The following is a 272,787-nucleotide window of genomic DNA, read 5'->3' on the forward strand; positions in this document are numbered from 1 at the left end:
ATGATAAAAATAGGCTTAAATGTACTCAAAACCTTCAATATTATTTCATAAGAATTAACGATTGTTTCTCCTACGTCTACACCAAATAAAATTAACTCTACGGAACCCGATTTGTTTATTCGGGCTCTAGATTTCCTTCACCCACACAGTAACACAGTTAGAACAATTCGTACACACAGCCTAATTTCAATGTGTGGGTGTCACCTCAATGGCCATACAGTTGCAACTATAAATCTTACATACAGTTGTGGCATAGGCAGTGTAAGAGATGGCATTGACTTTAATCTTCTTGCATTTATTAAGTCTTTAGTTTTTGTTCTTAATTAGTTAGGCTTAAGGTAATGCGTAGGTGTGTAAGGAAAAGTCGTGGTGGCCTAGTGGGCAAAGAACCAACCTCTCGAGTAAGAGGGCGCGGGTTCGATTCCAGGTCAGGCAAGTACCAATGCAACTTTTCTAAGTTTGTATGTACTTTCTAAGTATATCTTAGACACCAATGACTGTGTTTCGGATGGCACGTTAAACTGTAGGTCCCGGCTGTCATAGAACATCCTTGGCAGTCGTTACGGGTAGTCAGAAGCCAGTAAGTCTGACACCAGTCTAACCAAGGGGTATTGGGTTGCCCGGGTAACTGGGTTGAGGAGGTCAGGCACGGCAGTCGCTCCTTGTAAAGCACTAGTACTCAGCTACATCCGGTTAGACTGGAAGCCGACCCCAACATAGTTTGGGAAAAAGGCTCGGAGGATGATGAAGGTAATGCGTAGGTGTGAGATGTCCAAGGATTTTTGTGCCTTCTGTCCTTACACTCACTGCGTCGTAGATAATTTGGCGAGTCTGAAGAAAGCTTCAAACTCGTCATGTAGGCTTTTCGGCAGAACTGTACCAAATTCTATCCCTTAACTTATGCCTACTATCCATATAATATTCTTTAGTCCTTCAAAAATACGTATCCCAATCGATTCACATAAATAGTTTGGACACGGGTTTTCACTCATATGTCTAGAGGATTAGTTCCTTAAATTCCATACATTATTGTTACATTTAGTGGGTCAATTGAAGGTTTAATAAATAAGGCCTCGGGTTTACATAAATGTCTAGTGTCTTTAAAGTGTGGAAAATCGCTGGAAAAAGTTAGTGATATTGTAACTTTGCCATGCTTCTGTTATGAGTTTGTATATAATGGATAATCTTTGGAACTACGGAACCGTGTCTAAGAATGCGGTCGGTTTGTTCTTTCTTAAACAACTAGCTTTGACATAATAACTGTCATCGTGTACCTAGCTAAGCTAATCTTCTGCATTGCTAATAGCAAAGAAAGGTATGTATAGTATGTAACTAATCTGACTAATATAATAAGAGGAGTAATAATTTGGAACAAAGAGAGAAAAAGGAAAGACAACTTTTCATCGAGCGTGTTAAAAAAGTTTGAAATGATAAATCTATAATGTAAATGTTTGGTAAGTTTGTACACAAATAGTTTAAAGCCTGAAAAAGAATATAAACAGCCTACTATTTATCTGATGACGGTGATTCCCTTGGATCGCAGGGACCTATGAAAATTGTTGAAAGATAAAGACTGTGATACGAAGAAAGGTTTTAAGTAAGAAATAGGTACTTTGAATAAGTTAATATTTGAACCCGGAAAGCAAAGTAAACAGAAAAAACTGATTTCCACAAATGTATGTTAGTTAACACAATAATGTAACAAACAACATACGGATGAAAACGTTGGCAAGGTCAGTATTTATATGTTACGAATTGTAAACAGAATTATCGTACTTTGGTGCGAATACCTAACTGTAATCACTAGGGTTGGCAATGTGATATTTTCAAAAGGACTTGTCTTGCAATCATGGCAGAAATGTAACCAATTAACTATATAAGGAGAAATAATGACATAAACTAAACAGTCCAGTAGCGAAGAAGACGACACGCAACAGAATTGGGAAAATATATATTTTTGAGAAGGTCGGTCAAAAAGACTTTAAAATATAGTTAGACAGTTTCTCTTCTTTTGGGCCAAATGGGTATAGAAGGGAAGACCTCTTTAAAGATTTGTTTTAGGTATTTTTTAATAATGAGAGGGAGAAAGTATGTGGCAATTACTCAAGTGACTCCAAAGGCTAAAAAAGATAAATCGTATAAACAGAAGAAAATTGGCCGAACCACCTGATTTGTTACCGTATTCATTTATTTACTACTTTACTAGCTTTTGCCCGCAACTTCGTTCGCGTGGAGTAGTGACTACCAGCAGATTTTTGATTTGACCAGTAGATGGCGCTATATGTCCGGAATAATTTTATTTTATTTTTTTTTCTAATAAAAACTATCCTATGTCCTTTCTCAAGTTTCAAACTATGTCTGTACCAAATTTCACACAAATCGGTTCAGTAGTTTAGGCGTGACGAAAAGACAGACAGACAGACAGACAGACAGAGTTACTTTCGCATTTATAATATTAGTTTGGATAATCTATCAGACCAACAAAGCACATTTATAGAACACGAGATCATTCACAAATATAGCTGATAGTCATTAATTCACCTTCCTCATACGACGTCTTGTTGGTAAACATTGTAGAACCGGTCTCCGAAACTGTAGACTCAACAATTTACAACTAGTCTCCAATTTGAAATCAAAAGTTCACACTAATAGTAAAATTTGAAATGCATACAATTTCTTATGTTATACAATCATTTTGAGAGCAATAAATCAAATTATGTCACTCTTTAAAAAGTTACATTGAAACATTCATAAGATCCATTTTCTAAACCAGTCCGATTAACCACTGAGCCATCACGATTTATTCATAAAGAAACATGATAAGAAGAATTATTAAAAACTATCAAAAATAGAAGACTTAAAGCATGCAAATGTAAAAATTTGTCACAACAAAGCAGAACTATACACTGTGGCCCTGTGGTTCAACTTAGCCCAATCCTTAGACGGTTTTAAATGATCAAATACAGATTTGGAACTAATGAGACCAGTCCTTTAAAAGTTTTTTTTTGCCAAGCTAAAACAACTACTGAATAAATGATGAAAACCTCAGTAGGTAAGGTAACTCGACTCGCACCCTTATTATGCAAAGCACACCGTTCTAATTGCCATGACTCTCTCAAAGACTGCACCATCAATACTTTCATTTTCTCTTTTTTTAACAGTAAAGACGCTTCACAAAATCTTTTGCATCAAGACACTTTAATTTTGAGTCAACCCTACCACATACAATGGATGCGATTACATAAAAACTCTGAGCAAATTTTACGAGACATTACATAACGTTACAATGCATTTACATTAAAATCATTGTTAATATAGCTCATTGTAGTTCTTTAATGGACTATGTGGAGATCAAATTGACTTTGTTGTTTGGTACTTGGCCTGCTGTATGAAATTGCTTCACTTAATCGATGGTTTGGTGACGAAAATCTGTTACGTTGCCATAGCAACGGGCCATAGAAGTGTAATGAAAGTGCAGTTCTATAAAACGCTTTGTCTTGTACCAATTATGTCTTATTATGTAATTTAATTCGTTCTTTTTAAGGCCTATTTAGATATTATCATCATTAGAGCATTTTTGTCAAAGAGCTAGTTTCGTGTCTGGTTTAGGTATTCAAAGTTGGTCATTGTTTTGATTTCGACGTGTTAGTAATTTCAGACAATTTACTTTTGTACCTATGTAATAATTTTTTTTTGTATCTAAGTGCATGTCAGTTTCCAATCAAATCATTCTTATCTCATGATACTAACTGAATACTGTTCCCAGGGCGACATTTCAATAATGTCATGTTAAATAAATTCCGATCAATTCGTGGGAGACCGATACAGATTGCTTATTATGTAAATAAAATTAATTACCGCTACTATGTAACAAGATATTGTTACTGAATGCGCTAATTTTCATGTATTCAGGATAATTTGTGAGAACGTTGACTTTAATGAAACGATATTAGATGATCAATTAAATCGTTTTTAGAGAACAGTTGACGTACTATTGAAGTGATTAATAATTGTAGATGACAAAATGATCAACACTTCACACCCAGAGAAGTTAGAAGCATGGGATTTGTAGATTGGGATGAGTGAGCTTGTCCTACATTTCTTACTGTTGGTAAAAAGGATGACATGTTCTGAAGTAGAAAATCGATCAGGATTTCCAAACCAAAACAACAAAAAGCACTAAGCATTCGAAAAAGCACAGTCAATACCATAACCCCGATTAACGGTCACTTACAGCATGAATCGACAACAAAGCCATAGATTTGACACAACGATTACACGGCACATTTTGTACTGTAACGATTAAACTCTTTCACTAACCGATTTCCTCAGTTTTAACCTCGGCTTAACCCTGAACCATACACCTTGACCCCACATATTCTTACAGGCAGATTTTTATACATCTGTTAATACTGCTAATGAAGAATCCAAAATGGCTGACATTTTCTGTCAGTCAAATACTACAATAAAGTTTTTTTTTTGTCCTTTTTTTACCTCGAGGTTAGGATGTATGTAATTAAATGTGTTTTGATAATCTGGAAGTTTCCATTAATTAAACAGATGTTATGATTAAGGAGTTTTGTTATGTACTTAATTAATGTGTTTTATTCGTTGGAGGAAGTTGATCCGATATTTTAAGTAGCATTAATTGATTATGATGATGAATGATTAAATTGTGAGGTAATTAATTATGTAATAGATGTAGGGCTGGCCAAAACTCATCATCATCTGGTTAGTGTTTTCGTGGAGCGACTACCTATTTGACCCCCTCAACCGAGTTACCTGTATAACCCTATAACCTGTTTAGTTAACTGGTTGTCAAACTTTCTAGCTTCTGAGGTCTTCTGACTATGATAATCAAGATTCAGAAATTTAACTTACACGTGCCGTATCCACGGACCCATGGAGTTATTTACTCACGAGCTTTTCGAGGTCTGGCTTTCGACCCTTAAAAGCCACGAAGTCACGAAGAAATTGACAAATGAAGATAACAATGCCAGAATGCTGTAATGGTAGAACTTCAAGCAGTGTCCGGACTTAACAAGAGTGGCATATTCGCTGTGTGAGAAGAAACCTTTATAAACAATAGAAATGGCGTAACAGTGTCTGTAGGACTTCGCAGATCAATGACTCACAAGTAAATCCCCTTTGTTTTCAGCGGACAGTGTTGAAATGTCTGACTAAACCACAAAATGGTCACTGTCCCCAATTTCTAATGGAGGCTTGAATTACTTTAATAACTGCCAAAATATCTTATAGATGTTATAAGTCTGTTGGTAGTTTAATTCTAAGAGAAAGTGAATTCTTTTCATACATTACGAAACCTTTCATTTTTGTTTGTTTCAATTATATAAATTACGTCTGTGTATCAATACGATGAATATTGATTCGTAAATGAAGCTGAATTTTATTAAAATATCTTTGGAAAGGTGTCAATTGATTTGACAATTCTCAGAATTTTCGTCAGTTGGGACTTTTTTCGTAACATCCAATTGCTGCTTTGCTCGCTTTTTTTTGGATTGCCTTTATCCAAGCCCTTACCTCTTGCTTGTTCTTGGCAAGCTCGTTCCCTCCACAGACCAAAAAAGGTCCACAAGACATAAATGGTCATACAGATACCTACTTCCTCAACGTCAATATTGCCCATACTCATCACCAACACCTATGCACTCGATAAGAGGATAACATTGTATCACAAGCCTCTACGGAGCTCCAAGGTTAACACTATGTTGGCAATAGGAAAAGCCTGCGGAGGTCAGGCGCAGGATAACGGAAAGGAAGTGAAATTAGTATGACATGCGCGAGCGACGATGTGTATGGTTTTCATCATGTAGGGATGTTGTTTACGTTCTCATATCAAAACTAGGTATGCGTACGTGGTTGGTTACGTCAAAACTGACATTAGTATTGTGAACCTCACATTTAATGATGATTAAATTAGCAATATTCTGGCAAATAACCTTTCACATCTATGGTTGTGCGTCAAAGATCTATGTAATAAAACCTTGAATGAAACGATTAAAAGACATGCTGATAATAATCTACTTACCAAAGAAACTACAGCAAAGTTTAATAGATCGGAATGGTTTTAAGTTCAAATAAGTTTAAAGAAAACTGTCTATGTTGACTAACTTAACTGTCTAGTGTTTCTTTCACAAGAGAGTTTAGTGTCACTTAAAGCAATTTAAAAACATAGGCTTGCACTCGGAACTCAATTAGAGCTCGAGCAGTAATGGTTTTAAACAGAAAACTATCGATGTCGGTTTTCCCACGATTACCTACTACTGTTTGCTAATTTATTTAATCTTTTCATTAATTATCAAATCAATTATTCATCAATCACATTATTCTTCATCGATTTTTATGGTTGTCCCCTTTCTCTGTATTCATCCCAATCTTACGTTTTTTATTTCTTCTCCTAACCTATGATTAGAACTGCAAGCACTTTATTCTAAAACCTGGGTTTAACCCAGTGGGTATCTTGAAGAAAGTTAATAATTTTAAGGCCAGCCGTTAATTCAGTATTTTTTTAAACAATGGAAATAGACTTTTCTCTTAACAGATTGGCATACTCATTACACCTTTTTGTTTAACCAAAACATTAATTTGGTTTGTTATTCATTACGAATAAAGTAGCAGTTTGTTTTCTAGTGTTAATTACACGTTAATGTTACATCACAGTTCAATGCTCGGTTTAAGCGGAACCACTGACGTTGCGGAGTTTTTTCTGACTACGAATTCGGTCGCATTATTTATTTCGATCTTTTACTTGTTAAGGAGAAGTGTGAAAGTTTGTTTTTTAAATATTCAGTTTGTTACAGTCCCACTGTTGGGCACAGGCCTCCTCAAAAACGGAGAAGGATTGAGCGTTAAAATCACCACACTTGCTCAATGTGGTGAAGGAAAACATCTTGAGGATGCCTGGACCATAAAAGTCTGAATATTTCCAGTACTACATATGTTCTGAAAATCATTTAACTTTTATGTCAACTCTCTCTGAGAGCAAATTGGGTGATTAATCAAGATCAATACAGGTACAAATTATATGAGGCTTAATCTATCACATTCTATTTGCTTTCATTTATGAATTAACTATCACATATAATTATATGCATGTAATTTTAGTATTCGCACCAAACGATGCAAAATTACATGCAAAACTTCCAGTTGTGTTTAAATTCTTGATATTTTTACGCGTCCTTATTCATTTGATCTACTCTATTACAGAAATCTAAATATATATATTTAACCACAACTTTTAGAGATAGTAGCAAACGCACTATCATTACCATAATTTCAGAGCACATAAAACCTAAGTATCAATTACTTGTGCCTCTCTCCATTTGCATATAAATAAAAAAATAAGAGAACAACCATCTTGGCCTTAACGGATAACATGTAGTAACGATTGGAACCATTTTTACATAACTTGTACTTACTTTCACTCTGGTGGTGAACAAAGGGACTGATAGGAGATGATTGAACTGGATTGCAGTGAATTGGGTTATGTAGTTGGTAAATATCAGCATGTTTTCTTGGTTAATTTCATGACCTGAAAAATTACAAAAAAAATGATTAATTATTTTTACCCACTTCCCAAAAAGGAGGAGATCTCAAATCGGAAAAGTTATCGCCAACAACCACTCTATAGTAACCCAAAAATCTGCAGCTGAAAATAAAAGAATATTACAAGAATGGATGATAAAAATTTAGCAGTTAACTTTACCAACTGTTTTTTCTTGTGCAAATAAAATAAAAATTTCCTATAAGGAAAAGCTTCATTCCCAATCTTCAGTGCCTAATAGACTATGGTAACAACTAAACATAGATTTTCTCTAGAATAACATTTACGCAAACCAATAGAAATAAAACAAAGTAAAAGTATTGTAATACGGTTAGAGTACAGCTACACACTACAGACTAAACAGTCGGTTAAACAATTAAACTGGCAACAGTTAAACTGGCAATTTCTTTTTAAGTAAATCTTGATTCTAACCAAAAATTTCAGGCAGTCGTTACAGGTAGTCAGAAGCCAAAAAGTTTAACGCCAGTCTGACCAAGAGGTAAGGCTTGCCCGGGTAACTGGGTTGAGGAGGTCAGATAGGCAGTCGCTCCTTCTAAAGCACTGGTACTCAGCTGAATCCGGTTAGACTGGAAGCCGACCCCAACATAGTTGGGAAAAGGCTCGGAAGATGATGACTGACTAATGAGCAACAGCAAACTGTCGGCCGACTAAAAGTTTGTAGTGTGCAGGTACTCTAATTGAAGCTGGTTACTGTCGACCACAACAATGTTATTATATTAGAACAGTCAAATAATTTCTCGTTTCGTAGTGTAACCGGAAGACTGGCCTTTCTATGTAATATTTGCATAAACTGTGATTAGTGCATTTCTATACTATTATTATGTGCTAGGATTATTTGTTATACAAGAGTGCAAGTTATTGTTTAACAGTGTGCTTAGTATTGATGACCGAGAAAACGAAACGAGGATTCTAAATTAAATAACGAACGGAGTGAGACACTAGCTTATAGCTTGTCTCGATGAATGGACTATCTAACACCGATAGAATTTTTCAACACCGTTGCTGAAATTGTCGCTGGCTAAAGGAACAGGATTCGCGTACGAAGTCGCAGAAGCTAGTTATAATGTTAAGTATAGATAAACCAATAATCTATACTAATATTATAAAGAGGAAAACTTTGACAGGACAGGACCTATTAGTTAATGGCTAAGTTAGATGTCACTGGACCTGTGGATCCGTGATTTCATATCGAAACATCCATGCCACGAACTTTCCTCATTGCAAAAAATTGAGAAGATCCGTAAAACTCACTTCAAGATCCGTAAGATTTTCCGTATAACCCGCTTAAGTAATAAATAAATATGATTGCGTCCGGATTATGTAAATTGTAAAGTATTTTGCATGATAAGTTTGTATCGCGAAGTCTGACTACATTACGAAGAAAGTTTTGAGCTGTCCAGCGTCTTGTGCGGCGTGACTCATACAAACAACGGGCTGCATCTATTTACATGTTTACGAAATAGTTAGGTGTCATCAAACTCCACTTTTGCATTTTACGAAAATAATGAAGCTTTCAATAAAGGTAGTGAATTACTTACCTCTTTTATCCACATTTAGAACAGGCAACTGTTAGACATTCCCTATTACTACTGTTCTTTGGCTGCCTAATTTCCACGTATTAATATTTCTTCAAACCATTTCCATGTTTAAAGCTCAGATCAAAGAAATAGGGTTTAAAGATATTCTTCATTCATTCGAAGTAATTATTCCACAATTAATTTAATTAAACCAAAAACTAGGTAACTGTTGTATCTTACTTTCGCTATCACAAAAATAAAAACAGAGCGTAATAGAATTCCATTTGAATTTAGAATAAATTCGAACGAAATGCAGTTTTCAATTTAGCATTGCCATCTACCGGTGAGTAGCAAAACTAGAAATCGCCCTCTTGCGGTGAATACCATAAATTAACTGATTCATGTTACGGTTTTTCCAGTAGATGGATGTAGTAGTGACACACTTCATTTAATATTAGGTAATGTAAACCTTCTATGTACTCATTATAATGTTTATAAAAATTAGAGTAAAATATTTTTTATAATTACCATGAAATATCAAACAAAACTGAGAAAGTGAAATTAACTAGAGCGTAGACAATATTTTGATTTTGAGTTCACGCTTCGACATAGTGGTAACACCGACTTTAGTCTTTAGTTTATGGCAGATCGCCGCTTGTGACAGTTCGCGAGTGAAAAATTGAAAATTATGAAGTAAAATATTTTCTAAAATTATTGTGTTTAAATGACAGCAGGAAAAGAAACAATGGGGTAAGTGTTGTTCTATATATTTTAAAGCATTTATTTTAATACATTTGCGCTGCAACCATGTTCGTGAATTTGAGAAAATTCAGTTTCACGGACACCTTATTATTTTTAGGGAGGGGATGCATTTTGCCAATGCGAAGGGATATTTTAGGTTTTCCTTCGAAGGACCACCGCTAACCCTCGGATTCCATTTTTGGCGGTAAACAAATAAATAGCCGTTCTTAGATATTGGTGGGTGAGGAAAACGATTGCGAGTAAAATGAATTATCGCCTTGTCGTACTCCATTTACGCTATAACGGGCAATTGCACATCGATTGCATACGACAGAGTGCTTTTACCTCGACGTTAAGGTCGTGCGGTCTTAGCCTATTTATATATCGAACATATTTCATAGTTGAACGATCTCTTTAGGCTGCATGCTTGCCTGGTACTCACGCTCGTGATTCCATCGGCAAGATCGTAAAATTCTTGATTTACGTGCGAATAAATAAATAAATTAGTTTTGTTTTGGTAACCATGTAACTGGTGTGAAGAAAACAAAACAGTTAACATTTCTTATACAAAATCTTTTGTATTGGAAGATATTCCATTTACTTTTTTTAGCATAAAAAATAAGGCTCTCATATTTCCCATTGAGACACTTCTTATCTTCATCTTAAAAAAGATAACTCAAAGATATCTCTGATAACATCACATACTCCTTTGATAAAACCTTATCTACAAACAGAACAAGATGATTTGATAAAGATAATCAAACCATCTAAAGTTTATAAAAGAAAGAAACTACACTAAAATACAACCAATGTCTTTGAATACATTGTACTACATTCAGTAAACATGTGTACATACATTGATGTTGTAACCAATTTGTACACTCCAAAGTATTGTTCACGCCGTGTGAATTTCACACACATTACACAAAATGTCTTATTTTCACATTTACGATCGTACAAATGCTTGTCACTTATTTTGAAGTGGTTACAACATTTTTACGACATGCCTTGTAATAAATTATCAGATGATAAGATCACTTATCAATTGGGATGAACTGTTTTATTGCGAAACTGGTCTGTTGAAGGTTCATCTAACTTACAGACAGACATGTGTTGCTGGGGAGTTTATTGCACCACTTCTTCTTCCTAGAAAAAACACTTAGGAAGTGGTGATAGGTGGGTGTTTTGGTAGCTGTCTTTTGTAAATTTTGACGTTCTGTTTTGCCGCTAAGTTTGAATAAGATTTTGAGATTGAAAACACTGTTCAATCAATTATTTGGATCTTTAATTAAGGATTTTAATTGCAATGTTACAGAAGAATTGCCTAGTATTTATTTACAATTAAAAACAGATATATCTTACTACAGAAATATATACATACTAAAACGTAAAAGCCATTTTCCCACACAAATGCAATAAGCATAAAATTCTCCAGAGAATAAATAAAACTATTCACAACTTGCAATCAAGAGAGGTTTAATTTTGTACCGAGTGCAATAAAAAGCTTGTTAAATTAACGTTTACTGGACATGGATGTTAAGTAACCAGTTTCTCTAGGAGTACTTGTTAATACATAGTTTTGTAGATATTTTCATATGATTGCAAGTTTATTTTATAGGTACTGTTATTAAGTAGCAAGACTGGTATTGGTTTTGTTTTATGCTTATTTGGACAATTAAAATTATAGACTGCAGTAAATGTGTAAATTGATTGGTGATATAATTTAATATTCAAACATTAATTCATTCATTGTTCACTGAACCTAGTCTTTCATGATCAGCAATTGGCCTTTTCCCGCTGTTTTATTTGTGCCCCGTGGATACTACTTCTGGAATCTGGATAAAATATCACATAAATAGCCTGGGGATAATGTAGCTTTCTAGCATTTATAATTTTTTACGCTATTTCGGAGCTTTTAGGGTAAAAACAAAAAGGAAACATATCATGACTCAAATCTCCACCTCAAATCACAATGTGAATTAACTAACAAATAAACACAGCTACAAAGTTTTCACAAAACAATCTTAGCTGAGTTACAGACCTAAATGATAGTGTATAACTGTGTATATTCACGTATTCAGAGACAGATGGGGCGCCCTAATTTCAAGGGAAGCCAGCGGTTAGGCTTATACCAAGTCGGAGACACTGCGACGGCGTATATACATAGGTATACGTAGTACATATGTACTTAGTGTAGTTACGGTATGTATTTGCGATGTAAACAAACACTTTGTAATCAAACACTGTTATCTCATGTTTATTGGATTGACCTTTGTTACTCGAACGTATTGTAAAGTAATGGGTTCAGAAGGCTAACTTTATTTAACGTAGGTATGCCAGTAAGAATGTTTACGCGCTGACTGACTGAAAAATCTTTGAGGAAGGCCATAGGCTACTTTTTATTCGGGGGCGCTGAGTAGTTCCCACGGGATGCTGATGAAATCGCGGAAAACAAGCTCGTACATTATGATAATCAAATATATGCTACAGTAAGTTTAGATATTTTAAAGAACACGACTTGAAAGCCTGATGCATAATATTGAGGGCTAAAATCCCAAGGTTCAACGATGTCTGTCAAGTGAGACTTCTGATATTATTCTCTGTTATCGACACATAATCGGTTGTATGCAAACTATGTTAATTACCTGACTCCGTATACATACCTACATTCCCTATCTTTTAAATTGTTCTCTTATCTATGACTCATACATACTCTGTGGGAATCTGATCCACTTCTTTTATCGTTACAAAATGTTATGTGGTTAGGTTCATCCGGAGGTCCAAGGTTATCCGGTTTATTTACTAAACGTATTATAATTATACCGGAAGGTCATATAATATGATGAGATAGTTTTATTTTGTCTTCTATCACAATGAAATGGATTTCTTTTGTCTTATAGTGTCGCATATGAATGATTTAAAATAAAGTATCCCGCGGTTTCAGCATTTAGGCATGACACCGTAGTATACTGACAGACAGAATTAATTAGCTAGACTCGCAAAATAATTAATAAGCTTCCCGTGGAATCGTGTTTTGGGTAAAAAGCAGCGACCACCTATACGCATTATTCGTCTCAATCGATTCAACCATTTCACCGCGAAAACGTAACGTATACCTAAACTGTCTTTCGCATTCATAACAACGTTCGTCATTAAATAATAATTCTTGGGGTTTTCAGCTCTAATGACTGTGAAAATTGACCTTGCCATCATATAGTATAAAAGCCAGATATTCACTGCCACTATAAATTCTTAAGACTAGATTTCTACAAAAACCACACGGGCTTTAAACCAAGCCTAAACGCTTATAAAATATGACTGTTTTGCATTAAGACAAAACAGGTATTATATGTAGAAGAAAACACAGCAATGATGTGAAGAAGCAGTCCTATGATTCTGTGAAAATATCGAGAATATCAGTCATATCTGTATACAAATCGAGAATATCCTCCCAATTTCTGTCACCACAGGGCTATCTGTCATACTTTACCGCCAAATTTTCAACCGGCGCCATTGCAGTCTTCATCATCAGCAAGAACCTTATTATTGCTGTGTTTTCTTCACATATAATACCTGTTTTGTCTTAATGCAAAACAGTCATATTATATGTCTTCGAAAACACAGCAATGATGTGAAGACCTGTTTGATATCTGCTGGTGATCAGAAATTATAAAACACAAGAATGCAATGTGAGAGTAATATAATTTACTAGGTATTTCCTTATAACAAACCTTCTTATCACTCTCTTTGAACCATCTTTAACTTTCAATATTTGCTGGGAAAATGTTAAGAACAAAATCCAACCACACTATTAGTTTAAAATATTTATATTTTTCTTACCAAGAAACTCAAATTAAACAATTCAATATGAAAACAAAAAACATAACTTCCTTCTTAGGATTGATAAATAAAAATGCAGTTTAACTGCCACAAATTAACAAATAATTTTCAAACATAAACACTTTAGCTGTTCAGCCTTAATAATTGAGATCAAAATCACATTATCATAAATAATCAAATATAATCACTATTAATCACATTGTTTTAAAATTATTATAAAGTAGACCAGGGACATCCTCACTGACAGGCTTATTTATATTTCTACAATAATATTTAGAAAAGGTTTCCACACACTTCCAGTTTCCTCTTTCTAATATCTCCTGTATAGGTCTATTGTCTAGCCATCCCCTGGAGGCCACTGCTGACCTTATGCTGCCTGGAGAGTAGCCATCTATCTGTGCCAATTTGAAGGCTGACCTCACCCATCCTGAGATCATGGTCTTAGAGGCAGGCTTTGTATCACCGGTGATTGATATAAAAAGGGAATTAACATTTGTAGCTTGATTGCGTCTAGTCTCTGAAATCTTGACTAACTTCTTAACGTTAGTGACTGGGCAAAGCTTAGAATCTTGGTGCTTCATGAGAAGCCAGCCTGATTGTCTATGAGAACTTGTGTCTGTTTTTGAGCCAAATTTTGGCCAGAATGTAACTGTGTCCTCAGTTTCAGCATATCCTTGATCACCAAGCTCCAAAAGTGTAAGATCATGCAACCTTCGGCCAGATGCAAGTAAAAGAATCAATGCAGTGTGTCTGCTTTGATAAAAAAGAGTGTCTGGAAATTCTGAAGACTTTAACCACTCATACAATATTTTAACATCCCATACTGGTAGCTTTGCTGGGCGTGGTTTAGCTAGACTCACTGCCTTTAAAACCTGCTGAACGAAACAATTTTGGCCAAGTTCTCAACCCTAGGTGCACAGTAAGTTGAGACAGCAGACTTGTGCAACATTACCGTGCTGTATGCAAAACCTTTCTAAGTATAAATTAGCTAAAAATCTGGCTAGGTCCTTGCCCTCTGGGCACTTATTATCCACTCCATGGGATTCACACCAAAGTATCCATCTTTTTAAAGGTGCACTATATGTATTAATAGTGGAGGGGCGCCAGCTACTTCTCAACAATCTTTGTTCGTCTCTGCTCCAGTCCTTACTTGATCTCCCCACCCCAATTTTCCAAGCCTGAAGTACTAGCTTGTCCACTGACGGTGGAGGTAGTCCCGTCGTCCTGTCCAGCAGCACCTCCCTCAGGTTCTCTATGGGAAGTGGGGGTACTTGCGCGCGTGTCTTCAGGTCGGGAAACCAAAAGCACTGGGTCCACTGTGGCGCTATCACAATGTATGTCCCTCTGGCCTTGTTCAGATGTGCCAGAACCCTGGGCATCATGCTTGAGGTGGAAATACCCAAGCTGTCTGAAAGTCCCAAGTTTGGCTGAAGGCGTCGCAGAACTCTGCGGAGCCATCCCTTGAGTCTAGACTGACATACCTTGAAACTACTGCCGTGTCTCTTGTAGCGAAGAGATCTATTTCTGGAACCCCCCATTGTCTGAACACTGCCTCCGTGGCTGGTGGCAGCAGGTGCCACTCGGGTACTGACTTTCCCTTGACAGGCAATCTGCAATGCCGTTTAGGTTTCCTGGCAGGTGGTACGCTGTCAGCGTTATGTTCAGCCGACAAGTCAACTCTAACAACTGGGTTGTTAGGCCTAACAGCTTCAAGGACCGAGTCCCGCCCTGATTCCTTATGTACGCTACTAGAGTCCGATTGTCGGTCTGAACCAAAATGTGGGCATTCTGTAACAATGACCCCTGTGACCTTATTACCGCATAAACGGCATACATCTCTTTTAGGTTCGAGTGCCAGGCTTTTGGTTCGTGGCCCATTTGCCTGAGAGATACTTGCTGTTTAGACTTGCTCCCAGCCCGCATCCGCTGCGTCTGTGGTCAAGAAATGCGTTACCTCTTTCTTGAGTAACGGGTTTGGACAGCCCTCTACTGCTTCCAACCACCACCGGAAGTCCTCTCGCACTCCGGAACTCAAGTTTCTCTTCTGGTTTCTCCGGGAGAACTTTCTCAGGAAGAGTTGGGCCTTTCGACAGTGAAGACGGCCCTGGGGAATCGCATAGTTGGCGAAGTTTAGTTTTCCAACACGCTCTGCAACTCTCTTAACGAGCAGTTGTCCCGCTTTAATAGCTTTGTCAGGGAGGCTTTTATTCCTTCTACTTTTCTGATGGGCAAGGCGATTGTTAGGTACTGAGTATCCCAGACCAGGCCCAAGTATTCCAACCTGTGTGTTGGTTCCGTCACAGACTTCTGGTAATTCACGTGCCATCCCAAAGACTCCAAGACGGCCAACGTTTCCGCAACTTGTGCCATTAACTTGGATCTGTCCTGACAAGCTAGGAGGAAGTCGTCCAAATAGACCAAAAGACGAATGCCTCGATTCCTGAGGATCTCTGCTACCCAGTTTGAGACTGCCGCAAATACACGGGCGCCGATGATAGGCCAAATGGCAGAGCAGTTAACTGGAGAATTTCTCCATTGTAAACAACCCTCAAAAACCGTCTGTGAGTCTCCGCGACACACAAATGGAAATAGGCTTGATGAAGATCTATCTTCACTAGCCAGTCGTTTGCTTGAAGAAAGGTAACTATGTCTAATTGTGAAATTAGGTAAAAATGCTTTGTGGCTATGTACCTGTTCAAAGCCTTGAGGTCGAAGATGGGTCTCAATCCCCCATCCGCCTTCTTTATTAAAAACATTTTGGAGAAGAAACCGGGATCCACCACTGCTGGCTTCTCCAGGATGCCCTGCATCTTTAAATCCTGAATCACTCTTGTCATTTCCAGGGAAACTTTGGTGGCTATACACTTTAAAAAGTTCTGACCGGGGTATGTCAGGGGAGGTTTGCTTCTGAATGGCAAGCGGTAATTGGCTATAGTGTTTAAAATGAACTGGTTTGCTCCCAACTGAGCCCATCTCTCCGTGGAGAATTTTAGGCAACCTCCTCTGAACACCCGGTGAGAGTCATTCTTCTTTAGATCTGGTGGACTTATCGTTATTGGCTGTGTTAGTGGAACGTTGACGAAAGGGCCGGTTTTTATTAGAAGTATGCTTAAATTTCTTATCAAACTTTCTAGACTTATTTTTAAAATTATTTTTTCTATTTTGAAAGGGCTCACCCCGCTCTGTAACTTTCCTTTCCTTGAGGTAGGTTGGAGTATTCAGCCAGACCTGAGACCCTCCGAGGGACTGTATAATAGGCTGTAGTGCCTCTCTGCTAAATAAATGTTCAGCACTAGGTGGAACATTCCTCAATGTGTTCTTAAGGTTCGTATTTGAAATTTCTTTCAAAATCCTGTCCCGCCTAACCTCAATAGATTCAGATCGTTTTCCACAAATAATTTGCATTGTGGTCTCTGAATTTTTGTAACTTGAAGACCCAGGTCCAAAAATCTCTGACATTTTGTCCACCAATGACTTAGGGTTCAAATTAGTTGGATCAGCGCTAGCCCAATCTACAATATTCTGTAAACCCGATTTCAACAATTGTCTTTGCTCTAAGACTTTGTTAGATATACCAGCTAAAAACATTTCAGTAGCAGCTAAATAATCCTTATTCTTATTAAAGTGACACAACTTATCATTGACCATAAGGCCTGTAAATCCTGGGGTTGCAAGGCAACCTTGCAAAGCTTGCTTGTATCTAATGCCCTTCCAAGCCTGCGAGTCAAATTGTTGCAGCTTATTTAACTCATTAAACCTATCCTTATCACTAGGTGGAATATTTTTCTTACTGTCTATCTCGGTGCATAAGGCACCCAAATTTAGAGAGAGCGACTCGGGCTGAGCAGGCAAAGTAATAAATTGTTCCGCACAACTGTCCTTAGCAGCAGAAGGCTGCGAGCTCGTTATTGTACTATTTGGCGCTGCCCTACCATTATAGCAGTAACCTGACTGATATAAACTTAAGTAATTAGACAAATACGCCATTTGCGACATCAAAGTATCAACACGAGGATCGGTACGGACATGTTTAGACTTGTACTTACGGTTCCTCGCCGACGCACGAGAACGCTTATTAGGCAAGGGCGAAGCCGTGCCCTCCTCAAACTCCGAGGATGAGGAGGAACTACTTTCCAACGCCCTCGAGCTTGTCGACGACGATTGCCCTCCATCCGGAGCGGCCGCGTCTCGCTCGCGGTTCTCGCACGTATTACTCACCGAGTCCATTTTATTATATAAACTGCCGTGTTTTCTAAAGTAAAAGCACTGAAAAACTCACTTTTACACTCACTTTTTAAACTTTTTGCAGTTGACAAAAAATTTTTCATGCGTTTTGAACGAATCACAAGAATGCAATGGCGCCGGTTGAAAATTTGGCGGTAAAGTATGACAGATAGCCCTGTGGTGACAGAAATTGGGAGGATATTCTCGATTTGTATACAGATATGACTGATATTCTCGATATTTTCACAGAATCATAGGACTGCTTCTTCACATCATTGCTGTGTTTTCGAAGACATATAATATCAATATGCCTTATAAAAAACACATACGACAGTGAAAAATATCAAGACGCCTACATAAGAAAGCATAGCAACGTCATATATATATCATAACGTTGCTATTAAAACAAAGCAGGTTGGAACTGATTTCCAGCTCCAACGTATTGATTTTACTTTCAGGAATCTATAAAGCTTTGCAGGCACAGGCCACTGCGAATTGAATCAACGCTTTTCATAGAATTCTGTTACACTATAACTTTTGTTTGTTTCAAATTGATACGCGGAATTGATGCTGCAGAACCAATTAAATTATTGTTATGATTTCCCAGTGGTTTTCTGAAAATCTGGTAATCCGTTTTAACAAAGGTTTTCGAGCTACTCAGCTGATTGTGGAGGTCAGACAGGCACTCGATCCATGTAGCATATTGGTATTCAGTCTGCAATCGATTAGACTAGACGCCAGGACCGTAAAACTCCGCAAAAAGGTGTAATTAGATTGGAAGTACTTTCACTGTTTGTTAATTAAACTGCTTCCAATTGCTATTGATTTAGTTGTACGTAGCACCTGCATCTTTGCTTAAATAATATAATTCGAGTTTCATTTACGTCGTAATACGGTGGGTTCTACTTATTCTGTAGATAAAATCTTTATAATTCAACAAGCAATTAAAATTAATCTAATACAAAATGCCTTTTGTTAAAAATCTCAAGTCCTGCGCCCCCATTTCACCGGGATCGGATAAAAACTCGAAACTTGGCTCGCTGAAACATAAAAACGTTTCTCTTTCGTTTGAAATCCCTTCAAGAGCATGATAAACAGTGATCCGTACGACTGTGGAATAATATAACCAAGTAATCGAATCTTCCGAAAAAAAAACGCTTCGAAGAATAAATAACACGTATTGAAAAACTCTTGGTAACTTTGAATGGGACTTAAAAGAGCATTTTAAGGTATTTCGCGCGATATCTTAGCAATATAGACAAATGATTCTCTTCAAAAGTTCTAGACGTAGTCGTTTAAACAGAAAGTTTCTTAATACCTCTAGATTATATTCAGAATCGCAGTCTAGTGCAGATCGTATTCGAACGAACATTAAAGTGGAGGGTCATCATTCTCAGTTTAGTGGTCCCCTTGCGAACTCGGTTTCACAATTTGTCACATAGTCCCAGGAACAATCTGCAGACGAATGTTTTATGGATAACGCGACCTTTGGAAGGTATTAACGATGTTACAAAGGTTACAGGAGTTCAGAATTACATTTCTCAAAGTTTTGTTGCCTTTGAATTTCCGCGTTGTTTAAGTTTGCTGATATTTGCCATTTTGGGTTCTCAAAAGCTCGGGTATCTTCTGTTTTCACGGAATATTTGAACATAATGTAACTTTTTCGGTCGTCGCCGTTACGTATTTCAAAGTGGTAATCAATATAGTAGACACACCTTTTGGGACATAAAATAGCTTGATCCAGTATACAATTGTAATAAAAAGTGATCGTTAAACGTCAAAAGCATTGCTTCTGACACGATTTGAAATCTGTGTTCAATCCTACCTTGATTTCTGTCCAGTCTTCAGAAAGGATTCTCAAATAGCACTTACGGGACTCAATTGGAAGATATATGGCCATCTTTATAGGTTCCAACAAAAAATGTCCCTCGAAACTTTCGCGATTACCTCGAACTTATGTGATTAGGCACATAAAGACGTCAAACTGTCCCTAACCGAACACTCCTGCGGTCTATCTTATCAATCCGTCATTTGTGTCATATCTTTGTACGGATATCGATTTATCAATCCATACAATGCTACGGTATTATGGACCTTATGTACCAAAAGTTATAATTAAAAATTGTTTGCCTTTTCCCACTTTTGGAGTCGCTGTAGCATTCCTGAAGTGTTAGTACGATTTGTTAGTAGTGAAACTTTGTTGTTTGGTTGTAGTGATTACAATGGATTTTGATATAGAAATGTAAGTTTGGCCTTAATATTCTCTTTGTATGTCGTATCAGGAATATGATCGAGTTTTATTGCGACCTTTTTATTGTATGTTTTGTATTGTTAGGAATTATTAGTCCGCGTTAACGTGAAGTGAATTATGTTTTATGTCAACATTATTATCATTCATTCAAATCCAATTTCGGATCGTTATTTCCACCCGTTATATTTGAAACTTGTTAATACCATGATAGGATAGGCTAGATGTAAAAGTGCTAAACCGAATACACGTTTATCATCAATCTTAAAACAGTTAAAAAAATAACCTCAAAAACGACCAACACCGTCTCTCCTTAACAAGTAGCGATTTGTATGTCTGACAAGATTTCGTTCTCGTCGTCCGTTTATCCCAGACAGACGGTATTCATATGCAAAACACATTATCTGTAGAGCACTGACTCGCAAGAATTTTCGACCTCAACACCTGTACCAAAGTGATGTGACATTGACCCTAATTTGCACTCAACACGTTTGGCGACTACCAAAATTAACTTGGACTCTTGCTTCTTTTTGCATTGTTGCTCAAATTATTTCGATAGATCTTGACTTACTACTGATATTGCATAGTAAACCTTGAGATGGTTTCGTTAGTTCATCTGTCAATCTAGACTAGACGATGAACGACAATGGTTTTGGGAAGGAATTATTCTAAATGTCAAGATGATTCAAGACGGTTTTCATAAACATTTGCTGGAGCAAAAACTGCCTTATGTAAAAAGAACTTTGGTTCGATGTTTTTAATATAACACTGGCTTTCATCACTTGAAGTCACGGATGTTATATCTCCCAAAGTATTTTTAAGATACGCGGAAAGCAAATGGTTCGCCAAAACGATCCTGATTGTTGATATTGACTTCTCAAGTATTCTCACTGAGCCCGAGGGAACACGCAGCCGATGTTTATACTATAAATACACCAATATTTATTATATTCTCCACTGAAGTGGGCTATTTATAATTTTAAACAAACTGTGTGAAGAGAGATTGTTCATTTAGCAGAGGGCGGGGCGACCTAAAATAATATTATTTTTGCTAAAACTGAGCACAAGATAATTAGCGTTAGGAACAACACGCTTAGCAACTGAGCCGATTAGCAACAGTAAGATGTTATTTTTATTCAGGTGTCTAAGAAAAGCTTTTAAAAATTAATCTGTGAAGGACTTATTGGGAAGAACTGTCGGGAAGGGCTTAGTTTGGTCTTTTGTTTCTTTAGAAATTACTAAATTAGCTGAAAATACGTCCTCTCCAAATACGAGTTGGAAATGATGATATAATATCGTTTGTCCGGCTGGAAAATTGTAGCTTTGCCACTATTTATTTGATGGGTTACAGGAGCCTCCAACAAAATTTGAACGAGGTTGCCATTTCAAAATCACCCACGATTATGCTAATGCTTTCGGCCGTTCTAAACTCCTGTTTTTGTTCGCAGTGAACAGCCGATATTCACGTGCAAAGCCCACGTGTTCCACATAGACCCGAAGACCAAGAGGTCATGGATGTCAGCCAGTTCCGCTGCCGTCTCCGTCTCCTTCTTCTACGATTCATCCAGGAACCTCTACCGCATCATCAGCGTTGAGGGGACGAAGGTATGTGTCTTAGAAACTATCCAACAGTTTTGCCAAGACTATGAACTATGAAGTAGAAGACGAAAGACTATAAGCCAAGTCAAATTGTTATGCTCAAAATTATTAAATGCTCATATTTTTAATTAATGTTTCATACTCTAATATGCTGTAAATGGTAATGGCAAATTGTGTAAGGAATGCTAAGCCGAGATACTCGTTATTAAAGTGAATTAGCACGTGCGCGTGTTTTCCTTAGGAATATTTTCCATCTCTGCCTTATTGTCCTAACGTGACAGTTATGCGACAGTTACAGGAATATTTGCAAAGTAACTTGTATCAATCTGCCTAAAAGAAAGCCCTTTTCCCTCTTAGTTCTATTTAAAATCTCACCGAGCAATAATTTCCTGGGCGTTGGAACGTGACAAGTTTCGGTCCATTAAGTTTGCATAGTAATTGGCCCTCACTAGTCTGGGGTCTGGGACATGCCAAAGTAAATATTGCTCGGTTTAGGAGTACCCGCATTCTGAGAGAACTCATGTAACCATCGTGAACAACAGTTTACAACTACGCTTGCTGCTCCCTATCTCGTCCCTAAATGTAATTTCCGGAACAATCTCTGAATATGGATAAACATTTCAGTTGAAGGATTTGATTATACTTTCGCTATACAATTTTGTTTGTAACGTTGTCTGAAGGTTACGATTCAATCGATATTTTTGCTTCAAAAGGTGTCCCTAAAATATTCTATCCTCGTAAAATGGACAACGATTAAATTCGATTAGCTGACCCGTTTAACATGACACAAATCCCTAGCGCTTACAAATCATACAACTAGCTGCAAATGGTATTAAAATCTAACGTATCAGCGGTTTCAATATCGATTTTATATAAACGACCAATTAGTCCCGCTCTCGATTTCCGCGTGTGTTTACTAATTGCGAATCGTTGGCTGCGATTTGCGACATGACATATAGCCACTTTTATTGACCATACTGTCATGTAGGTCAGAGTGAGCTTTCCTATAATTACAGCCTTTTTAGCATCCCACTGCTGGGCACAGGCCTCCTCTCAATGCGGGTTGGTGATTTCAAACTTTATAGCTCAGGTTTCCTCAAGATGGTTTCCTTTACCTTTTTATCAGCCATTGGTGTCTAAGATATATTTAGAAAGTATATACAAGCTTAGAAAAGTTGCATTGGTACTTGCCTAAACTGGAATCGAGCCCACCATCCATGAGAGGTTGGTGCTCTACCCACTAGGCCACTTTTATTGGCCAGACTATCATGTTGGTCAAAGCAAGCTTTCGTATATGGACAGAAAATTAAATTGTTCTCTGCAACGTCGGCTTTATGCCAGTCTGAATCAACAAAGGCTTAATTGGACAGGTTTTGCTCCGGATACCTAGTGGTTTATTTGTCAAGTTGAATTGACAATGCAAGGGAACATGGTATGCCTTTGTCCCGTTTTTGCCCTTAGGTCATGTGGATAAGCAATTAGTTAACTGGAGAGCGGTAAGGGATTATGTCGAATGCATTAGCAATATAGCTTTAGGTTCGCATCGATTTGATGTCTCAAAACCGCCGTTGTTATAATGTGCGGGAAATTGCAGTTAAGCTGATAATGTAACGGATTTGATTTCTTTTGTGATTAAAACTGTTTTGTCTGCGAAGTCAGTTATATTAAGTTTACTCACTTAGGTTAAATTGTTCTTTGTTTATTAACCCATATGGATGTCACTTAACCGAATTAAAAATTATTTTATTTATTATAGCATTCTTTAATGCAAAACATAGATACGACTTAATATCTACAATACAAGCATTTTATGTTGTTTGTCGAATTTTAAGAAGTGATTAGCGCTGTTCCGTTTGGCGTAAACAAGTCCCTATTTTCGCTACTTTGCAATGAAACGATCTATCTATTAAGTTTCCATGAGATAGAAATTCATTATAAAATAAATTAGGTAATCGTTAAAGAGAGTGAAGCGTCTACCGAACACATTATCTTTAAACTGAACATATTACCAATTCAGGAGTTCGCGACAGTTAGTACTTACGAGTTTAAAACGCCCAAACGTACCAAGTTTTGTAATCGAAGTTCCTTAGATGAATAAATTCGAAGTTTCTGGAACACTAAACCTGAGAATATCTTTTCTGTTGCTATCAGAAATATCTCACGTGTGTGTGAAAGTAATAAATTCAATACTAGTTTGAATATGATTTTAAAGTGCTTTCTTCTGCTTTCGGGTGCAGTTTTCTATTTCGCTTTAAAACAGATGTAACTTGAATATTTCGGAAGAGAGTAAATGATTACTGTTGGGCATTGGCGCATTTCTTAGGTTTCAAGAACGTATTTCAGGATTGTCCTTTTGTAGAGGTAGTATGTCACAAGACACGCGTTGATTTTTAACAGCACCAAGTCGTTAAATTATATTAGGTACCATGTGCTAAGTAATTGCAGCTGAACTGTCCTTACTGGGCTTATGAAGTTGTTACCTTCTAAGTATCTATCGATTCAAGATTTTAGATTTTATAATATTTCACTCTGCACAATTCCGTTCACGTCATACTTTTGTTTACATCAACTCTTCACACTAGAGGTTTTGTTCCTCATGTATCTGTACTACTTACTATTATAAAACTGAAGTGTTTGTTTGTATATTTGTTTGACTTATTTGATACCGCTTGCGGAAACAAATCCCGGATAGAGAGGAGGATAGAAATAGGGATAAAAAAATACATACTTGCGTAGGACTATAATCATAAGTATAGGTTTCTCTAGTCAACAACCTATATCTATACTAATATTATAAAGCTGAAGAGTTTTTTTGTTTGTTTGAACGCGCTAATCTCAGGAACTACTAGTCCGATTTGAAAATTTCTTTCAGTGTTAGATAGCCCATTTATCGAGGAAGGCTATAGGCTATAGACTTTTTATCCCGGTACGGGAAGTAGTTCCCACGGGATACGGGTGAAACCGATGGCAGAAGCTAGTTGTTTATATGAGTCAAAGTTCTAAACATAATTGTTTTCCTAGGCGGTGATAAACAGCACGATAACAGCGAACATGACGTTCACTAAAACGTCGCAGAAGTTCGGCCAGTGGAGCGACGTGAGAGCCAACACCGTCTACGGTCTCGGGTTCGCTTCCGAGCCTGAGCTTGGCAAGGTATGTTCTACATGTAGCTTTAAATATTAACAAGCCTTTCATTTTCAATATTGTATAGTATATGATAAGTATGAATACAGAGAGAGGTAGACCGAAGAAGAGTTTGTGTTGATTGTGTTGAGCATGAGGTGGTTAAATAACTCCTATACTGACGATTATCATATTGAAGTGTTAGAACAATTGTAACAGCTCTGTTACATAACGTTATATCTATTATTCTGCTATTTACAATAATAGCTATTTTATCCTGTCATCTTATACAGAGAAAGAATAATGTCATTAATCATCACGCTTTCTTCGTGACCTTCTATGTCCAGGTTTTGTATGGCCTCATGATGTTTTCTTTCACCTGTCCTCAATCATTGGTGTCTAACATATACCCTAAACTGAAATCGAATACACACACCGTGCCTGAGAGGTACCAGCTTTTTCGACCGGGACCACCACGACTTACAAGCATGATTTAACACCCCCCAATCTCTTACAGTTCATAGAAAAATTCCAAGAAGTGAAAGAGGCGATCCAAGCGCAGCAATGCGGGGCTACTGGTGGCAAATCAGTGACGAATGGCAACAGTGGTGCTGCTACTCCAGTGGCCAGTGCTACTGCCAGTCCGCTGCTGGCTGGCAGGGCTACTGGGGCTGATGAACCGCCTCCGGCCGTGTCACCTGCGCAGGCTTTGGTAAGTTATAGTGTAACTGATTTCATGAGCTTTTTGTTCGATACCAAAAAATGTGGGGCGGTTTCACATGTATTATAAACAGATACCGTTTTTGTTTATTTATTTGTACTGTAAAGGCTCCCAAACTACTGGACTGTTTTGCGTTGATTTGAGTAACATACATAGGCTGTATTTTATCCGTGTACGGGAAAACTGCGAAACTGCGAAAAAACTGCTAGTACTTTTATACATTTCATCTGAATTGGTGTGATATGTGTAGTAATTATTCTTATGAAATCTTAATACGATGTATTTGTTGCAGCCTAAACCTGAGCCCGAAGATATGGCAGTACACCAGAGAGCGCATTCAGTGTCATCCACTCTTCAGGTAATGTATAATATATTTTACTGTATATTTCTCATACGTTTCTCAGACTTTGTCGGCTAGACCAGAAAACCTGAATCATTTTTTGACACCATCATGAATTACATTATATTACATAACCATTCGTTAATTTAAGTGTATATTTAGTGAAATAACAGATTTTTAATGACATACTAGCTTCAAATTAGGTGCCTACAAAATAAATACAATTTTATGTAGTCATCATCGTCATCATCATCATCAGCCTATCGCAGTCCACTGCTGGACATAGGCCTATCCAAGTGCACGCCACTGAGATCGTAAATCGATCGATTTTATGTAGTATTTCATATTAATTCACTATATACCAATATTTTTTGTAAATAATATGAATGCCGATATAATTTACTGTTGTACCATTTTAAGATACGGGAAGGGAAAAAACATCGATATCACAAGTTCCTATGTAATGCACATCACTATATTATGTAAACCGTCTACTGAGTCACGATGACATTAAGTAACTCAGGAAATTGCAATTGGTTTAAATTGACAATGTTATATCCTTTAGCATTGCAATGCTATGGAGGTAATACTAGACACCAGTGTTAGTCATTGATAGTCATTTACCTTTAATCAAGGTGTTTGATATGAATATTTACACAATTAGATTCGAAATATAAATTAGATTATGTGAAATGTCGATTACTTTTTTTAATTATAGAATCCTCTACTAAGCAATAAAGCAAGCGATATAACTAGTACTATCCATAATGTCAGTTTTTTCAGAAGGAAATTAAAATTGAAAATGTCGATTTACTGCGTTCTTCAAAATGACTTCCGATCTTAAGTTATCCATTTAAAACCTCGTGTATTTGCAGTAAATTATTAAATTGTATTGTTATTAAATCAGTACATTTGACTATCATGAAAAACATTGAGATATGGTTTTTCATGGTGAGTTTGTTCCACCACTTCTTCTTCCCAGCAAACACACATCGAAAGTTTTGAAGGGAGTGCGTTTTGGGAACTGTCTTTTGTAAATTTGACCTTTAAAAAGTGATGATTTTCAGCCTACTTTGAATAAATGACTTTATTTTACCTTTTTTTTCGTACACACAGGGTGGGTACGCCACAGTGGGTCGGGCGCCGCGCGGACCTCTCGCGTCGGCCGGCGCGCCCGCGGTCATCGACCCGCCGCCCGCCGACTCGGAGCAACAGTTGCGCTACGAGAACGATCGCCTCAAGCTCGCGCTCGCACAGAGGTCAGTGGCGAACGTTGCGCAACCATCGCGCGATGTTTGTGAATTTAAGTGTCTTTTTGTTGGGTGTTGGATTTATTAATATAGAAACTAAGACTGTGGCCGGCAATACACGGACCGCTTAAAGCTGTCGACTGCACAGTGAATTGCAGAGTTCTATGGATGCACATACACGAACCGCTCGAGTGTTGCAATTGATTCGGGCGACAGCTTGAAGCTGTTGCCCCTGACTGCCTCAAGCGGTCCGTGTATTACCGGTCTATGGGTTTTTGGCAAGAGTTAAGTTACAACGATGGCAATCCGGGGTAGTAAGTAACACAAGGAAGACAGCTAACTTAAGATACTCAGGTGTAAACTTCAAGTTCGTGACGCCCAGGTAGCTTTTCTTCTATTTACAAGCTCGGGATCTTTTTGACTATTTACTTGGTTCTTCGAAGGCAGTCAGTGATGATAGGCCCTGTTTAGAATGGAAAGTGGCTACGCGACAGTGGGGCGAGCGCCCCGCGGACCTCTGGCGTCATCAGGGGCGGCCATTGACCCGCCACCCCCCGAGTCCATCGAACAGCAGCTGCGCTATGAGAATGACAGGTTGAAGCTCGCTCTCGCACAAAGGTCAGTGGCGCAACTGTAGCGCGATAGTTGACCAACAGTTGCCCGACTTTTTTGTTTTTTAGCAGCGATTTTGCGTGGAATTCTGCATCGTAGAACGTAGCTCGCTTGGCTCACCTTGTTTTGAGGTAAGTTATTTTTTTTTGTTTTTCTAGCGCTTTTGGCCACAACTTTCCAGGCTTATAGGCAAACTATTTTTAACAGAGTTTTATTTATTTTTGGTTTTCTTTGATACGCGCTTTTTTGGCAGCGGGTAAACTGATCTGGTCTTTTTTTTGTTTTAATAGCTGGCATATAATTTTTTTATCCTGGTAAATTTTCATGGACTTATAGTAAGAACAGGATGATGTATATAGAATAGTTATGTATTTAACAAAAACTACGACATAACAATAAACAGTTTTATTCAATCGCAAGAGTTTTGTACAACACTTAAAACTACAAAACAGAACAATACAGTCAGGCCTTAACTAAAACGAAACGCAACTCCTTTTCGCGCCATTAATAAATAAAATAATACCATTCGTTTGCCACTCATTATTACACTCATCAATATTCATATTTCTTTTAATGAGTATGCGCACGAATATATCACACTTCATACTAGCCCGCTTTAATTGACATGTCCAAAAGAAATGTATTTTTTCTTCCATTCACAATCATTAAAAAAAGATTAAAAAAAAATACACGTCTATGACATAATCAAATGACAGCAGGCATATTTTAGCAATCTAATTATTAAAAAGAAAACTGTCATCCATTGCATTTCCCAACAAAACATACTGATATCATCCCTATACTAATTGAGCAATGTGTTACAAAATCCATTTTGTTGGTACATTTTAATTAATAATACTTATCGTATTCTAGGGCTATGTTAAAGCATTGTAAACCTTATGTTCGTTGACGCAAAGCTGTTTTTGTCACAATCGTCGTCCGTTCGTTGTTGCATTAGATCCGTAATTAGGGTGCTCAAGTTAACCATATTAGCTTTGAAAAGAAAAATGTAACATGTCCTAATTAGTTACAGGTAAATCTTTAATGTCGTACGAATGTATATTCTTTGAAGGATTAATAAAATTAATATCTTTTTGGTATGTTTCATGAAAGAGATGATAAATGATGTTTGCAAAATGAATCTTACAGCGATGTTTTATATGGTCCTTTCATTTATACAAGGCGAATGATTTTTACATTTGGGAGCCATCCTCAAAAAGCCCTTTAATCAATACTGTCTTTAGTTTAAAAAAACACATTCGTACTACACAATTTACCTGCTTAAACAAATACTTAATGTCCGAATCCAGCAATAGGTACAAATCCTTCGTCGAAGTGTCCGTAGTCGTGCTGATAATGCAGCGGCTGCAGCGCTGGTTTAGCCTCGTACTCAAGCGCTGGTTTCGCTTCATACTCCTCGTGGTGCTTGGGAGTACCGATCTTGTGGACTACGGCGTTGAAACCGTTCTTGTCGTCAGCTTCGTATTCTACTACGCGCTTTGTTCCGTCGGTTTCGACAAGCGTGTAGGTACCTGGGAATTTGACAAATTAGTTGATTTAATTTGAAGATACATATACATGTTCGCGCCACATAGCTTTGCAGTTCTGAAGTCAGCCATTTGTCGACTCACGTATGTGCCAACAGGACCGGGCAATATACAGCTAGTACCCATCTTTATACAAGCAAAGGTTCTCAATGGCTAACGTTATGTGACGCGAGAGTTCGCGTCATAAAGAATTGAATTCAAGTAAACTTAAATGATGATGATCACATTACATAGACGAGGATTTGGTGTCATAAATAGGAGAGCACAGGCTGCTTCTAATTCCTAACTCGCTTCAAACTTTTGTCAGCATAATTGACGGATCGGGGCCAATGTCTACTAGGGTTGCGAGATTATTAGAAAGAGCGACCACTAAGTATCTTAAAGCGAATCGGCCTTTTTTAGTAAGTTCTAAGTCGTGGATAATTAGGATACAAGAAAGTGTTGAAGTAATAGCAGCCTTTAGATTTATTCGTATAACATGTTTAGACAATGTAAATCTTCTGGCTTGGTACGTGAGCCATCGGTATCGGTCCCTTTAATAAAACAATGCTCAATTAGTGACATGAGCACGAATTTCCTGCCTCGAATATCAAGTTGTGATTCACTAAGCGATGTTAGTCAGAGCACCGTTAGGATTGTTTATTGTGCAATACATTGCATTTAAGAATCACCAATTTATTAAAGAACCTTGACTTTTCAAGTTTACAATCTTTAAAATCTATGCAGTCAAAATTAGGAGCTCAAAAGCCTACACGCTGGCTTGTCTCACACCGCATTTGCAGCAGGTTTTTTGTTTGCATGGACGCGCTAATCTTAAGAATTACGGGACCGCTTTGAAAACATATTTAAATGTTAGATAGTGCATTTAACCAAGCAGAGCCATAGGCTAGGCTTTTCATCCAGTTGAGCGAAATACCAACAAGGCGCGGGAGTAACGGCTCGTGGAAGGTACGAGAGTAAAAACTGCTGGCTTACCTTTAACCTTGTCGCCATCCCTGGTCTCCCAGTGCTCCTTGTTGTCGCCCGTATGGGGGTCCTTCACTGAATAGTCGAACGAGTATTTGGGGTGCGCCTGGAATCCATACATTCATATGTTTAACGGGGTAGTTAATTTGAACAGAATTGTCTTAATCTCTTTTTGAATATTCGCCTTTTCCCAAGTGTGTGTCCATATTTTGACCAACATTTTTAGAATGATGAAAGCTCTTAAACCTATTTTTTTGCAAAATTCTGAATGTCTGTCTCAGGAAATTACTTCAAACTTACATATAATGTAGTATGTATCATAATTGGATACCGCTGCAAGCTTAGGTGATTAGGTAAACACATTTAATTCCACCCATCAAAAGAGAAAAATAGATCGCGTTAAACTACCTCCAACCAAAATATGGGTAACATGGGTACATGGGTAAGACACCCATGAATAAAAGCCTATTGTTAAACTGGCTTCCAAATCCACTCACATGGTAATCCAACTCATACTCCTCTCCATGGTGATCATCCAAGTGTTGCTGATGATGGAGCTGCACTGGCGCCTTGTGGTAGCCGTCGAAACCTCCGTACTCTTCGCCATACTGTGCCACGGCTGATGCTGCCACCAGGAGAAGGGTTAGGGCACTCTGTAAAGAAATAGGACCTGGATGAGTTGTGATGAATTTATCGGACTACAGACAGTCTAGAGTAGGCTATATTCTGTCCGGGTACAGAAAGAAGTTCTCGAGGTAGAACAGCGGGGAAAAGCTCGTATTTACTGTGTTATTGCTTCACCAAGAGGGTTAAAGCAATATGGATGGCTATCTTATCTATCTATATGGCTATAGATTTTGTATCAGCTAGGTGTTTTTTTTAATTCGACAGACTTGTTAGCTCGCTTAAATCTTAAGTCTCCGTTTACAAAAAAACACGATAATCGTGAACGGGAACTTGGATTCTTCTAACATACATAAGTATCGAAGTTTTTTTAACCAAACGTATTTATAGTCAAAATGTATAGTTGCCATTTTAACGGTCTGTGTTTGCATCACGTTCACATACACCCCACAGGACCTAAACTATTTAGCTGACTGATGTTGTTAAACTAAAAATGGCTTCCGGGAAAAACTGGTTTATTTGATTTTTGCCCGTTCCCGAGCTTTTCGCCTGAAGCCTGTTTAGTTAGCATACATTTTCACTAGTTTTATATGTCCTATTTAAAATGTGACGGCAGTTTCGCTAGACAGATGAGACCTAGGCAAAATTAACTGTAATTTAAATACAAAAGACCTACATTTAATCATCTCGTAAGCACCGTTTCCAAGTGAAATCCAATTTGTTCACATCTACAAAGTATATCAGATATACAACTAGATATAAACAGTACATATGTACGAGGTGACACGAGAAAGTATAACGACGGAACAAATACATACATAGATGTGGGAATAAATTGGAAGCGCCGTGAAAATCTTCACAATACGAGAGGGTTTGCAGTTTACAGCCGTTATTTATATCACGTGTCTCTGGAAGCGTTTTATATGGGTTTCGTTGTTATAACATTTTGTACTGCTAGAATTCATGTGTAGTTTTTGGCTACGTAAAAGCGCTCTGGTCTTGTGGGCAATTTTGGTCCGTGTTAAGTTAGGTTTTGGGTGGTCAGCCTGTAGATAGGTAATCATTAGTGCCATTAATTTATACGTCCCTGAGAGAGTTCATTAAGATGTTGGTCTTGGTAATAATTTCTAGATATTTAAATGATGTCTGGCAGATAGAAAGTTTCACAACCAGTCGTACTAAGGGGCGTTATTTACACCTCTTTGCTTCATTATCTGAATAGTTCAAAATATACCAAAATCAATCGAAACCTCTCGTAACATGATCCCCAAAAATCTGTGACAACATCGTAAGCTAAAATAATAACTCAATAATCTTCAGGAACGTTGTCCCGAAGCGAAACGTATTACACTGATATCGCTTTACGATAATTAGGTAAACACGTTTCCTTACCAGTGCCTAATCATATTGAGTGTATCTTTGACACCCAGTTATTAACGGCAGAAGAAAATATGGGCTGGAAATTAGGACTAGATCTTGTCACAACTGTCTTGGAAAAACCTCATGCTTTTCTCTATTCGAGATGAGTTTTTTTTTCTCCTGTAAATTACATAGCAAAATAAGAAAATTATTGAAATTGATACACGAGATTGAAAAAAAATTACAATATCAGGGATCACTCTGCTCCGTGTGAGAGGAGGCCTGTGCCCAGCAGTGGGACGATAAAAAGGCTGTACCTAACTGTAACAGATCACTCTGAAATTCAGATCCCTGAACATGAATTAAATTTCAGAAAAGCTTTTACTTTAAAACACATTCAGCATTAAATCATTCAGAACCAGTCTTTGTTCTTACATTATCAGTTATGTAAGTATCGATCTAAGTTTTTAGAATTACGTGTGCCTGTCTGGGCAGAAACAAAGGTCAACTAGTCGAGCTTATCACTAGCCTGCCACTCCTTTCACTTGAATGATCCGCTAGGATTATGAAAGAACTAGCTTTTGGCCGCGGGTACACTCTTTATTCCCATAGAAAATTCTGCCTCTGCCACAAATCAAATCTTTGCACCAATTTTATCAAAATCTTTGCACCTACAACAGCTATTTCTCCACCACCCAAAGGTAGACTGGCAGAAAACTAAGTTAAGTTCGCCTTGTACGAAATGTGCAGAAGCATTAAATAAATAAATGAAATCTTACTTTAATTTCCGGCCCTAAATGTAATGTAAATGGCTCAAATAAATTAATTGTGCTAATAAATTCCTGTGTTTTCTTCACATAAGCAAGCACATATCAAAATTCGCAAAACAACAAACGTCGAAAGTTTCACATGTAATAAATTTTAAATCACTGTTAGAAAAGCAACTTCTGGCTTATTTCATACCTACACTTATCTGCCAAAATATGTATTAACTTCCTATGTGATGATTTGTACTGTTTATTTTATATAATGTAGTTCTCAGTATAATCAGTGTAAGTTAATCTACGTTAACTCGATGCATAAGCGAGGGAAATGTGTCAGCGCTTCAACAATAAACTTTGTAGTTTCATCCAATGCGCTGAGAAATAGGTTATTAGATTTCGCTAACCAATTTAGTGTACTCTAGAGATTCATATTAATTATCAGATATTTTTCCAACATTCCTAAACCTTTTGCATTTTTAGTGATGCGATATTCCTTTTAAGGTTCCTCAGGGAGCATCGAATCCGCGTTAGTCAAAGAAACCCTTGGCAAATACGAATATAATCAGAAACACAAAAATAATTCAAGTATGTCCTAAAATGTAATAGTTATAATAAATTGGAAGCCATATAATTCCTTAATTCGAATTCCACATTACTTTTCTCAACTGGGTCAAATTAATTGCTCCCTAGAGTGCAAGCAAACGTGTCAATGCGAAAAGTCCAACGATTCACGTAGGTATTGGTTAATCCATCACCCGCAAACGCTTCAACAGATTTTCATAATGAAAACAGGGCGTAGGTTTTGTGACTTTATCTCTGTCCATACAGTCCTGTCGGAATAAAATGTGGGTAGGTTTCCCGTCGCTTAATACAAAACCGACAAAGGGTAAGCCGAGCATAAATACAAACGAATATGTTTCAGTAACCTGATTTTGTAAGCACTGAATTCATTAAATCCGGACTAGAATTAAGTACCCTACTTATTCAGTAACAACAATTGTGGAAAAGTCAGTTTTTAGTAAAATTGCAGTTCGAATCCATAGCTTTTTATCTTGAGATTCATTACTATCCAGTTAGCCAGTAAACCGTCTTCAATATAGCATGAAAAAAGTCACTCAAGCCTTAAAAGTTAGGAATTTAAAATCAACTTATTGAGCTTCCTATAAAAGCTTACACAGCAATAATAATCTCCTCATTTTTCTCAAAGACCATTTTCCAATTGAAATACCATTTAACTTAATGCAATATTCTTTCATAGAATTATCTCGAAGAACATTTTAATCAATACCAACCTTACAGTGACGTTTTAAATGGCACTGGTGATATTAAAATGTCGGCCCATTTCCCTAGTATTACTAGTCTGAGTAAAACAGACGTTGTCTAACTTAGTTTACTTAGTTTAGTTTTATTAAGCGTTTATTAGCTGATGTAAGTTGGTAACGGGTTTGTAGCAGTTATCGGTGCTCTTGTTTTAAACGTTTAGTTGTTGCTTGTGTTTTGGTAGTGTTTACGTTTTGTGATTGCAGCGAATGAAGTTATTGTTTCTATAAAATCTAATTGATTAATTTAGAGGTAACCAAAATCAGCCTTGAAATTGCCGCCCGTTGGTCAAATCGGCGATTTGAAAACTGAAAATGGTTCGGTTATAGTTGAAACTCATCGTTACTATGTTATCTAGAATTCCAATGAAAGTCAATCAAAAATGTTGCCCAAAATATGCCTCTGTGAATCTAGTATAAAAACCAATACAGATAAAACGATCAATATTTCATAACCCAGAACTGTTAAACTCAATTTTAAAACCAATAAAACTCTTGTAACAGTATCTGATAATGCAATATATCGTCAATATCGAAGAGGCTGGATATGATAATATTGTTCCCGGAATACATTTCACGGGCTCCGTTTGGTATCGCGATACGAGCCAATAATCCTGTGAGGACATTGAGACCGGAGTGTTGAAGCAGATTATATGCGTACATACGAACGTTGTATAGCGAATGTATGCTTGAGGGACTGAGTTATTTTCATAGGAAATTGTGTGTATGAGATGGGTAGTTTTAGGCTCGGTTAGTGATAGTCAGTTAGTTATCTGATAGTTAATGCTATCTGTCATATCTGCTGATGGGGTCCAGAGACTTTTTCGGTAAAACTTTCCATTAAATTGTATTTAAATAAAGATTTTTAGGGATCCTTCAAATATTTTGTGATCGTGATAGCTTCGATCTGAAAGTCTCGAGTTTGAAGTATAACGTGATTTTGATTGAGTACATTAACCCTAAAGTACGTGGTTTAATTCTAAGTGAAGACATATCCCAGACTTAGCATAAATAAATTGCCTTGTCAAACCATTCAGCAGCTGCTGATTAAAATATTTAAAGCAATTTAAGTTAGGCTTATGTCGCGACGTGACTGGCTTAGCTTTAATATGATTTAATGGGCTTTAGAAAATAGCTATTTGTGGAATTGATTGTACACTCGGGAGCAAATGTAATAGCTTCAAGCCTAGAAAATACATAGGTTTTGAAAACTGGATTGGAATAGCTACAATGGCTGAAATATAGGTTTTGAAAACGGATTTCAATTCGTGAAATGTAGCAACGAAATAAAAATATTCCATGTGATTACTCGAGTGTTGTTATCTCATGAAAAGAATATTAAATATAAAATTGCAATTGACCCGATTTCAGTGCTCTTAATTGTATGAAGAGGTGTTCTAAATGCCACTATGTTACGACTCACAACCGCACACAATCCAATACAAACAAAAACCGACTTGCTGATTCATTGTGCACACACAACTTTGTTAAACTTTAAACCGTCCGAAATTACACATTTGCGTCCGAGAAAGCTTACGAACAAAGACGTAACGTAAATTAAATAACATGATCAAACACGACTTTGTTACACAATATGTCATTGAAAGTGTACGTTATGTTATTCGCCAGTCATCTCGAGTAATTATGCTTGGATATCGCACTTTCGCTTCGCTCGTGGCTATCACGGTCAGTTCACACGGGTGGCTGTGACTTCGTGGCTAAGAATAGTCTAACCCTTCCAATTGACGGTTAGGCTTACTCGTGTAACGAAGGGTTACGCTTGTAAGCTTTGCTGAGTTCACTAAATGCGTTAAGCTGAGGACCGGACGGGATGGCTCACGTTAGGAAAGGCCTATGTATCCTATGTGTGTATAATTTCTTGGTCATCCAACTTTCTCCCCTTAACGTGTTACCTAAGGAAATTGAGACATTACCAATAAAGGTGTGACCTTTAAATCTGTTAAAAATATCTCGCGTATTATTCCTAATGGGACTAAAGTCATCTTTCAATGTGATAGTCAGACCAAAATTAAACAGTGAGCTACAGGAATAATACGATCAGCAATACTCGTAAACCGTCCCACAAAAGATAGACGATAATGCTCTCCACAATTTCGGGAGTCCCAAGAGTGGTATGAAAAATTTTGCGTAAAAAATCTAAACGAGATTTAATTCTGCGTAGCATGATAAGTTGAACAAGAAGACGGATAATGTTATTTGTGTTAAAGATACGAATAACGAGGATTTATAAATTCAAAACTTCCAAGACTGAAACAAAAGTCAGCTTTTTACGACTTGTGTATCATCCGCATGATATAATATTTTCTCGTATAGACTGCAGCATTGATCTTCACCGGTAATGTCATATTGCGCCAGTATGAAGCTATGTAATGGACGCATCAGAGGTAATCCGGTCAACTCAGGTCGGCATGTAGGCCGCTACATCCACTGCCCTTTGCCAATGAGATTTATCAAGGCCTTGTTGATGGTAATAGCTTAGATAGGTTTCAACAAGCTTGGTGTTAAATTCAATCAGACATTTTTGATTTGATATAGAAATAAATCAATGTATTTCATAGCTTGCATTGATCGTCAAGGATTTGCAAACATTCGGTCTACTTTTTCAAAGTTGTCTTATGATACGATAAGATTCTCTTCAATCTTATGACAAATTATGTTTAAATTAGCAGTTAAAACGGAACGGAAACGACCCTGCTATCGCGGTAAACTTTTTTCTCTTCCCCATATCCGCAACGGTAATTCCCTAATACGGATATCCAATAAATTCGTTGGAAGTCGGTTGCTTGACACAGTAAACTGTTCCTTCTTTGCACATAACGCGGCCATGTTTTGTTTTTTGTGCTTCTGTCACAATTACCGAAGCCACGCTATTTGCGGATGGGCGGCTTCCTACCGGTAATGTGCTATATTGTAGCCCGTGCCATTGATAAATATTCGATATTGTATAACATAGCCTTACAAAGATTTACATGTCCAAATGATCAATGTGTTACTGCTAGGTACAGTTTTCTAAGAAAGATCAATTCTAGCACATTATTTAATTCTACAACATGGTGTGTTCTTAGGGAACTCCTGTTTGTTTGTTTCTCAGCCATATTTCCTTGAATCACTGAGATGACCCAATTTAGTATTACAAACCAATATCGAAACGGAATTGGGGAATGCTTGTGGAATTTGCATACAAATTAATTCTTTTGGTGACAGAGATGTTATGAAATAAACATGTTTATCATTACTTCTGTGGTCATAAAATATCAAATCCATTTCTAAACTTCAAAATAGTTCATTTCTGCACTTTCCTGTGTGGCATTTCCGAACGTTAATATTCACGTAAATTGGTGCACTTTCTTCCCTTGTAAGGAATGACATATTTACCTAGACTGTTGCAAATCCTTTGCTATCAATTTTGGAACAACCGTGTTAGAACGAATCTTCGGGTGTTATTTTGTCGTTTTACCAGTTTCCATTTGTCTCAGTAAAGCGGAATAACACTAATATAGCGGAGACTATGACGGCATACGCTCGCGTGCGTATCGTCAGCACACGCGATATTTTCTCTCACATTATGTGTCTCTGCATCCTTTTACTTTTTGTGCTGATCTCGATCTTGCCTAGTATTGTGAATGATGAGTTGATTTACGTCTGCATTTATTATCACCTTTTTCTTTTGGCTTTTTTTCTCATCATTAAGTATAACCAGTTGAAGTTTTATTTTGTACGTAGGATTTGCGTAAATTATTTGGAACGTTTTCAGGTTAAACTTGTGTTTCTATATGCTTTTTGTGGATGTTGTAGCAGTAGTTAGCTCAGCAAGCGAAAGTAGTTAGCTCTAAAGAGGAACCCAATGGAAGTTTTCATTTTGGCATTTGTCTAGCAAAACTTTTATATTAAGCTAACAAAATACAATTATGCCCAAGCTTTTTGTTGTAAAGACAAAAACGATTAGATCGACATTTACTGCCTAGGTGTATGAAATTTTACGCAAATTTCCGATGACTTAATTAATGCAAATATGACGGATAACGTTCAGGAAGAACGGGTGTTAGAAATTACGCGATTTCAGGTGACGGAACGTGTGTAATCGATGTAAGTGGAACACATGCATATTACTAGGGAAGTCTATATAATTTGAATACGGACTTATTGTACGTAGAAGACTGAGGAAGAAACTTACAAGAGTGGGCTATTGAAGAAGAAAAGTATCTGTCGTGATATAATGGACAATGACCCATGTATTTCTGAGCCCTTGTTTAGAGAACGCACAAGCACCGCAAAAACAAAGTTAGCCAAGCCAGGTTTTCCATTTATGTTAAATGGTATTATATTGGTGAACCGCAAACAAAATGTGGGATGGGTGAAGCTCGTAGAAACTAGTAGAATTACGTTTAACTCAAAAAGTATGTATGTACATAAGTTGTATCCTTACAACATTGACAGACGATATGTTTATAACCATATTCCCAGAAAGTTTGGTAGTTCCCCGAGTTGAGATGCAGAAAACGCGTCAAACTTTCAGTCACAATATATTACAAGCTGGTACGGATTAATTCCACAAATGTTTGTGATATGAACTGAGGATTCAAAGACGTAAATATCTGACAAGGATATAAAAGGAATTCTCATAGAAATAGGCAGTTAACCAAAGACAATTCTAATGACAATCTTGCAAATTATTTTCTTGATTTAATTTGTTGATGTCTTAATTCAGGTATTTTCGCTTATATCCTATTCACTTCAGCAGAATTGTTCACATCTGCTTAAAGTATTGCATTTATAATAGCAGTATAGGTTTGAGATTTTTCTCTGACGGCTTTAAAACATAAGCTGTTCAGTAGTAAGCTTTCGCTACTTCAAAATTTTAAGGTTTCACAAAGAGAGCATGCTGATTCTATTATTATAATTACTCTAGCTATCAGACGTGTTATTTTATACCAAATCTATCAAACGCCAATTATGTTCCTTGATGAAAATTAAACATCGGAAAAAACCAGAGCTAACATCAATTAAGACTTCGTTAATATGATTGAAAACTAGACCAAATAATTATATCAACAGCTGTGAGCGTGTGAAGTATGATTAGTTTTCGCGTGAAAACATATAATTTTCTCACGTAAGTAAATAGGCAAATCCTCAACTGGACCGTTACCGATAGTGCTGTAACCATCCGTTATTAGTTTGCAAGTAAATCACTTATAATTATTGTTTTTGCTTACGTCGCGGAAATGGGTGAAATTCTTGCGTCACGTCTCTTCAGAGTAGTAGTGTATCATTATAATAACAGAGTATGAAATGTTTAGCTTTGATACGGTTATTGTAAAGATACGCTATGAAATTGTTGCGGTAGTCACTCCGTTTGATGTTATGCATAATATTGTATTAGATATTATGATGAGCTATGTCTACTATGGATTAGAGTATTCGTACTTAAGGAGATTAAAATTGTAAACAATCTTTACTTGGAACTAATGTTTGAAGTAGATTTTCTAGTTGTACTTAGATGATTTTATGTTAATTACTAGTATATTAAGTTCTGGTTATAGGAAATTGAAAATGTGTAGCTTGTAGTAAAGGCGTGGTTTGTTCATAGACATAAAGTTAATAATTAAAAGAGGACGATTTAATTTACAAATTCTATGTAAGTGCCTAGGTACTTAATTTTATGATATTAACTTTCTACGACTTATATAAACTCCCACTTCTTCCGTAAAGGTCATCTTATACTTGTATCATAATCTTATTAAGGAACGCCAAGTAATTACTTTTATATGAATATTTCTATTTAAATTACACACTTCAAAAAACCAAACCGTCAAAATCCGCCATCTTGCAAAAAACAAAAACGCACCACAGAACACTTCAAAAATTCAAAATTGGAACACCACCACCAATTGGAACGTTACTCACAAGTTTGCAATCCATTTTACGTGATTTCGTGACTCGGTGTGTCGTATACTGTGCTCGGTCGGCTCTGGTCAGCAACTTATAGCTGGCGGTGATGACCATCCCCGAATGACGAGGATGGTAGGAGGGGACGGTTGGTCAGTGGGTAGGATGATTATGGATGATATAGGCTGTAGTTGTGTGTCCTAGTGGAGTGGTGGATCCTTTCGATGGTTCGGGATGGGTGTACAAAATTTTTGTGGCATGATGGACAGTTTTCAGAAGGGTTTTTTGGAACTTTATTCTTTTCTGGAGGGGACTTGTGGAGTTTAGCATTAACGGAGGGAATTGGTTAACGTCAAGCATGTGTTAAGATTGGACAAGATCACGAAAAAGGTATTGATTAGAAAAACTCAAATAGAGGATTCTAATGAAGTAAATTTTAAAGTTTCAATTAAAAAATACCTCCCGTTTGACTTTGTTCTAGTTCTCAAACAGAGCTGTAATTGGTTTTTCTAAAAAGTTCTAGATTAAAAGCTCTTGATTGGAATCGTGTGCGAAAAAGTATCAAGTTGAACTTTTATTCTAGGGGAGAGAATTGGGAACTCTCTTAATGTGTAATTATCAGGTTTGCGTCGAGTAGGCCGCGTTAATTGAATGATAATGTCATTAGCTAACTGTAGGCGAACTCACGGACGCTTAATGTTATTTCATTACTTAGAATAGGCTGTTGTTGTCCCAAAAAACTTGCTGTAGGGGCAATATTCAATCTTTAGTCACTGCCTCACTGGTTTATAGTGCCCCATTGCAGGGATTAATAATTTTTTCTTTGGTAGTTTTCATGAAGCAGAGGTTTTGGGAGAACTTTAGATGTGCCGATTATAAAATGTTTTATTAAAATTGCATTTATTCCGCTTAATTGCCTTTCAACTAAATAGCATAATTGAAATGCATTTCCTTCATAACTGGCTCAGTCCTAATATCCAGGCTTCTAAAGCTCTTGAGGTTTATTATAAATACGACTGGCTTTTGTCCCGCAATGTTCTGGTAATTCTCTGGCTTTCTGCTAAGCTGAATTAATTACCATTTCATAAATGCTGTTTATTTCTACGTTAAGTTTACCAGACTTTATGTGGATATGTGTTTTTGATGTCTGGTCCACCACATGAACTAGAATTATTATTATAAAAGCGTTTTATATTTTCGGCATTATGAGTACTTCTAATGAACTAATCGTTTTTCTCCGAAATTAAACCAGCTGAATTTAAAGTTTGCTTTCAGACCGTTCCGTTTCGATGTTTTCTTGTTAACTGTAGGACCTATACAGTTATCTCTGTACCTATTTTATTTACCTTAACTATGGTCCTAATTGAGGAAATGATAGTTTTTCAAATTCTTTATTTTACTAAATTCTAGTCCAATTTGTCATACAATGTTCCTTCAAGCACATTTTCGAATTTAGTTTCCCCTGTTAGCTTTGCCAAACCGAGCGTTCCTCGCAAAGTCCGGACATTTATACAAATGTATAATTTACATATTTATTTTAGAATTATCTCCGCCACTACTAAGTTATTATTATTTTAACATTTACATTCACAAATGTATGTTAATGTTTTTGAAATCTGCATGAGAATGAAATTAGTGTCTCGCGCTTTGTAGTATTATCAGTTTTAATTGGAGTAGCTATTTTATTTAGTAATTCGTCATAAATCTCATAAATATGGATATTTCTACGTATTGACTTTCTTTGACGTCACAATGGACTTGAATTATAATTTTAGTCATATCTTCGCTGGATTTGTTTACAATCATGCAAGTTTGCTTTACAATTGCATCACCGATATCATCAAACTTAACTTGTTTAAGCCTAAGTACGCTAGGGCATTATTGCAAATATCTAACGATTAAAAAAATGCTTCATTTCCGTACTCCTACAAAATCACAAAGCCTACGTACCACGGAAACAGATATTGCAGTATCAAACCCTCTTAACCCACATACTTTCGATTACGGTCTCATTACTCTCATATTATATTTTATACACGGTGTACAGCCTCCTATTTATGTAATAACAACGTGACTTGTTGTTCTTTCGGTACTGTCATTCAGGAGCGATTTGTTAGAAGAACACCTCTATCATGTTCCTCAGGTTACATAGGTGTAGGCTTTTAGTGATATTTGTTATGTAGTAAACAGATCTCCCCCACGCTTAGTTTTAATATATGTATTAGTTATAACTGCACATAGTCTAACAATCAGCTCAGGTTTTGTGGCATGTGTCATGAAAGTTGAATAAATGAAAATTATCATCTTAAAAATTATAGGTTTGGGTCTGACTTGAAATCTTTCCTAAAACATGCTTGATTGGATCAAATCTCGGCTAACGTCCTAAAACCTAGAAGTAGTTGGGATAGTCGGTTGTTCAAAATGCGACTACAGAACTAATTCTAATCTCAACTAACTTAACCGTGACATAATTTACTCTATCATGACTGAAGTAAGTTCCCAACTCAGCTACATGAAAAGACAATTCTTAAAGTACACATCTATCGATTAATCCATCGCGACTATTCTTAACGACGAGCTTCTTCAGTCAATACTAACTGATTGCGTTGGTATCGATCGCGTGTGTCACTGTATCTGTAATATCGTAATTATCGCGACTATCATTAGCAAGTGTGCAATTAGTACTGTTTGTTTAATTGCTTGATGAGTGCCGTATGTGTTGCTGTCTTGAACACGATACCTATGTAGAATTTCCTACTGAGTATGGGATTCCCATTTGTTCGGGCGGGAAGTCTTTTACAATTGAGGGTTTACTACCAATTCCTCTTTCTGCTTATTAACTTTAAGTATATCTTCAGTATATCTTAAGTATATCTTAGACACCAATGGCTGATAAAAAGGTGAAGGAAAACATCTTGAGGAAACCTGGACTATATAGTCTGAAATCACCAACCCGCATTGAGCAAGCGTGGTGATTAATGCTCAATCCTTCTCCGTGTGAGAGGAGGCCTGTGCCCAGCAGTGGGACGATAAATAGGCTGCAACTAACTTTTTTAAGCCAGTTTTCTCTCATCAATATTCACGTATCAACTCTTGCTAAGTCGTCGATGCCAATGGTTTTATCTCTTAATAAATGTCTTCTTCAATCGGCATAATTTTTGCGATGACATCAAAATTTATATTAAACTTATCAGCTTTCTAAAAATCTAGGGAATTATCCTCATGAATATTCTTTTCTTTTACGTCATCAAGCTTACATAATATACATATAATAATAATAGCTTTACTTGGCTGTATTTTCAAAAGATCACCCAGGTATTGACATTGGATGCCCGTCATGTCACAGCTCACAGCGTGAGTGCCAGTAATCAGGCTCGTGTTACACGCGTTGTTTATCCGTCAGAACACAATATGTGATAATGATGTATTGCTATACTTAGGTAACGGATACTTCAGGAAGAGGATCTTACTTGCCATGGGAAATAAGCAGACGGTCAAGTCGTAGGTCTGATTTTTGCAACACAAGGGATGTTAAAGATTCGTCGACATCGATTTTGAACACAACACTTCTATTAATGGGATTTATATTTTGTGTGATGTATTTTTCAAGAAATCCCCTTGATATTCTCTTGGACTTTTTTGTTCGATAGGGACAAAATTCGGGAGCAGTCGAATACGAGCGATTGTTTGAAATCCCCTAACATTCCAATACCGTCCGGTCTTGCTGCATCCACAACAGCGTTTTCGTCTATTTTCCCTGATACAAGCTTTTAAAAACCATTCTGTTCATACATATTTCATTCCCCATACATCGTTTCCGGATGTTTGTCGTCGTCGGCACATGCAAGCCATCCATTGATATTTTCTGGATCAATATCTGTGGCCTCACAAATATTTGTTTCAGTACGATTGAAGCCGGGAAGCATAACATGTATGTCGAGTTTGTCGTATGAGCCAATCAGATGACAGATAGCTGGCGTATGATTGAAAAATTCCAAATTGAAATGCAACTAGTTTCATGGGTTATTTACGGGTTGCTGAACTTTTATGTATTGTAGGATTCATTGCATTTTTTTCTGTGAAGACTTGCATTTTTATTGCATTGCTTTTATGGGAACGATTCATTGGGAAGCTGATCAATTTCAGTTTTTTCAACGCATCAAATCATTTCAACACTCGATTTTTATTCTGCTCCTGCATATCGTGTCATATTTCAGGTTTCTTCAATATTATGAATACAACAAAATTTGCCATAAGCACCTTTTAAGCTTGCCCCAATTCCATAACGTTATCATTATATTACATTGGAAAATTTATGGATGGTAAATTGAGCACGTCGTTAAAAGCGATATCAATATTTTTTTCATCGATTTGTTATCAAACCTCTTCATAATCTCATTTGAGCATCATTATGAGAATAACTCTATCAATCCTGAATATATCTTTTAAAGGTTATTTAGACCTGTTTCTAACATAAGTATAACATAGTTATTATTCAGTGGTATTTACGAAATCCGAGCGGTACCTCCCAGGCACATTAATGTGTCCACCCTTTGTACTCGCTGTCATAATGAAATATTTGTCTGCGTATGTGTGCGTGTGTGTGTTTGTGTAAATAATAGCTTGTTGTCCTTTTAGCGAATGTGATTATCTTAACTGTATTGTGTGGAGGGTTATTAAGTTTTCTGATAGTTTTGGTTTTGTTAATTAGTGTTTTAACTAAATGTAAAAGGATATTGCGTTGCTTTTGTCACTGTAATTTAGAGTATCGCTCGGGAAGAGCATACGGCATATACATTTGTTATTCATAATGGATTTCTTTTTGTCACAATATACTCACCATATAGAATAGCCTGCCATTGGTTCATAAAAGAGCCGCGGCCAGTGTCGGTCCTTTTACGCGACTTTTCTATGGCCAGCGGAAAGAAAAAAAGAAAACGTAACACGATACAGCAATTAGCATATTTGCAAAGAATTTATTTCATTATCCGCTAATTGTTTAATTCAGTTAATTCCCTCTTTACGTCGGAAGTGCAGAAGATCATATTTCATCCTCGGCTAATTCCGTAAAGAGGAACAAGATTGATGATAATAACTTCATTTTATTAGCGTGCCGGAAACGTTGACCGAGCGATTTCAGTGCGTCCACTATCGACCAACTTGTGGGGGAACATACGGTGCTAAAGTTTGTACGGTTTGTACAACTACGACATATGATATACATCTGTCAAGCTAGAATTCTCCCATGTTGTTTGAAAGATAAATAGAAAGATCACTTTATTAAACGTCGATTTACTTTGCCTTATTCGGCATTTACTACAGTCTGGCAATCTCAATCTTTTGTAGATATAATTTTTTGTTTCAAACTGACAGAAAACTAGACACAGTTGCCGAAATCCTATTAGAACCTAACACTTTCCAATTGAATTAGTACCCAAATAAAAAGTGCTTTGATTTGCAGTATAACGTTTTGCATTAGATACCTATGTATTTTACATGGTTTCAATGTAATAACGTAAGTGACCAGATCTGAAAATTATTAGGGGATACAATAATAAGCTTTGCGTGCGCGTTCCAACTCACGGTCCGTACATTTCAACCTCATTTCAAACACTTCCCTGTTTTATATTGCGTACATTATTACTCGGTGCGTTCTACACATTTTAGCTAATTACATCGCCTATCTATTCCTACACATCGGTCCGATTTGTTCTTTAAACATATTCCAACTGTATATAATTCACTGTCCGTCAATTGGACCGAAGAGGTTTCCTTTCGTTGTTCCGCTTTGTGATACGTTTTTATTTGAAGTAACGTACATAGACGATTGTATTGTTGATATCGAATTTTACTACACCCAGTAAATAGTTATTAGGCTTGTAAATTTTCCGAAGCCTGTATGTTATGTAATCTGATGCCATGTCAATATGATTTGACGATCTTGTTGTGACTTTGTCTTCTTGTTTATTTATTTTCTCTCGACCGAATAGTAAACAAGACCTGAGAATGTTTACAAGGATTGATGTACACAAAAGTATAAGGTGACCTGAACAGCCAGCTAGATGTATGATCGTTTTTTTCTAGATCTTTCTTGAAGAACACTAAAAACTTGTCTCTGATTTCAATCTGGTTTCATCTAGTTGATTACATTCCTTTGAGTCGGTTAAAGGGGTAAATTCGAGACAGTATCTTACTCTAACAAATGCGTACACAATCTTCGCTCGGCTAAACCACACGTTGTAAACCTTTCAGAGCACAGATCAAGTAGAACGAAATCTCGCCGAATAATTATGAAAACAAGATTGGGTTAAACGTTCTCTTCGGCTAATTACCGAGCACTAATTGAATATAAATCCGTTTGCCAACAGCCTCGGCTAGGTCGTTACTTCGTTTGGATATACCATCTTCAGTTGCTTGGTTTTAATTAGCATATTATAAGCACTCTACAAGGTTAAATCATATTTTTGTGTGAATTAGCTTTTGTTTTGGTGATCATGTGATCACGTTCTGAACAGCAACTTTGAGTCTTGTTCGGTCACTGGCAGTGGGTCCCCTAGGACTATACCTATATTTAAGTGGCTTCTTTTGACAATATATTTAAGTGGAAAGAGACGCTATGGTATTATAATATCTAGTCTTATGAGACCAAATATGCAATTATGAAACGCTTTGCAATATTCAAGCCTCGTTCTCATACAGAGTCTGGGCACAAGATACGCGTGTGTTCCTTCACACATTTGCAAAGAACAATAACGCGAAAACTTCTTGACTCACATTAATGGATTAAAAGAAAGCACCAACTGAAGTAAAAGCGAGTCCCATGTAGCTTCACCATTAAAACTTGGCGGCGTTCCAGTCCCAGGACAAATGATTAATTTAGCATCGCAACCAAGCCCCTTGTAATTAATCTGGCCAAGTTTGCACTACAAGCAGTTTTTTCTTCCCGGCAAAACTGCTGGCTTGACTACATACGTAGTGATTTTTACTAAGGTTTGAATTCTGGGTGATTAAAGCAGAATTTTCTGCTGCTGTTTAGATTTTAAAGATTTTGCTTAGATTTTTAGATGTTTTAAATATTGCAGGTGACCTATAGTAGTGTTATTTAATATCCTGTTTATAACAATGTGTACTGTTCTGTTGTGGTTGGTTGTCCCGATTTTAGCACGCTTATTTATTGAGAAAAACTGCATGCTACACTGCCACACAATCTAACTGAGGAATGGTTTCCCGCGTTTCAATTTATGAAATCCAATTATTGGTGCATTAAAGGAACGATTGTGACTGGACTTTCTGGAAAAACACACTGGTCACATTTTATCGACTTCGAAGCATTTGCACCATCTTTAACGTAGAAAGCATCCAAGACTTGTGTCATAGTAAATTAGCCACTTTCAGCGTGTAATTTCATACCATGTCCAAGCAACCCCACCATAATACCATATGTTTATCCACTGGCTACTCTCACTGGCCCACATAGTAATCGATCACAAGCGTTTTTACATAACACGCACGATTCTTACCGATTCGTACCGATGCAGTCCGATGCTTCGGAATCGTAAGATCTTCACGCTCGTTAAAACTATGAGTGGGAAATTTGTTCTAGCAGACTGGTCGTGTATGAGACAGGGAGACGGGAGAGTTTAAATATCGGGGGGATTTTCGCGTTTCAAAAGGAGACCTCTTTACTTGGCCCAAAGGTGCAAAGAGATGTAGGGTTAATTGATTCGTCTTGCTCGTATATCTGCAAACGGGTCTTTTAAAGATCTGTAGTAGGGTGCAATACCACCAGGATTTGTGATTTTTTCCGCTTGACTGATTAATTTTAGGGCCACTTTCCTATGACCACTTATTTCTGTCACACAAAATCTTATGCTCAAAAAAATCCGTGGGCAAATCAAAGTAAAACTTCTGTGGCTTCTCTCCCCACTGACAAATCTCCACGCTACGCTTGCACGTTAAGCAATAAATAAATAGGCTCAATTATATTATAATACAGTTATGTGCATCGAGTGCACACATGATGCAATGTTGCACGCCGCTGCAGGAACACCTATGGAATTTATTGTCTAATGCAACTATTGATTGTAATAGATTTGCTCTGAAAACGGCGGATTATTTTTATGTTAGTGCGTGCTCTATAAAGTTTTACAACTTTAGCTGTAATTAAAGATATGTAAAGTGATAGTAATTATCTCGGATCGGTTGACTCAGCTTAAAGAGGGGTTTGCTGTTTGACATATAGGTATAGGCCTTCTTTACGAATTGGCTTATGTTTAACTGATCACCAGATATAGTAACAAATAGCAGACAAAAATAGTAAATGATCACCAAAATGAAACTCGCATTTTAATGTAAAACTATAACCAAAGTTTTAACACTTTGCTATCCTATTTAAGTGAAATTACTCCAAAATAAATCATGCGTAAGCCAAAAATAGTAAATGATCACCAAAATTAAACCACCATTTTAATGAAAGATTATAACCAAAGTTTTTAAATTCTGTTATCCTATTTAAGCAAAATGAGTCCAAATAAATCATTGTTATCCCAAAAGTAGTAAATGATCATCAAAATTATACTAGCGTTTTAATATAAAATGATAATCAAAGTTTTTACATCTTGCTATCCTGTTTAAGTAAACTGACTCCAAAAAAATAAGTTCGGCCTGATACAATAAATGTAATAAGATTATGGGGACCCTTTTCCTGCACTAGGGTGGAAAATTGTCTATTGCATGCCTCTAACTAAACAGTGCGATAAGAGTGTGTTTTCGAGGGAGTGTATTGAGAAACACATTCTTCTTCTTTCTCCTGCCCTGTTCCCAATTTTACTTGGGGTCGGTGCAATATGTAATTTTCTTCCATTTTCCCCTGTCACTCGTCATACTGACACTCACGCATGCATTGCAAGCCGGACACATAACTTAATATTTCATCATAATACTTTATTTGGTAATAAGCCTACATTTTATGGCAATCACAGTGACTTATTTAAGCAAAAATAATACATTAATTTGGTCGTCAAGAGTTGGTGATCATTTACTAAAGGTGGTCGAATACAAATTAAAGTGAAGTCGTGACTAAAATAGCTGGTACTATTACATTTTTAGACTTTATTTTTCTGGTGTTCAGTAGATATTTCTGGTTACAAAACTAAGGGTATCAAAGCATTTTATGGTGGTCATTATATTTGTTCCTTACGAATTTCTGAAATGGTAGTTCCTGCCATTCCAATGTTATTTATTTCGCTTATCCTGATACTTCCTAAATAACACCCTTGGTACTTACTTTTATTTAATTAAGAGGATTGTCATGTGCGCTAATGTCAGCAATGTGCTCTTAAGCTTTGAGATAGGCTAAAGGGAAAGGGATACTTATGGCATATTATGTTATGTGGAAGACCTGTGTCCAACAATGGACTACTACAGGCTGATGATGCAGTGTCTTCAACGGTAATGAGAATTTATTGTGGCGTGCCACGTGTACCTAGTTTGCATAAGTTGTTACAAAACAAAAGTTCCGGTACAAAACGGTCATTGTTCAAAACCCACATTGAAATAAATGAACCAGTAAACATAATTCATCATATAACCACACATAATGTGCAAACTAATGAAATATAACGCGTTATGCATTTTTTACGGCGTAAACTAGTGATGTAACGACGCGAGACATTTAGTCGAGATGGACATGCATAATCGATACCGCGTCACCGCACTATTGCGCAACTAACTGTGGTTTATGATCGAAAGTGGTGCGAGATTGACGCCGCGTGCGAAAATATCGATACTAAGGCTACGTCACTATGGGATAATTTACTTATTTTTGTACAAATGCTAGTTTCCTCTTAGTCAGCTTTCTGATTTTCCTGATGATCGTATAATAAATAAGATTGATGAAAATGAGATGGTTTTATGTATGTATGCAAATTATATTTTAAGTCAATTTTTGTACGAAAAAAGCAACAATAGTTCTCTAGAATTGTACTGTTTATTTTAAGTTCTTCAGTTTATCTTCATAATGCACACCGACCCGGTCCGGTGCCGGAGTTTGTCAAGCAAATAAAGCTTTCAGAAACTTTATAATGTAAGTTTGGTTTTGTGCCAAAATACACTAGAAGGAAACTAAAAAATAACTCGATAGGAATAAGGAGGAAGCTGTTGTACACCTTTTTTTTCTTCCTTTTTTTGTAGCACTTGGCTGACTTAAATTGACCATTTAGCTAAATACACAATATAACAGAACTGAACTCGATAAGCAATTAATAGTTCGGATTATAATGAAATGAAAGGGTAAAAGTTAGTAACTCAAGTTATGTTCCTTCACCTTTACTCAATCATTGATGTCCAAGATAAACTCAGAAAGCACATACAACTTAGAAAAATTATATTGGTTCTTGCCTCACATGACATCAAACTCGCACACTCGTACTTGAGAAACTGGAGATTTAACCACGACTTCATTAAATACCCAATTCTGCTGTATCATATAACACTAAACAGATGATGGTATACACAGATGCTTTCCCTGGCCAATGAGGCAATGGCGTGCGATAATATGCTGAAAGTTACATGATACTGCGATTCTCAACTAACCTCCATATTTTATCTCCGTCCGAACGTTCTGCCCAAAAGGATCGCTAAATTAATTGCTTATCGATCAGGGTATTCTTATTATTGAAATTAAAGGTTCAAAAGCTTTTTAATTACGATGCAAGGAGTCTAACCTATCTTATTGTCAAGTCCACATGACTTCTGTGAGAAGATTTTGCAGAAGGACGTTCTGGTTGCTCCCTTTATGTTTGTATGCCATGTACTTGGGGCTGGAGCTATTGCCCAGATTAACATACGAACTTTTTTCTTCTTGGACATGACTATGATGACTAGCCTCCATAGCTTACCAGGCGACCCAGTCGTCTGCAGGGTAGTTCATACAGATATCCAGCTGCCATTGAGCAATAGAACGTGATAATAACGTACCAACCTATCCTATGTATAGTAAAGACGTTTGAGGACACAATTCAGCGAAAACCAATTTGTCTCCGTCCCGGAAACTGAAGCAACCTAGGTCAATATATCTGTCGGCGATAAGTCCGTCGCCAACCGGCCGTTTAGTGATAACTGACATCCGTTAGTAATGAATACAGCACATTACGGATGTCCGATATCCATTAATTAATCTTCCAACTGACAGCAATCAATTGACATCGTCAATATCTATTCATTTTTGAATAAGCATGATTGAATTTATTATTCATGCAAAATCTGTTTTGTTGATTGACTAATATAATAATTATTCCATTATTCTAAATCCGAGTGTGCGTGGGATATAAGCCAGATTTATTAAATTTAGGCACCTAAGCTATAAAAGGGATTTATTATTTGTTCCCAGGCTGGCTTTTTAGCCATACTCGCAATTAAAATAATAGCCTTAGCACTTCTCAAATTATCGAAAAAATTAATTTAATTCATATTTGTCATGAAGTTCTTATCAACTCTTCAAAAGGACTCTAGTCATCCCCTACTACAATCCATTTAAGAAATACGATAAGATCATGTTAAGATTTGGACCAACACGCGATATATCAGCAAGAATTCGGTGTACTAACGAGAAAAACATTTGAGCGTCTACAACTAAGATAAACGACCTATCTCACGGAAAGAATGGTTACTCGTATCTTTTTCGGATGTAACGCGAGTTTATTACTATTTACTACATTATTGAATTACAGATGATTCTCGCGATTCTTGTGCGAAATGTCCGACATTAATATCTGGATATGACGTCAGAGAAAATAGTGAGAACAAAGCTTTAGTTAGGTATATCTAGAAAGTGCCTTCGTAGTATTTTATGATCATAATTTTTGTGTGACACAGCATTATTCTTCAATGTAATCTAAGAAATCCACGAATATATCGCAAGATGAAGTCTATTTTCAATCGTATCCAAAGCTGCAATATGGATAGGATTCCGATTTTTTTACGTAGAAGGAGAGCCTTTTAAATTAATCCTGCAAAAATAAGTTTCACTTTCATCCTTGTATCGACGATTAAAATAATCCCCCTTTTTATCAATCCACGCATGACTCTACACAGTCATAATAACGTTTTAACAAAGAAATAACTAAACCCAATTTTTCCAACAGCTCAGCGAACGCTAAGAAATGGGAAGTGGAACTGGCCACCCTGAAGAGCAACAACCTCCGCCTAACCGCCGCCCTACAGGAGAGCACCGCTAACGTGGACGAGTGGAAGCGGCAGCTGCACCAGTACAGGGAGGAGGTGGCGCGCGCCAGACACTACGCTGGTAAAGGTAGGGGTAGATGTAAGACTGTACTAGGCACGTGGCAGATCTAGGAGTGTAGGTCTTTGGAGAGGATAGTGGTAGATATAAGACTTGTTGTGGAGACTTGAACAATCTGGAAAAACCTGTGATAAGCGATTGTAGCTGTAACTAGTACTAATCTATATTTATTGTGTAGTCGAGTTTGTCATGGTTTACTAGAAACGTAGGTAGAAGTTGGATGCGTTACCCAAACAGGTGATATAACTTACGATAGGGGAGGCTTTTGGCACTAGGCAAGTATTAAATGGGCTGATGATTCGAAGAAGTAGGATTTAGATATTATAATTAATGAAATGATATGTTGAGGTTCCTTAGCAAGCATACAAAGAATCATCTTAAAATATAAGAAAGACTAGGAAGACTAGTTTTATGAAAGCAGAAGATATGTCAAAAAGCAAGTTGTTCTTTTTTCATTGTACTCCACAACTTTGAATAATGATGGTATTACGATGCAAACATCTAAACATTCAAGACCAAATCACTCAATCCCCATTCTACCATTTCAGGCGCAGAAGCGAACGAAGTGGAGCAACTTCGGCAGCGCGTTGCGCAGCTCGAAGCAGAGTTAGCGCAGAAGAACGAAGAGTTGGCGCAGATCACCAAGTCCAAGAAGAGCGAGCAGGTGGGTGAAGCATACAGTTTGTATTATACGGGATCTGCTGTTTAGTTAGAAGAATGTAGGAGGTGGTGACGAATTTTGGGTGAAAGGGAAGGGAATAAAATGAAATATTTAACAACTGACGCAGTCGGTTAAAACGCCAAGTGCCAACGGCCGAGTGTTCAAAAAGACGAAGAAAGCACGTTTGTAGTTGAGTGGCCTAAAAAAATTGCAAAATTATGAGGCTTGAAAAGGTTAAATATGTTTTTTTTACAAAAAGCAACAACATTTTGAATGGCCCCCTTGTTTTACTCAAAATTCGTTATTATCTCTCCGGCTAGTATTAATTAATGTAACTGAAGCACAAAGTCTTTTCTGCATGCTAGTCTTCCGTAGTATGTCGCAATGATTTTTCAAAATAAAAATTGTACATAAATTATCAAGAAAACTGCGAAAAATATTTGTACAGCAATCATCTCGACATATATTTTGTTTTTTAATTATTTTAGGAATCATATTTTTAAGTTGCATGTTTGTAAATACTGTTTATGTTAAAGTTTAAGTGTTATATATTTTTCTACTAATTATGTCACCTACCTAATTTTATACTAACAAACGAATAAAATCTATTTACTTTTCTTACTCTTCTGTTTTCTTTCTTTTCCTTATTGCTATCTATAAAATATTTTTTTATTGCCATACGAACCTAATTTCTAACTTGTTTTAAAACTTAAAAAAAAAACTTTTGCTCTTCAATGGTGAACACACATCTATTATAGTCGAACGCACAGAACAAAACGAATTCTAGAAACCTTTACATGAGAGATCTAATATAATCTTGCACACTTACAATTGGTCAAAATGTCGACTCAGAAATGACAAGAAAAGAACTTCAAATGAAAAATGACAAATTAATTCAGATGACGTCATGATGTGCGTTCACCATAAATGTTGCATTGCATGTATTTATTTCAAAATGCACGTTTCTCTTTTAAAGCACTTCTCTGTAAATAAAAGTAAGCTAAAGCTTTTCAATATTTCATTGCTCGTGTGTTTCTTGTGTTTTAAAATGGCTCTACAGAACGAATAAGTATTTTCATTCATATTTACTCAATTTCCTGCCTTATATTTTTTCCATTTTCAATTTCCTAGCAACTTACCGTCGATACAATTTTGCCAATCGATATTGAATCTTATTTCTCAGGACGCAGAAGCGAAACTGGCACAAAGCCAGTTGGAGCTAGCTTTGGCCGCACAAGATGGACAGCGGCAAGTTATACAAGCATTGAACGATCAACTCGCGAGGCAGCTAGATGAGCTGGTATGTATTAACCATTTTTAATTATTATTTATATTATATTAGCTTCTCTTGTACTATGTTTGTAAGAAAATCTTGGAATCTTAATTTGACCCAGTTCCCGGTCGTCGATTAGGATGAAATTTTGCACACGCTCTGAGTTCCGATAACAATACATGACTAGCTAAGAAACGTCATTACAAGTCCAATATGACGGCCTCCCGAATATGGCGGTCGGTCTGTTTGGTATCCACCCTCATGATAAGGGTATCAAATGAAAGGGTTTGGTGTCAGGAATGAATAAAGAGGTGAAATATCTTACAACAACTCGAAGTAAATACTCTTTACATGTACAATAATAAACTGTATACTAAATGCTCCACACCTTTCTTCTACAGAGCACGATCCACCGCGAGATCAACTCAGCCTTACAGACATGAGACGCGGCCCCCGCCTGCTCCACTGGCGGCGCCGCTAACAACAACAATACTACAGGTATGACGAATATGACAACCACTACGAATACTATATGTGTGCTACAAATACGACAGGTGCTAGGAATATGACATCAATATGAGTTGCTACAAATGCTAGCAAAAAAAATATTCCCTTTCTCTCTCTAAATACTTACTACTTTGCTAAATACTTTGCTGCTCTGCGCAGTCATCTAACCAACTTCACAGTGAAAAAATTATTTGACTACAGCTATCTCGATTTCCTCGCAGGTATGCTGGAAGAGATTTCTTTAGAAATAAGCATTACCTTTGTAAATTCTTTATTTCCTGTCGTGTTTCTTTATTTTGTGTGTGTACAAAAAATTTGTTAGTAAATATAATTTAGATTTTAATGACTTTTTTGTTCCGTCAGCGGGTTCTCGGTCGCGGCGGCTGCCGCTGCTGCTGCGGGCGGCGCCGGACGCGTACGTGACGGTGAAGGCCAAGAAATGAAGAGTGCTCTCGGTATTTCGCAAGGTGCACGAGTTTTTTTAATTTCTTCAACGTTGCTAGTGTCGGTTGTTATTTTTCTGTAGTTTTTGTAGTACTTGTAGTATGATGTCAATGTGTGGTAGGGATGTTTGGTGGTGATTTTGAGTTATCGATATTTTTGTGTCGATTGATGATTTGCTTAGTTTTTGACAGTGCAGAAGTTATTTAAAGTAGAAATTCTAAGTATTCAAATTAAGTTCTAATCAGGATCATTATCAGTTTTTCGATCATGTTTGGTCGATCGGTTGCTTAAGTTATTGATTCTACCACACATAGATACCATCACAGTTTCTTGTAATGTTACTAAAATCAGCTTATTTGGTTGGGTTTCAGATATTGTACCTACAATTTCAGTTGGTTCCTTATTTTTCACAATTTGTAAATCTTGGTCTGAGAAGACATGTTAAAATTTTACTGAAATTCTTTCTAATTAAATATTTTAACCATGAAGTAGTTGCTATAAGATTGACTAATAACATTAACTCCTCACACTATTTTACCAACTACTTCTTTATTATGGTGAATTTAAATTGTTCTACTTGAAATGCAATCAAATTGCAATTTTAATACTTATGGTGCGAACAACCGACACTTTCCCTTCGACGTTAGTTCATCGATAACTTATTTATTGTTAGGGCACATCACTAGCATTGGTTTCAACTGAAAGTATTATAAATGATATGGTATTAATTTACAAAAAATCTTGTCATTACGGTGTCATCACAGTTTGATTAGGAAAACATGTGGATAAGTTGTTAATGTATGTATCAAACCCATTAAATAAAAGGTTATTGAATCATTGTATAAAATTCAAGAGAAAGAACAGTTAATTTCAGCAGTTAAAACATCAGTAGAAATTTTCTCGGCTAATAAACTGTCCGTTCAATAAACTGTTCTTTTTCTAAGTCATGTAACACCCGATCTCACTAACTGTGGTATTAACTCATTTCGTTAAATATTTCATTGCATTCATACGGCAATGGTAGGCACCATTCCCATATCGCTGGTAAGCGATTATAAATTTTATCGATATCGATAGTGTCTTTTAAGAGTATTGTATCGAAACGATTACATCGATATTAGAGCTGTATGCACTATAATCTGAATTGAAGTTTATGGCTAAATAAATCGGTATTTCCATTGTCATGTAACACAAATTTTCAAGTATCAAGACTAAATACTTTTGTTCCAACAAGTAAATTCTTAACGAACTTTGTTCGCTAAAGTTTAAGTAACTAAATAAAGTGGTTTGTTTCAAGCGAGCGTTTCAAGTTAAGGCTAACGATGTATGAAATTATATGACGTCATACATATTACTCATTAATAAAGTTGTTTCACGGTTTTGAAGATGAACGACCGCTTTTAAAGTTAATATATCCGTGACGTCACAAGAGCTTTGTAAAGATACTTGGATTTCATTCAATTATATTTCACAACTCTGAAATATCATGTGGATGAAATTTTCCATACTTATTATGTCAGATATGCATTTTACAATCATTTGATAAAAACATATTGTACAGCTTTGTAATTCATTTTAATTTTCGATACTGTTTTCCCACAATACCACTGCCAAGTATACTTAAAAATTGCCGAACTTAAAACTGAAAATTCTAACGGTGCCTCAGTATTCAATGTTTTGATTATTGGGTATACAGAATATTCCGCATTTATATGTGATGTATTCCATTAATCAATATCTATATATCTATGAATGAAATAAAAAATACCGATACTCATTGTTAGAAAACGTGAGAACGTCTCGTTTCAAAAGAAATGTTAGTATGACACTCCATATGTTACATACTCTATGTTTAAAATCACAATCATCTCTTAGATATAAATATTTGACAAGTATCAACCACGTTTATGTCCATCATAAATGATTATTGATAGTTTTGAGTCAATTCGAGTCAGTGATGTCGACCCACCCTTATCTAAATGTAAATACGTTCGAAAATCGTGTGACCCCACGATTCAATGCCAAAAATAACTAATTTTATTATTAAAATTAATGTATATTTTAAAAGTAGATTTTTAATATTATATTATTGTGTAAGAAAAACTGGTTGCACGGTGAAATACCGAATTAAAAGTATATAATGAGAATATGTAACTCTTGGTTTCGATATTCGCCTGATATATTATGATATAGTCGACAGGCAGTGCCATGTCCTAGTGTATGTGTGTATATTGAAATACTCCCTAATTAATATAATATCGAAATATATAAAACAGTCGGCTAACATATTGCCTCTCAGTCCCTTTCGATCCCCTTACACTTCAAGCTGACGTGATTGGGCATCGCTAAAGGGATTTTAAAAACAATGAATAATAAAGCTTCGATTTAAAAGTTTTTTGAACGCGTTAAATTTAAATGAATATTGCGTAGTATGTAAGAGTATGTATTTTACAGATATGTATGTAATACTTACTTACCCAACGACACTCTTGTTTCGATCTGTGAGCCATTTCATTTCGTGTAATGTGCATTTCTTTCGTCTCGAATACATTTTCCAATATTGTTATAATATGTTAAGGTTGATATTTTGAAAGTGTTCTGACTGAAGATTATGTTCTAACAGCTTAAATTAATTTTTGACCAGACAAATAAAAAATGAACAGTTATGGTACTTTAAAATGTTGTCAAAATAATCTTTTGCAAGTTTCATGGTTTTCAGTCAGAACATAAGTTCAATATAAATATTCCTACGATACATTAGACTTACGAAACATTTCCGTTTAACTTTCCTACTGTGTAGGTGTATTCTATTACTAAAATAATATTAAACGATAATTATTATTATTATATTGTAACGTAAAATTCCAATCTCGATGATTTTTAATTAATATATTAAATATATTCATCCTTAGGTGATAAGGTGTTTCTTGGATCGCGCAAAATTATTTTGTAATTTGTTATTCGATAAGTATTACTGGAAAATACCGATATTCGCGTTCCCTTAGAGTTTGAATAAATATAAAAGTATTAAAAAATCTTTTTGAAGGCGTCCAAAGTCAGAGCTTGGTAATGAAATGTCGCTTACAAAATAATTTTGCGGGATTCATACTATGTATGAAGAAATAATAGATAAAAAATTGTCACCAGTATCCGTCTAACTCCCAAACGTTGACGTAGAACTTAATTTCGACTTTATTTCTATTCGCTTAAGTTTTACATTTGTTTGAAAACCCTGTAATTCATAGATCCCTTAGCAAATTAGTGATTACACTTTGGCAGATAATATTTTCTGTGATTTTGTCAAGTTAAATCGTTATTTTAGAATATCTTTGTTAATATTGTATCATAATATTTTATCTTAAAATCTTTATTTTCTTATATTTTTTTTTTAATACGTATCCTTGTGTTCATAGTTTTTATTTATAGTAAAGAAGTAATTATTTTATGTTATTACAATAATTACAGAAGAACATTATCTGTCAAAAACCTTGAAAAAAAAATTGAAAACAAAATGATATCATTAAAAAGGCTGAGGACACAATTTTTAAGATATACAATGTCTTCTAAACAGGGTAAATTTCATTTACTGTTGCGTGGATTTTTAAATAGTGATCGTTGTTATTCGATTTTTACTCTCGACATACACTTTCCGTAGATCTTTACAATTTGTTCCCCTATCGGTAGGTATATCGAACAATATATTATACTCTCTACTCCATTCTTACCTTACGTTCTCTTGTACACTACATGAACAATTTATTATTTCATAGTTAAATAAATACATAGCTATAGTAGGAAATAATGTTTATAGACACAGTATTTATTTGTACATGTAAAGAAAAAAATCTGTTTATCAAATAGATAAAAATTTAGTAGTACCGAATGATCTGTTGGATTATAAGAAATGTAATATAAAATTAGATAATGTTTAAGTGTTATTCCCTTTTAATTTGTAAACCGAAGATGTTAAGTGTGACTACATATAAATAACATTTATAGTATAGATAGTTATATGTACTATATCATAGTCGTTACAATAGATGAGATTATCATTTTTAAATGTATCTGGGCTGGGAGATGACATTTTTTTGTTTTTCTAGTGGTCTGTAATTTCGGCCCGAAGTGTACCCACCGAGTACCACGTGGTGTGCCAATTGTTTTTGCCAGGAAGTGTAATAAAAAGTCTTTAAAGGCTGATTTACATTGAGTCAGTAACTGACGTCAGTGTAGGCACCGAAAACTGACGCGTGCTATTTACACGAAGTCAGTGTAGTGTCAGTGTTTCGTCAGTAGTACTGTACTGACTTCAAATCAATTTACACGATGGCAGTGCCGGGTCAGCACTGACTTGTCAGTGGACTGACGTCAGTTACTGACTCAATGTAAATCAGCCATAATGCCTAATGGTCGACATAGACAAACGTTTTACTTTTAAATCCACCATCTTGTTCGTCGTTCAAAAAGGTAAATTGAAAGAGTTTTTGTCTCGAGTCGCAAGTATCGGCCACTTGATATTGTTGTATTGTAATCACATTAATTATAGTTTTAATTGTAATTTATTCAATATAAATTGTTATAGTCTGCGTTGCATTTGTTGGAATAATTAATTGTTTTGTCAAAAAATCTCGAAAAGTCCTGCAGAAATAATAATCTTCGTAATCCTGTGTCATCATTCGTAATAATTGCATTTTTATATTCTCAGAGTTGTCTCGAATGTATTTATCTATTTAATTTATTTACCAAATATAATAAATTCATTATTGGTACTATATTATATTGTCCTCGATCGCCACAAGAGGGTGCTAGTTTACCCCATTAATATGGGTTGATCTCAGGAACATTTTTAAGCCCAAACAAAGTAGCTAGCTTTTAGAATATAGGTACACGGGTGTTGCAATAATCTCTTTGAATGAAGTACTCGAATATCGAATTTGTCCCATCATTATAAAACACAAATTAAAGTGACAAATGTCTCCATCTGTTTGATAATGCAACTTGAACTTTATATAACAGAGTTAAGGTTTAGAATGTTTTATCGGCTGGTGTTTTTGTTATCAAATGCAGCGCAGACTTGGTATGTGTACTACGTTATATCTTCCATTAGAAGCGTAGTCGCTGTGAGCTGAGTATGCATATTAAACAATAAATAAATACAATATGGATTTCAATTTGTTTAGTTTTATTTTTATATTCCTCGAACCATGTTTCATTTAGAATCCAGAGTCATCATCATCATCATCTCAGCCGGCGGACGTCCACTGCTGAACATAGGCCGCCCCCTTTGATCTCCACAGATACCTGTTGGAAGCGACCTGCATCCAGCGTCTTCCGGTGATTGATTTTGATTCTGAATCCAGAGCGATTGATTTTAAATTTTAACACACTTATTTCACTGCAATAATTTAATTTAAATTGCTATTAATTAGTTGATTGTTTCGAGTTGGGTTTTTAGGCGTGACACTGCTCGTTTCTTGCCTACGGGGAACTGGCAGTTGTCAATTTCGCGCGTTTGGCGGTGGCACTCGGTTCGCTTGGAAAATCCGCATATGTGAAAGGGCAGTTAGGCAAACAACAAAACATTTTTGAAGCCTTTCGTAGATAGTCATGCCATCTGTCTGAGAGCATCAAACACTTCGAAGACTAGCCGTCCTCTACACGAGAACTTGAATTTCCCAATAGGTAAGGATAAGAGATGAAAATGACTATAGGTATATGAAGGTAAGTCTATTTATTATTTCAATATATTTCTCTATTTATTTCAATTAAGTTTCTAAATTATTGGCAATTAACTCTTACGCGTTGTTTATTATACTTTTTAACCACGCTTATTTTAAGTAGTAGTCTACATCTAATCATTTATGCGACGAACCCTAGTCGTACCCGCGAATATAAAACGGAATTTGTAGGTACATAAAAAAAAACTACTTCACGTTTTCCTGCATTGCCAACATACATTTTCTTGAGTGACCACGGAATTCAAAAACCATGTTACACCCGTAGGATGTTCACTCTATCATTTCCCCAACTTAAAATCCTGTACCTAAATATAACGATTTTTTATTTATTTCATAAAAAAGTACATTTCTCCAGATAATAAATATCTAATGATAATGTTTTATTTATGAACGTTAGTAATGTTATTTCACATCGACGTAGGTACCAAATCCCCTACAAAAATATCGCGAAAACTCCTTTTCAGCAAAGCCATTAAAAATCGAAAGTTAAATCGAAGTGTGAAAAATTGAGCTGAACAAAACGCCGGCTTGCATTTTTTATCATCGTTTTATTCCATCTGTTTCGCGTCGCCGAACAAATCCTAATCCCGCTATGCAAACAACGAAAACGTGACAAAAAAATCGGAAAAACAGCTGAACGTACAGAATTTTTCGAAACATGGCGTGGGACCACAGATAACGCATGATATTCGCCATCGATTTCCCAGGGCGCATGTCACAATTCCCGCCATTTCGCCAGTCCCGTGCCGAGCCTCACGCGACACGCACGCGGTTCGCGCTCCACACACACAAAATAATATAATGAATAAAATCTTGTGAATCTAACAGAAATTTGACAGTGATATCTGTAAATTTTGCGTGTGATCACCAACTTGGTTGATCTCAGACGGTGTTTGACGGAAAAAGGATCGCCGCCACATTGTTTTCGGTGAGTTTTTCACTTATTACAAATCGATATATTCGGGAATATAAATTGTCCACAATGATTTTCCAGACTTTAGTCCCATATTTAGCTTTGTCCTAATCCATAGTTCAATATAACTTAAGCTTTACCTTGGAAAAAACAATAATTCGATTCATGTTGTTAACACAATGTCGCCGTTCCTATTTTGAAATATTGCCTGCGTATTTTTTCAGGTCGTACTTAGTAACATGCTTTTATTAAATGTTTTATTTCTGTATTATAAGGCTTACCGCCATAAGATTCGAACAAAAAATAACACAATTTATATCTAATCTACTCCTACAAAATTCATTGCAGTAACACACAGCTCTAAAACAAAAGACGGCGTATCTTTCCCATACTTTACAGTCCTTACCTATTCTCGACAATGTGTAGACTTTATTTTTGCTCATACATTCGGGTCGGAGTAGAAAAATTAGGCGAACACGTTCATACATAATGAATTATTCACTCCGGTGAGATGTTATAACTCATTTTGTTTCTTCAGCGAGAATGTAAAGTATCTACGTGCTCGCGTTACTTACATGAAGAATTTTAAATGAATTTCGGAAAAGCCGCTTGGTAAATAGAGTAGGTTTTTGGAACTACGGGTAGGTTTGGTGCATGTATGTATGTTACCCTGTTAACTGCTGATTTCAATGACTAATCTTTCCGATGTTTTAAGATTGGATTATATTATATCTAATTTAAATCTCTAAACGGATGCATTAGTTATTGAAAACCACAGTTAAAGAAGTTTCGGATGAAAAATAGAAAGCAGCTAGTTAATCTTGCTTACCTCCTCTATACGTAAGGAAAATCCTAATGATTGAGCACTTCAAATCAGCTCGTAAAAGTCAGCCACTTAAGTCCCCTATCTATCTATGAACGTGGATATATTTATGACCGCGCCAAACCTAGACGAATCGGACTTGAATGCAAATTATCTTATTATTGATTAATGATGCATTAGAAGTATTATCTGAGGATTTATAGCCAGGTGTAATTGAACTGAACTATTAATTTTCTACGAATTGTTGTGAATGTAATTAGGTAAGCCCGTTGCTAAAAAATCTAGGTACAACTTCCTCCTATATATGCGCCAAAATTCCGCAAATGTATCCACAGAAAAGAATAGATGGATGGATTTTTTCGTTATTATACACCATGAAAATTATCAACAGGAAATCACAACACGCACAGCGAGTAATTTAAATAATTTACGCTTTATTTTAATTAAAGCGAAGTTTGTTATTTGACATTTCAGAACTGTCAAGTCACCGTTACGAAATTCAGTCGTCAACCATGGTTCATTCTAATTTTCACAAAAAAGCTGGCTGTTGTTTATTTTCCTCTGTTTCCTCAAATGGCCGGCCGATGCGGAAACCGCGGTGCGGTTTGTGGCAACGGGTTAATCTAACAATGATTGAATGTACTACAGATGCGTACTTACTATAGTTAGACATCTCATTGTCGCTGTGTAGGTAGTTAGGTACCTGCAATAGGTGTGTTATTTTTGTACATAAAGTCATGAAGTCTATTTAAGTAAAAAACACTGTTTTGTTTATACCGAAGGAATAAGGAAAAGTCATGATAGTATTTATGAGCAACCCTGTGTGGATCGATGTAAAACGGTTTGTAATAATTAAGTTGTAGTGAGATCCAGGCACTTAAATCAGGAACTATATAAATGACTTTGACTTTGATCTGACCAGTACCTACTTACCTTGCCTAATTAGGTTCTGACTGCAGTGGCTTTTCATCCAAAGGGTGATAAAGGGTAGTACATGTCTTTCTATGGTAGGCCTTTGCGGTTGGTAGAGTACAATTCGAATCTCGGAATCAAACCAAATATCTTATTATCAGAGGTCTTATGCTCGCCTTAAATTAATGGATCACACAAAAATAACCATAAATATCCGTAGAAGGAAGTTTTTATCAAGTAGACTATTTGTCAGGCTTGCAATGGCCGACGCAGAGATAAAGCCGTAGTTGGCTGCACTCACTGTTTATTGCTTTTGCTGAAGGCAGGACGAGCTGGCTAGCCACGCTCTTACTAAGATTTGTTTCTACGGAATTACGAAATGGAATTTACGAACGAACCTTCCCTGAAAAGTTTTCTTGTAAAGAAAACTTCGTTTTAATGGAACGCTGAAAAGGAAGGCAGTTGGGTTTTTGACTTATGAAATCGCGAAAAATGCATGTGTAAAAGTTGTGGCATATCAAGATACTTGTGTATTTTCGTCTTTAAAATATATTTTCAAAATAATACAAAATTCTAATACTGCAAGCTCAAACTCGAATCAATTAGATTTTAGTAATCAGCTTTACAAACCTATCCATGGGATTCAAATATTTACTTACTCCATTTTCCGCGTGAACCAAACGCATACTTACTACACTGTATTTACAGACTTTCTAGAGCTTTAAACAATTAAATATTTCAGTACAAAACGCTACCTTCAGTGCTTTATTCAACAAAATCCTGCAAACTCGAGCATTGTGAAGAGCTCGTAAAATAAAACTTTGTGAACTACCTAATGAAGATTAAAAGGAACTGTAGGAAATGGTGCCGGTCACTCTAATTAATTAGAATTTAAGTGACGAGAGAGAGACAGGAATAAAGCCCTTGTTTTCCCTCCCTCGAATAAGTCATTTTACCTCCCGAGCGGTAATGAATGTCTTCGTAGGATTATCTGAAGAATTATGATTCAGTGTAAACAGGGTTCTATCTATTAGAAGATTTCCCATGGTTAGCAGATGTTTGGTTTAGGGAATTCGCTTTTTGTCAACTCTCAGGGAATAAAGGGATAGGTTAATTGGACAAATACTCAAAGGGACAAGGAAATGGGATGCCTTCCGTTGCCAAGGGGTTTTGTAGATTAAGAAGGGTTGCAGTAAGTGGTCTACCTATTAGTAACAAACAAGGATAGTATATGCACGTTTTATACGCATTATTTATAATGTACGTACATATAGGTACTTATATCTTCGGTATTAAGACGTAGCTATGAGACATTGAAAGGGGTCGCTATTGTCAGAAATTAGATGAAGCATTCATGATTCATATCTTGTTAAACTCATCCAAGCGTGACAAAGAATTTCGGTTTACAAACTCTAAGGTACGTAATTAAAAAAGTTGGCAAATTCTGTGAAATGAACAAAAGAGCCTTGTCTACCTACAGAGACACAATTCAACGTACACAGCTGTAGATATTCCAATACAAAACCCCAGAAACTTGCCGATATATTTTACAATGAAAGCTCGAAAACTCATTCCGACAAATTCGTTCGTTCGCGTGGATCGGACCCTCGGCTAAGCCTTTGAAAGTTTTCATTACTTCCGCGCGATATTACGCGGATAACTTGGAATCTATATCGGTTTCCCCGACCCTGGCTTCAGGAAGCCGAGATAAATAAAATGCTAATGCGTTTATGGTTGGAAATGGCAGTCGTCCAACACTTGGGAACACGCTATAACTGAGACAGCAGAGTTGGAATTACTGCATCGTTCGTTTGTGGTTGTTTCCATAATTGTTTTTATTACTGACTAGTTTTTGCCAAGGGTTTCACCCTCAAATTAAATTATATCTTATTTAAAGTAGCCTATAGCCTTCTTCTATGAGTGGGCCATATATTAAACACCAAAGATTTTTCCTGAGTGAGATTCAAAATTCTCTCTTCACCTTTATAATTATGAGTATAGATAACTTTCTCTGTAACTCGACTGTTTTCTTCAATGGCCACAAGCCTTTCTTTTCGAGATTACTTTATATGGACGTCAACATATTGTAAGTGACTCTTTACGCCACTGCTTCAACAAAGAGGTCGCATGCATACAGAACGGAACTGGCCATAAGTTCTCACTCCTCTGTAGCTTAGAACTTCGCAGAGAGCACTCCTCAAAACTTCGTGATGAGTAGAATTTACTGATCACTTCTCTGCTGTGACAGATTGACGTCGTGTTTGTGCACTTGTGTCTTATTCTCGTGCATAGTTCGCTAGTTTGTGTTGGTATTAAATTATCAAGTTGCTGACCAACTAAACTTTCTTGCAGAATAAACCATAGCTCATGTGACGAAGAAAAAATCCTTATAAATGCGAAACTGTTTCTTTGTCATGTTCTCACTTCAAAACGGCTGGAATGATTAGGGAAAATTATAGAATAAAGACGCAGATAGGCTTTATTTATCGTTATGCCGTTTCCTCTGGATGCGCACGAATTCGCAGGAAAAATCGAGTTCTGAAATAAAGTCAGAGCATATTTACTTACAAAATTGCTCGCAAAACCTTTCCATAAATGCATCAGCTATTTGCGCATCGCATTACTGAAAGATGTACTACATCAATGTCATGTGTTCATAAATTGTGCAACGCTCTGACTTCATCGCTATTCGCTTTTCACGAGGGAGTTAATGCTCATCAATCTATTGAAATTCAGCTGCAATCGAAATTCGATGGATGTTATATCGGTGAACAAACATTAGTTTGCGTCATTAACGATATTTGTATTTGATAGTGACCGTTTTAATGTTTATATAACCTACAATAGTTCCCTGCGGTTCCACCTACATAACGAAGGACACTTCTCGAATGGGAATAAAAAGTAACCTAGGTTTATTCTTTCTCAGGCTCTAGATTATACCCCAGCGGGGCCCAGCAGGGCCAAGGCCTGCCGAGGCTGCGGGTTGTTCGAAAGAGATACCGCGGCCCTGGTACATAAAAGGCCCATGACGGAACACGACGGTTTTTAGTCAGTAAGAGTCTGACACTCCCTCTCCGCTGCTAACCCACAGCGGAAGGGGTCATTTGATGATTTTTGACGTCGTTAAAAAAAAAAAAAAAGTCTCTAGATTATCTCTGCCCCAAATTCTATTTCAGTTGGTTCAGTGGTTCATAACCAAAGCTTCTTATATTAATATTTTTCAATCAGGAATGCAATTCGTCAGATTGGAAATAGCAAGATTAATCTTCCAAAAGCTTGTCGGCACATAATCAACATTCCGGAATAGATTGAAGCAAAAAGATCGATATCGAGTGCCAAAATATTAACTATGCGAATTTTATACATAAATATATTCGAAGTTATCCTCTCACCACTAAAACTACTAGTAAGTAGATAAAGTTTTCACAAGAGAATCAGAAAAAAACGGAAAGCTGACCAGAAGATAACGGCTCGTATAATTTTATTGCCAAACTCGGGTAGTTTGGAAGCCAGTCAACTCGACGCCCAAAGTATGGAGTGGTCAACGGATCAATCTGTATGATACGGCAGTCACACGTCACGTCGTGATTGGGCAAAGGCATTATGTTGCTAGTTCCTGATTGGTATAGATATTTGAATATCACGAAATTGATGTTGGTTGGCGTACCTCTAGTTTGTACGAACAAGGTAATTGGTTCAGGTGCCGCATTCAATTCAAAAGATGTTTTCTCTCGTATGAGTCTCAATCTCGTTAAACTGCAGACATTAGTAAACCAGCTTTTGCCAGCGGTTTTGCCCGCTTCCCGAAGTAACTATTTCCCGTAGCCCAATAAAGAGTAGCCGTTCATTAAAATCCATTGAGTATTTTTTTCGTGAATGAAATCAAGCATCTGTAGTAAATAAATACATCAAACTTTTGCAAAAGAAAACGTTTGAAGGATTGCACACCATTAACTATACTCATATCAAACTAGCTCCAATCAAATCGTCCTTGACTTAGCGTTTCTTATGACACTCCTTGGCTTCAATATTGAAGACTCATGCTGCGGCAAAAACTATCGTCTCCGAATAAATAGAACTAGCTGCTGATTGATTGTGTGACTCAGCATTGTGTCAATACTAGCTTCTACCCGCGGTTTCACACGTGTCCTGAAGGAATAATTTTATTTCTAGTTTTACTTTGCTGTGCCCGACAGGGTCCATGATGATCTCATTATTTATAATTTACCACCTAAGAAACACATTGTGGAATGCAATAAATGATTGCTATTGAATTACTGTCTACACATCGATAAAAATTGTCTAAGTAGGTATATGATATTCTGATATTATATAGGTATGCTATATTACTATCATAGCATATACCTGTGATTGGTAGGAACACTCGAAGGATTGAGAAGTGTGGAGATAAGATGGGAAGGCCTAAGCCCAACAGTGAGACAGTTCTGGCTTAAAAAAAATACGGCCAAGTTTGGCCAGAATCATCCAGAAGTTTAGTGTGAAAAAAAAGGAACAAACATCCATACATACAAACTTAAGCATTTATAATAGTAGTAAAGTTAACTATAGTACTCTATTCCACGAACGAATTCTATTTGCCTTCAGTATTTTATATTTGCAAATTAAATTCCTTTGCGTTCGAAAAGAAATAATAAATTGAATAGTCGATGTCTTGGTCTATTTGATATTACTGATTGCTACGTTCAGAATGAATGGAAAATATTGTGTGCGATCCAGTGCTATTAATGAGCTTTATAATGCAGTATGATTGGACTGTCATTTCTCTCGGAAATTATGAAATGAAGGTATATTTTTTCCTATTTGATAAGCAATCATTATGTCCTTGCTTTCAAAACTAAAGCCTATGTTTTGCATAATAATGAAATAATTTAGTTTCCCGATGTTTTCACTCGCGTCCAGTGGAAACTACTTTCGACGGATAAAAATGAACCTATGTCCTTTCTCAGGCTCTCTATTTTAGGCAAACCAAGTTCAGAAGTTTTGGGGTGACAGCGCGACAAACAGAGAAAGAGTTACTTTCGCATTTATGATATTAGTAAGAATTGCGACGGTACGAGTATCTGAGTACCAGAATCTTCCTTTATTTTTGAAAAACATAATTGTCCATTTCAAATTAGTCAGTAAGCAATTTTCAGTTCAACCGAGCGAAACAATAATCACTTAACAAGCCCTCTGAACAATATTTTCTTTGTAAGTAACTGAAAAGTCCCTTTTTTCTCGAATTTGAATGTAATTTATTCAGTATCAAGTTTCAGTCTCTAGGGCCTTGTGAAAGCCGAGAAGGGCCTTTCAGTACTTATCTAGCTTCTTGCGATTACCTACTAATTGTCTCAGTTTAACAAGTTAGGAGTTCTATTTCAAAATGCAGGTGAATTTTGCTTGATTTGGTGTCAAAAAAAGTTACAGTATGAATTAACGGGTTGTTCGGGTAGCTGGGTTGAGGAGGTTAGATAGCAGTCATTCCATGTAAAACACTGGTTCTTATAGTTGGGACAAGGCTAGGCTGATTAATATTTCTTCTTTATTTTTAATGCAACTTTAACGCATAGTGTATGTCAGTCTCATCGACCCTAAACATTCATAAAATAATCATAAAGGCTGATAATGTTTATACGAGTTTAGTAAGACCTATTTGCATTATATTTTTTATTCTTGACTCTACAACGAGGCACTAGAAATTCAAATTTTTAATACAACAGACAAAATACTTAATTCTCTATCATAAAATTGTGTATTCTGTAAAATTACTTATTAAAATATCTCCGTTACAGTAGGCAGTTGCTTCGGGGACAAATGTTTCACCCTTCTGGCTTCCCGCGGGAAATGTCGGGGAATTTACATGTAAATACAGAGTTATTAAAATAAAGGTTTTTCAGCCGAGGCGAGTTTATTTCAGGGTCGTGCGCTCACTGAAATAGGCTGTCTCGTCTTAATTTTATTTTGGTGGCTGCTTTTTTATTTTTTGTTGTTTTTAAGTGGCGCTGGGGGGATGTTTTTTTGAAGAGAAATAATTGTTGTAGACGCTGTAATGGCTGAAAAATAATATGAACTTTGAATAACTTTTGGTGCATTTGTAGATCATTATTGTTTTCCCTGAAGGAGCCAGTATTTTCAGTAACAAGTGTTTTATGTGTCTGAGAATTTCGAAGCTCGGAGGAACTCATTATGACATAGGTTCCCGTTTGGATAACGCCAAGCACTGCTTAACCTGTGATCGATCCATAAGGCTGTTAGCCACAAGCGCTTGTAAGTATATCTATACCTATGTACAGTACATATATCGTATCTACATTTAATTATTCTAACACAATGCATGGAAACACCAAAGTAAACATGAACACAAATTGGCTAAAGCATTGTTCGATAAACAATACATACGTAGGTACCTATACCTATGGATATCTATGTACCAACCTAAGTAACATGCATACATTAAACATATTAGTACGTAAATTAGTATATGTACTTAAGTATGTACCTACGTGCCATAAAGGTAACATGAGCTATATTTATACGTATTATACTTCTACTAGACAGCTAATGACCGTAGGTCCCCAAAATAATATTTTTTTGCATTCTGTCTGTAACGACACATTTATACACAGCGTTGGTTGCGCTTACAATGCCATTTGTAATCGAATAAGTATTGAAGTTTTAAGTTTGAGGCGTTTCTGCAGATACAAGAAACTAATTTTGCCAAAGTAAGAAAAATTACTTGTAAACGCTACTTCACAAACAATTATACAATTATGATTAACTATAAAACTTGATATAATAATATCAAGTTTTTATAGTTTTATCGTAATAATTAGTAAGTAATTCATTACATCACAAGCAATGATATTTAGCCAATCAGGCTTTGCGTTAGTTTACACAATACAGTCAGGAAATTGCTTCGGTAATTACCAAATGAATGCAGCGTTCTAATTAGCCAATTGATTTGATAACCACATCATTTAGTTACAGTACACTATTATATTGTTTATATGTAAATCTTGATAAGACTGTATTATTGAGAAAGAACGTACATTTTAATATGGAAATACTTTATCATTGTTATATTTTGTGTCGTCAAGAAAGTACATAATTATAGATAGATTATGACACGTGAAAAAGTAATATTAATTGCTTTTTGGTGATCTATTTTATTGTCATCATTAATCATGTATAATTTTGGGAATTTTCCTTTATAATTAAGGTAAGTCCCATTATTTACTTTCCTACAATTTTCCTTTGGTTCTGTAACATTTCTGCTTACATTGACGAAGTTCGATATTAACAAAAAACTTTTCCGAGTGGATTGGCAACCGCTATAAAAACTCGTTGAGTTCTCGTGGCCCAATCGCTCGAGTAACATTCTCGAGTATCGTCGCAAAAGGTTTCAAGTAACTTCAGGGAAAACAGATTTCTGAAACTGAATTTTCCTTGTGACTGTACCTACCTATGAAAATTTTCACGTCTCGGTGCTCGAGATGGGAGTTTTGTTTGCATTTTAAAGATTTGGTTGTAAGACGCATACTTGTTGTGTGTTATTGGATTATATTATTTACCTGGTTATTTAAATTACGGATTACAAATTGAAAAGGGTGTTATTTTTTTAAGTCTATGGTTAAAACCGCTTCAGTAAGAAACATATTTTTTTTAGCACAAAATTTCACGTTTTTATTTCGACAGTCTCTGAACTCACGTTTGAATATTTGTAGTACTTTTATATATATCATGTAACATAATAGATACGAAATAAGATTTTCTATTACAAAAGAAAAACTTTGACCTGTCAGCATGTCTGGATTTCCATTAAAAAGAACACTGCAGCTGGGGCTCAGGTTTTTTCTGCATTCTATTTTTATACTGACGCAAATAAAATCTCTTTAGAAAATCTAGCCTTATTAATTTATAATGATCCCTATAACCGCTTCATAGTAATAAAATTCTTCAGCTTTTAGTTTTTTATGAAATAAATACTGGTCTTTTACGCTTTTTTTATAAAGTAGCGATGGCAAATTATTGGAAAATGTTAGGGAAACTCCAGCTTGCTGTAAGGAAATAAAATCTAATATGAATGCGCTTTTACTTGTACCTAATACTCCTATTTATTGTGCTTTGTAAAGTTTAACTTTCGTATCTCACTATCAGTGAAATTGTAGACTAGTGATACAAATTAGATACCATACCATTTTTACCCCTTTTTACATTATAATTATCTGACAGATAAGTTCTATCGCTTTTCATACTGATAAAACATTTGTCCCCTCATGTTTTAATGTCCCCATGGTGATAATATTCCCACTTTTTTTAGGGTTCCGTACCCAAAGAGTAAAACGGGACGATATTGTTTTCGCTCCTCTGTCCGTCCGTCCGTCCGTCTGTCACCAGGCTGTATCTCTAACTATCACGATAGTTAGAGAGTTGAAATTTTCACAGATGATGTATTTCTGTTGCCGCTATAAAAACTAGAATAAAATAAATATTTCGGGGGGCTCCCATACTATAAACGTGATTTTTTTTCCGTTTTATAAATATTGGTATGGAACCCTTCATGCGCGTGTCCGACTTGCACTTGACCGGTTATTCATTCTGATTAAAGCCCATAAGGTATGTTCCTTCTGAAGACCTTTATGTATCAAGTAGGGCAGCGGTAACTCTTTCGAACAATCCCGCAGCCCCGGCAGGGATGTTACCATTTTATCCAATATATCGACTTGTCCTTGCTGAACAAAAAACCAATTAGTACAATGTAGAATTACGATCTTTTCTCCTAATTAGCTGTAATGAAGTTTCACCCGCTACAGGGTGCAATAATCGAATAGAATCGAATCGACTAATTGAAATCGATTGATAACATTAACGATATTGCTCGCTCGACTAATTCTGGTAATTGATACGTAAATATACAAGTTAATTGTTTGTTGCTTTTAATAGTGTTCATCTATCAATATTGATTTACCTTCAGCTTCTATTAGTAGCACGCCAAATATTTGTAAATATAGTGAAAGTGATTAATTAGGAAAGCCTAGCCTTTTGCGAATTATATTTCATAGCTGGCTTCCATTGTTAATAGATAGGTTTGAATTTAAGACTCTTTATATCAAATTACCTTTGAATTCAAAAACATTGGTATACTAAACACAAAAAGGCTCATTCAATGTTACACAAAAGTATTTTTGTAAATCTGCGGCAAAACCTTCACTTTCAGTTAATGATAACTCTCGTTTTCCAAAAGAGATCGAATTATGATTAAAGTCCCCAGTACTACTCAGCTCAGCAACTAATCAGCTTGAAAAATGAGCTTCTTGCTTCTTATATCCAGAAGAAGGAACTTGGAAATAAGCCAACAAGACCTCTTGGTCTAATTACTCCATCATTAAGTCTAGCTTAGGAAAACAAACCAAGTTGTAAAAGTATTTAGTACCCTCTTAAGTGCTCATAAGTCTTTATCTCTCACTCTTGCATTGACTACTTGACCTTTTATTCGCAAGGGAAGCATGTGGAAGCTGAAAGGTTGTTTTAAGTTTTTCACACAAAAATATGGGAACGAATTTAGCTGAAACTTGGCACACGGAACATTACTATGTCTATGATTTATTCCAAAAATATTGGCAGTTTCCATGGGTTGAGGCGCATTCAAACTAATCCTATGTTTTTCTCTATATCGGCAACAATCTTTGATGCCACAAGATGAGTTGGTTGCATTAAAGGATGCTAAAGTCTAAGGGTGAAATGGGTCCCAATATTACTAAATATATTTCGCTGTCTGTGAAAATAAGATAGCAAGTTGCAATTTTCACTGATGTTTTTCGGTTGCCGACATAATAACAAATACTGGTGCACCGACAAACGTGCTGACTTATACTTTGGCAGTTTTACTCTTACTTTGATCCTTAAAAATACAAAGTAAACTCAACAGGAACTCGGTAACAGCTTACAAAGTATTTCCAAAGATTAGCGCTGACCTGTCACGTACGAGACTGCAGTCTATCTGACGATGTAACGTGACCGATAGGACACTCCATTTCACGTTACTTTTGTGACAAACGGCTTGAGGATTATATGTGAATACTAATAATGTCGGAATTGATGCTTGTTCGCAAATGCTGGGTAATTTGTCTTAAGTAGATATATTCTGGGAGATAGAAAGATTGCTTGAGGGAATGAAGGATTTATCGCAAAAGAGAGAAATTATATTACTGTGGATTTTAGTAAGAGATTCTGTAAAGATGGTGTGATGAAGGTAAATTGACTGTTTAATTCTTGATTGTTCGTCCTTTCCTGTTGATTTCATGTAAATCTCTAAAGTAGCTGACAGGTTTCTTTCGAGACTTTTAATATGGCATTTAAACCGAGTTGCAATAGAAAACTGACATGTTAGGAACATAAAACATTAATCACTCGGCTATCTATCGAAAGAGTAATCAGCTTATCAGACTTTGTAATAAGTGTAAGTATGTTCTTATGAGTATAATGACTTGTACTGTAAAAACAGGTACAACTAATATTTTTGTATCTTTTTGTAAGTATATTATTTGTTTGACGTGATATGGTACTTTACTTACCACATAATATCACTTCAAAGTTCCAAAAAGGTTGCTACAACATTACCTACGTATAAACCTCATCTCCCCAGCACCACATAATATCATCGGAAGCAATACGTGTCACCTCAAGTCGGGAAATGGGTCAGCTCGGCGCCGGCGGGCGCTGGTGACCTTTCAGGCTTTGTGCTGGCTTCTCATGATGCCGTACGATGCGAGCTTTCTATCAGTTACGTCATGCTTATCTGGTTATTGAAGTTTTGGTATATTTTTTGTGTTAAGCATGTTGAGTTTTTGATCGTAGAATACTGGAAGTGTGGTTGGCGGTTTCATACAGTACCCTGAAAAACTCCATGGTCAACTATAGGTTTAATTTGAGATGGGACACTATATCCCATGCATTGAATCCCAAGTTCACCGACAGCATAAAATGGTTAATATACACCTAACGCTCAAAATAAGCGACAACATAAATGCCAGTTTTCTCAAAACAGCTGTTTTCAGAAAAATGAAGATGGTGTGAAGTTTGGGCCTAAGTTTTTATATAACCTACTAGCTGGTGCCCGCGACTTCGTCTGCGCAGGTTTAATATTTCGAACAATATGTTTACAAATTGTAGCCTATGTGTTATTCTGATGTATAAGCTATATTATTGTAAAGTTTCATTAAAATCCATTCAGTAGTTTTTGCGTGAAAGAGTAACAAACTTCCATACATCCATACATACAAACTTTCGCGTTTATAATATTAGTAGGATTACCAGTGCGGTTTTTCTAAGATAATCCTATGTACTCTACCGCAAAATGAAATCATCCATATAAAACAGCGACTAACTACCAAAAATTGTTACCAAAAACCCACTATTAAGAACAATAACATTTCCAAGAAAATCCTTATTCCAAATCTAACCTAAGTTTGCTCAGTTATTGTTATCATAACACTTGCGTGCACGCAATACGGGGCACGTATTTCTGTCCCGATTTACAAACTGTTTGGTAACCCCACGTGCGCCGGAATGTTTTGTTGACTTACCTTCGTTTGGTGCGAAAATAAAATGTTTTAGGCCAGTTTTGTTTGGTGTCCTATTTTTAGTGTAGTGGGTATTTCTTGTGTGTTATAATGACTTGTACTGTAAAAACAGGTACAACTAATATTTTTGTATCTTTTTGTAAGTATATTATTTGTTTGACGTGATATGGTACTTTACTTACCACATAATATCACTTCAAAGTTCCAAAAAGGTTGCTACAACATTACCTACGTATAAACCTCATCTCCCCAGCACCACATAATATCATCGGAAGCAATACGTGTCACCTCAAGTCGGGAAATGGGTCAGCTCGGCGCCGGCGGGCGCTGGTGACCTTTCAGGCTTTGTGCTGGCTTCTCATGATGCCGTAGTTTGCGAGCTTTCTATCAGTTACGTCATGCTTATCTGGTTATTGAAGTTTTGGTATATTTTTTGTGTTAAGCATGTTGAGTTTTTGATCGTAGAATACTGGAAGTGTGGTTGGCGGTTTCATACAGTACCCTGAAAAACTCCATGGTCAACTATAGGTTTAATTTGAGATGGGACACTATATCCCATGCATTGAATCCCAAGTTCACCGACAGCATAAAATGGTTAATATACACCTAACGCTCAAAATAAGCGACAACATAAATGCCAGTTTTCTCAAAACAGCTGTTTTCAGAAAAATGAAGATGGTGTGAAGTTTGGGCCTAAGTTTTTATATAACCTACTAGCTGGTGCCCGCGACTTCGTCTGCGCAGGTTTAATATTTCGAACAATATGTTTACAAATTGTAGCCTATGTGTTATTCTGATGTATAAGCTATATTATTGTAAAGTTTCATTAAAATCCATTCAGTAGTTTTTGCGTGAAAGAGTAACAAACTTCCATACATCCATACATACAAACTTTCGCGTTTATAATATTAGTAGGATTACCAGTGCGGTTTTTCTAAGATAATCCTATGTACTCTACCGCAAAATGAAATCATCCATATAAAACAGCGACTAACTACCAAAAATTGTTACCAAAAACCCACTATTAAGAACAATAACATTTCCAAGAAAATCCTTATTCCAAATCTAACCTAAGTTTGCTCAGTTATTGTTATCATAACACTTGCGTGCACGCAATACGGGGCACGTATTTCTGTCCCGATTTACAAACTGTTTGGTAACCCCACGTGCGCCGGAATGTTTTGTTGACTTACCTTCGTTTGGTGCGAAAATAAAATGTTTTAAGCCAGTTTTGTTTGGTGTCCTATTTTTAGTGTAGTGGGTATTTCTTGTGTGTACGTTTGTTTTTTGTTTAGGTTCAAATAATTGTAGGTTAAATAGTTTTTGAGAGAAAATTATTTCGAATAGATTTATCTGATGCTTATACCTACTTAAATCAAGGTGTATTATATTGTGAAACCCGAAACAGTCAGAAACAAGCATGCCATATTACAAACATTATTAGGCTACCCCTACAGTCCAGGGTCCACTTCTCTTAATTCTCTCCTGAATATATAATATCTAATAATAAATTTTTGTTTGTTACAGCGTCCTACTACAACGAAACATCACTACAAAAGTCCAAAAACTAGTGTAAAGTGAACTAAAATAATGTGCAACGCAACAGTACGATTCTCCGTTCCCGAATCGCGCTCGGTCACCTTCGGCTGTTTCCGTGACAGCTTTCAATGAGACCGCAAGATGGCGGAGAAGGTCAGCTGATCAGAAAGTTGCCCGCGCCAGCCTCGCAGCAAGAGGCGAATTAAGCGCATCATGGTAAGACAATTAACTATAACTATAGCTAATCATCTCCAACAGAGTTCATGACGTCATATCTACATGAGGAAGTTTCTTTAATACCTTGACCCAATTTTCTTCGGAAAAATGTTCAAGTGGCCATCCGAAGATGCTGGATGTTGTCAAAGTTATAAGTAGCTAATGGAGGGATCTATTGAGCACGTAAATGTCGGCTAAGTGGAAAAGATTAAGTAATAGCTAGTCTTGTATAAGACGCGGTAATGTGGGCTTTGAGCAGATCAAACTTCTTGGCCGACAGGCTTTCCAGATACTTACAAGCCTTATTTTGGTAAATTCTAATGATGTTATGTATTACAAAATATAAAAACAGACATTAACCATGTGTATAAAAATCTAGTACTATATTTCTGAAATACGCGTTTTAAAAAAAAATTACATTACAAATTAAAAATAATTTCTGCATTATATATATTTCAAGCACAGAAGACATCTATTACCATAATATTAAGCCTCTTTCAAATTAGCTAAGATTTAGACATATTCCTTCCATACAGTGTGAAACAACGTCTACGTCTTTTCGTGGATCGAAATTATTATCTCACAGGAACGTCCTGCACTATGCAATATCGATACAGTTTTACAGTAAAATATTTAATCTTCTTAGAACAAAACTCTTTCAGCTGAAGCAACCAAGCGAGTATTATTTCCCTCGAGGATCCTTCTATTTCTACCGCCAAATAATCTTTTAGCTCGCGTGTTTCCATTCATAATATAACATGAACCAACTGCTTTTGTGAAAGAATGTCTAGCGTATAATGTATTGCAGATAGAAGACTATTATCTATTATTATTTTAGGAAGACGGGCCATGACAAGGAGTTTCATTATATCGTGAAATATATTTCTGCAAAAAGATCCTCCAATCTGTATAAGGAAAATGTTAAGTTTTCTTTTTCTTGTTATACGAAAAGGTCCATTTTATTTTGCTCTCTTGTGTAAAATGTTTATTATTTGTATTCTGGATTTTTGTGAACCTTCATATGATTCAAACTGACTGATTCACTACTATACTTTGGAACACCGTTGCCACTGTTGTTCTGCTGAGTATGTGTGTTTGATTTAACGTTTTCAGACTTTTCTCTCATTGTTTTCCACTACCAAAAGGGCGTATACACATTACAGGCAATGATATCGCCACAGGTTAATGTCACTGCCCTAGTCCCAAATGTATTTTCTATGGGTCTATACATAGACGCATCAGTTTCCAGTTTTACGAGTTTACTTGAGAAAACGTTGCCGCTGCAGCGTAATGTGTAAATGCCCTTTGGTAGCAGCATCAAAGTCTCTGTGTGTATGTATATATGTATGCCTAACCTTACGTTCCCTTGCAGCAGGTGTTTGGCGAATGGGCTCAGGTGGAGGTGGTGGAGCTGGTGAACGATGGGTCGGGGCTGGCGTTCGGCATCGTGGGCGGCCGCTCCTCCGGGGTCGTCGTCAAGAGCGTGCTGCCGGGCGGCGTGGCTGACAGGGTATGTACATCATCCATCATCCAAACTTTCATCAGTAGTACTCGTTTCCTGTGGGAACTACTTTGCGTACCTGGATAAAAAGTCCGTCTGTAACCTGTAATATATATGTTAGCCTGTAATATTCCTCAATATACGGGCTAAATACTGAAATTAATTCAAATTGGTTTTGTAGTTTCTGAGATTACTGCATTCAAGCCGTTATAGCTTCACTCATAAAAGTGAGATAAGTTTACATGTAGGTAGTTCTGATATACATAGGATTTGAAGAGAATACGGTTTGAAGATTATAATTGTCAAGTCTGGTTCATAAGCCTAATTGCATAGATTTTTGTATGTAGCGTAAGTTCATGCTTGCTAGGTTTGTACAACACAAAACACACAAAACTGCTAGACTACGGTATGTTATATTAGGTGTTAAAATACAATAAAATTTTAAACTAATATTTAAAGAGTTGTACCTATACGTTTAGTGAACAACGCTAAATACTAAAGTTTCGCGAAAATCTTTCTCAAAACACCGCATTACTATGTAACTGTTATACTAAACAATAAAGCATAACACCAGCTTTTCAGTTTAACAACTAAAACAAAATCTACCACGTTTTGTACTACATTCTTGCAAGTTATTTCCACACGAGTTTCCACCCGAGTTTCTTCGCCATTTTCTCTGTTTTCGCGAAGCAGGGCTTGAACATTTTGCGCTCCGTAGAATTTTCCAGATTAATATGGTAATCGCGTCACCGAACGTTGCTTGCATTTAAAAAGACTGCCTTGCATTTTTGGAAAAAATTGAAATTTTGACGGGAATAAATATCCTGTGAATTTTTACTGAAAAAGACCAGAACAAATATCATCAGTTATCCTACAAGATTTTTTCCCCTTTGCTCTGCTTGATTATGCTAGAAAATTTAAGTTATGCAAAATTATTCAAATCCTTTTGGAGACTTTTCCTTTGTCACCTCTAGATAATAATTAAATCACACGTTTCTCTGACTAGTGTATTTTTTATGAATTATAAGAGAAACAGTTATGATACGAAACTTAATAACAATTTTAGCAGGAAACTGCAGATTGTAAAAACCCGCACCTGAAATGTGCAATTGTGCATGTATGATGAATTTATTAATAACCATCATTTATCATCATCCATCAAACAACAAACACTGTAGAGTTAATTTAGGTACTGCAAAATATCATATTTTACCCATCCTACAAAGCCACAGATCGCATACCACAGACAAAAGTTTCACGCCTTCAGTATTTCAGATTAAAATGGTAATCACGTTTCTGCAGCCAGCATCGCATTGTAATATGCAACTTGCTGAAAATATTCAATTTGACGGCAAACACTTGATGAAAACCCTGTTTGAGTTTCATATTAGGTTATTTCATTTTCATTCCCGAGGACGGAATTTTTATTCGTCAAAGCAGGAATATTAGGGTTTTAAAAATTCGCTTCTAAAGGATTCTTACGTGTTTTATTATGCTTCGTTTTACTGTTTTCTGGCTTATTGCCAGGCTCTGGTTCAGGGCAACTAAAGCCGTCTATCTTATGGTTTGTTGGCTATGCGAAGGCTAGAGTAAGTTTTTCGAAATATGGTGCAGTTTGCAGAAAGTTCGGAATTTGGGATAAACAGAAAGAAAGGAAAGAGTTATTTACTGAGCAACTTTTACAGTTGCACAGTTCTTGGATGTTTAACATTAGCAAAAGTCGAATAATGCATCTAAAAGAAGTATTATTTCTCCACAACTCCCTAAACCGGTATAGGTCTTTGGGGCATCTAAGTTACACTGAAAGAATACATATAAAAGCGACCTCTATGTGCTTATGTGAAAGTTAAAACTAGGATTGCAAAAACTGCGCTATTTTTCTCTTCTAAAATAACATTATACAAAACAGCAAAATACATAAATACCTAGCATGCAGCCACGCATACACTGCCAATAAAGACTATTCCGTAGCTCACTACACAATACCTACGCTACAATAATGGAGTTAGTGAACTTTTCCTATTCCAGTTAGCATGTCAATTGTCCTGACAGTTTTATTGATTCAGTTCCGTGCTGTGACGTCGACGCTTGCTGACAGCAGTTTGCATATTTGTTCGATGGTCGCTCAAATTCAGGCTATCCTAGTAAATTAAATATTAGTCTGTTTTCACGCCAAAACTATTGAGGCGATGTCAATGTTGGATATACTGTTATCCGGGTGACAGAAGTAGTTCCTCGGACGGAAAGTGCAAGTTAAGAAAGCCAGTTTTATTATGTAGCATTCGGAAGTGAATTAAATAAGTACCTACTGTGTTTATTGCAGTTATTATAGTTCCACAGAAGTAGTCAGAAGCCGTTCGGTGGATTTGAGAAAATTCTATAGAGCTTATTAAGTGATTAACGAATTTTCTGTTGTTGATTAATATGACTTAGAAATTACTTGTCTAGAGTTCATTTCAAAATTAAATATAAATATTTTGCAGAATGATTTGACTGAATACATGAAAACGTAGTTACCAAATATTCACAATACATTCCAACTTCTCAGGTCCTCCACTCCAAGTTCCCCCATCTCTTGAATACGTTCAGTTAATTGACCACGAACTAGTTGCACGATGTTCAGCACAACATGTCTGAATGTAGCTCCTAATTGTGCCCAACTTCGGTTCTGCATGTATGCGGGGGGAGGTAACTGTCTAGTCTCGAAACTTAATGATAGATAGTAATATTATAGATCTGAAGAGGTAACGCTTGTTTGAACGCACTTATCAAAGCTACTGAACCGATTTGAAAAATTCTAATTGCATATAGGCTGCTTTCTGGCTCCCAGACGAGGTGAGTGAAACTATTGGTGGAAGCTAGTCGAAGACAACTGTTATTGATAATTTCTTTCGCTACTATTATTCATATTACTACATAAACAAATATAGTTTCGTCTTTATATATTCATGATACCTATTGGTATTTCTAGTATACCAAAGATAGCTCTCGCACATCATCGCGTTTATAGAATTTTAAAAGTAATTCAACTTATTTATTTTTAGGTTAAAGACGGTCGACCTCGAGCTTTCACGGCTAATAAAATGAAACATCAAAAAATATTGATGAATCGAGACCTTCCTGAGGACGGTTAAAAAGTAATTTTATTACCGTCTGTAAAAGCCAAAGCTAAGAGCACTTAATGTTCTGCTTAACGGGTGTTTACAAACACCAGTTATCTCTTTCTTTCATACTAAGTTTCCTAAGAAGCCTGTCACTCTGTCTCTTTTTAAAAGTACTTTTTGAAATCGTTTTAATGTAAGTGTAAATCCGATGGATGGCTTTCAAACGGCTCGGAAGAGGGAATACATTTCGTCTCCAATTTAATGTGTGAAAGTGTCGTTAAAGATACGCGAACTGGGTCAAATGCTTCAGGATTGCTACTGGGAATTAATACCGATCTGTCCGAGATACGGTTGGAGAATGATTAGGTTGGACTTCTTTTAAAGTATTAATAAGACTTTTTAAGTCTCTTGATGGTCTCATGTGGTTTTGATTCAAAAATATTGTAGGCAGTGAAAGAGTAATATGTGTGCTATATAAGGCACTAGTGATATGTGAGATGACATCAAACAGAGAAGAATGGAAAAGGAAAACAAGCTGCGCTGGACCTAAATAATAAATTATGAGAAGATAACGATGTATTATATATATTTGCACAGAACAATTGTAATACATATGGTGTTCTCACCAAAGTTGATCACAGCACAGAAATTAATTCAAAGCAACTTTCGGTTTGGGAGACACGAGATTCTCATCAGGTTTAAAGCCAGTCAAATAAAGGGTTTGAAGCCAGTCGTGTATTCGTTTGTATTTGTGCAGAAGAAACGAAATGAGAGTGAAACAAATACTCGTAGTGAGCTCGTGTGCTTTGTCTACGTTAATGAAAAATCTGGAATGGTTTCAGTTGATTAGGTCCCCTTGTTGGTGCTGGCTTATTACTTTGTACGATGGATGGGATCGGGTTGGTTTACCTATTTAATTGTGTGGTAATGAAGTTGTAGCAAACGATTATGGGAGTTGTTTTAAATGTGTCAGTTGAAGATGCTGAAGTTTTACATAGTTATTTAGTTATTTAATAACTACTTATGTATTTAAGTAATTTTCAAAACAATATGTACCATATAATATGCTAGTTGTAAATAAGTATGTAGCAATGAGGTTGGCGTTTTAAGTAGAATCATCTAAATTTTAAAAGTTTTTGATCCCGTTGGAAGAATTTTGCTGCCGAATTAATCAAACTTACGGGTAAAATGAATACTATTAGGTAAAGAGATAACTTTAAATGGAAAAGGAAGAAAAAACATGCTACACAAACAAATGAAATTGTGCAGGCAAATGAAGTCTGGTAGAACTATCAGGACTGGTAGAATAAGCAACGCTCTTCACAAAACCAGCATTCTAGTTATATGGATAGCATGTACACATAAGAGGTTCCCGAATATTCATCAGGTAACTCCACTACAACAGTTTGCACTCGTGACCTGTATCCTGTATGTACAAGACTTGTGTTGATCCAAACTTGCCAAGTAAAGCGATTATGTTAAACGCGTGAGACGTAACTTTACTAGTAAGGGTATTTACTGGTACTGGTAGGTATTTGACTTCCCAGGGTATTTTCTTAGCAATCGAAAAACATGGCAAATCTTGTGGAAAAGAACCACCAATTGATATAAGACTTGGTATGGATATGAATAGAGAAGACTTTTCTCAAGTAAGGATAGTAATAGTCTTTGGCCGCATTTGGGAACGAGGTAAACAGCTGGTACACAGGTTGATGGATCATTTATCTAAGAAGCGATCGTGGGTAGCTCAATTGATTGGTCCCAAGGGAGATGAGTGCTCTTGCATACATGCGGGATAACTAAAGTAGTGACATTCATAAGAGCAAAGCCTAGGGAGTACAAAGAACCTACGAATTCTTAACCTTTATGTAAAAATATCTAGGTATTATATCTAATCTATATAATATCTAGGAGTATATTCTAGGTTTTTGTGTACTTCCTAGTTATTTGTTATATCAGCATATACAATATTCAAGCTCTGTCGTTAATTAGATGTAAGGGTTCTAATCGATCTGAATTACTTACTTCAGCATCCACAATACCTTGTTGTGTGTTGTGTGTGAACTCCAAATGATAATTATTGGAAAACAATTAACTTGTAATTAATTTATCGGTTAAGCGCACACATGTGGCTTTTATGATATAGCTATGCCCTGTTGTTTTGTGGTCGCATTGCTTGACTATATTTTTCTCTTCGTTCTTAAGTTAAACTTTATATTAAACTTTAATTACATACTCAAGCTAATAACTACGTGGATAAGCACATTGAAATAGAGAAATAAGTCTTTTAATTGAATACAAAGCATTAAATGTTGCAATGTTTATCATATCGTTTTCAAAATCCTCTTTGACATTATAACACTAAAATATGCTACTGTCAAAATTCTATTTCCTTCATAATCACACCCCATGTATGTTGACATAAATGACCTTTGTACGTAATGGGTTCTGTTGACTGTAAATAATACGTTATTCTGCTAGGGATGTTATTTGTCGGACATCAGGCTTTGGGTCTATTGTGAATGGAATACTTCAGCTGTGACCGCATAAATTTGTGTAGGGACCGCCCCTCGTACTCAATGGTCTACAACCGTGCTGCCTTTGTGCTTAACAATCGGCAAGGGTTTGTTTATATTTTTGCGGTTTAGAGATTTGTTTTTATTTTTGGAGTACATGGTTTTTTTATTGTAAGGATTTTGTACCAGTGTATCAGCTTTTAGCGTGATAGGTGCCTCAATAGGTGACATGCATGTACATCGAAGCGAGTGTTGGACAACCTGTCATGCTTAATGGTATCGTCTTGCCGTGATAACTAGGATGTCTTCCCGTCTTTTTTGTAAAAGTGTCAACAGTCATGTATGACACCTATTTATATCCTGAATGTTTTATTTCATATGCGCAAAGTGTCCACTATCTCATCTGACGGCAAGCCAAAATATGGTCAAAGATGGAGCACGTCTCCCTAGAAGTAAACTATTCGCTATGCACTTAGAGACCCAGGTTTTCAAGAAATTATCAGAAAACACCGTCTCATTCAGTAAACTCCACTCTTTCCCTATTATATTTTCCAAATTTTCTCAAACTCCCATTTCTTCTCACAGGATGGTCGTCTCCGCAGCGGCGACATGCTCCTACGCATCGGCGCGGTGTCAGTGGTGGGGATGTGCGCGCGACAAGCAGCGGCCGTCCTGCGGCAATGCGGCGCGTGCGTGCGACTGCTGGTCGCGCGGCCCGCAGCGTCCAGCGGCGTGCCCATGCCTGATACGAGACAGACTATGCAGGTGAGGAGGCAGACTATGTAGGTGAGAAAATAGAGGTGTAGTGGGAAGGGAGTTAGACTGGAAGCCGACCCCAACATAGTTGGGAAAAAGCTCGGGAGATGATGATGGGCAGGGCTGCGGGATTGTTCAAAAGAGTTTCCACGGCCATGGTACATAAAGGGCTTAAGATGGTACATGATGGGTTTAAGTCAGTAAGAGTCTGACAATCCCTCATCCTGCTAACTCACAGCGAGATCATTTGATGATTTCCCATTAACAAAAACAAGGTGTTGTGGGGAACTATACTTTATTTAGGGGCACCTCTCTCTAAGATATGGCGTAAATTATTGGCGTAGAGCAGTATATTGGAAATTGGATAAGTATGAATAATTGTATCATCCTCATGTGTAAGGACATACTCAATATTAATTTGTGTCCGTGGTGCACCCCATAGCGTCTAGCGGCGTGCCTATGCCGCTTATAATAGACAATCTATGCTGGTGAGGAAATAGAGGTGTAGAGGACTATACTTCGTGTAAAAGGCAATGTTTTTCAGGATATGTCGTAATTTATTACTGTACCAACATTACAAAAATACGGTAAATATGGTATGGTCAGCATCATCGTGATCATATCATCCTCATACTACTCGATTAACTTGATTACACTTGGGTTCATCGGGGGATATCTTCGTCTTCCGTACTTTTGGCAACACAGATTCTTCAGTGTTAAGAGTCCAAACATTTGAAGATAATGAACTATAACTTCTACAACTTACATCTCAAGTACCTAAATGCAGTTTTCCTGTATATTATGCAACACTGCAGCAAGTTTGTAAAAGCAGACATTGATTTACGAAACCAACAACATTATAACACACTTTATACCCACTTAACATTAAGATCTAGCTCAAACCCCACTAATTGACTCCCATTACAGACACTAGACCTATTTTAGCCAAGATTTGTAAATAATTCACGTTGAACACAAGGCTACATCGTACTAATTGGTGCACCTTGCACAAAAGCTAAGAAACTGCTGCCTCCAATTAAAGTAACTGGGTCGACGGTAAGTGACGGTTTAAATAGGGCCAGGTGTGAGCTTAGCTTTGACTTCTAAGAGGTTTAGACTTAGTTTTTGATGAAAGAAATGCAAGGTTTTTGAATGTAGTGCATGTCTTGTGTAGTTTTAAAACTGCATCATGTTTTATGAAAAGCTTGTTAACGCTTGGTTGGGAAAATAAAAGCATTATATTATGAGAATTTACAAAAAGAGTAATGACTTACCTAGGCTACGGTTGGATACCGAAACGCCACTCAATTTTAAGAACTACTCAATTTTCACTCTATCTCTGTCACACTTTTGGAAATTACAGCAGTAGATTCTTTTGAGTAGGTAATTCGATATAAGTCTCCAGTCAAAGGTTAACATTGTTATGAAGATCAGTGTCAAGCTAAAGAATGGAAAGCCGTATGGCGCTTACATCCCTTAACCTTTCATTTTTAGGGTTCCGTAGCCAAAATGGCAAAAACGGAACCCTTATAGTTTCGTCATGTCCGTCTGTCCGTCTGTCACAGCCGATTTACTCGGAAACTATAAGTACTACAGTGATGAAATTTGATGGGAATATGTGTTGTATGAACCGCTACAAAAATATGACACTAAATAGTAAAAAAAAGAATTGGGGGTGGGGCCCCCCATACATGTAACTGAGGGATGAAATTTTTTTTTTCGATGTACATACCCGTGTGGGGTATCAATGGAAAGGTCTTTTAAAATGATATAAAGTTTTCTAAAAAACATTTTTCTTAAAGTGAACGGTTTTTGAGATATCAGCTCTCAAAGTCGTAAAAAGTATGTCCCCCCCCTCTATTTTTATAACTACGGGGTATAAAATTCTAAAAAAAATAGAGGTGATGCATGCTAATTAACTCTTTCAACGATTTTTGGTTTGATCAAAGTATCTCTTATAGTTTTTGAGATAGGTTGATTTAACTGTAATTTACGGAACCCTTCGTGCACGAGTCCGACTCGCACTTGGCCGGTTTATCTTTTAAGTTTACATGTAAGTTTATTCCTATTCTAATATTTTGAGACGTGCAAAAACACAAAAAACAATCGCAAAATATCCAAACCAGATGAAACCCAAATGTTAAATGTATATTTATTCTTTTATCTCTTTCAACTCCGAAACGAAACGTTGTGGGCGTCCGCCATTTCTCATAAAACATTAATATTAAGACAGAATGATTATTCCGTGATAGATGTGTTTCTAAATGTTATTCAAATAAACAACAGAGACTGGAAACAGCTGGGCTTTGCGTCAATACGTCTTTATTGCCTAAATGTTACATTTTACTCAGATTCGCAAATGATATAAATATGAATGATGGCGGAGAAATTAGTGGCTCAGTTCCGGTAATAAATATACATAAGTAATAATTATATCTGAGAATGATGTAAATAGAAGTTATATAAGAGAAAGAAAATTAAGGTTATCTCCCAAAAAAGGTCCTATTTTTAATTAGTTTTAGGGGAAAACGGGACCTTATTAACTTCACTGTCCATCTGTCACCAGGCTGTATCTCATGACCCATTACGGTAAGAGAGTTGTTTTCACAAATGATGCATTTCTGTAGCCTTTATAACAACTTGGATGAAAAAAGAAGGAAAGAAATTTAAAAAAAATTAAACAAAGATCACGTTTGTTGAAATTAGAGTTTTGGCCGTTCTATATACATTAATAATACTATTATTTTTTATATTATTATCATCATCATCATCTCAGCCATAGGACGTCCACTGCTGAACATAGGCCTCCCCCTTAGATCTCCACAGATACCTGTTGGATGCGACCTGCATCCAGCGTCTTCCGATTTTTTTATTTACCGTCACATTAAATAAAGTTATATAAATTAATTAAAAACCAAAGTTTTTCGATTTCCCGACATCAATAGTCTTCTCAATCTTACTTTTATATTCCATGGAGACTTTGTCATTTATACTTCGTAACATCGTGTCGTGAAATAATTTCAGAGCAGACAGGTGTTTTCCAAGTAAAATACCTTGTTTTGAATAAAACACGAGTTTCCTTTGACACGATTGAATGTATCTTTTTGATCTGACACGCGCCAGCTTTTGGTATTTCATACTGTTAACAAATACGTATTGATCTAATAGGAGTAGCTACTTTTGGTATAGCCAATCTGTTTGACAGGATTTTATTTCAGGATATTTTCTAAGAATATATTTCTGTTGGTTTTGGGAAATCGCGTTTTATTTTTTCTTTGTGTTGCTTCTAAAGATCTTGATATTTGTTTGCTTTTTTCTCTTTAAAAAAAACATGTTTATTCGCCAGATTTTTCCAGTTATTCTTCGCGTTTTATGATCAAACTTTCTTTCTACCAAATAAAACGACAATTTTAACCCATCCCAAAATCTATTCACGAAAAACTGCCTACCTTTATTCAGTCACCTCAACAATGGCTCAAAAGTACTTCAACGTTCCCTAACGTCAAGTGACGTCAAAATTTCGACGTCATTAACAGTGGATTCACACTGGCGGATTTTCCGCTCGGTTTATTAACGGTTAAGAAAACTGTAATAATAAACTGTGTATACGCGCGAGACACTACGAGCGAAAAAAATCTGACGCCCGGTTTTTGTTCCGCTACCACGAATGGTGTCGCTCGCAAAAAGCCGAGCGGAAAATTTACCAGTGTGAAAGTTCTGTGAGAGAATTTGAGTGTTATACAAAGACAGGTAGTTCTGAGACGCTCCGCGTAATTGACGAGAGCGAGCTATTAACGCGACATCCGTCTCGTTCCCGGAGACGCCACTTCCGAGGGATGTGACGTAATTGCGTCAGCTATCCAAAGAGGGATGTTCTGTTTTTGAATTACGATGAGATGGCTGAAGGTGTTTTAAAAGGTAGTTTAAGTAAAGAATTTATGATTACGCTGATTGGTTTTTGAGATCAGTATAAAGTCATATTTTTTACTGATAATGCTTGGGACACTGTTAACGAGCTCTGCTTAGAACCTAAGTGATCCTAAGTGAGAGCTAAGTGTTCTGCTGCCCAGCAGTAATCTAATTTGAAGTACACTAAGCAGCTAAGTAATTGAGTGTTTGTTATGCTATTACGGTCAAACCAGTAATAGTACTCATATACCTAGCATTTGACATGGAGAAACTATTCGGATTTAAGACATTCTTTCATTCGACTCCAGGAAATAGCAAGTCTTTAAAGATGCATAAAATCGATCAGGATTTTCTAAAAATATGAACACGAGTAGTTTATTTGTGACCTTTCTGGGAATAAGATTCTTTTCACACCAGCAAAAACATATTACTAACTTGCCTATTTTCCCACAGCCTCTAGGAGCAACTCCAGCACCAGTGGTACCATCACGTCTCCTAGCAGACCCCATAGAGTTGGAGCGTCGGTTATCAGAAGCTGGTCATGATGGGTTCGGAGCGCTTTGTGAGGACACATCACCACCGTCCCCGCCACCTACTATCATTGAAGAAAGGCTGCATCATAGGGTAAGAGTAAAACCTTAGAAATACCTCTCAAGGATATTTTCATCGAATACACATTACTCTGAACCTTTTTCTTCTGCACAAAACGGGTCCATAGATTATACGTAAGCTAATATCTCGTATCACAAGTTAGAAGCCAGAAAGTCTCCCAACTAGTCTTACTAAGGGTAACTGGGTTGGGGAAGTCAGATAGGCAGTTGTTCCTTATAAAGCACTAGTACTCAGCTGCACCCGGTTAGACAGGAAGCCGATCCCAGCATAGTTGGGAAAAGGCTCGGGAGATGATTGGTCTTTAGATGTATACTTACCTAAGGATTGGTCGAATTGACCTGCTACTTTTTGACGACTAACTAAACAAAAAGGTATTTCTTCCAAAAACTCCCAAAGCCATTCCTCGTCGACCCTACTAAGATTATCACCTTACAGCCGGTGGCGTCAATAGTGGCAGTGGTACCTCGCGGTGCGCTCGCGCCGTCTCCTCGCCCGCCCGCCTTCGTGCCGCCGCCGCCGCAGCCGCAACCACCTCCTGTCAGGTAAGGATTCCTCCTTCCCTACTGAGGAGTTGCTCCTTTAATAGGTCCTGAGGTTTTTAACTTGTGGCAATACATGCTTAGGAGATATTTGTCGCAAGGAATTTATTTCATTAAGAAACCATCGGCATGTACCTCAAGATACAATTCAATTCCATGGTCTCCCATCTGCCAAAAATAAGATAATAAGTTAATTATTATACCTTCCTCCAAGTTCGCGCCAATTAACTTTGCATTTCTGAAGTTCGACAGTTTCCATTTGACTCCTTGCGCATTTGTTTGTACAGATCTTGATGAGAAGCTTTAACTCATCCAAAGGCACTTCACAATAATCAAAAAAACATTTTTGCATATGCAGGCGGCAATGGCTAACTTCAGAATTACAAACTTAATTATCACTAACTAAATCTTCACATTACATAACCCTGACATCACATCCACCAGGTTACCCCTAGACATGGCAGTCCGTGGCACAGGGGAACCGGAGACGCTCAGCTATGATGTGGAGCTGAACAAGGACTCCGCTCTAGGACTTGGCATCACCGTCGCTGGATACGTTTGTGAACAAGGTACGTGGCAATATGTAAAATTATAAGAGTTTTATAAGTTTCTGTGAAATTGGACTAGTTGAGATATCTTAGGGTACGTCTACACGGTGCATGTAGCTGGAGCAAGTTAACTTGCGCAAGTGACAAGTGACAATAGCACGCGAGTCGTTAGACCCACACGGTTTTAAAATGCATTTAACCTGCTCATGTGCCTCAACATCTGCAAAAACCGATAGATGCACCCTTATAGTACAAGATATGGCTAGATAATTATCCAAAAAACTATTCGCCTTTTTATTTACTCCTGAAAAAAATCGACGTCAAAAGTGTTTGCTCATAACTTTTACTAACTTTTTCAAGTGAAATATAATATTACACATAATGTTACGAAAGGCAAACTCTGTCCATGACATCATCATGTGGAAATAGGTAATTTTGTGATTATATAATGTAAATTAGGCATAATTGGAGTGTAAGATGACCCAAGTAAAAAAAAAAATCCTCTTTTATATGTATTTATCAATCAATATTTCAAGTCACTGTCACACCCAAGATCTTATAGCCCTCATATCAACTACAGCATAGATTACAGATCAATCAAGTCTTGTCCTCAAATGTGACGGTCATGGGCATCCATTTACACGCTGATCCGTGCCTCGTTAACTTGTATGTGAGGATGTCTATCCATCATGCGATGTGATGTTAGGAGTCAACAATCTTGGCTAGCTTAAGCTGTCTTGTGGTGAGGGGATATGAGAATTTCATAGTTGGAGTGATTGATTTGGTTTTTGAATTAGGTATTCTAGGTTAATATTACAAACTCGAGTAATTGTGATACAACAAGGTCAAATAACTTCAAAATATTTTCAATTATTTCAAAATTTACAATTTTCTTATTGTCTATTTCAAACAAAAACCATTCATGGGGCTCTTGCACAAAAATGGAGCTAACGTTTCAATTGGTCCGTTCTATGTGTTGTGGCCGCCTTCACCTAAACACCATTATTTGACTACATATGTAGTCAATTTGTACTCTAGTTTAACGCCTAGCCACAAAAAAATTGATCAGGTATATTTCCATAGCTCCACTCTTTAGTTTAAAAGCTCTTAACTATAAAGTTTCTTCACACTATAAATAAAAAGAAACATAGCGTGTCCACCACAGATTAGCTCGAGACAGTAACTTACTGAACAAACGACCACCTATCGAGAGGCAACGTATTTATACGTTAACATTACTTAAATGAGATTAAATTCTACAAACAGATAACATCACACCTTTGCAAATTGGCTTAGAAGTACTCAGGAAGTAATATGGAGGTCCCTAAAGTAGAAAATTTTATGAGTCACGCCAGTAATTGAAAAGTAGCAATCATAATTAAATATTTTACCCTAAAATTATATTACTTTTGATTTGGATAGTGATTAAAAGTTCAAAATAAAACATGACTCGTGTAAGTCGTGCCATTTTGTCTATAACTCTACTAATATTATAACGAGGAAAAAATCGAATTTTTGTTTGTGTTTTTGTAATGGATAAACTCAAAAACTACTGGACCGATTTAAACAATCTTTTAGCATTAAAAAGCTACATTATCCGCAAGTAACATATATTTTATCCCAGTACGGGCAGTAGTTCCTACGGGACGCGGATGAAACCGCGGTAAAACGGCAAGTTAACAGTATAACTATTTTACTCTTTTGACCTACAGAAGGCTCGACAAATACAATTCTCTCAACTCAAAGACCATTCTCGTAAATCGTATAACTTGGAGCCACCCTGAATATTTAATAAACACTCGGACAAGACAGACAGACAGTTAGAAATAGCTGAACATCTATCTAGAGGTACAATGTAGCAGACGGCCCGTGAAGAGAAGGCAGTTATTCTGACTGCCCTAGATACGCTAGACAGAGTATGTAGCGAAATATTTGGGCCGAACCTTTGTTTACTAAGTTTCATAGTTTCTGTCACCAATCAGTTTATTCAAGGCTTTTTACACTATAGTTATATTTTGGGATATGGTGCTGTTGTAATTCCAATACAATTGATTTTGTTGTAAACATAAGTAAGATTATGTATTAAAGAAAAATATAGTTTGGTCTCCATCTTTTACCTTATATTACTGTTCTCTACGAATGTATTTAAATTTTGAAGAAAAATTAATATACTCTTCTTTTCAAAAGATGAGTAGATAGACCTAGGTAAGTATACCTTCTTGTGAAAATAAGGGCTTTCACTTTTTCCTTAAAATCTCTTACTTAAATAACGCCCGCAACAGCATAAAATCTGAAGTGCGCAGTCCTTACAACGTGGCTCCTTAGAAAAAAGACTTTTTGAGGAAAACTGAACAAAATGGAGGAAAAACGTTTCACATTTTCCGTGGAAGTAATTTGCGGTGTTCAGATAGCGGGTAATGGCGTATGTACAAACAGACAAACGTACTGAAAGGGCCCTGTTCGTGAATTAAATGTAGGTACAAAGGACCTCTGATTTCATTAGCTATTTGCAAGCACGAATTATTTTGTGTTTACTGGTTACACGCAATGGGGGCATGGAGTACTGTGTTATCTTTTAAAAGGAGATGACGAAATATTACTAAGAATTCGTTGTTCATCTGTCATCATGCTCTATATTGTGAACCGTGGTAGCCACATAGTTTTTGTAGTAGCCACATAGTGTTTTGTATTTCTGTATCTGCTATAACAACAAATACTGAAAACTAGAATAACATCAGTATTTAAGGGGCCTCTCGTATAATAATTGTGATTTTGTTCGTGCTTTTCGTGCGCAAATCGGACACGCTCTTGGCTTGTTATTTAAAGTTATAAACTACTCCCAAGAAATAAATGAATTCATACCGGAGTGAAACTTAGCGATTACTTTAATAAACTCATAAAAATAACGACTCCAACTAAGATGAAGTTTCGTCGACTTTTTAATTGCTTCTACCTGAAGATGATGGATGAAAGGAATAAGTCTCAAGGTATCAGTTACATCTTTCAGACCACTCTGTCGGAGTGCTTTGATGAAGCCGATCAAAGGGAAGCCGCTTTGGTCCTTTTATACGGTCAGATTAGGAATTAAATACTATAAATCTTTTTGGTATGAGAGGTTTGTTTGTAATTTCAGAAGTTGGTTGAAAAAAGGAAAGATTTTTTGAGACATTAAAACATATTTACTTTGACGTAATAATTAGCAACTATGTACGACTTGACACGGATGCAACTTATACCATCATTTATAGATGGAAAAGGTCATTGATGATGTACGTACTAATGTAAAGAATCTCACTTTAAGAAATAAACATTAACTAAAGAAAGTATGCCAAAGAAGCATGGAGCGTAGCCTGCTCAACATACGGCTTAGCGACCGGATACGCAACACCATTATCCGGTCCAAGACGGGCATACTCGATGTGGGCAATAAGTCTGCAAAGTTGAAGTGGGATTGGGCGGGTCACATCTGTCGAATGCACCCGGACAAGTGGGCCAATATTACCACAAAGTGGATCCCGGAGGATGGAAGGCGACCGAGAGGGAGACCAAGGAAACGCTGGAGGGAAGACTTGGACAGCTTCCTCTCGGACTGGCCTCAAGCAGCGATGGATAAAGAAAAGTGGAAGGCTTTGGGGGAGGCCTTTGCCCAGCAGTGGGACAGCATGGGCTAATTAAAAAAAAAAATAATAATAAAGAAAGTATTTTTCTTATATCTTGAATTTTAGATCCCCTAGAAGAGGAATATAGTATAAAGATTTCTGAAGATCATCCAAAAATAATTCGCTGAGAAAGCAAAATGAAAACGGAACCTAGCCGAATTCACTTGAATAGATAGCAAAACTTGATAAAATCCATGACCGCAAAATCTAAGCCTCTCTTTGTTGACCGAGAGGAATCTGAAAAGCTCTGAAGCGTAATGGATCCACCCTACAATACTATTGACAATATTATAAGAATTCATGCATTATTCTTTGTTAGTGAGGTTTTAGGGTTCCGTACCCAAAGGGTAAAATGGGGCCCTTTTAATATGAGTTTCCTGTCCGTCTGTCACCAGGCTGTATTTCATGAACCGTGATTGTGAGATAGTCGTTTTTAGAGCTGATGTATTTTTGTTGACGCTGTAACAACAAATACTGAAAACTAGAATAAAATCTATATTATTATTTAAAAGTTAAACTGTACTTAATATTAATTATTAACATCTGTAAATCATCATCAACAAGCGAATAAATATTTTGAGTTTACCTTTTAAATAAATATTTGAGAAGGTCTTCCATACAATAAACGTGTCTGCTCGTTTTTCATCCGATTCGGGCTTTGCCAGTTTTTTAGAAATACCCTGGTTCGGAAAAACTTTTGGGCCATTTCCTTGATGTATGCAGACGTTATGATCGTTGAGCGAAAACGTTACTTGAGGAGAAATTTTCTTTGGGACTTTTTATGGAATTTTGAAGGATTTCTGCAGAGTTATGGTCTAACTTTTTGAATTAAGACTCCTAAAGATGAAGTTATGGGTGTCAATGTTTTCTTTAAATAATGTGTCTGTTGTAATTAGTAATTAGTTCGAAGACACAAATATCTTGGAAAAAAAATATCATCAGGATAAGCTAGACCTGTGTTATGCCTGATGAGGCATATACTTGACCCCGTTGCAAATCAGTGTTACATATTTAGACTGTCTGAGTGGATTTCTGGATGATGCAATGACAAAATTCTCACAGAAAACACCACTGATATTAAAACAGCTGTAAAGAAAAATATTTTCACTATAAAAATGAACTCCGAAAATAGCAAAGTAAATTCAACTGCAAATCTATACTATCAGAGCTCAAAATTGCAAAACTTTTCTTAAACACAAAAGCCAGATCCAAATTAGAACCTGTGGAAGGTTTTTCATCATTGTTCATTTGGCGAAAGCTCGGTGATCTGGAAAATCAATTTCATTTGAATTTCGAACGATGAGATTTTTCTTTGAACTTACTTGATTACAGTTAAAGGTCAATCTTAGTTAGTCTGTCATCAATTTCACTCTTTTTGGATGAGTTTGCTTTATTACGTCTCGTCCCATCGTTAATATTTTATAGACTTGTTTCAGCATCTTTTTCAGTACTTTTGTTAACCTTCTAAACAAAGATAACTGGGTTATGCTAGATAGTAACAGTAAAATTAGTTTTAACATTTTCTCACAAACACAAAATGCAAATAATCGTAACACTCGCAAGCAAGCTAAAGACATTAACACCACCAACTCCAATTAACCAAGCAATAGAAACTACTAACACAAACATAATATACTCAACAATAGCCCACAAGAAAGCAATAACAGTACTTATGTTGCCGGGTGTACGCAAGTGGTAATAAACAATAAGAGCGTTGTACACCCCCGAGCACAGGTCACGCGTCGCCAAAGTTTTCTAATATGGGAGCGACTGGGTGAAATTGACCCTTATCGCTGATATATTGAAGGGTTCGAGATAAGACGAGGGTATGTGAAGGGTAGGACGTAGTTGACTAAGGGTTAGACGAAAAACAATGTACCCTCAAACAAGCCAGTGTTCATACGATGAAAGGGCTTACCGCAAGTTTTGATTAGGTTAAACCACTTCAATGACTGGTTTGAATATGAAGGAAGTTCTGACTTAATTAATGAAAGGATTGAGGAATTTTGAGAACTAAACGATAGTCTAGAATTTTAATGAAATGTGCTCAACATTATGAAGAAAGCCAATGATACTAATCTAAATATTAACGAGGTAAATGTATGTGAGCATGTTAACTGATCCTGGGGAGTTAAACCCTAAGCCAAATTAGGTACAGCTTTAGAAATCAAATCTAATTTATGCATAAACTTAAAATAAAACATTACAATTAGGGAAAGGATTATCCGTTGAACTAGAGTGGATTATAGCAACGAAAAGATTTGAAATTAATACTGCGTGGGTTGTTGTGGCCGTAGTCATATTGAAGTTCAATCAACAAATTATTAACAGGCAATGGCTTGGAAATAACTCCACAATAGGAAGTGATTCTATCTATAATTATTTTGAACAAACTATTATTATTGTTGAAGTTTTTACGATACCCGGCATTATCCATTAGCATATCATCGGCATCAGCATATAGCATTAAATTATAGTCTTTCTACCGTCGAAGCATCAAAACCAGGGCTTCGATACATCAATTCCATCACATTTAATCCATCCGTTATACATACTGAAATCGACAAGCAATAAAACTCAACCAAACCTACTTAAAGTAAGCCTATTGCATGATTAACGACATTATCATGCATATAATCTAAACCGATAGTCGATAACATATCCACTTATTAAGCTTTACATACCCGATCACTTTGATGTAGGCCAATCTATCTAGTCCTTCACAGATCTGCCGATAGTCGGCTAACTATCTAGATAGGCTAACTTAGCTTTCAGAGAACTCGCTAAGCCATCTCCGATAGACAGTGAATCAATGTTTTGGTGAAATCCGATTTCTGTGTGGAGTGAAACTGAATGTGATTTATCTATTTGTTTTAAGTAAATGGTGAGGTATTAAATCTTATGACGTGATTTTCACCTACCCTTTCACTACTAGAGACTACAGTTTTAAGACACGGTTGCCTCTGTTTACATAATTTTGTTGTTAGTGTCTGTTCAATTTATTTCCATGTGCAAAAAAGATTCGTTTAGTTTTGTTTATGGAAGGTAGCCTTTATTTTATTTTTATAGAAGATAGATTTTTTTTTTATATAAGATTCAATTCCAAGCTTGAACTCAATGTATATTTTTGTTGACAGAGGAACTGAGTGGCATCTTCGTGAAGAGTATCAGCGAAGGCAGCTCCGCAGACCTGTGCGGCAAGATACAAGTCAACGACAGGATTGTAGAGGTGAGTGAATGATATTTACTATCTTGCAAACTTGAAATTGTCCTAAAAGTCGTACATTTTTGCAAACGGCTCAGGAGACTTTTTTATTTTATAACAAGAACTGTATGCCAAATAAGTGCCCATCAGCAAATAACCTACATATCTACAAGTTCTCAGCCTCTATCAAATGTTCAAAAACATTCGTATATTTAGGAGCCACTATTTTTTGGACTTAAATACCTTAAAGTTTAAAGAAACTCTAATCTATAACTACACCAGTCTTAAATATTGATGAATTTGACAATTTTTCTAGATAATCGTACATTTCATCTTACTTTAACAACACTTACATTTTCAAGCTCGCCTTGCACAGATGGGTTCCTAGAACAAATGGCGCCCACCGTGAGACAGCGCAAATAAATCGCGTGGCCATGTGTTGAAGTAAAAATATTGATGCAGAAAATACACTGTTGCATTTATAGCGCCAATTTGTAACAGTCAACACACGCAAATTGGATGCACTCGTGTTCCTAGATGCAATAGATAACTTTGTAGGGAAAACAAAAGAGAATGGAGATATGGCTGGCGTAGATATAGTAACGAAGCATTACTTTGATGAGTTCTATCGTAAAACCCGTCATCTGTAAGTTAATATTCGCTATAAAGTTGGAGTCCTTTCAGTTTAGTCGGATAGCAGATGACTACCAATAAATGTAGCAACAATATAACCAACACAATACAGTAACTGGGTAACACAATAATACCCGGCTTCTGACTATGTCCTGGGTTTCTGACTATCCGTTACGTCAACGTCAATCAACAAATGACAGTTGTGCCTGACAGTTTTCCGACATACGGACGAGTCTCAATATGCAATGCATGGGTATCCATGCCCAATTAAAACTTCGATCTAGCCTCTATAAGCCACGAGCCACCAGGATTAGACTTTAGCTAGTAATTATTAAATAAATTAATTGTACCAGATCCCTCAGTGTCCCAATTTAAGTTAGTTACATGTAAGCTAGTCTCCATCACAATCGAGATCATATGACAAAGTTCTATCTCGTATAGTTTAACTATGTTGATGACATCAGAGCTAAGCAATAAAATAAACTCCGCTGTACTTACATTGGATAGCTCCATTAAACAGTGAGCAATTTCTAGTTATTCTTCTATTTCTATTTTTCTATCCCTTTCACGAGTATTGTGACCTGAATTTCTCGTTGCATCATTTCCTTGCACTATTCTGTCATCTGTGTTAAATTGTGTACGGTCTTTTTCGAATCGAGTGCGGTTTTTGATTGCTAAAAGAAAATCTATTGGAAGGTTGAAATAAAGTTCAAAATAAATAAAGTCAACCGCTTACCGCAAAGCGCTTGAGCGCTCGCGAAATGTGGTTAACTTTTATTTATTTTTGACTTTATTGCCTTCGTCTTCTTTTATATAGTTAGACATTTTATGTTTTATTTATTCATTGCCAATCTGGTGTATGCTGATTAATGATTGAATGTCCAATTTTATGTTATTCTAAATTACGCAACTACTACTATTACTATGAGTACGATTTCACGCTACCTGGAAATCTAAATCAGAATTGTATGCTGTCGACCCCCAGATAGCATTCTAACAATCTAATATAGAAATATATACGTATATACATATAAGTATAGACTATATTGTACCTTAAATAGTAATAACACCAAACCCTTTAAACAGAAACAGAATAAAATGAAATACAGATACACATCACAAGCTCTGAAAGCAATGTCAATACAAATGAAAGTCTAAACAAGTCCAGCAAAGAAACGCAAACCAACAATTTCCATTACACACCCTGCTGCGAAGCGATTAGCCGGCTGATTTGTCACGGCTGACACTCGGCCATTGATGTTTTCATTCCATTTGCTGACCACACTGCAGGAATTGCAGTTACGATGCGTTTTATTGCACTTCGTTTGTTGCTATTGTTATTGGATACTTTATAGTTTTTAAACAGTGCTCTAGTTTATAAGGAGTCTTGGTTATTTAATCATTTGTTTTGTTTCGGGGAACAGTCTATGGATGTGCTACCCTTAAGTCATCTCAAGATGTCTTATTACATCATTATCTTCCTTCCCATATCCAAATTTTATTTGAAGCATAATGAGTTTATTTTATTCTTTGTTTCGTATGATTGCAGACCAAGGAAAGGTTCCAAATTTTGTTGAAATGCCTAGGCACCGAACGTCGTGATATTACTATTTATTTACTTAATGCTTTCTTTTTACCTTATTTACCAGAGCAGGCATGGTATTTATCTTCTCTTAGTAAACTCTAAAATACTTCAAAACTTTATATATTTCCTTCCATTCCCACTACTTCAAAATAATTTATTTCCTCAACACATTAAGACATTTTTCCACCACATTCAACCCTGCAGCTGGCCACTAGTGACCAGTCACGCTCCTGTGACGGGGAACCATTAGTGTGACTAATTTGTCACGCAGCGACATGCACTGTGAAGTTTCACATCGATATACTTGATTCACGAGCGTGTATTGTGGGGGCGGGGTCCTGCAGTGTAGGGTTGATTGATTCGCTTGGTTACAGTCGATGGTCTTTTTTGTGGGGTCTTTAAGTTGGTTTTGCAAAGAGTGTGGATTAGTTGTAAGATCCTCTACATTTCACACCTACACCAAGTTTGCAATAGTGATTTTGAATGTTGATATATATCTTTGCAGACGTTTTGCACGAGAGGTACCCCTAAAGATCGTCATGAGGAAAAGAAATTTCTGTTAGTCCCGCAAACACGGTTCAGTCTTTCTTTTGAGTCAAATGAATGTGTTGCTCACTTTTACTTCAGTAGATTTTTCCTCACGTTCTTTTCCTTAAACAAGAATTACAAGTGAGTTTCCTGGTCCAATTAAGTCTTCACGCATCCTTGCACACAAAGTAGAAGTACATTGAAAAGGCTTAAAACTTTCTTGTCGTGTAATGTAGCCGCCGTATCACATAACAAGCTAGGAACAGCATAACTTTTCGCAATTTAAAGGACTTCCTGTATCAAAAGTTGGTCGCCAGAAACTCGCCAACTTCATTTCGTTTATAAAATAATTTCCTGAAAGTCTGAAGTTTCCTTGGATTCCGCAAGTTTGTTTTCCCGCGAAATTATCGAATTTTACATGTACTTTGTTACCTTTATAGGGATAATTGGGATTCTTTCAGGATTATTGATCTTCATGCCTTAACGTGAAATGACTCTCAATTTATATCCTGATATAAGCAGCTAAGTTCTGGGCATTATTCGATTCTATTCTCTCCCTTATGTCACATTGTGAAAGTATTTTTTTGTTAATCTGTCACTAATTCTTTCCATGATATTAGTATTTTAGTGATCAGACAAACCTGAAATCGCTTCAGTAATAACAGCCAGTCTTCACAAGGATAATTACTTATCATAATTCCCCCATCCTATAATTATTCCCCACACATTTCCTCCACGGATGCTCGCTTGCCACGCGTGCTTTACCCGTTGCGGTAGGAAGTGATTATGAAGAGCATTAGCTTAGCACGCGATGTTCCTTGATTGGTGTGAACGGAGTTGGGAGAACAAATTAAAGCTAGGAATTTCTAGTAGAAAGGAAGACAATGTTTAGTTCCTTAGTTATAGTAAATGTGAAAGTAACTCCTTCTTGTTTATGAGTCAATCGATTGAGATGCATTTTCGCATGTAGATAAGTGGTTGTTGGAAAGACGAGATTTGATATACTTTTTATGCACTTTTAGGACGTACAGACGACATCTACATACTTCAATCTGTCAAATTTCTTCAATAGACCTTCAACCTTACTACTGTAGAGGAAGGTTGATGTTCGATAGGTAATTTGACTGATTCGGTTAGCTTGACCGGCTGGACTTTTTACATAGTTCCCTTTTGGACGTGCACGAAGTCGCGGGCAAAATCTAGTCCTCTTTTATCATTATTGCCTACTGTTATTTCAATACTCATTTCTCCTTTTCCAAACACACAACCGGACATACATGAAACAAATATGAGGTGATTACCCATACCACTAGCGTTAGCACGCGATGTCTTGCCTTGATTGGCGTTACCAGGAGCTGTGTCGTGAGGAAACTTGTAGGACATTGATCGAATGTGGAATTAGTGCGTGCGGTAGGTAATACATTGGGAGGTTAGTTAGATATTAATCCTTGTAGAAACGCGAAGATGTAGTGTCTAATTATGGGTTAAGATGGGCCGTATTTTTATGTGAGTGGAAGGTTTATCGAGGTGTATTGTTTTATGTTACTTGTGATAATAATATGACAGTAGATAGAAGAGTATGCAAGGAAAAACCGTGCTACGCTGACCCGAAAATTGGAATAAAAGCAGGTGTTACATATCCTAGAATTATGTTTAATCTCCTAATAAAAATAGTGATGATTTTTGTATTTCTTAGTTCCAGTATTATCCTTCCATTATACTCCGATAGATAACTGTACTAAACCCTAATGACAAAAACAAATAAATCACCCACCAAAAATCCTAAAGCAACAAATCACGCAATCAAAAGCTAAACAACCGAAACGAATCGATACAGAATCGTATCATCGTTAGTAAACTCTAAAACAGTATCGAATACTATAACTCGATCAACGCCCTCCCGACCTCTAGTCGTCTAGATGTCAAATCTGATTAGTCGACTAACTTTATATCTACAATCTTCGCGTCACCCTTTACCCGTGTTGACCGACCGTCGAGGGTTGCTATCATCGTTAACTCTTAATGTTGTGTATTTTGGATTTTTTGTCAACGTCACATTTTTTTTTGCTATTTTGTTCAATATAACATTAAATTCTTCAGCCAGGGTCCTTTTTTTTGGTAGACCTCTACAAAAGTCCAAATTTTACAGCATCAAGATTTTTCAAAAAATCTAAAATATGAACAATTGAAATTGAAAAGCCAGAATTAAAAATAAACAGAGGGTATGTTAAACACCCCGTAACAATAGATGAGAACAACAGCAATGTATTTGAAAGGCTATTGTTGAAATATCCAACATTTTAATATTTAGTAGCGACTCGACACTGACTCGCAATTGCAAATGGTGCTGATGAAACAAAGATTAAACCTTGTGGAATAAATATTGTATGCGAAGATGAGAGACGGATAAAAACAGAATAAAACACTCCAAATGTTAAGCTTGGATGAAATTCGTTTTGAGGACTTATTGAACAAACAGAAACGAAATTGAGGGACAATCCTTATTATTGTTTTAGTAACAGCGAAAATACTTTATCTTTTAGATACACTGTAAATGGGCTCCTTGTAAGGCACTGGTACTCAGCTGAATCTGGTTATACTGGAAGCCGACCCCATCATAGTTGGGAAAAGGCTCGGGAGATGATGATAGTCTGTAAATGGTGTCAATAAAAAATGTTTACACAACAAATGACAGTCTACATAACTTTTCGCATAATTTAACCATTAATCTATTTTGTTAAAGTAATTCTAGAGAAATAGGACCTACTAAAGTATAATAACCTTAATAATGTACACCCCAGTAATCAAGAGAAAGTAGGCTACTTACATCAAGATCCACGTTATATTTGGGGCAGTAAATCCATGAATTGGTAACGAAGCCTACTCCACAATGTACGAGAGGGTGATACAGCTGAGTTTGCACTTGCCCCTCGATTGCCCTCGAGTGCCCCGGGTTTGCAAGCCTTTATATTTTTCATTTTTCAAGTTAAGAGTTCCTGTGTATTATGTTTGTAGTTTATTTTTGTACGCCGAGGGAAGGATTTCGTGAAATGTGTTTCCAGATACATTGTGCAGTTGGAATGGATTATTACAACTAGATCACAATTAGGTACTATAGAAGAATAATGTCATGAAAAAAGACTTAGATTGAAGATAGTAAGTAGATAGTAGATCTATCAGTATGGCTTGAGAGAAAATATCTCTAACATACGTGATTCAGTATAAGAAATGATATAACACTGTCATTACTATAAGTTTAATACAGAAAAACTAAACTTACGAACATCTAAATCGTGGGTAATTCCAAAGGTACACAGTATAACGGATATAATTTTCCTCACGTTTTATGTCTCATCCCTTCAAGGAGGAATATCATAAAGGAGAGCGTCGTCAAACGAGTCTTTATTGCGATTCGTCCAAAATATGGCGGCCTTGGCCCAATTCTGTGACGTCACGAGCCAATCTCTTATCTCGAATATTAATAAAAAGGATCATCATTGGCTTTCTTAAGATCATTTCGAAGACCAGCAATCCCGATTACATGAAAATCTTTCCGTTTCTAATCATCATTAAGTTTGGAGTTCATTACGTAAAAGTCTGCCTTTTTGGTTATTGGACCTGAAACTCTTGTCTGACCTTTGATAAAAATAACACTGTCGCAAAATTCATATTTTTAAAGTTACTATGTCACAGTCAAGTTGACTTTAATTTGACTTCGAAAGGTTAAAAAAATGCGAAAGAAAAACATGTTTTTAAATCAGTTGCAAAGTCTGTTTTAGCTACAGAATTTTCGATACATAAAGTGAAGGAGGATTAGAATAACATTTCGTTTGAGGATTTATTTCAGCAGTATTATGAAACCTAGTTGTACCGTATATCATCATGACTCTTCGTAATAATCCGGCTGAAGGATTGGAATTCAGGATCCATAAATTATTAGATTACAATTTTCATATTGAATTCCAGCATACGAATGATATCGGAAATTAATATTGACGTATGCGATCATACGTTCCAGCGAAAATGGGATAATCTGCTAGATTTTTTCAATTTTGGCTACGATTTTAAGAAATTGCATTTTTCGTATTTTGGTAGTTCTAGATTTGGATTCGTGCCCAGAACATGTTGATACGTTTGTTCTTATTACATTGACACTCAATACTGCGAGGGTGCCAAATGTGGGACAACGGATTTCACTTTATCTTATGCTGTTTTCTTGGCTTGGATTTTTACGAAAATTTTATTCCTTTTTTTTCGCTGACGTCGTCTTACCTAATCGCAGAGTTTAAGATCACTTTGCAATATTACTATTTTTAAAGACTCATTTAATATTAATAAAACACCCGAAAATATTAAAGTTATTTAACAGTTTTTGTACAAAAATCCAGGCGTTATCACTTGAACCGGTACTTATAATGTTTGCTGTCGCCCATGTTCCAACGCCCATACAATTCATACGTTACCGCGTGGAACCGAATAGAAAATCTGCTATTTTGAAAGCACTCTTAAATGCAAGATAAAGGAAAATTAGACTGTGTCGTACCAGCATCATATAAATGCAGTTCATCACTGTCCTCAAATCCCATCTCCTTTGTTCTATGGTACAATACATATATTCCATGTCCTTAACCCACTTGCTATCATTGTCGTCACGTCTTCCCTACTCCTCGGCGAATACGCTGACTTAATCGACGCGACATTTTATACGCTCGTTCATTTTAATGATCCTACATTTCTAGTGCTGTTTTACAGATGTCTTTGTATTCTTCTTTAACTACTACACTATGTTCTTTGTTATTTAGTGACTTCCTTTGGTTTTAAGTTTAGGTAAATTTTGTGTATTATTTAGTTACTTACTTCCTTGTATTATGATCTTGAGTTTTTACTGCCGCTTTCAAGTAACCTTTTACACAGACAAGGTTTCAGTGTTATCTTCATAAGGTATTCCAAGTATTCTGAGATCCTTAAAATCTTGGCTGTGCAAGTGTCTAGGTTTCCAGAAAATTCTGGCATTATAATGTGAAGATGCACTCCGAGGAATGAAACCGCGACTCCAGGTTAAATAATAAAGTTTGTAGTTTATATCTTGGTCGTTTGACCAAAAAAGTATTTTTTTCATAGTTGTGAAAGAGAAACAAGTTAGGCAACTGAATAAAACTAAGAAGATGAAAATTAATAAAAAATAAGCAACAGAACATATCAGATCTCTCTAACACTACGCACACTATTAAGTCTTTAGATTTCCTCTCATACCCATCTAATCAAGATGCAAAATTGTATTGCACTACAGTCTTATTAGAATGTGTCTAAAGAGCTGCTCTTGACACTATTATTTAAATTCAAAGCACAGTCCTATTCACTGACTATAGGACCATCTCATTATCACGTACAGACGTAAATGTTACTCAGAATATTATATCAGTAGTTTATTATCCTATCTTATACTTTTACTCATTTTCATGAATGTAATTTCAGTCTCCGTGTAGTGGCAATTTCATTTTTCTGCATCACATTTACCTGGTCATAAAGTAGGTGCTTTTGGAATTATATTTGCTTTGAAGGTCTTATTTTCATTTCAGAGGCTTTCACATTTTGTGGCTCTGTATAATGAATTACATAATTATGCGTGGTTTTCATAAACGTTAAAAAGCTGTACCTTAAGGTTTAGAATCATATCATTTATACAAAACAATGCATGGTGTTAAAGTATCTACCGTAATATTTATTTTTCTAGTAAAAGCTTGCAATATTTCAGTTTTAATGGTTTCGCAAAGAACAAAATTGCCAAGAGTTGCGTCATATTATTTCTGCATTTGGTGTACGTCGGCAATTTTTTGCAATAATAGCATCTTTTGTGTTCGGAATATAATCCAAATTGCTTTCGACCTTTTTGACAATTCTAAATCAATAGATCCAATAATACGTTGAGATCGAAAGCTGTTCCCTCCTCTTAATTAGCGAGAACAATAGCGGGTGCAATTAGAGAAGGCTTAATGATTTCGGTAATCAATTTAATGAGTCGTTAGTTAAGGCGAATACATCGAACGGTCATAAGTATTGATTGGAGTAGAGGCTAGTAATTGGAAGTTGTATGCCTTAAATAGTCTAGTGGTTAAAGCAAGATTCTCAAGCACGAGTGTGCGGCTTTGATCCCAGTTCAGGAGAATACTAAGTATTTTTTCTGACTAGATGAAGTGGGACAATAAAAGGCTGGAAATGAAAATGACTGAAGCTTCAAGCAATCTTATATTACCTCTAGTCTTGGTTGGGCCAAGGTTTCTGAGTGCAATAGGTATATCAGGATCGTGTAGTTAGTTAGTAAGCTTTTACATAATTATAACCTGCAGCATCTGGATAACATTCACGGTTGATGAAAACAGGCAACCGCATTATTCAAGTATTTTTTTATGCTTCAAAGCACAATTCGGCTTTGTTCTTTAGCAAAACAAATACTATGTTTACGTGTCAATGAAATTTTTCTGTTTTGTGATTTTTCACAGAATTATTTATAGATCTACTATACCTGTAACTATTTCAAAGAAATTTTTGTTCTTACAAGGTCAAGCCATAAAAAGATTTATTAACACAGAGACCCTCTCTTACAGGTTTTTGGATTATGATAGTTTTAATCTATAATATAAAAATGAATCGCAAAATGTGTTGGTAAGCGCATAACTCAACAACGCCTGGACCAATTTGGCTAATTCTTTTTTTGTTGTGTTTGTATAATAACAATTGTCAGGAGAAGGTTCTTATGAAAAAAAAAATAGGGTAAAGTAGAGAAGTCAGTTGACGGGAGCGAAGCCGCGGGCAAAAGCTAGTACTAGATATAAATGCCTTATGTAGTTCGTAACGAATAAGATTACATGATATCAAGCTGCAACCACAACTGAGAATAAATAAAATATTAGAGCCGACAAGCAATCGCATTGCGTAGTAAATAAATAAAATTGTGCTTAGGATTGTTTTAGAAAAAATACTTTTATGATGTGAATATTATATCTCTCAACTACATCTTCCCTGGTTTATTGGTTGTCAGGTGGTGACTATACTAGCTTTTGCTCTTATTTTTGCAGGTCGATGGCGTTTCATTACACGGGGTGACGAACCATCGCGCTGTGGCATTGCTAAGGGATGCCAAGGGACCCGTAGTACGGCTGAAGGCTTTGAGGTAAGATGTGATAACCCTGGAAAATTCAAGGGCCCAAAATATGCAGTTATTACGTATGACGTATCTTGGCGTATTTTTTAAAGATTCCTGGCTGTTTTTCTGCCCAATAGATCTATTAGAAACAACATTGTCTACTGCGCATACGACGGCCTTATTTCAGATTTGCTTAGATAGATTTTACTTTTTCAAATAAACTAAATAATTTGCTGGTGTTGCCGTGTGCTCAAAACCTTTCTAATTTCAGTAATAACTCTTGTAGGTATCTCCGGGGGGCGGGGTTTGAGAAGCTTCAGAAAGCATTGGCTGCGCAAGATGGACGGAGGTCACCGATAGCTCCACCCAGTCCTTCTGTCACATCGCTCGCCAAGTATAGCTTTAGTGTGGTAAGTTTAGAAAGGTATTCGTAGACTTAATAGTGTAATGGTTTGATACAGTCTATTGTGGTATTGGTCCTTTCACATTTTTCCTCTTATACTTGAAATTTCTACATCCAGAGATGGCAACTTATACATACGGATTTTCTTACTGTCCGGTGTTTTTTTTTTTGCGAACGTAACTCCCAATCGTTTTATCTATTGAAGGAAAGAAACAAATAAAATAGACAAACAAAAATTATATATGTATATATGGTAGTACTACACTATACTATAGATGAAACATAAATTATGTTACCTGTGAGGAAGTATATAATGTAAAACTTAAACCTAACCAATTAATATCTAATCTAACAGTCAAACTCTTCCTCCTCAGTATGATGAATCAACAGTAATAGAAGCGGAACCCGAATCAGAAATCCTGCCTCATCTCCCATCACCCATGTCACCTTCCGAAGAAGCAGAGATTGTGATAGGAAGAGACGATGAAGTATCTGAACGGGAAGCGAGAAGAATACAGGACAAGTGGCGGGATATACTGAGGCAAGAGGCAGACTGGCCTGGACATCAGTACCAGTATGATATTGTGGTAAGTTGATTGGATCCTTAAGGTCATAGCTGTAAGGTATAAAGTAGTCTGAAAAAGTGGTAGGAAGAGATGATAAAGTGCCAGAGTGAAGAGCAAGAAGGATACAGTTACGTATTTTGTGTACAAACTCCTTAAAATAATATTAACACTAATGTTCTCATCCCTCAGGTGGGCACAATAATAAAAGAGAAGGACAACGGACTAGGCATATCCCTGGAAGGCACAGTTCGTGTGGTGGCTGGTAAAGAAGTGCAAGCGAGGCATTACATCAGGGCTATAGCCCCGAATGGACCTGTCGCCAGGCTTGGGATGTATAGGGTTGGAGATGAGCTGCTTGAGGTGAGGAAATATTAATTTTTTCATACTTTCGAAGGAAAATGCAGTTAAATGAGCTACGGCCTTAAGTCACAAAAACTCCTAAATGAAAATGGTTGGGCCAGTCAATATTTTGGACCAAACTCTCTAGCGGAACGACTTACCTAATATTGTTGCGTAGATTGGATCAATGGAGATTCAATAATATCTGAAAAAAAGTTTAAGGACATAAAAATGTATTTGAGGAACAAAATAATATGTAAAGTAATCATATTTCTTTGTATGAAAATTCTATCAACTTGATTGCAGGTAAACGGCTGGCGGGTACTAGGCGCGCATCACGTGGAAGTGGTGACGCGGCTGCGAGCTGTGACGTCACCCGTCATACTGGTGGTAGTGAGGAAGAGAGACCAGCAGCCCATGATCAATGAGAGGCTGTCCGACGCCGGGTTTGCTAGGGTAAGGCGAATTAAAGTAAAAAAAAAATCAGCGATAAGTCATGATTCAAAGATACAGCTTTAGATACTAGAAAAGTAAGAAAGAAAAGTACCCGTTCCCAGTGTCCTACTACCTTGATACCAATATTCGCCATGATAGATATATAATGGAAACTGACAGGAAATTCATACACCTTTTTTGTGGCTAACGCCATCTATTTATAGCTCCAAACTTATTTAAACAAACGCCATCTAGCTTCCCTTTTTAAAACTAGCTTTAGATTGACACACTATAGATGGCGTTTGCTGCACTATTACTCCAACTTCTTCAAGTTTTCGTGGGCTGTTGGTAGATAAAAAAATAAATAAAATTTTCTTAAAGACAAAGCCTATTTAGTTCTTACCTTTAAACAACACATAACATAGAAACTACTGATAACTAGAGCCAATTCATGATTTTTCATGGGACTGTTTTTTGTTCACAGAGTAATATCCTAGGCGGTAGTCTACAGGACTTGCTGAGTCCTCCTCAGAGACTCATCAAGGCCAAGTCTGAGAGTTCTGTGGCGTCTCTGTGCAGTGCTACCACCGTCATGTCAGCTTCTCATGATCATGATGGTGAGGAAATAATGTTATTGTTGAGCTTTTTTTTTTATTTGTGTAAAGTGCGTTTTTTGCTTGTCCCCCGGATTTGACCTAATTTCATTGTTAAACCCATTAACTATTTGAGTTTTTAAAGATACTGGACCAAAGAAAATACATTTAATTTTAATTTATTATATTAGTTTTTGTTCTAATTATTCATTATTTTGTTTTAACAGCATTTAAATAAACAGGAGTAGGCTTTTTTTGCTTGTCCCCAGCTGAATTCGTATGATTGGATCAAGAATATTTCGCGATTTTTCTACGGACGATATACTTTTTTTAAGGGGCTTAGTTTCGAAATGTCATCATTTAATAATATTCATCAATTCATTTGTAATATTCTGGCTTATTTACATAAAAAACGTATAAAATTACGATGATGAAATTTTGATCCATCCTGAACATTCAGTATTGTGACCGCATTTTATAGTACTTTAAGCCACAATTTTTGGGTCCTAATACTTTGAAACAAGCACTACTTAGACATATTACTGCTTTTTACTTTACTTTACTATTAAAGTCAAAAGGATTTTGAGGAACGTAGACGTTTTGTTGCTGGCTCCGTACAAGAACGGAATTTATGTTCAGATTTGTGTTTGAATTTTACTACAGCGTAACCAAATATTAGGATTGCTGTTTATTTCTAGAAACCGTCATTTCTTTAAGTTACTGTTTAAAATGACATCAAATGGAAAAGAACTACAAATAATTATTTATAATTTTTTTTAAATCGGCAAGTATGAAAATGTGACTTCCGTTTTGTGACCAAATCTATGGTCACATACGGGCTGAGCTCAAAGTCATAACATGACTGATCCTATAAAATTAAGTTTACATGGAATTGTTTCAGAAATTCAGAATAATAGTTTTCTGTGGGGATCAATTTTATTTTATTCATGTTTACAATCTTTATGTAAACGAGGTACAATATTTTTTTGTTATTATTTGTCCATTATTGAAAAGATATAGTATTTCTTGATTATTATTAAATGTTGATCTGGAATATTACATAATTATAATAATAGCGTCCATGTAGATGAAGCTTTATACTTTTCAGACGTTCAGGTGCGTGACTGTCCCTGTTTTCTATTTTAAACAAAAAAATATTTAAAATTCTTTATAAAATACTGTTTTGTTCTGTTTTCGCTCGATGGACAAGAATTTAATTTTGATTCATAACTAGGGATCACTGCAGAAATATATTTTTATTATAGCTTAATATTTTAAAAATTAATATCCGATGTGCATCAAAAGTCACATAATTGAAATTGAAGTTTGATTTTTGTTATAAAACGTTCAAAGAATTGTCGTGTTTTGTGTTTTTTCCTTTTGACAAGATTGTTTTCTTTAATTAGTAATAAAAATATTAATAATATTTTGTGTATTTTTTTGTTAATATCATACTCAATAGAGTCACATTCTGGAAGTGATCACATAGCTTTTTCCATTATGTATTCGGATATTTATTATTCTAGCTATATTTTTGGCGTTCCACCTTAATTTTCGTTAATTTCAATGTATACACTATTTAAAAATAAAAAAAAGTTGCCATAAATTAGACTTTTTTTAAAAAACTTAGTTTTATACATGTTGACACAAATAAAAAAAAAAGCTCTGTTACGTTAATGTTCTACGTGATGCGAATTTGTTTTTAGTATTGAAAATGTCATTTTCCGCCAGCCTTTAGGCGGTTTTGTAAATTTTTTGCTTCTATGTTTAGTAATCTGTGAGAAATGACTACATTGTACTTTTTACTAAATTAATTTGTGTGTTGCGAAATTCGCTGGTTTTCTTTTAGAATTGAAGCACGAAGCAATTGAAGGATCTAAATAACTATTTACTAGATATTCTTTTCCATTTACACTAATAATTTCCAACTCTTTTCAGAATTCTGCAGTGAGGATCTAGAGCGCGTTCGTTCGCGATCCCTGGAGCCCCTGAGCGGGCTCGCGATGTGGAGCGATCACGTCGAGTATATTCAGCTGCTGAAGGAAGATCGGGGACTAGGATTCTCGATACTGGATTATTTGGTGAGCAGCTTTTTGTTAAAGAACATGCATAAATTCATATTAATTTATTTATTTATATTATATACTAGCTTTCGCCCGCGGTTTCACCTGCGTCCCGTAGCCGGATGGTGTCAAAAAACCTTCTCCCGGGTCTAAGTTACCTCCCCTCTGATTTTCAGCCAAAACGGTGAAGCCGTTTTCATGTTATGTCGTGACAACGGAAAACGGGTTTCATTTTTATATACAGTGGGTTGCCAAATTATTAGGGACAGTTACAAAAACACGGTATTGGTAAAGTATTTGGTTTAAATTAATTATAAAAACACACTTTTTGACATAGTAAAAGCTTTAATATAATAAAACAACTATTTAAGAATGATATAAAAAATATTTAAGAATAAAATAACAAAAATAAAAATTTATAAATAAATAAATGTACATGCAGAAAAATTTGTCAATATTTTGTGACGTTGCCTTTCGCCTCAATGACTGCTGCTATACGCCTGGGCATACTTTCTATGCAGTTTTTTGCACTTTCTTTTATTTTTGGGTTATGGTGCCACACATTAATAAGCTTTTCGATCAGTCTAACCTTGGTGGTTATGTTCTCCTTGGCTATTTCAGCCTTGGTGATCTCCCATAGATTTTCTATGGGGTTCATGTCAGGTGAATTTCCAGGCCAAGGCAGTACTGGGATGTTGTGGTCTGCCAGGAACTTGGTTATGCTCCTGGCTTTATGGCATGGTGCTGAATCGTGCATAAACATGAATTCTTCACCGTCTGGAAACCATTCTTCAAGTGTGGGCAACAGGCGAGTTTGTAAAACTTGCTTGTACTGGTCTTGTTTCATGGTTCCCTGGACGATGTAGAGGCGCCCAACCCCTTTGGCACTTATGACAGACCACACCATTACCTTAACTGGGTGTTTTACCCTCTCAACAATGCAGTCAGGGTGGTATTTTTCACCTGGGCGTCGTCGCACAAAGCTGCTCTTGTCGGCTAAAATCTCAAAGGATGACTCATCTGAGAAACACACCTGAAAAAAAAATTAAGTTGTTTATATTTTTTATTTATGCGTTCTTAATTTAGTCAACAATAAATATGGACCCTATCTGACCTTACTCCAGTCCTCGATTGTCTTATGCCGGTGCTCACGAGCCCAGGCTAGACGCTTCTTTTTCATGGCCTCTGTCAGCCTGGGTTTCTTAGCGGGACGATGTCCTGTCAGGCCTTCCTCTGCTAACCTACGCTGCACAGTTCTCTTGGATATCATTATTCCAGACTCCTGAACCATCTGGGTTAATAATCCAGCACTTTTTTTCCTGTTATCTAAACAGATATCGCGTATTTTCCGGTCAGTACGAGGAGTTGTGATGCGCTTTCGTCCGCAATGACCTTTTCTTTGAGGTGTTATTGGCTGATCCAGGTCCAAAGAAATTTTTATTTTGTTGACTGCTGACTTAGAAACTCCAGCGATATCTGCTATCTGTCTTTGAGAGTGCTTGGTGTGTTGCAGAAGCGTTTTAATTTCGCTTTTCTTTTTTGGAGTCAAATCACAACCTCTACCCATGCTGAAAGGCAAAAAAAATATGAAAAAAATAAAAATATTGCAATACGTGCACGTAAAATGAAATTTCATGAATATTAAATAGTAATACTTACATTTAAAATAATTTTCAGGCACTAATACTGAAATATTGTTTGTCTAAAATTTTAAATTCGTCTTTCACTATCACACGTCTCCAGCAAACTGTAGCACTCACTTAATTTAAAAAAATGTAGAAAATAATCCAACCATCGAAATCTCAAAAACCACTTATAATATAAAGAGTAAAGAACAGGCAAACATAAATAAAACATTTCTGTAACACCTACACCACTTAAAACTGCAGTCAAGTGCATCCAACGTGAGAAATCGACAAAAAACGTAAGTGTCCCTAATAATTTGGCAACCCACTGTATATAGATAGATAAGGGATTATATGTTAAATTCCGGTACATAATTTATATTAATTTTCACGAAAAGATTGGTTTCTTAAATGTATTTATGTTATGATTTTTTGTATTTTTTAAAATTAATGTTAATTTTAGGAAGAACAAACAGTTCGTTTTTTCCAAAAAATGTCGTCGTAAAGCATTTTTTGTCTATCTAATTTTGGTGTGCGTACAATGACGATATCATTTGGAGTAGTTGTTGTCAGTTCTTTGACTTGTTAAAGAGAAGTTTCAAACAACTGCATTCTTTGAAAAACACAAGATAAAACGTCATAGTAAACAGTTGTTTCAATAAAACTGACGTTTATGTTGGTGGGCTTGAGTCTAAACTGCATGTATGTATGCACTAGGAAATATCGAGCGTTTCGGTGAACCTTTCAAGTGACCTCTACTTCCTTCTTCCCCCAGGACCCATCAGAGCCCGGCAGCTCAGTGATAGTAGTCCGGTCGGTGGTGTCAGGCGGCGCGGCGGCGCGCGACGGGCGGCTCGCGCCGGGCGACCGCCTCGTCAGCGTCAACGGCACGCACGTCGCCAGGAGCCCGCTCGCACACGCTGTGGCCGCCATCAAGGGGGCGCCTAGAGGTATGCCATTTGAAGTAGCTCTTTGAAGTAGGGGGTAAGGAAAGATGAGTAGGAATGCCATAATGTAGATAGGTCGATGGGCATGAACAAAACGATTAGTTACGACTGAACAAGGCTTTCGGATTCTTTGAGACATCTGTCAAAGACTTTTTAGTACAAAAATTTTGGCACTCTATTTTCTTAGACGATTCTACGTTATTGCACCTCCGCTAGTCATTTTATTCTCCATGAACTAGCTCCTATCCGAGATTCGGTGGGAACTATTTGGCACACATAGATAAAATAAACAGCAGATAATTTTGAAGAAGGAGCTCTTAACTTAAAAGTTTGAAGAGTCCCGGGAGGGGAAATTCACACTTATGGATAAATGTTACCAATTAGAAACTACAGATAATTTTGTCTGCAATTTATGGAAACTCTTCACATTACTACATAGAGTGCATGAATTCAATAGTTGACTACAAATCTGTAAAATATTTAAGAACAACGTAACAGCCAGGGAACTAATATTTACCTTCTCAGTGCGTTATCAAATGTTATACCTCTCATAGTTAAATACTATAATGATAGCAGTAAGTTGTATACAAACAAATGTCATAGATAAATCTGTAGGTAGTTCAAATATGTAACTGCTTTGGTGAAGTCGGTACTGTATTACGTTTGTTTTCGTAAAAAAATAAAGTGTTAGTGAATTTTAAAAGACGTCGTTCTCTCTAAATTTTTGCCGGGTTTAAGTTAGTGTACCATTAAGCTAACTTTATAAGGCTCTTGAGTCCGGTAGCCCCACTAATCTTTACTTAAATTGCGTTAACGGTGGGTTCATTTTAAAATTCTCTATCTAAATCTAGATATAGATAGCTTGGAATCCGCAGTAACCGCATAAAGTAGAGATTTTCCCAGAAATCAAGTTATTAAACTTATATAGAAAGACACGTTATACAGTAACTAGGTTGTTCATACTAAATATCAATCACTCCATCTCAAAAACGGATATTTATATTATTTACCAAAAACCCAAGTTTTTCCTCATACTTTTACATATTAACCTACAATTGTGTGTTGTTACAGGAATAGTGACGATCGGTATAGCTAAACCTTTACCGTGCAGTACTGTGGTCGGTGGAGAGAAGGCCAACGGTCATAGCATACAAAGCAGTCAGGTAAATGTTATTATATATAAATTTTCATTATTAAATCAACTAAAACTAGGTTAAAAACTAAAAAAAAAAATCAAAATATCTTGTACACAATATACTTGCTATATAGTATTTTTTTGCAATAATGTTGCCGTTAAATAAGAGAATTTACCAATTCAGTAATTGTCTATGTATAAAAAGAAGTTACTGCAGTTTATAAATGGCTTGGTATGGAATATTGTGTACAGGACGACATTAAAAGGGTGTCTTTTTGAATAGTGTTAATAAACCTTGTGAATGACTTAGTATTCGTATTTTGCATGAAATAATGTCTGGTTGGCAAATGTAAAGACTGTTTATCAAAATGTAAACATTTTGTCACTGAATAAGTATCATTCACAAGGTGTGAATAAACGAGGTTTTATATTTTGGAATTAACACAACATAATCAAAAAGTATTTACGGTTTCTTTTATTAATATAATTTTTTTTATTAAATAAAAAACCTAGAAATATATTTCGAGAAGTGTCGCGATATTGTACACTGAGGGGAAAATAAAAGTAAGTTACGGTTTCTCTTACTAAAGCTTGTCTATGCTTAGAGCAGTATTAATTACCTTAATTAACGTAGCATGCATTTTTATTACAATTCTATTCTTACTTCCAAATTCTTCTTGTACAATAAAGGGAATCATATTACCGCTCTAAGGATCGTTCTAGCAGTTCAGGAATTTTGGTTTCTTTCGAAAAGTTTTCTTGTTGAATATTTCCCTTTAGTGTACAATATTATTTGCATGCTTTATTGCTAGTAAATACAGCTGAAGATTCGTAAAATATATTATAGAATGTATATGATGATAATTTGATTTTGTAGTATGACGTTATTGATCAGCCGATTCTTATAATTATTTCCACCTTTTCAGAAATTGGAGTACTTCACAAAAATCCTGCGCCTGATAATGTCGTTACATCGAGACATTATGGAACTCCAACTCCAATGTTCCCAGGACATGATGGACCCGCAGCCTTTCAGGGTCCCTCCCAAGATAAAAGCGGAGATCACGATGAAATGACAGCGAGACCGGCTGCGGTACAGCGTTAGTGTCGACGTCCCACATACAGGGAACTGTCCCGATGACGGAGAATTCAACTGTGATGAACTTGATATTTAAATAAATAAAATCTTACATACATATTACAAAACGTGGTCGTAAGAAAGTATCGGCTTTAGTACTGGGTTTAAAACTGGTCTCAAATAAAGTTAAAGCTGTAAACCCAGTAATAATCCAGGCACTTTTTAAAACCACGTTTTATAATAAGGTGGTTTGTGTTAAATATAGGATATTTGCTGTTGTGAACAAAATTGGGTGGTTACCCGAAGAAAATTACAAAAAAATGTTCTAAAGTTGATTTGCTATTGTTTTACACTGAAATTTTTAAGACTATCTCTGCTGATTGCCCCAATATATGTAGTTGTAAGATTTACGTTGATAGTATGTCTTCCTTCGATTTGTTAAAACCATAGCGGTGGTTAAGAACTGATTGTTAGCAATGAAGCTCTTTTTTGGAAAGTATCAATTCATTGATACGATGGGAATCACATTTATTACTTCACAGAAATGGAATTTGATTGTTATAAAAAATAATTTAGGAATAGCTTCGCGAAATAAAATAAGACGTCCACCAAAAGCGTGAAAGCAAAAACAAGACTTTTTGTAATTTTGTAAATGAAATTGGTCTTATTAAAACGTCCACATTTTGAATACTTATGAGCTTGAAAGTTGGTCAATGTCGCTTTATTTTACTTTAAATCTATCGTATACTAAATTGTCCTGTTATTTAAGCTAAAAGTAAGCACCTTTATACCTATTGGGTTTTTGAAATGTTAGTGTTAAATCTTCACCTTTTCTCTTCAAATCTCGCTTGATACGAAATTAGCTAGTAATTATAAAATAAAGGCAATGCTGCGAAAGAATTAATTCTAGGATAAAAATGTTTCTTTCTGTGGTCACATAGGTTTACAAAGAAAATAAAAGAATATCTCTATGCATTAATATAACAAAGATAGTGAAAATTCTACATGTCTAGTCAATAGCTATTTGAATTCCTGATAATTATAATTGAATTCTCAAACACAAATGCTCAAATGCAAGTACATATTTATTTCAGTCAAAACTTAGTGTTACAAGCTTAATGTTATAATAAAATAATTGTGATCTTAGATATCGATGTCTATTTATATCATGGTTGTGTAGATGCGAAATATAGTATAAAGTATATAGATTTAATATGTGTTAGCCGTCAATTTCTGATATGTGATAGTTTCTAGTCAAATTCTCGTAAATCGTTACAAAAATCTACTAAAATCAGACAATCTTTAGTTCCTTAAGTTTTAAGAGAATAATTGAATATACTCTTTTTTATTATTTTAAAAATGAAAAAGTCTTAAGTGAATCAAAATTATTTATGAAGGTACCTAATTTGCAGTTATTGTACATCTACTGAAACAATTATAAAAACTACAGTCAATTTGAAAAGGAATTAAATATTTAAAGCTTCGCTTGAAATTATATAATGTCGTCTACAGGTAATTCATAACATATCATAGGATAAGCAACGCAATTGTTTTATGTAAATATACTGATATTTTAATAAAATAATATAATTTACAAAAAATATATTTATTGATTGATAAAATTACCTAAAAAAATATAAAGACTGTTAGTACTTGTGTTGTAAATTCGGACATTCCATATTATGCGGGTATTTATCAAAATGTCCTATTTAGTGTTACTGTCTGCAACTTCCATAATGTGAAAATATTTTTAGTTGAAAGGAAAATATTGTAATGAAGAGTTATTGCTACTAAGGCACTATCCTTTTTATAATATATCATCAAATGACCCCTCTCGCGATGGGTGCAACGTGAAGGAGTGTCAGAGTCTTACCGACTAAAACCCACCATGTTCCTTCTTAAGCCCAGGGCCGCGGTAACTCTTTCGAACAATCCCGCAGTCCTAACTGCACTGTACGGTGTAGGTACTCTTCAAGATTATTGAAATCTTGTAGTTTCAAATTGCAACAGTGTGTAATAGCTCTTCACCATATTCGTAATGCCACCTATCCTAGGCTTTTAAACAAATGTTTCTAAGTTACTATAAATGTCGGTAGATACGCCTGTCCGTCGCTTACGTCCTTGTTGCTACGCTTCGTTGTGTCGCTAAATATACGTTGCACATCATTTGTATGGGTTTTATTTCTATTCCAAGTGTACCCACGTATTTTATGGTATTTCTTAGTATTTTGCGTTGTTTAGTTGTAAACGGAATATTGGTAATCAACTGAGTAGGTATAGTTTATGAGTTTCAAAATACGATTTACCTATTTATAATTATGACATCTGAGATATTTTCTGTAGCAGTTTTCAAAATTACTAAAAGCAGCCTTAAAATGCTTTCACAATCAAGTATTTTCAGTCGGCCTAATTTACAACTATACCCACGTTCACGATTACGTAATTTCATATTTTCAATCGTGTGGACAGCAAATTGAGGCAACTCATTTTTATTAAGAAAAATTACAATAATTTTCCATTTTACTGCTGTTTAAGGTATATTTTTAAAAAATTTCAGAAATACAATTACACTGTTGTCAATTCATCGATAAATGTAATTATTAAAGTAGTTAAATTATAAAAATCTGGTATTCCTAAATTAGCTTTTCCATTGTTAATTTAACCCGCGAGCACTCGCGCTATGAGCATTTTGCTCACAGTAAATTTTAATCACGAGCCATTTAGTGAAAATGATGCGTACAGACATAGTTCTTTCGGTAGCTGAGTTTTAACCCCTCCCTCGCCCCTAGATACAGTTCACTTTTCGCCAGGGTGCTCTAGTCCCTCGGACGAGGAGTTTTGTTGCACCGTTTACCATCAAGCGGCGTTTTGCTCATCGCGCGGGTGTCGACGTAAGTACTTTTCTCCTCGTGACTTATTTTTTGTTTTCATCATATTATTGGTTTTACTGCTACTTTTATGTAATATTATGGTTTTAAATTACTGTCATAAAATACTATCATGTATTTTTATTATAGATGGATAGAAGAGATGAAAGAATTTTGGCGTGGTTCATGGAAGAAGACTTGGAGGAAGACATTGAGGATCCGTCTTTTAGGGCCGATGATATTGAAAGCAATCGAGCCAGTGAACACAGTGATCGTTATACGGACACTCAACAATCTTCATCAGGAGTAGAAGGTGAGGTTTCTTCAATTTCATTGGGGAATCAGCTGTGTTACGAAGGCAAAGATGGGACCATCCGTTTCGTTCTAATGTAAGGACAAGAGCTCACAATATTACTCACAAAGAAGAATATTCTGTTGCAAGAGTGGCATGTAGGTGGCCGCTGAGATTATTTTTCACGTTCCTAACAAACTAACATAGCCGGAATCAACAGTCAAATCATTTACCAGGAAAACAGGAATATAATCATAACGCGCAGAGATTACTTGAAAAAACTAGCTCTTCAACTAATACAGCCACATATCCAAAGAAGAAACACCTTCTAGAACATTGCATATCCTCTACAGCAAGTGATTAAAACATTTTGTACCAGATTTCGAGATACCAGGACAAGAAAAACCAAATGGTATCTGCGCTGTTTGCCGAAGGCGCAAAAATCGCAAGACCAAAAAGTGCTGCATTTACTGCCAAAAATTCTTATGTAACGAACATAGTCATACATTATGTGATGTATGTAAAGGTCGCATATATGATGGAGATTAATTATTCTTATACATGTAAGCTATTGTTTGAAAAGTTTTTTATTTGTTTAATTTTTTCCGCGAGACTGTCTTAGAAGGCGTGCAAATTACTAAGTATGATTGTTAATTAAAATAAAAAATAATAATATTAAAAAAGTTCTAAATATATGTTTTTTAGATTAAATAAAGTGTATTTTATTTAATAAAATAAAGAAATAATAATATCACCTGGTAAAACCTGCATTTAATAACATTCATAAACGTGAGCAAAATGCTCTACGCGCGAGAGCCCGTGTGATTTCTAAAGGCGCGGGTGCTGGCGGGTTAATGAGCATTCCCAACTGAATAGGTAGCTAATGAAAAAATAAACAATAAAGACCACCATCTGTTCACTCCCGTTCCAGATTACTGATCGTAAGCCATCCACTCCAAACACACATAAAATCTTAAGTAGTTTACACTTCGTCGTTTTATTGTCAGCTATCAATAACTCCTACTTGTTCCACAGGAATGTATTAACTCCCTCGCGTCGGATGATCACACCGGCATGGATTCCTTCCACGAATGTCTCCAAGAGTACGGAGAAGGACTCGAAGTAGTACAAATATGTCTCGAACCAGAAGAAGCGTCTATAAAGGACGATGAACTATCAGCTCTAGGAGATCTCAGTCTTGAAGATTGTAAGAAAATCAAAAGTGATGTAATTACAAATTCAAAGTCCGAAATCAAAATCAATGGAGTAACTGAGATGAAGTATTCGAAATCTGAGGAGTCTTTAGATGAACATGATGATGATATGACAATAACTGAAGATGATGTGTTAGTTGCTCCTCGAGAACTTCCCGATACTAGGAGTAAATCAGCCGATAGGAAAGAAGATGGCGAACGATGTTTATCTAAACAGCAGAGTAAAGATATTTCAACGTCAGACGAAATGGTTTTCGCAGTCACTCCAACTGGCTTAGAAAGAATAAGTTTTGACAAGTATTGGAAAGAAAGCGATGTGAAAATAGATAAAGAATTAGTTAAAGTTAAAAGTGATGAAAGTTGGAAAGAGTGTCTTAACTCTCCAAACGAAGATACGGTTAGTTTCTTCGACGCAACCACTAGAATATCCGTCCAGGAAGAGAATAGTTCCCTATTGTATATAGATCACGAAATTGACGGTTACGAAACATGTCTGGACGAAGACTCGTCATCACAAAAGTGCACAGTAAAACAAGCTCGTAAAATGAACGGGGATACTGACATCAAAGAATTTAGTAAACACGATGAAAAAATAGCATTTAAAAACAAAGACAACGATGTAAGTGCCAAAATAGTGAAGGAACAGAACACTGCCAATACGACGAGTTACGACGACGTCTCGTACCCGTACGTCCACGAACATATAATAAAACAGATGAAATCATTGAGGATAGAACCTCTTAACGTAAACATTCATAAAAAGAAGAAGAAAGATAAAAGTCCAACGAAACCGTCCAAACAGGAAAGAATACAATGCGTCGAGTATTACAACGATCAAGCTGAATGCTTAAAAGAGATACGACAGAAGAAGCTAGAAGAAGAGGAGAAGAAGCACAAAGAATATAAACACAAGGAAAAGAAGCACACAGACGAACACAAGCACAAAGGAGAGCACAAACACAAAACCGAACACAAATACAGAGACGAACACAAGAGGAACAAAGAAACAAGTCTAGTGGTTATGGAGAAGAAGAACAACCTAACTCAAGAACCAAGTGAAGAATCAACAGATTTAGAAACGAACTATGTGCCTGGTTGTCACAAGTGCTTTTTAGAGAACTATGCTTACGCGATAACTAAAGCGTACATGGCCGAAGCGAATGCGTGTAAATATTGTGAAGTGATACGGGAGATGTTAGAAGTGCCTAAGAACTCTAACCGCCGGGGTTCGGCTCCGGCGCTGGTGAACCTAGACAGCTGCTCCGAGACAGATGAAGAGGATCTGTTGATGGTGCCCATGGTCAAGGATCGGAGGAAGTCTGCTGGGATCCTCAAGTTCCCTAGTTCGTCGAGGAGGCCTAGGTGAGTCGCATTTACTCGTATTTATTTATACCTTTGTGTTTAGGTTATTTTAATAGTTCTACAGTTATTGTTACATATTCCTTTTCTAGAAGAATTATGTATCCGTGAATTCATCTGCAATTGATTTAGGATGTATTATAAAACATGATAATATTGCTGCAATCAAAGTCAACAATTGTATTTATTTCATAATCATTATTTGCAGTCCCTTTTAAAATGGTTGTTGCTGTCTCGTTTCCACCATTTTCTTCATTTGTTTACTATTTAGAATTATGTTCACTCAAGGCTTAATTTATCATACTAAGTTGCTTATTGTAAATTCTTGTTCAGTCACCTGGACATCACGTGCAGAGAAGGGTAACAACTAATGAGTTTAGCCGTCATTATCTGCTGGAAGCTCATAAACTGCTAATCCGATTTTGACAACGTATTCTTCAGCGTTTTATTACCTAGGCACTTAGTTTTCTATTAACTTTTCCATCAATACTTTCTACATTGACGATATTATTTTGGATTTCATCTATAGTAGGTACGTCATGATTCTTGATTTAGTTACCAAGCGATACTATGATATTAGCCAATGTTATCTGTAAAACAATTAGCAGTAATGATTAAACACAAACACACGACCACAAAAGATTTCCTGCCTACTCGTGCCTAATGCGATGAAGCCTTACTGAAAGGACGGGCTTACGTCTATCTGTTTAGACCTAAACATTCACCAGCTCACCTAAAGCAAACCGTATGTCTTCACTAACAGAATCCATATTTGCTCAACTGCTTACGTCCTCATCACTAAATACTTTTGCCAGTGGAATTTGAACTGTATGTATAAGAGATTAGTGAAGGTTTTGGATTTTATGAAGTTGAGAAGGTTGATCTTATAAACGTGATGCTAACTCTAATATCGTCAAGTTCAAGTTGTCAAAGTCATTGTTGATTTCACGTGATGATCACATGAAGTTAGGAGTGGTTGGGAATTTATAGTTTCATAGATTTCCACACGCATTCAGGTCGACAGTATATTATTTATGGAAATGTTAAGATGCCATTATAGCATTTTTTTTAAAATTATCTTTGAATTATTATGGTTTACTTTTCTCTATCTCACTTAGCCAGTTTCAGCCATCCCATGAGAACTATGTACAAACCTAAAAAAGAGCTATCCACTATAAATGGGCTATGTAATACTGAAATAATTTTTCAAATTCGTCCAGAGCTTCCTACGTTTAGATATACAACATATAATCACTTCCGGAGATATTCTGACACTCTTTCACAGAGCAGTAGTTTATCTCATCTAGTTGTGTCACACACTATTCCTTTTGCCCTTCAAAATACTAACACTAAACTGCATTTTGAACAATTGCTGACTCCTACATACCTAATTACTAAAAGGTTATGCACCCAATAAACTGAAAACACCAAACAAACTGCCCTTTCCGACATTTAACTAGATATAACCACGAAATAATTCACATATGAGTGTTTAACTAATTTCGCAGAGTGGCCGCGTCTCCCACGGGACAACGTAATAATGTAATGAGGTGATCCTCTAAGGACAGCTATTCAATAATAATGTTTTATCATCAATATGTTAATGAAGACTTATTGGCCTAGTTTCTTTTTAATGGAAAATGATCTTACATGGAAAATTGTTGGTTGCTGAAAATTAATTGGTTGTTTATATTTTTTTCGTTGCGATGAAGGTTTAAATTCAGTTGAATGAGCTTAACCTTTTAACGTATAGCAAATGAATGCTTTTTAACAGTTTGATCTGCAATGACTGTGTTTCGGATGGCACGTTAAACTGTAGGTCCAGGTTGCCAGTGAACATTTTCGGCAGTCGTTACGGGTCGTCAGACTAGGAGGTATTGGGTTGGCCGGGTAAGTGGGTTGAGGAGATCAGATAGGCAGTCGCTCCTTGTAAAATACTGATACACAGCTTCATTCGATTAGCCTGGAAGTCAAAAAGCTAGGTAGATGATGAATTACGACTACTTTTTTCCGGCCCATCTAACATATCTATAATAATTAATTTACCGAGCACTGGAATACTTCTCTATTATTATTATTATGTAGTAAGTCAATAACGCCTATAGTTAAACATGGTTTATGGGTACTAATGACGCCTCTCCTTGGCACTAATTAGCTTAGTTGCGTGTAAATAATACACATGTGTTACAAATAGAAACAAAACTATATCGCCGATTATCGACACGTGTGAAACCCAACCTTATTATATTATTTTTTGTACCATGTCTTATGGGATTCTCATACTGACTTCAATATGATATTTCCTACTTCACTATTTTATACAATTATCCAGTATTATTCACAGAGAAAAATATAATAGCATGATTTCACATTATATCTATGTAAACGCTACTTAATTTCCCATCTGGAACCGCTGAACCAATGATTTCAAATAGTTTAAGTAAGTGCTATCACTTGTAAATACAATCATGAAAAAAAAATTAATGTAGTAAAAGTCTGAATTAAATGAATGCTACACCATACGATAATGATACATTGAAAACGCAAAAAAAAATACGAAGAACAATTATTAAAAAATAAATAAATATAAACAAGTGAAAGTAGAACGCATCAAAGAAGTAACAACGTACCTTTTTTTCTTCATGTGTAACAGAAATTCGCGTGACCGCACTATCCTTGGAGACTATCAAATAAATGGCGCCCTATAATAAAACTCTTGTGTAGAAAATTAATGAAAATAAAATCCAGGCCCGCGACAGCTTATGCAGGATTAAAGAAAACACTAGTGATGGGATGAGGGGGCTAGTTTGTGTGTCATTATCGATAGATTTGAAGGTAATAGACCCTGGCGGCAATGAAAATGATGCTTGTCTTTGGCATCTCGAATCACTTGCTTATATTCTCTACACCTCATTAAATTGTTATGTAAATCATCAAAATGTAATACTTTAGTTAAAAAGATAAATTTTAACTAAAATATTCAGCTCTCAATAAACAACCAACTTCCTAACGCAAAGGAAACTAAAAGACAACACAAAAACCCCACATGAAAAAAAGCTTAAATTGATAGCTTAAGGAAATTGGCCATGACTCCATCGATCGTTAATCAATTAAACAAATTGTTTCAAATTCCGGTGAGCAGATAAATAAACGTCGATAAATTGAAGTTTCAACGTGAACATTCAGACTTTCCCAGTATATCCAGACATGTAATGGCGGCACCACTCGGGAACGAAACGTCAGTTGCCTGTCAAATTTATTACTTTCAAAATTAGTTCTGTGGTCAGCCGTCGGTCAAGAAAAACTGGTTGTAAAAATGTTTACTTTAAATACGTTTAAATACTAGCTCATAAAACAAAAAGATTTACGTTGTTTAACCATTAAAATGAATGATGTCTTAGCTTTTTATGAATTCGTCTTCATTGTTTTGAACTTTTGAAGTAACTGCAAAGGCCAATAACGTTGAAAGAAGAAAGAGTTAATTTTTCATATATTGTTAAGCAAACTGTCTGTCAGTGTTTTCGCTCAAATGTAAGGATCATTAATCAGTCTGCTGATTTTGTCGATATCTCAATTGCTCTTTGTTTTTTACAGTCGTTTATTATATTTATGAAATTGAAGTATGAGCAGACGGTACTTTATTATTTACTGACGAAAATAGCTTCATGAAATAACCGAAAATAGGTAAACAGCAGTAGTAGATAGAAGTTATAAAATTATTTTATTTAAGTCTCGTCAATTATTTTTTGACTAGTAATTTTCATCATCTTCCGAGCATTTCCCAGCTTGTTGTTTTCCCACCTATGTTGGGGTCGGCCTTCATTTTTCTACAAGTATTTACAAAATACTATCGAGCATTTACTGCGTACCTTCTACTCAAAATACAAATATTTTTAAACGCATCATTTGCTTTTCTATCGTCATCATCGACAAATCACTCCTCGACACTTCCCATCCCTAGTAGAAAATTGTTAATACCCGTAATTGAGTTATGTCCAAGCGACCTCAATGCTCCATTGCGGATTGTCAAGCGGCTGCCGGCAAACGTTACATTCGTCATTAGCCGACATATTCGGCGAAAGTCCATCGGTTCGCCGAAAGCCTGTAGTTTCGCCGACAGTTAGGCCGAAACTGGAGTGATAACGGTGGTTTGACATGTAGTGTTGTCTTGCTGTGTTTAGTGGTTTCTGTATCGGTAAGTAGATCTTTCATTTTAATTTAATTCAGTATATTACTTAGAGTTTCCAAAATAATAAATTAGGATCGATCAAAATATCGATTCGATTCAAAGCTCTTCCCTACAATATCTATCGATACAAGATGTGAATTAATTCGTTCATACCTATTTAAATTCTATGAATATCCTCATAACGTTACTCATGTAACAAATTGCAGTGTATGACAAACCTTCTAAGTACTGTTTATTACCTCCGTAATATTATTACGATCGCTATAACATTTTAATGTTTTCCAACTAGTCATCCCACTCTGCTTACCTTATAATTTCTTGGCATGAAGTTATGCGACATAGATAATAAAAGAGCTTGTGTATTTGCTTGAATGCGCTAATGTCAAGTACTACTGGTCCGATTTGAAAAGTTATTTCAGAGGTAGATAGCTCATTTATCGAGAAAGGCTTTAGGCGTCTTTTATCCGGGTGTGCGGAGTAATTCATATGTGCTGTGGGCGAAAATGTAGGTGCTAGCTAGTGATTCTATATTGTTGGAACCTACTCTGAAATTCAGCCATTCGTTAGTCGCTTTAAATAATCACCTACACTGTAAAGCAGTATTTACTACTTGACGCTCCTCATTGTAACGTAATTGTTGGACTATTATGTCTTCTTTCAACAATAACTTATGAGGCTTCTAACAGAATGAAAGCGGCTTAAATGACCTTGGAGGTGTTAGACGTATTTTTCAGCTCTGATTTTTAAATAACATATTATTTGGTAAAGATCCAGTGAACGTGTGGTTAAATTATCCTGTTTGATGTAAAATTACAAATAAATAATATTAGCTTCCACCACCAATTCCGCCCACGTCTCATAGGAACTACTTTCCGCGCCCGGATAAAAAGTGACCTACAGGCACAGCCCGCCTCGAAACATCCAAGTTCTGCCTTTATACCAATTTCATTTAGGGTCGAAAGATCATATGTGTTCTTCTTCCATTCTCTTCCGTCCCTCCACAAACCATGCGCTGTCTAATCATCACCAAACACATATTATCTCTTCACAACCCTGTGTCCCGATTATTCGCAAGTTAACAACATCGATACAGATCCGAGTATTCGGCAAAAGTGCATCGGATGCAGCTAACACAATTTGATGCTCCACCGAGCGGAAGAACTAGTGAACAGAACATTAGCGATGCCTCATCAGAGTGAATCGAATTCTGTTTAATTAGATACCAGGTGATGATATCGTAGGTGTATTGTAGGCACAACGCTTTTTGTAAAAAGACTGCGGATCCTTTATTAACAAAATGCTACTGCGCATATATGAAGCCACTACCTGGTTAGCGGATATTGGGTCATCAAGGTTGAGGAAGTCAGAAAATTAATAGTCGTTTCAAATCTTTTCAAAAAGCGCAACTGCCTAAGAGTCCCGATCTACATTCCTGGATCGGTCCGAAATGTTTACGTTGGTATTTGATGATATTGTCATGTGAACATCTTTAGCAGTCGTTACGGGTATTCAGAAACAAGTAAGTCTGACAACTAGTCTCACACAGGGGTAGGTATTAGGTTGCCCGGGTAACTGAGTTGAGGAGGAGGAGGTCAGATAAGCAGTCATTCTATGTAGCACACTGGTACTCAGCTGTACCCGGCAAGAATGGAAGCCGACTCCAACATAGTTGGGAATAGGCTAGGAAGATGATGTGAAACTAACTTCGGGGACACTTTAACTTTTCGGAGCTGCAAAGTTATTTGATGAAACCTGTATTATCGTATATAACCTGCGAGAATATACTTAGATAGGTACTTGGGTAAAGGGACCACGTAATTTCAAATTCAGGTTGCGAACCCTTCAGTTACTAGATAACTTGTTAACTAAGTTCAATAATTATGTGATTATCGTGTTCATTCCACTTCAGTGAACTCTGAGGAAGTCTAGCTTGAATGTTACGTTAGTTTATCTGTTGAATGCCTGTTCACAGCCAATTATAGATATTCTAAACTTAGTACAAGTAGTGTCAGGGCATCCTTAGTTCTTACTTTGAAGGATAGGTACTTATGTACTTTTGATAGTAGAAAATTCTCGCGGTAGAATAATTAGGCTACTAGAGGCACATTAATAAAGTTAAGCTAAGCTTGCCACAGTTATCCTTGGATACCCATTCCATGGGGAGAAATTTCGAGCCTACGAAACCACAAGAGGAGGTTATCAGCTATCATAGATGTTTGACATAATCATAGAAAGATCATCATCCACTTTAAAAAAAAAACGTATTTTAGCTCAGCAACCGACTGCTAAGATCAGACGGGCAGTCGCTGCTTGTAGAATGAGATCAAGATCTTTGAGTACAAACCACTTCCGATATATCAAAGGAAACACGCAAAACGCAAAAGCATGTTACAAAAAAAAAAAAGATTTTTTAGATACAATGCTGCTTATAATTGCAATGCAATTAAAGCAATTGTTTATGAAACAATAAGATTGAGCGCAACGCGTGGGGAAGCCATTTAGCATCATTACGCAGACACGCGACTGTCATTGGAATAAATCGACGACACACGTGACTGTGTTGGTGTTATTCGCTACCTTCCTACGTGTGTTAGAGACGTGTTAGTATCCTTTGTAAAATGGGCACTGACCAAGAGAAACAGGCTACGCATGATATTGGAATTACTAACCTAATAGTCAAAATTGGGAGGTACAAAGTCTATACTGAAATATCTCATGGTAAACATACACTATCTTCCGCTAGAAGCTTCAGACGCGTCCCGTGAAACGCCTCAACTAAAAGGTAGCCTTTAGCCTTTCACGATGGATAGCACAATTATCTACAACTCAATTTTTTTTTTCAAATTGGTCTAGTAATTCATCAGATTAGCGAGTTCAAATAAAAATTATGTAGCTTTATAGTATGTATAGTAAAGATTTCAACAATGACAGAAGCTTGCCTATTTAAAGCCTATAAATGCGTATAAACTGTCCTAGCACTTAGCAGTGGCAAGGTACAGTGTGTACATTTTTTTTTTGTATCGCAAATGGTAATAACGGATTTGATGAATCTTGGTTAGCATAAGCTTAGAAGTGCTTTTACGAAGCGTATGGAAACTGCTGGCAGAATCTACTTAAACAAAAAACTAGGTCTAGTTTGTCACGTAATTCTGTTTTGATCAGTTCAGTAAACCACAACAATATTTATAATGGGAACGTTTCCTGCAGTGTCGGTGTAGTATCGCTGGAAATGAATACCGATATGATGCGGCGCGCCCTCACGTCGCTTTGTGATTGATACATATGCAGCTCGTACTGTCGGGAACATAATATTTACGAAGATAGTGTTGTTGTTTATTTCATCTTTTCTTTGACCACATTAAGCAATTAGAAGGAGCAATAGTGTTGGAGTTAAAGATTTTCGCTCAAAATTTTCGTCAGGCCTAGGACTATACGACGCTGGGTTCTCCTATAACCTCTATTACCCTCTCGGTCCTTTAAACACATCACTTTATGTGGCTACATGACCAACCAAATAATGTAAATAATATCAAATGTTAGAAAGATATTTAATATTTCAGCTACATACCCCTTATGTATCCCTTACGTACCCCTTGCTCTCTGGCAAAGACAATGATCTCTCAGATAATCAATCCATCTTTTCTTCTATGTTATTCTCCCTCTTAATCTATTCGCGCACCCCTAAATTCAAGAACCTTTTGAAATTCAATAACAATTCATCTAGAACTTTTAATTGTTTTTCTTTGAAATAGTGTATCGTTCCCCCGAGTTTTGCCATCACATGTCCACATGGCAGTCGACAGGTATCCATTTAATCCATTCGGTTTTAATTTGTTCGAATGGGCGAACGTTTAATATGTCGCTTCGGTGACGACGACTATTGATGTTACTGCTAATGGGTTATGACAGGGATGAGTTTTGTTTTTGTTTGTTTGTTTTCAATACGCAAGGGAGTAGGAGTTTGATAATTTTGGCAAGGACGAACCCCTTGTTAATGATTAGAGGTTAGATCAAGATCAGTCTTTACAATCGGTTCTCCGTTTTCTTGCAGTTTTTGTTGAAATACTAAACTAAATTAAACTAATACTTTCATTATTGGGAAGGTTAACTATTCCCAGGTGATTTTAATAGGCTATATTTTATCGAGATGACAGTTCGTGCTAAATCAATTTATAGAACAGGACTTCATCAATACAGCAACACTCTTACACTTAACACTCTTCATTCATCAGATTTCATTCATTCTTATCTTTGATAGAATCCTATTTTCGGCTCAATTCAGTCAATGGATCCTCTTATACCTAATTCAAGTTTCTTTACAAATCCAGCCAGACTTACTTTGTGAAAGTATTCGTCGTTTGTTACGCACTAACTTCAATCCCCCAAAAGGTCTCATTCAGGCACCTATTCTGGAAAAACGGTTAGCTTTACAAATAGGAGAGTGTTATACAATAGGTCCTTTTTTTGGTTCGAAGGACCAATTGCAACAATTACTCTTTGAAGAATATTCTATTTAGGAAGCGTTCAATTTGTTCATAATTGGGTGCTGATATGGGTATAAATATATCGAACACAAGAATAAACATCCTCACGTCATAATTGGCCAACTGTACACAATATTGATCATCGCTAATATTAGCATCTCATGTTCATGTGATGATGGAGTAGAGGTAAAGGAAAAACCACGACTTTAAAGTCTGAAAGCACTAAGCTGTCTTAAGCAAGCGTGGCGATTAACGCTCATTCTTTATATCTTTATGAAGAGGCATGTGTCCTGTTTGACAAGAAAACGCTGAAGGTGATGTCTTAAAATCGAGGTGGCAATCTGTTACTAAGGCAGGGATAAATAATATAGATTCGCATGATATACCACGCGGTTCGCGCGTCTCTAAGCGTGCTACACACAATTGTAATACATCACACTTATTCAATTGAACCGGTCGACTGTTACGTTAACCACTGACATGATCCTTTGTGGAGGTCGATATGCTTTTATGTCTGCCGTATTATGTATGACACTAGTCTTTTCGTGGTTTTCCTCGCGCTCAGTAGTAGGTACTGTATTTTTTTTTGGGAAACTAAAGTACCTGTGTGAATTGACATTGCTTAGCAGTGATTAATTTGGTAAAGCAACTTGTCGTTGGATGCTGGATACACATCACCTCATCATTAATGATTTTAAAAGAGCAGCTTCATCTTCCTGCCTTGTTTCCAAGTTATTTGTAATCGGTGCAATATGTTTTCCACCTCTCCCTCTCATGTCAACCGTCATACTTACATCCACTCCCGTCTTATTCATGTCCTCTTTTAGGCAGTCAATCCATGTTTTCCATTCTTATTCTTTTCATTTCTCATTTCGCTATGGTCCGGTGGACTGGTAGCCGAGCCCAACATAGTTGAGAAAAAAGGCTCAGTGGATGATTCACATTTTACGATTTACCGACTTACAATCAGCTATTTACCCTAACTATGTCCCAACAGCTTCGGTCCGCCGACGATGACGGTGACGGTATCATCGGAGCGGCGGGCGGACTCGCTGGCGGCGCAGCGCTGGGGGGCGCCGCGGCAGGTCACACTCAAGCGCAGCCCTGGCGCTCCGCTGGGTGTCAGCATTGTTGGTGGGAAGGTGGGTAGTTTACCTAAAGATACCTTCAAAAGGCAGAAGAAAGAAAAGACATTTGTTTCAACAAGATTGAAAATGATTGTAAGATAAGGTTGAATTGTTAATAGCACTACCTAACTTGACGTTATTGCCAACTTAAGGCCGCAATGACAACGAAGTCGTTAGAACTTGAAGAAGAACGACCGAGGGGTGTGCTACAATGCTTAATACTTTCTATTTTTGTTTATAATAGGTACTGACATTAATTTCTATAAAAACACGATAAATGTATATTTTTCTTTGTTAACTTTGCTGTGTCTTATACTCAGGTTGACATAATCTCCAACCGCGATGGAGATGACGGTGAGGAGAAGGCCATATTTGGCATCTTCATCAAAAACGTGGTGCCCGGCAGTCCTGCTGGTAACTGTGGAGAGTTACAGGTTAGTACAGATTTTGAAAATTGTTTGCTTTTGAAAAAGAATAGAATACTCCTTATTGTACACTATTAGGGCTTGACAATAGGGCATGTTAGGTGATTAAACTTGCAGCTCACTCATTGAGAATATGAAGGAAAAAACAATATAAGTTAGGCTAGGCTAGTAAAGATTTTTTATGTATTTCAGTTTATATACGCTCAGGTAGTCCATCAATTAAGAGCTGTCTGTTTTCACGGCTACTAGATTTTTTTTTGCACCAAGCCTTGGTTCTTGAATAGAGATGTTTTTGGCCTAATTAGGTGCTCATCCTATGCATTGATAAACATTATTTTTGAAGACGAACGAACCACCAGCATTTTTAGCATCAGTTATAACGCTGGCTCACACCCTACTAACCTGATCTTATCACAGACAGGAGACCGTATCCTGGAAGTGGATGGTGTTTGCGTGCGATCAGCTCAGCATGAGCGCGCCGTCCAGCTCATCAAGGCGGCCGGTGATACCGTCACTCTTACCGTGCAGAGTCTACTAGCATGGGTAAGCGAGAATCAAGAGAAAAGTCTGTTAAAATATTCTGTGTTGTGTATAGCGGAAGAAGTTGGTTGGTGACTTTGACATTGGTTAAGAAACAAGGGTTTAAAGTAAATGAGACCCTTGAATATAAAATCTTAAAAATCATCCTCCTGCCCTTATCCCAATTTCATTTGGGGTCGGCGCAGCATGTTTTCTTCTTCCATACTCCTCTATCTGTCGTCATCTCACAAGTAACATTCTTTCTTACCATATCTACTTTCACACAATCCATCCATCGTTTTTTTGGTCTTCCTCTTCCACTATATCCGTCCACGTTCATACTCATCACCTTCCTCACAACATGACTCTCATTCCTCCGCATCACATGCCCATACCACGATAGCCGGTTTCCACGCAGTTTTTCTGATACCGGCGCCACTTTCAAACTTCCTCTTATATACTCATTCCTCACTCTATCCATTCGCGTAACCCCACACATACCTCTTAACATTCTCATCTCTGCCGCATGCAAATGTCTTTCATTCGTCGCTTTTGTGGGCCAGCACTCTGATCCATACAAGACAGCAGGTCTGACCATACTCTTGTAAATTTTCCCCTTAAGTTTAAGGGGAATACGAGGGTCACAAGTTGTTCCCGTTACCTGCCGCCATTTCATCCATCCTGCGTTAATTCTGTGCGTAACTGTCCGATCTATTTCGCCATCGCCCTGAATAAGCGAACCGAGGTACCGGAAATCGGAGCAGACTGGAAGAAGTGCGTTATCAAGCGCTATGGCTTCAGGACTGGAGAGACCGCCGAAATCGCAGAACATGTATTCGGTCTTGGTTCTGCTGATTTTTAAGCCAACATTCTCCAGTCTCTGTTGCCAACTCCCCAATCTGCTCTGGATCTCAGGTCCGTCTTCACTAACCAGGACGATGTCGTCGGCAAACAGCATGCACCAAGGTGCCTCCTCCTGTATGTCCGCCGTCAAGGCGTCCATAATAAGCAGGAAGAGGTAAGGACTTAAAACAGACCCTTGGTGCAGGCCCACAGCCACACTGAACTGGTCAGTATTGCCGGCCGACGATCGGACATACGTACAGGACTGCCTGTACATCGCACGAACTAACTCCACATACTTCCCAGGCACACCTTTCTCTTTCATGGCCCACCACAACACTTCCCGAGGCACCCTATCATACGCTTTCTCAAGGTCAATGAACACCATGTGCAGATTCCTGTGCACACGTCTGTACTTCTCGCACAATTGGCGAAGTGCGAAGATGGCGTCCATTGTCCCTCGACCTGGCATAAACCCAAATTGGTTTTGGGTAATTTCACTCTCTTCTCGCACTCTTTTCTCTATCACTTTCTCCCATACCTATAAAATCTTAAAAAATGATATAAAAAGTACAGTCCGCGCCAAATAACTTTGCAATTCTGAAGTTTGTCTTGACTCCTAAAACATGTGCTCATGCAGAAGGGTCTTGTTCATATTTTTAACTATATTGAGTCTAGTAGCCAACTCCGGACAAGCGAAGCCTTTCGACAATGTTAATTCAAAAAATTAAGAAGACTGTCTTCCGAATTTCTAAGTTATTAGGCACGAACTGTACTCTGAATTTTATAATGGTATTTAAACACTCTTCAAATCAATTGATTTAACTCTGTCTCTGAAGAAGAGTACTACTTTTATCAAGCATATAACAACAGTCACCATTCTTACAGAACACAGACTCTTCAGACGTGGAAGCGTCAAGCCCGGCCGCGTCACCCACCCCCTCCGCGCGCCGCTCCCCCGCACCGCCACATCCGGACAAGACGCCGCAGCATGAGATCAAGGTAACACCAGCTTTAGGAGATGGTTTCCCCAAAACTCTTTAAGGGATTTGAAGAAATTATCATCATCATCTACCGAACATTTTCACAACTATGTAAGGATCGGATTCCTGTCTCACCACACGCAGCTGAGTACTAGTGTGCCACATGGAGTGACTGCCTATCTGATCTCCTCAATACAGTTACCCGGACAACCCGATACCCTTTGTTATGACTAGTAGTTTTTGGAGTGGTATTAAAAACACAATGTTTAATTTGGTTAATTTTATGCAAGGTGAAACTAGAACTACCGATTATGTAAAAAATGTAGCCAATGTTGTGTTTAGAATATTTGCTATAATTAATCGACGATAGGGTGCAAGTTATAGAGGAAATATTTATCTTTACCTTGAAAACACAGCAGTCCCTGAAGGTCACATTCATCGCAGTTATTATGTGGTGGAAGTAAAATTCGTTGTACGCGATGAAATGTAGATTACCGCATTAATCATGACGGTCAAACAAAAGTTGGAACTAATAAACATTTTACATTATTGATGTTGTAGCTACAAAGTAGTTTGAGGTGAGGAAACGATTTCCCAGAAAGTTGACCAGTGCCAATTGTACAAAAAGTACTCACATACCTTCGTGGTTCTATAATTTTCTTACCAGAATGTATTTGTTACCGTAAGATTACAAACATCGTTAGATTACAATCTATCTCGAGAGATTGTAAACTGTCGAATTATTGTGAACCGTAACATCTGATTGCAATTTAACGCATTATTTTTCGCTATATTATAATCTATCGATGAGAAATTGTCAAATTGTCAACTGTCCGAAAGCTCTCTCTGATTGGTCAGTCTTTTTGTAAGATCGACCAATCACGACCAGCCGTTCTGTTCCCATGGAGTTCCCGTAGAGTTAGGAATGAAATAGAGGTGTCAGTTAAATAAAATAAATGCTCTTCAAAAATTCTTCAAGTATTAAATTTATATAAAAATAACTCTTATAAAAATACAGTTAGGTATTTTGTCTTCAAATACAAACTAATATTTAAAAATAAAATAAAAGGGGTGCTAATTAAACAGGCTTCTTTTAATATCATTATTCGCCCCCAAAAATGTATGTTGCCTTCTAAATTACTAAGTCAGCCACAATTAATAAAGCGTCGAGCATCTAAATAATACTATCTTAGGCACGAGTTATCTTCCACTCTAAATACAACTCAGCATGATGGTTATTTTTTTGCATCTAAATTTGTAGCATACATTCTAACAGTAAACTTCTTAAATACTATTAAATGACATCATAAAAATATTTATTTACCTTCTAATTTTTTAACGCGTACCTACTGAGTTTTTTGTTTAAAATATAACACATCCCATATTAATTGACCCAGCATGGAAGTAAGCATGCAACATGCAGCAAGCATAACTTCTGTCACGGCTCCGGCGCTGCGGGTCCGGTCCCATGCGAGCTTATCGTCGCAGATGGTTTTCACGCTCACCACCGCAGCTTCGGCTTGCTGGCCGGCTCCGCCGGCCAGCCTCAGCCGCGGCGGCGAGCGCTGAAACTACCTGCGCCTCAGCTCGCAGGCCGCCTCGCCCCTCCGCGCCTACGCGGTTTTGAATTGCACTCTAGGGGTAGGGCAGACAAGACTACGTGGAGTCGGTTTTGCAGCGATTCGTTTTCGTCACTAACTTCAATTTTTAATACAATTTTTAATACAATTTTTAATTGTGTGTAATTTGAGTCTTAAAAATTAAGTACAATTTTTGATTTTATAAAAAATTAAACCGTCACTTATTTTTGCACGTCAAAGAGCTGTGACACCGGGAGTTGCAAAGAACATTGTCTTTTTTGACGTTCTACCAATCAGCGCGCAAGATGCATTCCGTTCTACGCCAGTTGACAATTTGACCGCTCTACATCGCTCTCGATCTTACAAAAAGACTGACCAATCAGGGAGAGCTTTCGGACAGTTGACAATTTGACAATTTCTCATCGATAGATTATAATATAGCGAAAAATAATGCGTTAAATTGCAATCAGGTGTTACGGTTTACAATAATTCGACAGTTTACAATCTCTCGAGATAGATTGTAATCTAACGATGTTTGTAATCTTACGGTGACATATTCATCCAAATCGGTTAACCCATAGAATCGCAACAAGCCACTTTAGCATTCTTCTAACCATTTTCATCTGCCTAACTTTTTCCTAACTATGTTTAGGTCCAGCCTAGCCGGTAGCATTTTTGATTGAAATTATATTTTCTCCTGTTGTCTAGATAACAGTAACATCAGAAGCTGACGTGGAGAAGGAAGCTGATGGAGAATCAGAGAAGCCCAAGGAAGAAGGTTCAGGGGAACCGAAACCAGTGTACTCGGACTCCGAGAGCAGTGATGAAGAAGATGAACGGGAATTGCAGGGCAGGACTTATTCCGATAAGGGAGTTGAGGTGAGGGGTTTTAGGAAGTTAAGTGAATGATGATGGGGTGTAACAAGAACTATGCTGCATTGAATTCTATTATTTTTGAAAGGTCAAGGCAAGGTCTTTTGGACAAAAATACATTACTTTTAATATATGCAAAATTAAATTACTTGAACTTTATTCTGTAAAATATACCGAGAAAAGGCAAGTCATTTATTAATTTGAATTGGTCGATGAACAAGTCAGGCATTTCTAGTTTGGGTCCAGTTCCTTATCTTCACGTAATATTTTTTGGAAAATATATAATTTGATTCGCATTGAAGAGTTATTCATAAGATTCTAAAAGAGAAAAAAATTGCAATCTTAACCTTGTAACCTGAAACGCACTTTTAAAAAACTGTCAATATTACATACCCAGTGACGTACGACAGTGATGGTAACAAAACTTCCTCTCCCCAGATTGACCGAGCCTCAGCTGGAGCAGTAAAGCGCAGCAAAGAAGAGAAGGAGGCGGACCCAGAAGAAGAAGACGACTTCGGCTACACCACAAGTGAGTGGAAAGATACATTGTTCACGCTAGTTAACTTCTCCTTCTATATCGTCCATGTGTACTTCTATGCGTGCCTTATTGAGCATAACAGGTGAAAATTGCAGATTTTAGGTTTTTTTGCAAGTAAAGTTTCTTAATTATACGGATTTAAATTAAACTACTGTTGGTTATAAATATTATTTAATTCCGACTTTTCGGATCCTTTACAGCATCCACGGCCCATGACCGTGATTTTATTTAAATGTCTAATATTCGCGTAAGTGTAAGAAATCTAAATTTTCCGGATTTTTTGATTGTGTGTGAATGGGGCATTTATCTAAGATCGTTACTTTCAAAAGATTTATCGATTGCGTAAAGCTCCCAAAGGATTGCTAAAATTGAGAGTATTTTTGACGCGATTTCGTTTTTATTCAATTGCATTAAGTGTAAGAAATCTAAATTTTCCGGATTTTTTGATTGTGTGTGAATGGGGCATTTATCTAAGATCGTTACTTTCAAAAGATTTATCGATTGCGTAAAGCTCCCAAAGGATTGCTAAAATTGAGAGTATTTTTGACGCGATTTCGTTTTTATTCAATTGCATTTTTTTATATAGTGCAATTGTAACTATTCTGAAGGCGTGTTTTAAGATTATTCGAACTTTTAGACGGATTTACACACAAGTGATTTCCAATAGAAAACTCCTACAAAGTGCCTAAAATTATAGATATAAATTATTATCTTTTCTTGTACAGCAAAAAAATCTTAAAATTCTGGTACATCCATAAATAACCACTACGTTAACCACTAACCAGGAACCCAATTAACCAAGTAACCACGTAAACAGTAACGGTAGCAGAGACGGAAGCTGCGGTCCTAACATCCGTAGTTCAAGGTCAACTTAACCCGACGGTTAAATATATCCTACCTGTGGTTGCTGAAATTAGCGGAGATTGAACTATTTCTGTTTACCGTGTGTAATTGTTTTGTTCGCGTCGTAAACATGTGTTTTGGGTTGTAAAGGTAATACTTATGTTGAGTTATGTTATTATTTTACTGGGCGTTTTGAGTTTTGAGTGTTAGAAATTATTTTAATTTTGACTTAAGTTATTTATTTGAAATTGACTTCGTATCGGTGATTTGTATTGTGATCACCAGGGTCTATGTTCAGGTAATTAGGTACGAACATGCGTTTTTTTTTTTTGTATATACCAACATAAACTTTATTTTACTTTATGTATTTGGAGACACATACCAAACATAAAATGGGGTACCTATGTATATGAAAAAAGCACTGTGTATCTACGTGGAAAAATTACCTAAGTATTGCGTGAAAAAAGCTAATTTTATGTAAGCCCACTTCCAATAAACATAATTTTGATTTTGACAACTAACTGACCATTTACGTGCATTATTTTGGAAATAATCTTGCCTACTTTCGACTTTAAGTTATTTAATAGTAACTTAAGAAATAAACCATCATTTATTTCGTACAAAAAGCCCAGTGTTCACATAAAAGCCAAGTTTTCAGCGAGTATTTCAGCAAAGCCTCCGAAAGCCAAGTATTTATTGCTCGCCAAGTTTATCAGGAAATATTGGCGTTAGTCCTGTTACTGGGTTTTTGTAGCTGTAGTTACTGAATGCTTGAAGCTTGAGAGATTTTGTTTTTAGTTGGTAAAATATTATTTAATGTTTACTTGTATCATTTGAAGATGCTAAGTTATAAGTAATCAGCTTTCATTTAGTTGTAGCGTCTAAATAATTAAAAACAACTCGATTTCTCACATTTATCAGTTTTATAATGTTATCAAACTAGATTTTATTTTTGGTCCAATTTTTTCCAAAGTATTTTAGATATTTAATTGAAAAAGCTTTCTACCACATTGCTGTATTCAAATCAAAACTAAATTCTACTTCGAATATATTCGTGAAAAAAATATTGTCCGGAAAGTTTAAATCGAACCCCAAAAATGTAAACGAGAAAAGTTGACTTAGTTTCAGGCGAAAAAACATTAGGTTAAACCGTCCCTATTGTTATAGGGACAATTTTACGATCTGTCGTGTATAAAGGAAAAGTTATAACTAAAATAGAGGCAGGTAATATTTTGGCGACTTTTATTTTTGCGGTGTAAAAACTAATTTGTCTGGTACGCATTTTCTTTTATACGGTTATAAAATAATTTCATTTAAATATGGAGTCTATAGTATAAGTCCATTATACCACAAAGGATTTTAACCCTTTAACTATACTTTGACTCTAAGGACCAATTTTAACCCTTACCTTAAAAAATCTATGAATGCAGAATAACTTACCACAAAAACCTTAAGCCATCTCGCTTGTATTTTTTAATGTATATTTTCACTATTTTTCACTTTGTTTCATCCACACAAATTATTTTAATATACAGCATGTTTAATTCCGATAGCAATGTTAAAAATATTCCCACAATGAGACTATACAATGTGAAAAATACCTAACAGGTTAAAAAACTAACAGCAAACCGAGTTAATCTAACAATTTAACTGTCAATACTTTAGTTCACATTTAACTTTGTAACACGTAGTTCAGTAGTTTTGAGTTTATTTTCATTAATTTAAATAATGTATCTTTTCACTGCTTGCTTCAATGTTTGTAAATATCCTATGAGTTTTGTAAATAATATATGTGTTTATTTTTTCACAGAACGTTTTTTGTTTTTGCTTGCACTACCCGATCTTAGTACTAATGTAGAACATAATATACTAGAGAATGCCATAATTGCACGCTATTTGTAGGTAAACATAAATTCAGAATACTGAAATTTAAAATAACCTATTAATTTAAAATAACCTAAACATAAATTCAGAATACTGAAATTTAATTTAACCTAACCTATTGATTACGCACCTTACAAAAACGTTAGAACTAAAACTATTCAACTATTTCAAGTAGGCCTATTTTGAAACGTCAAGTTAGTTGCACGGTTCCAAAGAGTGCGTCTCATGGAGAAGAACCGGCAAGAAACTCCATAGACAATCTGTTTAAAGCATGAAAATGTAGGGAAGGTATATATGTATATTTTGTTCTGTTCTCCGTAACTCCCACGAATACAAATTAATCCATACATTGTACCAGCGTTATCAGTCTTAATACTGATAATGTTATCTGATGTTTTGTGCTTATAATCAATACTATTATACAAGAATGAACAAGTATTTTTCAAGGCTTCGAATAAAACAGTTTTCAGAATAACTATGACTGAATATTTTAGTTACTGGGCTTCTACGAGTTTCTTGAACTAAGGTTGAAGAAAAACATCATTACATAAGAAAGGATCAGCAACCTTCTCGTTATGCTAATGATCAAACCTTTATAATAGGACCTAGTTTCAATTCCTGAGTCAGAAAAACTCCGAGCTGTTACTTATTAGTAGAAGCCATCATCATCTTCCGAGCCTTTTCCCAATCATGTTGGGGTCGGCTTCCAGTCTAACCGGATTCAGCTGAGTACCAGTGCTTTACAAGAAGCGACTGCCTATCTGACCTCCTCAACCCAGTTACCCGGGCAACCCGATACCCCTTGGTTAGACTGGTGTCAGACTTACTGGCTTCTGACTACCCGTAACGACTGCCAAGGATGTTCAATGACAGCCGGGACTTACAGTTTAACGTGCCATCCGAAACACAGCCAATGGTGTCTAAGATATTCTTAGAAAGTACATAGAAACTTAGAAAAGTTGCATTGGTACTTGCCTGACCTGGGATCGAACCCGCGCACAGTGATTCACGCTCCATACAAAGGCGGCCATAAATACGAAACTCACAAATACTTTTAATTAATTTATTTTACACGTTGAAATATGTTAAGATAAGTGTAAATTATTAAAATTATAACATAACCACATTTATTTAAAAAAAATATCATTACTATTTAGGTGTAAAAATGTCTCGCAGTAATTTTGTTTTAGACGATAAACCTAAAACATGTCATACTGCGACTTTTAATGAAAAATCTATATAAATAATGGTTATTTATATTAAAAACAACCATAAAGAAATAAAATAAAACAACAAAAATACATGAACAACCTTTTTTGCAAATACACACAAAACACAAAATATACCAGAATACATTCAAGCTCAAAAGTATTTACTACAAACAGATAACAAATCAAGAACATATTTTGATAGTACATGTTTTGTTTTTGACAGGTAACTTTCGTAAATCTGTTATTAAGGGATCGGAATGAAGAAGTTGATGGTTCAACTTTGTCAGCATTCTGAGATACATGTAACTCAATTCGCTCTACATCAATATTTTCAACTGCATTCAGCCAATCTGAATATTTATCTATAAACTTAGATCTCCTACGATTTGATTTTTAACCCCCGACGCAAAAACGACGGGGTGTTATAAGTTTGACGTGTCTGTGTGTGTGTGTGTGTGTGTGTGTGTGTGTGTGTGTGTGTGTATGTGGCATCGTAGCTCCCAAACGGATGATCCGATTGTAATGCGGTTTTTTTTGTTTAAAAGGTATGTCAGTCGGGAGTGTTCTTAGCTATGTTTGGTGGAAATCGGTTCAGGTCTTCAAGGTCATCAGCTCGTTTGCTAGATGTGATAGGAATGTTACACGCTCAGTTTACTTGCACGTATATGTGGGATCTGAAATTTGAAACACTAATGTCTTTTGGAACCACTGAGCTGGTCTCCTGTTAGGGCACGAAGGTAGGAGACGTAACCCTGAACTGCCTTTTAGTAAACCCATCGAGTTTGGGCTCGTTGAATTTGTCTTGACGAGTTCTCTTCATGTTTCTGATTGACGAGAACCTGATGCTGGAAATGGGATGTGGATGTGGCGGATGAAACCCTGGAATGCCGGAATTAAACGGATAAACCGATTTATATTTTTGCTGAAAATCTAGAATGTCCAAAGGTGAATCTTTATTGTTTCTCAATCTGTGCAATTCTCCCAGAGCCAGTTTGTCATGAGGATTGTTAAACAGCTTCCTTTGGCCGAGATCGCAAATAGCGACCCCATCTTAAGATAAAATAAATTAAATAAAAGAAGGAAAAATTAAGGAGCTCCTTTAAAAAGCATGAAATAAAATTAAATTATAAATTTAAAAAAACCCCCGACCCAAAAAAAGTACGCAATAATTATGACAAAAGGTTAAAAACGCTAAACTCTATAAAAAGCAAAAAATAACTTTTAACACTACGTAAACTAAATTTTGACGTGTCGGGGGACCGCTTTTTACCTTCATAAATACTTACATAAATCAAATGATACCTACCTAATTACAACATTCGTTTAAAAAAAAAAACACGTATCTAAAGTAATGAATTAGAGCGGTCCCCCGACACGACAAAATTTAGTTTACGTAGTGTTAAAAGTTATTTTTTGCTTTTTATAGAGTTTAGCGTTTTTAACCTTTTGTCATAATTATTGCGTACTTTTTTTGGGTCGGGGGTTTTTTTAAATTTTGCCCAATAATGAGAAATTCGTTTACATACATTCATAATTTTATTAGTTAAAGTCTCTAGTTTGATATTTTCGATGTCATCCGAAAGGCACGATGTTTCTGTCAAAGTATTCAGGACATGTTGCATTTTTCATTTGGACTACCCTCTTTAGAGTGCCAGATGTCAAAAATAGTCGTCCTCGAAACAGAACATTTGAAAACTTTACCTCAAAACAACATGAAAGCTGAACTTAAAATATAAAGTTTTTTCTTTACTATGGACATGCATACTTTGACACTCCTTTAACCCAAGAAGGGGCAGAAAGATGCAGATGAAACTTATATGGTTTTATAAGAACATCCTCTTTATTCGAAAAACATTTGCCTCAAGTGCAGCACTGAGCAGCAAAAAGTTATAGGTCCAAATGAAATCAAAGTATACCAAACAAATCTACAAAAACGCTACCTTCAATAAAAAAATAAAATAAAATATTAAACGCATTAAAAAAAATAAAAAAGTAGTTGATAATAGAAGTACATATCTTGGTCTTGGACCTCCATACTATCACCATACGTAAACACTTGATTTGGAATAGTGACACTCAAAAACAAAGTGTTAAGTTTTGATGACTCACACGTTGCAATAATTAGACTCGAGATGCGCTAACTTCCGATGCACAAAAGTGAATAATAATTTGACCTTATGACACTGGTATTTAGAGTTTTCGAAAGCTTCTTTACTTGTTAATCACTTAGTAAGTAGATCTAATGGGGATAAGCCAATGACATTTTTCGATTTATGGCCTTAGAGTGAATCACTGTGCCGCGCCCTCATACTTGAGAGGTTGGTCCTTTACCCACTAGGCCACCACGACTCTTCTCTTCTACTTTCTAGTAGAAGCCATCTCGTCTTCAATTATCTACATGGTATTTATAACAATTGGCAAAGTTTATACTTCCAGCTAAAATAACTCTAATCGTATACATGTTCGTATTTCTGATCATTTCACTATTCCATTACACCCACATATCAAGGTAATTTTAATCTTCCTCGAAACAACCAATATGCGTAATCTCTGCCCACAAAACGCGAGTATTTTAGATTTTAATCGAAAACCAACGGGATTCTATTGTTCTGAAACTGGCGAAATTACTGGTTATTCTATAGAAAATATGTAAAAACAATTATGTTCATACATTTGGACGTTCCGTATGGTGTACACCTGGCGGTATTGTTTATTCAGAGCGACCTTCGTGAGTCAAAAATAGATGCTTACACATTACTCTGTTTGTGTACAGAAGGACCAGTTCTCACAATATTGTAATAACTAACTTCTGCCAGCGATTTGAACTCTATCCCGATTTAATTGCAATTGAACTGAAAGTAGTCTGAAACCTTCATCGATAATTGCGCTATCTAACCCTGAAAGGAAATCGGATTAGTGTTTCCTGAGATTACCGCGTTCAAACAAGTAGTACTAACTATTATAAAGCTGAAGAGTTTGCTTGTTTCCTCTAATACGCCAATCTCTGGAACTATTGGTTCAGTTTGAAAAAAATCTTTTGCGGTTATTTAGCACACTTATTGAGACCACGAAGAAGGCTTTCTACGAAATACAGAAATCACTTATAAGTATGACTTTAAAGAACAATTCTTTAGACTTTTTTGAATACTCATTGCAATGGTACTTCTGTTTTTATTTATGTTACATGCGTACAAAACACAGCAATCGATTCCATTAAATGCCAATATGAAAGTTACATCAGAATCGAAAGTCGGAAGGATTAGCCCCAACTTTGTGTTTGCTCCAAATATTTGTTTTTATATGTATGTTTGTTCGTGTATTTTAGCTGAACACGCATCATAGCTTAGTTTATTAGTATTTATCCGAATCTACCAATTAGTGTTCCTTTATTGGACGAAAAGTTTAGGGGAAGAATCGTTTCTTGCTGAAAATTCAGTTTTTCTCTATAAACAATAGTTACAGGCTACTTTTCTGCATCAAATGGAACTGAAATATACTTCAAATACACTGTCATTTCTCACACAAACACGAAATATAATACCAAAATAAACATCTAAGAAAAACTGCCGCCATCCGCACATTCATCAATCCATCCCTTCGATATAAAAATAATATGTTTTCTTTCACGAGCCAACACATCGCAGATAATGATCACGTCATCGTTATTACGTCATACACTCTACATCAATGTTCTTTAAAAAAATATTTTACTAGATACCAGCTTTTCTTTTAACCAGCTGTTTCGCTCGCTTCCTGATTAAAGAGAATTAGATAGCCTATATGTTATTCTGACCTGAAAGTTTCATCAATATCCATCCAGTAGTTTTTGTATAAAAGTCAAAGTATCTTCAAACTGTGGTCATAGAAAGAGGAAAAAAACATTCACACATCTATTCATTCATCCAAACATAAAAGTTTTCGGATTTATAATATTACTAGCGTCACATATTATTTTGTACCGGAACTGTTCGATGAAAATAAACAAAATTTAACGACTTACACGAGACGAACTCGTCAGAGCATACGTCTGACGACTGTTCTTATGATGTATCTTACGATATGAAGATATATTTTGTTTTATTGTGTCGTAAAAATGTAACTATGTGTGTGCAGGAATGCTTTCTATTTCTGTGCTGTGATATACGGATGTTTTGGTTGGTGAGCTTGTTGGGAAATTAGGGCGAAGGTGAAACTAGTGAATGGAATTTTATTTTGGCTACATAATCCAATAACTGTACACAAAAATATATCTTTATAAAAAATCTTCTATAAACTATGCTACTTAAAACTCAAGCAAAAATTTTTGGTTCTTTCGCACGTAAGTATCACTCATTTTATTGGTCTTTAGAGTAGTCTATCAAAAAATCCAATTTTTTGTCATCAGCCGTTACAAAGAAAATAAACCTATTTAAATTCAGTATTTTTAACCGATTTCCCAAAAAGGAGGAGACAAAGGACATTGCTCTGCGTCCATACATAGTTGGCCCTGGAGCCAAGAGCATCGGATAATTATGTATTGTATTCTCTATCATTAGTAGATTCCTAGAAGATCTTGTATTTATAGCGGACTAGCTGCAAAAAAGATATATTTCAAAAATATATCAGATTTTGAGGTTATAATCTAACCATAACAACGAATATAATGCTACGTTCACACGCGCGCCGGGCAGGCGGACATTCAAGCTGTTCACACGCGCGCCGTGCGTCGTGTCAGTCAGTGCAAGAATGGCGAGAAGCGAGGATCTCGGTGTTGTTGCTGTCATAGCCTTTGGCTTAACTTATTTTTATTGGAAAAAGAAACAAAATGATGAACGACGTTGATCATTCCGCCATGTTGTAATCTCCGATCGAAGCGACTTTCTTAGAACGTTGAATGAAGATCCACTCGTCACGAAAGTGCAGGAGAAACTGACTGCCCGCGCGCGTGTAAACAGTCGCCGGGCGCCCGCACATGCATCCTTTGAACTTTGCCAAAAAACCGACACTCGCCCGATTCGCAGCATTCACGGGCACGGGCGCGTTCACGGGCTCGGGCGTACCGTTTACACGCTCGTGAACGTGACTGTGCCCGTTGAATGTCGATTTGAACGCGCGCGTGTGAACGTACCATTAAATCTAGGTACCTACCTACCTACGATTTTTCATAGCTTTGAGTGATTTTTAAGAAACTGAAAAGTAGGTAATATCTTAATACCCACCTAGATAATTAGGTACCTATGCAGTTGTTTTTCTAAAAAGTGGATGAAGTACAAAAATAAAATGACATATAACATTAATAACATCAATGACGGACAACGTGACGTTCACAGCAAAACTAGGGATGTAGTACAACACCACACCAATAATCGATTTTTTCGATTAAGATTTACTGTGGTCTTAAATTATTTCAAACTATCTATTACATCACCTTTGTCATATAAACATTACAAGTAGGTATTTATGACAATGGTTTATTTTACGCCGAAAAATAAATGTTATTTTTGTATTAATTGTCGTAAAAAATGAATAAGATGTTTTAATGATTGTATAGAAATAAAAAGTTTTGATTACTGTATAATATTATTCTTACTACCTATTTAAATTGGAGTATGACTGCATTCATAAAGTATTCTTATTAGGTTTAAAAGAAAGCACTAGAAAAGAAAACACAATCGATCGATTAATAATTCAATCAATAGATTATAATTGATTGGACATCCCTATTGGACTTCTGACATGACATGACATTAGGCGAAGATGGCGATCTAATTTTATAAGTCGCGTTAAATTCTATTAAAAGTTTATTTTGGAATACAGCTAGTCCGTGATACAGGAGTATTTGCAACTTACATAATAAAATAGGCGATTAATTATCGTATATTCTGATACTCTTTACTGCACAGGGCCAATTTGGACATTGTCCTTTGGATATTTTTCCTAATTTTGACGTTTAATTTAAATTAGTGACAATTTAAGGAGGTTCCAGTTATTTCGATGTTTCGTTAAAGTATAGTAAGTTCAACTCAGTCGTGCGCGCGGCCTTATGTGTGGGTAACCCTTGTACATATACAGTGACTTTGTGTGCGTGACAAGAGGTACAGTCGGGTACAATACAGTTATTTAGGGGTTGTATACGGGTGTTTAAAGAAAAACGGTTACTACGTAATTTAATGTTTATTTATTTTTAATGATTATGAATCGCTGTTTGAAAAATCAAATGATAAATTTTCGGATTTGCTACTCTCCAAGGTGAATTATAAATTCTGTTTCCATGTCAAAATGTCTATAGTATTCTTCTTTTTTCTTTTTTACATGTCGACAAGTATTACGCCACATCCGTCACCGCCACATTTTATTCCTGTAAACAAACATCGGTTGGAACTTTTAAAAAATAACTTGATTGAAAAACTGCCTGAATTGCCCTATCATGATAATCCTGATCAAGCTTACACCCTTTTATTCAACTTAATTAATTGTGAATTTAAAAAAGTTTTTACTACTAAGTCCATATCTGTTTGTGATCAGGTAACATTTAGTGATTGGGCAACGCCGGGTATTTACAAAAGTAGACAGAAGTTGTTTGAATTATACTATGAAAGATCATTCAATCAAGATGAAACATTTAAACAGTATGTTAAAAACTATTCAAAAATATTTAAAAGAGCCTGCACCTCCGCTAAATCAATACACATAAAACATAAAATAAAAGCTTCTGGTAATAAAATAAAAACTACGTGGAATATAATCAATTCAGAAATAGGCCGATCCACTGTACGGAATCGAGACTTCCACTTAAAATAAACAATGTAGACGTTAAGTCGGACTTGGGGTAGCATCTGAGTTTGAAAATTTTTCACCAATATCCCTATTTTAACAACCAGAACTCTTATGTCGTCTTCCAGTTCGGCTTTTACAATATTAAAAAATTGTGTTGCGGAATGTGACAAAGGTTTTGAATTCTCAGTTGTTAGCTCTAAGGATATTATTCAAGCGTATAAAGATCTCGATGTAAAAAAGACTGCTGACCTTTGGGGATTGTCAGTTCAGATAATCTCATCGATAATTGAAATAATTTCACCTTATTTAGCAACTGTGTTTAACTCTTGTGTTGCATCTGGTGTTTTTCCTGACTTAATGAAACTTAGTAAAGTAATTCCATTGTTTAAATCTGGTAGTACAACCGATCCATCAAATTTTCGGCCAATTTCAATTTTACCCACTTTGAGTAAAATTTTTGAAGTTAATATTACGTCAATTGTTGAGCCATTTTAATAGAAACAATTTGTTGCACACTAAACAATTTGGATTTACCAAGGGTCGTTCTACTACGGATGCGGGCGTGGAATTGCTTAAAAATATATTCGAGGCCTGGGAGGATTCGCAGGATGCGCTCGGTATTTTCTGCGACTTGTCCAAGGCTTTTGATTGCGTGCACCATGATATACTCATCAGGAAACTTCACCACTATGGTATCAAAAATAAGGCTCTTGACCTTCTGACTTCTTATTTGCATAATAGAATTCAGAAGGTAGATGTCAACGGTAAGAGGTCTTCTGGATCTACGGTCACCATGGGGGTTCCGCAGGGTTCAATTCTAGGCCCTTTTTTGTTCCTTATTTATATTAATGACCTTCCTTATCACATAAGGGACAATCACAAGATTGTGTTGTTTGCTGATGATACTTCACTCGTTTTTAAAATCAAGCGCCAACTCGACAATTTTGACGAAGTTAACAATGCACTCTCTAAGGTTGTTCATTGGTTTAATGTCAATAATCTTCTTTAAATGAGTCTAAAACGAAGTTAATTAAATTCTCAACGCCCAACGTAAGGCAGTTACAAACTAATGTACAACTAAATGGAGTAGAGTTGAAGCCTGTTGAGTCAACGGTATTTCTTGGTTTGACCGTTGATTCCAAACTCCAATGGGGCCCACATATTGTTAAACTGTCAGGAAAACTTAGTTCCGCCGCCTATGCTATTAAAAAGATCCGTCTAATCACAGATGTGGACACAGCCAGAATAGTTTATTTTAGCTACTTTCATAGTTCAATGACGTATGGGATCCTCCTTTGGGGAAACTGTGCGGATGTTGAAACTATATTTATTTTACAGAAAAGAGCTGTTCGAGCCATTTATAATCTGGGTCCAAAAGTTTCTCTCAGAGAGAAATTCAAAGAAATAAATATTCTGACTGTTGCCTCTCAATACATTTTTGAAAATTTAATGTACGTTCACAAAAACATATCAGACTTTGTTCAAATGTCTGATGTTCATAGCATAAATACTAGGAATAAACATAATCTTGCTGTACATGCTACTCGCCTCCACAGAGTAAGCAACTCGTTCATGGGTCAATGTATACGCTTTTACAATAAACTTCCCAAAGCGGTTCGTGATTTGCCTATCAAGAAATTTAAAAATCATATAAAATCCAAACTTTTGAAAAAAGGATATTACAAAATATCTGATTATTTAAATGATAAAAAAGCTTGGGAATGAGCTGCTCGCTTAGTGAGTGATATCTTTTCAAATGCCTGTGTATTGTTACTTTTGACATTTAAATATATATTATCATCAGATAACATTTTATTAATGACATTGTTTATTGACATTTATATATTATAATTGTATTTTTTTTTATATTATTATTTTTTATTTTTTTTTTTATTATTATTATTGTGAATGTGAGTATCGTGTATGCGAGCAACATTATATATTCTTATAACATAAATACTGTCTGGCGGGTTTGAGTATTTTTGAATGGCCTACGCAAATGTTCTGCAGATCTGGTATCGTCGTGTGACAGGTCGTTGAGCTCCCTAAGATATGGTTTGAGCTACACGACGACTGATGCATGCGTGCCGTCTGTTGGGACTGGTCAGCTCCAGCCTGATGTGGCTCTTTCCTCAAAAGGCCATTCCAGACCGCGTACATGGTGACACTCACACATGATATTACTTGATTTATAACATGGTTGGACTTTAAAAGAGACTATGACCCTTGAGTTTGTTTCGGCGTTTCTTCTCAGGGATCAGTCAGTTAGGAAATGCCGACCTCAGCATTCTTAAAATGACGTGTAAAAGTGATGTAATGTCCAACTTGCAAAATAAACGATTTCATTTCATTTCATTTCATTTCATTTCATTTCATTTCATTTCATCCCTTCATCAATTTGACTTAAACGTTCATTTATGAGTTTCATTATTTTGTTATGTTGGTCGACATTATGCGAAGCAATATAATTTTTTAAAATTCCCCACACATTTTGTTTACATTATTATCTATTGTACCTCTTTTTACATTCTTAGTCCACACTTTTATTTATTGTCCACGTACCCCGAGCTAGAAATTATGTACTTAAGGAGTATTTAATTCTTAGATACTATCAATGTCAATTTGAAAAGACGTATGAGAAAATAATGAAAAACTATATTTAATAATAAAAAGCTTTGAATGTTGTTTTATTTTTTGAAACGCTTTATCTGATTCCTTAATAATTTCTCCGTGAATAACTAGTATTTTCGTAAACGACTGTACCCATAACAAAAAGTGATAAGAACACGTCATGCTCGGACGACGTCACTGTCACACGAATGAAAGTTGTATATTTACAAGCCGACGCACACATAGGGCCGCGCGCAAATCTGAGTTGAACTATCTATACGTGATATGTTAGCCATTCTTAGTATCCGTATGTGACACACCACGGTACACTGAGCGAGCACCCGAATGCGTTCAAGTGGAATTTGCGCGAATTTGTGTACCGGGTTATTTCATATGCTCTACTGCTGAATATTTCAGCGTAAGATTCGTTGTTCCAAAGAATGAACACTGAAGAACATAGAAAAAGGTTGCTGAAAACTATATTTTAATACATGTAATATATTTTATAGTTTTATTGTTTTTGGTTTTATATTTTTTTTATATTAATGTGAAACTAAACAGCAGTGATGGTGTTTGTTTTGTAGGACATAATCGTCGAATCAAACTATAGAATCGCACCGCATCGCATCCGCTTTGAAATCGCGTACATTCAAGCTACCATGAAAAAACCGGCCAAGTGCGAGTCGGACTCGTGCACGAAGGGTTCCGTAAATTACAGTTAAATCAACCTATCTCAAAAACTATAAGAGATACTTTGATCAAACCAAAAATCGTTGAAAGAGTTAATTAGCATGCATCACCTCTATTTTTTTTAGAATTTTATACCCCGTAGTTATAAAAATAGAGGGGGGGGGACATACTTTTTACGACTTTGAGAGCTGATATCTCAAAAACCGTTCACTTTAAGAAAAATGTTTTTTAGAAAACTTTATATCATTTTAAAAGACCTTTCCATTGATACCCCACACGGGTATGTACATCGAAAAAAAAAATTTCATCCCTCAGTTACATGTATGGGGGGCCCCACCCCCAATTCTTTTTTTTACTATTTAGTGTCATATTTTTGTAGCGGTTCATACAACACATATTCCCATCAAATTTCATCACTGTAGTACTTATAGTTTCCGAGTAAATCGGCTGTGACAGACGGACAGACGGACAGACGGACAGACGGACATGACGAAACTATAAGGGTTCCGTTTTTGCCAATTTGGCTACGGAACCCTAAAAATGACTTTATCTCATTAAATTACACCTAAAATTACCATGAAATTAATCTCTGTAACAATTATTTCTCTATAACGATATATGTAATCAAAACCAATAACATATGAAACTGTTTCTAACACTAGTTTATGTTTACACGATAACCGACAGGCGTGAATTAAATTCAACCGTTACTATTAAACTTTGCCAACTGAACTGTAATATATTACTGTAGCAGTATGAATCAAACGGAAACTATGCCAATTCAAATTGTGTGTTACTATTTGTATTTACATGTTTATATTTCAATTAAGGTAATACTGTAGAAAATTTGTTTTTGAAAAACTTACAGAAAATATTTGTGTCCTAATATGAGTGGAAAGAAATCCAGATATTTATTTAAGTGGCAATTAACGAGTTTTTGGTATTGCCGTTCAATGTGATACATGTAAATTGACAATACATACTCGTAAAGAGAAAATATTTGGTACTGTGACTGAAAGGGACCCTCTAAGTATCTCAATCTAAATCACGACCACTTCAAGCAATCCTCCATTATACTGCAGCGAATTCAATAATAAACATAAATTCTTCACTGAAAAGCACTGAAAAGCTACCGTTCATGAATATTTTCTCAGATCATTACCTAAATAATGTTCTAGCATAAAATTACCAACTTACATTTACAGTTGCCAAAGCCGCATTCCTTATCATGCCACTGTAATCTCGACTCTAATCCGTCGTAATACAATTGTTTAGCATTCTACGTTTAGAATACTAACCGCATTTAGAACAGCTTTTGCTAACGAGCGAAAACTTCCGACCGGTGACGAATTTTCACGAGTTGACAACTTTTCCATATTTGAAAACTGCTTGAAGGGCACTTGCCAAGTCATAAAACGCTCTATTGATATTAAAATATGGTTTCATGTCGAATGCATGTTTTTATTCACGCTTCTATTTTCTCCAGCTGAATTTGAGAAGGGTGTTTGGGAAATTGTACTTTATGATAAGGGGATACAGTTTAAAGTTGTTTGTGGTGTTTTTTATAAGGAACCACGTGTTTGGTTTTCCTTCAGTGGCGCGCCAGCTATGCTCGAGGTCAGACGTCGAGTGTGACGATTTTCGCGCGTTTTTCCTTTTCACGCCGTATTTTGTTTTTCAGTTTGTGTTTCGCGAGTTTGTTTGTCCTAGTGTATGCGTTTGGTTAAAAAGTGTATGTGTTTAAAAAAAAAGCTAATTTAAAATTATAATGTAAATAAGTGTAAAATAATATAAAATAAGCAAAAAAATGGATGTTTAGTTAACGGTAGAGTACACAGAAAAATAAGTCATAATTCAAATAGTTATAAAATAAAATTACTATCAATAAGTAATTTGAAAGCAGTTTTCCTTCCCTAATACTTGCTGATAAGAACGTTTAGTAAAAAGTATTTACCTAACTAAATACAGTTTTTTAGTCAATTGTCCTTATTTTGTTTCTTACAATGAAGTTCATAATATTGGTCATAAATAAGTAATAGTTATTACATTACACAATAGCTTTCCTATAGGTATATTAGTCATTCATTCACAAAATAGGGATATCAAGTTATCCATACGACCAAAATATATAATAACTAACTACTGCCGGCGGATTCGTCCGCGTTCAATAGGAAATACTTCGCACACCTGGATAAAAAAATCCTGTAGCCTTCCTCGGTACATGGAACATCTAAAACTGAAATACATATTTCGTCTGTTGGTTCGGCTTTCATAACAAAACTACTGAATCCACTAAAATTATATACACAAACAGCTCAGACCCTGAGAAAGTCAAGAGCCACTTTTATCCAGTTGCGGGAATTAGCTCCCCCAATACACAGATGAAAACACCAGTATCAAAACTATATTCATAATGAGCAGTTTTACTTTGCTATTAAGTTACCTGTCAGCTTCATAAATTACCTGAAAACGTATAGAAACCTAATTTTCATACAAGCGGCTAGGAATACTAAATAGCGAGCTAATTTCACGCCAGTCGAAAATACCTGAATTTGCCTTGAATAGAATTTAAATGATGCGACACTGATGATTTGTGTCCAATTGTACAATGTACGTAGTGGACAATTTTGACGACATTCATTGGTCATTTGGTTGATATTGTATTGTTTTAGGGCTTCCAAAAATGGTTATCTATACTTTGGTTATGAAGCTGAAGAGGTTGTTTGATTTCTTGAGCGTACACAATAAGAAATGCTGGGCCATTTTGAAAAAATATTTGAGTGGTAGATAGTCTATTTATCGAGGAAGACAGACTACTTTTCATACGTGTAGTTCCCACGGGATTTACGTGATATCGTTGTCGGAAGCTAGTTCTCAGATACATATTCATGAAATGATTACTAATACCTATTGTGTAACATGACTCAATTATCGATTAACATATTTACCCGACTGCGCCAAAAAGAAGGTATTAGTGTTCCTCTTTATCATATTTTTCAAACGACTTCCCAAAAAGGAGGATGTTTTCAATTCGTGGGGATGTTATCTTTGCATCGATGCACCTAAAAATTGTTTTTTTTTTCCTTTTTGGTGTTTTTGGAAGTTAGTTTTATCTTATATACATACTAACAAAGTCTTCCTTTATAAAATTTAAGTATGATGGAAAGTCTTCGTCCGTCATTTTTGTTCGTAACTCCTAAATCTGTTTGGTTCAGTAACAGCTAAGATAGCAGATTTCATTAAGATGTGATTTAAATGAATGAGAGTTCGTTAAGATGAGTAGGCTGTATCGTGATTGTGTAGGAACAGGACAGTAAAGCTAAATGTTACTTAAGAAATTTTCTGGCACTGAATATAACAAATTCATATTCATAGGTATACCTACTAATAGGTAACTAGTATTGCCTTCAGATTTTACCTTGCATGATATCTATTCTGCCCACTTAGGGTTTTTCTATCTGCCCCCTTGTAGTTCAAAAGTTCTTAAAGTATTAGCTGTTCATATTATAGAAGCTTTCACTCCAAATTATCTTTGGAGTATTCGTGAAAGTAAGCTACCAATTTATACTAATGTTAAAAGAGTTTGTTTGCTTGAACGCGATAACTTCAGGAACTGAAAAATGTTGTCAATGTTAGATACCTAGACCATTTATCTACGAAGGCTATTGGCAATTTTTTATCTGGGAAAACGAAGTAGATCCTATGGGAAGCGGGTAACGTAGGTGAAACAGGTGGAGGAAACTAGTCTATTGGATAAATCTGATTCATTGTTGTATCCACTAACCTATCAATACTTGTACCAGAGTAGACAGGTGCACAATGACCACAGATTGCTCTAACTAAACTGTACTCTGGTCAGTATTTTGACAGTATCATCAGTCAAAACTAGTCAACAAACTTTCTATCGGACAATAGCTGTAGTTATCATTTCATCGTAGTTAGGAAACCATTGATGGAAATAAAGTAAGAATAAATCAGTTTTTGTTTTCAAAATGGTCAGCATCATTATCAGCCTTTTTATCGCCCCTCTGTTAGGTATTGAACTCGCTTGCTCAAGGCGTGTTGGCGATTTCAGGTTTCATAGACCAGGTTTCCTCGAGATGTTTTCATTCCCATTACGACAGTCATTGGTGTCCAAGATATAGGTACTTAGAAAGCACATAAAACCTTAGAAAAGTTGCATTAGTACCAGCCTGACCTGGAATTCAACCCGCAAACTCATCCATCAAAGACAGGTGCTTTAACCACTAAGCCACCACAAAATATTCGTCCTTTGAGTTTCACTCACAAAACTCCTAAAAACTGTTCCTACCGTAATTAAAACACAGTTTCGTACTTCTCAAAATGAGAGAACTAATTTTCACTTCAACTACCTAATTAAACTTTAGAGTTAAGTTATTATAAACTGGCTTATTTAGTTAACGTTAACCGATAATGTTTGCATACATAACTGTTCGATATGATATTGATCCTATTGGAGTAAGTGGTATGGGATTCCCTTGGGGAGGCATCATTTATTAAAAGAATTGTTATGTAGACTAGCCAGTACATTTACCTCGTGGTTTTATATTTCCTTAGGTTTATTGAGACTGGAAGAACCATGAAGGTCGTTAGGACCAATTAAAAAACAACTAGTGATTTTCTTAAATGCTATCCGTACTGATATTATAAAGCTGAAGAGATTTTTTGTTTGAACGAGCTAATCTCAGAATAATGCTATTTCCCCACCACCCAAAGGTAGACTGGGAGAAAACGCCTAAGGCGTTAAGTCCGCCATTGTACAAAATGTCATAAATAAATAAATAATTTGAATGATTTCAGTATAAGAAAGCCCTTTTTATTGAATACGGCTATAAGCAATTTTTTATTCGAGTGCGTGAAATAGTTACCATGCTGAAACCAGTGGTGGTAACTAGTTCTTTCAAAAGAAAATATATACTCTTCCTAAAAAAAACAAGGTTCAATAAAATAGGAACTCTACTACTATACAAACAGAGTCCACAATACAATACTCCTGTTATCTCATTCCTTTTGTTTGAGTAAGCACAAAACATATGTACACAAATCACTGTATAAGATTGGTATCGATATAAAAACGTATCTCGAGTGGTATCGAATCGGTCATTCGATTTATTCTCTTGTGTATTGTAAATCGAGAAAACTATCTCGTTGTGATGTAGTGGCTATTTCTATCTTAACTTTCAATGTTATTTAATTAACTTTCTCTCTCTCTCTGGTTTTGTTTTTTTTTCTAAATTAGTCAATGAAGAAAAAATAATATTCACACAAAATATAATATACCTATCTTGTTATATTTCTTACGTTTCTTTAAATAAGATATTTTTCTTATTTTTATATTTTACTAACTTCGCTTACTTTCCGCGTATGGATAAAAATGTGCCTATTTTCAGTTGGCGATACTCAACATGCTTACAACTTTTACGATGATTAAACTTTATAATTTTATACTAAGTATAACCGAATTAATACCTTCAAATTAGGTTCATTTCAGCCATTAAATAACGAGGCTTATTATCAAACCCAAATAACAAGGCTTATTACCCAAAGTACCTATTATACATTTAACAATCGTCGCCCAGCTGTTTTAAACCACAAATTAATTAATTAGTAGCCAGCTACCCTATTTAATGCAAATACACATAATTCTACAGGGTGTCTATAATACGATGCAAACTGCAGACTAAATAGTCGGCCGATAGTTGTCACCATGAAAAAAATGACTAGCGGAGGTGCCATAAAGGAAAATCTCCTAAGAAAGTAGCGCGCCAAAATTGGGGGTTTTCGGGGGACGAGGATCATTTCTGTCGTCGCCTTTATACGCCATCTTTAGAGCCAATGTTTTTTGTAATACCAAAAATAGTTGACAAATGTCTCATAGAACCCTGAGCGTACCACCATTATTTCTTTACTAATTTATGAGCTCGAACAAACTGTCGGCCGACTAAAAGTTTCTAGTATGCGGGTACTCTAAAACGGCGCGGTGTTTCATTCGACCAGAGTGTCAATTGACCCCAATTAATATAATACCACTAATCGTTTATGAGAATCTATTGCGGTAGATAGCTTCAATCTATTTTATATAGACTTGACTAGAAGTGATGATGAATGAATTGCTTCCCAGAAACTATGAGTTAGATATATTAAGAAAAGCTTGTCATTCAAATACTTTGATAGTTGACACATCCCTTCTTTGAAGCAGAGTCTAGGCGATTATCTTATTACACAACAATTTTAGCCGTTTTCGTGGGAAATACTGCTCGTACCGGGATAAAATATAGCCTATGTTACTCAGGAAGAGTGTAGCTTTCTAATGGTGTAAGAGTTTTGGAAATCGGTTAGGTAGTTTCGGAGCTTTAAGGGTAGAAACAAACCAACAATTTTTTTCTCTTTTTAAATCGGTATAATAGACTGGGCTTCGAAGTGATGATTTATGAAATGCTTCCTAGGAATACTGAATTAGATTTATTAAGAGAAGCAAGGTGATTAAAATGCTTTGATAGTTGACACATCCTTGCTTTTGAAGCAGATACTAAGCGTTAATCTTATTATATAAAAATAGAAGTGATGCGGCTTTTGATTTCAAATGTGACAGTTTTTTTCTTTCAGAAGATGAAATAAAGTAGACAAGTTTAATGAAAAGAATAAGAATACTTTTCTTTGATGTGAATGTTAGAAGAAGCTCTGAAAGTCTTAATGAAACTCATGTCAATCTATAACCTTGAAGTCTAGTAAATATCCAGTCTTATAAATTTCAATATCGATTTTTATTCATGTATATATTTATAAAAAAAAAAACAAAAAAAAAGATTTAAGCCTTAACCCAGTGCTTCCTTATTTACAAGATTTTCATAGGTAGCTAGCTCATCTTATGTCTCTAACATTTCATCTTTAGTGCCATTTCAAACTGCTCTCGTAAAACTGCGAACTCATTCTTGGTACGATGCACAAATATAAAGAATAGAAAAAACTTCAAATGTGATACAAAAATGGCCATTTTGAAACTGCGAAAAGTTTGAAAATAACGATAGGTCATTAAGAAGAACATATTCGCTGATCAGAAAATACATATATGCATAAAATGCGTAGATATTTTTCAAAATGGTGTGAAAGATATAAGCGTTAGATAAAGGCAAGTTTCTTAGAAGAAAAATATGGAGCTATTATTTTGACAGCTTTTTTACGTCACACGATTAGTGATTTTTTCTCTTTTTTACGTGAGTTGAAATGTAAATAAAATGGAACGTGTGGAAAATCCTGATTTGTTTCCATGCAAACTGAAGGCTTAAAATTGTATTTTTTTACCCAAAAATACATATTTTCGTACTATTTTATTTGTAACACTAACTGTTTCAAGCGGTTTCACCCGCGTTCCATCGAAATTACTTCCCAGATAAAATATATCATGTGCCACCCGGAAATAGTGTAGCTTTCCAACGGTGAAATAAGTTTTCAAATCAATTCAGGATAAAAATAAAGAAACAAAATCCTCTTTATAAGATTAGACCAACAAAAGCTAAAAGTAGAAAAAAATCACTCAAAGGACCAAAAATTGGACCAGTAAGTTGGCAATCATTCTCTCAGCCATCTCTCAATCTGTGAGAATTCGCATTTCGTCAAACAATTAATGCAAGAAGTTCAGTAAGATTTGTTAACTTTATCACCAAGTTTTAAATGCCAAGGTCTGATATAAATATGATATTAATTTTGAACTCAGAGTATTACCGACCTACGCGTATTCTGCCTCATTGCTTGAAAATATTTATATTATGTACTATAATAATATCATTGGTACAGATGTTCCAGATTTAAATGTTTGTCTGTATTTCTGGTTTGCTATGGATAGTTAGCAATAATTTTAGTATTATTGTAACTTTCAATATTATTACAAGCGAAAAGATATGATAAAATAACAATAGCCTGTCCATAGGACCAATTTATTATGCAGAGAAAGAAATATACCTATGCGATGATGGGAAACTGTAGCTTCCTAACAAGTGAAAGAATTTTTCAAATCGGTTGAGTAGTTTAGGAGCCTTAAGGGCAAAAACAAAAAGACTTTTCTCTTAATTATATTAGTATAGAAAAACTTGACACAGTCATTCATATTCATATTCATATCATTTATTGCGTTCCACAAGTTTCACATGGTGTTACAAAAAGCTTACAGCTAGGTACATTTGTGGACCCTGTTAGGGCACAGCAACATTTGGCATTTAATCACAAGTCACAAACGTGGCTGTGATTTTTTCATTAAATAGCGATACAACTCTTTCTCAAATGCATTTAACCGTCCAAGAAGTCTTCGACAAGGCTAGGAACATAATATCTTTTGTATGTGAGCCATTTAATTTATCGCTACAAGATAGTTTCAGTTTAATGTCGGCATTAAATACTGCAATAAAGCCGTCCTTACAAAACATCACGTACAAGCTATTCATTGGAACAATCTTTTTCGCGTGAGCTACAGTCTTAGAAGTGGGGTTATTAGTTTTGATTCTTGAGTATTATTTAGAGGATTTTTGTGAGAAAGAAATAATGTATAATTGAAGCGACGAGTATAATTGGAACTTGATGCAAATAACCCTTTCACCTGAAACTAGTTTCAGGCCTACAGTTTCATATGCGTTCTGTGTATAAAACCAATATCCTTTCTCGACAAATGGGCTATGTAAAACTGAAATATTGTTTGAAAATCGGTCCAGTAATGCCTGAGATTAGCGCGTTTAACTGAACTCTTCAGCTTCATAATATTTCGTAGTATAGATAATTTATCTCTGAATGTGATTAGCCTGAGCACTTGTCAAAACATAAATCAATTTATAACATTGTAGATAGTATTGCTCTGATAAAACAATGCCAGAAAGATGTACTTATAAACGAAATAAGTAACCATCGTATTTATCGCTTTTCCTAGGTATACCTACTAAATCTGTTTTCTATAAGATTAGTGTCGACATAAAAGAAAGACACTAAGATATATACCGTGACCTTTGAGTGGTAGTAACCATTCGAAGAACTATTAAAAGTCGAGTCGGTCACAATGTCAGAACGTCAGAATAGCTGCATGCGGTCAAGAGCTTGGTTTTACATTTATAACGTCGTACAATAAAATCTTATTTTATACTAGGTTTTGTCAGTTCGCTTCCAAAGAGAACTACTCCCCGTTAAAAAATAGCCTATATCTGTGTTATCCAAGTTTCATCAAAATCCATTTGGATTTTCCCCGTGAAGGAGGAACGAACACCCATCCGTACATACAACCTCTTGCGTTTATAATATTAGTATGATAATACTATTGGCTTGGATCATGATGTATTTGTGTAGAATGAATCCCACGTGGTTTTATCCCGGGAAAATATTCCCGATATATAGCACAATAGTGCTATTGAGCGATTGCAACCGTCTTATAAATAGGGATGGTAAAACATGTTCCTCGATAGTTTTATAAGAAAATTGTGGAAAGCCACATTGCATTTTGTGAGGAAATAAGAGGCAATTTTTTCAGAAAAATCTAGCATAAATATAACAACAAATGACGAATAGTAGCTTAAACGAATGTAGCATTTTTACACGCTTTTTATTAGCTTCACCTGTATGTTTGTAGGTTTGTATGTTTGTTTGTAACCGACTTCTTTGGGCGCGATTTTGACCCACTTTAAACGGCCAGATTTCGTTCAAACTTTATAGATTTATTGAAAACCGATGACAATACACTAATTTGATAAAATTATTCCATTTTAACCGACTTCCCAAAAAGGAGGAGGTTACACATACACATCGATTACTCCGAGGTTTATAGACCGATTTACGTGATTCTTTTTTTGTTCGACTTGGAATAGCTGCCAGTTGGTCCCATATTCATCAGGTCAGGATCTGATGATGGAAACCCTGAGAAATCGAGGGCAACCTTAAAAACTTGTAGGCATACATAGGGTAAAAACTTGACACTTAGGTGTACGCCTAAAAGCACTATTCAACTGTGAAGATTTGGAGCTGACCTGATGATGGAGACCAGAGAGGGTCGAGGGAACTCGACAACTGAATATCTAAACTACCTCGTGTTTGGGCTTAAATTATTTGTATTGACAAGACCTTTGCAACAGTGAAGGTTTGGAGCTGACCTGATGATGGAGACCAGAGAAAATGGAGGGAACTCGACAACTGAATATGTAAACTACCTCGTGTTTGGGCTTAAATTATTCGTATTGACAAGACCTATGCAACAGTGAAGGTTTGGAGCTGACCTGATGATGGAGACCAGAGAAAGTCAAGGGAACTCGACAACTGAATATGTAAAATACCTCGTTTGGACTTATATTCTTTGTATTGATGAGGACTTCCCACTTGTATGGATAGTGACAACTATTCGTATCACTGAAAAGCTTTAAATAAATAACCTTTTTACAAAAAAAATAAACCGAGTTCCCAAAACACTAAAAAGCAAAAAAAAAAAACTAATTTTAGGTGCATCGGCCTAGAAGTCGGTGGCAAAATTAACTTAGTAACATCCATTAGACACCGACTTCTAGGCTTTTCAATTTGCAAAATATGATCTTTGTTAATTTATATAATTTTCATCTGTAGTCGATAAGGTAAGAAAATTAATTAAAATTTTCTAGAATTTTTCTCTACAGTCGATAAGGCAGGACTCGATGTTAATTTTTATTTCCAATAATTATCTTTAGCCGTTTTCTCTAATATTGACAAATTTTTGTATACTAAAGAGAATTTTAATTCTACAAAACAAATAATAGTTTGAAAACAAACTAAAAAGTAGAAAATAAATAATAGTTTAAAAAATCTAAAAAACACGCTTTTTATAGAAAAACGAACTAAAAAATAGGAAATACATTTTAATGAATTTAAATTAAGAAAACAGTGTTAAAAATTTCAATGAATATAAATTAATAATAGTGTGAATACAAAAAAAAAATATTTAAAAAAACCGTGGGGTGCTTTTTAAGATATTATCGAAATGAAAATCACTGTACTCATATCTGTCAATAAAATATTTATAACTATTGACACCATGCACCCCACGCTTTTTTTTAAATATTTTTTTTTGTATTCATTTTAATGAATAAATATTAGATTTCGGATGAAGGGACCAAACACTAAGTATATTTTTTGGTCCTTTCGCCTTTAAATAAAGTCAACTGTTTAGCGACATTACGAACAGCATTTCTTTGTTCAGAACTAACAAAATACCCTGAACATTGTAGGTACCATGAACAAAAGAACTAAACCTAAATATAGATCAGCTGTATTAGTTAGTAGTACGTGTAACATTGCTGCAGCCCTATGGAACGTAAATAGGCTATGCACTTAGAGTGTACGCGATGCAATCCGCTAAAATTGGCACGTAACACCGCACGTTGTGTAGAACCAAATTATTATTGACGTTTCAATTGTTACACTATGGTATTTAGACGTAGACTTTTGTAAAATAATGGAGCTTTGTATAATAGTAATAATAATGGTGTCCAGTGGCGGCTGTCCTCATATAAGGAGATCAGCAAGCAGCGCAGGACATTTTACAGTGCACAAGCATTTGCGCAGACACAGGTGCACACCCTATTCCTTCTCTCTCATAACCCGATGGGACGGCAATCCTCCACGACCGGAGAGAGATCAGGCGCAGGACCGACATTTACGCGGTCTCCGATGATCGGTGATATTTTCATATTGTATAAACAAATTAGTATTTCTACCTATCTTTTGCACAGTTGGGTAAATAGCACGTGTAAAAACATTTGTACCTGCTTTTGACAGACACTGTTTATGAATTCACATACGAAAATGAACTCACGAAATTAAAAACCGCAAGAATTTTACAACTATTTTGATGACCCGTTAATTTTTAATATTTCCTTTTTCCAATTAACCCAATAATTTTGATGTTAGTTGTTTTTACGAGGCGTTAAATCAACAGTTTTTTCAGTTCTGTACTCTGGCGTGAGCTGTCTTTTACTATTTGTTTATGGGCTGTCATTGTGACGTGTTAATTAATTCGTTCTTCGCGTATTTTTAATTACTTTAGTGACTCACGTCTCTAGGAAAGCTAAAATGAGTTGATTTTAGGTATTCTGCAGTCTAATGCGGTTACTTGCATTCCGTTCACTGCAAATTAGAAATGCATTTTTAAATTCCGATTAATTTAATTAAGATTATTAGAAACCAGAACATGAAAAGGTATTTTTATTCAGCGATCAAATTGACCGGGTCATGCAAAATTCATGTTCAGTACCAGATAGGTTCTCGATGTAAATGGAATACAAATGAGTAATTAATAAGCTTATTCCTGTTCCCTTCATTAATCCCTTTTCATAACCTTCGCATAGATATCCTTGTTTAAGTACAAAGATAACATTGATTATAATATTCTGTTATTTAAGTTTGGCAAGCTAGGCTTAGATAAAGTACATTTCGGTTAAGAATTCATGCTCAACACCGTTCTCACAACATGAGCCTCATTCCTCCTATGAATATGTATTATTATAATCATGTAGAACTTATACCTGATATTTTAGCCTACATTATACATAACATACACTTTTTTCATCAAATGACCTTTCCCCCTTTGGGTGCTGTGGGATCTCTCCCAGACTCTTACTGACTAAAACCCACCATGTTCCTTCTTAAGCCCTTTATGTACCAGAGCCGCGGTAACTCTTTCGAGCAATCCGGCAGCCCCAAGAACAACTTATATCCTTAAGGAATAGCCTAGGCAGATGATTATCACAAATATATATAACCGTAGTATATATTCTCCTTGAAGAGCCACTAACCGCGTCGGTCATACAATTAGTGTTAGATCTCAGGGCCATTCATAGTTACCGTATGTTATTCCATTGTCATGTGATTGTGGCGTTACTGCAGATAATTGCTGCGTCAGTCACGGCTTTACTGAAGTTATTTTTGGTGTAATATCATGCTTGTTATTTTTGTGTTAGGCAGAGCTACCTACGTACCTGTGGTATAAACACATTATTAGCTATGAAGTCAAATGTAGGAGAGTATTGAATGAAAAAGAAGGCCATTAAATAGTCGCCTATAGTCATAGGTATGTAGTAATTTTAATGTATAAAATGTTTCACAGTTTCTGTGTTTGTCTCAGATTTAATTAAATCAAATGATAATCAACAAAATATGAACGTACTACGGTACACTAAAACTTCACAAAATAATTGACCAAAAATGTCAAAGACATCAACTTTTCCAATGGGTCTATTATATAAAGCAATTTTAGGGAAGGATAAACTGTCTGAATTCAGCTGTCTTGTTAATTTTAGTATAACTTCATTGATAGATTTAAGACCAAGCTTAGTTTAAAATCAACTTTACTACAATATTTCTTTTCTTCAAAAACACAGACAAAAAAATACAAACAAAATCAAAAAAGTTAAACTAAACTGTGCCTCGAAGACATTTATAACAAACCAAAAACGAATCAAGAATAAAACCAATAAAAACACAGCAACAAAGTGCCTCAAACCAGTGCAACAACAAACCCAGTGATGTGCGCTAGCAACAGCTAGCATAGTCAGCAACACGTGGGCAGCAACAGAGCAACAGCCACGTTGTTGCTGGGCAGCTACTCCGAGTGTTGTGCACCAGCAACAGCTAGCGCAGTCAGCAACAGCTAGCGCAGTGAGCAACAGCGAGCGCAGCAACAGAGCAACAACTACGTTGTTGCTGGGCAGCTGCTCCGAGTAATGTGCACCAGCAACAGCTAGCGCAGTGAGCAACACGTGGGCAGCAACAGAGCAACAGCCACGTTGTTGCTGGGCAGCTGCTCGGAGTGCGCGCGGCGTGCGGCCCGCGCGCGCTGCACGGTCCCGAGGGAACTCGAGCCATGCGCTGACCGGGTCATGGAGACCATCTCTGAAGATGCTGAGGCTGAATTGGAACTTGGTAATGGTTTAATTAAGTTTAATGTTATTTTAGGAGGTTTTTAAAATAGGGTCCTTTTTGAAGATACGAATTAGAAGGAAGAAGGTTGATGGCCAGTGGCGTAAAGGACCAATTTAAGTGGTACACATGTTTTATCTCACGAAAGAGGGTGGGCCATACTTGTGTGCCTCGGTGTATGTCTCGGTGAGTCGGCCACTACGCCTGCTAGCTTACGCCTACAAATGTGCATGTGCACATAAGTATTGGCTCACCCACTTTCGTGAGATGAAACATCTGTACCTACCACTTCTATTGGTATTTTAGACAGACACATAATATGAGACACACAATATTTTTGATTAGTTAATAATGGCAAAAGGCAATCCAAAACATTAACATTCCGCAGATACATAATACCTATCGTGTTTTTCCTCTGTCTTTAATGTGGAGTAAGTTGGTCCTTAAGTCCAGAATGGTCCTTTTATCCGCAAAAGTCTGCAAATCAATTATTATACGCACCTATTTAATATCCCACATTAATTTAGTCAATTGAAACTGAGTACTTCACAACATGTTCATTTCAATGCCAAAGATGTTAAAACAAAGTTGATTTTAATTAGAAATTCTTAAGTAAGTCGCAGCCTTTGCGTGCTCATTGTGAACTTTTAATTAGCCATATGTAATCGTCATACGAGTAACGTGGAAAGTAATTATTTGTTTCTTCAACTAGTTACAGAACATTTTCTTACACTTTCTTGGTAATGGATGCTTTTCAACTAGAAGTGGTAATAGAAACTCTTTATATTCATCATCCTCCTAGCCTTTTTTTTCACAACTATGTTGGGGTCGGCTACCTTCTAACTGGATACGGCACAGTACCAGTGCTCTACAAGGAGCGACTGCCTATCTGACCTCCTCAACCCAGTTACCCGGGCGACCCAATACCCCTTGGTTAGACTGGTTGTCAGACTTACTTGCTTCTGAGTACCCTTCATATGTATCAATCAAAGTGAATGAAAAGTCACACTACTTGTACGGTTCCAAAAAGTTGGTCTCATGGAAAAGAGTGGGCAAGAAACTCCATAGACTCTTTTTTAAAGAAGGTTATATGTCCACAAAGACTCGATTACATAAAAATAGTAGGCTGTTAAAGTTATACACAACGTAGTTAGTTACCTATATAAATAGTGGTGTCTTATTGGCATTCAGAAAGACTTTTCAGTCGGTTTGAATAAATAATTGAATTGAATAGCCGTTCCCATTATTTAATCGATATTTTGTTCACGATACCCGATAGCACCCTTTCTTTCTTTAATTTAATATTTATCAGAAGTTGTAAAAGAACACCATAGTGGAGGAATATACTTATATATAGTTTTCATACTGAGAAATTAACTACGTTAGACAAAAATGCATCTTGTCATAACGAATTCGAAAAATTCTTCCATGTTTCGTTAAGCACGATAAGCCTTAGGTCCCGACTTTCATTTGGACATCTTTGGCATTCGTTCCGGCTAGTCAGAAGCCAGTAAGTCTGACACCAGTCTTACCTAGAGGTATTGGGTTGCCCGGGTAACTGAGTTGAGGAGGTCAGATAAGTGGTCGCTCCTGTAAAGCACTGGTACTCAGCTGCATACAGTTAGACTGGAAGCCGACCCCAACATAGTTGGGAAAAGGCTAGGCAGATTACACATTAGGCAAAGTATCATTTTCAGCAAATTAATTTGCTTGAAAAGTGGACTTTTTGCAACCGCCCAAAACGAGTAATAACCATGAAATCTAAGCAAACAAACCCGCCTAGTGTAGTAGTATTTACTCGAGAGCGGAATGTCCTATAAATAGTTCATCGATCGCGCCAGAACTGTTAGAATATTGAGCAAGAACTAATTGTGCCCTATTAGTTAAACCATATAGGTAATAATTGATATTTATTTTCTCGTTAATTTGAAAACAAATCTTATGTAGGTATATGTCAGTTTTCTTTAAACTACTGTTTACTTTGAACTTCTGCGTGTTAAATTTTCAAAGTTAGCAGTTGTTTTGAGAAAAAAATATCTAAAACTTGAGCCGTAGGCGTTTGTGTTTTGATGATGATAATAATATATGAGTTTTTTTTTTTTAGATTTCTGAGTGTTTGTTAATATATATTTAATGAAACCAAACAAAAGAAGGGTCTCTTTGTGGGGTAAAAAAATACCCGAACCCCTATTTTATGACACAAAACGCACTTGCTAGGTTTTTTTGAATTGGTCACGTTGTGTAGGGTCGAAAGTTACCCAACTTGTGTCACGTGTATCGAAGAAGGGTTAAGTGTCGAAATGAGAGGGTTGTATTGAAAGGGTTTTCCTGCTTTTTATTGCTATTGAAGTTTTTTTGTCACGTGGACTGTAATTGTTGAACATTGTGCTGGTTTTTTGGTCGATAATTTATTTACCTCCATGGTTTACCTCTAACATTCAGCGGTCGCAGGCTCGTAAAAGATTTTTTTGAATAATTACTTTGAAAACACGAAGCTAGCTAGCTCTTGCATTACAATAGCATCTTTTACATACTTATTATGTAAGGTCTATCAAATGAACCTGAAACGAACACGATGTCATTAATTACAATGAATCTCGTACATACAACTGTTTTATTCATTTATAACTTTAAAATCCTACAATTTATTAACCATCTTTGACTGTTTCCCCTAAAAACTCATTAACATCTCTCATCAAAATAATACGTCATTTTGACTTACAAGTTGCTGCGACAACTTACATTCAATATTTTTTTACCAATAAAAACTTCTTACACTTCAACCAATTAGCCACTTTAAAGACTACCGTACAATCCTTTTAATCCAGTAGGTAAGCAACAACCGTTGTGATCAGTCTGTTTACTTATTTAATTCGCGCAGGCCAGGTGTTCCCGATTGTAAGCTATAAATAGCTTCCACAGATACTTCGCGAAACTTTCATGAAAAGATTGTTTTGCAATAGAATGTATTATGCATTCGGGCTATTTTTGTTGATGGTCGGTCAAGACACGAATTTGGTAGTATGACTTCTTTGAAATTAAAAGTTATTTGTAATGGCTTAATGCATAATATTATGATATGCCTTTCCTATAATAATGCATCTAATTCTATATTTCCTAAATTTATAATTCCTACTAGCTGGTGCCCGCGACTTCGTCTGCGCAGGTTTAGTATTTCGAACAATATGTTTACAAATTGTAGCCTATGTGTTATTCTGATGTATAAGCTATATTATTGTAAAGTTTCATTGAAATCCATTCAGTAGTTTTTGCGTGAAAGAGTAACAAACATCCATACATCCATACATCCATACATACAAACTTTCGCGTTTATAATATTAGTAGGATAATAATTTAAGAAGCTTAATATTTTCATATAAAATGCATTGTGGCATCACTTTTTTAACACCCAGCCGGGTGGCTAATCGGATTTTTTTCTCATTAGTTAATTCAAAAGTCTAGTAAAAACTGTAATTCCTACTCGTCTCTTAAAAAGCAGGCTTGTTAAATAGCCAAAAGAAAAATTGGCAACAGAAGTGTAATTTGGATAGAAGGACCAATTTCGAGGGTCGTTACTCTTTGTCCACAAGCAGCTAACAAGACAACAGGCCTATTTCTTATATAATTAATCTTTTTCTTTCTTGCCTTGCCAAAATTACACGGCTGATTCCTTTCTCCAACTTTATATTGTACAGTTACGCACTATTTTAAGATGACTATAAATATACGTATATTTTGGATCAATATCCATTTATCCAGCATTTGTAACCTTGAGAATATTGTATCGCTTTCATGCGTATAAAATTTTCATTTTCAGAAGCTACTGTAATTTTGTTAAAAAGTAACTTAGTAAAATGAAGGTGACGATAAAAAATATGGTACCTAAGTATCAAGAAAATTTTTTAGGAGTAAAAGGCTAAGGAAAGATGAATGGATGTTGTGAGAGATGACAAAAAAGGAATATAGCAAAAAATGATTTGCAGAAACCGTGAATGTCATGGTATAAAGATAGAAATGAGAGTAGAAAACAAATCAGAAATATAAAATATAGTATTGAAGATTTTATTCCGTTTAAAGATACATATATATGTCGCAGGGATATGATAAAAACGGGGATTTGATCAATTCCCTAAGGGATTTTATCAAATCACGGAGGATGTTAAAATAACAACACGATTTTATCTTTTCCCTAAACAAATCTAGTGAATTGAACAAATCTCTAAATTGGTTCAGTGAAATGACAAAAATAATTTTGCTTTGATATTTTAGAGGTTTATTTGGTAAGATATACGTACATAATTATGATAATCAGTTGTGTGCAGTACAAGGAAATATTGATATAAAAAATCACAATTACTCAGAAAAAAATTTTTTTTTTTGAAAGAATGAACAAAAATTTCTTTCATAAATATTTTAGTTGCTTATGATATGCCTATTTGTAATAATCACATATTAAAACATGTTGCTGATTTGTGGTATCGTGAATTACATAAAACATTATTTTTCTTACAGGCACATCTATTCGTTTTGCATCGTGCGTGACAGACACCTACGGCTTGCCTAGTGTTTGCAAGCACGACCCAAACAAGAACAGAAATGTTTTTTGTCATTTCACTGAACCAATTTAGGGATTTGTTCAATTCACTAGATTTGTTTAGGGAAAAGATAAAATCGTGTTGTTATTTTAACATCCTCCGTGATTTGGTTAAATCCCTTAGGGAATTGATAAAATCCCCGTTTTTATCATATCCCTGCGACATATATATAGCTTGCTATTAGAATAAAAACTAGATGATACAAACAATGGAATCATAACAACTCTTACCGCCTCCGTACGAAATAAAATAGAAGATATAGATAAAAGAAAATACTCCAATTCCATTTTTAAAGAATTCTCATTTTCAAGATAAGGGCATTACAATAATATGCAAAGTATAAGCAATTATCTATTCAAGTCATGATTCCTTTCATAAGGCAGACTGCACAAACAGTAGAATATGTGTTCAGCTTCGTAAGATAAATGATCTCAGTATTATCGTTGTGCTGTATGATATGTATGTTTGTCTGGAAAGTAGTTTTATCTTCATATATTTTTAGAATAGCTTCTCCAAAGCAAGCTTCAACTTTGAGTGTCTCATCATCATCAGCTTTTTTTATCGTCCCACGGTAAGGCACAGGCCTTCTCTCATAGAGAGAAAGAATGAGCCTTAATCCTACTCAATGTGGATAGGCGATTTCAGACTTTAAGCTCCAGTTTTTTTCAAGATGTTTTCCTTCACCTTTTCACAGTTGTTGGTGTCCAAACTGTCCAAGATACACTTAGTTTTCTAAGTACATCTACTTGGAATCGAAAGTTTGATATGCAAGTATTCCTTAACAAAAAACAATTGACTCTCAGATAACTTAAGTTCTTCTCAATCCAATTATAAACTCCTGAATGGGAGTTGTATTCGATTTGCGTGAAAAAGAAACAAAACAATTGCCTTGTTATCGGCTGTTCTTTGTTGTTTTTCTTTGATTGTTTTTAATGCGGTTCTCTCTAACTTGTTTTTGCGCGAGGAAGCAATGTGTCATTTGTTTGGCAGTCGGAAACTTGTCCTATCTGTTGATGTAGGCAATTTATGACACATTTTTGCATTATTAGACCATTTCTGCCTTCTGTTACGTCAACAAAATTGTGATTCTTCATAAAATAAATAACATCTTGTTAACCTTACTGAATAAAGAAAATAACGTTCCCTTTATACCAAGACGAATACTTTGCATTCATAACTTCTGTAGCCTACAAACCTAATTCGGACATACCAGACGCTTATAACCTAGTACCAGGCGCGCATAACAGAGCAGGAGTTAATAAAAGTTCCCAAAATTCTCCGCAGTGACGTCACAAATATTAGTTACACGAGTTCAACGACCTTAGTATTCTTCTGACTAAACGATGGCAATATGGCACTTTGCTGAGGACCAGAAGCATTCGGGTAAAAGGACCAATAAGTTACGTGCTCAAAGTGAGTGCTTTATGAGCAATTTGCTGGAGTGCTTGCTTTTCAAGATGGAGCTACCTGAGGTTGCTCGAAATTGATTTTCGATCATTTCTCAAAGTCAAAGTCAAAGTATCTTTGTTGTAGGCTTATGTAAGTTACAGATCTTAACAATATATTCGATTATCACTATGTCCTGCCTAATAGGCAAACAATAATTACATGGGTAGGTATTGGCAGGTGGAATTAATATTTGGTCAACAATTCAAGAAATCTTGGATCGTGTAGTATGCTTTATCAATTAAAAATGGTCGTAATTTATTTTTAAATACTGGAAGTTCCTTATTATCTAGAATGTTAGTAATAGGTATTTTGTTGTATATTATTGATGCCATGCCAAAGGAGCTTTTGTTAAATAGAGCCGTTCTGCTCTTGCTAGACTGATAAATAAGTGGGAAATCAAAGAGCAATAAAGTTGTGATCGACTAGTTCAGGAGGTTAAATGTGTGAATGAAATGTATTGGCACAATTGATCGATGGACATCGCGTTGCGGGATCACTTCTATGATTTATGAGACCCTCGTTGATTGAGAAACTTCGAAGAATTATTTTCATAAACTTTATGGTTCCTCTGTAGGTAAGCTTTTTTAACTGTAGTATCTAATTAATATTGAAAACCTTCGAATATTATAGTGTTTGTGACTATGTTTGCGTGAAATTGCTAATCACAGGTACTTCTTGAGTAATTTTGATGATTAAGTGTTAAATAGCTCAATTATCGCAGGAGTTTATAGACTACGTTTTACCTAGGTGCCAGAATCGATTCCGAAGAAACGAGGATGAAACCGCTGGCACAGTCTAGTGTTTTGTACATGTTTAAAACATGATAATGGCTAGATTGATTACGATATCTGTCTATTAAAATGAATTTCTGGATGGTTTAAAGTCTCAATAGGTCTTCCAAAGTTATACAATGTGTCCCGGGGATAAGTGACCGCCCGAAATTTTATGAAAATTTGTACAAAATTAAGGATAATTTCCTTTATATTTGGGACTTACCGCCTTTGGTTTTTTTTTAATGATTTTAAGTAAATACTGTGACGTGCTGCAGTTTTTTTAAGATATTTCCTAAGTTTTTACATCTTTTTAAATTCTTTTTTCTTTATTGACTAGCCGACATCATAGTTTATCAATTAAAATTATCAAACATAACAAAAATGTAATAAAACATTTATTAGAAAAAAAAGAAAATAAAAATTCAAAGAAAATAACGCCTTTTTTTCAGTTTTTTCAAAATAAGTCCAATAAATGCCCCCTTAATATCACTTTCTTTTAATTTATTAATAAACTACATGATATTTCCTACAATAGCTCACAACAATGTTTGCTGCTATTTCAAACAAATGCAAAAATACAGTCAGTTGAAATATGAAATTATTATTAAAAAAACAAAATACCCGACTGCACACTAAAAAAAGAGTAAAACAAGCCCCACAATAATATTGATCAATACAACTTTACTGAATATAATTTATAAATATTGATGGAAAGCATCGCAGGCGGGGACCAACAGAGGCTCATTTATAGTCATTTGGGTTGTGCACCATTTAGCAGAATTTTCGTTGGTGGCGGTCAAGGTGGTCCCCGCCTGCGATGCTTTCCATCAATATTTATAAATTATATTCAGTAAAGTTGTATTGATCAATATTATTGTGGGGCTTGTTTTACTCTTTTTTTAGTGTGCAGTCGGGTATTTTGTTTTTTTAATAATAATTCTTTTATTTATAACTTTTTAGCTGTTTTTATTTAACGAAAATGTTGTAGATGTAGAAGACTATGTATATGTAAGTACCATTTTAAATTATTTCGACGACATTTGGCTTTAGATTACGAGTGATGTTACTCCGCAACATAAATTTACCGCCAATGCGACGTTCAAGACGATCAAGACGACGTTCATGCATTTGATCAAGACGACGTGATTGTATCGCCAAAAGAATCGCTTTTTGCTTGCTAACGCATGAGTTGCTTTGCGTTGACGCAGAATTAACATGTTCCCGTGGGAATTTTGAGAAAAAACGTATCCTATATTAATTACTCCCGTGATTGAAATGAATCTAATGATACCGCATACATATTTTTTTAAAGGGAAATTTAGAAAAAATATCCCGTGGGACTTTTAGGATAAAATGTATCCTATGACACTCCCGTAATCAAGACAAATCTAACGATACCTCATACTTCAAAATCCATCAAGCCGTTTAGGCTACAGGAGGTCACAAAGGAACAGACATACATACATACTTACATACTTACATACACTCGAAAAACATTACCCTCCTTCTTTGGCAGTCGGGTAAAAAAGAGCAAAGCCTGTTATTAACAGGCCTGACAATAAAAAATTTTTAATGATTTTTTTCAAAAATATAAAAGAAATTATCCTTAATTTTGTACAAATATTCAAAAAATTTCGGGCGGTCACTTATCCCCGGGACACATTGTATATGTACCTCTATAGTAAAGTTCTCTGACTACGTGGTTCAGTGATAAATCAACACCACTAATAAATAAATTAAACTATTTACTATTTAATCGCGGAACACTTAACCCCGCCATTCAGTTCAGTAAGTGGACAGTTATAATTACCCGAGCGCCGCGTTGACAGCTACTTGGCACTAACCGAACGATTCCATGACAAGTAACGATACTCATTCATTTAAACTGTCTGATCGTGTCTATGGATTAAATCGATCTTTAATTATCGAGATGAGTGATAGTATAAATAATGGATTAGCTTTTCCCTACGGTTTCACCCATGTTCCTGGTGAATTCTTAATGTACCAGGGCATACCTGTTCTAGTGGTAGCATCCAAAAAGTGAAGAAATCTTTGAAATCGATTCAGTAGTTTCGGAGCCTTTAGGGTACAAAGTACCAAAGGGCTTTTTTCCTTTTTACCATATCATTGTTTTAAATTGTGCCATTATTTGAATTTTATTTAATCGATATAATTATATTATGTAATGGAGCTTGTTAATACAGTACACATACATAATTATATGCTTTGGTAGAGAGCTATCTTTCCACAAGGCATGATTTTTAAATATTTCCCTGAAGAAACTAAATTAAACTGCATTTTTAATAACATATTTCATAACGAGTTGATACATCGAGGTACAGTCGTGTTGAATGCAATTCTCTATGAAAAGAGAGCCCAGTGGACCGTTCAGACCTGTACAGGTGATGACAAAAGTGTTATTCAGTAGTCTGTTTTTAATTACACTTTTACATGACAATGGTATTGTTTTTATTGCTTTATTTTTATGTTGGAAGTGAGTAGGCAGTAATTAATTATTTTGACATAAATATTATGTCAATGAACAATAATTAACACCCTTTGCAAATGTTGATTGGTTAAGGGGTATTTTCCAACCACTTTCAAGGCTTTGGATTTATTGCTATTACTTACATAGATTAATATAATTAACGTAACTGTGATGGGTAGTATACACGGATCTTTCAGAATTTTGTAATTTTCAAAGCAATCTCTTGTTATCCATCCTGCTTAAATTCTCGTCAAGATAGACCGGATCATCATTCTACACCATCTTGTATCCGTCGGTTAAGCAGGCAATTTGTGAGATGACGCGACAAAGATAAAACGTCAAACATCATACCAGGAAAGATTGATAATATCCTTCTTAACTTTAATCACAGGATCCATTACATTACTCCGTGGCTAAGGAGCTCGTGGTTAACCTCTTGAATCATCCATCATCATCCTCCGAACCTTTTTCCCAACTATGTCGGGGTTGGCTTCCAGTCTAACCGGATGCGGCTGAGTACCAGTGTGTCACAAGGAGCGACTGCCCTATCTTACCTCCTCAACCCAGTGCCCTGGGCAACCCCTAGATTAGACTGGTGTCAGACTTACTGACTTCTGACTACTCGTTATGACTGCCAATGATGTTCAATGACAGCCGGGACCTATAGAAGTTAACCTCTTGTATGTCTAAATAAATATAAAACAATAGAATATGAATTGTGTCTCGCGTATATCTGCGTTCCTACATACAATGTGTTAAGCAACGCTTATCACGGCCGGTTTGTAAATGGGTGACAATCTATATACCTATGTCATACGGAGTTACTCCTAATTTCGGAAGGGTGAAAATGTAGGTCTTACCAAGGGTTTTCGGGTTGCCCAGGTAAAAAGGAGGTCAAATAGGCAGTCGCTTCAAGTAAAACACTGATACCAAGACATCTGGTTAGTTATTTACGTTTTTATGATATAAAGAAAAACCCTCCTACTTACTTTTTAAAACTACTTAAATATGTTCTCTAATAAATTCTGTATATAAACTTACCTTATCAACGAGCATCCACGTGCCAAAATCATTTGTTTGTTTGTTGACTTTTGCCATTTACAAAAATAAATGGAGAGTTAAAAAAGTTGAAAGGGCGCAATTATTTCCCTATAATTTGTTTCATTATTAATCTATTGTTTTTACAAGTGTTTTCGTCATAAGAATTGTTTTCTTCCAATCTGAAAAGCTTTTGATATAAAAATGTTTTTTTACTAAAAAAATTACAGTTGCTGATCGATCCCGGAAAAATAACAAACGAAATGAATGAAAAACAAACGTTTTTCGCACGAAAGAAATATGTGTTTTAAGTCGGTTTTGGAACAACGCATTTAAAACCGCATTTAATTGTTTTACAAGGTTTTATTCATTCATTAGCATTGAAGGCGGGATGAACAAAAATTTACATTTTGCCTGCGACTACGTTTGTGTTGATGTGGAACATATTTTACAAAAAATAATTTTGACAGTTGTTTTTTTTTTCTTATGATGATGAGATATCGAAAGTTCTTGTCAAATAACTTTGCCGCTGTGATGTCGGCTACTAATGACGGCAAAACAGCCATAATTTGAAATACACAGTTTCAATCTTTTCTAGAAAGGGCGGCTTGTACCTTTTAGTACCATGAAATCACTTGTGCACAACTTCGGAGCGGCAAAGTTACTTGATGAAATGAAAAACTAAAACACCAGAAAATCTTTCAATTCCTTCACATTAAGACATCACTAAACCACCATTACAACACTCGTACATCACTTAAAAACTCCCAGCACCAAAAGTACCCCTGTAATTCTCCTTAACCCTCAAAAGCCCACTAAGTACAAACGGACATAAATATTGTTCAGCGGCCACTTGGCCACGCCCCCGGCCGTAACGTTTGATAAAACCATTAAAACTTTATAATGAAGGTAGCCTGAGCCGACCGTAACTGATACCTGGGTATCAGGGTTGCCGCAATGACCGTAAGAGAGTAAAGGGTTAATGCACATTTATTTGAGTTCGAGAAGAGAAGAAACTTTTCGAGAGATGTGCTAATAAATCTTCAATAAAAATACAATTTATACATGATCTGTTAATCTCTATTTGTTGAATTTTTTGTAGCCTCCAGTGATGTGAATTTACTATATCTAGTAAGGTAAATAAGAGATACCTAGATAGAATATTGAGCATGGCCGTTCGTATTTTCTACTATACCTTTGTTTGTTTCATTATATTAAGAGGCCATTTTTTTCTAATTTACGGTAATCGATTCTAAGCCTTTTACCGAAAATAAGCAAGACCTTTACCGCAACTTTCTCTTTCAACCGAGCTTAAATATAGATTCCAAACATGTAAGAATCACATAACAAACAAATCTGAAATACATTGTTTTTCTGCGTACCCTGAAAATAAAGGGATCCATATCTAATAATAACCAGCTGTTATTTTGATAAGGGTACAAACAAAGAAAGTGACATTGTGGAAAATATCAAAAATGTATAGCATTCAGGTGTGAATTGCTATTAGTTTCCAAAGTTCGGCTATTAAGCTGGCAACCCTGGTTGTTGTTCAAGTGTACTTTCATCTTTTGTTGTCGCGTTTATTAAATTAAACAGAATTAGTGTTGCCAGCTGCTCTAGCAACTGTTCAACTTTTGTTTGTGGAGGGCTCTCGAGCATTATTTCAAGACAACGGAGTTATGATATTGTTCGCTTTTATGCTATTTGCAAGTAAGTACTTTATAATAAGCTTACCACTTGTTTATAATAAGGAAACTCCACTCTACTCCTATAAACAAACAGGTCATTTTACTCCTTTGTATAAAATGACAATTTCTCAGATTAAAACAGTGGCATACGAGAAAGATGATCTTAAAACTGTCGACGAAAGTGCAAGCTATCTGCAGTTACGTACCTATTTGATTTGAACTGATAAGTAAACGTAGTTTAAGATAATACTCATACATATATAATAAATACTTCAAGTTACATTTCACTCATAAATATCCCAGCTTCCAATTTTCTTTACCATCTACCCCAAATCCTGCTCCATCATCCACCATTTGCATACCCTTGTTTTTTCAACAAGCATCATATAATAGGTCTTCTGTTTGAAACACAAAAGCCATTCCTCGTCTCCCTGGCTCATCGCCAGAAGTATATTGCTTTGATATCATCTTTAACGGTCGGGTCTGCGTTTGGCAACAATACACTAAGATATCTGTCTTTTAGCCAGATAGATCTTAAATGAGTAATCGCTGCTTGAATATTCGGTATTTGTGGCTAAATAGCATAGTAGTCGTTTGTCAATGTCGTGTTGTGCTTAAATCAGATTTTATATGTAGGGTTAACCTTATTATAGGGGAGAAAAATAATGTTAGTGACAACATACATATTTATCGCTATCCATAGGATACTTATCGCAACACTTTTCTCAAAATAACTATAGGAAACCCAATAATACTTTGCCTATAATATCGTATTACATTTATTTCATTCTGTAGATGTTACACTAAGTCCCATTTTGCATTTTATAATGATACAAAATATATAAGTCAAAAAATCCCTTATATAAAACTAAGAACTTATATTCGGAACCAATGAATTAGCATACCTATTTTTGTATTCCAACAGAAAGTAGTTATATTTTCATCCGTAAAACTCAAAGCATTCTTATTCACCTTAAAGGTCACATAAGGCGTCACTTTACCTGAATATTTTTAAAATCTCGATAAAATATCAAAATCACTTTTGCCATCGCGTGTACCATTTTACATGTCGTAATGCAATATCGATAAGCGTCGGGACCGCACTCTCTAGACTTATAACAACGTTTTGGCTCTCTGACAGCGATTGTACCTGAATTTTCATAAACATACATCTTCTTTGGGATTGCTATTTACCTATTCATAGATCTTGCTTTTAAAGAATAAGGTTTTATATGTAAATTTGTTGTTTAGAAACCCTTTGAAATGCTAGTTTAATGCGTTATTTGAAGTAAGATACATAAGCCATTTAGTTTGCTGTGCACGATATAACCATGAGTTTCTAACTGTTCTTATTGACACGTTATCTCTAAATGTTACACAAATAATACCTAATTTCATGTACAACATTACCAAATATTGCATTTATATAGGGTAATATTTTCTCAATACAACCAACATTGCCAAACCAAACAAAACATTTTTTTCAAAACAACACCGATTCAAATAAATATCCACTTTATCAAGCGATCGACACAACGTGAAGGGTCTATCAAGAATATCGGACGCCTGGAAATGGGTCAAACCGATCCGTTAGTTCGGACTCCCCAGGGGACTCGTAGACTTACCGACGCTGTTTTGAACAATTGCCAATTTAAATGTGGTCATTTGAAAGACCTATTGTCGTTTGGATAATTGGGAAAAGTAATTTAAAGCGGTCTTGTAATTAAAAGTATTATCAGGAACTTCGTTCGAAAAACATCTTGAATCATTAGGTCATCCACATACACATAAGTAGTATTATGTGTTATTTACACATTTACATAGTTTTAAAGTTGCTGTTTGTCATTTCAACGTGTACTTACATTTTATCTAAATTACTATTTTTGTATTTCCTATTTATACATCAAACCTTCACAAAATCGTGCACATAATACATGTCAATCCTAATTTGACAATAAGCGTTATGCAAATCGGTCGCAGAAAATTCTGCAGAAAACGAACAAATGACAAAAGCATTAGATGCCATCGGTAAAAAAAGGCCGGACTACATTATACCCGAGGGATCCTAAAAACACACTTGCCAACTGTGGGAATTATGCGCAAATGTAATAAAAAGTTTTACTGTGTGGGTAGGTAAGCAGCTCGTTTTAACGGAAGATATTACACGGACAACATAAGCGTTTTTCGCAATTTTGATTTCTCCTGTTCTTGAATTTCAAAAAGCTTCTAAAAGACAGAATTTTCTCATCGTCACTATCTTATTTTAACCAACCCACGATGAATCGGTTTGAAAAGGTAAAGGATTTACCGCGACTCCTAAATCTACCGCCCAAGGTAAAACACTGGGAGCCGGTAATCTTAGCGTTTCGTCTGCTCCCAGTTTCAGGGCGGCCGATAAATATTTACCAGCTCTATTGGAAGATTACCTCAACAATGTTCTGTTTGAATAATGCTGGGAACTAGGTGAACTTTGTGAGTTTGCACCTTGTTGCCAAGTGGTTGGAAAGAAAAAATATTTTGGATTGCTTGCATGTTTTACATAGGAGCTTTGTTTCCAATAGTTATTGGCTGCGACCATTAATGCAGTACATTAACTGTCGACATTTATTTAAGATCTGTGTATATAAAATTGTTGTTACATATTATTTCTGACTCGGTCGGAGTCGGTTAGACCTTGTGTAAGATTTTGAGCTTTTTTTAGAAATTATTTAAAAAGGTAGTCAAAAAGCTGGGCACTGGAACATAATCAACTTCAGACAATAATTACTAAAACTGGTATCATGCTCACACATTCAAAAGAAAGGAACAAACAATAACCACGTAACCGCAATTAGTCTTCCCAATAACAGGCATTATTTATATATCCTGAACACTGACCCATTTCCATGGCTACAATTTGTTCATCAAGTTGATCTTTGATTCCTCGCAGCACACGCCAATGGAAATAAATCAGCTATCATTGATGTGGATGTAAACATGCTGAATGAAATCTCCGGTGTAGTTGAGTCATTAGCTGTAACTATTCTGTTTTGAGCTGGCTATAGTTTGTTTTCATGTATTACTTGAATATAAATTAGTATTTATTCATATATTTTGTTTTTGATATTGAGACTGCCGTATTTCTTTTTATTTCTTTATTTAAACGTACACACTGTCATACAGCTTTGTTCCATAACGATAGTGGTGTCCACAGTTATTACAAAATAGCTACACATACAAAATAAATTAAATTAAAGTTAAATCTAACACAAAAACAAAACTCTAGGTAATACATGACAACTTTTGCTGAAATAAATAGCTTTATACGTAAAAAAGGAAGATTCCCAAAATCTATATCGTGTTGACCAAGTCGACTAAAACGAATTCTGAATTCCGATATTCATCTTTCTTTAATTTATCTTTGATCCTGCTAATCATATTAACGTCCGAAATATCTTCAATCATTTCAAATTCTTCTTAATTGACTATCTTCGAATAGAGATATAATTATGTTCCAGTCACAAGCTGTGAAGAACATCTCAGTTACATTTAACTGGCCGTTAAAGTTATCGCCTCTTACTTCCTCAGCTTTCAAAAGCTTTAGTATGCCACTAAAATAGATAAAGAGATGCAAATCTTGTTTTTTACCAAAGAAACAGTTACTTTTATACTGAATTAACAACCTTAGAGGTTTGAGAACATTAAAATGTGACTGTATCGAATTCTTTTGTCGGAAAATATATAGGTTTAGATATATCATCGAAAATTAAAAGGACGTGCCTTTTAATTTTCGATCGGTTTGAAAAGGTAAAGGATTTACCGCGACTCCTAAATCTACCGCCCAAGGTAAAACACTGGGAGCCGGTAATATCATCGAAAATTAAAAGGCACGTAAGTTGATCAATTTTCAAGGTTTATTAAATTACGGCTAGATACCGTAAGTTGACTAATTAGATAACATTCAATGCGTTAAATAGTACATTTCGACTGCCGTTTATTATTTTCCGAAAGTTGATCATCTACCTAGAAAATTGATCAATTTACGAGTCTTGCTATTTTCCGGTGACAGATACATAATGAAGTAGAAACAGATTTAAATATGTATTTAAAATTCGGTACATTTGATGGAAACAGGTCTGTATTACAGATGCCTTTAGCAAGACAGCTAAATAATGATTTGGAAATGTATAAAATATAGGCGGCCATTGTTTGAATAGTAATGGACCGTAGTCTGTAGCCATTGTGAAGGGCCACTTATTTCTGATGAACATTTTAGCTGAGTATGATCGAAAGGGTTTGTAATATTCTAATCAAAAATGTTTTAGACATTATATTATACCTTTGTCACTGGAATAGTTTGCATCAGTGCTACGCATATAGAGTAACTGTTGTGAATATCCACTTACTATTGGTCAATAGAGAGACCATTTTTTTCTCAACTTTGGTGTCTTGTTTCCCGACAATAAAATAAAAATTTCAGTCAAGTGCATTTAGATTGTTCTGAAGACTTTTTTATGGGTCAGTACTTCATTGTTTTTTTAGAAAGTGTGTCCATTATCCACGTCAGTTTCTTTATCAAATATGATATGCATAAGCGTATAGTCACCCTCAAGATTTTTAATGGACTTGTTTAAAATCTTAACGAACATGTCTGTGGTTGTAAGACATTCATTAAAAAGCAATTATTTCAGGCCCCGGCTAGCCGTGACGTCACTGTGATTGCGGTTTAACTAAACTATTTATTTAACTAATAGGTTGTCTTCACTGACACTGTTATAAGTTGTGTTGGCATTTTTATGCTAATCTTCTTTTGTTTTTTAAAATGCAGCGGCGTTGTCTTGAGTTTTAAAGAGGATACCCTCTTTCTTCTTTTGTTTTTTTTATTTTTTTATTCTGGCTTGTAACTGTTCGTTAACTGGAGAATAAAGCGGTTTTTGATTGGTTATACAAAATGTTAACTAACGTTTTAATAGATGTAGCTTCATCAACATCATCATATGTTATCAGTCCACAGCCAGATGTACCCAGCATAATTTTTTATAACCATCAAAACTTAACAGGCACATACCTATATTTATTCCTGCATTGTTAATACACACTTACATAGAACTAGCTATTAAGAAGGATCTCTTCGTACAAACACTAGAACGACCAAAGTCCAGTAAAAGTCAACCCACTTCACTAGTCACTATTCTATCAGTTACAAGAACCTCTTTCAAAAGGTTACCATTTGACATTTACCAGGAGAGGGAAATTGCCTCTTCTAGCACAACTGGCTATAGCTGTGGTATATTCGTCTCTAGCACATTTAGCTTCACTATAGCTGTGGTATGTTCGTCTGGGTTCATGTTGTATCGTGATCTTTGGAAACACTTGACCTAGAAGCGATGCAAGAACTGCAACGTTTAAATGTGTGATGGATGCATTCTGAGATTTGTTTTTATTTTTTGTCGTTTTGTTGGCAATAATAGAGATCGTTTTTACACTTTTGATCGATTAATAAATCGGTGCCAGTGTCGAAACAATCTAATAAGACTAGACAGAACTTTTAGTATCTGGTTTGAGAAAACTGAGTACTGTCCGGTTCGTGAAAACTGTCTGTTTGTTTAGATAATTTGTACATAATCAGGTCTCAAAAAGTTTTCTTTACCCGACCGTTTAGTTTACGTTAATGTTTGTTTTTTTGAAAATGTGAAGCTTAACAAATCATTTCTACGCCTATTATAAAATTGCGTAGTATCTAATTGGCTACGAAAATGTTAGCTTTAAGGACTCGTAGCATTATTGCTACGCCGTAGCAAGTCACACATTGTCGTAGCCGTTCAGAATTGTCACCAAGACTATCTATAAAAATTGCGTAGTATCTAATTGGCTACGAAAATGTTAGCTTTAAGGACTCGTAGCATTATTGCTACGCCGTAGCAAGTCACACATTGTCGTAGCCATTCAAAATTGTCATCAAGACTATCTCCTACTGTTATAATGTAGTTCACAAGTATTGCATTATATTATAAGAAAGGCGGGTTCACACTGTGAATGTGTTCAATGTCACTGCTTTGTTAGTCGACGATGGCCGGGTCAAGTGTGCCCCGGCCTTAAGTTTTCTGTTCATATTGTAGAGTTATGGAAAAAGTACAACTAAAATCGACTGCCCAGCCCACGTTAGATTTTTTGTAGCACAGATAATCGGCCCGGATTTTACAGCTGTCACCGTTCGTGGGCCTAACATAATTATTGGACTAGATTTATGCTTGAAAAAGGGGTGTGAAATTATTTTCTGCTCGCTTTACTGTCCGCCTTCTTCTTCTTCTTAACATATATCCCGTCTTGTGACGGGGTCCGCTTTTTATATCTTCTTCTTCCACTTCGCTCTATCCAAGACATCTTCCTCTTCGAGTTCGCCGATTTTCTCGCTTTACTGTCCGCCAAATCTAAAATTCCTCCTCAAAGATTGTGAGACTTCTATATTCTCCTTGTGATGTAGGGTCGCCCTACATCTAGTGGCCGCAATGTAATAGCGTTTGCACTGATAACAGCCCTTCACTCCGCACTCGAGGTACGCTCGTATCATATAGCTGCTATTGAATGTCAATTATTATCTATCAGGTGTATTCTCTTAAGTTATAGTAGAAAGTAATCTTGGCGGTCTAGTGGTGGTCTGATATTTAGGAGGTTTTATATTGGAATTTTTGTCCTTTTCCCAACTGTACATATATCCACCCACTTGATTTTGAAAAATCTGGAAACAGCGTGTTGGTATATTAGCACATAATGAAAGAAAATATCTCGAAGAACCTGGACTATTAAGTTTGAAATCATCAACCGACATTGAACAAGCGTGGTGATTAACCAATACTTCTCTGGGTGAGAGAAGGCCTGTTCATCATTATTTTCTTGGTTCATTGAATTTCAAATACACTTTAAAATATTGTCCAAGCCCAAAATAAATTAACACAGTCACACTATTTTCAATTCACCACCTTATAATAAAATCCACCAACGCTCCGACCTACCCCAGCAAATACTCTTTAACCTTTGTAAGTCTTGATGCTCTCCATCCATTACCGCGACCCTCCTAACAAATTGAGTTTATGCGTCGATAACGGCCGATATCCTTGATATATCGTACGAGGGGAGACAGCTAGAATATTGTGTCAAGGGTGAGATTTTTTGCTAGAGGTCTTACTTGATTTAGTAGAACTATGATGAGGGAAAGAAAGGTTCCGTATTCTCTATTATTAATCAAACAAATATGTAAGGCCGCATTTGTATAGCCAAATTCTGAAAGTGTTTATACTTAAATAAGTTCGTTATTTTTATTACTATTTTCTTTAAGCAAAATAATTTCCAGATTTTACATATTTTTTAATCATTTACTCTCACTATCTTAACAGGTTATACAGACCTATTCAATGCAATAGAGGGAATTTGAAATGTACTTTTAATTTTAACAAATAACTTTGCTTAAAAACTCTTACTTAAAAATGTCAGTTTTTTTTACCAGAAAACTAAGTTTTTTTATTACCTTTTATGCAGTGTACACACTATATATACAAACTTAAAGTACTTATCTTTATACAAATCTAAAAATAAAATACTATATACAAAATATATATAAACATAAAACATATATAAAAGAACATCGATCAGGCGTCGAAGTATTCCTCCGCATCACTGTCCTCCGGAAACGTGCCCAGAAGACTGGCTGCATTGCCACGTTGAATTTAAATGTAACTTAAACTGTCAGCTCAACCATCAAAAGTACCTAACAAACCTTTTGAAAAAACACTCAAAACCGTCCCCCATAAAGTTTTCCAGTCGAAAGCATTCAGAACAAAGACACGATGTCCTTACCCTGCCAATTGTCGCTCGCTGTATAAGAGACAGCGGCTTTAAAGACGCCGACTTACACCGCCGCCGACTTCCCGACAATGAAATGCTCCCGATTTGATATGCCAACGACTTCAATTGAGCTGAACGTTTGGTCTGAGAAAAATTGTTGGAGATATTGTCTTCAGTTGAGTTTTTTTTAGGGTACTGTTTAAAATGTTTTCTTTTTTTAATATTTTATCTTGTATTTCTTGAATTTTGCGGATAGTTATTTACATAATAATGTGTTGACTGTACACATAAATGTTTAAATGAATAATTAAAAACGATAACTTCAACATATTTATGTAAAAGTACCTAAAGCTAAACTTCACTTGTTTTTCTTAATTTACAGGCAGTATTTTTCTGGTATTATTTGCGAAGTAACTATTATGATATCTGTGGTTTTATTAAGAAAAAAAATCTTTTTTTTTATAAAGTTTATTATTTAAAAGCCAAGGATCGGTTATGTTTCCACTTTTAAGTACGATTTTTTTCACTACTCTTATATAATGGAATGAAGGGTTATGAACAAAACATCACAGATTCGATTCCCATAACAAAAGCCGAACAGTAACTGAATTACAGCATTCTTCTATTTGTTGAGTTATCATAGCCCGGGGCTAGTAACACGATTTCTGTCGATGTTCAGCATTGTCTCATACTTATTGTGTTACCGGTTAAGGCTTTGTTTACACTACTTCCTTACTTTCTGAAAACTTGTGTTTAGTTTTTTTTATTCATAAAAAAGAAGTAACGTTAAAAAAAATCTCACAATGAATTATAAAACCTATCTATTATAAAGGTTTAGCTTTCATTTTTTTCACGATCTATTCTCTTTCAGGTTTAAGATTGTAATAATTACTATTTGTGTCACCTTAACGATTTTTCTAACGAGACAATTATTGTGATTCATGTTCTTATTTCTACAAAACACTTATCACTATGTTAAATTCTAAAGTAATTAATTTCATTACTATATATTTTTTTCTTGTTTTATCAAGTTTTGAAAAAATAAAAAAAAACGTCGCCTTAAGATTCGTTTGTCGAGCCACTTTATGCCTATTTCAGATTCCTCGTGTCTGGTCTACTGGGAAATTATAACGTTTACTGCTTTGGCTTAGTATTGTTTGGGCTAGAAGAATTGACGTCATTATTTGACTAGCCTTTTCCTAATGAAATAGCCTTCTGCTAGATATTGCTCTCGTGGGTAAGTCTGAATAAAAACGGTAGTTATCATGTGACGAATTCTAATGTTTAATTTTGATTTTAAGAACTATTTGTTACGAATGTATGACTGAGATGAACTGAATGTACTCTTATGTGTGATAAGAAATATAACTCGAAATATAATTCATTGGAGTACTCGTACAGGAATAACAATATTATTTTTATGCCAAATAAGGAGACCTAGACAAATCTTACAAAAATATTATTCAGAAAATTTGTATACTTTACCTGATTAGATAAAAATATTCCGAAATCGTGAATTAAATACAACCAGCATTATCTACAACCAATTTAAGATCAGCCACCCTACGTAACAAAACGTCATAGTTTCTTCATCTCTTCTCTTACAACGAAACTCTTATTTTCAGATAAAATCCGCAAGAAGTATGCAGGTCTCGGAGACACGGTGGTGTCAGTCCGTCTGGAGCGCTCCCCCCGAGGGGGGCTGGGTCTCAGCCTGGCTGGTCATCGGGACAGGAGCAGGATGGCCGTGTTTGTCTGTGGGCTGCACCCAGCTGGGGCCGCGGCTAAGGCCAGCCCGCCGGTCAAAGTTGGAGATGAGATTTTGGAGGTAAGATTTTAAGATAGTTTTTATCAGACTTAGAAGAAAGTTTTAGGTATTTTATTGAAGTCAGTTTCATTCTTTTGATAATTTTTTTTAGACTAAAGTAGTATTTTTTGTGTGTAAACATTGTCGCTCCATTCAGTTTAATATTTTTCTATGTTTTGAAGAGCAATGGGAGTGAAGTGGTGTGTGTAGAAGTAAAAATAATAGGTGTTATTTTTGAACGAACATTGTGTTGTCAGTTTTGGCTGCAGCTTGTAAACTCTTCAATATTTGGATCTCTGATGATATCATTGGCGTAGATAACCGGAAAAGTTTAGGCATCTTTCCTGCAAAATCAGGGCTTATGTCCTGAATTCGGTGACCCAACTCCCGTTTAAACAAAGTGAGCTTCAGCATAATATTGGACCTAAAATTCCAAAGATTTATCGAGCCATTTTGACATGAACTTATCTTCTTTTATAAGACCTCAACTTTAAGAAAAAACTGGAGGCAGAAAACTGTAGGTAGATAAAAAATATTGCCTTGAGTTACCCGATGAATAAATGACAGCGATTTGAGCTGAGAAAATACAGAGCAAACATTGCGAGACATATAAAATGGCTGCTGCGGGAACATTGTGTTATAGCTACGATCTGGATGAAGACTGTTCTATAATATACTTTATATTCGCTGAAAGTATATAGGAAAATATGATCTAGATTCTAGATGTTTCCTGTGGTTTTACTCATGTCACATGAACTTACCTGTACTTGTTCATCTGATCATCCTTATGTATTTACCAAACATCTCAATTATTCTTACCATTTGGTGTGTGAGTGTTTACTTTCACACTCTAATCTCTAATATTGTATCTTCTTTATAAATAACAATGAATTGTTGTTCATTAGTCTGATTAAAACTCGAGAACGGCTGGGCCGATTGAGCTGATTTTGGTTTTAAAATGTTTGTAGACGTCCAGGGAAGGTTTAAACGATACGAAGTTCGCGGGATCAGCTAGTATATATAAAAAGTTACGTTGTCTGTCCAGTTATTGTACTGTTCCATCTCATCATCATCTCCCGAGCCTCAACTATGTTTGGGTCCTCTTCTAGCCTAACCGGATGAAGCTTGGTACCAGTGTTTTACTAGGAGCGACCGATGATCTGACTTCCGCAATCCAGTCCTGTACTGTGTTCCTTCTATAGTGCCCTCAATTAGGTACCTAAAAGTTGGTATCAATCAAATAGACCTTGCAACAAAGATCATTATAACTTTTATCTAGCTACAGTAGTTCCCTCAAAATACGAGTGAAGAAGCTAGTTGTATACACAGAGCTGATATTTATTATTCTCTGCAGTGAATCACCGGGTCGTTTTGTTTATTTTGTTTCGATCCTAACTGTGTTACCGAGGTCTTTACTACCCGTCCTAGGAATCTTTCGGGGGTTAAACAAAGCACCATTTCGTGGGTATTATTTTTAGGTTTATTTTGCATACTTTGTGTTCAGAATCCGGGATTACATTACTCAAAATATTTTCGTGTAGATCTTTGTGTTTTGTGGCAAAAAACAAATATTCTTTGTAGAGAAGTTTGTTGCACCACTTCTTCTTCCCAGGAAAAACACATAGGCAGTGGTGAAGGGTCTTCGTTTTGGAGGCTGTCCATTGTGAATTCCTGACGTGAAAAAAATGCTGTCTTGCAGCCAAGTTTGAATAAATGATTTTTGATTTTGATTTGGTTTGATTTGAGGTTTTATTTGGATTGTTGGCATTCACTGGCAATAGGTTATCATAATGAAGAATTATGAGGCTGATCAAAATCACTGTTTTTTTGTGCCACCCTGGTCGCTACTCAAATATTTAATATCCATAGGGCTATCTTAAATAAGTAGGTACTGGCCGTATACGTGATTTATATCGACCTCCTAAATCCCTGGCTACAACGAAAATTAAAGTGACAGTCTAAACCAAAATCCATGCGACCTGTAATTTGATATATTCAAAGTTTCACACATTCAAGGCACGTAACTGAACCAAATCAATAGAATTTGTACAATTTGCTGAGGTTTAACCATGGAGAACAAAATGACTAGCGGAGGTGCCATAACGGAAAATGGCCTAAGAAAATAGCGCGCTAAAATGCGGGGGATGAGAAACGTTACTGTTTTCACCCTTGCACTCATTATTTGGACCTAACCATTTTTTGTTATGCCAAAAATCGTTGTAGTTCACTCGTAACTGATCGTTTTGGTCGTGCCCATCGTACGAATTTGACCTAGAAGAAGGCGCCTGACCTACCTGCATTATGGCATCTCCGCTCATCTTTCCTTATTCCGCAGGTTTAACTTTGTGAAACACCAGCGATATTCATGTTCGAACAAATGAGAGGACTAGGCTAGGATGACACCTGTAATAATATCACGATTTTACGTTGTTTTGGATGTTGAAAGGTAATCCTTAGTAAATATAGAACCTAAAAGACTTGTGAAGGCCTTCGTACCTGGGTATTACGTAGCTTGTAAAAACAGCTTTTTATGGCTTAAGTACCAGCTTGTGTCATCCTTTCTTAGCTATGTAAAAGCCGGATCCGAACCTTGCCGTACCATTATCCATGAAACCACCAAAAAAATCATTTTTGTTGTAAGGGTCCTTAAAAAATAGTTTATTCTAGTCTTCAGTATTTGTTGTTTGACTTATTTTACGTTATAGGGTCTTGTTTTGGCTTATGAGTACGGAACCCTAAAACGTTTCTGTCGATTACCTCTTTCAGAGGCACCGTGGCAACTTTCCCAATTTAGACTAAAATAGCAAAGTTCCTCTTTGACAAAGTGTAGGTATAATAACTCACGTTGTAGTCAAAATACGGAGAAAACAAATGATCGTGTCATACGCTTGTCGCAATGTTTTACATATTGTGTTGGAGGGAAGCCAACATCTTGGTTCAACCATTTATCTTGACGATATATTGCAGGGAATATGGAAAGACTTCAAATTTTCTTGATCGGTGAATTCGATAGCTAAAATGTGGGCAAGTCTTGATAGTTTATATCTGTAGTGTTTGGTATATGATTTTATAGGAAGAAGAGGTTAGTAACATAACCTTGTGTTCATCAGATGGTTTATTATCATCCATTCCTGCCGTTTTGTGATGTTTAAATAACAGTTCAGCAACTTCATCAAAGGTGATGGAAAAGTCAAAGATTCTGAAATACGGTTTTTCTAAACGTTATTTTTTGGATTCTGGAAAGACACGTGATCAGTAGCCTAAAGTCCAACATAACTTACTTAGTTCAGTCGTCTGCTAAAAACGTACAGACCTATGTGTTCTAGCAGAAACTGTAACGTATGTCAAAACAAAGTTATAGTGTAATAATTTTCTTACATATTTTGTACACTAGTTACTATTTCCCTCAAAGAAACCACGACTAGTCTAAAAGAATAAGTCCATAGTTGAATCCTTGTGAACGATTAGGTATAAGATGTATCATGATGGAGTACACGCATGTTGATGTATTTACATAAATTAGCGGCTCCGGTTGTTCCGTGTGCGGGACTGGCAGCCAGCCAGCGGGGACAGTGGCTTAAGATGTGCGGAGATGGCAGCGGGGCGGTTTTAGATTAAAAAAAATATTGATCTAGTGAGTTGAAAATGAAATTACTGCTATACAGATGCTTGCTGTTTGATGATTTTTTTGTATAAAACCAAAGGGTAAACCAGAAACTTCCATAGATACACAAAATATGACATAACAGAAGGTAACAATAGGTACTGCCAATACAGCTGTTACCAATAACAAGTGAATCTTTCAAACAAGTCAAACTAATGTTAAAAATAATGAGTCATCTGATACATAAAAATCGGGATCATCTATGCCCAAATTCCAAGAAAATGCTTATCTTGTACCTATTGTGTATGTTAAATAGTGCTATTTGAAGTAGGTTATCGCGATTTTCGTCAGTATGCCTTCCTGTGTGCACACCTTCAAATCTCCTTTTCCCGCTTCCGCGTCCGCTCCGCTTGTCATCGTGCCCACAGCCGGCACCGCAACAAGAGGCGAACTATTCACAGCAACGCGTTGCGATTGAACATTAGCATCGTTTGAACTAATTTGTACTGTTGCCTCATGCGGGTTCACTCGCTTCTTTGAGTTACTTCACACGGGTTTAATGAGGGGTAATAGTTGTGGGTTGAATTGATTATTAAATTAAATAGGTAATTAATGATATTCAGATAGTTAGCCTGGAGTCCAGATTTCTGGTTAGATGATGCGTAAAAAAGTGATATATCGTAGAAAGTATGTCTTCAAGGAAAGCTTGATTTTCAAATTTTTAGCTTGCACCAGCAGCGGCAGGCTGAGATATCACTGAAAAGGGCTCTACTATGCTTAATATGTATGCCATTGCGCGTACACTACTACAAACAAAGGCTTTATTTATCTCGCTTTAAAAAGTATAACATTTCGGACAAATCACAAAAAAAATGAGTTTCTACCTCATGATATTACACGCTTCCTTTCACATTCAATACAAGCTACCTAAAATCGTTTGAACATGTAAAATATGACGGTTCTTACATAAGGGTCACTTCGTTACTACAATATCACAGTTGAAAGGACCTCACGACATTCTAGTGTTATCGCGCATACCTTCATAAACTATTCTTTGAAAACCTTCGCAAGGAAAATTGGAAATTATTTTATGAATAGATTTTTACTTGACTTTGAATGTGGGGTAGATTAGCTTTACATAATATGAGTATGTAAGTAGTCTGGTGTAAAGTTGGTACTTAGTTGCATGCACATAGATATAGGTAGTTCGTGTCAATCTTAATTGAATGAGTAGCTGAGCGGGAACCATTTTTAAGTATTATGAGTGGTAGGCGTGAAATGCAAGGGCTATGGCCACATGCGTGTTAATGGCGAGTCGACACTAAACTGACCGAGAATGATACTTAATATTGTAAATTTTGAAATAGAGCCCATTTCTTGTGTCTTACAGCAAACTAAGCTGTCAGCCTGAGATAGTAAATTTATCTTCCTTAAGGATTGCTTCTTTAAGGGAAAAAGCAAAAAAAAAAATACTACATTACATTACAGCCCATATATCTAGCTACAAATTCTTGTTATCTATTTACCCACTACTCAAGTTACACCATAACAGATAACTCAAAACTAAATGAATAACACAATTTCGAAAACTAGGTAAAAGGCAAAACTACTGGAGTATAATAAGATAAACAACTGGCTGAACAGTTATACGATAGCTGACGGGGAGCGCCTTACACTTTGTAATAGCAAATGTTACGTTTCACATCGTATTCGTATTGCTACGAATTTTCAAGTAGGGGCTTTGTTTATTCGGTTATTTATTTATTTCGTCTCGTTGGTCTAGTACTTGGCATAGCTCAGGGAGTTTCGTGTTCGATTCTTAGGTTTTTGATAAGAAACTTTCACAAAGTAGCCTCCAGTTAAAAGTTGGTGACCAATACACCCTTGCAGTGGCACCTAAGTTAATGTCGGTCCTGCTTGTGATCTCTCTCCGGTGGTGTCGGATTGCCGTCCCATCGGGCTGTGAGAGTGAAGGAGTGAGTGCACCTGTGTCTGAAGAAATGCTCGTGCATTATCATAATGTCCTGCGCAGCTGGCTGATCTCTTTATATAAGACCACAGGGGCCGACTGATTAGTTTTATTAATTTAACGTTTAAGGCCTAACAGCGTTTTCACACCAGCACATTTTTCGATTTTGTGCAATGGTGCAAGCAAATAATTGATAACTACCGCCAAAAATCCGCTAGTATGTAAACCATGTGTCTTGAATGAATGATTGATTAAACATTTGATAAGCAAACTACTTATTCACCTATAACCGGATGTCAAACAGTAATTAGCATGTAATAGAAATATTCAATGTACACGTATTTATTTAATGCCTACTCAAATAGAATTTGCAATGTAAACAAAGTTAGTAAATGTATGACTATTCAAATGTACGAGGTTTACATAAAGATTACCTACATTAATTTATCACGCGATGTACGAATCATTATGTATCTGATCACGTGATGATCAGTGACCAGGAAATTTCAGAGTTCAGGGGTCCCAATGTGTACAAAATACATTTGTTCATGTCAAACATTATTTTTAATTATCGTAGGGCATTATAAAATTTCCACTCGTTGTCATTACTTTGCTGGTTTCGAACAAGATAGAAAGTTGGTGTCAACCCACAATTACGGCGTTTCATGCCTTTCAGCCATGAGCCATGAAGAGTCGTGGTGGCCTAGTGGGCAAAGAACCAACCTCTCGAGTATGAGGGCGCGGGTTCGATTCCAGGTCAGGCAAGTACCAATGCAACTTTTCTAAGTTTGTATGTACTTTCTAAGTATATCTTAGACACCAATGACTGTGTTTCGGATGGCACGTTAAACTGTAGGTCCCGGCTGTCATAGAACATCCTTGGCGGGTAGTCAGAAGCCAGTAAGTCTGACACCAGTCTAACCAAGGGGTATTGGGTTGCCTGGGTAACTGGGTTGAGGAGGTCAGGCAGGGCAGTCGCTCCTTGTAAAGCACTAGTACTCAGCTACATCCGGTTAGACTGGAAGCCGACCCCAACATAGTTTGGGAAAAAGGCTCGGAGGATGATGATGCCTTTCAGCCATACCAATTTTTTTTTGTGGGAAGCCGTCATATGATGGTATGAGTATGATCCCGGTATGGATGTAGGATAGTTAGTCTCTTACTGTCTTAAGCCCACCATGTTTCTTCTAGATCCCAGTATCTAAAAAGGCCCGCAGTAACTCTTTCCAGCAATTTCACAACCTCAGCAACCACATTTTTTACCCATTGTTGTATAATATTGACACATAATCAAGTCACTAATCTCCGTCGTCTTCTAATACCTGTTACAAAAAGAGATCTTTCTTTTACCTTTAAGTTTTCTCCAAAATAGTTTACCATGACTGATCACCGCCTTGTTCCAGGTGAACGGCATAGTACTCCACGGGAGGTGTCACCTCAACGCGTCTGCCATCATCAAGGGGCTGGTGGGACCTGTCTTCAAGATCATATTGCTGAGGTAAGGCATCCAGCTTGTGTTGAAGGGTTTTAGACTTTAGGTAGTATAGTTAGAGTAGAAAATTGAATGATGATTTTAGCTCATTTGATTCTGTTAGACCACTATATTTTTCACAAAATAGAAATTATTAATTATTTTGTGTGATGCCATAAATTATCATAATAGATATGTATCAGGAATTCGAACATACATTACGTACATAAATAAGGAGGAGGAAGGATTAGAAAACTGCACCATTTATAGAATCAGTCAATCTTCATATTTACAAAAATATAGTACCTATAAATTTTCCTTTCCTTGGAATAAGTCAGACTTAAAATAAGGAAAATGTAAACCAATCAAAAACAAGTCTAAGACTGTTTCTCTGTAGTCAGTAGTTTTTCTTTGCGTTAACAAACAAATTAACAGTTCGAAATAGGCTCTATAATGATAATGTCAAATCTTTACTCAATAAGACAAGACGAACTTAAGCATTTAATATATTATCAAGAGATATACCTACCTAAGATGATGTTACATACAAACCACCATAGTATAGTTGTGAGGGCCACATTAAACTGACAAAGGATGTCCTAACTGCCTACACCATGGATGTAGTACGCTTGATGTGACTTGTCAACAGCCTAAGCGTACTTTTCAAGATTGGGTACAGATTTCTGGCAATTTGTAAAATCTTTGAGTAAAAGCTTTTTGTGATTACTGAAGTTTTGAAAACAAAATGGGCGTGCATCGGAAGTGACACAGGTGCTAGTGTTTAGATATTCGCATATTTAAGGATTTAATTAGACATTTTTCTTTTATCGTCTAACTTTTGAATACATCGGCATTGAGAGTTTTATTGCTATAATAAAATTGCAATATAATATTGTTACTATGTTCAGATAATTTTAATTTCAAACACAAGATACTTTTTTTATAGAAGCATGACATTTAATTATTATTTTTATAAATAAAGTAAAATAATTCCCTCATCTTCATTGCCATATCCAGCACCTCTACATCACATGTCAACAAAGCGATTGGTATTCATTAGCGCGCCCAATAGGGGCTACTACCCCGAGTGTTGCCACTTGATAGCTCTATTTATCTTCATCCCTTAGCTGTACGGGGCATATGTGCCTGGTTTTATGACCGTAGGCTTCCATCAAACTTATGGCCGTCTAATTAAATAAATAGAAGTAAAGAAAGTATAGTTTCAGGGGTTTATTTTTCAGTATATTGTTTCAGTACGTTGAATTTACATAAGGTATAGTTTCAAAGACCATGTTTATTGGGCCTTTAGCTGTTTTCTGCAGTTCCATCAATCTATCCCGTCCCATCTCATGATCATCATAATTTCATCAATCCAGGGGAACTACATCCTGCACCAGGATAAAAGTAGCCTATTTCCTTTCTTACCTCCCCACTCAGAGACATTTAATGGTTACTTAAGCCATTCCTTAGTGAAGGATTTGTATGACATTCCGTGACTAAGGAGTGACTTAAGTAATCATTAAATGTCTCTGAGTGGGGAGGTTAGACTATTCACCGTCTGTGTTCAAAATTAGATTTAAATTGTATAAAAAATACAAGATGAAAGGTGAATGAAGATACCTACCGAATATGACTCTCTTTTCGCTGCAAAAACTTACTTGAAATTATTATATCGGTATAATGTAAGGTGCAATCACCCTGGCAAGATCATTGACCTCACGTATTCAGAAGCAAAAACGATTTGTAACAAGTCAGTCAAAAGTTATAACTCTCCTAATAATGGAGTTATGCTTTAAATCGGTTCTTATACTTTACTGGTGTCATTATTTATTCGTGTCTGTTGAATTCTGTTTGTCGAAGTAAATTATTATTTGGGGAGTTTGTGTTATTCTTATTGTTGCTTATTGTCACACATTTTTGATCTAAGCTTTTTGATTGGACTGTATTTAACTTAGGAATTACACTTTTTGAAAGATGCTTAGGATCATCTTTTGAAAAGTTTTCTAGTTTATTTAACACTTATCTTTTGTCAGCGGTTTCAACCGCGGTGGGAACAACTGCCACCATCTAGATAAAAGTTGCCTTTAAATGTTATTCTGATGTACACACATACTTATAATATTAGTGTAATGTTATGTAATTAATATAATTTACTACAATTTATAATATTAATTGAATTTCAGGCGGAAATCAGCGTTAGAAGATGTAGCAGTGAAACCGCTCACTCCTGCGCAGTTCCCAGTCGCCCTAGAAGAAGAGGTAAGTTCAATCTAAAATAATTCCAATTCAAAAACAATTTATTCAAACTTGGACTGCAACACTGCACTTTTTGAACGCCAAACACGCTCACTCTTCACCACTTCCTATGTGTTTTTGCTGGGAAGAAGAAGTGGCGCAACAATCTCCCCAGCAACACACGTCTGTCTGTAGGTTAGATGATTCTTTCAACTTCAGTTTACTAATTTATACAGTAAATTATCATTATCTTATCTTTATAGATCAATATTGACGTCAATTATTGCAATAAAATGCAGAAAGTTGTAAAATTATTCAAGATTCAGACGATTAATGTTACTATATTTAGTAACTATTAAGTAATCTGTGCTATGACTACTATTTTACAGATTCTTTTTCACGAAAGCTGGTTAGCTGCTCCTGTGTGTAAATTTATACATGCACTTTGCATTTTATCTTTGTGTGCAAAAGGTAGAGTGCACCCAATACAATCTGTATTGTCTGTGTACAAAATTACGAACACTCGAGTATGGCGGGTAACGCTTCCGTGAGATAAAATATCTGAACCAAGTCTACCAAAGTTATTAAGACTCCTGCTGAAAGGGCTAGCCCTTTCTCAACAATATAGAAAGATTAAAAGTTGAGTTTAAAGAAAAATAAGTTTATATAGGGACATGAAGCCAAAAATAATATTATTACTACAAATGTGAAGTTATTTATAAACTAACAAATAATGTGATGCTGCAAACATTAGATTGCAATGTTAATAAGTACAAATTAATGGTTTTCCTCTCTTTGTCAATATATTGAACATACTCATGTTTATTTATTGTAACAATTTAAAGGACTCACACATATAAAATTAAGATTATAATTATAAAGAAGTATGAGCTCATAAGCTTTAAACTAGTAAGACAGGTTTTTAGAAAATTACTAAAATTCTAGCTTTTTTATCAGATTTTAACGATCTTGATACCTAAGCGGCCTCTTTGAAACTAGTCATTAGGAATGATCGAATTGATTGATTTGAGAAAAAACTAACACGTTTTCAATTTGCCTAAATTTGATGCAGTACGTTTTACTTAAAAATGAAATACTTACCTAGTCAATTTATATAGGATTTGCGGATTTAAGATCGAATAACGAACAAATGGAATGGATCTACAAACTTTATGTAAATTGATTTATACCCACATACTATACAGTTTTTATCGAAATCATGTTTAGAGTGATTTTTCAACAGCTTATTATGTCCGAATTTTGCCATGAAAGACTATATCCTGTTATGATGAAGCCATCTTTGTCTTCATTCTTAGTAGTCTAGGTTAGAGCTCCATAAGTATTTTATGAATCTTTGGCCCTCAAATGGTGAAAACTCATAAAATCCTTAAACAGTGGGCGCCAACTAAACTTGCTATTATTTTCCTTATAATGCTGTTGATGATGAGATAATACAGTTTTATTATTTTGTCAACAGCTGCGTCTAAGTCTTGTCTATTTTGACATACATAATATATTCTTCAGGACATAAAACTTGAGAATTTAGGATATTCAGAAAGAAGCCAGTAAGTCTGACACCAGTCTAACCAAGGAGTATCGGGCTGCCCGGGTAGCTGGGTTGAGGAGGTCAGATAGGCAGTCGCTTCTTGTAAAGCACTGGTACTCAGTTGAATCCGGTTAGACTGGAAGCCAACCCCAACATAGTTGGGAAAAAGGCTCGGAGGATAATTATAAAACCTGAGAATTTAGGTATGTGCATAATAACAATTTTTTGGGATAGCCTATGGAATGTAGAAGTGTAGAAAGTTACATGTATACCACAACAACAACTTTGTTTCGGCATAATATATAATTATGTCATTGTTCGGTCACAAAAGTAAGACTCAGATTTATATGGCTGAAAAGAGCGTGATTACAGGTCATCAAAACATTGGTTTGATTTCATGCAATAGAACGTTGATAACAAGTGTAATTTCAGGGGTAAAATTTAATTAATCATCTAGATTTCATTTTACAGCCTTTGATTGTTATGTGCATATTGTACTTCACTGGAAATTCTGACTATTTTGCTCGACACGGCGCCCACAGCCAGTAAGCCGATAGTCTCGGCACAATATAGAGTGGTAAACAAACAGCTGATGCTATCATAATTCTCAGTTTTCTCCTCCGAGAGCCAGGCCACGTGTAACTAGCACGTGTTATCTCAACTATATGCACTTCAATAATAACAAAAAACCTCATTAAAAAATAACTCTTTCGTTCCAAGCCACATTTGCAATTGAAAAATTCCCAATTATTTATGAACAACATTTACATATTTTATTAAACCAGTCTTTAATATATGAGAAACAATTCTCAAACTTTATATTATAATATGTGTTATGAGTCTGACCTTGTTGGCTATATTCCGTCTCTCTCACACTCGCTACATACATGCCCCGGAGATTTTCGACGCGTTTTCCTAAGTGCCTCTCACGGACAAATTTAAACTCTAATATATTGCGTATAAAATTTATTATCGATTGCCTGTTATATTTTTCAGTGTTTATCTTTTGTTGCGATTCGAGAATGACGCAAGTACAATTCTGTAGCGGAAGCAATTTGAACTTTATGTAGTTTGAAATATGATTGATATTCGAATGAATTGTTTAGTGGAGTTAGGGTATTTTTCAGTGGGTGTATACGAAACGTATTATCTGGCATTTTAGCAGTGTCATATTGAAAACAGTGTTAGTATTTAGTACGATTTCGGAGCGAAGTATCGCGTGGCGTACTTAACTCAATAACTTAGTGAACTATACATAGTTATAACTTATAGTGATATAACATAGTGATAGTGTTGTGATATGCTAATTAAAATAACCAGTGATATAAAAACTAGTTAAATATAAATAATAACAGGTAATTTGCAAACCGGAGGATTGTGCTCGTATGTAATCAATATATAAATAAATACTAGGTAGATAGGTTTATTTTAGATTTATTTTCAATATTATCCTTTATGATAAGTCTAACTTTAAACTGCGCCATTTTCAATTATGATATTTTTGTAGAGAAATATATAAATCAAATCAAATCAAAACGTTTATTCGCGTAAATATGTTACTGAAACTTAGTATTAGTTTATCTTCTATATTTATGTATTTACAGTTAATATATGCATTAACTTGATAGATAACTTAAAATAATAAAATACCAAGAAAATATATTATGTAGGCTTGTTTTTTCTTTACACCATGGAGTATGCGCTCGCGCCGGTTTTATCAAACTCATTAAATATTACAAATTAATGTGTGTATGTAGTTAAGGTTTATGTAGGTACATGAGCAAAGTCACGATGGAGCACTAATTAGTAAAAAAATCTTGCCTTTTTGCTTTATATAGGTGATTTAAAAGATATGTTTTAGTGACAGGTAGATCCAAAGTGACCCAATAAGTTTAAAAGATAAGTGAACAGGTATATTTACAATACCCATTGTACATCAACTTATTTAAACTAATATTTTAATGTTGTTTGTTACACATTAACCATTACAACTCTGAGCCGATTGAGATAAAACTTAATGACTTAATAGGACATTGGATCATCCAGGCTACTTATTAACCAGATTCATGAAAGAAGCCCCTAAGAATGCTGATATAACTGCATAAAACAACTAACAAAAGTATAAATCGATGGTAATCGATACATCTCGATCTTAAAAATCGTATCGACTCGATTCGTATATTTTTAGGAAGTCTTCAAGAATCCAGTTTGTGAACCTAAAAACCAGAAATGGAGACACGGCTGTTAAATGCAAATTAATGAACAGTAAGATTTCTCGTACAGGTAACATAAAAAACTTGACTAGGTATTTATAGCATACTAACTTCTGTCATGGGCTTCACTCGTTTCCCATGGGAACTAGTCTGTGCTCCCAGATAAAGACTATATAAGCCTATAACTTTTCTCAGTAAATAGACTGTCTAACACTGAAATATTTTTAGTAGTTCCTGAGATAAGAGCGTTTAAGCAAACGATTTCTTTAGCTTATAATATAAGTACGGGTTTATGCTTATTAATAACTGACTGCATTCCAATACTCAAAGTAGACATCATTTTTTTGATGTTCTATCTCATAAAGTTTCTCATCAATTTTACTCAATTGGACCTACCTTTAAACATGTGTAACAATTAATATTATTTAAACCGTATAGAATATTATGTAAGAGGCAACAGTATTACTTTTTTTGTCCGATGGTACTAAACTTAATGCTTAAATAATGATGGTGTCCAAAATAATTCGTAAATTCGCATCGACATCGCAAATTGAGCCTGACCATTAATGAATGCCTTTTGATATATGCATCAAAAAGCTGTACAGTTAATACACTAATAGACCTGTCAGCCTAGTTTTTTAAGATCTTTAGTACTAATAAGTTATAAATTTAAAACTGAATCTATACTTATATTGTGAAACTTGAAGAGTTTGTTTGAACGCTCAAATCTCCGGAACTGCTGGGTCGATTTTAAAAATTCTTTCAGTGTTTAATAGCCTGTGTATGGAAGATAGATAAAGGTTACTTTTTACTTAAGTGCGCGGAATAGTTTTCACATTATGGGGTGAACCTTCTGAGAGAAGCTAGGGAATGTATAAAGAACTCACTTTTAAAACAAATTCTTTCTTCACTCCTCACTATACGTAAAAGCCTATGAAAAGTTCCTTACTTACAATGACTCATATCTATCTATTATTCGAGATATCCATTAATATATTCATCACTTCGGAGCAAAAACACCTGAATTATGGGGATAACCTGAAACAACACCATCAGTGAGGTCAAGCTATTCTTAGCCGTGAATCACATCGCCTTATGATTAGTTATTTTGTAACTATGGTGATTTGCAGTCACATCTGTAGACGTTTACTTTAATATTAATAATGTTATTAATATTGTGAGGAACGGGTTTTCCTAATTCCTCCTTTGTTTAATAATTTCAAAGGTTAGTCTGTTGTATGTTTAATATTAGTTTGATTTAAGGTGGTTTCATTTGTCACATAAAGATGATTAAATATTGGAGACTTTCCGTCGTACCACAAACACTTTTAAATGTCTGTTGAACACTTGTCTAAAAACATTAAAAATTATGACGTTGAATTAAGGTCCGTTTTACAGACACTTTTATTAGACCAGTGTTCAACGGATGTTTAAGTTTTTGTAAAAGTTTACTTAGCTTATGTTGTGACAAGGCTGGCCTCCACCATTCTCTTCCCTCTTTTTAAGTCAGAAGTGTGCCGTTACCAATCAGTTATACCTACCTGTCTACCTTTGAAATATTATTCCTTTGGGATGAAATTATATGGCCAATTTTATTCGGACACCAAAAAACATCTGAAAATAGCTTGACATTTTATAATAAGACTATAGCAGACCTTATCAAATGATGCAACTCCCATTTACGTACGTTTGTAGGCAGGAAAGAGCAATTTAGCTACAGGATAAATTGTAGGTATTAGTAAAAGCAAAATCAATTAATTTCCATACAGCCTATATACCTACTTCCCAATCGATACAGCAGTTACATATTATTGATAATAATATCGTCATTCGATTCGTATCGATTACAAACATATCGATTTACACCGTGGGACTGTAAACTATCTAAAGTTTATTAAACCGAAGTGGTATTAACTCAGGTACATATATATATGTAGGTATAAAAAAGTAAATAAAATATAGAACTACATGAATGTAGGTACCTATAATATTAAAAAAAAACCTCTATTTAGTGTGACCTGCCCCGGGTCGCCCATATACATTTGTTGTATATTTTTTTATACTTTAACCGCACCATAAATCACTCTAGTGTAAATAATAAAAAACACAACTGACTTTATCAATATTGAGCAAAAAACTTAAATCTCACGGTACATAAGACACCATGCTATAAAGCATAAGATAGATCTACATATGAATAGACAGGCAGATAGACGGACAGACAGACACAGACTGACAAAAAGGGATGTCTTAGTAATATAGTACCATTTTACCTTTTGAATCTAGACACACGGCAGTGTGTCCGCCAAGTTCGAGCAAAAAAAAGCGACACACCGGCCGTGGGTTATATTACACGAACCATTTCGGGCCAAATTCGACCCCCCTATAACTCAAAATCTATTTTATTTACGCATATCAAATTTCTAGTATCTGTTGAGACCCCCTCACTTATCTAAAATACAAAATTTCATTAATATACCTATTGTAGGTCTTGAGATATTGACGTCAGAAAATCGCTATTTTTACTATACACTCACTGACTGATTCACTGATTCACTGACTCACTCATCAAAAACCTAGACCACTTCCAATGGTCGTATTGACTTGAAATTTGGCATGGAGGTAGGTCTTTATGTCAAGGCAAAGGGAAAAATCTGAAAATGGCCAAGTGTGAGTCGGTTTCAAAATAATGAAGGTGTAAAATACTCAGTGTAAATTTATACCCCTAAGAAACTAAAACGAACGAAATTTATCTATATTTATATAATATATCTTCGAATGGTCGTACCGATCTGAAATTCGTTACAAAGTTTTGTATTTAGTCAAAGTAAAAATCTGAAAACGGCCAAGTGTGAGTCACTTTCGAAAATAACGAATGTGTAACTTTGATCCACGAACATAATTTAACAATAACATGTCATGTCAGTCAGTTGGTAAATCTAGTCCAATTAGTTAATCTAGTTCATTTCATTGTAAGAAGCATAGTGCATATTCAAAAATCTGAAAGATAGTATAAATGAGACATTTCCTTAACTAACATAATCATAAGAAAAAAATAAAATAAACAACCTTACAAAAATAAATGAAATCCCACCCAAAACAAAAATGTGAAAGATTGCCAAGTTCGATAATATGGAAATCCTTCGCCTATAAAAGAAGTGAGATCTGAATAAGTACCAAGTTCCATACACATACCTCAGTTAAAAATAGTTACTTTTTAATGATGTTACTTGGCAAGTTTTAATAGAAAATTAAATACTTGATTCATTGCGTTTAGTAGGTTTATAACAAGGTGTGTGAAAACTTGCCAAGTAACATCATTAAAAAGTAACTATTTTTAACTGAGGTATGTGTATGGAACTTGGTACTTATTCAGATCTCACTTCTTTTATAGGCGAAGGATTTCCATATTATCGAACTTGGCAATCTTTCACATTTTTGTTTTGGGTTCTTATGTACGGTACCCCAAATAGACAACAGTTACCAAAGCCTAGTTTCGTTTTCAGTTAGGTGAATACAGTTACCAGACTTGGTTACGGTAAACCGTTGTTGCTCATCTTCACAGATAAAAACAAGATTTATAATTACCTTACTTAGCTAAAAAAATCATCAAAATGACGTCAGACAACAGTACAATTTAATAGAAAAACTTTTGTAGGATAATTTACTTGATTTTGCCCGAGACTTCACCTGCCTCTTGGATAAAAACCATAGGTACCTAACCCATCCCCGTTTCTATAGTACCACCTGCCAAATTCCACTTCAATCGGTTTAGGTGTTTTAGAGTTAGAAGTGTAATAAACAAACTCGCTTTCGATTAGTATTTTGCTGTAGGCTAGTGCTCACAAAATCACACGTGAATGCAAATAACAGTAACTTATCGCACTCAAATACAATGTATGCTTTCTATCAGTGAATTTTATTGGGAATCAGTCCAGTACTTTCAGATATTATCACCTACGTAACAAACTAATTGATGTAAATATACCAAGCCATGGTAAAAACCTGAATACGCAGTTGTATCAGAACTGGATGGTGTAAAGGACTTGAGTGGGAAAGTCCTGGGTTATTTTGATATCGATTGGTAGTTGATAAAGTCTGTTTTATATTTAAAATGTAAGTAAGGCGTTTGTTACTGTTTCACACAAAAACTGCTTAATGAATTATGAGACTTTGCAGTAATATAGCTTATATATTAGAATAACTTATAGGCTACTTTCTATCCGTGTACGAAAAGAAGTTCCCTTGAGACGTGAGTGATACTTCGGACGGAGGCTTTTATTTAAGAAATCATTATTTATGACTGTATCAAGCAAGCGTAACTTTGTTTGTTACTGCCAAAACAATTAGTAACAAAAATGATGGGAATTTTCGTGTCTCAGACCAAACATACAAATGGCTTTGTTATCTGTTTGTTTGTGTTTACAAAACACGATAACCGCTTAGCAACAGGTGGTGTGCCGTGTTGCCATCTGATTACATAGGAAATAATCTGGGTCAGTTCACCCATTGGTTGAAGTTAAAAGAACCTATGGAGTTTTTTTTATATTTTTATAAATCCAAAAGTAACTCTTTGTAGTCTATATGTTGAGCTTTCATAATCAGCAGTTGAGATTTTTATATGTATACATAGGTTGACTCTGTGTACCCATGTAGTTAGACATTTTACAAGAGAACACTATACATTGTGTTTACATATCTAATCGAGGAAAGATTCGAAGGTATGTATGTCTTGAGTAAACTCAAAAACCACTGTACCAATTAAAAAAAATATTTCACTGTTTAGACTATATTTTATCCCGGTTCGAGAAGTAGTTCCCACAGTGCAGAGGTGAAACCGCAAAAATCAATTTGTGAGCGCCTAAATCTTGAGTTCTGATTCGATACAGACAAAACTGCGGTTAACAACTAGTCTTGCAAAACCTAAATAACCTAAACACCTAACACTTAACGCTTAATATAATTAGATGAGTGGATTATGTCCGTTCGTGTGTCCTCTATCGCGAGCCTTATCAGCCGCGTGGGCGACCTAATCGCATCCTTTGTGGCCTGAGATAAATGTGTTTTGTTCAGTGCTTTTAGCTTTTAATCCCCGAATGTAGATAGGTACCTAATATACTTTATTAGGCACCTACTCCAATTTTTTAATACTTGGTCTTAAATTGTCATTATGGGCGGTCTTATCGCTAAGAGCGAGCTCTTCCAGACAGGGTCTATTGGGATGAGAAGGAAAATAATATAGTTTAGGAATTTTGAATAATTATTTGCGTTTATATTGGTAAGCTTATACCAGCGGTTTTACTCGTATCCCGTAGAATCTACGCTTCCATATAAAAAGTAGCCCATCAGCAATCCTCGATAAATGGGCATTTTAACACTGAAATTATTTTTCAAATTAAACCAGCACTTCATGAGATTAGCACGTTCAAAAAAATATACAAACAAATTCTTCAGCTTTACAATATTAGTATAAATATGGAATAAATAATGCTATTTATAGTTTTTTGCTACTATATCACAGCAGTTCTACAAATCACGTGAGAAAAATATCGCTGTTCAAACAACAGTTGGCCTCGCTAACTCACAGTTTCAGACTTAGTTCAGTAAACTGTAATACAACATGTCGCCTCCCGGACTTGTTTGCTCACAAATAACGACAAAAACGTAGGTAATCAACAATAAGTAGGTAGCAAATACATTTTGCAAAAAAATATATATTATTTGGTATTTTTATTTAAACATCGATTAATTCGGAAGGTTTCAAGGTCTGTAGAAACCCAAAAATATTTCCTTATTGATCTAGGTACAGAATAAAGCTGAAAACCCTCAAGGCTACTTTAATATTATGTACGAGCACAATCATTCGTAGATAGTTAAAACAATCTTCGTCTTATTTTAGTGACAATATTTCTACGGCAAATGAATTATTGTTTAAGACTTTGTGTAAGTCAAAAGGATTGACCAATATCAAAAAGTGTGACCCTAAATTCATAGTGTGACATTACCGTAGTCGAAGTGTGACCACACCAAAGTCCAAAGGTGTGCCAAAGTCAAAGTGTGACATTGTCAAAGTTAAAAGTTTACCACTATCAAAATCCAAAGTGTGACATTACCAAAGTCCAAAAGTGTGACTCTGGCAAAGTAAAAATTGTGACATTGTCAAAGTTGAAAGTGTGACACTGTCAAAGTTGAAAGTGTGACACCGTTAAAGTCGAAAGTGTGACAATACCGTCTGGCAAAAGGTGATGGTGTAACAAAGTGATGACTGTAATGACTGAGGTGCGCTCCAGGCGCCCCCTGTCGGAACAATGTATACCTTCGACGTTTCTCAGGACAATATGGCGGCGAACACTATCCTTCAAGAAGAGGAAGGTGAGTTTTGAGCACGGAGTAAAGAAAGATAAGCGGAGATGCCATAATGTCTATCGCCTTATTCTAGGTCGTATTCGTACGGTGGGTATGACAAAAAAGACCAGTTACGAGTATACTAACGAGGCGTTGGGGTTCTTTAGGACATCTGTCAACGTTTTTTGGAATTTCAAAATTGTAGGATCCTAAGAATGCTTACAAGGCTGAAAACAATAACGTTCTTCATCCCCCGCTCACCCGCATTTTGACGCGCTACTTTCTTAGGCGATTTTCTGTTATGGCACCTCCGCTAGTCATTTTTTTTCCATGGTTTTGACAAACTTGTTTTATGTAACACGATATTTAGATGACATTTAGGTTTTGATATAGAATATTAAAACATTAAAATACTAAATGATGATTGGTTTTCCTTAATAGCGTTGGTTTTTTGAGGAAAACCGTTTTGTATAATAATTTACAATTTGAGTAATAGAGTAGGTATTTGCTAAATTATGTAAACAGAATATCGAATGGCTAAAATTGAGCTCGATAAAATATACATCATACCTAAATGACAAGAATTTGGCCAGCGGGACTTCAGAAAAAGACTACTGAAAAAAGGTGGATGTGTCATGCTGAGTATAATGTGATGAGACTAAAAGTAATCATTATTGAATGTCTGAATTAATGTTAAAGTAAACTTAAGTAAAATATTTAAAAGGAGAATTGGACTAGGAATACACTCAAAATATTAAATGATAGATAGTGTCTAAATTGAAAAACTTCGAAAAATCGCCGGATATATTCAATGTTTTGTTTTGAGAAAGAAATATTTCAATAAACTGCCCACTCCTCCCAGCAACAACACAATATTTCTAACACTAAAACAAACAAGCTGTTTAGTTAACAATATTGCTAAACATTCCTATCTCTGTATTATGCATATTTATTCACGAGATAAAAGGCTTCTATTATCAGAGTATCACTAAGTAAAGTTTACCCCTATTTACTCGGCGTGACGTACATACATACATACATACCTACTCATCTCATGTACATATATACTTGTTATGTACCGTTATGTACTTCACGTGCATTAAGCATGCACTTTTTAACCGATTCCAAAAAAGGGAAGATCTCGGTTGGACCTGTATGTATGTAGATGTGTATGTTTGTGCGCGATTATCTCGCAATTGGCTGAACCGATTTTGAGTATAGTACTTATTTGTCAGAAAAATTTGTTTGGAAAATGTGTTAAGGAATAATACTGAAGTCGGTTTTTGCTATTAAGTACCTATTAGGTATACAGCTAGGTCCTAGGTAAAGGAAATATCGGTATTTTTTTCCAAAAACATCCTAATTTGGTATTTCCAGGTCATTGTTCGGTTACCCTCCTTGTAAGGTTTACAAAAAAATAATGTTAATTATGTGTTTTCACAAACAGGATGATAAATGATGGGTCCATGACCGCAAGAGTTAAAGTTTTGTCCTACAAAAGAAAAAAGTAACCTTTTTTTAAGTTACATGACCCGTATCTGCCTACGTATCAAAATGCGAACAAACAACTCTCTATATAAATAAAAGAAAATACTAAAAATAGTGCCAGTTTAACTATATGTATTTCATAAATGGATAAAGAACAGCTAAAGTGATTTGGTTATACTCGGCGGAAAGGTAGTTTAGAACCAGGAGATGGTCATTTGCCTTTTTATCCTATTTTTATCCGTATGCTAGCTTTAGCTTCTACTACTCTTTTTATTGATTAGATGGACAGATCCATGTAAAACAACTATTGAACTGCAACCAGTTAGACTGGAAGCGGAAAAAAGTCTAGGCAGATGACCAGTTCTTAGGTATTATATTTCAAGCATTAATACAAAAGTGTTTTAAGTTTTTTATTGTTATTTTAAGTGTGCAAAAGTCAAATAACCTGTCGAAGTGATTATGTCAGCTGTATTAAAATTTAAATAATAATATAATTTGCATAATATTTTTCTATCTGTTTTCCTATTATTTAGACTTATGTAATTTCTATCAGTGTTTTTTTCTATACCCATTTGGTTAAATGTTTCAAAGTGAACAATTGTGGTAGGGTTAATTATTCAAATACATACACAAATTTTAATGTATTTTTAAAATTTATTGTGTGCACTGTGCTTAAAACTTTCTAGCAAGGTTTGAAAAAAAAATACTTCCTAAAAGTCTTAATCTTTCGAAGAATGCAAGTTTTATTTACTTCATATAAGATAGTATTACAAATATCACTATCTGGTGCGATAGTGATTTTTTCCGCAGTGAGATAATACTGAAGCATGTTTTATCTGCAAGATACTTATGTCATACTCCAACCAGTTCTTGAATTTAGGAACAAATTAAAATATTCATGAATGTATTTTTTCCACTTATTTTTAATTTTTGAGGAAAACAAAAATATTAAATGTCTGTTTTATTATACCTATGAAGTCAAAACACAGTCGCTTTTTTATGGATTTGATTCTCACTTTAAAAACTAGCTATAAATCAGCATCTACCGGTTTTATAAATGTTCTCCTTTTTGCATTAATTGATTTTTAATACAAAAAATAAATAAATCAATTGGTGGCCGCACGAATGTAGTTTTAAAACAGTCTTTTAATTAATGATGCAACTTTATCAGTCATATCAGTGGATAGAGTGCACTTGCTGTATATTTACTAAAGCGAGTGCATAATTATGTATCTTCATGTAGTACAACTCATATTTTTAATGTAATGGGCACGCGTTTGACTACTACGATATCTCAGTCAAAGTCAAATAGGTATTTTTATTTCAAATAGGATTGGTACCCAAAGGTCTAAAAAGTTGGTCTCATAGAGAAGAGCTGATTTTTTACGAAAGTAATAAGTATGGTTACAAGGCCCTTATAGTATGCGACGATGTAACAGAGCTGGCCCAGAAGTATCCACTTCACTCTTAACTTCCAGGTTGTAGGTAGTTATCAGAAAACACAGACTCAAGCAGGGAGTTTCACTTCATAGCTGTATATAGTAATTAATATGATAACAAGGCTAATAATTCATATACCGATTCGGTACAATGTTTGAGACTCTACTTACTTAAAAACACCTTTTGTAAATACATTCTGACAATTAATAAAATTTTCAATCTTTCTGTGATAAAGTAAAGAGTTATCAAGATGCTCACATAATTTTAAATCTCAACCTTCAAATATCGTGATGTTACAATTCATAAAAGCATAACTGTTTGGTTGTGAACACATGTACCACAAACACAGACGTGAACACAAAAACAAAGCATTACCGAGCCGGGAATATAACCCGGAACTGAGCGAGTCACTGCACAGGTATGTTGCAGAAGGCATATTTCAATATTAACCGAAGTTTTAAACTCATGAAATCATTTTTAATTCCGTTTACTCCATTCAATTTATTAATAAATCGAGTTATTAATAAATCGCAATCAGATAAGACGGATAAATATTTTTCATAAGTGTGCCCAGATTTATGGCCTATATCGGCTATACCATCTTATCTCGGCCTTCAGTAAGGAAACAGCATAGGCTAATAATAAAAGATTAAAAAGTTAAAGTTCAACGCTGAAACACCTATCAAAAAGTATTATAACAAACTCCTCAAAAATCCTGAAAAAATAATTTGACCCAATAATCCCTCAAAATCCAATCTGTCACTGCGCACCGTTTCGGCGTTATCAATCAATCTATCACTGCATAACGATTTAGTACAACCATAAAATATTAAATCGATTATTTCTTAACGTGGTTTGTTATGTTATTGATTGCATCTGAGTCTGAAATGCATTTCCGAGGTGTTGATATTTTTATTGCCAGTCTGTTTTAGAATATCTAGAATATTATGTAGTCTTGTACTACTGATAAATGTTTTTGAAGTGTGAATTAATGCTTATTGCTTAGTAAAGTTCATAACCTTAGCAATACAATTAAAATGCTATCGTACACTTCCACTAATTAATTAGTTAAATTGTTTATCAATTCGGGTGATACTGTCCAAAATCGTATTGTAAATTAATTTTATCCATCAAAAATTAATTCTAATTACATAAGAACGATTTTGAGGTAGGTCAAACTCAAACTCAAACTCAAACTCAAAATCGTTTATTCAAATTAGGCTGATAAATCAGCACTTTTCGAACGTCAAAAACAAAAGACAGCCCCCAAAAACGCCCGCCCTTCACCACTTCCTATGTGTTTTTGCTGGGAAGAAGAAGTGGCGCAACAAACTCCCCAGCAACACATGTCTGTCTGTAAGGTTTGAAGAACCAGAATGTATACAAAACAAGTCAAAAAGTCATAAAAATATCATTATCACATGATAACTATTATATAAAATTAAAAAAGGAAAAAAAAAAACAAACTGAACACAAGTAGGCTAGCACACAGATTTACACCTATAAAGACTAAGTACTCAAGCATTTCTTATAGTCCATTAAGTGTATCTAAAGCCTCCTGTTAATAAAATAAAAATGTATTTTAATATAAGCATAGAATCAGCGTGCCCACCTACATGTGCAGATGTTTATGTTGTAGCTGTACAACACAAACAAGGTGTACCTGCTAGGACTACAGTATTATTATTTTCTTCAAAAAAAAAGCTAATAGAAAATCATACTAAAATTGATAAAGTGTCAATAGCCATCAACACGACCTGGTACCGCCAGCAGCACCCGTTCACGAGTATAACGCGAGGATCAGCCATCGCCCCCTTCGCACATTTTTGAGGGAAGGGGACAACCCGACCCCCAACGCTACCGCTGGCCATACCGTCTAAGGGAGCATGACGTGCTTGCTGCTATTCAACAAAAGTAGAACATGTAAGAAATGCTGCAGTCACTAGCAAGCCATAAAGAAACAATGCTAAGCAAGTTTAACAAAACTTCCCTAAGTAAATAAAAATAAACTCAATTATAATTCAGAATTAATGTCCGAAGTAATGTCAATTAATGTAAACAATAATAATAAGTTAATAATTTAGTTATAGTGATAACAAGAATGAGCTGCCTCGCGTTCAACTTAGCGACCAACTATTCCTATCATTTAAATAATCATTAATGCTATAGTAAGCCTTCTTTGAAAGAATTGACTTTACTTGTAATTTAAATGCGTTAAACGGTAATTGTAGTAAAGTTAGAGGTAGTTTATTATAAAAGCGAATACCGAGCCCCAAAAATGATCCATGAACCTTATGAAGTCTGTGAGTGGGTACACACAGTTTGTGCTTGTTTCTAGTGTTAATACTGTGAACATCGCTTTTTTTGGTGTACAAATGAATATTTTGCCTAATGTAAAGTATATTGGCAAAGATAAATTGTGATGCCACAGTAAGAATGCCTATTTCTTTAAAGAGCTCTCTTAGCGAGTGTCTACTACCTAACCGGTATATCGCACGAACAGCTCGTTTTTGTAATACAAATATGTTTTGAATATCAGCAGCTTTGCCCCACAGAAGAATACCGTAGGACATAACGCTGTGAAAGTAGCTAAAATAGACTACTCGAGCTGTTTCTACGTCGGTGAATTGTCTTACTTTTCTGACGGCGTACGCAGCTGAGCTAAGCCTTCCCGCGAGGCTAGCTATATGCGAGGTACGTAACGAAGTTAGACTGGCATTGAGATAATTTCGCATTAGTATAAGATTTTTTGTATGAAGTGGGTTTTCTGTATGGTACCTGTATTGCAATGAGTCATGGCACCCAGAGCGTTATGTAAACGTGTTAATAAAAACATTATTTATGCGTAATTTATGCTCCACCGACGAGATTTGCTCATTAGCTAATGATATGTTTCACATCTGATATTTTGTGATTTTGTTAATATTTACAAAGAGACTGAACAACAGTTATAAAGATATAAAATTATGACAAGGTAGCTTCTGTCAACGGTTTCACCCGTGTTTCGTGGAAAGTACTTCACCGACCTACATAAAAAGTAGCCTACATCCTCTCTCGGTAAATGGATTATCCAACACTAAATTTTAATTCAAATCTGACCAGTAGTTCGTGAGATTAGCACGTTCAAGTAAACAAACAAACTCTTCAGCTTTACAAAGCATAAATGATAAATATAGACAGTTATTTTTAGTGAAAAGGCAATATTAACATTGTTAGGAAAAGGCTGAGCAGTTAACAATACTGTTGTTAGAACTAATTGTGATTAACGTAAACAAATAGCATTCTGCCGTAACTAATGCTTCCTATGATGAAACCATGAAGGAAAATTTCATGGAAATACTATTTTATATACCTAGTTTTGTGTACTTACACAGTTAGCAGTTTGTAGCTTCCTTGAACTAGAGATTGACTGACTCAATTTTATACAGTTAAAATACTTTTTAGTAATCTGGATCCAATAGGTGAGTTGTACAGTCAACTTCAGGTCAGTTTTATAACAAACAAATGTAACAGTTTTATAGGAAAATCGTATTTATTACTATTGAGTTGAGGTGCAGGACAGTTACCACTGATGTGCGGTCTACCGTACTTTTTAACTATAACTGAAACCATTTTTCAGTTGTGAAATCGCGCGTTTTGTACAACGGGTGGCAATTCCAAGGCTAGTTATCTTTTGGCTATCGTTATAGTTAAATGGTGCAACTGACCCTTACCAAGCAATAAGTATGTTGGTTGGTTCATAAAAGTTTCGGTAAAAAACAAGTGATTTATCTTATTGGAACTAAATGTATTTATTTAGAACTTAAGCATCGAATGAGTACCCCCGAAATCACGAGCCACATTTTTGTACCAATTCACCGATAGCCACAACAAACACTTATATACCGGCTTACATATTGTATACTTACTTTACCTTACATACATAGTCCAAGTATATAATGTAAATAGTAATACAAGTTGGACAACTGAGTAAACAGTGGCACGTTCCATGCTTACTGTTGTAATGCGAATACCTTTGTCTGTATGTGTTTGTTTGCTATTTCAGTGGTAAACTACTGAACTGATTTATATTTGTGGAGATTTTACCCGAGTACGACATAAATGGAAGAATTTTAATCGTCATTTGTAAAACATTAACAAATTCATTTTTAACCCCTGACGTATAAAGTGTGTTTTTAGAAGTAAGTTTGTCTGTGTATCAGTCTGTAGCATCGAAGCTCCTAAATTGATGAACAGATTTGGAAACCATTTTTTACTGAATACTTGGGTTCCAGCGTTGGACGTAGTGCTTAACAATAAAATAGTTTAGCAAACTTTGACAAAAATGAAACAGTAATCTACTTTGTTAAAAGTTATTACTATGAAGTTTTAATTGTTCTACAAAAACAATTGTTTATTTATTTATTTATTTAGTTTGGCTCTTCAACAATGAGTACACGGTTACATCTATAACTATACATTTAAACTTATATCTAAGTGCCTCATCACTTAAAGAAGAGCACTGCATGCACTATAATTTGCACATAAACCTATTTAATTAAGCCAAAAAAGAAAAGAAAATGAAACAGTGAGAAAAAAAAACAAAACAAAACATTTTTTTACAAACTTAATACATAACATGCTGTCAGACAAATATTTGTGACTAAATTAATTATCATGATTTAGAATCCTCTTAAGCGAGGTTAGAGGGGTGTGAAACAAATCAATTTATTACTATAATCAGTTTATTACTTAGTCTGTTATTGATGTGCTTCTTATTAACGTTTATACTGTTTGTTTCAGTCGGAAGACCGGTTTGCTGGATACAAAGGAGTACGAGATATCACCATCAAGAAGGTACGATTCTCAACATCACTACAGTCCATAAGAATTAGAGATTGAGATTACAAGTATATCAAAACTGAACAACACAGTTACATAATATGTTAAAGTCTGATCTCTCTCCGGTGGTGTCGGATTACCGTCCCATCGGGCTGTGAGAGTGAAAGAATAGTGAGTGCACCTGTGTCCAAGCAAATGCTCATGCACTATAATATGTCCTGCGCAGCTGGCTGATCTCCTTACATGAGAACAGCCACCGTAGCCGATAATCGGCTAGTAGGACATAATCATGTGAAGGTTATCTATGTTTTCTTAGTTTAATGTACACTACCAGTCACCACTGCCAAATATTCTAAATCACATTTGGGTCCTGCCAATTGACTGTGCCTTTTGATTAACAAAGTGACCTAATATTCCAGGGTCCATCTGGTCTGGGCATTATGATCATCGAAGGTCGCCACACGGAGGCAGGTCGAGGCATCTTCGTGTCAGATCTGCAGGAAGGCAGCGCTGCAGAACAGGTATGAAATTATCTTCTGATCTAACTACCACCATCTTTAACTAGAACCTTAAAGACTGATTACACTAAGCATTGCTTTATATTTTACTTGGCCATTATTCAGCCTTTGTATATCTTCTAGAACTCTGTTATTTCAAGGGCCTGAAAAAGCTGCTTTTCTGTGGAATATTTTATCCGTATAGTTGCTTAACGTTGTTGGTATTCTATTTTCAGGGAGGACTACAGATTGGTGACATGCTGTTAGCAGTAAACAGAGATTCCTTACTGAACTGCAGTTACGATGCCGTAAGTATAACACCATGATAAATAAAATATACTTAGTTCAAATTATTCTTCTACTGATTAACGCTCAATCCTTCTCCATGTGAGAGGAGGCCTGCTTAGCATTGAGACGATAAAAAGGCTGTAACGTAACTGTACTTCTTCTTCTTAGTGAGTCTTTCAGAAGACTTGAGTTGAATTACTTTGCAAACCCATATGCCTTGATATTACAGGCTGCAGCGAAGTTAAAGCAGACAGAAGGCGTGGTGGTGCTGACAGTGTGCACGCCCAACCTCAAGGAGCCCGGAGACGAGTCGCCTGGAGCACCTGCCACTCCTGGAGCTGGTAAATAACTGCCTAGCTCTTTTCCTTATGTTGGGCTCCTCTTTAAAGAGGTGTTGTAAGGGTTGTAAGAGTTACCTGAAATATAAGCCTCCTACACCCACAGCAAGAGGAATCATCTGATGATATCCAGTCTCCAAAAAATGGGAACATTAACCACCCAGATACATTAACTATGATACCGGGAAGATTCAGTACCAATGACACTGACTGCAAAGATAAATCAGTATTTGAGCCTAGGAGACAACTAATGTTATGCATTAAAGACGAAACGCGTGTTATTGTCGTTGAGTCAAATGTAACACTCATCTGTGCAAAAATGATAAAAATATCATGGGACTTATGGGACATGATGAGTTCTCCATGTGCTTTTAAAGCCTTAACAGATCACTATACTGCAGTTATTCAATTAAACACCCTATGTATATTAACATAAAGTCGTTTGTCCCTTCCAGGCAGTGGTTCAGTAGGCGGCACATCTCGTCCTGCCAGCAGGAATGCGGACGCGCTCGCCGCCAGCCGCCCGCAGACACCACGACCCGCACCCTCGCCTGTTAAAGGTATACCTTTTTGCTTAGAGAATAAGGCTGCTTTTACAAGTTGCAGAAACAAGGGATAAACATACGAATATTCTTATACACCTCATACACTTCCATATACTTATATTAAAAATGCTTATTTGCAGACATTTCCATTCAAATGGGAATCACTGATATTCAAAAAAATCTTATCGCTTCACAGATGAAGTCGTCAATTTATTAAATGTATATCAGACCAAAATATTTGTAAATCTAGCCCCCGCACTCATTTAATGGTTACTTAAGCCATTCCTTAGTGAAGGACTTCTTTGACAATCTGTCACTAAGGAGTGACTTAAGTAATCATAAATATCTCTGAGGATGAGTTGGGTATATAACCCATTTCAAAATCCCTTGAAAACCTACTTAATTCTTTGCTGTCTGCTCATTCCAGTGGAACCGCCAGCAGACCCTGCGACTGCACCAATACTGCCGAACGTGGACACCTTCATAGAGATCAACTCCAACAACCAAGTGTTAGGCTTACAGCTGCTAGGAGGCAGTGATACACTTATTAATGTAAGTACCTATAGATACAGGTATTAGAAGAGACAGAAGAAAACTAAAAATAATAACGTTATGCTGGAGGGAAAGCATTCATTGTATATACGAAAAACTGCCTTTGCTTTGAATATTGTTGCGAGATTGCGAGTTGTATGCTATTGTTTGTTATAAGCTTCATACAATAAAGACTAGCATTGATCTATTGATCATCATGTTTCCTTAGCAGTTTCATAAATCTGACGTATAGAAAACCACTCTCTTCAAGGCATTTTTCTTACCATTCGCATCGATGGTCCATATGTAGTAGTATCCAAAACACAAAAATTATAAAGCATATAAACTGAAGAAGTCCCTTAAGTATTTTTAGATTTCAATTTTGTCACAACTCCTTGAGGCAGTTCTAAACCTTTTATACTATGGAATTCAATACCTAAATATTCCTCTCATAGGGTGCATCAGCAATAATCCTGGATATCTACAAGGACGGTGCTATCGCGAAGGACGGTCGTCTGAAGCCCGGCGACCACATCCTCGAGTGTAACGGAGTCCACCTCACCAAGGAGATGGCGCACGAGAGACTCTGTCTTACCATCAAGCAGAAGACTGCTAAGGTAAGGGGGCAGTGGGGCTTAGTGCTGTGTGAGTTGGGGAAATAGGGGGAGGTGAGTGAGTGGGAGAGGGACACTTACAAATTACTGCGCATAGGGGCAGTATATAGGAGACTACAATAGGGGAAGTAGTTAAGGGTTTACATAATAGAAGTCCTTCATGTTCCTTCTAATATAGTTGTATTATCTATAAGAGAGCGTATAGGAGAGTACATAGATGAAGTGTATAAGGCAATACATAGGAGTTTAATACACAGAGGAGATCATAAAAGAAAACAGCATCTCAAACATGCAATGAACCATGAAAGAAGTGTGAAGTCATAAGTCAATGACTACATTAGTCCCGCTACAGTTAGTGGCAAATTTTGAAGATTTTTAGGGAGTGTAAAAGTTGTGGCTAACTTAAAAATAGCACATATTTGTAACTAGTTTTACTTGTATGATTCCAGTTAAAGCTAACAGTGCACCGACCCGAGCCGATCCGTTGGGAGGAGGTGGAGATCGACCTCGCGCGCAAGGCGGGGCGCCCGCTCGGCCTCGCGTGTGTCGCGCCCGTGCAGGCGCCCGGCGTCTATATCGGAAACCTGGTGAGTTGCACACACTATATCGTAATTTATTCGGTTCTTATAGGGGATTCTCATGACCCATATGTCCGTTGTATTTGAAATAAGAGATTTTTACATTTAGTTCGTTCGTGTAATTATATCAAACAATCTCTACTCACAAAACAACGGATCGAGAGGCTATAAAAATCCACAATATAACAGCTGAGGTCATGAAAAGTCATTGGATTTTTTATGAAAGGGGGGCAAAAATGCAAATGCCCTGGGTGTCCATTCAGGGGGATTTGTAAAGATCACATCTTCAATGACAAGCTCAAATGTTCAATTCAATCAACAACACTACAACATAAATTCGGGAGAAGAATTACAACATTACTTCTCCCTCATTTTATAAAGAGTCTTTCAAAAACTATCTCAGCTGACTCTGATTTTCTCCTATCACCTTCCCAGCTGCCAGGCACACCAGCAGAACTAGACGGTCGCATCCAACGCGGAGATTTCCTCCTCGCCGTGGATGGCAAAGACGTTTCCTCAGCAGACCTGATCGCAGCCGCCACCGCCCTCAAGCTCTGCGCCAATAAAGCCACCATCAAGGTCCGAAGGTTCAAGACCCTGAGGTAAGACCCTACGTGGACGATATGCGGAAATTTGCAATTTCGCAAATGGTGTTTCCTAGCCTTATGTTAAACGTTTTGGTGTCACTGTTTTGAATTAGGATCAGAGGAATTACGATAGCTTGTCGTTGCCATTTTTGGATCTATTGACAGTTGAAGTTTGAGCAGTTGACAGATGTCAGTTTCTTTGTACGGACTGACAGCAACTGTCAACTGCAGCAAGAATGGTCAGACTATAGTTTGTTGAAGATGTTAAATGTATGCAGAAATGTGCATACGTGCTTTTTGCGTCAAAGTAAGGTTATGGTGACTGTTAGAGTATCGTAATCACTCTTTTGGTATTGAATGGAAGTTGTGTAAAAGAGACCATGTTGGTTGGTATTGTAAATATGAATTAGGAGGAATTTAGATCAATTAAAAATCAACGCTGAAGATAAGGAATTTAACACCATTGTTAAAGGATTTTACCTGAGGGTAATTAGAAACTTAAAGTTCTCTTTTAGTTACCGGTGAATGATATAGAAACCGCTGAATATATTTTGTTAACCATAGTTTTAGACACAGTTATGTTAATTTCTTTGTTTCAATGTGTTTGAAGAATGAGATTACTCGAATTAGAATGAATAGTTTAAGAATAAAACAGTTATTTAACCAGTACTCGAATATAACACTGTGAAGTTTATAAGTAACTACAATAGTTTAAAGTAAACTGTGACACCAAAACTAGGATTAACTATAGAGACGATAGCTTGCAGATCGAAATAATATTTCAGAGATATATAATCTGTTTTCTCGATATGCAGATATATTCAAAAGACCAAGAAAATTGGTCCTTCTGAATATCATATTTTTCTTGCGATAAAATGTTATTCGGTCTGCAAATATATCGTAAAATAATTTAGATTAAAATCTAGGCCAAATATATGAATACTTACCTAGTAACTCAGTAGTTGACATCGGGTGTCGACGTGATTAGACAATAACTTACACTCATTCGATTCTTTGTTTAACTATAATATCAAAAACTTTTGGAAAAATTAAATAATAAACTGTTGTTTTGTTACTAAACTTTCAACTCTATGCCGTTAAGTTAAACCTCAATTTTGAAAATAGCTTATTTCAAACGCCATTTTGTTTTTCAAATAATTTATTTCTAATTCGTGTAAAATATTCTGTTCATTAATTTTTATCTTACGTTAGCTAAAATAAAATTGTAAAAAATAGCTTTAGATTTAAAAATTAGATCAAAATTATTTGCCAAGTTTAGAATTTAGTTGTAAGATGATTTGAGATTTAGCTTTGGTTTAAGGCCGAAATAACCCTTGGTTTTTAGCCACATTTTAGCTTAGAAAACACCTCAGTATTTTAGATTTGCAGTTTTAAAGAACACCTTAATTTACAAGAGTTAATTAATAGTAGACGGATTTCACTTCAACTTTAGCCTATGTATTTATTTTGCAGTTTCAATTATTATTATTTTGTATAAAATGTGTAAAAATGATTATTTTTGCTCTTCTGTATTATCAAGTACAAAATATTCATTTTTTTATTTTGACTGTTTTCATTTATTAGTTACTATATTTTTTCATGTTTTACCCAAAATGAATTGTGCCAGTAAACCGCAATAATTTCAGAACACACCTACCAATACTGAAAATAAAGCTAAATAAGAGTACATTTAAATCTAGTCGTATTTACGTAGATATAATGTATGTGTAAGTTGCCTTTTAGTATAGGCTTCAATACTAACGTCGCTAGTGCTAGTCCCTAATAGGAAATAATAACATTATTAATAACTTAGCTAAAAGAAAATATCCCTTGTCCTAGACAACAGCGAAAGATAAGCGGAACTTTTATTGAAACAAAATTGAGACCACAAACATTTATGTAAAAAATGTAAGGGTGTCTACACGTCAGAGAAAGATGGATAGGTTTTTTAAAGATTGTTTTTTTGTAGACTTTTTCTGATTTTGTCCATGGAAACTGTCAATTAAGTGGGATTTAACGATCAATAAAAGACAGAGAATCTAAAGTTATAAGTGTTAACAAAAACACTCGGTATGATTTTTTTAAGATACTTTCTTCTGTTTTTTATTGTAAACAAATTAACGAAAGGTTTTTTTTAATGATGGTGTAGATAAATATAAAGATATAGGACGGTGTTCAAAGAGTTTTATTCGTAAATAATTATGTAAAAAATCTATTTATCTTAATCTTGCTGATAGCTAAATATTAAAAAGCAAACTTGCAACTTTTTTAATAAAATTATAAATAAAATTTTGAAATAATGCATTTAAATAAATGAATGGATTGCGTAGCATAATTCTAAAACATTGTAAAGTGTATAAAGAATCTTATCCCTTTTCATAATTACCTTATATTTAGAAAAAATGTACTGTTAGGCTTAAATTTGTAGGTTTTCATTCTTGTTTTGGTACATATATGACCATAATTCTTTCAGGACATTGACCAAAAATCAATGGATTTTGAAAAGCTTTAGTTGGTCATTTTGTACTAGAAATATTTAGATTCGTAGCACGGCCTCACTTGTAGCTAAACCTTGTATAAATAGCATTATATTTTTAATATCCTCAAATGTTGTATAACCTGTGCCACAAATAAAGTACCTTAACCGTTTTTTTATCAACAAAAATTAGGAACAAGAGTATTTTTTTAATGACATGTATTGTTTTTTTATTAACCTACAAACCTACTTAGTGATCTATTCAATAAATAAACTGTTTATTCTCTTTCTTCAATTCCAAAAATAATTATTTGTGAACCTATTTACCTAAGTAGGTACATTTTCTATGCGAATAAAATGAAATCTCCAATTTAAGTCCAAAATCATGGGTACCCCATTAGAGTTCCAATTTCATCTTACGTTTATTTACAGGGCTTTTTTAAATAGGCTTGCTTGTAACTACTGTTATAAAAAAGTATTATTTCTTTTGGAAATAAACTTAGTTTACAGATTTGACAAAACAAATTGAGTGTGGAATTGGAACATTTTTGGACAAACCCTGGATTGGCGGTGTGCTATTTATAAAACTATTTAAATAGTTAGAATAAGTAGAAATTTGTGATCTTCATTATTATAAATAATTATAAACTCCTTACAGTTATTGTAAATGATATAACTTTAGAATATAAAATGTAACTCTTTCAGTACTTATTTAGTTATGTACCCTTTTTCCTTGTCGTCTAAGATTCGCCTTGATAAAGTAATTTAAACTCTATTGTAATGAAGTTTAGGTGTATATTAGAATAGTTTCAGTTTTACTAGACGCGTTCTAGTGTAGGAACTTAAGATTTTAATAAAATTTTATTGTTGAGGTTTACCTAATATATAATATAAACGGAAACTGTATGAGATAGCGGTCTGTAATAAAACGTGCGCTTTTTTAAACATTTGTTTTATTTTGCTCCTGCCCTTAAGTTTGTGACAACGCCATCTATGAGTGGAGCCTAAGAACTAAACGCTTGGAAAAGAGAAGTAATAATAATTAGGGTCAAGGCGGCAACAGTCGCTCAATTTTTTTTAGACAGCTCTCTCTTTATTTGTAGTAGTGTTAGGAAGTTACAAATAGGACTCGTACGTAGTGTATTTAATCTATTTTAATTTTTTTCTTGTATTTTGTCCAACCGATAAATGAAAAAGGAGATAGAAAGCATTTTTTAAAAAAAGTCCCACTGAGCCACTGTGTACCGGGGGTCGGGCGGGTAGGTACTTAGGTACACAGTGAATCTTTAAATGTATGTCGGAGGCGTCCTCAGGATGGCACTATCGTCCGACATCAGTTAGGGTAATCAAGCAAAGGGATAACTCAAACTCAAAACTCAAACGTTTATTCAAATTAGTCAGAACAAAAGACAGCCCCCAAAACGCCCGCCCTTCGCCACTTCCTAGGTATGTGTTCTAGGTGGGGAGAAGAAGTGGCGGAACAAACTCCCCAGCAACACATACCAACCATTACAAAACATTCAAATACCATAACCATACCATACCATACCAAACATTCAAATACCATAACCATACCATACCATACCAAACATTCAAATACCATACCATACCATACCAAACATTCAAATACCATACCATACCATGCCATACCAAACATTCAAATACCATACCATACCATGCCATACCAAACATTCAAATACCATACCATACCATGCCATACCAAACATTCAAATACCATACCATACCATACCATGCCATACCAAACATTCAAATACCATACCATACCATGCCATACCAAACATTCAAATACCATACCATACCATACCATACCATACCACCAGGCAGTAACGCGACAACTCCACGAAGACTCGACGAAGCTTCGACCAAGACTGAGCTAAGACTGAGCTCCGCGGACGCCACGCTGACCGCCACCACTCTGCCAAGCGCGCCAAAATGTTGTTTCACCGGAAACGCCGCTAGAGGGCGCGCTTGCGTGACGTTTAGTGTCCGTACTATTGACAGTCTCCGACACGGCCATTCTGACAGGACACACGTCCTCGTGTGTTAATCTGCAACAACACAAACACAGCACAGTATACACAATACAGCCTCGGCCACTCCTGACCACAACAGTAACTCTCGATCTTCGTTTTACTCTCTTACTTCTCTCAAGGAAATTGAAAAAAACTTCAAATGGCCTCAATTAGGTCTTTAACAAACAATTTAGGTGACAACTAGTTCTCAAAAGCTATACCCTGAGCAACCGAGTACTATACTCTCACAAACAACAAGCTCTACATTTAATTGGGAAATGATCAATGAAAAGAAATAAAATAATTGTTTCATTACAATAATTCAGAATCAAAATTAGGGATTTCAAAGTAAAACTGATCACTGCCTCTTACAAGAGACAATAAACTCTAAATTGATAAATTAAAACAAAACATTTAAGCTCTACATGTGACCATGGCTACACTTCGCCCAGTAACCTCCAGTTACTCTTTACTGCGAACCTCACATAGGAACGCCGAGTCTACACAAAATTACATTTCATCATAAAGACATATAATTGAGTACCGGCTCTATATTATTTCTAAAAATCAATCAAATACCAGTTCAGTTCATGTAAAATCCAATTGATCAGGTAACAAAGGCCAGTATCGTAACACAACAAACTTTTAGGTATCTGTATCCAAGCACACACATCAATTAGACCTATACGGCTCTGCTAGCCCAGCAACTCATGCTTATGCAATCCATCTACCAGGATCACCGAGTCTTCCCATGACTCTACGGTCTAACCTTTTAGACCCGACCCCCGCCAGTGTTCACTGCAATACCGCGGGCTCACGGTGTACTACCCAGAGGCGCGTACATACCGATTTCAACGAACTACGGCTACAATGACACTACTGGTGCGGTCAACACATACGGTCACACTTGACCCGGTCTGCAACTGGAGTATCTAGCTTGGAACAGATTAAATCTCACAATTTGACTCATCCTCATTTACTTCATTTGGTACCCGACCACTTGGCATACGTCTGATCAATCTAAACATTTTCAATGAAATAGAATGCTTTCACCTTGTGCGATGACATGCGATGTCCTGGCCTGCCGCAACTCATACGGCCTCCACGACGAATCTGGGGGAGGATGACGCTCCAAACAGCAACTGCAGCGCACCTCGCCCGCCGCTTGACTAGTAGACCTCGTCCTGTTCTCCAGGCTCTGTTCACCGTAGATATTATCTGTTAAGTCAGAAATAGAAAGTGCTTAGGCATCAAATATTGACAACATATGGGCCAGCAACAAACCTTCTCGTTTCGTAAGATAGTAAGACCTACACACATGTTACAGATTTAAAGAATAGCAATCACTATTCAAATGAAGAAACTAGATACGAGTACCTACCTTAAAAGCTAAGCACGTAATCAAAGAAAGATCGAATTGCTAATCAGACTCAACTTGTAAATTACTAAATCGCTAGGCTTCACGTGACCGTTGTCCCTTAGCCGAGCTCTCAGCCCATTCTGGCCTCCTAGGGACCACAACCACAGTGATATGACACTAACTGTACCACTGATGTATACGGGTCTCTTCTTGGTCACCCCGATGCCATCACACAGGCCAACGGGTCTTTTCCAAGTCACCCCGGTATCCACCATTGGCACAAATCAGTACAAATTAACACAATGAAATTACTGAGCAGGTGAACGTAACACCTTACCAAAAATCTATAGTCTGATGCACAATTCAATCAAATGTCGCAAAAAATATTCTAATTTGAAGTTTTAGTTAATAAACAGAAACCAGGTAATCCCTGTGACCAAACATAAGATACACACTTCAGCCATCCCTGTGACAAGTGCTCAACGGCAGTCATCTCTGTGACTTCCAACTTAACAGTCAATCAACCCTGTGATTGAAGTGCAACACACAACCCTGTGAACCTAGCTTTCATCATCTACGATTTCATTAATTAAAAAAAACTACCATCATTAATCACACATCAACATCTCAACACATATCGCGATTCTACACAGTGCCTCCATCAAGCACTATATGGTTTGAGACCAAATTCTAAAACCCACAAAGCGATTTCGTCGCGACCCGGGGATCGAACCCAAGACACGCAGTCACGCTTACGATCACTAGGCCAAGGAGTCAGTCAAACAGTACAATGACAAGCCACAATAAAATTGGATTGATCTCACCATGTTTATCATTCAGGCGTCTCTAAACATCTCTGTGCGTCTTGTGTATGTTCAGGCTGAAATCCGGCGCGCAGTAGAATCCAGGCGTCGTGCTCGCGGATACCACAGCGACGAACTAGCAGACTAGACTTCTTTCACTCGAAGCAGGAGAGGCTCGCGGGATTATCACATGCAAAAGAAATCGGAAATCGGTTAATTTTATCACAACATTTTCATAACAACGATGACAATATTACTATCATGGCATAAATCTAATTTCACTGATTGACGACTTTCCCAACCACGCAATTCATGACACATTCGGATCAAAACAAACCTAACAGCAGCTTTATAAGGAAGCTTGTGACAATGAATGCTCCTTAAACCCAGGCAGTTCATAACCAACACTAATCAGCGAGACTGAGACTACCTCTCAAGTTTATAAATGTCATATGACAAATAACCACAAAAATAAACCAAAAATGGATCGGTCTCACCGGGTTTCCACTCAACGTGCGGGACGATGCGCACATCGCTATGTCGCGCAGTACAGCGGCTTTCGCGGACGTGAAGCCACGGAGATGCACGAGCACCAACACTCCGACCTCACGATGACACGTCAGGCTCCTGGCAGGCCAGCTGGGATGCTCCGCAGTAATTTTGTCGCCAGATATCACAAAAACCACCGTCATCGTTGAAACATGAAAAAAAAAAAGACAGATTCGGTTAATTTTATAGCATACCCTCAATAACTAGCTTGACATGTAAAAATGGAAAACGATACCATTACCATAACCGTGGTTACCATACTTGCACCTTCGCTGAAATTCTTAATAAATCTTCCACCACAAACTCCATTTCAAATTATCGACGTTACATTCCTCCTTTTTTTTTGTTAGTGGGTAGAAATTTATCTTCGCATGGCGAATTCGAAACGCATGTGGGCATTTGGATTGCATCTCACTTCTGATGTCGGAGGCGTCATCAGGATGGCACTATCGTCCGACATCAGTTAGGGTAATCAAGCAAAGAGATAACTCAAAGAAACTCAAAACTCAAACAAACTAAAAACTCAAACGTTTATTCAAATTAGTCAGAACAAAAGACAGCCCCCAAAACTACCTACGTGTTCTAGGTGTTCTAGTTCTACTTCCTACGTGTTCTAGGTGGGGAGAAGTGGCGGAACAAACTCCCCAGCAACACATACCAACCATTACAAAACATACAAATACCACAAGAACCATACCATAGACCATAATACCATGCCATACCATACCATAACCATACCATAGAAGAACAATTACAATTCAAAAATCACAAGACTTACAATGAGTTTAGGTACTACAACGCTAGGCAATAACACCAGGTACACTACACGCGACAACTCCACTAAGACTCGACGAAGCTTCGACCAAGACTGAGCTAAGGCTATGTTCAGATGACAAGCGCATAACGCGCGTTTTGATGACGTGCGTTTACAAATACATACATTTTGTTCAGGCTGTACACATGCTAACGCGCGTTAGGCGTTATAAAATGTATGTAGTTGTAAACGCACGTCATCAAAACGCGCGTTATGCGCTTGTCATCTGAACATAGCCTAAGACTGAGCTCCGCGGACGCCACGCTGACCGCCACCACTCTGCCAAGCGCGCCAAAATGTTGTTTCACCGGAAACGCCGCTAGAGGGCGCGCTTGCGTGACGTTTAGTGTCCGTACTATTGACAGTCTCCGACATATAAATCTAAAATAAAATGCAATTTTAAGTTTATTATTAAGTTTAATTACTCAACAGAAACTTAGTACCATGTACATTTTAATCATCAGTCTTTTAAACCTTAACATTAATCAACTGCTATTAAACATAGATTCCCTTCTTCTGGAAAAATATAAACTTAAAATAACTTAAAATTTTCTTAGTCTTAATAATTAAGGTAGGTAATTACACCCAAAGAATGCTAAATTATAAATAAAATTATTTGGGAAGATTTCCTCACACTCATTCCATTTTTTATATTTTTTCGAGCTTCTTTCATGTCTTCAGCAGTATGATTCCCGATTTTACGGGGCTTTACAGGACGTGGCATTCTGAAAAAAATATAATACATGCTCAACGGACAAACTTATAACCTCGTATTAATACATTTTGGTTAGTAATAACAAAAGATGTAAGATCAATTTATATTTCATATCTGAAATGGATTTCAATACAGTACACAGTGGCTCGTGATCCCCTGTGTCCTCAAGCGGTCTGATCCACCTAGTACTTGGTAGCCATTTTTAATTGATGACGCACCACATGCCACGTTATTGCTTGTTGAGAGATGGATTACGCGTCAAAGCAATCTCATTTATACATAGTTTTGATCAGAAACATTGTTTTATTAATACAACAAAACTGTAGGGCGTAAAAACAAAGTATATCTTACCTTAAATTGCAAATTTTCTCCGGTAAAAACGTAAAATGTCTCACATCACGCCATACGGTCGCGGCAGCCGCAACTTGACTAGTTTATACTTGTTCGTATCCCGAGAGCTTCCGAGGAGTGAGAGAGATGTATACATATCTGTGTTACTTTCGCCCTAATGGCGCCTGCGCCACTGTTCCCGCTATAGCCACTGTTGCAGCCTTAACCCTACTTATGTCCTTTATTTTCACACTCCAAGGATCTCCAGTAAATGTTGATAGTTTTTTCAGCTTATAGCTTTCTTTATATTCAATACAAAACATAAGTTACACTTTGACATTTTTGTAACAAAATAACAAAATTATTTTTGTGGTAGTGATGTTTGCGGGTTGACTCAAAATTAAGACTCAATTTGAAATTCGAACATACACAGAACATACAACTGAAAAGTCTAAGCCGTGATGGTTTTTTTCTGTTTTACAATCAGTTTTAAATAACAATGCATGCATCTTCATATTCAATTTATTTGGGAACTTCAAAACTTAACAGCATAATATGTACAGGGTTAAGTATCAGTTGTTAACAATGAACATTATGCAGATCTAGTTATTTTGTTCAAATATCTACGTTTTGGGGCGAAACAACCTTTCATTTACAAAAATCAAGAAATGTTGCAAATTGGCCTTGAAGGTATAGTAAGTTCAACTCAGTCGTGCGCGCGGCCCTATGTGTGGGTAACCCTTGTACATATACAGTGACTTTGTGTGCGTGACAAGAGGTACAGTCGGGTACAATACAGTTATTTAGGAGTTGTATACGGGTGTTTAAAGAAAAACAGTTATTACGTAATTTAATGTTTATTTATTTATAATGATTATGAATCGCTACTTGAAAAATCAAATGATGAATTTTCGGATTCGCTACTCTCCAAGGTGAATTATAAATTCTGACTCCATGTCAAAATGTCTATAGTAATCTTCTTTTTTCTTTTATATATGTCGACAAGTATTACCCCACATCCCTTCATCAATTTGACTTAAACGTTCATTTATGAGTTTCATTATTTTCGTCTTATTTTGGTCGACATTATGCAAAGCAATATAATTTTTTTAAATTCCCCACACATTTTGTTTACATTATTATACTAGATTATACCTCTTTTTATATTCTTAGTCCACACTTTTATTTATTGTCCGCGTACCCCGAGCTAGAAAATATGTAAGAAGTATTTAATTCATCTTTTAGATATTTCACCTTATTTATTTCTTAGATAATGTCAATGTCAATTTGAAAAGACGTATGAGAAAATTATATTTAATTTAATAAGAAGCTTTGAATGTTGTTTCATTTTTTGAAACGCTTTACCTGACTCCTTAATAATTTCTCCGTGAATAACTAGTATTTTCGTAAACGACTGTACCCATAACAAAAAGCGATAAGAACACGTCATGCTCGGACGACGTCACTGTCACACGAATGAAAGTTGTATATTTACAAGCCGACGCACACATAGGGCCGTGCGCAAATCTGAGTTGAACTATCTTTAATTTGATTTTATTTTGCAGGACGAAAATAATGAAAATCATTGTCGCCCTTATTTACGAAAAAAAAGTTGACATTGCTTTTAAATTTAGAACATGTTCTTCAATTTTTTTTTAAATCTTGGCAATATGAATGCAAATGAATGCAAATGCATTGGAAATATTTTCACTGGGTGACAGTTACAACTAAAAAAGGCGTTTCGCTATAATAATGTGATGAAATGACTAGACAATAACATTAAGTACTTACAATAATTTAGGTAGGATCATACTAATTTCTTACATCTAAAAACATATTATTTTAAATCACAAATTGTTCTGAGCAACAACTACTAAGTTATTTTGGTAATTTGCTTAGTTGAAACTTAAGTTAAACCAGAAAAAAAAAGACAAGTCACTGGGAAAAGATAAGATAAAGGTAAGACAAAGATAGATAAATAAGTTTTTTTTAAAGAAGAAATACTAAGTACAGAACATAATACGTACATAATTCATCACTTATATAAAATCATTTGTTCTCAGTTATTAAAAACTGCAATAAAATTGTGATCAACCTTGAGCAAAATACTAATAACAAACATCATTTTGTTCTTCTTACAGTCATATTTTTAAGTCACTTTATTACGTCATTTATTACTTTAACGTCAAAAACTTGAAAGAAAAAACATTAAAATCGTTTTCAGACTTAAAAGCCTCTTCACTCGTTACAACTTAAAATAACCTTCAGAACCTGCTTTATGGTCCAAAACGTCTGCATCAGAAATGTTATCAAAGGACATTGTTCAATTTTGGCCTAAGAACCGATGTGAATATAAATTATACTATAATTTTTATTTATTTTTATATTGTTTAAAACATATTTTAGTATTCCACGGACACTTCAAATAAATAAATTCCAAATAAAAAGTAGGGTCACAATTATTGATGCCTTATAAAATGTTTCCGTCAGCCAGTGCTGCCAGTTTCGGAAGATTTCGCAATTTCGGTAAATACGGATCGAATTGAGAACCTCCTTTCCGAAATCGGTTATTAAAATTAGTTGGTAACACTTTATTCATTTAAATACCTAAACTGACTAGCTAGAAAAATACTAGTATTCTATATTTTTTTAAGCGAAATCGCGAATTTCTAGCTTGGCATTCGAGTATTAAGCCCCCAGTACACATTGGCCTGTGTTGGGCCAACCTTTGCGATGCACAAATGTAGTGCCACGATCAAATAGTGTTAACACATTGGAGCATGGCTCATTGCTGCCTGGCAAACCACTTGCGATGGACGTCGAAGTAATTAAGGCTGCGGCTATTTATCTGTACACTATCTACTATATATATTTATATTATACTACACTACTATATTCATTTTTACACGCAACACAAAAGTGTACTATTCTCAGCGGTCGGTGACGACCTAAACATTGGCCGAATGTGTAAACACCACACGCCAAGCTGGGCCACGATTCCTTTGATGTGTGCCCAAAAAACCGACAACTCGCCGAATGCGCGCCAACCTTGACAAATGTCCACCAACATGCACCAATACCCCGTGTACACATTGGTGATGGCGTGTATTGGCCACGCTTGGGCCAATGTGTACTGGGGGCTTTATACTTTCGTAATTGGCAACACTGGTGTACTTCAGTCAGTTTGCTAGTAGTCAGTTTGATTAGAATATAATAATTATGTCAATGGTTTGATTGCTTTGCAACTATCGTTTCTTTTGTGATTTTCTATGCGTTTCATGGTTATATTCTAACAACTTTGGCTTGATTACGGACTCCGATTAGATTGCGTACTTGGTAGACTCGGCTGTGTGTAAAGGAAAAGGATTTTCCTGGCATTTTCGGATATTGCTCTGTCTGTGATCGAATTTAGTTGTATTATAATTACAACAATGGATGCAGAATATAGTTTATATTGTGTGAATTGTGGATCTGCTGGAGGTTCTTTGGTATTAGAAAACGAAGAAATACTTCGTTGCATACAACAATGGATAAGCTGGGCGAGATACCAAAATTCAATTGAACCCCCTGCACAGTTCTTAGATAATATATTATTGAGAAATATTGATGATTAAAAACCTTTAATTGAATATAAATATTGTTTTTATTGCACATCCTCGAAAACCTCTTTCATTGTTATTGGTAAACCTTACTTTAACTGTTAAATTATTTTGTGTGGTAATGACATTTTTAGTATGGTCTGTCTGTGCCTTCTTGGTTCCGGACCTTCAGTGCCTTCAGTGCCTTCTTGGACCGCGGGTTATATTAAGAAAAGTAACGTTGAAAGCAAAAGCGTTTAGGTACCTAGTTGATTTTCATAAAAATTCTAAGCATTTATGAAAACTGGCCACACGCCCCGTCTTCGCACGGTGGCAATGTAAAACCTTAGTGTAAACCTTCCTCTTGACCTACTCTATCTATTAAAAAAAATCGCACCCAAATCTAAGCATTCATAGGGACAGACAGAAAATGCAACTTTGTAAAATGATAATTGTCAAAGAATTATCTTAAACTTGACTAGGTAGTATCTCTTTTCCTAGTATCTAGTAGAGTAGTCTTTTCCTAGATCTAGAAGAGAACATATAGAGCTGTACATAGTATTGTTGATATTTTGTATAGTGTAGTTTGATAATACTACTCTGATATTTCACGCAAGCTTGGTTATTTTTTATTTATAACCTCAAAATATTAACTTTTTTCGTAATTATTTTAGTTTCCTGAAGTGTCCGTTCGTGAAAACTTATTTCATAGGATTCCATATAATTTTAAGAGTTTATAGAAGTCACTTTCCATTCGAACGGTTCTTAGGCAGAACATGTATGGAGCCGGAACAATGTCCTTTATGATTCCAATTCATTAATATTATCTTTATATCATGGATTATGTACACTAAAATACTATGAACAATCTTACAAAAGGCACTTTTAAAAGATACATTTACAATCTCTCATTGGAATTCTTCTTGATAACCAATGGCTTTAACCTACTTCTCAATTTCACCAGTCTCTTGCTCACTTTGCCTGAATTGCTCGCTGGGTTCCTCAAATCTGGCATTGATTTGCTCTCGTGTACCGGCAACTGTTCTGTCGACTTTGACACGGTTCCATAATACCTCGGCATACTAAAGTCTTCTTGGTACATCATCGCTGATTGCTGTTTTATACTCTGCAAACTTGTTTCTCCTTTATATTCGGGTAACGATGGACAGTCAGCAAAGAACCTTGGTAAGTTATTACTCTTGATAATTGGAGTATCAGGTAGCTGTGAAAGTTTTAATTCTTCTACAGCAGACATCACTCCTACCATTGATTTACTTTTGACTAACGGAGGTTTCTCTGGAGCTAAATGTTCAGGAATATTCAAGAACGATGCACTTCTATGTGGAACCCTTGATAGGACTCTGTTTAATTTGGTAGGATCTATATTTTTCAAGCTTTCGACTCTGCTTAACATTGGCTTCGATAATTTACCGCTACTGTCGACTCTTTCCAAAGTCTTGGCACTGTTACTCCTCGGGAATTCATTATCACCTCTCATCCTTAGAATTCCTTTTACACTTTCTACTCTTGGCAAAGAGAATGCTGAAGGTAAAGCCATTGAAGATATCGGGTCATATTGGTATATAGGACTAAGTGTGGTTATTTTGGTTTCATCTTTAATTGTAATAGTACTTGGTTTGATGACATCTTGTTTCTTAACAGCTACGTTCATTGTGAGGCCTTCCTCTGTGTCCTGGCTTTGTCTGTCACTCTCTTCTTCTTCGTCAATCTTGAACATATCGTGGTTAGCAAGCAGTTCATCCTTGAACATAATTTCGAAGTCAGTGACGGGTGAATTGATTTCGTCTTCGAAGTAAACTTTGGTCCTGTTCGGTCTATCGGATAAGTAGTCTGGTTCGGATTTGGTTTCCAGTTCATCGAGAGAGTTTGTGCTTTCTGTCTTCGCTTTGAGTTCGTGATCATCTCTAAATATTAGAGATTTAGAAAATACCTGAAATGAGAACAATGAAATCATTAATATTTATACCTTGCAAATAAAAAAAAATGTATCTTAGTATGGAAATGATTTCTCCCTTATAAAATTCAAAAAATAACCAGGTGACTCTATTGTAGATCGAAGAACTGTATATAGCCGAAAAATGTTTAGTTACTCAGGCGAGCCGGACCTTCTGACACTTTCAATCTCTCACGTTAACCACGAAATGGATAGACTTTAATACACCTGTCATCATAATTATCTTGACTTTTAAATCTTAATCACCAAAGTCTTATTTACCTACTCTTATACCATTTATCACAATACCATTTCTCAAACTACCACCTACCTCATAAAGCTTATCAGCATGCAGAGGCACCTCATTCACCTCTCTCCCAACTATAGCTCGTGGAGGCAAATGGTTGTTGTTGACGGGTTGCTCGGTAACCACACTGTCCAGGCTGGCTCCACTGTTGATGTAGCCGTTTGTGTGAGCTGCATCTTCTTCTAGCCTGGAAGTAGGGAGAGGTGGTGTTAGAGAACTGGTTTTAATGATTTTATTGTCAGTCTTGGCAAATATATTCTACTGTAAGCATAGCTTTGAGTGCTACTGTATTAGATTCCAGTAAAATCCACGGTAGTGTTTTGGGTTCTGATCTACTATTGTCACTTTTGTTTAAGTTATTGCATACATTGTAATTTGTGGTAGGTTATTTTTGTAGCATTTCTCTTGTCCACATACTCAGTTTCTAGCATGAATTTTGCATCGTGCATGGCATTCAGCTAAATTATTCTGTTGTTGCTAGATGGTTTTCATACGGAAGTAGTAAACAAAATATGGATGTCCTACCTACTGGAAATCCCACGCGGAAAACAGATGACACCTTTCATAGTATGTGTATTTAAAAGTCATGATATTCTACATCATAATGGAATGCAAACATAAAACTAAGTATAATATTTTCTCTTGTATATCATTTCCAACAATATAAAGCGATGATAAATACAATATTTACGGCTGTTAGCATAACATTCAGTTTCAAGCTCAGCGCGTGTTTGTTCGTTTGCTCACGGATCAGGTGACAAACATGTGTACTGAAAATATCACTGTTTGTTTTGTAGATGATATGTTACCAAATGACGCTAAAATTAGGAATAGTTGGAATTTTATGCGAGTTCAAGGTTCTAGACTAATGAGTGTTTGAAACCAGTGTTTTGTCAAACGAATGAAATTACTGAAATTATTTGCACAAACTCATTAAAACGCGGTAATTAAGCTACGGATGGGTGATTACCACTGGAAAACCATTTCAATACGTAGGGATTATCTTGCATAGCTAGCATGATATAGTTTAGAGGCCCATAGTCATACGAAGGGTACCTACCTACGTAACTTTGGGTACCCAGGTATTTTGAATATTAGAGTACGGTACTCATTTTGTACACCTACTCCTTTTTCTGTTCAACGGAAGTCGATCTTAAAAAGAGAGTGCACAAATCCCAAAATTCAAGGTTTTTATTACGCGCTTTCTTAAGTAGCCTTGAGCATATAAGACAGTTCCTAAATCCAAAACAAATAAAGTTCTCAAGTAAATCCTTAGCACACACGAGTATGACAGTTATGTGACTCGGATTAGTCGCGGTTTTCCTGAACACACACACATTTTCACAACAATACCAGATACAGTTTACAATGATATTTGCATATCTTTGAAGTGTATTATGTTGCTAATACTTCATAATATGCAACAGCACGGATCAATGGTTCGAGGTTAAGCTGTATTAGTCGAGGTCTGTTTACGGATGGGTGACCATTTTGTAAAAGTTTGGAGATCATAGTTAGTGTAGTCTTCAACATCGTGTTTTGTGTATTAACACAAAATTAAAGTAGAAATATCTGTAAATCTGTCTCTATTTGGTATGTCTATCAGTGCTGCTTTCACGCCAAAACTGCTGAGCCAGAGAGGCCATAGGCTACTTTTTACCCGATTGCGAAAAGTGGTTCTTTTGCAGCTAGAAGGTAGGTATATCATCAATCCTGTTTTTTATGGAATCTTTCCTGTATCATTGTACAATTAAGTATTAACACATGTTATTGCAATTCTAGCTGCTAATTAATTTATTTTAATAACTAAAGGTAGGAGTTTTACGATGTGCAAATTATTGCCAGTATCGAGATGTAAGATAAAACGTACAAGATGTCATGTTGTAATCAATTATAGTTTAATAGCAACAACGTGACTGCAGACTGATTGTATGACAGATATTATATGTCCTGTTAACTATACAGATCGTAATGTGGGTGGGTTTAATTAAACCGTTTGTGTACGTCTATAAAAAACTGAAGAGTATACAATACTAAAATTAGTGTAGAAAATACTAAACCGATTTTAAAAATTAATTCGCTGTTGCAAAGCTACACTCTTCACAAGTAACATAGGCTATATTTTATCCCGGTACGAGCCGTAGTTAACACAGGAAAGTAGTAAATCAATATTAGGTACCCAGAGATAATCGGAATATGTATAAAAATTCTATTTGTCACAGTGACCTATGTACTTTTTGGTTACTATAGCAATTTATTGTTAATTCGCTATAAATGTTATAATAAGCACTTTTACCCCTGAGACACAGGTTTTTACCTAGTGCAGGCAAAACATGCATCAGCACTTATTTAAAATTAAACAAAAGTAATGTAAAAAATTTGTACGATTTTTCATTTATTTATTTAAATAAGGGACTTTTCTTGGTTTTATCCTGTCTCTATGCAAAATGTTTCATCATGACTTTATTAATTTAAAACATTGTTAACCGACTTCCCAATAAAAATGAGATTTTTATTACGCCTTTTAAGTGTATTAAATGTCATCCTTTAACACAGTCTTCATTATACGTGTTAGTTATGTACCTACGCAATAATAAATTAACTCATTAAATTATAATTGCCATTTAAATTAATTAAGAGTATGAACACATTATCATTCATAGCTTATTATAATACCTACACTTTGCACGTGTCTTTACAATAACTATAATTTAACAATAGGTACTTAGTAAAATATTATAATTAAATAGGTACTAAAATATAATAATCGTTATGTGGTTGGGTGACCATCTTGTCATATCGAGTTTCATTTTTAAATTGGTGGGTCCCGGCTGTCATTTGAACATCTTTGGCAGTCTTTAGAGTAGTCAGAAGCCAAAAATTCTGACAACTAGTCTTACCAAGAGGTATCGGGTTGCCCGGGAAACTGGTCTTAGGAGGTCAGATTGTGAAAATGTTAGTACCTATATTTATGATAATAATAATATCTGGATAAGTCTCTGAAAATCTACCAGTCATCTTACTTTCCGTCAAGTGAAAAATATCAGTTTCCAAGTATACGTTTAATTCAATATTTGCGTCCTATAGTACTGAATAAACTCGGTAAATTCCACGCTATACTAATAGTTTGTCCAGGCTTCTGTGTAAATCTGTCTGTTTGTTTCTTTATCAGAGAAAAAGAAATGATTTATTACTGCTTGGTCATTTTTGTTTCGTCATTCATTTGTTTGTATGTTTGTTCTTGTGTGATTTGTACTATCTTCTTTCTGTCTGGGAAAATCATATTACTAAGTTGCGCAAGAATTCCACTTTATTGTTGTTTTAGTTCCAAATCCAGTTATTAATATTAATTATAAAATGCCAAAGTGACTCTGTCTCTCCATAAAAAAGTCGTGGTGGCCTAGTTGGTTAAGGACCAACCTCTCAAGTATGAGGTTCGATCCCAGGTCAGGCAAGTACCAATGCAACTTTTCTAAGTTTGTATGTACTTTCTAAGTATATCTTAGATACCATTGGCTGTGTTTCGGATGGCACGTTAAACTGTAGGTCCCGGCTGTCATTGAACATCCTTGGCAGTCGTTACGGGTAGTCAGAAGCCAGTAAGTCTGACTCCAGTCTAACCAAGGGGTATCGGGTTGCCCGGGTAAATGGGTTGAGGAGGTCAGATAGGCAGTCGCTTCTTGTAAAGCACTGGTACTCAGCTGAATCCGGTTAGACTGGAAGCCGACCCCAACATGATTGGGAAAAAGGCTCGGAGGATGACTCTGTCTCTCCGATTTTCACGCTAAAGCTACTGAACCAATTTCAATGGTGCCGATAGCCTTGAACCTGAGATAGGATAGGAGATAGGCTAGTCTCTATCTTGGTGTGGAAATAAGTTCCCTGGTGATGCAGATATTCCAAAACTTATTTAAATCGGTTCATTAGTTTTGGCGCATCAGAAAGACAGACAGTCAAAGTTATATTCTCATTTATAAAGTTAATAAGCATCATTCGTTTTTATACTGATTTATGTGCCCAAACAAACTATGGGCCGACTAAAATTTTGCAGTGTGCGTACAAAACAGATGCCATGCAGTAGGCAATTTCATCTAATCTGTCATGTATGACGACTGACGTACAATATTTCAGGGTCATGTCTAACAATTACAGTCTCCCCAGTCATCTCTGCTATCAGTGATCGGAGCCTGATCATGTAATCAGTCCATCACGACAGCTGACGTCAAACCATTGTCGCTATTTATGTGAACTTGTCAATTATGTGTGTTGCTATGAGACGGGAATATAGTTGGTAATGTAAAGTTATATGTTATGTTATAATAATATGGTGTTTCTTTTTCCTTTAACTGTAATAATATCTAAGAGCATTATCACAGGTGTGTTTGAGTTTCTTGTAGGTTACTGGCATAAATGCTTCTATTTATGAATTACATTATCATCTGCTTAGTCGTTTCCCCACTGCTACTTACATTTCTGGTATATAAATCGAATACTAATGTTTCTAATCTATTGAAATATTAACAGCTGCTTACAGTCTTACACCTACGTGTGTCGAAATAATTTTACAATAAGCAAAGCACGGTCTACTTACTTGTATGTGGCGATCTTCTTGTCGAAACAGAATCGCTCCTCGCAGCAGTTCCAGTACATCGTCTCCAGACAGCTGAGGATCAAACAAAGCATATAATTAGCATCATCATCAGGTCCTTTCTATTGTCCCACTGCTGGGCACAGGCCTTTTATCATAGGGAGAAGCATTGAGCGTCAATCACTACGCTTGCTCAGGGCGGATTCGCGATTTCGGTCTTTAGAAGTCCAGGTTTATTCGAGATGGTTTCCTTCAAATATGTGCACTATTATTATATACTTCTAATTTATGCTATCTTACTACTTATTTATGATTCCCATCAAACTATTGGCCGATTCAAAGTTCACAGTGTGTGAAATGAAAAGGAAAAGTACCTATAATTTGGATTAAGGAAATAAAGGGAAGGAAAGCTATAATTTTATTATGGATGTTTTTAAGGAAACATCCTTATTCTAAATCCACATTTCGATCATGGAATTTTTCCTACCTCTAACGAGTCACGAACTTATTTTAAAATCTTTGTTTATCACACGTCATAAAATAACATTAAAACAAGATACAATATCACTGTGATTCACAACGAAAACTCTATCCACTTTGACTCATCCGTTTCCGAGTTTTTATTGCACAAACAGATACACTAATCTGTCGATGATATTAACATTTTATTGTCTTGATAACTAATGATTTTAACCATAAACACGACGTTTCGGTACAACCGTAAGAAAATAACTGAGTTTTCTATACATAGGTACTGATGTATAGTAATTATGTAAAGATGTCAGTCAGAGATGAGTTTCTTAAAGAATAGGTATGTTATGGCCTACTATAGTTTTATTTTTAACTACACTTTTGTTCGAAGATGTTCAAATAAGTTAAAACTGGCTGCTATGTTAACTTTTAGGAAGATGGCCAAATCCCAAGTTTGATTCTTACTTTGGAAAGGGGGTGTTTGGTGGTTCCATCGGGAATTGAGCTCTGTACATACCTACTTGGGTATTTTACGAAATTATTGTCTATGCTGTTGGCAGTTTGTAGAAACTGGAAAATACATCATTACTAAAGTACCTTCACACAAGTAAGTGCATATTCCTATAGGTACTTTACCTAATGGTTGCTAACTTAAACAGCGTAATAATCTTAAAAAATGTGAAAGGAAAAATAAGCACACAATTGTCAATGCAATAAACATTTTCAATAAATATCTGTTTAATGATCATGTTCTATCATTGTTATTAGCAGTTAAACATAGAAGAGATTAAAGGAAAACCGCTCTGTTTGACGTTATTAATATACGTTCTGATGAGAGCTGATAAACTTGTATGTATATAATAATATGTTATGAACATCAATATTATGATAGTAACTAATACCATGGATTTTGATGGAGTTTTAATAAAGAATATAGTTCAATTGCATAGTAACTCAAGAGTAGACGCTGCACACTACAAACTTTTAGTCGGCCAATAGTTTGTTTGAGGTCATAAATCAGTATGAAATTGAATATGTGCCAACATTACTAAGATCACGTATTTATGGTAAGTTTAGGTGTTCCGTATTTATGATCACGTATTTGTGTACGTTTGGTATCAGAGCTACTGAAAACTTTGATTAAATCAAGATTTTCTTTAACTTTTCTTTGCCAAACTTCGAGTCAACTGACGTAATTTCAGATAAGTAAAAGATAAGGAAATTGTACGAAAATCGATCGATTCTCACCTTCAATTTATGTTCCAAATATTATTTTCACACGTCATCCAAGGACTGTCAGTTATTTGATAACACGATCACCACATAGGTCTGTATTGCTCTAAAGAAGACGATTTACTACTTAATCCCTCTCTAAAGTATTAATGACAGACACCATATAATACATCAATTAATTTTACTGGTTTTTACTGCATACTTTACTAGCAGATAATATCTTTACAATTATCATTAAACAACACCAAGTATCTAACTATTATGAAGCTGAACACTTAAGTATAAATCTTAATCTTTTATCACAACTGTAATATTATGACTATCGGTTTTTTCCCGTCACACATCATAAACTATTGAACCGAACCAATAGCGTCCTTGAATTTCCAGATATGGTAATGTCACATTTCACTATTAACACAGAGCTTAATCACACTAAAAGTGGCTCAAGAATTAAGTTCACTGAACACTAGAAGCACGTTAGAGGTACGTTTAGACTCGATCCAGGTAGCGCAGTGCACTAAGGAAGATAGGCGTAGTTTATCTTGACTTTGACTGACATTATCGCGACTGGAAGTGCTTCTAGCGAGATCTGTGTTGTATTCGTACCTACCTCTATAGGTAGACGTGTGATGTCTTGAAGTACAGATGGGATTAGCAATAGGTATTGTGTGTGTTGGGAAATTTCGGTTTTGTGAAACGTGAAAGTACTATGATAATATTGTCGATTTTTATTTAAATCTTAAGAAATTTTGACATTAGCTACAATGTAGGTATGCTATATCACTTGATATATCTAGTTGGTAATAAAAAAAGAGATGATGAAAATTTTCCTAAGATATAATATAATTGTGTAAGAATACCAGAAATGTTTCTCCAAGTGAAGAAAATTAATTCGATAAAAAAAACTGAAGCAACAATTTATAATGCCTACAAATAGAATCCTTGTGCTCGAACAATAAAATTGTTTTCACTTAGGTATATAAAAGCTAATGAAAAGTTAATCATAGACGATGCACTAATTGTACCTGACAATATAATTGCAGCTACCAAGGTAAACTCCGTTGAACACTCATTACTTAAATCATTATATTATACAGGCATGAAAATATAGACGATGATGTTTCTGATTATGCAATAAACCTGATTATTATTGAAATCTTTTTTTCTTCTAATCGAGTGAGCGCCTCGATCCTGAAATTGACTTTGACTTTGACATTCGTGGATGCCATTTTATTACACTTCCTCCCAGGCAAGGGGGAATAACACTGCCAATTTCCAGACTCTGGGCGTACTTGCGTAAAACTTTCTAAACTCCTGAGACCCCATGGATTTTGACACTTACTTTAACTTCGAAGAAAGGTGATCAAGAAGTCGACAAGCAAGTAAGTCTAGTTGTGAATCCTTACAATAAAGTTTTGATTATTTATCGATCTTACTTTGAGGAGAGCTGATCAATAATTCGACATACAAATAAGTCTAGCTGGCCATCACTACAATAATAAAATTTTACAAGAAGATAATGTAATACTTACTACTGGCATGATTTGCACAGTTTGAGCAACATGTTGTGTTCACATAGTGTCTGCAAGTGGAGAGACTGCTGATGATCATGGAAGCTGAGGTGCTATACTCCTATTATATCGCATTCCCTGAAACAGAAAAAAAGTAAGGATTAGATGATGAAGATTATAGGGTATAGGTTGAAGTAGTAGATGTAATGATAATAATTGGCAATAATATAACTAAGGCAGTATTGGTGTCACCATCGATCAATTCCTAAAAAAATCGATGATCTCAATGACATTTAATTCTCAGGTAGTTCTTTTTTACCCAAAATTATTTTATCATGATGTCATTATTCAGGATTCCTAAAAGTTTGTTACTGCTCATCTAACGGGTTTAAACTATAACGTGGTTAAAAGAGCCAAAATACCAAAATACAAACAATTGGAATAATCCACCAAACTTAAAAAAAATACTTTGTAATCAATTTATGCTACGTACTCTGATTTTATTTTGTAGTATCTACAACACCCCGGAATTCACTGTTTATATGGATGATCGCTTAACAATCTTCCATCTAATTATACAATAAAAATGAGATACATACTTATTTCATTTGTAAACCAAATACAAGAAACACACAAAGACACGATGCCTATTAAAACATTCCGCAGTCGGGTAACAGATATCTAGCGGAGAATGCATTCAGAGAAACAAAGAAATTATTACGAAACTAAGAGAAATGTCTGCGATTGTCTTCAAGTATTGCTTTGTATGTTCCTGTATAGTGTATCCCACCCAAAACAAAAATGTGAAAGACTGCCAAGTTCGATAATATGGGAATGCTTCGCCTATAAAAGAAGTGAGATCTGAATAAGTACCAAGTTCCATACACATACCTCAGTTAAAAATAGTTACTTTTTAATGATGTTACTTGGCAAGTTTTCATACACCTTGTTATAAACCTACTAAACGCAATGAATCAAGTATTTAATTTTCTATTAAAACTTGCCAAGTAATCATCATTAAAAAGTAACTATTTTTAACTGAGGTATGTGTATGGAACTTGGTACTTATTCAGATCTCACTTCTTTTATAGGCGAAGCATTCCCATATTATCGAACTTGGCAGTCTTTCACATTTTTGTTTTGGGTGGGATTTCATTTATTTTTGTAAGGTTGTTTATTTTATTTTTTTCTTATGATGAAGTTAGTTAAAGAAATGTCTCATTTATACTATTTTTTAGATTTTTTAATATGCACTATGTTTCTTACAAAGAAATGAACTAGATTAACTAAATGGACTAGATTTACCAACTGACTGACATGTCATGTTATCATATATTATGTTCGTGGATCAAAGTTACACATTCGTTATTTTCGAAAGTGATTCACACTTGGCCGTTTTCAGATTTTTACTTTACTTTGACTAAATACAAACCTTTGTACCATTCGAAGATATATTATATAAATATAGATAAATTTAGTTCGTTTTAGTTCCTTAGGGGTATAAATTTACACCGGGTATAAAACACCTTCATTATTTTGAAACCGACTCACACTTGGCCATTTTCAGATTTTTCCCTTTACCTTGACATAAAGACCTACCTCCATGCCAAATTTCAAGTCAACACGACCATTGGAAGTGGTCTAGGTTTTTGATGAGTGAGTCAGTGAATCAGTCAGTGAGTGTATAGTAAAAATAGCGATTTTCTGACGTCAATATCTCAAGACCTACAATAGGTATATTAATGAAATTTTGTATTTTAGATAAGTGAGGGGGTCTCAACAGATACTAGAAATTTGATATGCATAAATAAAATAGATTTTGAGTTACAGGGGGGTCGAATTTGGCCTGAAATGGTTCGTGTAATATAACCCACGGCCGGTGTGTCGCTTTTTTTGCTCGAACTTGGCGGACACACTGCCGTGTGTCTAGATACAGACAATTTTTTTAGGGGTTATTTTAGTTAAAAATGCTGCCTCCACGTGAGATGACATTAAATTGGTCTTATTACATTTGTATTTTTTTGGCTAGTGACTAGTTAGTTACTTGCATCTATTGAACTCTAGCAGGTAATCGAATAGGTTGAAAGATATGTCTTATCCGAAAAATTTTAGCGGTTTTACTTAAACATTACTTACTGATATTATAATTGCTAAAGTGAGTGTTTTTAACGGGTGATTTTTTTGCTGGTATCTTTTTGGCAACACTGTTTTTAACAGATCACGCGTGAATCATGTCTTGTGTCATTATCAAACTTGTTCAGTTTAGTCTATAATTTAACCACGAATCGACTTACGAACGAACAACGCTTGCAAATTATTGAATTTTACTGTCAAAATGCATGCTCGGTTAAGAGAGTGCATCGCGCACTTCTTCCAATTTATGTTTTTTTTTGCCTAAAATGGAAGAATTGGACATGCCCGACATGTGGTTTCAACAAGACGGTGCCACATGCCACACGACACGCGAAACAATGGCCTAATTGAGAGCCGCCTTCGGTGAAACAGTTTATCTCACGTGTTGGGCCCGTCAATTGACCGCCTAGATCGTGTGATCTAGCGCCTTTGGACTATTTCTTGTGGAGCCATGTTAAAGCTCATGTCTAGAGGGATAAACCAGCAACGATTGACGCACTGGGAGCTAATATTGAAGCATTTATTCGAGATAGTGTGCCGAAATTGGGCATTGCGAATGGGCCATCTAAACCGGAGCCGCGGCCAGCATTTGCATGAAATTATCTTTAAACATTAAATTATATTGATCGTTCTATCGATTCTAATAAAGTTTTCATCAAATTTTTCAAATTTTTTGTGTTTTTTTTGAAAATCAAATGCCATACCACTTAAAAAATCACCCGTTATTATGTTTTATTTGACTGAACTGAAATAACATTTACATAATATAATTAGGAACTGTAGGAAGTGATATTCGGAACTACGTTTAGGGAACAGCTGTTTTATCCCACCCACGATGCTCCAAATAGTTCACATTGACATTATGTATGTAGTTTGCTCATAATATTAACATCTAACAAGACGAAACAGATCGTTATGAATATCTCGCTGTACGCCATTGTATTGTAATGAGACCTCTGCATGACATACTTCTGAAGGTCGGAGAGTCGTAGACCCTAAGGGAATTGGTGGAACGGTGATCGAGAATTATAGATATGGAGCTGAGCTAAGCATCTGACTACTTATTTTCCTATCACTCTCAGTGGGAAGATGATGATGATGGATTTTAGGAAATGTTGTAAAATCTGACAGAAAAAATCCTGGTAGAAATTGCTACTTTAACCAACCAGGGAGTTGAATCGCAGGCGCCATAATCAGTAGAAAAAAAATACGTTCAGGTATATTTTCATGATAATTGTTTGTTTGTTAAGCCTATATAAGAATATCCTCCTAATAATAATTAGCAATACCCCGATAACTGGTAACTAACAACGAATTGAAAAAGGTTTATTACGATGTTTTATTATCTTATCAGAATAGCCACTGAGGTAAACACTCCACGATCGACCACAATATTGTAAATGCTAAATTATTTACAGCCGTTCCCTTATTATTAAAGATACATATGTATGTACTTATAAACAAGTTGCTGTTAACTGTATCTCGAGGGAACTACTTCCTGCACCCGGACAAAAAGTGGTCTATATCGTTTATCAGGGTCTAGTGTAGACTATCTTCGTATCTATTTGCGCCAAATCGGTTCATTAATTTTGGTGTGACGTTATCAAATAAATATTATATTCGTGGAGGCTTATAATAATATGTTTACAACTAAATAAATCTGGATATGAGGATGGAACCCTACTAACACATAATAAAATGTAGTTTATCTCATTATAACAATACATTGTGTACTCGATCCGTGACACACATTGCTAAGATAATCCAGTCATTGTGCGGTAAGCGGTACTCTCACGATGAGATCAAAGTGTCAAGACATACCTTTATACATTGTTGAGCAAAAAAATAGGGTCACTTCTATTTTTTCTTGCTAAACAATTGACTGCGGATTTGGCTTAGTAACATTTGGCGAGTAGTGGTTTAGTTTAAGGCAAAGTACTTACTCTCGTCATACAGAAATAAACAGACCTTTAAGGCATGTTCGAAGAAAAAAAATTCTCAGACAGGTGTCAAACGTCTGCTTAACTTTTCTGTGATAAAGCCTTTCATTTTCGGTACCTCTTAAAAAGGAGACTGTGTTTTAAATATATACATGTAATGTATATTATATAATCGATAAAAGTCAAAATTAAACATTTTACTTTAATATCGTTTTTCTGCTAAACTCCTGAACAAAATCAAATATGAACATGATAAGCATCCTTACACAAACATCTTGCTATCACTGAGCTGACACTCAAGACTGATGCGATAGTTACTGATAGCGAGCTAAATATATTAGCACTATCTACTGCACAGATTAGCACTAGATAATGATGATAGATGGGCCTACTGGAACGGAACACATTTTGGGAAAATCTTGACTGCAAAAACAAATAGCAAATTAAATAATAATATAATGTTAAAACTTTCAAATCATAAGACTGGTTGTCAGACTTTTTAGTTCCCGACAACGGACTAAAAAGTCGACGAAGATTTTCAAGTGACAGTTGGCAAACACAATTTAAATTGACTTCTGAAACACTAATTATCGTTTGTTTAGAAGATGCCGTCACCTATCCACGATTGGACCACCGCAAGCATTGATCGATCAAACTGTTTGGTTGCTACATAGCCACAAACTCCTTATTATAATACTTCAAACGTACCTAATTTATCTCTGAAGATAGCATATTCTTATGTCTAAGTCGGGTAATACCTTGCGAATGTTTATCGCTATTAGATAATCCTATAAAGCGTCAAGTAAATAAGATATCGTTATAATACAATAGGCAAGGATACAGCTAAGTTTATCTCTTACAACCTAGCTAGGATTTAAATAGATAACGTAATTTGATGTGATATTGAACATATTTTCCAGACTTTTTACATACGTGAACATTAATATATTGTTAAAAAATAACTCATATTATTATAGTAAGTAGGTAATACATAACTTATGTCAATTTATTTGACATTAACTTACGTAGTTTTCAAGATGGTTTTTTATTTACCTCAAAATTTGTACATTATATTTAAAGAAAAACTAAGTCTATACTTATTTACATTTAAAAAATATGTCTTATGTATTGGGTGATTTATTTAGTTATATTTATATTCTTCATAGTACTGACGCATTTTGTAAGACACTGGTACTTGAACAGAGTTGAAAGGCTAGGGTGATGATGATACAAAATATCCATTTAAAGTAAAAACGGAAATCCTAAAATTATTATAATAACAGTTCCGGTTCCATAAACATACTTCATCAAGTTTATTTAAACAAATAAACTGTGAGACGATATGGTCAGTGACCTTAGCGACACCATTTTTAGATCCTTTGTTTTGATACCAAAAACGGAGCGAATTATATTATTAATTTCTCAGAAACCTTTTCTGTAGTGACTCACAAATACCGCGAAAAATAAGATTCTTCTATCTCATGAAATAAAGAAGCTTGATGAACCCAAAAGCCAAATTTGCTTAGACCACGGGATTATTAAAAGCTACGGCTTTAGAACACAAAGGGATCCAGAAGGAACATAAATCGGTGGGTATTTGTTAGCGACACATTCCCATTGCACTCACAGCGAAATCAACGCTTTCTTAAGCTCTCATCTGGTAAGAAAGAGGATTATAATAACAATTAATTTCGTCAGCATATACTCCAGTTTCCCTTCCCCGACATCATCATCCTCCGAGCCTTTTTTCCCAACTACATATTTTGGGGCCGGCTTCCAATCTAACCCGACGTAGCTGAGTACATTACAAGTTTTACAGTTTTCCTTTCGCAACGTGCGCAATGCAAATACCTCACGACTTTTCCTCACAGAATTTTACTCTACGTCATCATCCCATGTTCAACGTCACACCGATATGCAATAATAACGTGAAACTGCAGGTAAATCGTTTGAAGGGAAAGACAAACAAACATGTTTTTAAGATGATTCAGACTTATTTAAAGTTAGTGACCGAAGCTCGGAGTCCTTCGGAAATGTTGCCAAGAATTGTCACTTTAAGTAGCTGTTGTTAATTTCTTAGGGATGATTCATTAGGCCTTATTATTACCTATTTTTGTACGATTCAACCGTCATATGCGGACCTTTTATAGATTACTGACCACCTTTGTCAGAGGTTTATTAATATTTATTAATAAATAAAACTCCGACAAAAGTTTTACCATATAGTACCTAATCTTGATTGTTTACTTCTTCGCATTCTAAAGTCAAATAACGCAATTCAGAGATTTTTTTCTCTATCCTAATTGGATCTTTATCAGTTCCGTAACTTTATCATGCAATCCAAAACGAAAAACATTCCATTTAAATGTTGATCTGCATATTATCTGCTATATTTATTCACATCAATACAGTTGGCCTTGTTAAGTTATTTTCTCGGTTATTTTTAGCAACAATATTCAAATATTTTCTCTTCTATGTAATCATGATCAATCTCCAAGTTGTAGCTTACCGGGGAAAGCGAGCACAACGGAACAAAATGTACCAGTTAGCTAACTGACTACTTTCCCGAGCCGCTATTTATAGAAATAGGTTTGTTTCTTAGTAAACATGATAACAGTTAACTGGGTTGTGGGCTAGAGTAAGTCAAGTCTTTAGTATGGTAAGTAGAATGATGGATGGACATTGGAGCAATAGATTTTGTTACTAAATTATCTCGATTAAAATTTGAAATAATACTGTCTTTAACCCCGCTTAATTTTCACCGCTATGTGTGTCCTGTGACAATGTGGCTCTTAAACGGATAAACCGATTTTAATGCGGATTTCTTCAATTGAAAGAAGCAAAGCAATTCAGCAGCGTCCATTTTTATTTATGCATTTTTTTAATACTTAGATTCATCTGTTATAATGTTTTGTCAATAGCAACAAGGATTTCAGATACAAAATGTGTATTTTTCTACTGAAGTCATGGCTGAAAATGTCGGATAAGTACCTCGTATTATTAAATTATATCAACAACTATGAGTAGCATAAAATCATGTACATAAGTACATCAATATCAATTCAACAGCTCATAATAACTCCCAAAAAAATACTACAAAAATAAATTCGCAGTAAATTGGCTCATTTCATCAATCAACTGCAATCAAATTAAAATTACATACATTTCGTCCACTTAAGTTTTTACTCGTACTTCGAAATAATGCACGTTGTAATCACGTCACAAAAAGTCGCGGACTATCATTAACTGTTGTGCGATTGTCGTTACGTGTGTCGACGGCCTAAGTTAATGATATGCGCGTGGCAGTTCGAGAAATTGTATGCGTCACTGTTTTAAGGTGTTGAGTTTAGGCCGGTTGTAAATGAACGACATTTCATGATAGTACCTAAGTAATTTTTACAAACATAACCGATTATTTTTTACATACAGCTTTGAATATTTTTTTAAATGGACTAAGTACCTGTAGCTTTTGCTACATAAAAATAATAAAAAATGTTTCAGAGTAAATTACCCACGTGTTTGTAAGGCTTATACGTATGCCCATGTCTTTTTTGAGCATTTTTCCGTAAGGTGAACAAACACATTATTTGTTAAATTATTTATTTAGTTCTTTATGTTTATTTTGCAAATTCTTTCTCCACTAGAAAGTCTGAAGCGTGCAACCAGCCTTTCACGGCACTTCCTCTCGGGCAAATGTCAGCGACCGACCTTGAACAGAGATTACTCACAGACATACAGACGCACTGGTTCCTTATATCTCACACTACATACGTCATCAACATCCACGGAAGTGGGGAGGAAATCCCTAAGAAATATTACGATTTTTGAACGTAAAGGGGTAAGAAGTTATGTCTGGTCAGGCTTTTCCCAACTATGTTGGGGTCGGCTTCCAGTCTTACCAGATGTAGCTGCTACTTGTGTGCTATATGGAGTGATTTTCTACCTATCTGATCTCCTCGACCCAGTTACCTGGGCGACCTGATAAAATAAGACTGGTTGACAAACTTTTTGGATTTTGACTACTCATAATTACTGCCAAGTACTTATGTTGAAATGACAGCCGGGCATAAAGTAAATAACCACTAGAGAGCGCACTCGCCAATTTCTTCTAAGAACACGACTCACCACTGCGGGCGGGGGGACGCGACATAATCCGCGGCTACTATTGGTCAGTTCAAGGTCGAGTTGCACGAGTACGCTCAGCAAGGGCTCTCTTTCAATTAAAAAAATATCGATAAAATGTATTTCATCGTAGTAATAATATACTCAATAAAAATCGTATAAGGATATTTAATAAAAATCATTCTATTACAAAAAAGAACTCCGTACAAGAAAATTATTAATTCTTAAAATGTTTTAATTTCGAATAAGTTTTTCGAATTAATGTTTTATGGTCCTGATTGTTTTTGGTAAAAACCGGCCAAGTGCGAGTCGGACTCGTGCACGAAGGGTTCCGTAAATTACAGTTAAATCAACCTATCTCAAAAACTATAAGAGATACTTTGATCAAACCAAAAATCGTTGAAAGAGTTAATTAGCATGCATCACCTCTATTTTTTTTAGAATTTTATACCCCGTAGTTATAAAAATAGAGGGGGGGGACATACTTTTTACGACTTTGAGAGCTGATATCTCAAAAACCGTTCACTTTAAGAAAAATGTTTTTTAGAAAACTTTATATCATTTTAAAAGACCTTTCCATTGATACCCCACACGGGTATGTACATCGAAAAAAAAAATTTCATCCCTCAGTTACATGTATGGGGGGCCCCACCCCCAATTCTTTTTTTTACTATTTAGTGTCATATTTTTGTAGCGGTTCATACAACACATATTCCCATCAAATTTCATCACTGTAGTACTTATAGTTTCCGAGTAAATCGGCTGTGACAGACGGACAGACGGACAGACGGACATGACGAAACTATAAGGGTTCCGTTTTTGCCATTTTGGCTACGGAACCCTAAAAACCGATAATCGAGCGTCTACATATTTCTTGATATATTTTAAATAGGTACACGATGTAATTATTCCGAAATTATGAGGTTTATAAAAACTTACTAAGATAGGCAAAAACATTGTTTTAATCGCTGAACTAAATAAACGTCGGCATTGTTTTAAATATTCAAAACAATCGGGAGTGAAGTGCGTCGAGCAAACAACGCTGTATTTTGTTGGGGACCAATTTTCCCTATTGATAGTATATTCATATTCCACTTGTCTTTTATTTCTGGAATTTTCAAAAATCTAAAATCTTGTTTTTTTTCGATTACATTAAAAGTAATTTGTGGAGGCACCAGGAACAGCTGCCTCTAACGTCGCTATGGTCAGTTAATTAACTCATTAGCCAAAATAAAACATATTTTTAAATTAATGTAAATGTACTATTATCGATATCCACTTCATCCTAAAGGTAACAGCCCAAATTTCATCGATAGGAATACAAAGGGCAAGGTGGACGTATCAGAATTTCCTAATGAAAGAAAGGGACTTTCCCAAAAGACATCAACGAGCGTGAGCGCGGTTCACCAACCACCCATTTAAATAGACCCCTGTGGTATTTCGTAATATAATTAAATCAAAGCCAAATTTTGGTATTGATACTTGCCGATGCCATCCTTTTTGTAACTAAATGTCCTGGATTGTTTCCCGCACCATTTCATCGCGCATGTAGGCATTTTTTTTATTTTTTACTAAATAAAATGGATCGTACTGATCGTAGCCTTATAGTACGCGCAAAATCACTAACGTTTGGCGAGCGTCGGGGCACTGTATGCGCAGTCAAGTGGTTTTATAGTCTTTGCAGCCGGGACTGTTGCTATTATATGTAAGTATATTAAAAAACTTTATTTTATCAAGATGAAGAGAAATATATAGGACACTGAACCATCATAAGTCAGATAGAAATATAATAGGAAGGTTATGAAATTAATATGCCTCTCTCGATCACATAATGATGTATCGATTCGTCATCTGGTTGCGATTAATCGAGAGATAGCGCGATTTAGTTTTATCATTGTATCCGGTATCGATACAGTGTGATGATATGTATCTTTGATACTTACAGGTGTTAAGTATCCGCATTACGTAAAATATATTTTGATTATTTATGAATCAAGGAAAAAGCACGAAAAAAACATAATGTCTAAAAAGTTAAAAGTAAATAAAGGTAGCTAGCTAGTACCTATATATTTTTTAATAATAAAACGAAAGGGTAAAACCTAATGGGCTTAATATTAAAACAAAAATTCCAGAAATATGCTAATTGATATTTCAATCACAAGTAAAAAGTTAGTTCCCAGAAATTCCTCTCGTATATTAGTCATAGTATTCAACCGTTACTATGGTATTACCCAACATCATTCACAGAATACTCCATAAAAAACACCCACTTATGACAGCAAAGTGGGACATAACATAGAAAAAACATTTTGGTCTCGTCCCAAAATTCTCGGAGGTACCAAAATCCTATTGTTCCCTAGTGCTGGGGAAATCCCGTTGGGCAAAAATGGAAACTAATCTTATAATGTATATCTTTCTACTTATGACTTGTTCTGTTGATTCTTGAGTTTAGTATGTTTAGATACAAAAAAATCTAAGTTTTTTACGTTATGAAATTAATTATAATGTCTGTAGACTTTTTGTCTTCTTGAATATGACACTGAATATAATTATGTGTTGGATAAACCCAAACATGAAATGACCTGTTCCGAAGCCAAGTTTAGCTGAGCTGGTTGTCGTTGTCCTATGACTATTAGATCATCATCAAAGCTTGGCTACGAAAAGCAAAAAGTTCCAATTGATCGCCTAAGCAGATTGTATTGAATTTCTATTGAATATGATAATTAATAATTAGAAACACCCACTAAATTGTATTATAAAGCTGTAGTTAGTTTTTTCAACGCTCTAATCCAAGAATGACTAAACCGATTTGAAAAATAGTTTAGGGTTTAGATATCCCATTTATCGAAGAAAGCTAAAGTCTACTTTTTATCCAGATATGCAAAATAATTCCCGCGGAATGTAGCTGAAACGTCTGTCGAAAGCTAGTAACATCACATAAGGCATTTTCTGTTTTTGAAACACCTCTTTCTTCCGAAGCTTCTTATCCTTCAATCCACCTACATATTTCATTTTCTTAAGTAGGACCAACATTAAAATATTACACACATGCATGTTTTAATTACAATAAGTACTAATGTATGAGTAACTTGGCGGTGGTCTGAACGTAATTAACATTTATATAATTGCGTTAACGCCGGCCGGTGCGGCATCATTTCATGTTTGCCACATACAGTTAAATAGTCATCGAAAAGGAATCTGGTGGAAAAAAATAATTATGATAATGACTGTTATGTGTTCTTACGTAATTTGTAGTTTAAATGGTTTGTTTACTAACAGTTCTTAATCAGGGCGAAAATATATTTGATTGATTGAGGATTAACAGGGTAGTGTAATCATCTCGGTAATTTGACTATAACACCAGAAAAGTGCCTTACTATGGCTAGAAGGCTATCTTTTGAATTCTGCGTGATTTTGTGTTGATGCTTGTAAAAAAGAGCCCTTTTGGGCATGTAGGTGCGATTGACACGCTGAAGTTGAATAAGTTTTTTAACGAATAGGATTCCATAATGGCAGGCTTGTTCGTTCCAGCGTCTGGCTATGCTTGTATTTGGAGTAGGTTGGTGATTGAACCCACAACCTATTGACCAAGATATGTACCCTTAACCTTTGGGTTATTCTCGCTATTTTACAGTCATACTTCAAACATGTGGTATCATACCTCCTGCCATTTAATCTCCTATTATGATAGACAGCTATGACAATAATAGCAAAACACCCTGACATTACCAACATACAATAGCCATGGTCACGCGGATATGGTACATAGTTTCCGATCATTGTGTGACAGACTGGCAAAACAATTCGATAATAACTGTGTTGATAGAATTTTACTATTGTACTAGCTTTGTAGAAATTATTGACAAGACAAATAAATTCTGTAGAAATAAAAGAAAGATAATCCATAAATAAAAATGTTTATAATTAGCAGTGCCAACACAATAATAAATTTAATTAAATAAACAAATTAAAATAATGAAATACTATCAGCGAAGATTGAAACAGTATAGGTTCTTCGCAGGAAGGATTGAAATAATTAATAAGTTTATAGGTAAATAGTAGTAATGTATACTACTCTAATGTAGTAAAATGAATGCATTTCTACATGTGAAATGGTAAATAACATTTATTTATGCTGTTACGGGTTAAAACATTCGTGTTCGGGAATGCCTAGGGATATAACTTTACAGGAAAATAACCTACTTGTTAGCGATTATGTTAATAGGTTAATATTATTCACTGTTTGTAGGTAGTCGTGAAAAAAATCTTTACTGAATAAAACATTAATTCATTATTAAAAGACTTGGATTTATTTATTTAATATACCTAATATATATTATGAAATATGATATTAATATTCTCATTGTTTAAAAGATATTAATCATAATTTTCAATGCTTCATGCAATGATATTTCTTAAGAAACTAAAAAGCCAATGTCATCTTAACCTCAAACAATACAACAATAGAGAACCGTAATAACTTGTTTAGTCACATCTTAAATGGTTCAGCGGTTTCTGAGAAATATCGGACAAAATACACGTGAATGGATTTGAATAGTAGGTAAGAATTTTGAGTTATTTTGATGCATTTATCTCTTAACTTCAATAAAGTAGCTATTTTAATATTAATTGTATGTTTTCACTCTTTAATTCTATTCTTCTTCTCATCATAATCAATATCACCTGGCTATCCCTTTTTCAACTATGTCGGAGTCGGCTCCCAGTCTAACTGGATGTAGCTGAGTACCAGTTATTCACAAGTAGAAGGAAAAAGTTTCGTGACAGGGATAATATTAAATTAAATGATTTTATGTCTAATGAAAGATTTAACAACAAGAACATACTCGTGGCTTTGTGTGAAAATAATCCTTAAAATGTGTCCATCAGTTTGTTCTGCATTAAGTAGTATAAAGATACAAGGCAATATTGTATATGTAATAACAAAATGATAATTTATTATCGATATCTAGTCAATAAGTCTGTCAATTTTGAAGGGTGCATTACAATAGAGCCTGCATAGGTGGCGATATCTAATATTACATACGTGTTATTAGGTTCGTACTATTGATATAGCATTGTTGATTTGGTCGGAACGATACGCCTCATTTTGAAAATTTTCATTTTTTCACTGACTGTACCTACATTGGCCTACAAGATTTTCGTATTTTATATGGCACTTGGTAGTTTCAGATATTAGAACGTTCAAGCAAAAAAACGAACCTTTCAGCTTATAGGTACCTAACCCAGTAAATAAATATTCCCCGGAAAAGGAAATGTGCTTTTTTACTGGAATGCGAAGTCGAAGTCAACTACGAGATGTATTTTTTTACTTCTATTGACTTTGTTTGAATATTATTCACGTAGTGTAGTAAGAACACCTAATTAGTTGGACTCACGATGTTGACAAAACAACTTGTTAATTAGTAATACATGAACACTCTGTCTTCGTTACGTTTCCAATTACCTATGTACATAGTAAACAAATATCGTGTTTTGTAAATAATAGTAAATAATCGGTTCAGTAAATACTTCTGAATATAATACTCTGTATCTGAAAGATTATCACATGGAATTAATCTTGTCTAATTTAATTTGTTCTTTCCCCTGTTATAACTTTTTTAAGAAACTACCGTGTACTTTGTAAATAAACAAAGTAAAAATAACAAGGGAAACATAAATTATTACATGACTTTATTGTAAATTTTATTAAAAAGGATAAATTAATGAATCATACACGCTAATATAAAATTTGGAAGTAGCCGGACGTAACTCAAACAAAAACAAATAAACAAAAAATTACTACCTGCTTAAACTTTTATTTACACAAAAAACACTTAATCCGTTCTATTTACTTAATGCAAACCAATTGCATAATTGCACGTAACAACCATACAAATGCAACTTAAACCTACCTTCGTAACTTCCTCACAAACTTTCTATAAATCCACACACAAAAATATAACCTTTTTCGTCACTAAAACACTTGACACTTTTCGTCACTGGTCACAAAACTCGTCACTTGTTTTTACAAAATGTGCCCTATTGGTCACATCGAGTGTTTGGTTGGTCTGTTTCGTCACAGGCGGGTGCGTTGGCCCGAAGCGGTAGTGAAACTGCGGCGGTGAGCGTACTAGTACTACCGCCGGGTACAGTGATTCATTGACGAAGAGTGGTAGGGCTTGTGTGATAAGCGGAAGCGGGTTTGAAAAGGTGATGAAAAGTTTGGTTTTTGTAATGAAAAAATTAGGGAGATACGTTATTTTTCATAATTTCATTGACTAAATATTAAGATTTTCATAGATTTTGTCGAACGTTGAGTGAGAACCTTAAAATATTAAGGTTTTAAAGGGTCCATAAAAAAATAAGTTATTTAAAAAAAATACCTTCTTATTAAAAAAAAATATATATTTTTAGAAATACCTTCTTATTTAAAAAAAAAATATATTTTTAGTTATTACTAAGGAACTACTGATGTTGTTTTAGCGTGACTTTTAATTCTGTAGCTAGTCTCATCAACTATCACGTGTACCAATTAGTTACGATGTCCTGATATCACACGTCAGACTATTTCAGAGCAATAAGTTCAACGTTATCCAAAAAATATCAATCTAAGTCCCCTGTACAATATACCAAATGCAATAATTCCTGCACAATTTACTGCCTTTTGTACTTTCCTTGTATAATTTAGTGCACATTATTGTCTCCGGCGCGCGTGGCAATGTGCTTCGACTGACCTTACCGACCGTTATGATACGACGTATCGAGCGAGATGTTAATAGGAATCATTATTTATAGGTCATTTGACGAATAGTGTTTCTTGGAAATAACGGTAGTTTATGTTCATTGTTTTTGTGAAGTATTGTGATGATTCAATGTTGACTTAAAATTAACTGTTTTGAGGATAATAAAAGAAAACTCGTAAAATTGAACTAATATTATGTAACCAAACAAAGGATTATTTTCTTTACAACTCTTTTTGACCAAGTATTCTCCAGTTATTATGCAGTTCTAAATATCACGTGGCATTCGACATTATTTAACGACGTTTTCTGTCATTGAAAAAAAGGTTATATAACTTTTAACAATAGATACTAACATAACATTCAATGTCAGAACCGTGTCTAACATTGATGTGATTCGATACAGTAGCAATTTGCTCTCGACCATGCAAATGTCTTTCACACCTTCGTGTTAATTTACACTTTTGATTACCGATGTCTTAGAGCATGTAACCAACTGGATTCGCTATGAACACAAGTCGATATGCGAAAAAGTGAACCATTTTGAGAGCGGGTTAAGTAGCAATGCAACAAGTAGTAATAGCTCCCTCGTGCATTTTCGAATACATCGGTAGTTACTAATTAACACGATAAAACTGACAACATCAGATATTTACATTAAATTATGTACCTAAATAAGGAATAAGAACGGTGATCTTGACTCCTTCAAAATACATAGTTGAATGCATCTCCAGTTGGTTTAATACTCTACGGCCAATTTACATGAGTTAGGTAGAATGTTTTTTGAGTTTGAATGTCAATTTAATTTGGTGTTAATATATCTTCAAGAGCTTGTCGTGATTAAGCACATTTTTTGGATTATCTAGTGATTAGTGAAATATTGAAGTTAATGGTGTTAATGATATAATTCGATTATTTGGAATGACAGCGCCAAAAGTTCTGATGATGTTGCATAAAAGATTAAAGGTACTTTTTGAGTTAACATGAGCATCCTACTGTAACACAATTAATTTGTAATATTTAGCACATTATCTGAAAATCACCATCATATAATCCATACACCTATGGACGTAGTTTTTGCTGATTTCAATCAGCAAATTAGTTTAATTTAAATTCAAAAATAAAGATTACCTAATCTTATAACCCGACTCCAGTAAAACTAATTGTCCATTATTCCTAAATTCATCACTGTTCTTAATATGAAATGGTCAATAATATACAATACTAATTCCTACCAAAATAAAATAAATAAAAAAACCAATCCATTTTTTCACCCGCTACCGCTCATACCTTGCACGATGTAAGTGCAATTTTATGAGTAGTGACGTAACGCGCGGCATTGGGCTCTGGTTTCTAATGACGTATGCGCAGGTTGCTTGTAGCGTCTGTCGGCACGTCGGCTTTCCCGAACAGCTGGGTAAGAGTAGCTAGGGTGAAGTTAGGTGCACAGTGAATCTTCTAGGGACAAAGTTCTTGTCAAGTAAGTGTGCCGTTTCGAAACTACTACCTACTACTGAGTTCACGATAATCAAAGTCACCTGTCTAGCCTTTTTCACAGCTGTGTTGGGGTTAGCTTCTTATCTAAATGGATGCAACTTAGTACCAGCGTGCCACATGGAACGACTGCCTTTCTCATCATGACCTCCTCAACCCAGCTACCTGAGCAACCCTTTGATAAGACTGATGATTGATGAATGATGATTGTCAGCTTGTCTGGCTTCTGAATATATTATTTTACTAAACGCACCAAGCTTTGCTTAATCCTATAATCGTTCAATCCGTGCGGCTGTTACCTATTTATTAGCCACGATAATCAAAATATAGCACTCGTGGGAGGCGACAAAGTAAAGTGTGACATCCCTAAATCATCCCGTTCTGATATAGGTACTGACTCATTAGGAAACTACTTTCTTTGGAATGTGACATGCTTCTCTCTCTCCTGGTTACTGTGTGACAGAGAAGGAGGACATCTGTTTTCGGTCGCGGTATTTTAAGAATTTTCAGTTTTTTACCCTTTCTGGTACCGGTTCTGCTGCACAGCTACAAATCGTCAATACAAAGCTTGTTTACTCCGATACACAAAGATATTTTAAGATTTATATAAAAAAAACTAGAGTAGGTAACAGAATTCAGGCAAAACTTGCCAGCACTAGGTAGCTACTTATTTTGGTTTACGAAAAAATTCTGAGATTAAAGAAAGTAAATACACATTTCTTCTCTATATCTTATTAATACTTAAGCTAATTTTAGCTATAAAATACTCGCGAGCAATGAACCCGAAAAACTTTCAATACTCTGAATATACATACCTATCTTTGGCATCAAGAATAATATTTTCAATATTTTTATATAATAAGATACTGCTTTCTAGTAACATTCACTTCAATAACCTATATAACTTTGATCGTAGGTAAATAAAATTATTCATTAGCTTGCTTTTTTTGCTAGCTCGCGTAATCATGTCAATGCTGCATTTCTTATTCAAATCTTCATTAGTAAGAAATATCGTGGGTAAATATTCTCTAATTACGTGTAACAATGGAAAGGAATTCGCAAATTAGTGTTTTCTTTTCATTCTACTGACCACGTGCCGGTCTGATTACTACTATTTAATTAACACGCTAATTTCAACTTTATGTAATTGCAAATAAGCTTTTAATCTGCTTGATCCTAACGGCAGTGACTGGAGTACATTCGAATATATTTTGAACCTTAATAATACAGGAATAAGGACTAAAATGCAGTTGGTTTTATTAGTATTTTACCATCTGTCGATCAATTTGACAGATTGGCTATGATAATGGTATTGACATGCATAAGGCTGCATATGGACGGACGACTCGGTCACAAATTGCGACAAAAAAGTCGCGGTAATTACGGAATTAAGTTTTATTTTAGTCGATTGCAATTACCCGTAGTGAGATGACTAAGCCTATATAAGGATTGTTTACTTTATTGCAAATTATAGCAATTTGTTGAGTAAATGCGGTCATCAGAATGAGTTTAATTCAATGAAATATTATTTACGAATCATACAATATAATTGGTTTACATTGTAGAAAATACGGAAATATTATAGATTGAATTGAGTTAATTGTAAATGAAAAAAACAACTTATTCGTTTCTAAACACAACTGAACTTTTTTTTTAAACTATTAAGTACAATCTCGTAAAATAGACTGATGTGTTCAAAACCTAACGCCTATTTAACAATTCACGTGACGTGAATAATTTCTATCAGCTATCACAAGCGATGGCCTTTGATACACTTAATTGGAGATCGTGTTGAAATGTCCACTGCAGTGTGCGGGGAATACCATACCCTTTGCATGTTATGTAATTATTAATTGCAGCATTGTATATTTGTAAATGCATATTTTTTTAGAAACACCTAATATTTTTGTCTTATATGACACTCTTTTTAAAACATCGGGTTTTGAATATAAAATGTAGATAAGTTCAAACGTTCTTTTAGTACGTCAGTAATCAATGACGGAATTATTTTACAGTGAATTGTTTTTTTTTTATTTCTACTCGCTGTAAAATATACTTAGTATATACCTATATGTATTTTGGAAGCTATCATTGTTATTTAAAAGTTTTTGCACAAAAAACGGAATTTACAAACTTTAGTTCATTTTCAAAATTCTGGTTTGGTTATGGATTACCTACGGATCTTCCTAAATCCACACTTCATCGCAAGAAGGATCTAACAAAAACAAAACACTACTCGTTACCAGTAAAAAACAAAAGAATGATCGAATACCTGTAGTAACTTTTTTGGCTAACGTACTCGTATATTTTTTACAATTAGTACTACGGACATTGTTATTTTGACAAGATCAAGGTTATTTTCCATTGAATGAATAACTTCGGCCTCGTTGAAGCTATCAAAAATGCTCATTGTTAAGCTCTGGAGTTTTATTTAGTTGTACTTTACTTATTTATAAACTGATATAAAATATTGGTTAATGATTTTTAATAAAAAGTTTTTATTATCTGTTCTTATTTTCTGAAGGATATCTCGATTTATTCTTCCTAAAAGAACACTTCTTGTATTTAATACCACAAAGAAACTAAGTTCCTGAAAAGCATAGACTACCGTATTAACCATATAAGCCCTGGTTTTACACGAATATGAACTGAACTATAATTTACGTAAAGACAATATTGTGTTATGTGGTTGATTTTCTAAAGTACATTCGATTTTAGCTATGTAATTTTTTATTGAGTTACTAACATGCAATTTTGAAGTAGGTATTCCAATTTAGTTGCGCCAATTCTTCTTCTCAGCAAAAACAAACTAGACCAGTCGTCAAACCGCCGATTTGACTTATTTGTATCAAATCGCACAGAACACGGATAGGTCCATAATAGTTACCTAATTAAGTGTAGACTGTTTAATTTTTGTGGTCTAGATTGTCAAAATTATGTTATTTGTAGTGTAAGAACTAAATATGTAACCGTTTTTAACCAGAACCAATTTTCGATGCGTGCCAAATTCTCAACATAGGCCTATCTAAAAGAGAAAGGATATCACATCGCACTATTTGTCTTATTATGTTCCTAGCTGAAAGGAGATTGCTCCACATTCCATGTTGTGGTATGCGAGCCGTATTATCATGGTGCAATAGTGAAGCTGTCAATAGGATCCATAAAATTATGTTTAGTGAAGTTTTACGATATCAGTAGTTTTGCTTAGTACCGGCTAGAAATATTTAAGGGATTTCAATGGATGAAAACACAAATATTGTTTTCAAATAATATTTGGGTGAATATTAGTTAGAACTTTGTAATCAATCAAATTGTGTTTTAAATAATTTCGATGATTATGATATGAAAAACACCGTTGGCAGTGATGCAACGTAAATGCAAAAAAAAACCAACATCAAAATAAAAACAGCATTTTTCAAATTGACTCAACATACAAACATACATTATCCTTACTGGTTAGACCCTGCCCCAATTGTCACAACCTAGAACATTATTAAAGCCTGCCGCAGATAATTAATACATATTTATCCATATCCACCTTATCGCCTTATGTCTTTCTAAGCATGATCTTATTGGCTCTCGTTATTATCTACAATCTTACCATCTGCACACACCATAGACTTTAAGTCGTCAGCAAAAGCTTTAAATTGACTTAACTGTGTTCGATTATCCTGGTATCTAATTAAAATCTAGCAGGTTACTTTAAGCAAGACATAAGGACCTTATGTCAATTGCTTATGGTTGAAAATGGATTAGCATGATGGTAAAATAAAGGTTGTCCTTAATTTAATGTCCCGACGTCCGTTACAAATAATTGGTACAGATTGCGTGTAAGGAGAATATAATAAATTATTAAAGAGTAAAGTACATAGCTTTATGTACTTGTAACATATAACGGTCGTATTTAGATTAAAACGTCTGGTCAAGTTAATGAAATTGTAATTCTTGGGTTAATAGGAAAACATGCGTGCTTGGGTCGTTATACATGCATTTATTATTGTTTAAATATAGATACAGATTAACATATTGTGTTTAGTTTTAGATAATGCAAGCTTTACTCCGGGGTTTTAATTTCTAAGTTCACCACAGTAGAAATTCGCGAGGCAACAGTCTAGACGGTCTGAAAATAGACCAAAATACAAAGACTGAAATAGATTTAGTCAAAGAATAGAACGTTAAAGACAACATAATAGGACAAGACATAACAATAAAGGCTACTATTAAACCAAATAATAATAATGTGCTTGGGCTAACTATTGGTCCAACGTTGTACCACATAACATCAATCAATTTGGGCCAACTAACTGTGTCACCAATATTGGCACTCTTTTCATTAGAAGTCCAATTGAGAGCGAATACATTGTAGTACTTTATTTGGCACACGTGATAAAAACCAATCCTATTGAAATCTGATACGGTTAAAATGATAATGACCACAATGAAAAATCGAAATGAGATCACCATTTTGAGATCGACCTACACTTCTATACTATTTATCATTTTGAATAAGTGCCTGAGAAGATCTATGATGTGGAACCTACTGCAGATGTTGATTTTACCCTACATTCCAACAAGTAGATAAATATGGAGGGATTTTATACTGTTGTCTACTAGTATTGATTTTGATTCGTCTAATATTCGCTTTTGTTGCCATAATTCATCTTTCTATGGAAATCGGCCATCCAGAGTGAAAGCCAAAGGTTTTAAATTACTTTACGTACCTGGACCCATTTCTTACGAAACGTCAACAGTTAGGAGCACGGTTCCAAGGAGAGAAGAACCGGCCAGAAACTCTATAACACTATTTTCATAACAAGTATGGCACCTATCTATTAGATAGCCTTCTTCTTTATGCTCTTCTGTCTATCATCGTCACTCGTAATTCTTATTGCCCCATCTGCCACAGTCTATATCATTATCTCGTAACTAATCAGTATTCAGCAGCTGATCAATGTTCAGCAACTGCTACATTATACTCTGCACGTACGACTGTTGCTTTAGATTGCGTCTAAATTGATTCCTGTCTTGTTGGTAGTGTGTTGTCATTTGTTTTGTTATTAATTAATTATTATATCTACTGTGGTTGGTGTAATGAGATGTGATTAACTGTTACTTTAAATGTTTTTTTTCAATGCCTTTTTTTAGGAGGACTTTCAGGCTTATTTTGACCGACACAAAATACTCTCATTATTATTTCACTGTTCCAATTTGATTTAGGTATATGATTTCGGTTTCAAACTTTTTCAGTTTAATAATGAGTAACATTGAAATCACCAAATGACTCTCCCAGGCAGATTCTCACCTTCCTACCAATTTCTGCTCATCCATGTTTTTTCTTAATTTAAGTGCCAAGGCCACATTAACTCTTTCCAAAATCCAGCAAGACAGCGAACCTTCTCCACAATTTTAACTATGATTGTAACCGCAGTTAGCAGTAGGAAGGAAGTAACTGTTCCATTACAACCACCATCATTAAGTTATTTGATGACGTTTCCGTAGAACCAAGGTTCAAGTGACACTTAACCATCAATTACTGGTTTATGGTCATTTTAACGGCTTTGACACATATTTTAACTACAATGGTATTACTGCAACTGGTTAAAGGTCGTGTCAATTGTAATTGTTACTTTGGATCAGTTGAATTGTAATTTCAAAGTAACTTGCTACGATAAATCTCTTCTTCTCAATCTTCCTGTAGTCCCAAGATCTTTGTATGTTTTCCACTTTCATTCCTCTATGTTAGCAGCCAGACTAACATGCACTCCCTTCTTCCTTCTTATCCATGTCATTTTAAGGCAATCAATCTATCTTTTCCTTGGTATATCTTTTACTTGGTCTACCTCTGCTTAAAACCCATCCATATTTATACTTAACACTCTCTTTGAACCATGAATTGAAGCGATCCTAATAAAAGCGATGAAGTATGCAATATCTATGCTTACAAAAGTGGTCATTTTCTCTTCGCATAATTAAAATTTAACAAAGAAATCTAATACGGCATGAAATTAGTTTCAAGCAACCTAACTATGTTACTAAATAGTTTTGTGCAATTGTCATCATAGACCCAAACAATATACCTATGTAGGTTCAAATAAATAACATGAGGAACTTGTACTTAGTGTCGTGGGAACTCCTTTCTAAAAGCTAGTAGTCCCTTATGCAATGATAAACTGTCTTCGTGTTTATACATATAGGGATTATATTTTCATTGTATTATATTATTCAACAGTTAATTCAGGTTTAATTCAATCAATTAGTAAAGGTGAAATGTACAATTTAGCAACTCCCAGATTTATGTTCTGAACATTTTTATCGGTGGCTTATTCTTTTATTTTAGAGGTAATGTAACAGTTTGCAGTGTTGGCTGCTATTACTTACTAGTGTAATTATTTTGATGGTTTAATTTAGGACCATCAGCACGAGAACTCACATGCCAATCAAAGCCACTGGATGAATAAGACAGTGTTTTTCTGAAGACTGGATGACTAAGATAGTCTTTTTAAATAATGAGCTCCGAAAAGTAATACATGACCCAAAAATCCGCTGCATCGTACACCTGCTCACTAAAGTGTTGCAACCCAAATGCATAGCAAAAAGAACAAAACGAGCTCTTAACTATTTCGCCGGGTGTACGCACTGAGACGGTGAAAGCAAATCGTTTAGTTTATGTTCCGCATTCATTTTAAACTGATGTGTTTCTACGGTTTTTACTGTAAAAGGGTTAAGTAGCGAATTCATCATACTCCTTATCCTACTATATTTTTTGTCAGCAAGTCTTTTTCCATACTTCTGAGTCTGACGTTTTCTCAGAAATCAAATTGTATACCCAGTCTTTTACACAATGTATCCACAGTTATTTTAGTCGTCCTCTTCCTCTATATCCACATAACTTCATGCTAAACCACTTCCTTATAATTTTATGTAATAACGAATAATTATAATATTTTTGAGTACCTAGATAATATAATCTAAGTTGTTATGACGCATGTTTTAATTTTTGACCTGCTTTAGTTAGTTCGATTAAAATAATTAATATTCTTCAATACATTACCAATTTAATGATGATCAAAAATATCCTCATTGTCCTTCAAATGAAATACTTTATTAAGTAAATATCCTTTTTGGTATTTTTGGTAATCGAAAATTAAATAAAAATTCCAAATTAATCTCGATAATTAAGTATTTAAATTCAACGTTACGTATAAAACTCGCAATTTTAACACAAGTAAACACAGATGTAATCGCTCGATATGTAACGTAAATATTTACCTTGACAAGTAATTTCCTTCCAAAATTATATCGTGAACCAACCACTTATCACTGATACACATCAAACAAATTATCTTTAATTTAAAACCACTTTTAAAAAAACACTTAAAAAAACAATTAAAAATTGTTTGGGAAAACCATACAAGATTACGCAAAAAAAAACAAAAATAACACTTATTTACAATATACACTTATATATATAATTGCATCAAATCTATGAAAAAATATTAAATTCACAAAAATAATCGCGATATCTCTTTTTGGTAGTTCCGCATTGAACGTGCGCTGGCGTCGAATGCCTGACAAAAACTAACATTATCTACATAATAACATAGGTACTTGATTTTGAGGTAATTGATGATTAATATCATTGTGTATTTAATACATGTAATTATGCATAAAACTATAATTTGTAAAAGTGTTGTTGTAGTTCAAATCCAGCATATAAATTGTCTCATATGTTATGAACTTTCTAAGTGCATCTACGACAGTTTGGACAAATGTTGAAAGAAAATATCTTCTCTGTAAGAGAAGAGACCCGATCTCAGGGCTCTGGAATTAAAAGCTAGATAGGCAATAATTATTTAAAAAGGAATGCGTAAAAGGTAAGTTTCCTTAACAAAGTTCGTGACAGGTAAATATGTTGTGGTTGTGGTTTTTACTGATAGGTACTCATGCTATTCCATGGAATTTGAATCAAAAATGCCACGCATATATAACTATTGAATCTGTCCCTTAGACCTGTTTAACATCAGGTATTCTTTCTTGATCACGTTGTCATCATCATCCTCCGAGTCTTTTCCCAAACTATGTTGGGGTCGGCTTCCAGTCTAACCGGATTCAGCTGAGTACCAGTGCTTTACAAGAAGCGACTGCCTATCTGACCTCCTCAACCCAGTTACCCGGGCAACCCGATACCCCTTGGTTAGACTGGTTTCAGACTTACTGGCTTCTGACTACCCGTAACGACTGCCAAGGATGTTGAATTACAGCCGGGACCTACAGTCTAACGTGCCATCCGAAACACATTTCTTGATCACGTTGTATAAACATCATATTTTTACGAAAGTTAAATGTTATCAGTAAATTATCACCTTCTATCCTGGGTATCTGTCTCTGTATCTGGGCTTAAAATTACCCTTAATAATTCCTAAACACAGTTGGTTTTCATATGTAAATCAAGCATCTCTTGATCTATCTCTCCTTTTAAGTATAGCCTTCACATCAGTCATATGAACTAACTTAGGGATATAGAGGTTTACATGTCAGATAGAAATGTGGAAGAGGAAGACGTGCTACACAGCCCCCAATAGGGATTTATTTTTATTTTATTTTATTTTATTATAATCGGAAAACATACAGTATTAACAACTAGGTAACAAAAATAACAAATTATGCATCTATTAACCAATAACATGTTTTCGCATTTAGGTTTTTATGAAGAGCATGCTTGACAGAGAAAAGGAAACAAAATTAGGAATAATATAAAAAAAAAGGAAAAACTTAACTTAAACAAAACTACATTACTACACTGTAACAATAATACGTGTTGCTACTAGATAGAACAGCTATCGAACCAATGTTTAGTCAGTAATTTATTCAATACATGTGGTTTAGTAACGAATAAGTCAAGTTCAGAAAAGTCGACCAGACTGTTGTAGAACTTTGCGCATCTTATAAAGAACGAATTCTGTCTGTAATTAGTATAACAACGGGGAACGTTAAGAAGAAGGAAGGGTGTTCTAGAAGATCTAGTGGGAACGCGTAAGTTAATCTTGGAAAGAAGTTGCGGGGCATCGATATAGGATTGTGTTAACTTAACGAGAAAAGAGATATCCGATATATTCCTTCGCGCCTTGAGTGGTAGTAGATGGTATCTTTTGCATCTCAATTCATAATTATGGTCGCGTGTTTTACACTTATACTGCAGGAATCGCGTAAAGTTTCGCTGAACAGATTCCAGTCTTGAGATATAGATGTCATACATGGGATTCCAGACCTGCGAACAGTACTCAAGTGAACTACGGACGAAGGAACAGTATAAGATTTTAATTATTTTGAGATCCGTAAACTGGGAACAAGACCTTTTTAAGAATCCCATGGCTTTGTTAGCTTTACTTACTATATGATCTACGTGCCTCTCATAGGTAAGTTTGGAATCATGTATCACACCTAAATCCCGTATGGAATCTACTCGTTTTAGCTGGTCGTTCTTTAGCGTATATGTGTAGGATATGAAGTTGGGCTTGCGAGTAAATGTCATTGAGTAACATTTTGACACGTTGAGTTCTAAATTATTGGACCGACAATAATTTTCAAGCCTATCGAGATCTTGCTGCAAGCAGTAGCAGTCCCCGAGGTTGTCTATGCATTTAAAGATCTTCATATCGTCTGCGTAAAGTAGAAATAACGAATTTCGAAAGCACGTATGAATGTCGTTTATGAAGATATTAAATAACAAGGGCCCAAGAAGTGATCCCTGGGGAACTCCCGAGGGGACCACATACCGCTCAGACACAACTCCATTGACTACAACAGCTTGGGTACGATTCTTTATGTAGGATGTTATCCACCGGTATAAGTTACCATGAATGCCTGCATGAAAAATCTTTTGCAAAAGGATAGTATGATCAATACGATCGAAACATTTACTATAATCAGTAAAAATACAATCCACCTGCCCCCCATCGTCCATACTTGTAGTAACGAAGTCGACAAAGGACAGAAGGTTAGTACTAGTCGAGCGATTTTTAAGAAAGCCGTGTTGTTGGGGAATAAATGTCGTAGAAAAAGTGCTATAAACTTGCTTGTAGATGATTCGTTCAAGAATTTTACCAAACAGGCATAATTTGGAAATGGGTCTATAATTATCGATGGCACTTTTAATTCCACTTTTGTGAACCGGTGTTATGTAGGAGTACTTCCATATACTGGGAAAAATTCCCTCCGTAACAGAACGCGTGAAAATAATCTTTAGAGGCTTAACTAAACCTTTGGCACACTTGACAATAAATAGCGGTGGTATGTTGTCGGGACCCGCGCCTTTAGTGAGATCAAAGATTCTAAAAGAGTAAGCAGATGGTCAGAATTTATTTCAATCTCGCCTATGTTTAGTGCTGAGTCGGTAGGAGAAAAGGAACTTTGGGGAGCAGAATTTTGGGTTGAAGTAGGAAGGAAATTGGACTGAAAGTACGCAGCGAAAGCATCACTAATTTCATCATTTGTTTTATAGCAATAACCTTCAAATGACATACTGGACGGGAGAGTATTAGTGCCCTTTTTGTTCGCTTTTATAAAAGACCAGAACATTTTTGGATTTTTTATGATGGAAGCTTCAGTTCTAGTGATGTAAGATTTGTAACATTCTTCCTCAATTGCTTTGGCTCTGGTGCGAAGTAATATATAAGAATAACGACTAATGGATGTATAACTTTGAAGACATCCTTGTGCCTTTTACTTCCTTTGCTTTGCAGGGCCGCTGTCACTCACAAAACTCTCGGCAGATTATAACAAACACTATCAGTATCAGAAGTAGTTAAACTCCATAAAAGGTGAAGAACAAGAAAGTTTTATCGACCCAGCCGTGAACTTTATCAACAATAGCCCAACAACTCGATTATCGGCTGTCGATCGAAAGGGCGAGAGTTCAAATCAGTAAAGTCATGGAGAACAAAATTACTAGCGGAGGTGCCATAACGGAGAATCTTCTGAGAAAGTAGCACGCCAAAATTCGGGTGTGCGGGGGACGAGGAACGTTACTATCTTCGCCCTTATATGCCATTTTTGAACCCAATATTTTTTTGTTACACCAAAAATCGTTGTCAGATGATTCAAAGGACCCGAAAGCCTCGCTAGTGCACTCGTAACTGATTGTTTTGGTCAGGCACACTGTACGTATTTGAGCTAGAAGAAGGTGTCTGACCTACCTGCATCAAATGGCATCTCCGCTCCGCTCATCTTTCCTTACTCCTTGAGTAAACTACATTAATAACATGATTAAAAGATAAATTACATCTCACTGAAATACTGTATTTTGTTGATTTTCGGCTCGTGTAAAGTTGAATCAGGAATAATTACAGTAATTATGAAAGTATATCATTAAAGATGTAAGTCAATCCTTCTGACCTTTCTCTTTTTGAGAACTGTCATGCTTTTATCAATTTATTATTGAAATGTATGTTTTACTTTTTAAGGTAAACTCGACATCGATACTATTAAGTAATATGGCTTGTATTGGTTGTTTTGAGGGCACGGTAGTGCCTCAGCCAAGACTCGTTAAAAACATTTCCGTTCCATTTAGTTGGGCCCAAATAAGTGTAAATTAAGACCTGATAAAACCCCAAGAATTCGAAATGTTTTGCTTAAATATGGTAGTTTTTATTTATTACTTTTACATAAGAAAAACAAGTCATTTCTTGGTTGTAGGAACCTAGGTGATGGCAATAATACAGTATAAATTTTTATTGAAAAGAAGCCAATCTCAAAATCTTGCGCAATATAATAGATGATTAATCACAACCTTGGTTTCTGTTCACACTTGAAGTGAAACAAGCGTGAAGATTGGATGAGGATGAAAAACTGAATGTTCTTGCAAAGAGATCCATCATTGTCAATGACGAGCCGATCACTTGTTTGTGTCGACATCTAAATTATAGCCAGTAGGCTGACCAGCTGTTATGATTCTTGAGTACTTATGCTCATTCCTCATGTTCCTATTGATCGATGACTTACTTTGTACATAAAGAATTTTTCTTTCCTTGAAAATGAGTTAGGTATTGTACACATATAAAATTAAAGTTTCATTTTTTTAAAGGTCCTTCATTCTATTTGCCCGGCGTATATGTAAGCATCAAATCATACTTTCAGAAATTATACTAGGTACGATTGGAGCGTGGAAAAACAACTATAGTGCACAATTCAGAAAAGTTACAAAATAAGAGTAAATATGAATTAAATTATAAATAATTTTAAACAATATTTTAGGTAGTTATTATGAAGTTTCAGTCTCCCTTTGCTTCATATTCTTTTTTTAATTCTAGAAATTCTTGTCACTCTACTCACTACAGTTTTTCTCCGCGGTATGTATGAGTGAGCACAGTTTTTCACATAGTCACGCTTCAACTGAACGCGAATTCTGAAGGTCTTCATATTACACGGTTGAGATACAAATAGCTTTGTCTTAGAATTACCAGATTTAAATTAATTAGTATGTTTAACGGAAAGACTAATTTATTCTTATTGTGCATTGTTTTATTCGCTTTTGTGTAGTTCTCTTTCCGCACGTGTCTGACATTAGCAGAATTGTTATCAAGTAAGAATAGCTATTTGGAAGCGTTTTACTGGTCTTTTACTGAACACCTTTAGCATCAACTTTAAACGATATTTTATATCGAAGTTTAGAATTCTTATATTCATTGACGACAGGTAAAAACCAGTACCTACAGATACAAGCTATGTATTGAATAAATCTTATACAGACTTATTAAAGCCGGTTCGAAGGTGCCAGAGCAAATTATCTGTAAGTACATAGGTGAGTATATAATTAGATAATGTGATAAACACACCTTCATGAGCATTAATCCATATTGACAGTTGTCGCCTTCACCGATAATCACAAGACAGGAACTGTTACCGTTTAGACATGGAATGAATAACACATGGAGAACTTAATGTTAGCTTATGATTCTGAGGTGGGTTTGTTGATTAGGGAAAGATTTATATGTGATTATTAATAGGTACAATGACACTGGACATCTTTTGAATAAATGCGCTAATTATAGAAAGATCAAGAACCGTATTCTGAATCAGGAATTGTTGAGATGATATTGATCACTCCATTCATGCATTAATCCGTGCTGTCAAACCCACCTATATAAACCTGCTAAGTTGGAAGACCGTGGTTCACTAGCATCTCTCTTGATATAAAGTGTCAACGTAAATCAGTCGTGTAGGATCATTGATTTCATCATGAGAACTAGATCGAAAGATAACGGTTGTATTGAAGTGTATTGACAGGAAATGAGCAATGTCATGTGTATTAGTTTATTATTGTACATTGTAATCAATGTGTGTTGTATACAAAGTGATATTAAACTCATATTATTGCTACCACGCCGATCTAATCTCTGAATTTCATTGGATTTTTTTCAATCATATCAGTAGCCTCATACATAAGTTGCTAGCATTTCACGTAGCTTCCACCCGCGTGCTGAAGCCTGAAGGAACTATTTCCGAAGGAACTACTAAAATTGAAGGTCAACTTCCTCTTGTTGAAGTTGCCGTTTTCACTACTATAATAATTTTATCTATGCACTGTTATATAACTAACGATGATACTGCAATTCCTGAGGCAATGAAAACCATTGAGCTGAGAACATAATTTATACAGCCAAGACTAAAACTCCTTAAAAGTATAGTTATGCTGATGAGAGCAGATCACAACAATTCAACTCATGCTGCTAATATTCTACATAACACTTTGAGCTAATCTTTATAGGTCTACTTATTTACTTACCAACCACCCTATGTACTTACAATTCTTAACCAAAAAACGTTGCATTTTGGACCCTAACACCATAGTAATAAGACCTATGGTGTTGTGAGGGGGATGTTGTAAGAAATTGGTATTTATTATCTTAAGTATAGATTCGATTAGATCTTATCGAGTTAATTGTGGTAAAACCATAGTTTATTTGTAGAATGCGCCCTTCATTGTAATTGTGTTGACAGGGTTGTAGTAATATATCTAGGTAAGATATTCTTCTTCAATTTAAGAGCCCAGCTCTTGTCGGTGCAGCTCCTTCCATTTACGCCTATCTAGCGCCAACTCCTGAACTTCCTTATACGTCACAACATTCAACTTCTCTTTAATTTGTTTCATGTAGCTGTACCTTGGACGACCCCTTCCCCTCTTTCCTTCGACTTTCCCTTCCACAATGTTTTTTATAAAATCGTCGTGACGTATAAGGTGTCCTATCATTTTTCCTCTCCTGTTCTCTATGCTATTTAATAGTTGTCTTCTACTCCCTATTCTACTTAGTACTTCTTCATTGATAATTCTTTCCGTCCAGATAATTCTCTTCATCCTCCTCCAGCACCACATCTCAAAAGCCTCCAGTCTGCTTATATCCTGCTTAGTCAGTGTCCAAGTTTCACAACCGTACAACGCAATGCTCCAGATGTATGTTCTTATGAAATTTTTGCGATTTTTTTTGTTTATATTAGATCTAAATAAATGTTTTTTTGTTGTTAAAGGCTTGTTTGGCCATTGCTATTCGGCATCTGATATCAGCGGAACACCGAGAGTCAGATGTTATGTTGCTTCCTAAGTATTTAAAGCTTTGAACTTGGTCTATTTGTGTGTTATTAATTTTGATGGTCCTATAAATTGGTGTCACTTTTGCTGTTATTAAAGTTTTTGTTTTGTTGACGTTTGACGTTTCAGGTAAGATATATCAAGTAAATATTCATCGGTATCCTAGAGCAAAGTTTGAACATGTAGTTAGTTAGAACACCTTAGTCCGTTTTTCAGTAGGGCAAAGCGCCACGAACGGTTGGAAAATGGGAAATTGCAGCCAAAAATTCATACATAGATACTTTCTGTCATTGAAACTAAATCATATTTTCATCCCACCATCTCGGAAAGAGTAGTTTTACCCTTTGATATCTGAGCGCAAAAGCCGTTTTTATCCTAAAGTGATTTGAATTTAGAACATCGTGTGCAATACTCCATTTGTGACAATCTTGATAAGGTTTTTCAAACAA

General features: G+C 35.6%; 4 protein-coding genes across 8 annotated transcripts; 2 read left to right on the forward strand and 2 right to left on the reverse strand.

Moving 5' to 3' along the window:
- Positions 1-9,714: 9,714 nt before the first annotated feature.
- On the forward strand, positions 9,715-60,640 carry LOC110380683 (homer protein homolog 2). Of its 5 annotated transcripts, none has more exons than XM_064041167.1 (12): positions 9,715-9,852; positions 21,604-21,760; positions 24,776-24,907; positions 25,395-25,589; positions 25,891-25,956; positions 27,055-27,197; positions 27,660-27,806; positions 52,430-52,596; positions 53,136-53,251; positions 54,432-54,548; positions 54,923-55,019; positions 55,392-60,640. In XM_064041167.1, exons 1-11 carry the CDS (start codon positions 9,827-9,829, stop codon positions 54,962-54,964), a joined length of 1,308 nt encoding a protein of 435 aa, XP_063897237.1. In that variant the 5' UTR covers positions 9,715-9,826; the 3' UTR covers positions 54,965-55,019; positions 55,392-60,640. The 5 variants fall into 5 exon arrangements, with proteins under 5 accessions (XP_063897237.1, XP_063897239.1, XP_063897241.1 ...); XM_064041169.1 differs by having other exon boundaries at positions 52,430-52,590; XM_064041168.1 differs by lacking the exon at positions 9,715-9,852 and adding an exon at positions 20,053-20,149.
- Positions 29,012-31,347, reverse strand: LOC135118593 (larval cuticle protein A3A-like). The gene is made up of 4 exons (XM_064041009.1): positions 31,318-31,347; positions 30,811-30,966; positions 30,323-30,419; positions 29,012-29,332 (listed from the first exon to the last, which is right to left on the reverse strand). The coding sequence occupies exons 1-4, from the start codon at positions 31,345-31,347 to the stop codon at positions 29,094-29,096; spliced, it is 522 nt and encodes a 173-aa protein (XP_063897079.1). The 3' UTR covers positions 29,012-29,093.
- A 1,274-nt stretch (positions 60,641-61,914) lies between the features above and the next one.
- Positions 61,915-222,024, forward strand: LOC135118620 (uncharacterized). The gene is made up of 36 exons (XM_064041088.1): positions 61,915-62,135; positions 76,965-77,192; positions 78,565-78,702; positions 84,899-85,078; positions 89,432-89,602; positions 90,026-90,132; positions 90,574-90,698; positions 97,474-97,565; positions 107,364-107,458; positions 107,718-107,841; positions 108,209-108,421; positions 108,590-108,760; positions 109,046-109,195; positions 109,659-109,791; positions 111,706-111,848; positions 114,231-114,405; positions 115,474-115,565; positions 120,810-122,350; positions 132,018-132,162; positions 132,468-132,581; positions 132,990-133,115; positions 134,823-134,936; positions 137,206-137,376; positions 137,809-137,899; positions 187,312-187,514; positions 194,470-194,564; positions 196,721-196,796; positions 214,587-214,640; positions 215,045-215,146; positions 215,359-215,430; positions 215,640-215,751; positions 216,204-216,308; positions 216,721-216,845; positions 217,280-217,441; positions 217,888-218,025; positions 218,452-222,024. The coding sequence occupies exons 2-36, from the start codon at positions 77,190-77,192 to the stop codon at positions 218,620-218,622; spliced, it is 5,829 nt and encodes a 1,942-aa protein (XP_063897158.1). The 5' UTR covers positions 61,915-62,135; positions 76,965-77,189; the 3' UTR covers positions 218,623-222,024.
- A 9,850-nt stretch (positions 222,025-231,874) lies between these two features.
- LOC135118648 (uncharacterized) lies at positions 231,875-241,464 on the reverse strand. Its single transcript, XM_064041211.1, has 4 exons — positions 241,347-241,464; positions 238,114-238,185; positions 233,547-233,709; positions 231,875-233,212 (listed from the first exon to the last, which is right to left on the reverse strand). Exons 1-4 carry the CDS (start codon positions 241,376-241,378, stop codon positions 232,160-232,162), a joined length of 1,320 nt encoding a protein of 439 aa, XP_063897281.1. The 5' UTR covers positions 241,379-241,464; the 3' UTR covers positions 231,875-232,159.
- Between the last annotated feature and the right edge of the window lie 31,323 nt (positions 241,465-272,787).

This window comes from Helicoverpa armigera, chromosome 24 (assembly GCF_030705265.1).
Source record: "Helicoverpa armigera isolate CAAS_96S chromosome 24, ASM3070526v1, whole genome shotgun sequence".
NCBI lineage: Eukaryota > Metazoa > Arthropoda > Insecta > Lepidoptera > Noctuidae > Helicoverpa > Helicoverpa armigera.

Excerpts from the sequence above, each read along its gene's own strand:
- LOC135118620 (XM_064041088.1), top strand. Across the intron at positions 90,133-90,573 it reads CCGCAACCACCTCCTGTCAG|GTTACCCCTAGACATGGCAG; the intron begins GTAAGGATTCCT and ends CACATCCACCAG. Across the intron at positions 217,442-217,887 it reads TCAAGCAGAAGACTGCTAAG|TTAAAGCTAACAGTGCACCG; the intron begins GTAAGGGGGCAG and ends GTATGATTCCAG.
- LOC110380683 (XM_064041167.1), top strand. The coding sequence starts at position 9,827 with ATGACAGCAGGAAAAGAAACAATGGG. Across the intron at positions 9,853-21,603 it reads GCAGGAAAAGAAACAATGGG|TGAACAGCCGATATTCACGT; the intron begins GTAAGTGTTGTT and ends TTTTGTTCGCAG. Across the intron at positions 52,597-53,135 it reads CAGACACTACGCTGGTAAAG|GCGCAGAAGCGAACGAAGTG; the intron begins GTAGGGGTAGAT and ends CTACCATTTCAG.
- LOC135118648 (XM_064041211.1), bottom strand. The coding sequence starts at position 241,378 with ATGTTGCTCAAACTGTGCAAATCATGCCAGTA. Across the intron at positions 238,186-241,346 it reads CTGTGCAAATCATGCCAGTA|CTGTCTGGAGACGATGTACT; the intron begins GTAAGTATTACA and ends TTTGATCCTCAG. Across the intron at positions 233,710-238,113 it reads AAGAAGATCGCCACATACAA|GCTAGAAGAAGATGCAGCTC; the intron begins GTAAGTAGACCG and ends CCCTACTTCCAG.
- LOC135118593 (XM_064041009.1), bottom strand. The coding sequence starts at position 31,347 with ATGGCAACTATACATTTTGACTATAAATAC. Across the intron at positions 30,420-30,810 it reads AGTATGAGTTGGATTACCAT|GCGCACCCCAAATACTCGTT; the intron begins GTGAGTGGATTT and ends TATGGATTCCAG. Across the intron at positions 29,333-30,322 it reads GGATGGCGACAAGGTTAAAG|GTACCTACACGCTTGTCGAA; the intron begins GTAAGCCAGCAG and ends TCAAATTCCCAG.